The sequence below is a fragment of the Orbicella faveolata genome, unplaced genomic scaffold (assembly GCF_042242905.1).
Source record: "Orbicella faveolata isolate gen_17 unplaced genomic scaffold, um_ofav_v1 contig_13, whole genome shotgun sequence".
NCBI classification, from domain to species: Eukaryota; Metazoa; Cnidaria; class Anthozoa; order Scleractinia; family Merulinidae; genus Orbicella; species Orbicella faveolata.
In genome coordinates, this window is record NW_028301540.1 from 22,180,689 (window position 1) to 22,466,957 (window position 286,269).

General features: G+C 39.8%; 15 protein-coding genes, 3 long non-coding RNA genes, 1 other non-coding gene and 5 pseudogenes across 33 annotated transcripts; 13 read left to right on the forward strand and 11 right to left on the reverse strand.

The window, feature by feature from the left end:
• Window positions 1-2,228: 2,228 nt before the first annotated feature.
• Window positions 2,229-8,181, reverse strand: LOC110068932 (myeloid differentiation primary response protein MyD88-A-like). The gene is made up of 5 exons (XM_020776353.2): window positions 7,820-8,181; window positions 6,162-6,221; window positions 4,615-4,638; window positions 3,067-3,315; window positions 2,229-2,570 (listed from the first exon to the last, which is right to left on the reverse strand). Exons 1-5 carry the CDS (start codon window positions 8,091-8,093, stop codon window positions 2,401-2,403), a joined length of 777 nt encoding a protein of 258 aa, XP_020632012.2. The 5' UTR covers window positions 8,094-8,181; the 3' UTR covers window positions 2,229-2,400.
• Window positions 8,182-10,667: 2,486 nt separating this feature from the next.
• LOC110068929 (sperm-associated microtubule inner protein 4-like) lies at window positions 10,668-29,358 on the reverse strand. 2 transcript variants are annotated; one of them, XM_020776350.2, is made up of 7 exons: window positions 29,220-29,358; window positions 23,100-23,279; window positions 18,659-18,730; window positions 13,855-13,884; window positions 12,767-13,046; window positions 11,965-12,210; window positions 10,668-11,661 (listed from the first exon to the last, which is right to left on the reverse strand). In XM_020776350.2, the coding sequence occupies exons 2-7, from the start codon at window positions 23,111-23,113 to the stop codon at window positions 10,945-10,947; spliced, it is 1,359 nt and encodes a 452-aa protein (XP_020632009.2). In that variant the 5' UTR covers window positions 23,114-23,279; window positions 29,220-29,358; the 3' UTR covers window positions 10,668-10,944. The 2 variants fall into 2 exon arrangements, with proteins under 2 accessions (XP_020632009.2, XP_020632008.2); XM_020776349.2 differs by lacking the exon at window positions 29,220-29,358 and adding an exon at window positions 25,308-25,579.
• Window positions 15,922-20,159, forward strand: LOC110068930 (uncharacterized). The gene has a single exon (XM_020776351.2). It carries the CDS (start codon window positions 16,018-16,020, stop codon window positions 17,026-17,028), a length of 1,011 nt encoding a protein of 336 aa, XP_020632010.1. The 5' UTR covers window positions 15,922-16,017; the 3' UTR covers window positions 17,029-20,159.
• Window positions 26,699-41,183, forward strand: LOC110068931 (sperm-associated microtubule inner protein 4-like). 2 transcript variants are annotated; one of them, XM_020776352.2, is made up of 6 exons: window positions 26,699-27,038; window positions 29,239-29,418; window positions 37,272-37,343; window positions 38,670-38,699; window positions 39,925-40,168; window positions 40,635-41,183. In XM_020776352.2, the coding sequence occupies exons 1-6, from the start codon at window positions 26,893-26,895 to the stop codon at window positions 40,761-40,763; spliced, it is 801 nt and encodes a 266-aa protein (XP_020632011.1). In that variant the 5' UTR covers window positions 26,699-26,892; the 3' UTR covers window positions 40,764-41,183. The 2 variants fall into 2 exon arrangements, with proteins under 2 accessions (XP_020632011.1, XP_089141217.1); XM_089285091.1 differs by lacking the exon at window positions 38,670-38,699.
• Window positions 41,184-49,342: 8,159 nt separating this feature from the next.
• Window positions 49,343-52,968, forward strand: LOC110068937 (indian hedgehog protein-like). Its single transcript, XM_020776357.2, has 3 exons — window positions 49,343-50,003; window positions 50,203-50,464; window positions 50,936-52,968. Exons 1-3 carry the CDS (start codon window positions 49,704-49,706, stop codon window positions 51,571-51,573), a joined length of 1,200 nt encoding a protein of 399 aa, XP_020632016.1. The 5' UTR covers window positions 49,343-49,703; the 3' UTR covers window positions 51,574-52,968.
• A 7,475-nt stretch (window positions 52,969-60,443) lies between these two features.
• Window positions 60,444-86,881, reverse strand: LOC149115618 (uncharacterized). 3 transcript variants are annotated; one of them, XR_016206105.1, is made up of 4 exons: window positions 86,627-86,881; window positions 86,396-86,462; window positions 64,038-64,205; window positions 60,444-61,494 (listed from the first exon to the last, which is right to left on the reverse strand). It is a non-coding gene; the product is annotated as an uncharacterized LOC149115618 (long non-coding RNA). The 3 variants fall into 3 exon arrangements; XR_016206104.1 differs by having other exon boundaries at window positions 86,396-86,881; XR_016206103.1 differs by having other exon boundaries at window positions 60,444-64,205; window positions 86,396-86,881.
• LOC110068921 (non-homologous end-joining factor 1-like) lies at window positions 64,597-73,820 on the forward strand. Of its 2 annotated transcripts, XM_020776340.2 has the most exons (8): window positions 64,597-64,830; window positions 66,424-66,531; window positions 66,646-66,744; window positions 67,155-67,293; window positions 67,986-68,047; window positions 70,530-70,644; window positions 71,962-72,191; window positions 72,749-73,820. In XM_020776340.2, exons 1-8 carry the CDS (start codon window positions 64,615-64,617, stop codon window positions 72,839-72,841), a joined length of 1,062 nt encoding a protein of 353 aa, XP_020631999.2. In that variant the 5' UTR covers window positions 64,597-64,614; the 3' UTR covers window positions 72,842-73,820. The 2 variants fall into 2 exon arrangements, with proteins under 2 accessions (XP_020631999.2, XP_089141226.1); XM_089285100.1 differs by lacking the exon at window positions 66,424-66,531.
• LOC110068928 (reversion-inducing cysteine-rich protein with Kazal motifs-like) lies at window positions 74,727-112,779 on the forward strand. Of its 5 annotated transcripts, XM_089285093.1 has the most exons (35): window positions 74,727-74,854; window positions 87,656-87,762; window positions 88,188-88,246; window positions 88,518-88,592; window positions 88,761-88,797; window positions 95,090-95,229; window positions 96,315-96,348; window positions 97,018-97,082; window positions 97,555-97,678; window positions 98,106-98,132; window positions 98,667-98,728; window positions 98,818-98,904; window positions 99,033-99,081; window positions 99,632-99,667; window positions 99,915-99,991; window positions 100,277-100,351; window positions 102,416-102,443; window positions 102,599-102,659; window positions 103,202-103,349; window positions 103,802-103,866; window positions 103,968-104,104; window positions 104,246-104,278; window positions 104,551-104,661; window positions 105,419-105,474; window positions 105,744-105,873; window positions 106,191-106,304; window positions 106,532-106,673; window positions 107,334-107,423; window positions 108,067-108,128; window positions 108,222-108,349; window positions 108,687-108,819; window positions 109,561-109,656; window positions 109,903-110,024; window positions 110,246-110,335; window positions 111,021-112,779. In XM_089285093.1, exons 2-35 carry the CDS (start codon window positions 87,708-87,710, stop codon window positions 111,270-111,272), a joined length of 3,000 nt encoding a protein of 999 aa, XP_089141219.1. In that variant the 5' UTR covers window positions 74,727-74,854; window positions 87,656-87,707; the 3' UTR covers window positions 111,273-112,779. The 5 variants fall into 5 exon arrangements, with proteins under 5 accessions (XP_089141219.1, XP_089141220.1, XP_089141221.1 ...); XM_089285094.1 differs by lacking the exon at window positions 74,727-74,854 and having other exon boundaries at window positions 87,606-87,762; window positions 99,921-99,991; XM_089285095.1 differs by lacking the exon at window positions 74,727-74,854 and having other exon boundaries at window positions 87,606-87,762; window positions 99,033-99,069.
• On the forward strand, window positions 101,957-102,029 carry Trnat-ggu (transfer RNA threonine (anticodon GGU)). Its single transcript has one exon. It is a non-coding gene; the product is annotated as a tRNA-Thr (tRNA).
• LOC110068914 (uncharacterized) lies at window positions 112,574-127,982 on the reverse strand. Of its 2 annotated transcripts, XM_089285097.1 has the most exons (12): window positions 127,939-127,982; window positions 127,639-127,738; window positions 127,068-127,179; window positions 125,856-125,957; window positions 125,063-125,127; window positions 124,121-124,183; window positions 119,572-119,613; window positions 117,849-118,033; window positions 117,371-117,569; window positions 116,650-116,792; window positions 113,264-113,435; window positions 112,574-113,005 (listed from the first exon to the last, which is right to left on the reverse strand). In XM_089285097.1, the coding sequence occupies exons 1-12, from the start codon at window positions 127,965-127,967 to the stop codon at window positions 112,937-112,939; spliced, it is 1,281 nt and encodes a 426-aa protein (XP_089141223.1). In that variant the 5' UTR covers window positions 127,968-127,982; the 3' UTR covers window positions 112,574-112,936. The 2 variants fall into 2 exon arrangements, with proteins under 2 accessions (XP_089141223.1, XP_020631993.2); XM_020776334.2 differs by having other exon boundaries at window positions 112,574-113,435.
• On the forward strand, window positions 120,108-125,420 carry LOC110068933 (E3 ubiquitin-protein ligase TRIM32-like). Its single transcript, XM_020776354.2, has one exon. The coding sequence runs from the start codon at window positions 120,831-120,833 to the stop codon at window positions 122,526-122,528; it is 1,698 nt and encodes a 565-aa protein (XP_020632013.2). The 5' UTR covers window positions 120,108-120,830; the 3' UTR covers window positions 122,529-125,420.
• A 70-nt stretch (window positions 127,983-128,052) lies between the features above and the next one.
• On the forward strand, window positions 128,053-145,219 carry LOC110068934 (stAR-related lipid transfer protein 3-like). 2 transcript variants are annotated; one of them, XM_089285098.1, is made up of 16 exons: window positions 128,060-128,347; window positions 130,022-130,099; window positions 130,824-130,901; window positions 131,472-131,531; window positions 131,894-131,983; window positions 132,890-132,935; window positions 133,858-133,891; window positions 134,803-134,855; window positions 135,162-135,229; window positions 136,723-136,815; window positions 136,912-136,971; window positions 137,975-138,070; window positions 139,942-140,021; window positions 141,079-141,183; window positions 141,847-141,940; window positions 142,952-145,219. In XM_089285098.1, the coding sequence occupies exons 1-16, from the start codon at window positions 128,156-128,158 to the stop codon at window positions 143,048-143,050; spliced, it is 1,326 nt and encodes a 441-aa protein (XP_089141224.1). In that variant the 5' UTR covers window positions 128,060-128,155; the 3' UTR covers window positions 143,051-145,219. The 2 variants fall into 2 exon arrangements, with proteins under 2 accessions (XP_089141225.1, XP_089141224.1); XM_089285099.1 differs by lacking the exons at window positions 137,975-138,070; window positions 139,942-140,021; window positions 141,079-141,183; window positions 141,847-141,940; window positions 142,952-145,219 and adding an exon at window positions 137,083-137,415 and having other exon boundaries at window positions 128,053-128,347.
• A 2,010-nt stretch (window positions 145,220-147,229) lies between these two features.
• LOC149115620 (histamine H2 receptor-like) lies at window positions 147,230-148,420 on the reverse strand (annotated as a pseudogene).
• A 5,236-nt stretch (window positions 148,421-153,656) lies between these two features.
• LOC110067072 (sacsin-like) lies at window positions 153,657-201,954 on the forward strand. 2 transcript variants are annotated; one of them, XM_089285851.1, is made up of 9 exons: window positions 153,657-153,782; window positions 157,949-157,997; window positions 162,798-162,910; window positions 167,495-167,605; window positions 168,713-168,860; window positions 169,506-170,505; window positions 170,932-171,503; window positions 171,943-183,008; window positions 195,644-199,268. In XM_089285851.1, the coding sequence occupies exons 2-9, from the start codon at window positions 157,994-157,996 to the stop codon at window positions 195,815-195,817; spliced, it is 13,188 nt and encodes a 4,395-aa protein (XP_089141977.1). In that variant the 5' UTR covers window positions 153,657-153,782; window positions 157,949-157,993; the 3' UTR covers window positions 195,818-199,268. The 2 variants fall into 2 exon arrangements, with proteins under 2 accessions (XP_089141977.1, XP_089141976.1); XM_089285850.1 differs by lacking the exon at window positions 195,644-199,268 and adding an exon at window positions 200,607-201,954 and having other exon boundaries at window positions 153,658-153,782.
• LOC149115621 (uncharacterized) lies at window positions 183,015-192,795 on the forward strand. The gene has a single exon (XM_089285899.1). The coding sequence runs from the start codon at window positions 191,420-191,422 to the stop codon at window positions 192,563-192,565; it is 1,146 nt and encodes a 381-aa protein (XP_089142025.1). The 5' UTR covers window positions 183,015-191,419; the 3' UTR covers window positions 192,566-192,795.
• Window positions 192,886-193,857, reverse strand: LOC149115622 (uncharacterized). The gene has a single exon (XM_089283910.1). It carries the CDS (start codon window positions 193,855-193,857, stop codon window positions 192,907-192,909), a length of 951 nt encoding a protein of 316 aa, XP_089140036.1. The 3' UTR covers window positions 192,886-192,906.
• A 4,705-nt stretch (window positions 201,955-206,659) lies between the features above and the next one.
• On the reverse strand, window positions 206,660-232,145 carry LOC149115623 (uncharacterized). Its single transcript, XM_089285857.1, has 2 exons — window positions 229,287-232,145; window positions 206,660-215,600 (listed from the first exon to the last, which is right to left on the reverse strand). Exon 2 carries the CDS (start codon window positions 215,573-215,575, stop codon window positions 211,592-211,594), a length of 3,984 nt encoding a protein of 1,327 aa, XP_089141983.1. The 5' UTR covers window positions 215,576-215,600; window positions 229,287-232,145; the 3' UTR covers window positions 206,660-211,591.
• A 4,589-nt stretch (window positions 232,146-236,734) lies between these two features.
• LOC149115624 (uncharacterized) lies at window positions 236,735-238,735 on the forward strand. The gene is made up of 2 exons (XR_016206251.1): window positions 236,735-236,972; window positions 238,555-238,735. It is a non-coding gene; the product is annotated as an uncharacterized LOC149115624 (long non-coding RNA).
• A 1,665-nt stretch (window positions 238,736-240,400) lies between these two features.
• On the reverse strand, window positions 240,401-240,971 carry LOC149115625 (uncharacterized). The gene is made up of 2 exons (XR_016206255.1): window positions 240,612-240,971; window positions 240,401-240,528 (listed from the first exon to the last, which is right to left on the reverse strand). It is a non-coding gene; the product is annotated as an uncharacterized LOC149115625 (long non-coding RNA).
• Window positions 240,972-245,784: 4,813 nt separating this feature from the next.
• On the forward strand, window positions 245,785-279,668 carry LOC149115626 (stAR-related lipid transfer protein 3-like; annotated as a pseudogene). The gene is made up of 16 exons (XR_016206239.1): window positions 245,785-247,136; window positions 248,477-248,560; window positions 249,290-249,364; window positions 249,942-250,001; window positions 250,422-250,511; window positions 251,354-251,399; window positions 268,574-268,607; window positions 269,319-269,371; window positions 269,673-269,740; window positions 271,303-271,396; window positions 271,493-271,552; window positions 272,556-272,651; window positions 274,522-274,601; window positions 275,659-275,763; window positions 276,427-276,520; window positions 277,554-279,668. The product of XR_016206239.1 is annotated as an stAR-related lipid transfer protein 3-like (transcript).
• LOC149115627 (uncharacterized) lies at window positions 251,989-256,270 on the reverse strand. The gene is made up of 2 exons (XM_089285858.1): window positions 252,516-256,270; window positions 251,989-252,144 (listed from the first exon to the last, which is right to left on the reverse strand). Exon 1 carries the CDS (start codon window positions 256,174-256,176, stop codon window positions 253,045-253,047), a length of 3,132 nt encoding a protein of 1,043 aa, XP_089141984.1. The 5' UTR covers window positions 256,177-256,270; the 3' UTR covers window positions 251,989-252,144; window positions 252,516-253,044.
• On the reverse strand, window positions 257,601-259,633 carry LOC149115628 (uncharacterized; annotated as a pseudogene).
• LOC149115629 (uncharacterized) lies at window positions 261,501-264,201 on the forward strand (annotated as a pseudogene). The gene is made up of 2 exons (XR_016206237.1): window positions 261,501-261,847; window positions 262,219-264,201. The product of XR_016206237.1 is annotated as an uncharacterized LOC149115629 (transcript).
• A 3,517-nt stretch (window positions 279,669-283,185) lies between the features above and the next one.
• LOC149115630 (histamine H2 receptor-like) lies at window positions 283,186-284,967 on the reverse strand (annotated as a pseudogene).
• Between the last annotated feature and the right edge of the window lie 1,302 nt (window positions 284,968-286,269).

Here is a 286,269-nt window from a genome sequence, read left to right on the forward strand (position 1 = left end):
CTGGCCGAGGTAACAATTCTCGGCGTGGCGAGCGTCACGTAATGCCTAGATTTACGATTTTTAAATAAAATTACTCGGCAATACTCACTGTGATCGAATGACCGAGGGAAACTCGAAGAAAGAGGGCTATTTGTACATTTGAATATTCTTTAAGGATTATGAATAATCATACAGGGTCAACTTTGACTCGGCCCACAGGGACTACGTTTTCACTTGTAAACGCTCGGTAAAGTTGCCTCGGGGGGAGGGTTGTCTCGGATACCCAAGACCATATAACTGGGGCCTAAAATTCATACACCGATCTGTTTGCCGGTAAACAATCCCCTATTGTCCACCAAAACTGGCTGATTTCTGCGTTTATATTGATGCCTACCCCAAGGCCAAGGAGAAAAATAGTCACGCATACTACTAAAATTAGTGCAAGGCCTTGGTTCTACAATCGCATTCAGTTAGAGAGATCTTTAATTAATAATACTCTACAGGACCAGACTGCAAGTTTATTTAACACGTTGCCCAGCAACGTGAGGTGCTGCCAAGACTATATTAAATTTTGTAAAGACACCAAAAACATTATTTTTAAGAGAGCTTTAGAACACCTGGCATAATTTTAATTAATTATTTATTTATTTATTTATTTTAGCATATCTTAAAACACAATTTTATCTCGTTTACATATAGATATAAATTCTTAGATCTTTTAATCTTTTTACAATTGTAAATTTAGTTAGCATCGGGCAGGCGAAGAGCCACCCTGTGGATATACTGCCCGAAATGCCATTATTATTATTATTATTATTATTATTATTATTATTATTATTATTATTATTATTATTATTATTATTATTATTATTATTAATATTGGGACACCAAGCAAGTTGCACCCTTCACGCCACTTACAATGTTGACATTTTGCAACATTGATCGGGGCAGATGGGGGATATGTCATCCAGCTTAAAGTGGCTCAAAACAGTTTCCAGCACTTTCCAGCACTTTCCAAGACTTTGATTTTGATGAGCCATATTTATAACCACTCCTTATCAGTTGATGGTACAATCAAGGCATCAAAACTCTTCCCAATCATTGGTGAAAATGTTGTTATCATTTTCTTGACACAAAAGGTTACCATAGTAATAGACCTGATAAAAACGCCCCGGTCAACTACTGGCCGCATGTCGTGGAAATTTTAAACTCGTTTTTGTAATGCAGTGGGATGGGTGGAGGGTAATGTCCTATCCGAGCACTCAGTGCGCATACACTTGTAGAGCCACAGTTGCTAAGCAACACGAAGCGTCCTTTTTTTAAAAAAAGTTCAAGTGCATTGTGAACAATTAAAGTAAAACTTACTTTTTGCAAAACAACTATTTGATAAACATCTTTATTGCAATAAAACATCTGCTCTAAAACCTAACTTATGACTCTACATTATACACTGGCTTAAAGAACCTGTTACACTACTCTATGCATTTGCAGCGACTTGACTTTTTGACAATCTTGTCCCCCAGAGCCCATACGTTTTCGGTCAGCAGTGACTGAACACGTGACGTTGTGGACAAAATCAAAAAGCAAAAAATTGCACTTGCGCATATTGGTGGTGCAGCTACTTAAAGGCAAGTAACAGAGTGGCTAGTATTTTCTTACGGCTTTTAAACCAGTATTTCTCTCAAACTTCCACACTGACTAATACTCTGGCATGTACATGTTTTACAGATATTTAAAACATTAAGCTGTGATTAGGCGTTCTTTTGTTTTTGGGGTGGTGGAAGAGGAAAAAATAGGAACGCCTCACCACAAGTTAGTAAAATGCTTTAATAAGCAAATAAGGAGCTAAGTTAGTGAGCATCTTATCCTCTACAGTTTTTGCGACCCTTTTCAGGTGGTTATGTGAGTCACAATAGGTAATTTTTTGTTTTTGCACCTCTGGTGCTTGTTTATACATCATTTTTAGCCCCTCACACCGACAAAACCAGCAGTTACACAGGTTTGAGATTGCGCATATGGTGCTTGCAACTCCCCCTCCCCCCGCCCCCCGTTGAGCACAACACACTTTTTTTACTATGGTACCCTAGCTGAGAGTTAGATTCCCTTAACCAGGGTTGTCATTAAGTCTTGAGACACCTGTAGCCTTGTTTTCCACACCTGCAGCAAGCTTGTTACTTTGTGGGTGAATTCTACTGACAACAGGTAATTTCACTCATAGCATCAAGGGAAAATCAAGCATTCTCAGGCGTAACAGGTGTTATGGGTTTACAGCCCTGCTTATTATCAATTGACTTATTAGGTTAGGTTACAAAATAAAATGTTTTGTCTTTCCCCTTGGTTGTAATCAAAAGACATTATAACTGTGTACTCTAAAGACAGTAACAACAAAAAAAAGTAGAAGCTGATAACTACTGTAAATTATTATGTCTTTCCATTGCATTTATCATCATAACCAAGCGATGCAGCTAGTTTTTTCCAAAAGTACTGCCTTTCTCTGTCACTGGTGTAATCCAGACGAGTAAAAATTTGTAACTTTCTTGGTATTTCACAAGACTTGTACAAAATTGGAATAAGAATGGTTTTCCTGAGATCTGAAAAAAAAACATAATGGAACTTTATTAGCACAGGAAAAAGCATACACCCTGCTTCCTAAATTGCACTACTTTGAATTTTTATGTGGTTTACTGCATACTCAAAAGGCAATGACAACACAAGAATAAAAATACGTTTCTCCATTACATGTACTACTATAAGTATTACCAAGCGAGGTAGCCAGTTTGCCCTAGAATGTCCTCTTAAAAATGTTAGTGCACTGAATAAAACTCAATTAAAACTATAACAAAATTAACAAGTCTGATTGACCATCAGCAGGCCCAAATAGGACAGTATCTGAGCATCCCTGAAGTTTTCATATGGGAGTTTGCCCGAGGGCACTCCAAATGTCAGCTTCACAAACTCACTATGGCAATCTGCATTTACTGCATTGACCTTCAACAACTTCAAGTTGATAAATAGCTACAAGTAAGTATGATGCTACAAATAAAGTCAACCATAAAGGAAAGCTAAAATGTCTGTGTGAGAACAAACCTCGAGACAAATGAAGAGCAAAATTAACCATGTGGTCTGCATCTGGACATCTGTTAAAGCTCTCTGACAATACTACCAGGACTTTTGAACATTGTGTCTCAATGGCTTTAGCTGCAGTATCCGAAAGCTCACGGTAATCAGTGCACACTTTCATGCAATATGGTGGTCGCTCCAATGTTGTAACAATTTCATTGACAAATACTTGATCATCCTTAGCGTAAGCGATGTAAACATCATGGCATTCAGAAACTAAGAAGAACAAAATAAGCACATCAGAAGTAATAGTAAGAAATATTATACAAGTTTCAGGTTGTAAACTAAAAGTGTGAGATAAATATGCAGTTCAACCCTGCTAGTTAGAACTCAACACCGTTTCACTTGGATTTGCCCTTCAGTAAGTAAGATGATTTCCACAGAAGATTCAAGCAATAATGGCAAAAATTAAGTTACCATAAAAACCTCATGGCGTGGTAATATTTTGAATACAGCTTAGAAGAAGAACTTATCGAGACTTAAGCTCTCAACCTGACCCCACGAGAGAAATTTTTTTTTTCGCGAGAGAAAATTGAACTTGAAGTTATCCATATTCCAATTAAAACAGATGTTTTGTGTTAGTTAAAAACAATAACACATGCTTTAAGCATTCTTATGAGGTTTGACATTAACTTTCTTGAGAATGCTTGAGAATTCAATCGCGGGGTCACTTAGAGAAATGAACTAAAGTGAGTTGTTTTAAATAGAATTCCAAATGTTACCGTGCTATGAATGGATTTTTAGTAAATAAGTTTTGAACTTATTGCTTGAACTTTGAGTGAAATCTATCTTAAAAACTGGCTATTTCAAACTCCTGCTATTTTAAACTATTTTCTACTTCCCCTGAGAGTTCGAAATAGCAGGATTCAACTTTAGTTGGATATTGGCCAAGTTCTTTATCTGCGTGTTTATGGACTGACAAGCAGTCTAGGTCCATGATCAGGAAAAGAAGATCCATATCCAGCCATCTTGACCAAACAAGCTTGGCCAATAAGGGATTTATTGTATGGCATAATGGACACCATGTGAATGGAAGGGTAATCCAAGTGGATAAGCTGGCCCCATCTTGCCCACTCGAGTAGCCAATCACAGTGCAAGACCTGGTTCATCTTGCCTGCTTTTGGAGCTACCCATATGACAAGATGAAATATTATACTGAACTATGCTACAGATCTGTGCCTTAGCTATAGACTGAAAGATTCTAATCCAATCCTGGCCAGTGACTGTGTGCTAATTTGTCATGTGAGGCCCTGGTCCCAGGGAAAATATCTATACCAACCTCACTGAAAATTGCCAGTCAGTGAGAATCTCTAATGCCAAATTTTCAAAGGAAAGTTAAGTATGACGCTAAATTGGAATTTCCAGAGAAATGGAGTGTTCAAACCAAAAAGTCTTCCATGGGGAGCACAGATATTTTCTGGAACAGCAATAACCTATTCAGCCCCCGAACACAGATGTATGAAAAAATGTGAAATGAGTGAAAAAATGTGAAAAAATGTGAAGTGAGTTACTTACTTGCCTCAGCCTTGGTATCTTCAGCTGAAAGGAATGAGAAGAGCCATATGTAAATAAAATAAAAGTTAAAATATTTATGGAGGAAGCCACATCAGCCTTAGCTGGTTTTCACGCGGGTCTTCTATCCTGGTCATTTTAGAATGAACCTCCTGTAAGCAAACACTTAAAATGTGTTGCTCTATGGTAGTTTATACAGGGAGTCACACCACATTACAGGCAGTTAGTCTCCACTTTAAGTCTTAACCCACAATCATTTCAAATCAGAGGTGCAATCCATACAGAAATGCTTCAGTGAACCAAACAATGCTTATTCAAGAACACATCTAGTGATTTCAAGAGACTCAGTGTGTCTAGCGCAATTTCCAAGTTGCAATACTAGCTGTAGAAATAAAATGTCACAATGAACCAACAGTCAAGAACTGGCTATTTTATTTTTATTTTTATCTTGTACTTCACAATACATGTATTGCACTGAAATATTTTCTGTTGTAATTGCATACCGGGCAACTAAACCTCAGTTTTCAACTGCCCCAGTGGTAGCTGGTTTTAATTCGCCACTGGCAACCTGGCAATGGCAACTGCCAGGTTTTAACCCTGCTAGAATGAACCAGTGAACCAATGAACCAAAAGTCACTGGTCAACATAAAAAATGAGAAATAAGACAATCTTTGTCATTTTCCACTAATTCATTCACTGGGTTTTGCTCTTAATGATTCTTCCATATCAAAGAACATATTCTTCCAGTCCCTTGGCACTTCTTTAGGCTGGAGTTTCCCTGTATAAGACACTCTTTTACTGAAATATCATTGGTATGACTGAATTATATCTTGGGGGATACAACTGCTATTCACTTCTTCCAAAGCAGCAAGGCTTAATATCTGTTCTACAAAACTGAAACTTTCTCAACCTTGCAAAAGAAGTTGAGACTAAATCAGCCTCATAAAATGTTTAAGACAAGTGTCTTTGAAGAACCATTTGTTTAAAGTTAAAACCTCTTGATCTTGAGCATCCGTTACCTTTGTGGTGCTTAGGCAATATTTAAAAGCTATATGAGGAATTTAAGAAACAGACTTGACATTTTCCATGTTTCTGTCAAGTTATAGAAACACAAATGCAAGTTAACCAGACGTGCTTTGCAACATGAGATACATGCAAGTGTTTTGACAACTTTTTTAAGTTCTCCCTAACTTTTACAAGTGTCTCTACTACTCAATAGAAACAGATGTTTCCTATTTCTTTTACAAAACACTGTGAGAAAAGAAAGGAAAATCACTTTTTTTTATCAATAAAATATATATCATCTCTCCTTGTGCCATCATATTTATGTAAACAGCTCACTATGTGCTTTTCCACATTGGTTTTCTCAGTACGCCCCCTTCCTCAATAGATGCAGTACTACTGTACACATAAGAACACTCCAGGGCTTATTGGCTAAAAGTGGCTGTTAATGGATGCTCTTGTCAAACTCTTGTCCACAGCTGAGGAGACTAGAAACTGATTGTGGAAATAGTAACCTTGGTAATGTCATAGTTTTCATGGAGACTTACCAGCTTCAGTTTGACACTGCTCCCATTCTCGCTGTTTTTCTTCTAACGTAGGTGTTGCTTCTGAAGTCAGAATACAAATTCATTTCATCACTCATCTACTTAACTTCATTTGACCATAAAATGAAGAGAACAGACAAAATACATAGAGGATATTACATGGTAGCATGGAGATATAAATTTTATTTTCAAGTGGTAAAAACAATATGTTTTTCACACAAGAAAACAAAATTCATATCTTCAAGCCACCATGTAATTTTTAGTCATCATCAATATCCTCTCTAGTGAGGTTGTGGAAAATACGCCACTCAGGTCCCAGATGTAGTTTGGTGTGAATTTTGTGAGTGACTGATTCTTAAAGGGCTCAAAAAAAGTGCCATCCCATTGTCCCCGACAAGTAGATTTTCTTTCTGGGCAAGTAACTTTTCATTCTCACTTGCCCGATGTGCAAGAGATCAGGCAAGTCATCTACCAACTAAAGCATTAAAATTGCAAACTAAGACTTGTCCAGGGCAAGCAAAATTTGAGAGCTACTTGTCCCAAGGGCAAGCTAGAATTCATTTTTTTTTTTTCAAGCCCTGAGTCTTAGTTATGGTCAGTCCACTGTAGGAAAAAAGATGGCGGCTGCACATTTTACCACAATGCCCTGCGAGCCTAACACAGCCTATAAGGCACAAAGAAAGCCAATTTTTTTACAATATTCGTTCCTATTCCAAGGACATTAAGTAGCCTAGGTTTGAAGATTTTATAACGTTTCTGTACGTTTTTATGAACGTTGTTAAGGTTTTCGTGCACTTAGAACTATGGGTAAATGTACCAGTCGCCATCTTTTTCCCTACGGAGGATTGGAGGACAGTTGCATTGATGACAGTATTAGCAAATTTTTTGTTTCCTTATTATACAAAACAGATAGGTTCTATGTTGGCATGCGTCTGTTCGGTAACTGATCACAGAAGACGCTAAAATGTGGTAAGACCATCAGTGACACACTTGGCTATTGCCTTGCATGATTTGTGATCTATTACTGAACAAACACATGGCAACACGGTGTCTATTAGTTAAATAAATGACGCAGCATTTTGGATATTTTCAAACCAGTTAAATTTTGTCTGCATAATTTCAAATTGTGAGTGTTGATAAGGTGAACCTGAACACTATTTAGGATATCCAGTGAGCTTAAAGGTCTTTCTGGCTCTCAGTGATGGTAAAACTGCAGCATGATATATGTTCTTTACCTGTTACCCATTACCCATTATGTGACACCTATTGCCAGATAACCTGTAAAAATGTAATTATTTGCCAATTTTGCACCCAAAGCAACAGTTTTATATAATGGCTTACTCTGTGTAAATGTCTGCAATGGGTGCCTGCCAATCTATCAAGCTTACCGACTCGTGAAGTAAATTGAATATTCTAGATGAAGCTTACTACGAAAGCAAACTGCAAACATTTGTACAAAAAACAAGTTATTACTAAACTGCACAATAACAACGAGAGGTGTTTAAATAACATACCTTTCGTATTAAACAAAGCTTATCTATTTGATCAGCTAGACTTCACGTTTGTGAGCGGTTGTGTCAGACAAAGCTCATATCGTAATCAAAAGAACACAGAACTAACATTGTAAGATACAAAATTAAGCTCACAAACAAGAGGATTACCTACGAATTCTTTAAGGTCCTCAATCACATCGAATCTCTCCATCTCTTCTAAAAGGGATAATAACTCTGAGATGGTCTTTCCTTTGCTTTCATAACTGCTTATTAATTCAAGTACCGGTTCTCTTCTGCATTCGAAGTACAAAATCTCCTCACGAGGGAAGCCCATCTTGTCTGCCAATGTCTTCCAGTCACGGCCACGGTTGGAAGGAAGGAGAAGCACTTGCATTCTAAAATGAGCTTCATGGCTTAAGTCTCTCACTAACTTTTCGCTCATGATTCCTTATTAGAGATTCGAGTTAACAAAGGAAAAAATCACATCATTTGTTGTGCAGGTCCAACTTCGCGAATGGCAATATGGCCGCCTCGACAGGCGCACGTGACTGCTTGGGGAGAACCGGAAGTTCGAAATTCAACTTCCTGAACTACCAGAAATTCCTGGGGAGATAAGTAATTTTTAGGCTAAAAATAAGGGAAAAGGCTCCTGAAAATGCCTCATAAGAACCTCTCCCTCTCCCACATTCTTAGAAGTAGCTATAGAAGTGTATATACCTCCATAAATAATACAGTTATATTTGTAAACCCTTCTTGTGTATATTGGTCATTTCACTCTCGACTTCCTGTCTTTTAATATACACGGTTCGAGAGCCGAATTTTGCAATCTCTTATTGATGCCCCTCTATAACAACACTCCCCGGTAACCTCCATTCATTGCCAGCTTCTTGTGGAATAAATTGTTGTAAAGAGAGTTTTGAATTTCGTGACATATATGCTTGACCATAACAGGATCCCATTCATCACTTTATAGTAAATGTAAATCCAGGTGGAGAAATTTAATTGCAATGCCGTAAAATTTCGATTATCGTTCACCTCCAATCCTAACCCACTCTCTGCTACCCCCCACTCAGTCCACCCTGCCCGAAATTTCGGTTTCAGGAGAAAATGGTCAACGTTATTTGGTTCACCCAACTGGAAAATTCCCGCAAAACAGGGAACTTATATCTTCTATTTTTTGAAAGTTCCGTGTCTTTAGGAAATTTTCTAGTGGTACGTATCCAAGAACGTTTACTACTTTCCTCAGAACCGATTTTGTTGGAGCGTTTGACTAAATGGAAAGCGTCCTAAGAGTCAACCTTGTATCATGTCATTCGGCCTTTTTAGTGCAGAGTGCACTATTGGGATGGTTTAGGGGTTGACGTCCGCTTAAGTACTATGGCAATAAGGTGTAAACTTTAATTTTTGTACAATTAATTAATTGGCCTTGCAGGAAGGAAGTAGAGTGGGTGGGGGTAGGTACTTGTGAGCACTACGGGAGTAGGGTGGGGTGGGGGTAGGTACTTGTGAACACTACGTAATTATACTTGCGTCACTTCGTTGATAACTTAATAAAGCTATATATTTGTTTCAGAAAATCCCTTGCGCTCCTTGTGGTACTTTTCTCTTTAGAGCAAAACCAATATTCGCTCTAAACGTATGAGCAGATTAATATGCGTTAGTGTCAACTACATATTAGGTAGAAGATACATTTCATACAAGATCACACACTAACGTTGAGCACTTTACTTTGTGGCAGAACCCTAACATGTCATACACATGCGTTCTAGCGTCGTTAGCATAATACAAGAGAGTTAATGTGACATCTCTTTTGGAATTACGCCTAACTTGGTTCAAGAAATATCATCTGTTGTTTCCAAACTACGCTAGTGCGTTTATCTCAACCCTTGTCTCTATCAAAGAGACCAAAAAGTTCATAACCGAGCCGAAACTTTCCCGATGGCATTAAAAATTGTACAAAAAAATATATATATAACTGTTCAAATATTGCTGCAGACTTCGTGGCACCTAGACTGAAAGCGTAAATTAATTTAATTAGTCTTTGAGAGACTCGTTCAAAAATGAAGGATTTAATCTCGGTCAAGTAGCGCTACTTCTCGTTGAATCGCTGCTCAGTTGTATTAATCGATGTCAGTGTGTATTAAATTTATAAGTGGGTTTATTTCCCTTCGCTTTTCTCCTCTTTCCCACTTCCCTCCTCTTAAGGCCAGATGTTCAGGTTACCCCAGGGCGAATTTTTCCAACTCTTCGTATAAGAAATCTTATCGGTACCATATTGGTATCAGTCACATCGAAACTTCATCCAAGCTGCAACAAACGATAAGTATGATTTATGATGGACAAGACAGGCATCCTAGGGAGTCTCCTAGGGAGGTGGAAAGCAAGTGTGTTAATCAGGTTAATAGATAAAATGTACGAGCTTATGATCGATACACTGCAGGTCATAACGAGGTGTTCTTATGAAGTGATCAGGTGAGTGAGAGCTCTGATCCTCGTTATCCAGGAAATGAAACAAAACTGTATGGTCAAATCTCTCTTTCAAGCATGTTCCTTTGTCCTTTTCAAACTCATCAAGTTCAAACAAAGGAAAAAATGACCGTGATAGTGTTTGGATATCTGATCTCAAATGGCAGAGATTTTTACGATTTTATTTCTCTATTTTATCTAAATTTATAGCTTCCATTCAGAACATGTATAGAACACTCAAGACAGTGTTTGACCACATTTCCAAACACCTCGAAATTCGTCAAAAATGCTCCGCTACGTGTCGTATTTTCCACCCTCCTCTCGGTGTTTGGAAATGCGGTCAAACATCTCGGTCTAGAATCGTGGTCTTACTCAAATTTAGAACGAAGAACTCGCAAACAATGATATCCAAATCCAGCGGTAAAGGATTTTTTTTAAGGCAACGTTTTATCTCTTCTAAAGACAATATCCCTTGTACGTTCCCATCACTTAAATATGAGTAGACCCACCCACCCCCCACCCCCCCCGGATAAAGACGAACTCAAAGAACGGCTTGTAATATGTTACACTGTATTTCATCAATCTTCTTCTTGCGATACACACAAATTATCTAAATAATGCCACAAATAAATAATCGAGTACCGTCCTTTTGTAATTTTACCTATCTTTGTCACGAAGTACAAAAAAAAAACTGATTGAAAGCTTCTTACTGTGCTGGCACATAACTTAAGGCAAAAACGAAGCAGTACTGACAGAGAAAAACGTTCCTTGTTCATTTAAGGTTCATCGCCAGCATTTTAATTTTTTCAAAGATTTCAGCCTCCTTTTCATCGATGAAAATAATAAACGTGAATGCCAGTTTCTGGAATAACATGTCTCCTCTCATTGGTCGTTATCCGTATATCTGGTTTCCGACGAATGTCTGGCGCGCCTTCGGGAAACTGCTCGTGAAATCGTCGACGAGCTTCGGTTTTACTCCAGCTGTTCTGCAAATTGAGAAGCGCTGTACTCGGCCTGGTCTCTCCGAGCTTGGCTGATCGAAACCACTTCGGGTACAAGTCGCTATTGGTCGAGCCTGTCTTCGCCTGATCGGAAACTTGGCTTGGCATGTTATTCACTATGGGAGATGGAGGTCGCTTGGTAACCTCAGGTGCCGTAACAGGTCTGGATAGCTCACTGAAATGTTTTGAATTCATGTGATTAGTGATGGATGAATAGTACAAGTGTGGATGAGCGAGGGTGAAAGCGTGCACATCAGAATACTCGCCGCTCGGATGGATCAAGTTGTTCTGCAAGTATCCATTGCTATATTTAGGACCCGTGGTCAAATCTAAGAGTTCTCCACTCACAAAGCAATTGCCATGAGTTTTCTTGATAGACTTTTCCCTGGAATCTTCTTCTCCTTCGTCCTCGCTGTCTGTCAGCCACAGTTCCGTACCATGTCCCACAATCACCTTTTTCTTTTTTTTTGTTTTCTTTCTTACTTCAGTGTGCCGTCCCTCCAGTGGCCGCGGGGACTCGAACTCATTCTTGAAATGTTCTTTCTGTAAAAGAAAAAAAAAAACCCAAAAATGACTGCCAGAGAAGAAGGGCCCGGATGGCATTAAAAAGATATTTCGGCTGAACGCTGCTCCTTGGACAGAAATATTTCAGAAAGCAAGGAGAGTTTGGGTAGCATAAAGGTTGAGTCATCCTTGGAATAAGGATGGAGAGTTCTGGGATCAATCTCGTTTAAAAACAAGACACTCACACGACTGGTTGCACTCTTCTGCGCATTTGGAGCGATGTGACTTTTGGACCGACGGCACAAGGAACGTAAGCCCTTCTTTTTACCACCATACACTTACCAGTGTGTCGTCCTCCCCCCTGCAGATCTCGTCAAAGTTGTCCAGTTTAAGAATGTTTTGCGGTCCGTTGCCGGTGAACTGTTCTTGGTAATGCGTCTGCCAGTAGCTCCGCTGTACATTATACAAGGCGTTGGCCGTCCGGGGGGTCACTGCCAGCGACGAATCTCTGTTAGGGGTGTTGGGCACGACCGACGTGGGAGGAGTGGGGTAGTAGTTTTGTCTCTGTAAGTTCGGGCCCTTTACCAGCTTTGGAATGAGAAAGAAAAGAACAAGAAATAAATGATCATCACTGTCTTCCGTTTAAACAAACTGAACTGATCTCAAGGGAGCGGTATCGGGATTGCAACATGACCTCCTAAAGTCAAAACCTAAAAGAGATATGATCATTGTTGGAAACATAAATAGAATGGTTCAGTTTCGTTAAAAATTACTATCTCAGTGAAATGAATAACGAAGCGCGCGAAGTCTAAAAATAAAATGCAAATTATTGAAACCCGCGAGAGTCAGACAACATAAGCATGCTCTGAGAGAAAGAGGAGGTAAATGAACGCCAAATTTTTGCTTTAAAAATTGTTTTAGGAACACTTGCTTAAGCGCTTGAAAAAAGCTTCAAAGCTTCCACCATTCCATTTTGTTTGTCTGAGTTTGTCTGAGTTATGACGTCACTCGCCCTATGGTCACTTGTTCCCCACTGACCATGTGGCTCAACTGCACACAGTCAGGCACAAAAATCATCACCTGCTGCCAAAACGAAATTGTCCGGTTCTTGTTTTTTATTGCAGTTTCAGTGTGTTGATATTACCTGAAGAAGGTTATGTTCCGGCCAAACCAAAGGCTTCCTTTCTGACTCTCTCTGTACCGACACCATTTCCCTCCGGTCAAAATGGCCCTTGGTTTTCTCAAGTACGCTTGGATCTGGAGCCGAGGCTGGGGCTGTGGGGGGTAGGGTGGGTTGAAGCATGACAGGTTGTTTTCCTTTCCTGATGTCATCCGGGGACTCGAGTGAAGGAAACACTTGGAACTTAGGCATGTGTGAGGTATAAGGATGCTCTGATGGGAATCCCAAAGGGATTTGAATTTTCCTGGAGGTGGAAAAATATCAGACAATGATCACATAAAAGGCCATTTTCGAGTTGCTTTTTGCCTCTGTGTCAAAACGAGTATTTTCATGCAAATCAAACTCGTCGAATCAGAGCTATGATTGATGGCAATATAGACCATGAAAGTGACGTGACTGTGACGAAAAGGCAGCTGACGCAGAGCTTTAAAAACTGTCGTATTTTTTTTTCCAATGAAGCCAAATCATCGAATTGTGAAATAGGAATTATAACATTTGGGACGAAGTGTTGGATGAGCTCGTCGGTCTCACACGAAAAGAGTGATTTCACCAACTGTCGTGCCTGCAGGCAATCTCTAATTCGCAGGTGAATTTTCGCTGCTGAAGAAAAACAACAAATCGACCACTTTTTCCCTTGGTATACACATTAATAGGACATAGAAATGGCGTCATAAAATGATCGGAACGCTTTAAAAAAATACTAAATTTAGCCTTAGCTGGGTTTCATACGGGTCCTCTATCCTGATGGAATAGGAATTTGGAGTGTTGGTTTTTGCGGAGGAAGGAAAACCAGAAAACGGGGAAAATACCCTCGGAGCAAGGCGAGAACCAACGACAAACTCAACCCACATATGGCACCGGGCCGGAATCGAACCCGAGCCACACTGGTGGGAGGCGAGCGCTCTCACCACTGTGCCATCCCAACTCCCCAGTACCACTGGAACCACTGGCTCGCTGTTGGTGGTTCCACTTGAGTCTTGAAAATTTTATGAAGTCACTTCTATAAGAGTGTGGACCGTGGGAAAATTTGGTTATTTCTTTCATTGACTTACCCCATTTCCGACTTCTCTGGACTTGGAACCCTGCAAAGCACAAATGCGATATGCTGTTTCGTTAGATCCCAAGCAGATGCTTTTATGATATTGGGTGTAAAAAGTGGATTTCCATTGTAGCGTTTTTACGAGCGTCAACGGGCGTGAAATTTTATGGCATGGTCTGCGCAAAAAATTAAACGTGGTTCACCTTTTTTTTAGCAGACGCAAATTTTACATTCATTTATTCTATTTTATTTTACGAAAGTTAAGCCATGAAACTCCACGCCCGTTTACCCGCGTTAAATAACGCGGCGACAGTTGAAATCCCGCTAAAAAGAAAATAAAACGCCTATTTCATGAACACTTTTTGTCCAGTTTATAATCCTCCGCACAATTACTTATACGAATGGAGCTTCAGCGACTTGTCGTACCGTACTCCGGCTAAGTATAACCAATCAGAGAGACGGGTGGTGACGTCAATTCTTATCACGTGCCCACATTCTCGTCCCCAGAGCCACCCTGTATCTTTAAGCTGGCGGGGCCTTGGCACGAGGAAAAGATGGCTCTGGAGACATGTATTGATCAGTTAAATCATTCCATTCTCCAAAAAATCGACCGCCTTATCTCTTACTAAAACCATCCGATTGGAACAGCTACAGAATTTAAGCAGATCTTTGCGTATTACAGACCTTTATGTATAGTTCTGGTTCTGGCCAATTAAATTCAGATCACTTCACTGAAAATTCTCCTAGTATTCTTGAAGATCTGTTGGTGTTGTATACCAACGGTTTTAGGTAGAGATCAACCGGTAAATATTGTCAGAAAGGAACTACCGTCGAATCAGTGAAAATCCTAATCAAATCATGTGTCTCCAGAGCCAGCTTTTCCTCGTGCCAAGGCCACGCCGGCGAAAAGGGACAAAACGCTCTGAGGACGAGGATAATCACGTGGAATAATTGAATATTTCACTGCAAAACATTGAAATGAATTGGTTTCTCTCATTGAATCATTCACCAGTTGGCAGCTGGCCAGGTGGAAGAAATTTTAATATTGAATATATTTTTACTTTCTTATTTATAACTGCGGTTGTATTTACACACAGTTGCAAACATAAATTATCTGCAACTAATACCACTAATTCTAACGAAAACCAGTAGCATAACGTAACCACGTCACCTCAAATTTATTCTATACAGCTTGGTTTAAAATCTTTCCCTGGTATTCCCACGTTACTTCCTTAGATTGAGCAGTTTTCCAAAGTCCGAGGAATAGAAAGCAAGGAAAATAATGAATTTTATTTCTACGGACCACCAGTTTGTCAACACGACCAAAATGCAAATGTATTCTTCCAGACTTGTAGAAGGCACTAGAAACCGCGGTAAACCGATTCAGAAACACCTTGTAAACAAAATTGTCATAGTAAAGAAAGAAGGGATGACAAAATCCGTCTTTGAAACATTTCGTTGACAAGAACGTCAAAAGGGTATCAAACGCTGCCAAGTAATAATTAGCAAAATCAAACTATTTTTTTTATGAACACATGGCATAAAAACACAAAAGTAATGCTGGCGTAATTTGCATTTCTAAAGGTTCAGTACAAGGCATAAAGAACCTCAATGAGTTTTCATTACAGCCTATTGTCTCCTGTCTAACAAATTATTCTTGGACTTCACTGTTTATTGCGGCAGAATCTCAAGAAATATTACTATTCATCGAAGTATTCAATCTTCAAAACTTAACGTTGTTTAAGAGATTCATTTAGCAGGCCACTTGTTTGTGTGACATTTAGTAAATACGTGTTTAAGTTGTGTGACAAAAGTAACGGTCACGTTTGACTTTTCAGATCTTTTGTACGGGTGGTGATGGAAATACGAGCTTCATACATGATTGAAAATCCATGAAATTTGAGCACATGGAACCGGGCAAATGCAACGCGAGCTATCTACAGGATAACAACATCACAACGCTCACGAAAATAACACAACTCTCGTGACTTTTGCGTTATATGGCAAACTAGTCATATTCGTCTCTCGTGAACGTTACTATGGTAACCCTCTTCAAAAGACCAACCAGAAGACATGCAGCGGAGCGAATCTACGTGTCGCTAATATTCAGGGAGTGCCTCGCTGTCGAGATCTGACTGGAACGGTGATTTTAGCACGCAAGTGCACTCCTCCAAACATGGCGGCGAACTCGGAAGAATCAAGCCACGATCTTTACGCGGTACAGCTCTATGACAAAGAGTATTTGAGGCCGCGCACGACCGATGTTCATGGCTTACACTTACCAGACAAGCAAACGTTTTCGATCCACGTCGATCCGAACATGCTGGACGACAATAAAGAATATTCAGTCCCCAAGCGTCTGGAACACCTCGAGAAACGACTGCATGGAGGAAAGAGCAGGGAAAAGCGAGGCACCTTCCGCAAGGAAAACCTACTGCTGGTCGATCTGGAGAGAACGACGGCCCTCAAGGAGCTAATCACCGGAGAAATACCTGTATTCGCCCTGAAAACTTTCAAAGAAAAGGGCGAGAAACGATACATGGAGTTTTCACTCAGCAAAAGTGCTTCTGATGACCTGAGACAGAGGGATCAGCAGAGAAGGCTGGAAGCCGCTATGAAAATCGCTTTCGCTAACTACCTGCACTGGAGCCGCGTGTTTGAAGAGATCGAAAGCAAAAGCGAGAGGACCGCGTTTGAACAAGCGCGTCATGAAGACCTGGAGGACTACCTTCGCAATCCGCTCGAGTGCAAGGGCGTCGTGTATTGCTACCTTGTGATAGACGAATCGCAAACAGATGACAAGAAATACCAATTCTACATCGGCGGGGCAGAAGGCGAATTCACGAGGAAGATCAAGGAACATAACACATCCGGAAACAAGCCGCTATTGGAGCTGACCCTGCAAGACAAGGCGCTCTGGCCTGTGGAAGATCAACACCTCAAGAGAAAATTTAAAGAATCACTGCCGAAATCCTCCGGCAAGAAAGGAGATAAACAAGACGACGACCATGTGCCGAAGCTAGACTACGAACCGAAAGTTGTGGTGATCACTTTGGACTTTGGCTACACGGAGAGCTTTGCCGAAGATTTCAAGAGCCTCATCGACAGCGAAGACACAACGGAGAAGCTGGCACAAAGTTATGCACAGTACTTCGCCGCAAAGAGTCCGATTGGACTGAATGGCTGACTCTCACTAACCATGTGATTACCAGTTGTAGTAAGTTAAATTAAATAATGCACGAGGATTTTTTATCATTGCTTAAGAACAATGTGGAATTGTCATTAACCCTACGCAGAGGACAGCTTGTTGTTCTTGACAAATGTTGATAGCAGTTAGTGGCGTGAATTGAGTTCGAGTTAGATTATCTGTGCGGTTCTTGTATTCTTTACAGATCTGATGTTTGTAGCATTTAGTGATAACCCCACACACTTGGTATTCAAAGTGGTGTTATCAGGGATGCTTCTAGCTCATTCCAGTCATTTCATTGAATCGAAAACGTTCCGCAAAGGCCGAAAACAAAACCACTGACTTGGGTGTGTGTTTTAAATGAGCAGTGAGTTGTAAATGCAATGTGAACGAGTGAGATGTAGAAAGTATACTTGTCATTCAAATCGCAGTCTCGTAGAAGCTACACAAAAGAGCGAGATCTTTGTGCCGGCGTTAAATAAATCATAGATAAATAAAACGAAATTGGTCCGAGGTTGTTAAAAATCGGCGATATAAGGGCAATATATTTCGCGAGAAGTCGTTTTTAAGTCTGACTACCTGAAGCCATTTTCTTCGCAATTCAAACAAGTTACAAGATATTTTTGGCGTTTAGAGATTTGTTAAGGTCCCAGAGGGGCGAGCGTTTAGTTCAATGCGTGACAAAAGAAATTTCAACTGTCGTCACTTTTTTATCGCGGCGTGTTGGAATTGAGTGTTACTGGAAACGTTACCCCGCTTTGCTCGTTATTATGCATGTAAACAGTTGGAGCGAAAGCAATTGATATCATAAACGGTGTTTTAGTGTGTAAACTCTCTCGCTTATCGCCCAACAATGCCGTACAAACTAGACTATCGACGACAAAGGACTTTCGAAGCCTCAATTATAATACAGAGTCGAACTTCATAAACTGAAAAAAACCACACACGATAACCATAGCATTCTAAATGTTTTGCATTGATTTCGTCCATCGTAACTACATATTACCGCGACTAAATGCACCGTGGCAATATCTTAAACTGTTGTGGTAAGGCCCTGTGTGATTCCTAAATCGCATTAGTTAAATTAAAGACTTCCAAATGACTCGTGAATCCGTTTAGCACCCTATTCTTCAAGTTCCGTTTTCCTTTACTGCCCTGAGGAGGGTGTCTTGCAGAAGCCACTAAAATGCAAATTCGCAATATTTTGAAATCGCTACATGTAAACATAACATCCGCCTCCTTTGTTTTCTTGCCGTCGAATCCTGCCCTTTTACTAGTAATTAGACATCTGATTGTTTTGCGCAAGTCAGCCTTTAGCCTTTAGTGACTAATGTTAGAAAATATTCATGGTTCGCTCACTCTATTTGATCTCAATTGTACCGCATTTGCAGAAAATACTGCGCAAAAAGCAAAGAAAAAAGATAATTGTTAAAAAAAAAATACTAAACGATATTTTTACGAGCATGATTTTCCCTTCATTACCGTCGCATTGAACGGGAGAGGCGGAATCAATTTGAATACTTAATTTACTTGAGAGGAAAATTCGAGAAAATCGAACTCCAATTCGAGTGAAAAGTTTTGTGGGTTTAGCCACAGTTACCACTAATTTACCACAAGATGCTGTACTTACAATTCATCGTTTGTTCGCAGGTTACTCTTCTTTAATAAAGTAAGGTCGTAATACTGCTCAATAGGAATACCACTGAAAGACAATAATAGACTGCCATTAATACAAGGAAAGACAGACTCGAAAAACAGGAAGAATTGTAGAGTGGAAATCAGCCAATACTGCTGAACGCAGTGTTTGTTTTTCCAAGCTGAGGTTGTTTTTTAACCTGAAAAAAACACATTTCAACTATTTTATCTTATCTTGAAGGGTTTCATTTCTTTCTGTCTCTCGTGGAGAAAACAATGAGGATGACAAAAGAAGGTTTTTAATTTGTTTTTATATGCAAGAATAACCCCAGAGGAAAGGGGTGAAATTTTACATGAATGTGTGAGGAACGGCATTGAGAGAAAGTATTCACAGGCGCGCGAATGATACGTTGGTTTACATGACAAGGAAATCATGTTTTTTTTGCGAGTCCATCGTTTTGCACCAGGAAACTAGTTTTTCTCCTTACCTCTCGCTCTTAACGCCTACACGTTGCAGTTCCCTTAAAACAATTCATGGTGTCACAAGATTTTTGACAGCCTTAGGGTTGGGAAAAAATATTTTGTAAAAATGTTCATGCGGTTTGAGCAGGTTTCAGTTGTGTTGACAGTTCGAGGGTGACAACAATAAGCCGACATTATTGTTTTTGGCGTGTTAGATTTATCACATGTGCAAGTTACGGAAACTTGCCTGAACGAAATGTAAAACAATAACAATATTGGATGAAGACAAAATAATATAACCCACGTGGTACATTATTTTTTCTTGAAAATATTTCGGAAATTCAGAAAGTTTGCTACTTAATTTTCCAAGGTATTTAGACTAGCCACCTCGAAAACCTGGTAGAGTAGTCGTTCTTTTCGAGGCCGGCCCACACTAGGGGAAATGTTGCGAGGACATGAGAAGGGGAAATATTCCAACGACAATTGTCTTCATGTGAGATGCTCGTTTTTGCACAAAGGTTGTGTTGCGAGGACAAAATTGTGTACTCGCAACATTTTGCATGAATTTCAGCTGCAGGGACAAAATGACCTCAATTTTCAATATTGTATCATGTACACTGCCCTTCCAAACTGTCCCCGTTACAACATAGAAATGAACCAATATCCGCTTCGTGTACGCCATCTTGCGTGCTGTCTCTGCACCACGCATGGATCCCAGGCGTATACATGAAGGAGCTCGTCCCCTCTTCACCTCCCCGCAACATGTGTCCTAGTGTGTGGAGTTCCGTCGTAGCCAGAACGCGAAAAAGCTGTTCGTTTCGTACATTAAAAATCGTCACTGCAATAGATCTTTCACAGATCTTTTTTCGTAATTTTCTTCAAGTTTTCTCCGTCCTAGTTACTGTGTATTCAAGAAAACGTTTTAAACCTAAGTTAAATTCTTCTTTAAGTTAAAAACTGTAAGAAAATCGAGGTGTGACTGTCTTATTGACAGCTTATGAGAAAAGATTTGAATAAACTAAACTTGAACTGAACTAGGTGTGTTTCTGTTCCATTGACAGAAAACGCAAGCAAGAGGGTAAAAAAGCCGCGCGAAGATTGGATCAGAGACTAGGAGCGATTTGCTTGTCATTTTTCCGCTTGTTCTTTTCTAACTAGTTTAATTTGATTTCTTCTTGTCGTGACTTCATTACACGTCTGCCTGTTGCTACTGCACCGCAAACTCCCATAAACAACACAGTCTTGTCGGTGGTAAACTTCTCAGTAATCACGATTTTCAAAAAGCTAAATGCGCGCGTGGAAGCAAGCCAAGGGCCTGATTACATGGCGAATTTCAGCCCAGGCTGAAATTTCAGCCCGACTAAGGGCCTGATTACATGGCGAATTTCAGCCCGGGCTGAAATCTCAGCCTGGCTTGGGGGGCTGAAATTTTGTTGCGAATACATAATGAATTTCAGCCCGGGCTGAAATATTAGCCTCGGGGCCAAATATGAAATTGTGTGCGAAAAGTCTCCAGAGAATCAAAATGGCGCCGAGAACACGAATCGTGAAAATAGGCGCATTGCTTCTCTCGTAGTTTGACCTTTTGTTGGCGCTCAATTGCTAACTTTTTGGGATAGTAACACCCTACAATGATGATGGAACTGAAACGAAACCTGTCTCTTAGCCAGAAAGACGTACTTGCATATAAAGAAAATATGTCCTCAAGCTTGCCGAGTTCGTGGCCTCCCCGACAGCCTCGTGCTGTTTAACCTTGTCTCGATGTTCTTCTATTCCATCTGAGCTTTAAAATTAGAGAGATTCTCTATTTTATCGCCCTTATTCCACTGAGATAGCTTCTACTTCGCAGCGGCAGCCATCTTATTTCCTGCTTTTCAGCCCGGGCTGAAATTCCGTTTCGATTACATGGGATTTTTTCAGACTTTTTAGCCCGTTTGCCCGGGCTGAAAATCCTAGCCCGGTTTGAAAAACTGGGCTAGGATTTTCAGCCCGGGCTGAATTGCGGTCCGGGATGAATCCTTCTGCATGTAATCGCCAATTTGATTTCATGAGAATTTGTTTCAGAAGCCGGGCTGAAATTCGCCATGTAATCAGGCCCTAAGGGGGCTGAAATTTTGTTGCGATTACATAACGAATTTCAGTCCGGGCTGAAATATTAGCCTCGGCGGCAAATATGAAATAGTGTGCGAAAAGTCTCCAGAGAATCAAAATGGTGCCGAGAACACGAATCGTGAAAATAGGCGCATTGCTTTTCGCGTAGTTTGACCTTTTGTTGGCGCTCAATTTTTAACTTTTTAGGATAGTAACCCCCCACAATGATGATGGAACTGAAACGAAACCCGTCTCTTAGCCAGAAAGACGTACTTGCAAAGACAGAAAATATGTCCCCAAGCTTGCCGAGTTCATGGCCTCCCTGACAGCGTCGTGCTGTTTAACCTTGTCTCGATGTTCTTATATTCCATCTAAGGTTTAAAATTAGAGAGATTCTTTTTTTTATCGCCTTTATTCCACTGCGAACGCTTCTACTTCGTAGCGGCAGCCATCTCATTTCCTGCTTTTCAGCCCGGGCTGAAATTCCGTTTCGATTACATGGGATTTTTTCAAACTTTTTAACCCGTTTGCCCGGGCTGAAAATCCTAGCCCGGTTTGAAAAACCGGGCTAGGATTTTCAGCCCGGGCTGAATCCTTCCCCATGTAATCGCCAATTTGATTTCATGAGAATTTGTTTCAGAAGCCGGGCTGAAATTTCAGCCCGGCTAACCAGGCTGAAATTTCAGCCCGGGCTGAAATTCGCCATGTAATCAGGCCCGAAGAGACCATGATCTCGTCTCTTGATGAAGGATAATATATTTTTTTGGCGGTTCCATTTCCTGTTTTTCGTGCTAAGAATCTATTTATGCAAATGTTTTTGGAAGGGAAAGCCTACCCGTTTCCGCAAACCCGAATTTTTCTCTTTGAATACACACCGCCAAATGTTCTGCCCCTAACCCCCTAACTTAAAACAGTGGTTTAAAGGAATGGTTAGTACTTACCCGACAACGTTTGGCAACTCATTCCCGCAAACAGTGGACTGGTTTATCACGCTTTGAGATGCACTTCTCAGAACTGAATTTTAGCCTTGTGTTGATGGAATACCATTTTTGTAAGCTCCGCATGTCGTTGTCAGAATTTCGTCCAACGATTGACGTAAGTAGCTTAGATACACTGAGCAAGAATTTCTCAGGTGCTTTTTCTAAGTGTCAATTGAAGACCGATGAAAATTTCACAACAGATAAAAATTCTTCGTTCAATTAAGATTTCTCGACCGATCAAAAACGACACGAAGAACTGAAGCGCTCAAAGCAGAAGTTTCTCAGGTATTGGTTGTTAACAATTGGACGAACAAGGGGGAGGGTGCAAGGGTGATTAACCCCTCGGATTTTTTTTTCGCACTTCGTAGCGGACAGGGTCCCGGTAAATTACAGAAATGTCTCTTTCCTGATTTCCGTGTTATATTGCCATTTCCTACTAACTATACGAATAAATTGGATGAAAATCTTCTGTAGAACAAAATAGAACAAGTATTTTGAGGGAGAGGTACAAGATTACACGGATGGAAATGGATTACAGTTCATCAAATTTGACTGTCACAGGATGCCAAGGAATCTAAATTGCCATTCTGGTGAAATTTTGATTTTTTTCAGTAATTTTCTTTTTCTTTTTATTTGGTCTTTCATTCTTTTCAACAGATTTGGTAGGTTTTTTTTGTTTTGTTTTTGTTTTTTTGTTTTGTTTTGTTTTTTTTTTTCATTCCATTGCACGATTATAAAGCATGTTTACAGCAAGCTTCCCGCCATACTCATTAGAACACGACATATCAGCCGAACACTGTCCCTTCAATATTGTGAGGATTTGTCACCAAAACCCTACCTTGAAATGCTGGTAAATCAAGAAAGGCCTCGCTTCGTGTTCTAACATCACATAATTTTGCTTACCGTGGAAATGGCATCACACCCCCTCCATAGTGCCTGTGTCCCTTCTGTACCCGGGTGGGGGGCTCCTGCTTGGGCCGATACTCCTTGGGTAGCTGAATGGGACCGAAGCCACCATAGCTTAGACTGCGGCCCCATGGCACCTTCGGTGACCTGTTCGTCTGTGACAGATAACGGTCGAAGCTGTTGGCGGAGAAGAAAAGAGTTTGAAGAATGAACAAATAAAACGTGTTGGGTATACAGGGCAAGGCGTGGACCGAAGACTCTCTCTGAGAAAAAATCTCTTGTTAAAATGTCAAGTAGAAACTGAATGTCACGTTTTTCACGCCTTGTTAAAAGAGCTCCTGAGGTCTTGCTAGTATCACACCCTCTGGAAGTGACTGCTGTAGGTCCCCTTGTTTGGTAGTAGACCTGACTCGAGAGAGCGGCCCAAATCGAGCCTGGTAATAGTAATGGTAGTAATAGTAATAATTTATTTAAGGTCGAAAACGTGGGAGGTGTTTGCACAATCTTCCGAGCCAGAGGCTCATGTTGAAAACGCTCGACAACAAATAAATAGGATCTAAGAACTAATTACAAAAATGAGGTATTAAAATGCTCGTAAAAACTCTAAATACTAATCCTCTAAAGAGATAAAAAGCAGGAGTTACAAGTACACCCTTAAAATTCCGCTATATCGCTAAAGCATTTACGAAAACGAGCAACGGTCTCACATTGTTTAACACAGTTCGGCAAATTGTTCCAACAGTGTGAAACAATATAAGAAAATGAATTATGTAGATAACGACTATTATACGAAAATTGCTGTACTATTAGATCTTAAATTATAGTGTATGATGCGTGGCTTAAAAAATTAGAGATGTATGAAGGAGCGAGACCATTAGATGTAATTTATTTTTCATTTATTGTACCAAACAGCCTGGTTGTTTGGTGATTACTGAAAAACCAGAACAACAAATAAAAAAACGAACTATTTATTTACTGATCAACAGCTACATTAAGAACAAAGAGATGAATTCTTATGATTGACCTGTTTGATACACGTGTTCACAAAATATGCGAAACTTTATTTTTTCAAACTCAATGTGTGAACACATGAATTTGTCAATCTAGTTCAGTTTAGTCTAGTTTCAGTTTTCTCATCTCTTTTCCTTGACATCTTGGAGTATTTTGTTCAGGTAACATATCTCAACAGTTGGATAGAGCCTGGCAATCAATTTGGCTAACCAACTGTGCGAATGAACCTGGTAACGTGACAACTAATCATTCAAGAGTAGTGTGACTCATAATCACGTCGTCATTTACCTGCGTGACAGGCCCTGAAAACAATTTTCGCCTTGTGCTTGTACACAGGCCGAGAGATAATTCTGCTGAAAACCCTGCACATACTGATAGGACACTCATAAAAGCGTTCGTCACAACAACAAAACTTGTCAACTAAAGGAACTGTCGCGCACAAGAAACATCTGCGACAGCGAGGCGTGTATTTGCCAATTAGGTCCAATTGAATAGACCACCTGTTCACACAGCCGGCCAAGAAAACAGAAAACCATTTGAACGCATCAGCTTCTGAAGTAAATCTGCAGAGCTCTTAAAACTAACAGCTGACATCAAGTAAAGAAAAATATGTCCCGATTTATTTTGCTAGAGCAAGACATGATGACCAATAGAGAAAATTTTTCGTGGTTAGATTTACAACAAAAATTAATCTTGATGCAAGGTCTTCATCACTGAAGTATTATTAAATCGCTCACAATTTATAATCTGATATTTCCACTCTGGGTACAATCAGAAAAATAGGTTTCACGATTATCAGATGTAGTAGCTAAAAGCTCAATGTATAGTGAATACTAACTACTAAATTAAAGTTACATCTCACATTAAACCTCTTGTATATAAAAATGTTGAAAGATATGCCCTTAAAAACTAACTGAGATATGTAATATATAGTAATACAAAAGCTAAAAGTAAAAAAGAAAGTTTTTGGAGCGTTTTAAACTCTGTCAAACCACTTAGCAACGTGCTAGCAACGGTCCGTATGGATTGTTTCACAAAAGCGCTGAAAGCGACACCGGGTAAATCGCGAAAACCTCAAATTACCGCAGTTCACAGCGAACATAAAGCGAGAATAAACGATTTGGTTTGACTTCAACGCCACACCGCCTTGTTCCAAAGGGAAAGAAGCGAAATGTAACACTACTTTGTACTTACTGATCCTGAGATACAGTAATCCTGTCATGGTACTGTGGAGTATGAAGAAAATGCGATTCGAAATTCCTTGACAAGTAGTCGACACCTTGATGTTCCTTGTACAGTCCTTGTTGCAGCGCAGTGGTCATTCTTCTGCCGAAGTCTTCGCGCTCGATTGACGGAATTTGTTTCAAACTACATCGTAACTTTCTCGAATAGTTTCAGTGGAGTTGAAGTTTTGCAACTTCTCTCGCGTACATCCGGTCAGGCAGTCAGCTACACAGCGCAATTCATAATAAACATAAATTTTGCCAAGGAGACGCTTGCTTGTATGATTGGTTTATTAAACAATGGGATGCGTGGCTATTGTTTTGATCAGATTACTTGGTCTTTCAATGAAGAAGAACAATGTGAGAGTAATTTAAAATGCCGAGAATGATTATAACTGTAATACATGCTAGTGTCCTCTTTCATCATGTTTATAGCTATATTTGTTAGCAGCCAAGCTGCGCACTCGCGCGCGAAAGCCCGCCAGCTACGCGTTTGGTTCTCTACGCTACACTTTTTTTTGCTCTCGAGAATGACACTCGAGTCTCACAGTATTACATATTACAGTGCCTTTCTCCATAGAGGTGTATAAATGGGCACAAAGATTTGACAAAGACTGGTTGAATACTGAAACTTTCCTTCTGGACGCAAACATGAGCCCATGACCGCTCACGAGAACTTGCAGATCATGAAGACTTTTTTTTTACGCCCCGTCCACAATTCGCCGGAGAAATTTGAAAACGGTGATTTCACTCTGAAAACGCATCAAATGTTTTCTGTCCACTCCAACGCCGAAAAAACTTGAACATGATTCTCGTCACGTCATCGTTTCCAAAAAAACTCCGTTTTCAAAATGTTTTCCGAACTCACTAAACGCAAAGCCAACATTTTCAAATTCCTCCGATTTGAAGAGCGTTCTCGTGACGGATTAGTGTGGACGGCAGGGATAACCGTAGAAATAAAGCTGCGTTTTCAAATTTCTCCAGCGTAGTGTGGACAGGGCCTAGCCTCAATTTACAGCGTTTGCATTTAATAATTTATAATAAATGCAAAACTCCATTCATTTATCATTACTTTCTTCTGGCATTTTTTTCTCTTGCACAAAAATGTTTTGTTTCTCTTACAACTTAACTGCGCTTTGAAAATTCACTTACTTTGCTGAGTGCGACTACTGAAAACCACCGGAAATGTTTACTGCTTGAAAAAGGAATGCTCCTAAGGGTTTAAAAAGAGGCCGCACTTTTGTTTAGCATGTTCCCTATTGGCGTGTATAATGACAGAGTAAATAGTTGACTTTGTTCTTTTCTTTCAATCCCTTCAGAGGTCAACATGAACAGACAAGGCCAGCGCGATTAGTGACGTCACACGTCTCGTCTGACTGCACACGAGGCAAGGTAACCTTGGCGAATTTTGTTTAGCGTTCGAGGGATATCCGGCCATAGAAATAAGGAATTTCTACATGATTTAACCCGAATTATTCACATCCTTGGCTTCGGTGCACTATTTTTACCTCGCTGGCTGCCATGTGAGCAAGTTTTCTGTAACCAGGGGCTGAGAGATGGCCGTCGCTACGAGTTATCTGTCAAAGTTACAGCATGAACTCTACCATGAAAAACATGGCTTTGACAAGCTCTCCAGAAATTTTCAGTCCTCTCTGGTCCATGATCCGTCGCACATTCGCCGTATAACAACTTATCCTGATCGGTGAGTCCATACAGAGTTTGTTAACTTTCCTAATAGTCCTAATATATCTACCCGCGGAGATCAGCAAATTAAAACTTACACGAAACGCGGCAAAACTCAGTCACAAAGTGCGAATTGAGAAAACACATTCATAATAAATTTTTAGTAGATATGGTAATTTACTTATTCATGATCAAAAAGCAGCAACTGTTAGATGTTAGCTACACCAGGTGGTAATGTGCATCCCCCAATGAGAAACAAAGAATGCGAGTTCTTCGAAAAATATCACGCAACATGAAAACCGTCACGTCACGGCTATGTTTTGGTAACCCTCACAGTAAAACTTTTTAAAAATTTGTAAAGCAAGACATATGCGTGAAACCCTTTTCCTGGTAGTACGGTACTCCTTCGAGTTACAAGATAAAAACAGGAAACTGCTATGTTCTACCGCTTTTTGTCCGTCTTACCTGACTTAGTAAGGAGCATAGGCACGTAATTCGTGCAGAGGGCTAACTAGGCTATGAAGCTAATTCAACTGAAGAAGCATAGGCACACAATTCGTGCAGAGGGGTATGTAGCTAATTGTCTCCAAAGTTGAACAAAGAAAGTTAGCAAATGCTATGATTATTTAGATTGATAAAGGTAACTGAAAAAGACACAGAAAAAAAATAAGTGGAAACATCAAAGGAAGATTACAATGGAGACATAAATGAATAAAGTTTACGATGCTTTCTTGGGGAGAAATTTGAGTAACTATCTCCCTTCTCTGAGCACACTCCCTTATTTAAGCACAAACGGTCTGCACAAACCAAAGTGTGTGGTTTTGTGCTGTTTTACTCTGATAAAAGGTATGTTTTGTGCACTGTAATTGTGCATGGGTTTTTAAAAGAAACTTTTTTCATTGTTATGATTTAAGGGAATTCCCCTGAAATAAAACTGCACATAGATTTTTGTTCAAACTTTGTCCAATGAATATTTATCATATGAGAACTTTAATTATAAAATAACAAAGGTTGTGCCCATGCTTGTTAAGGAGCAGTGAGGCATTGAAAATGTCCCAATTTAGCCTTATTTAATGCTTATTGCAAGAACGCATTCCAAGTTATTGTAAACTCTTTGTGAGCCCAGACTCATGAAAACACCCCTCAAACTACAGTCAATACTTGTGTCGAACACAAATAAACTTTTTAAATTTGATTTTGACAGACAGCTGAATCCTTGTTAAGATGTTGGAACCAAATTGCTTGCCATGGCTACCAAACTGCGAAATAGAAAAGACTACAGTGCAGCTGCTATTTTCCTTATTTATTCAATTTTCAACAATAGAAATCAAATCAGTCTTTTCTCATGCAAAGCTAATGATTAGTTGATTTAAATGACTGGAAAAAAATTTGGGGTGCCTGAGCTCGTTCGTGAGCTATAGCCATTTTTCAACAGACAGAACTCATGTTTTCAATGTGCAGATGCATGAACGCACACCAATGATGCCATAAATTATGCGCGGTAAGGATGCACAATGCAATACTGGGGAATGCCCCTAAGGACTTGAACGCTTATCCCAAATAAGAATTCACAGAGAAACCACCCCTTGGTGGCTGAGATCGATATTAAAATGTGTCAGTACTAATTAAAAGATCTAAAATAAAGCAGCATCCCTGAAATTTAAACATTATGTAAAATGTAAAGCCAAAAAGGGTCAGGGACACCCAATGGATCATTTTGGGTAAATCATCTGTTTGATTGGTCTGTAATCCCCTCAAACTTTAGTCACCTCAAACTTTTGTGACGTGAGAAATATGATGCCTGTTGTTTTTAGATTGATAACACCTGATAAAAATGTCATTTTGGGCTTTGAAAAGAGCCAGCTATGATTTTTGCAAAGGCAAGAAGAGTTGCTATGGTTTTTGAGAAATGGACAAGAAAGCCCTGGTGAATTTGAGAAGACTCGAGTTCCCCTAAAAATTATGTCAGAACAGATAAAAAATTTATCATTAGCCTAAAATTCACCTACAGAGCTTTAAAGCACTCCAGATAACCAAAAACAGTATTTTAGAGCATTTGAGGGATAGCCTTTCATGAGTGCCCTTGAAATGTAAATATTTGAAAATATTTGAAGAAAGGCTCTATTTATCATAAAGTTGTGGTAAATATGCCACAAGTAAAAAGACAATTATTAGAGTTTGGAATAAAAATGCCACTGACCTTCATCAACATTTTCTAGGTACTCCCGCCATCTTGAACAAGCCAACACTCATGTCAAATGTCCCTGGGGTCGTGCTCGTAGCTATGCCGGGGAGGCCCCCGTGTGCCTTCCAGAAAGCCATCGGCCCAAATGTGAACCACCAGCCTTACTTCAGAAGGGACATAAACACTTTGGCAGTGGGGTTGCTCCTCATCCAAGGTGAGTTAAATATCCAGCTGATCAACACCTCAATTCACCTAACTATGCCAATGCATTGTTAAGCAGACTGGTGATGAGAATAAAGAAAATCATCAATTAGAGGTTTTCATTAACATTTTCAGCAGGGTGGTAACTGGTTTTCACAGGTGGACAAAACTACTTGAACTGAACTTTGTTACATGAAAACCTTTTCACTAAATGTTCAAACCAGGTGGGCAAAATCATCCTCACAGCCAGGCAATTTGCTCGGTGCTCAGTCTGTAATGAAACCCCTGCATTGGGTAATCTATGTTGCAGGTGTATTTTTGGGAAGGTAGGGATGAAGTGGAGAGATAAAAATAGAATTAGAGAGAGGGCATTTTTACTGTTCTGTTTCCTTTCTCCATCTCCCACCCCACCCTAAAAAATATTTTCTTACACAGGAGATAGGTTTCTGTTGCACCATTGGGTGATGTTAACAGGGTCATTCAGTGTTAACAGGGTGTATGGTGCATTATTATACTAGTAAACTACTCCTCTGGGGGAACTCCTATATGAAAAGGTTGTGGATGCTAGCCGTCTTGCTGAGGGTTATAAATCAAGGATTCTGGTCTCCCTTAGGGTGTTCGTGATGAAAAGCCACAATTTTTAGCTGCCAAAGTATCTTTTAGAGTGCAATCAAAGAGACAATTCTAAAAAATGCTCTCATTTCCATTTTTCTGCTTGATTTCTGATGGTCTCACCAGTACAGTGTACTAGTGCAGGCTCCCTTTCCTGAACAGCAGCTAGTATTTGGTTTTAAGCGGTATCTTTTAGCAGTCAAATAAAGCACAAGCCACACCCAGATTGGTCTCCTTTAGGGGTTTAATTCAAACTTTCTGACAAGTTTCCCTGAACTTTTCATATGAGGGTCCTCCCTGGGACTACTCCCTTTAAATTATGTCACAATTTATTTACTTCTTGCCATTTGCACAGTTAAGGCAACTTTTACTGTGCACCAGTTCATCTCTATGGCCTATTTAATGTAAAAGGAATCATTCAAAGTAGTTGGTTTGCGAGTGTCTGGGCATGCTAGCTCATGCAAGATGGTGAAACCCCTTTTTGAAAATTTGAAAAGTTTATGAGGTTGAACAAAAATAAATTTGTGCGAATTCTTTGGCTTTTTCTTCGCCCAATACTTTGGAAAGCTTCACTTAGCCAGACTGAATGAATTTCCAAGTTTCTAAAAGGTATTTAAAGCTTTAAAGTCGAAATATTCAAGTATTCTGAGGCAAACAAAAACCATTGTGTGCCAATTAAGCGGCCACCCCTTATAAAGCGCCAGGTTATTTAAGTCCCAAAGTTATTGTCAGTAAAATACTGTAAATAAAACCCCTATTAATCGGCCACAGCCGCCTTTTGGTCATCCTGATAAGGGTTTGTCTAGTACCTAAAAATTACCACTATTAAACGGCCACCCAAAATTTAAAAACTTTGTTTTGGAAAAGGCAATGGCAGATAAGAGTCTGAAATAGAAGGTGACAAGTGACAAAAACATTCAAACACACATTTATCATGATTGTCCGAAAGTGGCCGCTTAATAGGGGTTTGACTGTATGACAATTCTTTACTCACACTAGGTGGGAATTTATATTTTAATCAAAAGTAGTGTCATGTTTTTTTGTTTAGTTTTCCCAAAGAATGGTTAAATCACTTCACTTCACTTCAACTTCACTTTAACCAAAGAATGGTTAAATCATGATACAAAACTCAATGAGATTTAGAGACAGCTTTACCATATTATAATGGTGGCTAGTTGGCAGAAAATATATTCTTGTATTCTGGGTTCTGTTGCAAAGCAACTCTGCCCATTATTAGCATATATTTTCCATTTTGCTGCCAATACAATGTGGTAACACTGTCTCAAAATTACAGTTAGTTTATATGAAAGCTTAGTTCAAACACTTCAGTCTTTTCACTTTCAAGAGTCTAGCAAATGTTTTCAAAAGTTTTATCTGCCCAAAAGAAAACACTCGAAACCACAGGTTCTAGAAAAAAAAGTGGCTTACTGCTGATTTCAGTAATTTACTTCAGCGTGAACTGTCCAAGCAGAAGCTTCCAGCAATCCTTACGAAGACTTCTTTAACACTGAACTACTCTTTTTGATATATGAATGAATCAACCACCTTTTTCCATTTTGTATTTTCACTTAAACTTTCAGTTCTCTTGTTGATCACCTGATGTATCATCATGATGTGTTTTTTCTTCCAAAGATGCACATTTTGCACACACATGTACTTGCTTCTTATCCTACCTCAGTATCAGTTTCTATGTGTATTCATTATTCACTAAACTGGAGGTGAATAGTGGTGGATATTTACCAAGCCATGAAGTGACAAGGTAAATATCCACCACTTTCTCTAACACTGAGGCAAATAGTTGTAAGAGGGTCCTACAAGGGTGAAGGGGGGAGGGGGGAGGAAGGGTCTCTAATAGCAAATCACGGATCATAGATTTCAAAATTTCAGTTTCCCGAAACATGAAAATAAGCAAGTAAGGTACTTTTTTTAATAACCTGCTCCTACGCTAGAAAGAGTTTTGAAGACAGCAAAATCGTGAATACCCTTGAGTCTTTAAAGGCTGGTAATTCAGTTTAGCAGTTGCCAACACGGCCATGCCGCCAACCAATGAAACACAATTTAGAACTACCCAGCGAGTTTCATGACAAAGAAGGCTGCAGCAGGGGCGGATCCAGGATTTTTCTTAAGAGGGGATGTCCAACTAAGGAATGGTGTAACTAACTGGTGACGTTGACAAATTTTAAAAGCGAATACGAAGAAGACTTCATCTCGGGGGGGGGGGGGGGGGGGGTCAGTTTTGCATTTAAAGACTTGTGGGTGTCTACCAAGACAAAACTGGCAAAATATATTGTTATTTTCGGATTCTACAATTTATTAGCTTTACGATATGTATAGTTTACAGAGGGTTTCTTTAAGGCAGTGTGCAAAGAAAGCATTTTCCGGAAGGCACCCCTGAAGGTCTATAGTAATCTCAATAAATCTCCTGGAGAACTCACTTCTCAAAATCACATCGAACAGAGCAGTGAAATCAAAAATATCGGTTAATGATTCAAGTTCTTCATGGGTCACGCAAAACCCTCAGGTCACAGATCATGAAGAATAATTCGGTGAAGCGATCGTGAAATCAATGATCATTTCAAACAGAGCTTGATGATGAACCAGAGCAACAATTTGCACAAGATCATTTCAATCAATTAAAAAAAGCCGTCCAAGAGGGGTTGTCAAGGGAAGGAAAAATGTCGAAGCCAGTGTTGACCCAGCGGACCTGACTAGCATTGTTTGGCTTTGGTGATCAAAAAGGAAATTATTGTCCACTAGTTATTCAGCTTGTGTGGCATATACTAGTCAAGAGGGTTTTGCAGGGATATACTCATGATGTGTGATTAGCTGATTTTCTTTACCGTAAAATGTGAATTTAAGAATAGTTCTTAAAATCACATCGAACAGAGCGGTGAAATCAAAAATATCGGTTAATGATTCAAGTTCTTCATGGGTCACGCAAAACCCTCAGGTCACGGATCATGAAGAATAATTCAGTGAAGCGATCATAAAATCGATGATCATTTCAAACAGAGCTTGATGACGAACCAGAGCAACAATTTGCACAAGATCGTTTCAATCAATTAAAAAAAGCCGTCCAAGACGGGTTGTCAAGGGAAGGAAAAATGTTGAAGCCAGCGTTGAACCAGCGGATCTGACTACCACTGTTTGGTGGTTTAAATCGACAAATAGGTTTTTCTTGTTAACAAAACAATTATAAAAAGAACAGCAAAAAAAACAAAAAAAAAAGAAAAGAAAACCAGGGGAAAAATTCAGGATTTGAACCGACACTCGAAGAAGAATTTCACCGCGAGCACACACCTGCACGCGTTTTAATCACTTGCACCACATTAACACATACTAATATAAAGTGAAAATTGAAATAATGATTTCCTCTTGTTCCGCCTCGTTGCATTCATTGTGCATGCTTCGATATTTTGTCCTCATTTTTCCCAGAAACAAAGTGCAAACCAGCCAAAAAAAATACAGGAAAATGCTTTACTACTAAATTGAAAAGCACATGCAAAAATTCAAGCACTTTTGAAGGAAAAAAAATTTCACCCGAAAAAGTCACGTATGCCAGTCTTGCACCAACCCATTCAATTGTGTTATGTATAATTTTCAGAGCTGAAGAAAGAGAACTACAGAAAAACAGACTAAAACATAAAAACACAAAAACACGAAGAAAATTGTTTGTTTGCATACACGTATGCAGCCTTAGTTTTAGTAATAAGCTTACATGTACATCGATTGCGAATCAGTTTACTCATCGAGTTTGGCAGTAAAACAAACAAGCAGAACACTATGAAAAATAAGTTCATCTGGTACCTTTGTTTTATTGTTGTTGACTTCATTCACAGTTGTCATAATTGTCTGAAAATGGGTAGTTTTAGTGTGAAGAAAAATTAATTTCGGTCAGTCAATCTGACCTGCTGGCGATCAATGTAACCAATGCATTTACGATTCTTAAATTCCTTGAATACGAGTTCTTGAAAGGCTTTTTGGTCCAAGGGCGACAGCAGTCATTTTGGAAATTATCCATCCTTTCAAACATCCTGGACTTGGAGTGATGTCTTCTGAATAAATGCAAAATTCATTGAGCAACTGTCTGCGATGTTTACTTGCTGAGATGGCAATCAATGTACATGTAAACTTATTACTAAAGCCAAGGCTGCATATGTGTATGCAAAGAAACAATTTTCTTTGTGTTTTTATGTTTCAGTCTGTTATTCTGTAGGTCTCTTTCTTCAGCTCTGAAAATTATACTAAAACAATTATTTGCCTCAGTCTCAGTGAACATTGGTGAATATTCACCTCAACTTCGTCTCGGTGAATATTTACCGATGTTCACCTCGCCTTCGGTGAATAATATTGTTTAATAGTGAATATCTACCTTGTCACTCTGGGGCTTACCTCCATTGTAGGGAATAATATTGTTAGTTATTGTGAGGTAGGACAGGGGGGAAGAACCTAGGAGTCAAAGGGGTAACAGCTTTACAAGAGGCAGGAGAAGAAATGGAAAAAGTAGGATTTCAAAGATGGTGGGAAACAGGTGAAATAGGGGAGAATTGTGCAACATTACATGATATTTAACAATACAAAACACCAACAGATGGGAGCCACTAAGGAAGCCGTTTGTGCTCCCAGAGGGTTTTGTGGCTGACTACTCCCCACCCCTCCCCCCTCCCCAAATCCATTTGAAGATTCCAGTTCTGGTACATACTTTCTTTTAAAAAATTTTGACATTTAAGAGCCCCATCCCCCTTATAATTTTCTACTAACCCTCCTAGGGGTAGGTATGCATATTTTCTGGAGCTGCACATTTGCTCCAAGTATGCACTGTCCACAGTCTCTAGCGTGTGGAGGTAAACACGTTAAAAATGCAAGAGAAACATTTGATGCCTAACAATTTGAGGGTTTTTAACGTTCTGTGGTTTTTATGATTTACAAAGCATGCACAAGATTTAAGTCATCAAATTTGCTGGTAGGCGAAGGATTTCCACACAAATGTCACTAAAATTCCCCACTACTCCATTTCCTGGTTTGCATCCAAAATGAAAACCCTAACTGTGACTTTGCTAGTGATGCAATAACGTTCGAATTTAATCAGTGAATTATTTTACTTAGTATCTCTAGTTGTTAATTCATGCCTGTTTAGAAATTTGAATTTGTTGTGACTTGTTAGGCAATCGCAATACATTTACTGCAACTTCCACCAAGAAGATGCAGTTGTCGTAACTGTCAGAAACCGTGGAGGGGTCTGTTTACAATAGAATCCCTCAAGGGTTCGACGAAACTAGTCATTGAGAAGCAATATTATTGGTCTCAAGTGAAAGAAACAACGCTCGTTAGGGAGGACTGAAAACAGCTTGAAACTCAGTTACAGCAGGTGTTGCTTATACAGGAGCGACCAATTGAAATGCTTTCAAAAATGTCAAAAATGAAAACAAAAAGAAAAAGGTGACCTACCCTAAAGCAACTTTCCAAATTACTCACTTTTGTCTTGCAAATAAGTTAGAGCTGCTTCGAACTTTTCTCTCTTTCCTTTCAACGTGTACATCACGTGTGTACATTTTCACTTTCTGTCCACCATTTTCATTTTCGGAGAGACTGGGTTCGAATTCCAGAGATTAAAACTCGATGATTTATATCTAGCTTTGCCTTTTTCGTCCGAGTAAGCTCACATCGTTGAAGACAGCCGTCAATAATGTTTGATCTTTAAAATGTCTCTGTTGGGGTTTGGATGAAAGTTGGCTTCTCGAAAGCGGTAAAGAAAATATGGTTAATAATAATAAATAATAATAAATAAATATTTATATAGCGCCTATCCATGCCTGCTCTAGGCGCTGTACAATTCGCCAAAAAGAGCTGCACTAATCTTAATAATTAAAAATGTGCATTTAAGAAAGTAATAGAAAGTAAGAATCGCTAAGAATAATAAGTTTTCTTAAAAAGATGAGTTTTGAGTTTAGATGGTTATTTCACAGTGACGTCTCTCTCGGAAGCATCTTCAATCGATCGTTTCTCGAAAGGGTTGAATTTTGGCTAACGCGTCAACGGGGGCGGAGGGAATAAGATATACCATGGCATGGCCCAAGGTTACCATCTTCATAATATTAAATTTGGGAAAGCAAGAACGGGCGCAAACCTCAAAGAAAAAGCAAGCTCGGTTGATGAATAGAACTAGCCAGGATTGTCGACTATTAATGGAAGACGGGGACTTGGAAATTTGCGGGTCATAGACCTTTTTCATAGATGGCTGTTAATTTTAAGTTCTTTTGTATGTATTTGAATTAGCCTCACTAAACTCGTTTGAGAGTAAACATTCTTTTGAATTATCAACTTAAAAACAAGGTTACTCAGGCTAATTGTAATATTTACAAAAAAAATATATAATTGGCAGCCATTTATGAAAAGAGTCTATAGCCATGCAATGTTGTCTTTGTTTCTTTGACGCAGAAGGACATGTGACAACGCTTTTGCGTTTACCGTGTAGCACTTTTATTTTGCGAGGTTTAGTTTTTGAGAATTTTGCGGATGGTACTTGATCCGCAAAAATAAGTTCCAGCAGAAAAAAAAAGACACCAGCAAAATTAAAAACCACAAAAATTTACTCCCGTTAATATAATCAAAAATGGCTTTTAATCCACTTGTGTTGCTGTATATCATGTATTGGGGTAAAAAGAACGTTTATTTTGATATTTGCATTGAGAAAAAGCAATCGGAACTTGCTACAAACAAAACGAAACGATAAAAGGTTAGGTTAATACTTTTCCAGTCTCTGTGGCACAAGAAACGAACTCAAAGCAGTCAAAAGGTCACGTTAAACTTGCTCGAACGGGTCATCCGAAGGGACACCATTTTCTAAGGCCTCTAGGATGCCACATTTCTCATTCGGAAAACTGTAGACTGTTGTTTTACCTAAAAAAGTATTAAAAGTTGAAAATATTACATTTCCTTCCTTGTTGATGTCTCGCTGCTTGAAAAGGAAACCGCAAAAATTAGTTTCTAGTGGAAATTTCAGTAAATCCGAGCGCAAAAGTTTGTTCCCGCGAACCTCAAAAAGTCGCCAATCCGCAAAATAAAAGTCCCGCAAAAATCTCATGCTATACAGTATATATTTTACTACTACTGAACGAAAGTTTTCAAGCTTTTTGTCAGCGAATCCAAGACCTCTACCCCTCCACTCCTTTCAGAATGCCTCCCCCCAGTTGCTTGTCTTAGTAAGGTCTTGCGACTTTTTAACATTAGTTCCCCTTTCTGTTTTCATTTCAGAGGTGTGCCACTACAACAGTTCTACGACCTGACACAACTCAAGCGAAGTAAAGTGAGGTGGAACGACGAATTGTAAGTGTGTTTATTGCATCTTGTGAAGACTTACAAAAAATCCAAGCAAAAGTATCCAAAGTCTTTAAAACCAGTTTAAGGAAATCGGTTGCCTATCTCCAGCTACGCCTGGTTCTTTATAATTAAGCTAATCCAGGATTGTCTTGAATTGTTCTAAAACCGTTGTTTTAAAGGAGCTCAATCACGGTATTTTGAGTTATTTTGGCCACATACTAAATTACCTTTAAATGGTAGGAAACCTGAAAATCACAGTTTAATAAGATAGGAAAACACCAAAGAGATAATGATAAACCATAAAGGAACAAGGATGACTAAGGATGGAGAAGATTTACACGGATTACAAACGACGAATTTGAAAAATTGAGGCTAAACTTTTCAATATGCGCAAACCATGACTGAGCTCCTGAAATGATGGCTTTAAACGAAGCTAATATATTTGCGGCCCCGGTAGGGGGGTCTCCGTATCCCAAATCCCGTTAGGTTTTGTCTAAATATCCCTTATCCCTTTAACTCCAGTTGAAAAAACTAACGTTTTTCCAACTCTATATCGCGTTTTATCTGATCTAAATATCGCATTTCCATTAATTTTTGCCCCAAATGTCCTGTATCCCGTTAATTTTTTACCTGAAGGACGTTCGCGCTAATTGTTTCTGGACATCCTTACTGCGCACGCAAATTCACACGCCACGTCATGCATCGATGCGCGCGCTAAGTGATAAAATGAACAATGATAGGGCAGATGGCCATTGCTATAGCTTTGCCTGGATTTAACGATCTTGGACGTTCGGTGACCCCTATTTTTCTTTTCATGGATCATTTTCTCTACCGATTTTCTACGTTAAGCGAAAAAATGAAGAAAATCTATCGATTAGAAGCTTGAATTTTTTGTCAAATGCACCATCGAATCCATTATTTGTAGCTCCCCGTTTATCTGTGCAGCGGTTTCAAATGCCTCTTGAAGGGTTAAGTTTTGTGAAAACGTTGGTAACATTTGGAATTATTTACGCAACAGACCCTCTTCTACAAAATATGACTAAGATCGCTTGCCTCCGTCGACTCACCTTCGACATTTTTAACCGCTATAAACCCCTGTAGACCAAGCTGAATTACGTGCGCCAATTTCTCAAAATCAGGGTAGTTTTCCACACGCTTTATCTCTGAAACGAAGTCGGTGATCCCCATTTTTTGTTTTCATTTGTGACACGAGTAACTCGTTATCTGACTGCAGTAAAAAATTTTTAAAAAATCTATCGGCTGTAAAATTTTAGCGCGAACGTCCTTAATATCCCTAATAGGGCCTCATACTTCCTTCTTTTTCCCTTGGAGGTTGCCAAGGCCCACAACAGCAGCTGTGCAGTGAGTCATTAATTTTATAAATTGTGATTCCTAATTAACTAATACGGGCGACAATTTTCTAAGAAAAAAAAATCCGTCTCGTTCCAGAATAATTCCGGCGAGTTCTTAGCCACACAATCGATAATTTCCCCCAGCTCGCAAAGCATTACCCCTGCGTTTGCTGGCGGTTTTCTTAATCATTCTTCAAGTAATTATATTCGTGATATTAAACTCGTCATCAAAGATTAACGGAAATTTACTTAACGACAGCAACCTCAAAAAGTTTGACTAATCAGAACTGATTTAACTCGGCGAGTTACGTACCGTTTTTTTTTCGTGAATTGAGGACTAGAATGAATGGAACAGTAATCGACACAAAATTTTGTACTAACTATCTCTCCAAACTCACGTAAATGAAGTCACCTCCCTGTGTGGTGGAAGAACTTCAATGAAGGTTCGATTCCAGGTTTCAATCAATGGTTGCTTAACTGTTTTAACATGTGCAATGTTGTGTCTGGTCTTGTTGTTTGTGTTTTGTTCTCCACGTTTGTTACAGGTTTGACTGTTGAAAGCGTTTCAATTTATTGCGCTTGCGTATCTTGCATTGGTAAGGTAGTTTACATATTACTTAGCATGTTCCTCTGTGCTGCATTCTTATGGCAACAAGATCTTGGAACAATATCCTCGCCAAACACCACGGTATAACCAGTCACAACTATTTAAACAGGCGCAGGCGTTGTCAAGCGCGGGAAAAGCCAGTTTACGAGGGTCTTACGTTTGAACATCTTTGCTCTCTGATTGGGCAAAGAATGTTTCACCAGTTTTATGACATGACAATCAGACGATGACGTTCCAAAGTCGTCACAGAGCTGCAAACTAAAAGCGAGTACGTGAGATTACGCAAGTTCTGACGACAGTATTTCTACCCAAGAGACGATGATCTTTACTCTTCCAACAGCGACAGTATCGCCAATCCTATACCTGAAAGGGTTAATTGATGGTAAAAATAATAGCTGATTTCTTTATTTACAGTAAAACTTTGATAAAGAACTTGCTCTTTGAAAAACAGTTTCTGCAATTGCTTGCTTTGTAAAATTTACATTTTTAATCAGATTCTCATTTGTTACTCTCCTTCATACAACAATAAAGTGAAGTAGTTCTTCTTTGTCTCCAAGGTTGAGAATCTGTTTCGCATATTGAGAAGTCAGGTATAGGATTTGCTAACACTGTCTCTTTCTTCCTGCAGAGAAGGTCAAATTACTCTTCCTTTCCCTAAGGAGTCTCCCCTGAGTTCACACATGTCCCGTCAGGCTATGTTTCCCAGTCCAAACCCAGCAGAGCGACATTCCCAAACCAAGATTACTTCACCCACCCCTCCCCCACTGATTGTCAACAAGGCCATGGGGAGCTTTGCACGCCGGGAAGTGGTAACACCCATGATCAATTCCAGGACTTCTCCTCCAGCACAGCATCAAGCCCGACCTGTAGCGGTATGTGACACGTGATTTGTATACGAAAGAATAGGGATAGTAATATGCGACAGGTCCGAAAATCACGAGATAACAGCTTTTGAGTTTTCTGATTCGATAAGAAACATATTTGCTTAATGAATATCGCTTCCGGTCGGAATCTACCCCTCTTTTGTACCTCTGTTACAATATCTCTAGTTCTGTAGGTGCTCTAATAAACGGTTTTAGTTTACGGTCTACTTAAATTCTCTAGAGGTACCTTTTCCTCGCGCCTGGTACCCGCTGTATAAGAGTGACAGGCGTCTCTGGGAACAGGAATGGACTATCCCAGCCAGGGCTTAAACTAAGGCCTCTTAACCCTAGATCAAACGTGCTGACTATATACTGAGGACCTCCCAAAAAGTGAATTATTCAGTTCGTCTGTATCAGATATCAAAACACCAAAACAAAAAGTTTGAAATTTGCATAATTTTTCTTTATTTTCAAGGCATCAAACAATTGGTTTTCCAAACATGACGTCATCAACCAGTTCAATACACTCCACCCCAGCAGAACTCCCACAATTCGACTGAACATCCAGAGACGGAGGCGTGCAGACTGGCAACTAGTTTATTAACACATATTCGGAACCAATGAGAGCCAAGAATGACTGTTAACGTTCAAGGAGGACCTCAGAAACACGCTACAAGTTTTACTAGTGGAAAAAGAGAATATTGCTCCTTCAGTGTTTTCGAGACGTTTTAAAACAGAAAATATTTCGCTACAAGGTAGAAAGTGTCTGCTATGATATTTCCGTGTGTTACAGTGTGTTCATGATATAATTCCTTTCGCTAACTTGTATTAATTTTGCTGAAATTGTAAGATTTTAAACTATCATTAGTATTATTTAAAGAAAGGCAACATGCATTGTTAAGTTTGAAAATTGATTTTAGATTTTGCGCTAAGATCGCAGCCACCATTCGTGTGTGACTAGACTTGCATTACTACTAATAAATCAAAGCCAAATCCTCGCTTTTTAAAATTGCTGAGAAAATCATTGCTATCTCCGTGTCTTTTTCTTTAATTTAGGTAAAGTGAATGTGATCACAGACAGTTAAAGAGAGTCAAATAGGACAAATGCGAACTGACCCCAAACTGAAATGAAGTAACTGGTTAAAATGGCAGCTTTTTTTTAGCCCTTCTCGGTTGTTATATTGAAGGAAATACTTGCTTCGAAAACGGCAACATTTCTCGGTGGAAAAGCACAATCTGTGTATAATTATGAGGTCTTAAACTCGAGTCAACAAAAAACACTTTTAACTACTCCTGACTAACCTTCCGTTGGCATCTCCAAGTTGAATTTCAGTACTTGTAGATTCGACTTTTTTGCGTTTCACAGAAAGGGGAGTCGGTACCCAGGCCTTGATCCGCCTTCTTTCGCTTTCAAGAGAGCTAAAAATCTGTCTCTGGAGAAACTTCCAGCTTATATACGTAACCATAACTCTCGAGTTTTTACTTTGTCAAACACACAATTAGTCTACTTTCTACGAATTTGCTGCTTTCTCTACGTACTCTACTTTTAGAAACAATACTTGCAACATTTTGAGAACAATACTTATACTTATATGTGGCCATCTCGGCCTCTTGTTTCTTACGTTCGTGCGTGAAAACGATTTGTAGAGGGAATGCCAGACCGTTTCTTGAGTAGTTTTCAACTTGGTTTCTTTATATTGACTGATTTTACACTTTTCTGACGTGGCACTACATTTTCCAGAAGACACCAGCAACGCTGAAATACTCTGGAAGTGGCACTATGAAGAATTTGCTGAATACGTGTAAATGGTGATTTGGCGAGTTCCCCGGAGACTTGCGAAATCCGTACCCTTTTATACACCCGAAGCCTGCTGAAAAAGGTACCTCTTTCGGGCAGAGCCTCCCCGTATAGGGAGTATCCGCCTGGGGGCGAGTTAGACCAGATTGAGCACGGCCGGGTCGGGGACACTTGTTTCGTTTCGCCGTTCAAAATTTCTCACAGATAACCTAATTCACTCTCTCGAAAACAAAAACAAACAAACAACAAAAAAAAACATTTCATGTCAACTCTTTGTTTTGTGACAGAAAATTTGAAAAGAGGTTAAGGTCTGTGAAGGTTTTCAGTGAAATCTTTCGAATTGAGATTACAAAACAGTTAACCATGCGATGGCGTTTACATCCCTTTGGTTTAAAGACAATTTTTTCAAAATTAGATTTTTGTCGGGCGAGTTGGTCTCGGGAGTGTGCCCAGCCTTTTGCAGGGGAGGGGGGGGGGGGGGGAAGGGGTCAATCTCTTTCGAATTTTGTCACCTGAAGAAAGAAAGCCGTTCAAAACACGTGCGCATGTCACGTTTTAAAATTAATTAAAATTAACTAAATTTCTTTAGACTATGTAAACCAGCATCAACTTCCGGAGGTATCCTGTGGGTTCGTAGACCTGAAGTCGGTGACGTGCTCTCAATCACACAATTTGAAATTTAAAATTTGGAGAGGGGGATTCCGGAACCCCTGAAACTCTCCCTTGGGGTACCCCCTATGTCTAGTTTGAAATACTACTGAGGATGTCCAGGATTGTGAATCAATATTGAAAAATCTCAGACATAAAAGCACACGCGCTTTTCGCCCAGCAAAACAGACAACGAAGACAGTACTGCCATTAACACCTTTCTTCCCAGTTGTCAACACCTTTCCGTTGTAATGTTGCGTGAAAATATTTTTATTTCCGAAATATTTTGACATCCTCTCAAGTCGCGTGTGCCATGATGGTCCGCCAGACATGCTTCTGTTATCACCAGCGGATCTTGAAAGTGTATCAAAGGATTTATTCGTGTGCAAAACCTTTTAACACCTTTAAGTATGACGTCAAACCCTCGTTCTTATGGTACCACACCTCAGGCAGAAATCTCGAACAGGAAATCATTCATAGAGAAAAAAATGTTGCTTGATTTTCAGTATTCTGTCAAGTTAAGCTTCTGTTTATTTGATGGCGGGTCTCAAAGACGACTGCATAAAGTTTAATTACATTCTCTCAGTAGCTTAGAATCTCAAAAATGAGTTGGTTAAGTAAAGTCGAAAACAGTTTGTAAACAAATTATCTTGAATGTTATCTTGCTTATAAAAATTACCATTGCTAATTAATTAAGGGCTGTGCTTTTTGTTTTTATGTTAGCCCATTAGGCAGACCTGGTTCTTTTTAGAGGCTATCTGTTTTGAAATCATTTCAAGTTTTTGTATATATATCACAACCATGATTATTCTGCTCTAGAGCTAAAGAAGCAAGATTAACCAGAGAGGAGAAATTTCAACAAACGCGAGTGTAAAAGGCAATGAACGCCTTCCTATTTTGGAAGCGATCACTGAGTTTGCACAACTGATGAATGTCAGTGACGGACGACTTAAACTCGTGGAGTATTTCAGCGAGCAATTCAAATGAATGCTATCTAAAATTACGACCTGTGTTGTTCCATGTTCTTCAAGAAACTTTCAGTGGTCTTTCACGAGCACCACTTTATTATGGTACCAAGTTGGTAAGGACGTTGGTATTTAACAACTTGAGACTAAATTTTGCCCGCGAATTCTCCTATAAGTGTCGCAAATTTGTACCTGAAACATTTGCTGCAATGCATTGTCTTCTTCGAGCCCAGCGAGCATAAGTTCCTAATCTATGAGTATCGAAACTTTTGCCCACAATATTGACTTGAACCATTTACGGGGAAACGGACATTCTTTAGACCCAACCACAATGAAAGCTCCAAGTGTTGCATTCCGCTTGGGATAGAACCTTGCCCTAAAACTCAACAAAATGACTCAGTTTAGCTTGGCTGGAGTTAAAAGTTTGTTCATATAGGAATAATGCCACCCTCTAATAATATACCTTTTATTAAGGAGACCACTGAAGACCCCAGAACAGACCAAGCATGTTGTGCAAATATTACTGCTTTTATACCGGCTAATCTTGACTGAGAGGTTTTTTTGCGATTCTTGTCAATCGTTTTAGTTGAAGACGGAACATGTGTCTGCACTGGGATTGAAACCTGAGCGAAGCGATATGAAGAATGTTGAACTAGTTATACTAGCAGAAAGAAGAGAAAGAAGAGATTCTCTCATAGTATAAAGCACAACGAAACTTCCGCTCTTTATTAATTTGAGACAGAAGAAGTCCGTATTCATCATGACCTGATTCACAAAAACGTTATCTGACTGATCTCTCAGAAATGCGCCGGGATCTCGCAGCCAACAAGCAGCCATGAAAACGGAAAAATATCTCGCGATATTCAGTCAAGGAGCTGATCACCTGTCACTATACATAAATAAAATTAGAGCTGAGATTAAATTGATAAATGTCAATTGCGACATTTGACATAAATGTTTCAAATTCTTCTGGAAACGTTGAGACTGGCGTCTTAGAGTATGCAAATCTCAAGGGCTTTGCGTTCCAACTTCCTTACTTACTTCCCAATGTTCTGCTTTGTTTAGGTCTCTTGGACCAAAAGAAACGCCCCCTCAGTTGGAAAATCCTAGGGAATGATAAGATAGGTGATCGTTGCAAAACCTCGAGTTGATTCTGTCTTTAATCTCTGCATGGAAGCGATCAATTTTTATTGTAAAAAATAAATTCGGCAGGATCTGATTAAGACATGGCTCAGGGAAAACGTCTAATATTAATTAACAATTTTTTCCAAGGCAAACTGTATTGAATCAACGAAAAAAAAGAGTCGAGAGGAAAATATGATTTTAGCCTTGACACTTGCCTCTCGTGAGACACGGTTTTATGTTCAATATTTGATAACTGGTTATATATAGAAAGTCTTTTAAAGGTCGTATTCTTTAGTCGGCTTTTAAGTTAAATGCAACAAATATAGGGTCAAAACTCAATTTAAACCAGACCCATTTTTTTTATTCAAAATAGGAATTTGCGAGAAAATTTTTCGTGCAGAGTGTAAAAATGTTGTTAATTATTTATTTCATCGTGCGCGTTTTGTCAACTCCTTCTTAAATAAGGTAGGAACTATTTTTCATTTTAAAACCATGCAATTTCTATTGACGTGATAAATTTTACGCTTTTTTTTTCTTTGTTCATCGGTGCCCGAAAAAAACATTTTGACTTGTTGCAACTTTTTGAAGTTATTCTAGTCTGGAACTCAAACTGATTATCTGTAAAGGTTACCACACAAATATTTTTGAACTGAACAAAATATGATTTATAAATGAGATTTGTGGTACCGTGATAGTAAAATTTCACTGCCCCAACAACCGAGTAACGAAGGGTTTTTCCTTTAACACAAGCATTTCCTTGTACGAAATTTCAGAGAGCAAATTTAGCTCATCAAAAACATCTCACGTCTGTTTCGTGTTGTCTGAGTGAGTTCTTTTTCTGGCATGGGGAGGAGATTTCACAGAGGGTGATTGCAAAAACACGCTTTAGCTGCTAAATTTAGAGTAACAATTAGCTGGCTCCGTCATGTCTCCTGATCAAGAATAACTGCAATTAATAAATGATGAGTCTGACCGAGATTTCTCATGCAAATCCTAGATTTTCAAAACAAAGTTCTTATCTTGTATTCCCCGGGGTTCAATTTATCTTGTGGAGGGTTGGCTGATAATTCGTGGGCTGATAGTTTTAGTCAGCACTTAAGGCTCACTTAATTTTTCTCCGAGGAGTCTTTTTGATGATTCTCAAATTCGCGAAAAAGAAAACGTATGGTTTGTCACAAAAAAAGATAATCCCTGGCCGATGTTTGGTACAGATTTGAACTCCATTTGTTTATCATCTGTTCCAGCAATAAACTTGTGGACTGAAAAACAGTTGAATATCCTGTATTGTTCCCAAACGTTTCCAAAGCTCGCCAAGTCGAAGTGCTTTTTTTGCGTATCACTCATAACTGTCTAGATGATTTTTGCACTGAAAACATTTTTGTGCGTGGGAAGCAACGAATACCTAATACTTCTGAAGAGAGGGTAGAAAAGAAAATATTTGAATTACAATTAATTGAATTAGTTATCGCCTTGAAAAAATCGTCGACTAACATTCATTCGTCTTTGTTTCTGCACAGCTCGTACAAGCAGTTAGCATATTAGACTATGTTACACAGGGTTTTATCTTTAGTAAATAGGCCAAGTAACAATGGCTGATCTTCAGTGCCACGAACAAGTGCACTTTGGTGAGAATCTGGTAATAGGCAAAAGAGAAGATGGGTAGAGAAAGAGAGAGATTAGACTGCATTCAGATTCATTTGCAAAACCAACTGATGAAAAGTAGTGATGTCGTAGCTTATATCTGAGGCATGTCTGGGTAGTCAAGGAAAGGGGGGGGGGGAGAGAAAGCCGCCTCCCTCGCTCAAGGCAAAGCTTCTGCTCTCTTTCAAAAGACCCGGGGGGTATCACAGGGTGGGTTATACAACCGATCATCAAAGAAGTGAATACCGCAGCAGGCGAGTGTAACTAAATTTTGACGGAAATGAGTAAGGTTTCCAAAGAGTTTTATATCTCGAAGTCGGCTTTTTTCATCGATTTATCCTTATAGGATTAACTGAATGGGTTGACTCTCATAATCATTTGCTGTTCAATCGTCTCTTTGTTTCAATAAAACCAAACGCAAGCACTCGGCAGATTACGTTTGAGATAAACTGGAAGAACGTCAAGTTCGATTGAACTAGGGCGATGAGATTAAACTGTTCACTCCTAATGATATCCCGCACAAAATTAAGCACATGCCAGGAAGAGATTTGACATGAACAGCTTCGTTTAACTTTAATTATCCGTAAGTGTCATCTGTAGAAACACGAGCCAACAGAGTGGTTAGAAGGCATAAGTTGTCATAATCTGTTTTCCTAGGTTCCATCTCCAGAAGTTTGAAGATTGCAGTTGCTTTGGATCTCTGCAACTGCTGTTGGTCTACCAATAGAATGTTCGATTTCTGAAAGTTTTCACCAGCAGCAGCTATAACATCGAAGTAATTTTAGGATTAACGTTCTGCAGAGCGTGCGTTTTGACAATAATGGCCAACCTCTCCAAATAAGGCGCTTTTGGCATTTCCTGTAAATACTCTCTTCGCTCAGTTCGCCTCAAATTAATTATCGCCAAGTCAGTTTACATGTAAACTTGTCGCGCTAAAAGCTGGCCCGATTATCACTCTAATTAATCTTCATACTTGCTTTCGTTATAGCAATTAGCAGAGGACACGCCCATTTCTCGTGCCTCGACGAAAGTGAACAAACAACTTTGGCAGCCGGAATTGCCTATTTCAATAATGCGGCGCAATTAGACTGCCAGCTTTTTCTGTACGAAAAAAGATAGTAACAGCCTCAGGGAATGCTAAAAATGTGGGATTAAAGTATGAAACATTTCAAAAGGACTGTGGAGGTTTGATTTTAAGTCCGGAAGTGCGCACTGTACTCAATCAGGGGGTCTGACCAGCGCAGAATAATTAAGTTCTCTGGAAGAGACAAATAAGAGCCTTTTATTTGGTCAATTTGAGTAAACTATAGCACAAACTTCAAGTCGCTGAAAATGAGTTAGAATCACTAATGCAAACTCACTAGACAGTTTTTATCCGGAGTTTTAGCATTTGTTGAAAAAGAGAGATCCGCAGTGACAGCAAGCTTGCCGCGAACGAAAAGCGTGCGCTCACAATACTATCCGACAATTGATCGCCACACGATAGGAAAATATTTTAATGAAGCAATCTGCATTTGAATAGCTGAAGTACCATAAACAAAAAACGAAATATAAAAAGATCAGTATCTTTGAATTCTTCAGATCCCTGTGGAAGCAAGTCCATTGTTCCAACACTTTTCTTCTCTCCTCGTAGTTTGGAGAGCGCTTGTAGTAACACTGGATATTGTGCTAAAGTCATAGCAGTGACGATTCAATAAAACGACAACGGTTAGCTAGATTACGAGGAAGAACATCTAATAAAACAATAACGGAAAGAAACTGCTTTGCAAAGGTTAACAGTGACTACCAATTTGCAATGTCATAAAACATTAGAGGTGAAATGTATCTACAATAAGGAATGTTGTGGCTACTGCTTCACCCATATGATGAAACTAACTCGTAAACGATCTGTTTCATTCGGAGAATGATCCTTATGCAGGCTGGAACTTCAGAGTAAACGGTAATTTGAATCGTCTCGTTCAACTTTTGTTTGAGTCGTGTTTCAATCGCTACACATGGCACTCTTCACGACAAGAATTCTGAACAAACATTTCATTTCAGCTCAACTATGTTTTTGCATTTCTGGCGTCTCCCATTTTAAGTTTGTCCAATTGGAGGGGTCCTTGGTGAATTCTCCCCAAATTGGTCTGATGCCGTGATCGATAGCTTAAAATTGGAACATCGATAAAACAAAACAATTTTGCAAGGACTGTGATGGGAAATGAAGGAGTGGTAGAAGTAAAGTGAGGCCCTTTGTGCGGAGATAAAGCCGCCATTAAAGTGCGGTAAAATACCACGGAAATTCTGTGTTCTGGATTCGACGGAATGCGGGAACAAATCTAAAGAAACGCCGCCATAGAGAAGAGTGCACTATTTGCCATGTGTCTACTTTTAAAGTTAATAAAGTTTAATTAAATGCAGAGGGTTTGTCTTTGTTTGTGTTTCACTCTATGGATACCAAAATGATACAGACAGTGACATACGATAATGAAAGAAAGTCATTTGAATAAAATAAGGATTTCAACCCTTTCTTTTAGTAAACATTAAACTGACATGTTACTTTGCTTTACCATTAATTACACTTGCGATAATTTCTATTCATGAGGGATCGAATTCTGGTATTCGATGCACAACTTATTGATGTAATGTGAATTGCTTGCGAGACACGCCTACACAAGAGATTTCTGCGTGCAAAATTTTGCTGTATACGTGGGAACCCATTCGAAATTAGATGGCCTTGCTAATTTCAGATCGAAAAAACAAATACAGTCTAGCCACTGTTTGGACAAACCTTTCTGGCTAGTAGACAATAACGTAGATTTCTTACATTAAGAAATGGCTTGATTTACTTTCAGCAAGCAATGTTGACAAGAATCTGGAAGTCTACGAGGCAATAATTAAAATCTTTTTCTTGATTGGCCGAACAACAAGACTGAACATTGCCGCAAATTAACGACTCATTACTTTTAGCAGTTTTAGCGAAGTCTGAGCCAAAGTGGCAGTTAACCTCTCGCATTTTGAAAGTCTCCGACTCATTAGCAAAGGAAATGCACGGGTGATAAAATTTTTCGAATGCCTATTAATCGAAGCTAAAGCATTTTTTCGGGTAGGAAAAAAGCGAGCAATGTAGGCAGGTGTACGAGGTCAGGAAGTTGTTCAATAACACACCCTCGACACGCCAGTCATTCAGATGAGCCAATCAGAAGAGGGTGCGTCATAGTCACATTGAAATACTGAGGACAAAATTGCCAGTGTCAGTTAAACATGTTGTTGAAGAAACGAACACTTTAGCGGAAGAAACGTCGTCGCTTATAATTTTCCTTAAAGCTGAACCTTTAGCCCCAGGGCATACTTCGAACAACCACACGATTGGCGAACTTTGCATGCAATGGAAATTGCAAACTGTACCTTTTTCTGTCATTTCATTTTACTACTTGGCGTGATACAGTTCAAGCCGTCACTCTCGTGCGGCTCCAGGAACGGTTATGGAGGAAAAGGCCCGAGAAAACCTCTTATGCTAACGCAGAGCATTCCTGACACTAGTGAATTCAGTCAACAAGCCAGTGGACCAGCTAAGGGGAAGATATCTAGAAATTCGCCGGAGTTCGAAAAACTTGAGCCGTGTTATAATAACGGCATAATCTTTCGCGACGAAGAGGGAACTGGCGCAGATCGCTTGATGTCGAAGGTAGGAGTGCTTTCGTTTGTTTACTTTTTATATCTTACCTTTCATCACTTTAAATGCACAGCATGTAACTTCTTGTGAGGTTTATGTACACTAGATAGGTCAGCGTGCGGGGCGCGATGTCCATTCATTCATAGATTCACAACAACCATCGTAAAAAAATGCGCGAACTTCCCTCATGTTGTCGATTTTTTTTCATTAGCGATGCAAAGAGAAATTGACAACGTTGGCGGGTTTAGTGAAAGGAGAGTGGCCCTCCGTAAAGCTCGTGGTGACCGAGGCTTGGGACGAACAAGACCAGCACTCGCCAAATTCGCTGCATTATGAAGGGCGAGCTGTCGACCTACGTTTGTCCGACCGGGACAAAACGAAAATCGGTCTTTTGGGACGACTTGCTGTCGAGGCTGGCTTTGACTGGGTTTTGTACGAAAGCAGATCACATATTCACGCTTCTGTTCGCGAAGGTAAATACTCTTAATTTAATTCATGAGAGCTTAAGTTAACGATTTCGGAATGCCAGCTTTTTCATTTATTTTTGACTATGTAGCAATGAGAATGTAGCATTTTGTAATATAATTCTCCAGTGATCTGCCCGCGCACATTTCAAATTTCAGCTTACCTCGCGAAATCCTCTTTGAAGGGCGTGCGAGTGTTGTTTTGAATTGGTTTGCAGGAGTAATAACTTTTGTACCGCCCCTACGGTAACACGCAAATCCAATTTTAGAAATACAAAGGAAGCATGTTAAGTCATTCCGGTCTCAGCAACAAAGGTTATTTTTCTTTGCCAATCCTGCGAAATTCCGCCATTCACCAAAACAAACTTTCGTCCGCGTGTTACATTACAAAAGATGAAGCAGTAATTGATGGTCTGTTAATAATCTTTCAAGACAGAAACTATATTAATGTAAAATTGTATTTTTTCTGCCGTGTTTTAGATGGTTTTTCCGACAAACCGTGGGATGGCTGTTTCAGCTCCGATTCGACAGTCAAACTAGAAAACGGTGTTGATCTACAGGTCAGAAATCTCAAAGTCGGTGATTTTGTGCAAGTTATGACGCAGCAAGGGAAGACTGGCTTCAGCGAAGTGGTGATGTTTGCAGATTACAAGCCCAACATACCACAAGCTTTGCACGTTTTGATCGAGACTGAAAAGCCCGCGAAACATATCACTCTCACGCCTTCACATCTAATCTTCACAAGTAATTCCTCAGGGACACAGCTTCACTCAAAACATGCGGGCAGCGTGCTGCCGGGAGATTTCCTTTTGGTTTCAGCAGACGACGGACTTGTTCCATCGCAGGTAAAGAGGGTTTCTCTTGTTAAACGAACTGGCATGGTTGCCCCGGTTACCATGGAAGGAAATGTAATTGTGGATGGTGTTGTGTCTTCTTGTTACGCCATGATAAGCGATCATGAAATCGCTCACATGGTCTTCGGTCCTTTGAGACTTGTACATAGTTATGCTCCGAGCTTGTGGAACACTGGTGGTTTTCATGTTCAACAAGGGATGCATTGGTATCCCGAGTTACTTATGACAATCAACAAAGCTTTTGGCCTCGTTAAGCTCTCGTGAATTTAATGTGTTGATGATATAATTAATGGCACGACAAATTATATTCTTTCTACTGAAAGATGTTCTTCTTTGACGAGTTTTTTTTAAATAGCTGCTCTACTGAAAACATCAAGAAACTGCTCAATACCTTTGTCATTTCATTTCCATATGTTTAAAAAGCCGTACGAAAAAAAAGAGCATTATTATTTCATGCATTATTGTGTTGAGATGTAGAATTATCGACAAGGTATTCTGCAGTTGTTACAAGTCTAAAAGAAATCTCCACTTTGATAAAGTCGACTTGGCGGTGTGGAAGATAATTTAGAGTCGCTGTTTCATTTTGTTGTCTTCACCTCGTGACTTTTGTTCAAGAAATTTGCATTATATTTTTGTGTCATAATCCAAGCACTGAAACAGCAGTTTTGCTATCACAGATTTATTTCTTGCGACATTTAAGCGAGGTTTCGTTCATGATAGCAGCATTTCTCTGTTTCCAAAGATTTTTTTATGCCTAAAGATATTGAGTGTCAATGAAATAGCTTAGTGTGTTAAGGAAACTAGGGCACCTCGAACATAAATTAAGATAAATTAACAACTATTTATGCCTCTATTGTACAGTATTACGTAGTTTTGTATGGTATTGTATAAACGGCTGGTCACCGATGTACAGTCAAGAAACTTTTGGTTTAGAGTATGAACTGAAAAACGAAATATTATGAAACAAATATTTGTACAAAGTAATGCCTATAGTAGCAGGAATTATGATTTGTTTTACAATGAAACTAACTCTGAAATATGGAGTGAAGACTTTAACTTAATACACATTTTGTAGAGTTGTGGCAATGACAGTTGGAGACTGAGAAAGTCAACTATAAAATCTGATAAAAAAAGTAGAAAAACAGCCGAAAACAAAGAAAGGTTAGAAATATGTGAACGGAAAAAGATTTAACACTATAGACGAGGTGCAGTGTTGTTGTGTCTAGAGAGTTCTGGTAATTCTCGAAGTATTTAGATGTATTATTTTAAAGCCCTTTTCCAGGACAGTGGTGTATTCAGTAAAAAACTGTCCCCTATAATACAGGGCCTACTTTACAAGAGATTCGGTTGAGTCAAAGATTTTCTAGTTTGCACAGAAGGCTCAAATTTAATATATTGTGCAACAGTCTTGTGTACAGAGGGAAGCCTTTCTCATTTTGTAGGTCAAATTCTTTTGATGCTCGGTTCACGAAAGTTTGTTTTCTCGCTCGCAGAGAATTGCCTTTATAAGGTTTGCTTCGTGATACAAGGTATCTAGTGACTTTCAAACCAGGTAGTTATTCCTGGATTGTGAAAACAGGGTGTTACTCGAGAAAAAAAAAAAGTGCAAAAATTACACTCATGATTTAGTAGCAATATTAAAGCAAGTTGCAACGTAAACAGTCATTGTGTTTGTGAAATATCTGTTGTGGGTTGTTCCTGGCTTTCTTCAGCTGCTTCAAGTCATCTGTTTTGAATCTTCTTCACGTCAAATGGAGTAACTGGGTAGGAGAGAAAAATAATCTTAAAATTTGTTTCGGAGTGCTGCGAACCTTGATATGATCAATGGCCTTGCGACACTCGCGACCATGCCATTTTAAGTCATAAAATGGTATCGTCGAAAATCCACGATTTTATGATCAGGATTTTCAATGTATAATGAAGTTCTTCTTGCACTCAGGACGGACAGGGCTTGTAAAATTAAATTAACACATAAAAAAATTTAATCGCGTCACAAGAAAGTCCGTCAGCACTTCGATGCAATTAGACACGAGCCGTCAACATTGTGCAAGTGGGCGTGAATTGTTTGAATTATGTCCCCTCCACGCTCTGTCTTTTGAGTGTTATGATCTGACGACTTCAACACAAATTTTCTTCAGTAAAGTAGTACCACCAAAAACAGTGAGATACTAGGTATTTCTTATTTCACAAAGGAACAAGGAAGCAAATCTCGCACTAAACGCCATCAGTCCTTAATAATTAATTAGCAACTGTGTTTTCAAAACAATATTACACCCAGAGATAATTTGATTATAAACTGCTCTCATAAACAATAGTCGAGTTTATTTCAAGATATCTTCCCTAAATTGATAAAACTGGACTACAAACATCGCACAAAATGCTAGCCTGAATGCTGCAGTAATGGCAATCTTTGTTACAAATTTAAGTTCGCTGTCCAAAAGAAACGGCATACTTTGTCTCCGAGAATGATTTCCTGTGGAACATGTCTTCGAGAGGCGTTAAACGACACGGCATCTGAAGAATCTTTTGACGTTGTATTTAAGGTGTTAAGTGGTTTTTAACGAAACAGATCTTGCGGTTACCTTAAGATCCGCCAATGATAACAGTTGAGCAGTGTCTGAGAACCATCCGACGCGCGCATCCCGCGTAGTCGAAAAGGTGTCAAAATGTGCGGCGAGGTCAGAGCTTCACGCACGGAAATAGAATTAAAAACAACGCAGAAGGAAGGTGTTAACTGTGGTAAACTCACCATGATATTATTTTGAACTCATCTCTGAGGCATTTAGATACTGAAGTTGTCGCTTCGGGTGAGTTTTATTTGCAAAACTCGAGTGCGTGTAAGAAACCACTCGCTTAATGGCAATGATGGCCCGATGCAGAGCAGATTTCACTTCTTAAGGCAGACAGGCGACAAACGATTCCCACAATTAAATGATAAACTAGCAATTATCCGTAAGGGATACTTTACTGATGAAGGCATTGTTCGTGTTCATTAATATCCCGTGGACAGATCGGTTTCACGCAAAAAAAAAAGAAACAAAAAATACATGTTCACTGTGACAAAGTGACCTGTATTTAGGTGTGGGCGAGACTGAATGAGTCTGGCGTAGTATGAGACAAATCTTGATGACAAACAAAACCCCTTACTACACCCACTCGCTCAGTTTGCGACTGAACTGATCGGTCTGGGAAAATCACTCAGAGTCACGGAAGATATTACTCGAGATTGCGACATGTTCTTTAAAATTGAACTCAAACGCTTTTTCCACAAAGAAGAATGGAACCTCAGGGTTAGTGAAGTGAGAAGTGCTTAAAAACTATTAACTAAATAAAAAAAACAGAGAACCTTGAGCAAGTAAAGAGTTGTTTAAAGAAAACTTGAGATACGTTGAGACGACCTTATCTTGAGCCTTGAAATACTTTCCTTAGTTGTTTCGTCGTTTGCAACGAGCTGAATAGACCGCGCAGTCTGCCGATTGTACATGTTGCATTGTTGTCGAACTTGAGCCCTCGCGTGCATCCCACAGCTGATAAAATGTTCTAAAATAAAACTCTTTCATTTACTCCACTAAGTTTTTTGTTTACCTGAAAAAAGGAAGGATCCGAAGACTGAAACACTTCTGAGATGAGTAAAACTGACGGCATCCGAAAGGGAAACAAAAAATGATTAACAAAACTATGACTTGCATCTGTATAACAAGGAGACGTTGGACAAGAAAGCAACGCAAGTTATTAAGTTGATTTGAAGAACAACGTAAAAATGGCATTGAAAGAAGGAAGGAAGCAAAACGAAACGAACAAAGAATTTAGCCAAGGGAAGGGCAGGTTGAGTGTTTCTTTAGTTGTAGCTCGCGTGGAGTAAGAATGAAGACAGATTTGTTGTAAATGCGGAGTAAATCTTTGGTCAGTTATAGAATCGAGATAAGCGCTAAGTTTTATTATTTTTTATTCCAACAGCCGAGTCTGCAGCTAAGCCCTCGAACGGCTTTACTTTATTTATCATTTTATACATCCCTTTGTTTTGAACACGTGGGCCAATTTCCAAAGAAATGCTATATGTCTCGTTTCTTCAGTGCTATGGTCAGATAAAATCTTTTTCATTGCCACAAAAAGTGGTCCGATGTCTGTGGAACGCCTTCTCTTGATATAACACTTAAAGGCGAGATATCACTGCTTATCTTACAACTAGCCGATAACTACAGCTCGCCAGACTCGCTGCTGCCACTGTCGGTAGTAGTGTTATTCATCACACTAGCCAACATGGCGTCCTCAGCTACCCGGCAGCATTGAGTTTTAACACGAAAGTCTTTTGTCAGGTTTTCAAGGAGTTTCTAAATCAGATCAAATTGTACAAAGAAGATTAAATGGTAGCAATTAATTAGGTTAATGTTTCTTTCTAAACAGTCTCCATGCTAAGTGCCGAGTCCCTTTAACAAATGCGAAGAATGTTTTCTCCTGTACATTTGTGAATGTTTCTAAGAGATGCACCATGTCAAAGCACTTCAGTCCATCTCGGTGGTGTGTGAGTTTGTTTTTAACTGAAAAGAAGGATTGTTTTTCAGTCTACGAGCTAGGTTCCAGTTACTTTCTTTGAGCGTTCAAGAGGTGCACGTTCTACATGTCAAACACGCGCCGCGAATATTCGCGAATGTTAAGAAGATTAAAAACAGTTTGGCCTTGAAAATGTTATTACACAGCAAATCTCTTTTTGCATATTGTGGCTGTTGTCATCATTCTATTCCGCGGAAAACCACGTTTAATAACTTTTAGTATAAAGAACGGCTACTAAGATTTCCTCAAGGGGCGATGTAGTTTTTTTCAGTTTAGACTTCCCATTTCAACTGATAAGACTTGACTTCGGCCAAATGGTTAAATTGCTTCATAATGCAACATGCTTGACTAGAAAACACCAGGGTCAAAGTTTTTAAAACAATGGTTCACCTAAATCCGATTTTGTACTCAAACGATCTCAAAGGTGCCGCTTAAGAGTAATTTTGCGTGGGTGAAGAAGCCAAACGGTTTCACTCAAGCAAAGATTACAAGTGTAGGTCGATTATCACGTCCTTTGAGGTTTGAAAGCAGGAAATATTTTGCTACTTATTTAGAAAGCTTGCATGTCTAATCCAGTTATCAAGTGGGATTTGTTTAAAACAGTTAAAATACAACCGAACAACGTTGGAGAATTAAATAGGTTCTAAGCTTTCCTAACAGGGGCTTAGTAATATATGGTATGGAAAAGTAAACCTGCCTTCACTTGAATACATCCAGTTTTACTTAATGTAAATGGGCTTTGCTTCCTCATTTACTGGTCAGCAATTGTTGCCGTTTGTTATTGAGCGTTCTTTGGAAATTTTAATACCAATTGCTTCATGTTTCAACTGTTCTGGGTTCGACGGTTGATGGGTGTCCCTTCTATCACGGGTTCTGTTTAAACCGATTAAGTAATGAAACAAAGTAGAGATTATTACACTTGACTAAAAAAGTCTGAATAGAAATATATTTAAGACAGTTGAATGAAAGCCAAATTGCCATGTTCAGCTGGAAAGCATTTTTTAAACTGGCTTAAAATCCTCTTGCTACATGTAAAAGCGATAGCTGCCGACACAGTTTAGTTCCAGTTTGCTTAAACATTGATTAAAAATGCCCCGCAGTCTTCAAAAGCGTTTGTTCCCACGAAAAACGCGTTTTAACAAAGAAAAAAAAAAAAAAGGCTTGTATATGCCCTCAACGGGTCAATGACTGTCTTTAGTACGGGTGAAAAACTAAAGACAAGTATAATACTTTTATCATATTTTGTTATTTGATTTCTACAAAACTTTAAATTCCTGTCCAAACTGATATAATAATTCCATTAGGAGTCGACAAAAATCAATCTTAGACTGAGTTTGGTGCATCATACCAAAAAAGACAAAATCAATTATGTCATTTATTCCTTTCACGACTGGGGTTTTCATTGCGATATTCCATCCTCATAAGTTCAGTGTTCATTATTTTTTCTTGTCCTCGTGGACATGACGCACGCAGGCTAAATTGAATGTGTAAGAGGAAAGTTGTGTACAATGGCGGGAAGATTTTAGCTGGATGTGAGTGGGTAGAGAGCATGAACTAAGCAGGGCATAAATATTCCCTCAGCATGTCTGAGCCACGGTGTAGACACGCTCATATGCTAAATACCTTGTTTTCTGCCTGGATGGTATCGAAGTCTCTTCAGCTGGGCACGCACGTTGCGTTTTGCTAGTTTCAATTATGTAAACAAGTTAGTACAGGAGTAACTGAAAATCATTGAACTCTCGACTTTTATTTGAACTTCACCTACTGTCCACAATATGTGCCGATGGGCAGAATTTTGCAGTCGATTAAAGTTTACAAGACAGATAGCAGTTTTGTAGTACAGTTGTTAACAAGGAACTTTAAGGTCTAAACCTAAATCATCTGTTTCGTTTAGTTTTTCATCAAAATTCAGAAGTACAGACGTCACAGCACGTAAGATATAACTAAAGATAATTTGGAAGGGGAGGGGGGAATTCAAACAGATGTGATTGTGGATTTTAGAAATTGTACAAGCAGGAAGAGGCATGAGCGATGAGTTTTGATCCAAATTGCTCCAATGAGCAACAAATATAAAACATGATCCTTCGCCACTGGCAACTTAGAACGTTTTGTAACTTAAATTTCAACCGTTTAGCATGGCTTACACACAACTTAAAGAACTTCTGCAAATCTTCTATAACTGAAGTGGGTGAAAACTCTAAACAACACGAGCACAGAATGAGTCACATGACCTGTTTATAGCTTAGCTTCAAACCTCGTCAAACAACGAAATTTCGCTGGGCTATAGCGTGTGGTAAAGAAACTTTAACCGCTTAAAATATGACATAAGATTGATTTCAAGCAAAACACAACTGAAAAGGTCTTGTCAATGCTTATGATACCACTAAAATTCCTTCTAACAGCCTAGTGGATAATTTACGTATTTCATGGTACATTAGACCTGTATCATAACTATCTCTTTTGTACGTTTGCTCGACATGATAAGCGGTTAAACGAGAAATCCACCAGCTTTAGTCGCGTGACTAATTGCCACGTGGTAAATTTCCTGAACAAACCACGAGCTTTTACCGCCTGTCACAGTCGCGTGGCGGAATTCAATGAGCGTTTTGAAAATGTGTGGGAGGTTTCCTTCCTGCTGCCGTCATACGCTAACAGCTTTATTAGACTCCTGTCGAGTAAGCAGATATTTTTAATTGTACAACAAGCGACTTCCTTCTGGCGCGTGATTTATTTTGTCAGTGGGAGCGTTTTTCTCAGCGAGAAAAAGCTTGCACGCTGTATTTGGTGGAAGTCTTTCTTTCGAATAGTAAAGAATTTCGGCCATAGTTAATCACTGTCAGGTCGAAAACAAAGAATAGAAGGTCTGCATGCGACAGGTATTTTCTGTCTTAACATGCTCTGAAAACCGGAGAATTGACTCTTTTTCTAGTTCATCTTGTTTCAGATTTTTTCTCTGAGTGGGAAAAACTGCAACTGAGCAGTAAATAAAGGAGACTGCAAGTTTGGCGGGATCTTACCGCAGAAAAAGGTGGCAACCTCGTTCCCAGGGAAAAGCCCTGGAAATGAGGTTGCTCCAATTGCTTTTGGGAAGAATTTCACCTCTTACCTTTCTTGGCGAAGCTAACAGCATTAAGTCTAACTTAGGAAAATATCGACTATTTGGTAAATCGGAGAAATAGAAGAAAAGAGGAGTAATATGTGATAATCAATTTATTCTCGTTTTATTGATTTTAAACTCGTGTTTCCTTTTACTTCTCTTCAGTCCAGGGCATTAGACATTAGAAAGCCTTACTGTTAAAGAGTATTGATATGTTGCACCAACTCAGAATGACACAGAAGAAAACATTCCCCTAGTAATTGTCAATGGGCTTTCATTTATCTTTTTTCTTAGGCTTAGTTAATAAGTCTGTGGCTGAAACCTTAGTGTGTAACCATTCAAATGAAAGCCATTCTGAACAGTACTTTAAGGGGTTGTTTATCTGATGCTATATAGGGAAGTTGGTTCTGTGGACATCGATATGTTGAAGTGCAAGTGACAGCTTTTGCTTGGCAGTCCTCTCTTTTGATATTGTTCGTTTTATTCTTATTTTCTTAGTGGAATTTTTGGAGCTTTATTCAAGTCAACTTACGGATACCCTGAGACGGATAATTAGTTCACAAAAGTGCATCAGCATTCAAATGTTTGTATAGAAAACTATTGTGTGAATCCAAAGAAAGTTCTTACTTCGACAAGCGGCTCTAACAAACACTCTAGACATCAGCCACTTAGCAGCATCAAAAGCCAGTTCTCGAAGCATTACTTTTAAGTGTAATGTCAACATAGTGATTCTCTTTGTAATTGTCTTTGCCACCTTCAATGGAAAAGCCCTGGGGACGAGGTTGCTGGTGGGGAGAATTTGCACAAACTCTCTCTTCCCTCTAGCTAGACGTCACAATAAAATGTCAAACGGGTTTGCAGGATAAGGGCCGGGGGGCACCACCACTTTTAGTCTAGGGAATTGAAAGTCTGCCATTGGATGTCTTTTATGCCACAAATGGTCGCTAAGTATTTGTAAAAAGGGAGCATTAGAAAATTTATTTGCAGGGTGGGCCACATTGGCGGATCTAGGGGAGGGACCCGGGCCCCCTGCGCCCTCTTTATTTTGGGTGAAAAAAAAGAATCGAAGGAGGAAGAAAAGCCGGCAGGGCAAGCAAAAAAGCCGCCGCCCCCCTTAGTTCAAGGTCTGGATCCGCCACTGGGCTAACGCCCTTTCTCTTCTTGGCACCCCAGTCAGGTGTAGCAACCTCTTGTTTCTGGACCACGATCAGTCCTCAAAGATTTGCTCGAGTTCGCAACGAAGAAAAGCCACTTCATTTTCGATGGTCAATATTATGACCAGATCGATGGTGTCGCTATGGCCTATGGGGTCTCTATGAGGCCCTGTCTTAGCTAACATTTTTGTGTCACTTTGAGGAGAGCTGGTTGGCTAATAATGAGTCCCGACCGTCCATTTGGTTTAGATACGTTACGTTCTAATTCACTTCCTTCGAACGAACGTAAATTACTTACCACTTAAATATCCGCAAAAACTGGTACAACGAAGCATGGGTGGATCGCACGCGGACCCTAACACTTTTATTACCCTTTTTAAGATACATTTCAAGAGAATAATATAATCGGCTACACCGTGGTTCTAAGAAGTACAAGTCCTTTAGCCTCGTCACTTTTCCAGCGCCCATGAAGCTTTAACAATCTCTCAGAAACGTTATGCGAGAGGTCGTTACTATAGAGGTTACCCCACCAGAATGTAAACTATGGAGGCCTTAATCTTTGGGACCATAGCCCACATCCTTTAAAGCGTCCTTGAATATCTCCCTACAACGAGTGTTTGATAATTTGGCATTCCTAAGGGTATACCCTAACTTCTTCTTCGTTAATGGCCTGAACAAGGGCAACTGATTAGATAGGTCAATATCGGCTACTTGGATATGCCTACGCAATACCGCCACAGGACGATAATTACTCTCTAACTTAGAAATATACACATAGTTCCCCCTGTACACATCTGTTTTACTCTTTGGTACAAATACTTTAAAAACCTCATCGTGAAAGAATATGTGGTTGGGCTGAATGTTACCTAATTCCGTCAATAAAACGAAAAAATCCAGCAAAGCTTGAGGAGGTTACTGCCGCAATAGGTGAGTCCTTCAGCAATGCACCATCAGCACCAAATCTGTTGATAATTCTTTTAACGACGTCAGCATCAACGGGTTTTTTCTCGCTAACTGAAAGGCTACTTGTTCTCCTGGCATACGCAATCATGCTTCTGCAGCAGGCGTTGTCCAAAGGATTAGGGCCGTCTCAGGAGTGAAAGAATGTAGCCATTTAACCGCGGCATGGAGCAACACCATTGAGGCAGGGGATCTAAGCTGTTGATCTAAGTTAGATAAATAAAGGGCGACCACGGGGACACAAAAAGGTATCTGAACAGAAATCTGTCTACTCTTACACCACATGAAAAACTTTTTAATTTCTTTGATGTACTTTTTCGCAGTAGGATTAGCCCTGGAGTTAAGCAAGACACAAAATAAGGAATTGCGGTAAGGCCTAAGAGCAGAAGGGAGTTACGTCCAAACTTTACTTGCAATTACGACCTGCAAGAAAAATTATAAATATAAAGTTTTATAACAAAGGAAAAGGAAAGGAAAATAATACTTGAGTCAAACGACCTAACAAATAAAACACCTAAAATACATACCAAAAGAAAAACTATAAACTCTATAATATCGTAATGTAACGGCGCTGGGCATAAATTGACCACGCCTAAAACTCCTGACCCAAAAACAAATGCCCGACGGTCGCAGGGATAGACAAACCTGACAAAACATGGAGGCTATAGAAAAGGCGTGCAAAAGAAGCAACATTTATAACGCTTAACTAATAGCGTGGCGAGAAAGGCTAGCAAAATTTTACACATGTTCGGCCACATTGTCTAACACACAGCGGATTCAAAGTCAGCTCGTGAACATAAAACGGACGGACACGGCTGCCCTGCACTAAGCTTCGTGCAATATGCGAGGGATAAATCAGACCCTCTTGGCCCCTTTGGCACACTCAAGTGCTTCAGCTCACATTCCTGTGAGCAATTTCCGCTGCATATGACCATTGTCATTTCTCTAAACACATCCATCCTCCTCATGACCAGTGTCACATGACTCTTGAAAATCGAACCACAGTAACCCTTTAAGTCAGCTTTCAAATAAACGAAACGCGCGAGAATTTCTTTACAAATAATCCAGTGTAAGGGCGACAACGTTGCCTGTAAAATGTACGGAGCCCAGGAACGAATTCAAATTTCTTTCTAAAGTGAGACCCTCCGTTCCATTCTGTAGGAAACAACCTTTCATGAACCGCTTGTATTTACTTGTAAGTAGAGGCCAGAAACTGGACAAAGGCCATAGTGGTATCACGATGGTAGCCCTCCCCTTCAGGAGACTCAGATAATGGAGGGCATGAGCAACAAGGGGTACCGGAGAAACCACTAAAGAGCTCTCAGACTCTAGATTTTGAGCAAAAAAGTCCACCCCTGATGTCGCCGGGTTCCAAACACGGGAAATGAATCTTGGTAGTTTCGCTGTATAAAAGTTAGCAAAACAGTTACCTGTGTGCGGACCCCATAACTCTTCTAAACGGAGAAAAAATTCCGGAGTAATCTGCCAATCATCAAAGTCAATAAGACGACTGATATAATCTGCTTTCTCATTTTCCGTTCGCAGGATCTACTGGATCTCCAAACGAATATCATGCTCAGCGCAAAACTGGAAAAGTTTGACAGCTAGTCTATGCAGATCTAACTTAATACTTCCCTCTTCGACAATTTTCGCAGCCTACTGACTATCCGTAAACCACTTGACGAGGGAACCCTCCAGAACTGGGGCAAATGATTAGAGAGAAAAATCAGTGGCGGCAAGCTCTCTCCGAATAGAACGTTTGAAGCATTCGGATGGTTCCCAAAGTCTATGACGATATGCTCCTCGTTAAGGGTGAGGACTGAACCACACCCAGTAGCACTCGCATCGGAATAAACGAAAAGCTTAGGCTTATGATTGAGGAAACAATCCTGAACCTGGAGGGAATTAAAAATTTGTTCTTCAAAAGCCCAACTCTTCATTGCAATACTGATCTAATTCAATTTTCTCCTTCCAATGCTGGACACTTAATGTAGACAAAACGTAGTGCCTAGTCAAGATTCTGGAGATACTCCCGGAAACTGACTGGTGATGTAGAAATAATTTGCCCCGTGAATGACGTTAATTTTCTAGCAGAAATAACGAAGCCAGAGTCAACAATACTGTTAATAGTGCTGGGTATTTTGGCAACCTCCTATCGACGATTTCAATGGTTCCGCGAGCACTGTCCCATGTTAGACCCAACCAATCGATTCGTTGGTAAGGTTCCCATATTTATTTCTCGTCATTTGTCATATAACCTGCCTCACCAAGATCAGTTTTTACTGTTTTAACTATGCTACTACACGCTTGGCGATCTCTTTCTATGGCCCAGCCATCATCAAGAAAAATAGCAATGCATATGCCCCAATGTCTCCGATGTTTTTCCAAAGTCTTAAGCGTTTTGGTGAAAATGTGAGGCGCAGACGATAAACCAAAAGGCAAAACTGTAGACACGTAAAACTTTGTGAAATTAGAGCTACCATGCTTCCAAGAGAAACCGAGGTAGGTCCGCCCTTCAGAGAAAACATAAAATCTTCTATCATAAAGTGGGACAATACAATTTTCCCGTCTTCATATTTGACGCGCATCTTTCTCAGACGCTAATTAATGTATCTTAAATCAATAATGAGCCTCTTTTCGCCAGTGACTTGAACGGAAACTGACAAGGGATTGACCACCAACGGAGGTACGACAACTTCAAGAACACGACCCGACTCAACTAGTTCACGTATAGCATCCTCAACAAATTCAGCATCGGCAAGGGATGATCTGTCGTTTTTAACTCCTGCAGTTTCAGGAAGACTAAGCAAAGGTAGCATGTATCCTCTCTCTACAAAATTAAGAATAAATTTCGAAGTTCCAATGCGTTTCCAAAATTCTAGTTTTCTTCGAAGATTTCTTTTAACATTTACAGGTGGCGGATGGTCAGTCAACTCAAACTCAAACAATTCGCTTTCACAATGTACCTGTGCAATATCCGAAACTTCCTCTTCAAACACCTCACTGCTTAGGACCGAGGTGGGGTTGTATTCCATTTCTGGGGCTCGACCAAGCGCTGGTACAGTCTCTTGCCCAATAGTCGAGCTTAAAGCATCTGAAGCATCGTGCGCGATCCATGTAAGCCTCTCTGCCGCCTGGAAATAAATGAAAACAAAGGCAGTATCAGGCAATGGATAAACAACAACAGATTAAAGGAACATATCTGAAAGAGGGTGGGCGGGCGAGTTATACTCGTGCATAACAGAGAACGTGACCGGCTCGAAGGAGGGTAGGAGGGTAGGGTTGCAAGCGAAAGAGATTGAACGAAACTGCCGTAAAGTATAAATAGAAAGAAAAGACCAATCCTCCAACACCTAACACAGAAAATCCAGTGAGGAATGTGACGCTAAAATACCAGCGGAAAATGCATGCACCTGATCACATTTGCCTTGCTTTCACATTTGCCGTCCAGTAATGACTAGCCGGCCCTAGACTGGGAACGATTCACCGACCGTTACGACAATTCGCGGAGCCATACATGACGCAAATAATGGTCAAATCAAGATGGCGGCAACAGTTCGGAGAGAAACATCTTGGAGGCGTCGTTGGAAACCAGATCTTAACTCTCAACCATGGAAACCCTTTTTCATATCAGACAAAAGTTTTCTAGTCAAGTCGATGTTCGTGGAGATGGACAGCTCCTATGAATTTTGCTTGTGGGATTCCAGCACTTTCTGGCATGAGAAAGTTGAACAAGACATCTTCAAGCGACGAACAAAGGTCAGTAGAAAATTACTGGTTGTTTTTATTCCTGGATTTCCCATAAAATGATTTTTGATGAACGGGAAGGGAGATTAAGAGACTTTTGTTATTGCCCAATACTCTGCCACTACAATTCTTTTCTATATACATTTCGCCGATAAAAGCGGGCATGTAGCCACAGCGAAAAGTAAAATATAACGTTTTAACGTTTTAAAAATAACGTTTTCGATCTGTTTGATCATCACTCTGATGATGATCAAACAGATCGAAAACGCTTAGACTCATAATTTTAACAGCTTTTTACCTTAAAGTTTTATATTTTAATTCTTTTCTAGTTTACGGAAAGGGGATATTTCTATAGCTAGGATATTTTCTCGTACAGCTTGGTTATATGTCACGAGTTAAGTTTTAATTTAAGCTCAAATAGATTGTTCAGATATTTTCAGGAATGATCATTCTAATCTCGGGCAGATCCTTGGACATTTGTGGGTTTGGAAGATCTTTCAGAAAACTCGACGCCCCAATACTCTGTAGACTGGTTTCCGTTGTGCTCGTAACAATATTGTTTTTTCCCAGAATACACACGAGACCCAAATCGCATTTCTTAATTATCAGTTTGTGATTTTCAGGAGTTTGAGTTAGAATTTCATGTTAGAGTTAGAGTTTTATGAAAGACATATTTGATCTATTGTCTGAGAAGCTTATCATTTTCAGTATGTCCTCTATCAGGGAGAGAAATTTTATATCCACTTGCAACTTAAAAGATTAGAGCATAACTTACTATAGCGTGAAATTGTATTGAATACGTTTCATAGCTGTTTGATAACCTTTTTTCACAGTTAACTTTACTCATTTGCATTACAAGATAATCCAGCATATGTGTAAGGCAATATTTGTAGTTTCTGCCCGAAATTGCCTCGCCTCCATGTTAGATTACATTGTAATGCAAAGAGGAAAAATTAATCTTTAAACGGGCTATTGTTTTATTGCACTTATGATTGGACATAATATTTATCATTATTCTAAAGTCTAGCCCAGTTCCACATGTGCTTGCATCAGGTATCTGTGGGACAGTATGTTACCCTTACTTAACTATGCTTGAACTAACTGGAATACTAATCAGGCTAATAAGAATGCTAATTAACTGAGCTGGGATGCCACAGGGTAATCTTTGCTGACATCATTGTTGACATAAAGAAGACATAAAGAACACATCATGTCAGATATGAATTAACTTTTACATGGTGAAGTTTTAAGCTCTTTTGATCCATTATTGAAGGAGATAGTGGTTTTAAGAAACTGCAGAATTTCTGGGTGGCAAAAGTGTTAATGGGCCCATACATTCTTTGTGAAATTTTGAGTTTTTAAATCTACATTTCACCATAAAGCTGAAATCATACACAGGTCTATATTGCTTGAAATGGTTTGACAGCATTCCCTTTGCTTTCTGAGAAAATGGGAAAAATGGGAAAATGGGAGAAGTTGCCAGAATTGCTGAAAGTAATGACTTGTTAGTATCCCACTAGCACTTTTTGGGCAAGTTGTAAATGTTGTTGTCATATGACAAATTTTTTTTAAAAAAATGCACTGTTTTTTTTTTTTTCTCAGTAGGAGCTAAATCCAAATGTTGAGGCGAAACTGTCATACTTACTGAAATTTGTACAGAAAAGTGTAGAAGAATGCAATCAAAAGGAAGAATCAACATTTACAATAAATGAGGTTGGACTACAAAATGATTTTTCTGAACATCCTTGTAAGGTGATTTACAAAATATTATTTTATAAAAATTCATTACAATAAAGATTTTTAACTGGGTGCTGTTACATTTGGTAGGAGGCTGATGATCAATTGATTGTGAAAATGAAGACAAAGCTACAGGCAGGTGTGCCATTTGTTTGGGAGTTCCACTGTTCAGTCGGACAAAAGGACATGGTATGTAATAGGTAAATGAACAAACATGCAAGAACATGCAAGCTCCTTTTTATTACACTCAGGTATGTAGTGTCGAGGTTAAGTCTGTATATGAGCCAAGTGACCCATCAGACTGGAGCTTATCCCAGTTTCTGTAGCATGAAGTGATTAGGAGTATTTCTACTCCCCCCTGAATGGGATGCTTGTCCATTGCAGGGTTACGCCCCCAGCATCAAGTTTATACACGTGGGCGGAGAAAGGCACTGTCAGAGTAAAGTGTCTTGCCCAAGAACACAACACAATGTCCCCCAGCCAGGGCTTGAGGCCCACTTATAAAACCAAAGCAAATAAATCTCTTCTCATTGTGTTCATCTGTGCTGTATTCTAGTCCAATTACATTTTGATCAGCAATAGTTTTGTTTGTTGTCAAGGTTGGATCACAGCTGGTTCAGCCAATGTTAGCCATGATTAACGAGTTACAGAGACGTCAAACTGAGCTGTGCGTTCTGCTGAGGAAGAAAGATCTGGAGATTTTGGATTATAAGGGTTCAGGAGTTCACTTGTCAAGAAGTACAGTCTATGTCACATTGATTTTTTATTAATGAAACGGTTGGCACAATTGTAGAGCACACTTCTAGCTCAACTTTCGTTTTCCCAGAGTACCAAAATTGCCGATATGTACTGCACATTGCACCTAATAGTCACTCGTAATTTTGAACTGTAGAATTATCTCTCACTTCGCCTCCTTGCCCAGAGGCTAACAACTAACACTTCCATAGGTAAAGGTAAAGTCTGCATACGAGCCAAGTAGCCCATCAGGCTGGAGCTCATCCTGGTTTCCCTAGCACAAAGTGACTAGGAGTATTTTTACTCCTCCCTGGACAGGATGCTACTCCATCACTGGGTTACCCCCAACATTAAGTTCTCCAGTACCCATTTATACACCTGGGTGGAGAAAGACACTGCAAGAGTAAAGTGTCTTGCCCAAGAACACAGTGCAATGTCCCCAGGCAGGGCTTGAACCCCGATGAATGACTAGACACTGAAACTGGACAGTTCAATAACCATAGTATGAATTTGTCCTTGTCCAATTTGGAAAGAATTGAATTAAAACGAAATTCCTCTGACTGCCAAATTGGGCTTCGTCTGCAGACCGTAGTCTAATTTAGCGGTCATCAGAATTTTATTCATCCAGTTTTTTCCAAATTGTACAGCATTTGATCCTATAACATATACTAATATTTTAATACTCTTTGTTTCAGAAAGCCTTGGAACTACTGAGTTTGATGAAAACTCCTTCAAAAGCAAAATGATTCTTTCAGCGGTATGTCAGTTTAGTTGTTGAGTACTATTCATGCAAGAGCTCAATTTGCTTTTTTATTCACAAGATATGGTATTAAAAGTTAGCAAATAAAAATGACATTAAGCTCTTGTTTTAAAAGAAGAAAATAAACGATAAAATACGTTGAAAAATGCTAAATCATGTACTACAGAATTACAATTGAATTTCAGTTTTTCATGGCGTCTGATTGGATCATGGAATCCTTTGTGTAGACATCCGAAGATGTTTGCAAAATTTTCGGATAATACTTGGTTATCTTCGGATGTCTTCGGTCAAGCGTCAGCAATCTTTAGAACAGTATCACTTTACTTGAGACCAGTGTGAATTTTATTCGCGGATTAAACACATCTGTTAAAAAGCTTACTAAGTAATAAACGTGAAATGTTGGCTAATTATTTTGTGGGACACCTCGTAGATTTGTACATTGCGTTATGCATAGACCCTTTTCATAAATGTGCCTAAATTTGAATAACAATACTTATATATTCATGCGAAAAATCTTTTGTTTGCAAGCATAAGTACGAGGCGAAGGAGTAAGGATGTACAAAGTATTGTCATTCAAATTTAGGCACCATTTTTTCAAAGTTTCTATCGCTATTCAAAACGAGGTTTTTCATTATCAGTGAGTCGAAAGTACTTGTTTGCCGCGCTCTGTGATTTCTAGAAATAACGTCATAAAGAGCTCTAACCAATCAGGAGAAACTTGCTGTTTATAAGCCAATCAGGAGTCGAAAAATAATTGCGTCTGGAGATACACCCGTTTTCCCGCGTTCAGCGTCGTTTGCAAGTTTTTTTAGTTTGCCTCAAGGTCTTATTAGTTCGTAGATCTTAAACAGTTTAATGTGAAGTGTCATGAACAAACTGTTTTAACTCCAGCCTGGCTGGGTTCGCTGTGTTAAACTCTTGGGCAAGGCAATATTTCTCCTTTTTCCCCAGAGGGCTATGGGCCATATATTTAGGTATCCCATGTGAATCATAGGGCAAACTTGGCTCATATATTGTGAGTTAACTACGTTAAACTAGCATTCCACACAGGGGAAATAAACATTTATAAAATTGCAGTATTCAGAGAGGAAGCCACATCGGATTTAGCTGATTTTCATGCGGGGTCGAATTGGAATTTGGAAGTGTTGGTTTTTGTGGAGGAAGGAAAACCGGAGAACCCGGAGAACACCCCTCGGTGCGACGAGCGACGAGCGACGAGCGACGAGCGACGAGTGGGGTCTGGTAGAGAGAAAGGGTAGGTCACGCGCCCGTCCGCCCGCGCCTTCTCATTTTTCTCTTCCAGACCTCGCTCGTCGCGCGCTCGCTTTTTCGATCGTCCCCACTGACCGAGAGCCTGGAACAAATAAACTCAGTCCACATATGGCACCAGGACGAAATCGAATTGGGGTCATTGGTTAGGGTTGAACGCTCTCACCGCTACGACAAAATTCTTAACGAGCCATACCGTATTTGGGGTATCCTGAAGAGCGAGTCAAATTACAAATGGCTAGTGCAGAAAAAAAATGTCGAAGGCAAACTCGCTGATCTAATGATAAAACAGTTGAAGAATTCGATTGTAATTATGATTTGCGTAGTTGTGATTAGGTTGGTTTTGGTTTCACAACATTCAAACGTTAAAAAACTCCTTGAAATCAGCTATGTCAGCCCTTTCCAACGACAGGAAATTATCAAATGAATAACGTATAATTAAGATTACGTTTCTAATGCAAGAGAGTATGTGAAAGGCCTTAAATTTCACATCTTCTACATAGTCACTTGCATACTTCACTATCTACGGGTACATTACGAACAACGTGACCAGCTCTCAGTTAGCATCCGTATCGCATAGGTCATGGGTTCGAATCCCGTTCAAGCTTCAATTTTTGTGGAGGCATTATCTTCACCTCTGCTTAAGTTGTGTACATAAGTGCGATGATAATTCATTTACTTACATTACGTTTCTAAACCTAAAAACAACTTTCTTGTGATTTCTTTCTAATTATTTTGTTGCAAGTTGTTTTAAAATTATTCTCTGTCTAGTCCGGAAGGGCCGTGTAAATCACTTGGAAGTCTATTTTCTTCTCAAGTTTAATTCATTTAGACCTTCCTAAATCTTAAAAATCCTTATTGGTTTTGGCTTTTGGCTCGTCTGTTTGGTGTTTTTCTTCCTTATGAAGTATTTGAAAAGTTTCTTTTTATTTTTTAATCCTTTTGTATCTTATCAGTCAGTTCACTCCTTTTTTGTTTTCAGTTGTTGTTGTCTCTTTGTTGTTGTTCTATCTTAGTCAACTATTTGAAATTCTTCTTTCATTCCCAAATCTGCTTAAATCCACGTCAGTCCTAACCATCCTTATTTCTCTTTAGCTTGTTATTGTCTGTTTGGTGTTTTTCTTTCTTTCTAAACTATTTTTGAAGGCTTATTCGATGTGAAGTATTGTATATTTTTCCTTGTGTCTACCATCTTCCGTTGCACTCTCAGGGATTTGAAGACGCTGTGAAAGAAGCTGCTACAAAAGGATTTGACGATGCTTCGTGCGAGCTTTACAAACAGATCATGATTAAAACAGCATGGTTGGCAGAAAAAGATTTACCTGGTAAGACATAGAAAGATTTACCTGGAGAAATTTGAAAACGCAACAATCACCGGTTATTTTGGAGTTTGAAGAAATTCGGCGAGGGAAATCACTTGATTCTCGAGACGTCATCGTTTTCGAAAAGCTCCATTTTCAAAATGTTTTCCGTCCACACTGAAACGAAAGCTGGCGTTTACAAATTCCTCCGTTTTGAAGGGCGTTTTCGAAAAGCTCCGTTTTCAAAATGTTTTCTGTCCACACTGAAACGAAAGCTAGCGTTTACAAATTCCTCCGTTTTGAAGAGCGTTTTCGAAAAGCTCTATTTTCAAAATGTTTTCCGTCCACATTGAAACGAAAGCTAGCGTTTACAAATTCCTCCGTTTTGAAGAGCGTTTTCGAAAAGCTCCGTTTTCGTGGCGGATTACGGTGTGGCCGGTAGGCGAACCGTAGAAATAAAACTGAGTTTTCAAATTTCTCCGGCGTAGTTTTGCTTTTAAACGTTGTTTTGACAAAGCGATTTTGCACCGAAGAAATTCGCAACATTTAATTTATCCACAGCTACATATATTCAGACATGTCATGAGTGGTTCTGGCTGGAGTCTGGAGAAATCTTTGCAGCCGCTTCCATTGCTTCAATATGCGATATAGCACTATATGGTTTATTTTACATTTACTATTCCACATGATATTCTATTAAGCGATTAGATTATGAGCTCGAGGTTTCTATCACACATAGAAATCGAGAGCGAATAATCTAATTGTTTTAGTCGTATAAATCTACTAGTCTTTCAAAACTTTATCTAGATACTCCTCACAGACACTTGTTAACAAGCGCACATTGCTATGCTTCTCACTATCTACCACAGAATAGATAGTGAGTAGCGTAGCCAATCAGAGAACGGCATTCGTGATAGAACGCTAGTAGATTTATACTAATCGCAGATATCTGAGAATTGTGTGTGATGTGGAAGAGTAAATGTAAAATAAAACACAGACACCCCGAAAACGCAATGAAGCGGCCTTAATTTTGCTAACAACCGCACACTGCTGGGCTATTCACTGTCTACCACAGATAGTGAGTAGCGACGTATCCAATGACGGTATGGCATTCGTGACAGAACGCTAGTAGATTTCAATGAACTCACCGTACTCTTGGACGTCTTGTGCTTTTTTGCTTTGTGGCGCACACGCTAGCTGCCCCTAGACAGATGTTTTGTAACATGTCGATAAAAAGAACAACGCAACGAGGGGCACTAGTAACTCTAAAATCAATGTTCTGAACTAGTTAACAGCGAGTAAGGTGTGCTGAACTGCGCCTTGTTTATTGTATTTTACTAGAACCAGAGGAAGATGATGAAGACCCTGATGATATTTACGGGTCAATAGCAGTTGGAGGAGCTGTGGGGGGCCCCAGTGCGCCTTCGTGGACTGATTTGCCCCCACCATCCCTCCTAGGAAAGCACGGCGAAACCTTAACAACGTCCCCTAGGGGATCCCCCAGGAAAACGCCTGTCACATCACCTGCAAGGTCTTCCGGGATGTCATCGCCTGCTAATTCACCGTCAAAGGTAAACAAGAAGAGTGGAGATAAAGGATACAGGAGATTAAAGGGAGTGGGGTAGGAGGATGGAGGGAGCGAAGTAAGAGTATGCGATATGTCTTTGGGTTACTAGGAAAGGTATTCGAAGTTTAAAACTGAAAAACTAATTTTCGATGCCAAAAATTTGTTTCCTTCGTGTCTTAATAAGTTTCGTTCTTAAAACGGCTACCTGATGTTACTTCAGAACTAGAACTAAAGTAAGTCACATCTGCCAATCAGCTGTCAATTACAACAAACACAAACAGGTTGACGAGCCAATCAGAACCCGAAACCATAGCATGCTGAGCTCGGGAAAGCGCGTGTAAGCCACGTCCCGATTGGATTGGGTATTGCGCAATGTAATTCGCCTGATTGGTGGAAAAAATGTACGTCTGTTCTGATTGGTTAGAAAGCGGCGCAGTAGTTTTTCACCCCTTATAACAAACCGCTGGTCTAAAAAGTAAAAACGGCGCATAATTTTTGGATTGCGTAACCCCTTCCACGAATTACCGAATTTTTTAATAATTTTGGATATTGTTTTTACAGGACATGGAACTTCAAAGACGAGAAGAACTGCAGAAGAGACTAGCCGAGGAAGCTGAACGAAAGAAAAGGAAAAAACGCAAGATTAACCTTTAAAATTACAGGCGCAAAAGACGTGTTTCGATTAGGCTCCACGTATGCTGGCGCTAAAAGTTCTTTCATGATTACCTACTGCCGGAGACGTTGTCTGATGGCGAGTACGTTCGCTTCAAAAACAAGTTAAGTCCCTGACACAAAGGAAAACAGAACATGACAAAAGTAGAGAAATTTTTAATTCAGCACATGACATGTTCTCAAGCCACCGGTTAATGAGTTCTCGCCATCACCAAGAGAACCAACACAACATAACATTTTATTGACAAATGCTATTTATATTAAAGAGAAGAGGGCGACATGTGTTTAAAAGCAGCATTTAATAGATTATCTTTAGATTTTAAAAAAATTGTTAGGGCTACTACGTATACCTTGAAAAATTTTACAATTTGCGAAATAGAACGTCTTAGAAAAACGTATTGTACGAATGTACAGCTTCCAAACGTTTTATTAATAGATTACTTTTGTCAACATTTCGTCATCTTTCTGTCTTTCATAATTTCTTCATCCGATAGCGACGTTTTCCTTTTCTTTGACTTCAAGTAAATTTTGGATATTCAAATTTTCCCGAACTGTCATACAAGAGAACCCTATTTGATCACTGGTTCTTTGTCACGCAGAAAAAAGCTTCAGTGCCATTTACAATAAATTGATAAGCTTGATGAAAAATTTGTCTTCAATCCCCATGTAATTTGCGCTCGATATAAACAGCGCCATATGTTCAGCCTCGTACCCATTTAAATAAGAAATTTAAGGCAAAGCTGTCTTCATAGGCAACACTATTATTATATCACAAAGGTTTGCAGTTTAGTGTCCTAAAAGATGGCGCGAGGCAGTTGAAAAATGTTTGTAAGTGAATCGTGTTTCTACAACTGTGTGTTGTTTTCTGTATAATTTACAAAAACGACATTTGCTGCTGGATAAATAAATGTGGACTGTGTGTTTTTCAGTTACGAATCTATTAAAACAGAATTATATCACATTTTGTTCTTGATCCTATTTAATAGCTACAAAAGCAATTTTCATTTAGCCGGGAAGTTTATAACAAGGTTTAAACTTTAGCCAGTCGTTCTAACTTGGTCATCACACAGCAGTCTTTACCCTTTCTCACCACCCACAGCCCCCCCCCCCCCCCCCCCACACTCCTCTCCCCTCTTCCCTGTGTACCGAAGAAAATTACAATTAAAGGTCTTGGGTAAAGCAATCTTGGATTGGATTCCATAACTGCTTAGGGCTTTGGTTCTAGACGGATTCTTAAAGTTAAAGGAAGAAAGAATTGGTGGATGGATAGGATATCGCGCCAGTGAAAAAACACATTCAGTCGCCTGTAAAAAATATGTCACGACTGATATCACTAAGCAACATAATTTCTCCCAGGTATTTATTGCCCATTACCCAAAACAAAGTTAACGTGGGTGGAAAATTTGGAATTTGTTTTGTAAAATGCCGGAAGGATAGAAAAGTAGTTTATTACATTAATGTAGAGCGAAAGGGTCGCTGCGCGAAGAAGGCCATTATTTGATTTACTCAACTGCTTTTTGTTAATTATCATTGAAAATGTCCACGTTAAAGCATCAAATCGCCAAAATTTGCATTAAATTCACATTTTTCCACCAATAATGCGCCCATACTCCAATTTGTCTGCAGTGAATACAATTCATCTCCGCGGGAACAAGAAGCAGGTGCAGCGAGAAACGTCATTTCTTGTCGTCTTCATGTCTGCAGTTGTGAAAAATGTTGACAGTTTGATGTCTGCCAGCGGAAGAATAATTCATTTATTCAGCTTACTTCTGGTTATCCATTATTATGAGGACAAAAAAACGACACCGAATGCCATTCAAGCGTTCATTTATTGGCATGCTGTCACGCGCGCGTGCAATAGGCTGCTGTCAATCTTAGCTTTCCATTGGTTTCTTTGAAGTGTTATGCTGGCTGTCCGGTCGATCAATTTAGCGAAGAAGACGATTTGAAATCTCGCAACACGAGGCTCTTTGTTACGCTTTGCAACCGAAACTGGTATGTACAATGCTTTTTACGGACTTCTTGTTTGTAATCTATTTAAGCTCAATTTAACAAGGTCAGTTGGAAAAGCCATCTTTAAAGAATCGTTATATTTAGCTGCAAATTTAAAATACATGGAATGCGATTAAACGGTGTGGCTCTTGAAGTAAATTTATGGTATTAGATTTATCTTAAACCCGAAGAAAGGTTGTGATTTAAAAACTGACTTGTCTTGCATCTTGCGTCTTGCATCCGTACACTTTATATAAGGAAAAATATTTTTACCCTGAGTTCGATTGGTTTTCATCGTTCAAGTTTTTGTTAAATATGGTGTTTCGAATTTTTATCAAAGTATTTTCAATATTGTATTGGTGAGAACACGCTGCCGTATCCCTCGTAAAACATCAACAACCGAAGTATCGCCGAATTTTAACTTGTAATAAGTTTTAAAAACACGTGATTGGAACAACATTGATATTCATGACCCGTTCTTGATCGAAGTCGCTGGACGCAAGAGCAGATCTCGAATGTAGGTCATTGCATGAGAGGGCGCTAGATTTGCGCGCAAAAAAGAGCTTTTAATTTTACATACATATTGTTTATAGCGGGTAGACGGTTTGTATTTAAACAAACTTGTTCGAGCAGCCGGTCTTACCATTAAAACTTGACAGAGATCGAGTTGAGCGATTGTTCTCACCTATTTTTCATTAAAACAGTTAGTTTTGTTTTTATTTTTCATTCTATGAAGCTGAGGACTATTATGGTAATGTTTTTCGCTTGAATTTTTATTTTCATTGCATTATGTAATCGTGATATAAGGAACGTGCTCGGTTTTTCATCGCGGAGTTAAATTCTTTCTCTTGAAGCTCGAGCACGGCCAATTTTCCTCATCCAAGGTTATTTTGATTTCTTTTGTTTTACTTTTAACAAAAACAACATCGTCCGAAACTGGCTCGTCACCTAGACAGTCACTTTAACAAAGAAGTGAATCGAGATGTCCGGCCTCCTTCCCTCGTCTTCTTGCTTTTCATAGGTAGATCAAACAGAACTAACTAAAGATTTGGGTTCGAGTTGTGAAAAATTCTGGTGAAGAGGTAATCAACGGACTAACCTCATAGCTGGCATGCAGGATGCTTTTCAAGCAGACTCCATTTCTGCCCTATTTTAGTTAGGTGTTTCAGAAATTACCCTTTTCAAAGAGGTTTTGGGGTAAACTAGCATCTGGCAACTGGCAACTGGCAGTTTCGCAGCATTTCCCACCGAAAATGTAACATAATCAATGCATAGACAAATCGTATTGAAAATCTTTCCATTAAATGTGGGATAATGGAAAGTGTAACATAAAGCAGCAAACAAGAAACATAACATCAGCCAATTTAATGCGAAAAACGCCTCCAGGCAACGGTTTTCACCTGTAAGGTAAAACTAGTGGCTAAGTGCGTGTATGAAAGTTAAGCCAATGGGCACGAGAATAAACATGCCAGGAACACGGTAACAAATTAGAAGTACCGGATCCTGTCATTGTGGAGGATCTAATCAGTTATAATTGATAACGAACCAAGAAAAAACACAAGGCCATTAGACGGTATGGAAACTGTATCACTTAAAATTCCAAAATTTTGAAATGCACGAACTTTTTCTTCAGATTCTGACAAAGAATACCCTGAAAAAGAGGCCATACCTTTTATTTTGAATATAGACATTTTCATAATACAGTCGAACCTCTATTAAGCGACCAACCTTTATTCGGCAACCAGCGGCCAAAGTCCCGGAAAAATTGTCAGCTATACACTGTAATACAAACCTCTATTCAACGGCCACCTCTACTAAGCGGCCGCAGCCAGCTTCTTGCCGTCCCAAGGGTAATTTTGTTTAGTTTTATACCTCTGTTAAACAGCCAGGATGATTTGAAGTTGGACGTTTTTAGCCAGATAAAGGTAAAGGAATGACAATGTGGAAACGTGATTGCTTCTTTGGCTTTTGTTAACTTTATGGACCGCATTATAACTATCATTGTTCTACTGTTTCTCCACTTGCATTTGTTTGTATTTATATTTGACTGAAAACTGGACCACGCCTAACGTTGTTTTCGGGTGAACCTCCAATAAACGGCCACCTCTATTAAACGGCCAGTTTTCTCGTCCCCGAGAGTTGCCGCTTAATAGAGGTTCGACTGTTTATAGTCTCCATGAAGTTTAGTCTGTCTTGCTTGTGTTAGGGTTCGCTTTCCCAGGGCCACTAAATTGGCAATGGCCACTCCCTAAGAGACTGTTTCTCCCATTTTAGGTAGAAAACAATTTCATGCTGACCGTGTGTTCTATTGCGTCAGAAATCGGCTCCTGGTCGTTATTGGTTTGAGAAGAATAAAATACAGTGATCACCTGCAAATCCAAATCTGCAAAGCGCGAATGAATATATTTGAGATTCAGACTAGTTCCAGGTGTTTATGCTACTGTCTTTAGCGGAGCTGAGGGGAAGTTGAGACTCGGGTTCAGGCCCCGTCTACACCACGCCGAAGGAATTTAAAAAAACAGCAATCAACGATCATTTTGGATTTAAGTTTGAGGTAAACTCAGTAAAGGAAATCATATGATTTTCGCGACGCCATCGTTTTCGAAAAGCTTCGTTTTCCAATATGTTCTCCGTCCGCGCGAGAACGAAAAGCTGGCGTTTTCAAATTTCTCCGGCGCAGTGTGGACGGGGCTCAGTTAAGGTATCTTTACTGCGCATGTGCTTTGGGTAGGATGCGTGGCGTGCTGGGCCTAACGGATCGCCATACATCTCGCAATGATGGTATGCGAAAACAAAGAAAAAAATCAGCCGAATCAAACGACCCGTTTCGATTACTGCTGAATTTGGACTGTCACGAAGCAACAACTTTGAAATTACTCCTAGTATTTATTGTAGCATCTCGGAAACCTTTTAATGTTCGTCTTGCCAACTGATATGACAGCGAGGCCTGGAATGTGAAATATAACCTTCACTGCATTTATTTTGGGACAGAAGCGTTTTAATTAAATTCGGCCAGAGGGATTTGCCACCGAATTCTCCCACGCCCGAGTTTTTATAAGATTTATCGTTGCACTTTTGTTAAATAAACTAATTTTTCGTGACCGAAAATCCGAGAAAATAATTCAACAGAGATCAGAAGACTGAAATCTCCACTTGCTCCCACCCATCATTTTGATAATGCTATTTAATAATGTCGCGTCTTTGTTATTTAACGCTGAATTTTTCGACCACACTTATTTGACCCGAGGGATGAAAGAACCCCATGAAAAGCCTCTCTTGGTATGTGATCGCCGTTTGGACGGGAAGTCATTTGTTTTGGTCTGACATTTTTAGAAACCTTTAATTAATTATAGGGGACATAACCCTGTCAAACGCAGCAGGCTCGCTGTGGTACATGCGCAATGTAGTCTACAAAACGTCACTGCACTTAAAATTGTCAAAACCTTCTTTTTCTCAAGGAGATTTTGATCCACGACAACAGCCATTTTAGCGTTGAAGAACTCCACTTGTTTTAAGATTTCCACTTAAGCCCTTGAATTAAGATTCTCGAATCTTGGAGATCAGTTTTCGCGGTGTAGCAAAATCGACAAAAATGTCCCTGGATTGTGCGGTCTTCTCTGATGTTCTTACTTCACGCTGAAAATAACACCGAGATAATTTTTCACTTTTTTTTTTAAGTCGGCAAGGGTAGCTACCTTTCGTGGTTGGTGTATTAAGATTAAGTTTGCTGAAGACACCCTATACACACACTCAAGAATTCTAGTTATTACACAGCTATCAGGCATTTGGCCAAACTTATGATAAATGAAGAAAACGCTCTCGGAAGAACGTATTCAGTATAACTAAATATTGAGCGAAAATTTGTCAAGGAATTTCATGCTTAAACATAGTTTCTTTAACTGCTCTCAGGGAAATACCAACAAAATCTCGAAAACACTCGGGGAACACTTGAACAAGATTGAAAGAACTCGAGAAATCTCAGGAAATCTCGTGTTCCCGTCCAAAGCTCACTCGAAATTCTCAAGCACGTTATCTCGTGTTTCGTCAACATTAACGAACACAAACCAAACGTTTACTGTTTATAGAAACAATTAGATTACGAGCCCGAGTTATCTATGAGCGAATGGTCAATTAGAGGTCGAGTCGACTATCGCTCATAGAAAAAGAGGGCGAGTAGTTTAATTGAATTATTCTCACATTTTGATTGGCTCTCTACTGGAGACAGATGCATAGCTGACGTACTTAACAAGTTTTTGTTCTTTTCTATTAAGTAAAAGATGTAGATTTCAGCTCCACTACACAGTAAACAATGTGAGCAAAACCATAAGGTCTATTTTGGTGGTTTCGGCCGAGCACCGGGATCTATAACAAAACGTTATGCTATAACCTCTTATTACATCCAAGCATGCGATACATAAGATGATACAGAGCTGAACGACAGTTTACAAAGATAGTACTGTCAGACAGAGTTCAGAAAAAACCTGCCGGAAAAAACTCCTAGTGAGGAGAAAAGAACTCGGCAGGAAATCTGAGTAAGGACCATGGCTCAAGCTCTAAATAGCCCATCCTACGAAGCTACACAAGGGACGATATACTTTGAACTGAGTAAATGCCCTAAAAAATAAAGTAAAGTAAATAAAAATAAAATAAAAATTTCGTTATCTCAACCGAGGTGTCGGCCTACAATGATATCCCACGTGATATTCATCTCTTATATGGCCCTCCCTCATGCACATGCTCATTCGACTGGGTTAGCCCCAGTCCCCACTGCTCTCGTGCCGCAGAAATATTTCATTTCCGGCTAATTCGTGTTCACTCGAACGCCAGCAATTCCATATTCCAAGATTCCATGTTGCCGTGCGTCTGTTCAGTAATGGATCACAGATGACGTCAAAATGTGGTAAGAGCATCAGTGACAAACTCGGCTATCGTCTCGTGTTCCACTTCTTTGTTCTTACCACATTTTGACGTCATCCGTGACCTATTACTGAACAGTCGCACAGCAACATGGAATCTATTTGTTAAGTAGAAAACGATGAGAGAACTAATCAGATTCGCGGATTACCAATCAAAAACTGCTGAGTGGCTACTAAATCATTTTATAAAAGTATTCAAGGCAAGGAACTGGAGCTTAGCAATTAGACAGCGCTTTTGAATCGTACATCTAGTTTTGTGTTTTTCTGTTTGCCAGGAAGTCAGTTCTTATGGGGTGAGTCACCTCCCTTTATAATTCCTCGCCGTTCTGCTCTAACACCGAGTTTCAGATCGATAAATTAGAGAATGAAACAATCCTTTACCCACTCCCCTCTCCTCCTCTCCTGAAAAAGAAACAGCTTAGACTCAACTATGACAACTGAACTGTTCAATCGTCACGTGATGTCCCCGTGGCTTGGGAAAGTGTCACTCGTCGTTTGTTTGTCGATATCTTTTGTTTTTTTTCATTGCAAAATTACATTTCACTTTCAAACTCCAGGGTACTGGTGTGTTTCCAAGAACAATTCTCAATGACAAAAGGAAGCGTTAGATCAAAACCAAGTAACAGCGAAGATTTCCTTTCGTAGAACAGTACGCGAATGATTGGAAGAACACATCACGAAGAGAGAATGAGACATGATGTGTCCTGAGGAATGAGCTAAAATACAAACATTTCAGTTTCGTAAGTCAACCTCAGTGTTTTGATTTGAAAACTCAAGATTGTCAGTTTTGTGGTCTCCACTCTAAAACACAAAATTTACTCCTGTTTACTGGGCTGGTACAAACAAATTCTCAGATTCAACATTTAAGAAAATCTCTGCAAGCAGTAAGGAGATTTCCTATTTGTATCGCGAGCCTGAAGTGGGTAAATGAAAGAACCAAATGGATCAAAGCATTACAATTGAGTAGTTTATAAGAAACTGAAGATTTTGGTGGCGGCTGACGTTTTGAGAGTCAGTGGGAGAATTAGGGCAAAGTACCAGAGAATTGTGGGTAAACTGCAGGTGAAGATACGCCATTGGTCGAAGTATGACGACAGAAACACGTGACTTGACAAATAATTAAAAACAATTACAATGGCGTCTTTGATCACATGAGGTTTAGTGCCATTTAAAGAATTTTTGATCCACAATTTTTGCGGTCTCTGCGACGGTTTCAAGTGAATGCCTTCATTAGCGTTTTCAAGAGCATGGGAGACGGTCCAAAACAATCCTATCGGAAATATTAATTCTTAACTGAGGATTTTGAACATTGTTGTCGTTGATTGAAAAAGTTCAAGTCTAACACGCCAATTGAAATAACAAGCCTCCGGAAAGACCCCTGACTCGCCGTCTCCCTTGCCACAGCAGGACCAAACGCTCAAGCACGGCGCCATTTGTTTGTCACGTGAATATCTATTCGTGGACTCCTTTCTTTTATCCTCTTGTTCAGTAAAATGGAACCTTTTTTTTGGCAGACATATTTGCACGCTTATTCATATAGAGATAATAACCATTTATGTGGACTCACCAGTCAGTCTGTCGCCTTTCTCAAGAGCAGCACGTTTGGTCTAATACGATTTAATAGGCACGCCCTTTACCTAATTGCATTTAATGGGCCAAAAGTTAAACAAAGCAACGACACGGATGATAGAAATTTTCCCTGCACTATGATATCAGCCAAATACGGTGCCACTTTTTGGCTTTTTTCTTCAGACTGATCCGAAACAGAAAGGATTTTGGTAAAAACGTGGTCAATTCAGTAACACGATCCCAGTCACCTGGTGCACAATTTACGAGCGCGTGCGTTCAAATATAGTAAGTGCTTTTTGTCTGCTGTGAACAACACAAAAACATTAATTATCATTTCAATTATAGTAGCTATAAACCTAAAAATTGCCCCAAGAAAAATAAGTAGACGCTTGTGAGTCGTCCCACTAATCACTGTCTCAAATACATGTAGATGAGCTTAAACTGTAATGGATCGAAACTTCTGGAAATAGACTTTGAATGATAGCTCTTGAAATTAAATGGCCTTTATTCAGCTGAGGAGGGAGAAAACAAATTTGACTTTAGCAAGGCTTAAAGATTGCGTCGCGAGGAAAAAACCCAAAACAATATCAAGTCATAAGTTGTCATTTTATAATGGGAATTAACAGGCTTCAAATTATGATGAACTGTCTGAAAATAGATTGCTTAAAAATATCTGCTTAATTAGTAAGTTCATTTTGAAGACGGATAAAGTGAAATGAATAAGCATATTGGCTCTTCTACAGAGGAGAACAAAGCACGAAAAACTTTGACTTTGAAAAGTTGAAGACGTTTTCCAACCTTCCGTTAAAATTATGGACTATTAGCAACTATTTACGGAAATAACACGACCCTTTTATTTGTTAGAATCGTAATTTCGAGGTCCATTAACGCCGATTTGAACTTGCCTGCTCTTCAAGTAACTTTTTCTGGTGCACACTGACCTTTCTCAAATGTTGCAGGCTTATCGCTTTTATCGCGGCTTTGGCATTGAAATCAGAACTTTGATGTGATTGGTTCAATTAAGAGTTGATTTACGGTTCTCAAGCAAAGGAACAGAAAACCGACCACTTAGTTTTCATCACTAACTGAGGATTCAATTTCTTTGTTGGTCGCAGTTTTCTCGCCTTTCGAATTATTGATCATTATTTCAATTTCTTTGGCTGCCCAGCTTACACAAGCTGCCTTTTGACCGTTGTCAACCAAGTTGGAATTTTCCTTCTCTATTGGTTTTTTTCTATCAGAACCACCCCCAAGTCGATATTTATATCGCTACCAATACATCCAAAAGATGTATTTTGCGACCGAGTCTTCAACTCCTGGTTTTTGAGCAGGATACAGGATAAGCCCAGAATTCTGATTACAAAGTTTTGCAGAGCTCGACTTTTCGTTCCCAAGTCACGGCGTCGAATTCTTTTTTGTTTACTTTTTTTATACCACACTTTCGCCCCTTTTCATGTTCATGTTCATGTTTTAGAGTGTATAACTTCAGTGGAAATTATGTAATGAAATCTTTGTATTTTAGGAATACATGTACGCACTTTGAACGAGCTTGTACGGCTCTTAGACTTAACGTATCTAAATAAAGTATTGTATTTTATTGTATTGTATTGGTTACTTCGTTTCTATGCACCGACCAGAATTTCCAGTTATTGAATCCAGTTTTCTCAGTCACTAAGATTGCCCATGTTCTTTAATATACGCGGTTTATACTCAGTATTCGTGATAGATTATGCTTGAACGCTATGTGAACTGAAAACTTACGAACTTTTCTCTGTGATTTGTGAATACTACAACGCTTGCCTTGTTTCTGCAGTCGCGTTAGAAGTTGGATCCAAGAACTTGGCATTGTTACATGTTTACTTCTCTCGTGATTCTCACATTATAACTGCCATTAGTAGAAAACGCTACTTTGCTGGCGTGCTACCAACAACTTGATAGTTTAAGCCTTCAGTATGTACTTGTATACCGTCATCACATTAGCTTTGGAAAGGTCATAGGTAACCGTTAAATCCTCTTTCAACTGTAAGACATCAAATTTTCTTGGCCCTCTTTAGAATTTCGTATTATGTTTTCACACAAACGCCGCCAAAATAACTTTGATAAGTACATTTTGTTAAGCCGCTGGTGTGAAAATCTTTCTCGAAAGATAAACACAAGATTTTAAGAACTGTCTGCAATCACTTTTTTTTTGGTAGGGGTTCTTAATCCGTAGAAACTAAGTAATTAGGAAAATAAAGTCAGGCTTACGTTTGGAAGTAATATTACATTTTCAGTGGGTTAGTCGGGATAACAACATAGACCAAGTTGAACACAACTTATGAAGCACGTAACAATCTTTGAAAACGATTTTATTGTTTGAAGTATGAATTACTAAAAGCGACTAACCAGAAGAAATTTGTAATGTTAATTGTTCGTTAATCAAAACTTATCTAAACCAGCGGGCTCTTATGTCTGAGAGGCGGGGGAGGACATAAAAGCTTTCTTTCCTGAAGAAACAGGATCATATATACTGTTTTGTATACCTTGTTTTCTGGGGGCGTTTCAGATAAAAGCTGGGAAGAACGCAAAACGACAGGGTTTGAGTGAACAAAAATTTTACGCACCCTCGCGTCTCAGTTAATATATGACGCCGAAATTCCAAGCTATTTAGCGTGAAAAGTGAAAGATATGCCAGGCTTTCGACAAAATTGAACTGAATAACGTATAGTCCATCAGTTCCATTATTACTTTGATAAAGAAACCTGACTCCACTTTAAAACTCTTCACATAAACTCCTCCATGTCGGTTCGCTCTGCATGTCTGTCGGTGTTTTCGGAACGAAAAAGGACAGTTTCATATTCTTCTCGTTACACAAAGAGCCGCCGTTGTAACAATGCAATCATAAAAATACCACTAACATTCCAGTCTGGCGACAGGCTGAAATGGAACATATGAAGTATTACAGTACACAATTATATCTCCACATAAAATTATCAGCTTCACTTCTTCCTTGAAGTGTGTTAAATTTATGGTCCAATTGAAATTACAATCAAGAGAATGGAGACGTAAAGAATGGAAAAATTGAATAAAATAAATACTAGAGAAACAAATTGTAAGCTGCGAAAATGTTGGTTGTGTTTGCAAGTCGCTTGACTGAGGTCTCACCGAAGTCATGCTTTCGCCCTAATTTTATCACTATCATTTGCTGTTAACTTGACCCGGGGTTGAATTTCCGATATCTTGACCTTTTAATTTCTTCGTTTTCTATTTTTGCCTTGATATAAGACATGTGCACATATAAAATGCTTTGCTGTTACCGACAAATTTATTCAAACTGTCACAAAATTGATTTCATTCAGTCTACTCGACAAAGTCCTGTTCACGAGTTTAGCCTTGTACCTCTCTTGTGCGCTAGAAATTAATGAACGAGTTTTAGTTGCATAAATCGGAAAATAAACAATCCATCGTTTTTGGAGAAACCTAAATTGTATTAATTTTCATAGACTTTTTCTGCAGTGAACATATCAATTACACAAGATCCATTCCGAAAGATGGCTTTATCCAAGGTACTTTGTTTTCGTATGACTATCGCATAAGACATACACAAGGTACATTTACGAATTGTCCCGTTACTGAGATCAAACCTGCGGTCCCGGGAGAACTCGAAACAAATTGGACTGGAAACTACCAGTTTTCTCGTTTGAGACGAGCAAATTCTAAAACAGGTATTAACCAATGTTTTCAAAATTTTTGATCAGACTCGTGCTGTTATTATTTTTTAATCTGGTCGAATAGCTTGAAACATCCCGGAAAAACTAAATGGTGGACATTTTGACTAAATTTTGAGTGCCACAGTGCTAAAATTTACTCTCGATCTTTTTGCTCAACGCCAAGATGAAGCCATTTAGAGAACTGTTGAGGAAAAACAAATTATGATTAATTTCCAGGCACCAAGACAAAATTAGAAAAAGTCTGTCAACCTTTCCCAATTTACATGTCTTCTTGTGTACACATAACTCATTGAAACATCCCTTTTATAGCTTTATATGGCACTGAATTCTGAGCGAACCTTATCCCTCATTTTTAGGTTTTCATCAGAGAAACTATCGCATGTACAATGCTAAGTCAGCAAATTTTGGATGAAACATTTTATATCAGGGCCCAATAGTCCGAAGGGCCTCCTCTGTACCGGCCGTGGGAAGTTAGTCGATGAAAAAAAAGAGAAAAAAACGAGAAGTGAGATGAGATGAGAGATGATCAAAGAACAAGATAGTTCAATTGAGAAGTTAACAGTTGTTAACGATGCCCAAACTGCCAGAATTATACTCACACTAAATTAAAAATAATTCAAAACTGAAGGATAGACAGTATGTATTAGATAGAATTATCGAGAATTATAAAATGACATTAGCGAAAAACTGAGACCGCAATGCTAAGCCGAGACTGACTCGAAAAAGTGTGGTTTCTTTTGTGACCAGAAGTACAATGTAGAAAAAGAGAAATAATTACATTTAAAAGGCAGGATGTAGAGATTAAGAGATTTGTGGCTGAATGCAGCCTCCAGCTAAAATAGTAAGTGGCTGCCATGACGTTAAAAGGAAACCGCAAGACGACTTCTATTGTGTCAGTTTTCCTTTCTAAACGCAGGAATAAACCAAGTGTTGAAAAGGAAACTTATTTATGTTCTCTCTGTTTAGACTGCACGATTTCTTTTTGTGAACGCCACGTGAAGGTGTCTAACGAACGACTTCATGGCTTACTGGTCGACAGAAATTACGCCACCGCAGAACTTAACTATAAAAGGGAAAATTGATAAATTTATTCACAATCAGACGAGATGTATTCAACCGCGTCTATTTATGTATCTTTGATCTTGATTTGTATCCATTTTGAACAGTCTATATGGTAAAACACACACACACAATATATATCCAGGAGTTCTTATCTCAACGGATTTGCCCAAATGCGCTTTTTATCTGGGAACAAAACACTTCGCACCAATTATATATGCGTAAAAGGTCCACGAGTAGAATCAACATGTTAAATGTAAACCAACAATAGGCCTATCAAAAATCCAAACCTGCTCTTTTTATCGAATCGCCTCGGGCTAAAGATCTTTGAAAGGCTAAGGAGTGACATCGGAGGGCCTGTGAAAAGAATAAACATCTCAGAAAAACAAATAAACACAAATTTGAGCCTTGGAATTCATCATAAGAAACTATTAATCCAGAACATTTCGATTTTAGAGCATTGCGGTGGGGGAAATTTTAGATCTTAGTTTCAAAGCTGATATTTCTAAGCAAATGGTTACTTTTGAGGCGTTCTTTGTCAGGATCTGTTCATAAATGGCAGTTAAAAATGTGGAGGTTTGTTATCGGCTTGTCTGCATTCCTCGTTTATCGTATGGCTTCATTACATCTTCCATCATACGCCATCAACATCTTTGCGGCGAAGACGTTAATCCTATCCCAAATCGAAAACCAATTTTAGACGCATTTACGCTCACAATTCTGACAGGTTGTCACTTATTAATCGAAAAGGTAAAGATTCGTTTGTCGCGCGATCATGTCACCTTCTAAATCCAAGGCTGTGAAATGTCACGAAAGTTGCACTCGATGAATATTCACCGCCGCGAGATAATATTCTCATTCACATGTCATCTTCGCTCGATTTCTTACCGCGTTACTTGGATATCTTGACAAGGAGCCAACAGGTATGGCCAACTTGTCTTGAATTGACAGGAAAAACTCGAGACGCGTCCGCGTTCACGGCAAACACACTCTAATTCTGACTTGTCTGGGAATTTTTGAAGTGCCTCGAATGCAAAGGTTGCAAAAAGCAGGAATTGCGGTTTTATATTACTTTCTCGATTCCAAAGGTTTGGAGTGAAATTTCGAGGACGATAAACGTTCGCGTGCGATCGAAATTATTCGCCTGCAATCGACAACGCTCGCTTGTCGATTTCCTTTAAAGCTAACACGTTAAACTTCCTCTAATCCACATTAAAGAAAGTACAGTTTGAATTCTGAATAAAGCAGACAATGCAAAACAAACAAGAGTCTAGGTCATTTTTTCACCCTTCTGAGCTGTCACAACATCCTGATTTTATCCATTATCCCGATTACAGCTCACAAACCCAAAACAAACTGAGTGGGTTTCTTTACAACATTAAGCGTCACACGTCGTGTTGAATACGCGGCGCTGATTGGCTGATTTCGCTCGCAACAATTTCCCGCTAATTGGCCGTTTGATGTGATTGGTCGTTGAATGGCTCAGTTTGAGAGGCGCATCTTGCGATCATTTCTATAACACTAACCATGCACCGTTTGATATTCTTTAGACTGGAAAGTACTCGGCATAGTCCATGCAGTTCTTGATCTGCTCCCGACAAGATGCTCGTGCTCTTTAGCACACTGTGGCTCGCCTGTGCTGTTCTCAGAGGCCAAGGTACGCTAGCATAGTGCGATTTCGTGATTATTTTCAACAATATTTCTCGTCTCTCCGTGTGTTTGATCATTCATCCACAATCACGGGTGCGCGCTTCACAGGGTTTCTTGTCAGCTTGTTCGCCTTTCGCATCGCCTCATCTCGCTTCCAAGTCGGCGCTTTTGTGAACAGGTCGTTCTGTTGGTTTTAGGTCGTTAGAATTAATCAGCGTTTGTGGATTTAACAGAAGAAATAATTAAGACAACCACGCGAATTCGAATAAATCTTCTCGTATTGAATTGAATGTAAATTTCCGGTGGCTAGAATTTGGGCTGCGGGTTAGTCGGGATTTACGTCAAATATACGGCCTCGGCCGTCACAGTTCGTTAGTAGAAATCTTTGCAAGGCTTTTACGACTGTAATGCTTCCGTTGTTTTATCTTCCAGCCATCAGTTGCTGTGGAAATGTTGGTGAATTCAGTGCTTGCAAACATCGCTGTAATGAGGTAATGTTCATGCTACATACGATCTCTTTTATCTTGCCCGGCGGGACATTGAAGTCCAGTGAAACTGGAAAGGAACGTTGCATTGTCATTAACTTAATGCACGATTACTTCATCTGGATCGCTTTCAAAGCAGCGAGTGCGAAATTTCGCTGTACATTGTCAGTGCGAACCTATTCACACGTACGCAAGTTTATTTTAGACCGTAGGCGAATTGAATTCAAATGCCTCTTCGCTAACATCTGTGTATGTTGTTTTGATTCTTTCTTGTCAGTTGGAGTCCGAGACAGACGTAAGTTTACGGTATCAGAAGCTACGCGAACTTCCAAAACACTGCCCCGGCCATTTGGTGAGTAAAATTTCACATTTGTTCGGTATATTTGAACCAGAGCTTTTGTGGCTTTGTGCGAGTGTCTCGGCATAATTAAGCTGCAATGCCCTGAAGAAATGGCAAACATAACCGGCTATTTCGCCGCCCAGAACACTAATACCATTTATTGTAATCCTCTTCTTTCAGATTTCTTTTTGGCGCTGCCTTAATGCTTCGAATCCAGGTGAGTAGTTCGCAGGAATAAGTAGCGGTATCTCCTTGTATTGTCAATGTAATTTCCACTAATAACTTCTGCAAATAAAGGCCTTGCTTCGTATAATAGGCCAATTAGCTTCGGTCTGAGTTTCGTCGCCTCTGCCAAAAACGCTAAGAGACGCATAATTTTGTAAGCTTTGTGTACTTTACAAGTTCACAGACTTAACTGTCGTTTGCGCTTTAAGCTAAACGAGGTGAGAATTACTTTTCAAGGGAATTAAGTCTGCAAAGGTCGCGCCATTAGGCTCGATGCGCTGGTGAGTGGTTATCCATGCGTTCAGAATTTATCAAAGTTATGCTGGGTTTAACGGCTTCATGTTCTCCTCTCATCTATTGTCAGTGAAACAGGGTTTCATTCATTTGGATATGACGGATTATTTCGAAATGGTTCAAGCTAAATCCCACGTGTTAAAAGTGCGTTTTGCCTTATCATTGACTCGCTGTTAATCGCAACCTTTTAACATGGCATCATCTTCGATGCAAAGCGAGCTTAATGGAAAATTAATTGGGCTGTTTTATTGTTTTTTCCTTCGATGGTTATTTTTTTCGCTTCCTCTGGGACCATCGAGCGTTCAAAAGGGATTGCATGATTGTATGTGAGGCATGTTAGCGTTCACTGGCATCGCTCTTGAAAGGGCAAATTAATTTCTTTCTCAAAGACAGAAAAACGTCACTCAATTTTTTTGTGCCGATCGGGTTGAAGCAAATGGCTCTGGTTTTGGATTTTTTTGATAACACAAAGTGTGTTTTTAGTCTCCGCCAGAGGCGAAAATGAATTATTTATCTTAATCAACAAAAAAATGGACATTTGCACTCTTTCGAGAAAGCGTTCTCGTCGATTATGATTTTTTTTGTGTGTTTCGTGCGTCTGTTTAATGTCGCCCGATCGTGTGCATTCTTTTAAAAGTTGTACTCTATCTGTTTTCGCAAGATTCCCCCACTGAGCTGTTTGGCAGCGATCTTTTGTTCCAGAAAAGAAAAGAAATTATGCGTTTTAATAGGGTGCTAATATTCTTTTTCTAATGTCCTTACATGACAAACATGCTTAAAGCTAAGCATTTACTTCTGATCTCGGAAGTATCCGCGTATCATAGGCCGATCTTTTTGTTCTTGTTCGTAAGTAAGTGTATTTTTGGGAAGGTAGTGTTTTTCGTCGCCTCCTCTAAAGGAATTAGGCTTAGTTTAACCACTTTAAGTTGTCAGATTATAACATAGCAATGATGTGGGGTGTTGCATTTGTAAATAAGGTTGCCGCAAAGAAATGGCTCATTTGGCGTGAGGAATGAAGAGGAATGCGTTTTTACCATTTATCAGGTTTCACATCAACGCTTTGCCAGATAATATCGCCAGTATTATTTTTCAGAGCACAGATCAAAACAGAGATTTGCTGTAAACCGAAAAATGGAAAATCGAAAGTATTGCAAAAAATAACTATTAGTTTATGTATGAGTATGGCTGTAGCTAGATTTCTTTTCTGCGTCGTGTTGATTTAGGCTCTTCGCGTGAGAAGCCCTCTCCATTTATTTGGCGTTTGATGTTTCAAACGTTCTTTGTAATGCAGTTCCCATGTCTTGATGTTTGATTCTTGTTAAGGTCTTTTGGAAAAAACGAAACAAAATATTTATAACTCTCTTTTTCTTGTTCAATGTTTGTAATTAATGCACAACTTGCATATGTTAAGGTTTTCCTCTACATAAATTAATTTTGGCTAATGTATCTGCCATTTTATAGGAGCATTTTTGCTTGAAACACGAAACTATGACGTGCGAAGACAAATTTCAGTGTACATTAGTTGTGTGCAGATTAGAAATCTGATCATTTTTTTTTTTGCAGAGCTCTTTGTCTCTTAGGCTTTTAAAAAACCATTAGCGACATTAGGGTATTAGCCCACATGAGCTTTTAAGTGGTAAAAAAATTAACATCCAGTGATTCATAGTCTGCTGCAAAATCTACTTGAAATTAAAAAGAGAATCTTTGGTGATTAATTCAATTTTGAGTTGGAAGGATTGGGTTAGTTCTGCACAAAAGAAATTACATGTAGTATACAGTAGAGTTAATTCAAATCACATTATCTCTTTATTTCTCAACATAGACTTAAGTCAAAGGCTTTCGATTACAAGCTGTGGTGTGCCACTATTGTGATAAATCCTCATCCCTTCACTTAAAAAGCCTTCAAATCAGAAAAAAAAAAAAAAACAGATTTACTAGGTGTTTTGAACTAGCAGCCCAACACAGAAGTATTGCTTAATAGCTTTCATTTGAATGGCCACACACTAGGGTTTTATCCACATAATATTAGCTAGAAGATTCTGTTTAATGTTGCAAAAGATGAAGGTTTTCGTTTCAAAGATCAGAAGCAATTTATGGTCTCAGAATTCTAGTTTTTTGGGAATAATACATGTAACACCTTTGTCTCGTTTTCAATCTGTCCTTTGCAACAAAATGAAGGTACCCTTTTAGAGACCTCTCCTGCCATTCTATTCTTAAATGTCTCACATTATCTTATAACCATATATCTAAAATTATTGCTGTAATTCATTGCCATTATAAATTCACGAGCGAAAAAAGATAATTAGGTGATTCAAAATTCTTTATTTACCTTACAAGACCTGTGTGGGTTGTAATTTGATTTCGTACATGTATATACGTTTGAAGAATGTTCCAGAAACTTTAAAATTGCTCACTTTTGAACTTTATAAGCTAAGAGGTATTGTGTTGATTGACACTACAAAGTAACACCTCTGTTTTTGAAGAGAGAAAACACGACTGATTTTCTTCTTGTCCTAATGCAATTTTTGTTTGGCAGATTAATGTTTCTTGTATAATGCAAGCTTCAGTACAGTCTTTTTATGCCAAGTTGAACAGATGTAGTTTTTGGTCTTTAAGAGATCTCCATTACTGACAAGATAACAAGCATATAAAAGTAAATCAGAATGTCACAAAAGGGAAGCATTTTGTGAACTTTGCAGCCTTCATTATTTTGTATTTGGCTGATATTCAACAGCCACAAAGTCTTTTCTGAAAGGAATGATAGTACTTTATATGACTTATGCTTGTGATGTTTTTCTTCCTCTTGGTCATGTCTACTGGTTTTGACTCAAACAAATTCAGACTTGTCCTAATAGTTTACAGCTTTGAATGGTTGAGCTTGCTTGTTCTTTTGACAGCCTGGAAAGTTTTGTAATGTCTAACTGTAATTCTCTCATCCGTCTTTTCACAAGTGTTCAAGTGGTATTGTTAATTATTGCTTTTTCATGCAAGGAACTCGAAAAACCATTTTGGTCTAAGTCTTTGATTTTGTGTACATGTTGTTTAAGTCCTAAATTATTCTAATGAGAGTGTTGAGTTTCTAAATCATGTGGTATTCTTGAACATTTTGCATTTTCTGTTTGTCATTCAGAAGTGTTGGTCATTATCATTTCATGTATTTTTGGTTTACTAAAGGTGTGAAAGGTAGATTGAATAACTCCATTATCTTCCATTCCAGCTTTTCTTAAAACTTGGTTGAAACCAATTTATTTCTGTGGTACACACATTTCTAATTGTATTGTTATGATATACAAAATTGTATGCAAAAAAAATTATTTGGGCCTAATTCTTACAAACTATTTTTCTTATAATTTAAAAATATATAATACCCAGTGAATTTGATTGAATGCAATATTTGTGGTTAGTGAATGTTTACAAAGGGAAGTTTACTCTGTCGGAAGAGAAAATGAGGTTGTTAAATGCATTAAAACACTGTGTTTGTTAACACCGAACCTCTGTTGTTCATGATTGAAACAATTTTTGTATGTTAAATGTATGGTAAATTTAGTGTCATTTAGAATAGACAGTTAACATGTAGGCAACTGCATAGTGATGTTTGATTTTTCTTTGATATGTACAGCTGTATGCTTTAATGGCTATTTTTAAATCTTACTTGATTATTTCTTAGCAGTGAAGTGTGACAGTTGCTGTGCCTCGTTGTTTGTCTTAATAGATCTACAGCAGTAGCTGTGTTTGAAGAGTTTAAAATTTTTGAAATATTGGCTTGCTGTTTCAATTGTTCTAGAATGCAAAAAGCAATTTACAGAGTGGGGTGGTGAATGCTTTTGACAGCTTTGTGTTAGGTTGTCAAACCAATCTAGTTTACCATCAGTCATGCTAAAATCAACAATGTTGATTTTGCCGTCTACTTTTGTCTTAGTAATTAGTTGGTGGAATAATTTACATATGTGTGGCAGCGTGTTTTTAGTGATGCTTGTGGTGTATTTAGGTCTTGCATTCTTTTGTTCAGTTGAAAAAATTGGTTCAGTAATAAATGTGCCCATTATGTGAAAGGGTATTCCATTAAACAAAACATTTGTAATTATTTCATGCTCTTTTGTTGTACTTTGTATTAATGTTTCAAAGTCCAAATGACCTCTCGCTGTTGGTAAATGGGTGTTACAAAAACGTTTTCCTCTTTGTCTTATGATGGTCAAAAGAACAGCTAGCCTCTGAAGGCAGCTCTGTGGGAATAATGTGTTTAACAATTAACTTGCAGGAGGCCTTGTTATGTTATCAAAATAACTCCATTTATGTTGAGGAAATTGTTTTGCTTCCTGTGTCTGCATTCATTGCAGAAAGGAACAATGTAAATGAGTTGCGTTAAGGGTGTGAATGGCGGTCTTAAACCATTTAAAGCTCCTAGTGGTTTTCCATTACGTTAATTGGTTTTTTTTTTTGGTATTGGTTGAAAAAAAAGGGGAAGAAGGAAACAATAAGCTGTCTACAGAATGTTTATGCCTGGACTTTTTATTCGAAAAAATCAGTTTTGAAGAAAGTAATGCTTGAACTTTATGTGCAAGTCAATGTTCAATTCTTATTGAGTGTAACAAAGCTTCTGTTAAATATACTTGCTCTGTACTTTTCAATTATTATTGCTTCTAGAATCCAAGAGAAAGTATCCATTCCATAACAAGTTTAGTCCTTGGATATGTGACAATGTTTGTTCAGTTTGTTTTCCTTATCTTTCTATAATTGGCATGCTAGCATGTACCACTTAAGGCCACGTGATTTCCATGAGGGGATTAAGCTGTTCTCTTGTTGTATCCTTTCACTATTTTTCCTTCCAAGGGATTTTGGACGATCATACTTAGCTCTTTGTGTATAGAGAGGAACTATTGGAAGTTTTACATGAAAGATTGTGAAAAAAATTGTTTTCTGTATAATGCTTTGAAAACATGTAAGTGCATAATAGCTTTGCTTATGGTGTTCCTTGTAATAATCATTGTCGAGCAGAGCAGTCTGGTGATCTAAGAAGAAAGAATATGAACTGCGGTGTAAGAGGGTCTTTTTGATGCACCTCCAGTTTAACACTGAAAAAATGTGAGACAATCACAAAATGTTAATTTCTGGTGACATGATAAATTATTCAGCATTTTCTTGAGTGGTCTTCAATTGAATCTGTACCTCAGGCAGAATGTGTCAGAGTTTGATTTATGGCTGCATGAACTGGCTCGTTAAGACTTTACGCAGCCCCAGGTGGTCTTCTATAATTAATATACAGCAAGTATCTATTTGGAGTATTCTATAGTTTCATTTCTTTTAATGCTTTTATTCTAAATTAGTAGCCTTTTTTAAGAGTGAAGATATATTAAATGGGGATAGCACTGCTTCAAATTATGAAACTTGTATCGTGAACATTTCTTCAATGACATTTTGGAAACTAGACTTTAGGTCAGGATCAGATTGTTTGCTAAAGGATATTGTGCAGTTCCAAAAATATTCATACTCCTCCCACGGAAGGGATTGGAGCTTCCTGGGGGGGGGCTCTGTAAGGCCAAAAAATTTAAAGAAATGTGTGAAACTTGTTTGGAATTCCCAGAGGGGGGTATGGATATTTTGTGGAGCTACACATTCTTGTTGTGTGGTGGTATGTTAAGTTATCAGCAAGCTTTGAAAGAATATAGAATTGTCTTGATTACATACCTGTGCACTGAAAATATCAATCTTCACCCCAGCTCATCCTTATGGACCAATTTCTTATGTGATCCCTTTAAGTCTGGCTGAATTGTGTGGTCAAAAATGTTATACAATCGAACCCCTATTAAGCAGCCACCTATTTAACGGCCACCCCTATTAGGTGGCCAGTAATCAAACTCCCGATAAGGTTTTTTCTATTGTTTCTACCTCTATTAAGCAGCCAGCCCCTTCGGCCACTATTCGTTTCCCCGAGGGTGGCTGCTTAATAAGGGTTGAACTGTATTATACGTGTAATTCCTTTTATTTTGCAGTAATTAGCCCATATATCGGAACAAACCCATCCAACTTTGCAAGGACCTGTTGTCTTCTTCCTTCATCGCTGAAATGCCGCCAAGCATGTCGCAAAGGAAGACCAGAGGACTTGAGGAAAAACTGCTCAGAAGTAGAAGAGGTACAGTCATACTAAAGATAATTAATTTAATCAGTCTATAATGCATGCTAACTTTTCTTTGGTAAGTTTCTTTATTCAAAAACTGCAAATCACTCAATGTCAAGGAAAACTTGTGCATTAATTTGGCCAGGTCTTGGCTAACAAAAGGATTTCTCCCTTGTACTGTCCTGGAAAAATCATGGACAACTTATCAATATTAACTAGTAGTAATCAGAGATTATGAGAGTGCGTTCGACGCACTCACTTTAATATATAATTATATATCGTAAATAAATGATTTCAATAGCTGACTTTCAACCTTTGTCTATTGCTAAAATCAACATTTTTCAGCAGCAACCGAGGTTTTACAGTCAGATATGCATAGTGTCAAAGTCCATGCTAGTGAAGAGGTCACGATTTGTTGATACGTTGCGTGACGCTGCCAGTTTCTGTAGTCTCTCAAGCTTCATAGAATATTTAAATTACGTACATTATTCTAAGCTAGCATTTGCCGTCGCGTGCTCGTTTCACGACTAATTCGAGTATTTCCCTGATGAATAAAGTAGTCTTATGGATCTTGCCTTCAGAGAACTTTTTCACCGATTCCAAACAATAAAATTTCGACAGGATAAAGACTGAGCTATCTGTCGCGACTGGAACTAATCAACAAATGCAATCAAAATGTAGCTGTTCCCACGATTATCATCCCAAAGCCAAGTCGTGTTAATAAACAAGGACAATTCCCCCAGAGTGCGATAAATGCTGCCGTCGAAGCGTTTAAATTCGCCAAAATCTAACGCTGAGAGCACATAATAGGAAAGAGCTCACATGGCCTGCTCACATACTCACATGTTCGCCACATGTCTTATCACATGCCTTAGCATTAAACGGTACCAGTTTACTGGCCGTGACATGCCCCTGCAAAAATCAAGCGGGGTGGCCATTTTGGTGTCCTTACAGGAATGTGGTTTTTTTCGGCCTACAACCATGCACAGGGAGACCAACTCTGAAAAGCCACATGTCAAAATTAGGTTTGCGTTCCACTTTGTCGAATGTAATAATGTTAATTATTGATGTGCTTACCACTTTAATGTTGTTCTGTTTAGGGTGCCATGTTCCGATGTGTTGGCAGACATCAAGGTAATAAAACTTCCATTTGCAACACAAGAAAAACTTTCATCTAGAAGGCCAAACTAGGCAGTCAAAATTATCTTCACAGTCAGTCAGTTTGCTGGTTGCCTGGTCCCTAATAAATACTCCTGACTTCTGTGTTGCCCAAGAAATATCCACACCCCCATGAAAGGTTTTGGTTTATTGACCCCCCTGTATTTTCAGTGAAATTAGCCTTTTGAGCCCCCCCCCCCCTCCCGGCAGTTTCCAATGACACTACAGAGTGGGTTTGAATATTTCCTGAAAGCAAACATTTCTCATTCACAGTTACAGTGCAATGTAGTTTCAGTTTAAGTGAGCTGTCTTAACGTCTGTTTAATAATAAATACTGTTAAGGACAACTAGTTAACAACAAGAGTGCAAGCGAAGGGCTTTTTAATTGACTCACATGTAAATTTAGCCAGCGGTGCACATACCCTCTAAAGAAACCAAGAGCAAACATGAACCAGTGGCTGATCTCTAAAACATATCATGCCAACAAAACCGATTTACTTATGGTAAATCAGCCTCCAATAATTCATGCATCAGTACTCACAGATCTGTTGGTAAATACTTGAATTTATGTGGTGAATCCTATTTATTACAACTAGGTGCTTGTTCTGTTTGCTAAATAAATTGACTTCTACCTTATAATTATAGCATCCAGAAATTGTTGTAAAAATGATCTTTGGACAAACTCAAGATGTATCCGATCCTGCCAAGTGGTAAGTGTATTGGGAAATAATTTTGCTTATAAATAATCAACTTGAGCCTTCAAACCTGACCTTACACAAGGGAACCAGTGGACTTTATTACGAGTCCTACACAGTGAAACATTTCTTTGAGTTACTTGTCCCAGTACCTAATCAAAATCAGCTGTTATTTTCACCTTACCCCACCAAGAACACTAAAATATTTATTACCCACACCAAAACGTTAAAAAAGATCCTTTGTAACCCCAAGCGAGGTTATTGAAAATTTGTGGCAATGGAGGGGGTGCATTTCCACATAGAACAGTCAGAGAAGTGGGGCATGCAAACCACTACACCACCACTACACCACTACCCCTTTCCCTCCCTCCAACAACAAAAGGTAATGACTTTGATCAATAATAGAGATGCTGATACTATTCTGTATTATAATATTAATATTACAACCTTGTTTGAAGGTTATTAATCAGTATTTTCAATCTTCTAGGTTTTTTCTTCAGAGGAAGTTCCATCAATCCAGGCAAAGAACAATGTACGACGGTATTGTTCAAGAAGTCCCCATGTGGTTTCTTGTGTAGACAGGCTAACTGCTGATGTGCAATCTTGTGCAGGTAACTAGTATCTCACATCCAAGGCGCTGTTGTGACTAAAGTAAAATTATGTGACTGGAAATGGAAATTAACACCTGCAGGAATAATAATGTGTAATGCCAGAAAATATCCATTCTTCCCTATGGAAGGGTCTTCTATGGAAATTGGATATTTTCTGGAACTGCATAATGACAACTTAAGGATGACTGAAGGAAGATTGAGAAGACAGGCCGAGGGGTGGGATATAGCACTGCATATTATTTTTTTAATTTTTTCCCTTCTTTCATGTATTTTCTCTACAAGCAGATCGAAATTTAACAAATTGAAAATGTTCTTTATAATTTATACCAAATGTGGAGTTAACAACACTAAGTATGCAATTTTGTATAGAATACCAGTATAGGTTGTGGTACACTTTTCATTTCTGATGTTTCCTTCTTTTCTCTAGAACAAGCAGTTGATTCGAAACGTAAAGGTAAATCTATTGGTTTCATTTTTATAGGTTTTAGCTTCTTCTAGGCCATATGATGTTTTGTTCATGAGTTTTGGAAAGCAGGGGTTTGGTGAGAGCAATTGCCTTCCACTAATCGGTAATGTCGCCCAGGTTCAAATGCCAGACGCCTTATCATATATGGGTTGAGTTTGTTGTTGGTTCTTGTCCTTGGTTCGATGGTTTTTTGCCAGCTTCTCTGGTTGTCCTCCTGCCCCAAATTAACACTTCAAAACTTCCAGTTTGATCTGGAGACAGTGAACAAAGACCCTCCACTGTTGAATCCCATTTATTTATTTATTTATTTATTTATTTATTTATTTATTTATTTATTTATTTATGTATTTATTTATGTATTTATCTAATACTGGTACTGATCAACTGATTGATTTAATATTGACTGATTTGTTTCGTTAATATTTTTCAAAATGCCACAGTTGGCTTGAAATTTTTCTTTCACTATAGATGCTATCTTTTCACATGTTGTGTACATGATTTTTATTGTGTTGTTCTTTTTAGCATTGAGATGTTGTAGAAAACTCCGGGCTGATGATTCAAAATGCAAAAGAACTTGTCGACAGGTACAGTGTTTATTAGCTGAGATTTCCTAGATTTTTGGTTGTCCATACCATGGATTTCATTAATCTTGACTTTTCACTTTGCTTTTTAGGATCTTCAGTCACAAAAAAGTGAAACAACACTGATTTCAAATCTTGTCAAAGCTTGCGGAGAACCATTAGCCCATAACAACACAGAGGTACTTGCAGTACTACATGTAGATGACATACACTCATTGTTCCATGCCTTAATTGCAACTTTTATCTGCTTGAATTCCAGAATATTTTGGAAGTTCTAATTTTTATTGTGAATGATTTTATTCTTCAGCGTGATGAGTTTTGGACTTGCCTTCTGGCCAATGCAGGTGAAAACCCTTGTAAGTTATTTGATTTTTATGGTAAATTATTTCTTGTGAAGCATTAATTGTTTAGAACTTTATAGAAAATAACCATACCCACCACAGAAGGGATTTCTATATACCCCCTTTAACCTAATTTACCAAAATTGGGTTTACCCTTCCCCCTTCCATTTGGAACTTCTAAGGAAATTTTTCCATCAGTAAATGGGCATTTATGTTCAAGTGAGTTTTGATAATGTGTTTGAAGCATGCTTAAATGGAACATAATGATATACATATATATGACTGCCCCCTCAGAGAATATTTCCCTTGATGCACCCCTTCTGTTAGGAATTTACCGTGCTGTTGATTGTTCTTCTGCTCAGGGGTTCAAGTTTTGTTCAGTGTTTATTCATGTTTCTCTGTTTATTTTTTGTATGGCACCATGTATTATTACACCGTTTGAAATTGAAATTTTGCCATCTTCTGTTCAAGGACCTGCAGACCCATTCATCTATAGTGTTATCAAATTTAGAAAGACCCAAAATTTCTAATGAGAACCTTTTTGTTACCTGCCTTTTTTTCATAGCTCCAGCTTGTCCAACCAATCCGCCTCCATTACCAGGTACAGATAGATATTTATTACTTAGGAAAGTGCTGCTGCAGTGTCATGTTTAAAATGTATTTGCATGTTCATGTCAGAAGAGACTGATGACTCTTTTGAATAAAATGGTTTCAGGAAGTGAGCATTTTAAAAGTTTTGCTGCATGCATGCCTAAGGCTATTTTATCCTTTCCTTGAGTTGGTACATTAACATATTAAATGATTTATTTAGGAAAATATTCTCACATAGGATGTTTTGTTTTTTTGAGATTCAGGAGTTGATTTTGCAAGGGTACAGTGCTGCTCAAAAGCTACTGATTCTCGTTGTTGGCGCTTGTGTGTTCAGGTTTGTACAAAACTACCTTAGTGGATGTGTATGTATGCATGCTTATTTTGGATTTTCCTTGCAAGAGTCAATTAAGGTGAAAGCGTGAAATAAGAATGGATGTGTAGTCAGGAACATATTCATGAAATGTCTGTGATTGGTTCAGTTCATAAATTTCTTGAGTTTACATAGTATCAAGTGACTAGTAGTATTTCTACTTCTCACTGGTTGGGAGGCCATAAAAAAAGCCAATAACTTATTCATGTAATAAATTCACTAAATAAGAGTTTAATTTATTTTAAACAGATGTACACATCAAAGTGGGGAAGGAATCAGAACTGGGAGGCATTTGATGCAGAATGTTCATACAATCCTAAAGAGGTATGTTTTGCAATTGAACTTATTTATTTATGATGTGAAGTGTATATGAAATAATTCATATTTGAACTGCAGTTGTAGATGAAAGCGAAGAATGATCATTGCAGTAAATTTTCCAATTTAAGCAATTGGAAAGAAGAAGCCCGAAAAAATCAGGGTTTCAACGGGATTCGAACCCGTGACCTCCGCGATACCGGTGCAATGCTCTACCAACTGAGCTATGAAGCCACACATTGGGAGCGAGGTCAATTAACTGAGTTCATATCTTCCCGTGAGGAGTGAAATGATGTGAAGTATATATGAAATAATTCATATTTGAACTGCGGTTGTAGATGAAAGTGAGGAATGATCATCGCAGTAAATTTTCCAATTTAAGCAATGAATGAGTTTCCAGTAATCGGATACCCGTGTTTGCGCGAAGAACTCTGGGATCGTCAGGGGGCAAACATTGCTAGTCGCTAGAAGGAAATGTATGGCGAAGAGTTGTTTCGAAGTACAAGAAAACGAGTTTGGAGAGAGATCAACGCTTTTTCGCCTTCGTTTGTATCGCGAATGGATTTGGGCAATGTTGATATGTGGAATATGAAAGTTTTTGTCTGAATAACCGTGAATCTACTGATAAACTCTGTTGCTTGCGTGAGGTTGATTGTGAAATTTACATTGTGTAATGGTCTGAAAATATTACAAAATTAATTAGGTATAAATCGAGAGGAAATAACCCAGTAAAGCCTTTTAAGTTGTGTACAGGCTACTTTTGGCTCATTTGAAAGTTCAGTCATACAAATAATACTGGAAATAAGCCCGGTGGCGATCATTGTACTGTCTGGGGTTGATTTAATGACAAATGGGTCCGCGTGACTCATGCTGTGTGGCTACTGTGTTGCTCAAAGCCTTTGTTTTGCTTTTACAAGCACGTGTGTCAGTGATTTTCCTTTTCTATAACAGATTAAGGGTGGCTCCTTGAGTTTATCTCTGAGTATTTGTATCTAAAAGTGCCATTTGTGCGTGATTATGCTTTCCAAAGTTTGGTATTGATGGTTGAGTGAAATTGCCTGACACAAAGGGTAGTAGTTCCTTCTGCAATTTTCGATTTCTGTTTTAGAGCTTCTTTTCTGTCTTTATATTCTGTCTTTAACTTCTCGGAGGGTCTTTTCTACCATTTGCTCCGGGTAGCCTCTCGAGATCAGGCGTGTATTGAAATTTTCAATATTCTCTTCAATGTGTTTCACAATAAACCTCACACAAGCAATAGTGAGTTTATCGGTAAATTTTATCACTTATTTCACGGTTATTCAAACAAAAACTTACATTTTCCATGCATCAACATTGCCAAAAGCCATTCGCGATAAAACAACGGCGAAAAAGCGTTGATCTCTCCCCAAAACCATGTTTTTGGGCGTCGAAACAACTTTTTGCCATACATTTCCTTCTAGCGACTTGCAATGTTTGCCCCCTGACAATCCCAGCGTTCTTTGCCCAAACACGGGTATCCGATTACTAGCAACTCATTTATTGGAAAGAAGAAGCCTGAAAAAATCAGGGCTTCAACGGGATTCGAACCCGTGACCTCCGCAATACTGGTGCGATGCTCTACCAACTGAGCTATGTGGCTTCATAGCTCAGTTGGTAGAGCATCGCACTGGTATTGCGGAGGTCACGGGTTCGAATCCCGTTGAAGCCCTGATTTTTTCAGGCTTCTTCTTTCCAATTGCTTAAATTGGAAAATTTACTGCGATGATCATTCTTCACGTTCATCTACAACTGCAGTTCAAATATGAATTTTTTCAGGCTTCTTCTTTCCAATTGCTTAAATTGGAAAATTTACTGCGATGATCATTCTTCACTTTCTTTTATTTATTTTTTGGTGCATTTGTCACATAGTGACAGAGATCATGACTAATGAATGGTTCTACCAAAACCTCACAAGGGGAAAATCTGGCTAATTAAACATATTTGTGACTCATAATGCCTGTGAGTTTATCAACAAATTAGTCTCAAGCTGTGGGGAATTCAAAAATGCAAGGATAAAATTTTCTCATGTGAACTTTTAACATTGTTTTTCTACAGATCAGTATGATGAACTGTTTAGCTGATGGTAAGATTGCATTGAAATTTAATTGTAATCTGTATTGCACAACGTAAAATGCGTGAAAAAAAGTTCCTCATGTCCTTTTCACTGCTAGTGTGACACATTGGTACCTTCCTACTAATTTGATCCATAACTAATCTATTGTCTTATTGCATTTTCAGTGACTGAACCATGTCAGTTAGGATGCTCTGGTCTCAGTTTTTGTACAAACTTCAACAACAGGTGGGTTTTAGTAGCACAGTCATAACGTGGCGCCCTGGGGCCATCTCATGTGGTTTTCATTAGTTTTTTGCTGATATATCTCTTGTCCCTGTGGAAGTAACAACAGTGCAATTCCTTAAATCATGTCCTTTTTCAGTGTAGATCACAAAACAAAATATATCTGGACAGTAAAAAAGTTCTTACACAAAATACAAATGAAAGAGAAACTTGTATATTTTTTTTTTCTAATATTAATAACAGCTGTCTTTAATAACACAGGCACTCTATAACCAAGGGCTTCCCGTAAGGAGGCAATTGACCTTTTGTAAATGATATTTCTGAATTACAACTGTAACTTATTGTCGCAAATTGCTTGGCAAGTGTGGTGCTGTTTAATCTAGAAGTTCAAGCTTTTTAGTTCTGGTGGCTAATGTGAGACTGATCAGATTACAATGAAAGTTTTCTCCTGGTTCTCCTCAAGATGAAGCAGAAGGCCTCTTTGCATCGCATATGAAACTGATTGTTGATCATTAAATGGTATTAAATGGTATTTTGTTTGACAGGCATACAGAACTTTTTCGTAGCTGTAACAGCAATTCAGATTACGAAGCTAAGAATCACATTCAGGAGTGGAAAAAAGGCTTCATTCGGATGCCGAACATTTTAATCCCAATTCAGGACATCAAGAAGTGCCTCCCTGACACATGGAAGGTATGTCCCTAAAAAATACACTTGTCTACTGTGTATCTTTAAAGCCTGGTATTTGTGTGAATCTAGTGGGTTTGCTTACCTGGCTGGCAAAGATCTTGCTCCACTTGTATTCTGTTTGAACATGGAAAATTTGTGTTCCGGTCAGACTGGCACCTACCTCCAGTCTCTGTATTATCAAGGGAGTACAGCATATCTCCTTCCTGCGGGGTGAGATAGTAGTGGAGCGTTCACCCAGCATATAGTTTGCCAGCACCTCATTATACACCTGATTGGAGTGAGGCACGATGAGAGAAATAAGGTGTCTTGCCCAAAAACACAAAACAATGGCCCCAGGCAGGTCTCATATCCTTGTATCTGGACTCCAGCATGCTAACCACTTGACCACAGCATCCCACGTTTAAAATGGAGGTGCAAAAAGATCAACTGGACTGAGGATTTTGTTTCTTTCTCAGGCCATTGCTTGTGTACTTCAGATTAAGCCATGCAGTATCAAGTCTCACAGAAGCACCATCTGTAGGTGAGTAATAATGGCGACCGTGCATCTGCTTCTGATCTGTGACTGATATTCAACTTTGCTATTTTCTTCTCACACTGAAATACTTGATGTTTTCCTTTCAGGCCTGATTGCGTTCAAATTCTACAGAAGTGTCGCAATTCCAGTGCCCACCTGGCATCCAAATCGGCAGAAGAAGTTTGTGATGAACTCTCTCCTCCTGAGAAGCAAGCTCCATGTATTTCCCTCAAAGAATACCTTGGTGTGTACTTAATATGACACTTGCATGTGCACTGTAAAGGTAGCTGTAAAGTTACAACAGGAACACATGCAATATAGTGTCCTGTCTGTTATAGATGGATGTGTAAATCATACAACTTTTATTATGCTTCTTATTTTGCAGTTCCCAGCAAGTATACCGATGTGACGGATGAAGGTAAAGGGAAATTGATTTAGGAATTCACTTACGAAATTACTGTTTTTCTAATCGTGATAATTGTGCCCACTCCCTCCTTTCAATATTGATAGGAACAACATGTAAGCGCAGAGATTGTTTGACTTCTCATTTTGGAGGACAGGAGAATTGCGCATACAACTTAACGCATGTACTTAAGTTCTCGCTACTCACTGTGACACGAATTGTAGATAAATGCCTTTCATTGTATTGTAGTACTGATTTGATTCTCACTCATCTGTGTTTTGTTTTAGTAACTCACCCTTGTAACCCAAACCCATGCAAGGAGAATCAAGTGTGCGATATCAACAGAAGTTGCTATGGAGCCCTACTTGACAGGTGTCAATCATACACTTGTGTGCCAGGTAAGTATCTTTTTATAGCCTATAATGAAGGGGTATTTTAGCGAGCAAACGGAGTGCATTTTGATTCGAGCACGATCTTGGATTTCGAAAACAGGAGAGATTTGAGGAGAGGGCAATGCACGTTCTTGGGGGTAGGAGTGAGGTCATTCTAACCCTCCATGCAAGCTGGTGGTGGGATACAGAAAGCTAATTATTGAATGCCCACCTAGCTAAACGTCTAGTGCTCGCCCTGATAACTTAACACAAGTCTTACAGCCAATATTATCACGGCTAAACGGACCAATCACTTTCAACAGACCAGACTTATAACACCATTGACTGACAATCTCTATTCACTTGATTCTGAAGATGACTTCCGCTCAGGGTGTCAAAACGTCAGTCACCAACAACATTTCTTTTTAGAATAACCCTCACCCGGATGATCACACTAGAAGCACTACTGATACTCCTGGGTTCAAACCATTTACTAGGTCTAGGGTTCTCAGTGCAAGGCCTTGTGGAAAAGCCTCAAGGCCTTCGTCGACAATTTTTTTTTTGCAGGCTGCGCATGGTTCTCTGTGGGAATATTAGCTTTCAGTCACAATACTCTGCATATTTGTTCTTGAGATAGCTAAATGCCTCAATCTCGTCACTAGTCGCTTGAAATTACTTTACAAACAGAAAGTCCATGTAGTTCATTTGCGATAATACGTTGTTCGTGGCTAGTAGAAGTTCAATATGTGAAAAGTAACGTATACCGTGCTGATAATTAACGCAGGGTGTCCACTTGGTGACGCTTCAAGCTTTCTTGTGAGAGTTGGAGAGTATGCGAGGGTAAGAATTGTCTTGCACTTCACACTCTACTGTTAAGCTAGAATCTTTTGAGATTTTTAAGGGCTGAACTAACCTTACACATTCCTGTGTACGTGTTTGCATTTGCCCACGTGGTTTTCGCCATCTTTGCTCATCCTTATTCCCTTCTGGGTTCCTGTCAATCATTTGCCGAGTGTTATGTTACAAAATTGAACCAGTAATATTGGGTTTAGATGATCCAGGAATGTTTGCAGTGTTTTAGAGTCATGTGCTTTGGTTCTTCATGTCAGGTGCCGGTTGCAACTGGAAGGGAAGGCTGCTTTAGGATCTGCCATTGCGATGGTACGTCCAGACTCAGTAACTGTGTAAACCTGGAGTGCGTTCAACGAAAACCGTGTAGTCTAAGGGACAAAACCAAAAGTAAGTTGAAGTATTCCGATAGAACTGTTTTTTTTTTTTTTAAGTGACCATAACAATAACAAAGTTTTCGGGTCAGTCACTGAAGTCACAAATTATGCAAGAAACCATTAGCAACTTGCAGCAAAAACAAACAACCGATGCCAAATGTAGGCAAACGCGTGACCAGTGGAAACGCGGGAAAAGTCACGAGGACCCAAAAATCTTCTCTCTGATTGGTTAGAGCGCGTTCCACATAGCGGCTACAAAACTCGGTAAACCCAAGTTGTCTCCTGCAATTGTCAGTTCGTTATTGACTTCATGTTGCTTCTTCTCTGCAGATGATGGCGAACTGTTTATGGACGGCTGCAACATGTGCACGTGTTTCTCGGGAGAGCTTATTTGCACAAAGAAACATTGTCCCGAGCCCGTGTTTTCACCAGAATACAATGCAAGTAAGTACAGCTTACACAGTGATTCCTGTTTATCCCTTGGATTTCTCTGTTTATCTCATTGATTCCTATGCGATATTTGCCGCTAGTGTTCGAACATCACTGTTCTGTTTTGTAGAATGTTGACCGAGTCAGATTTTGTGCCATCAAAAGTCATTCGATTTCCCGTTCCATTTATAGTGAAACCAATTTCTGTTTGCAGTCTGAACTATTTTCCTTGTCTGTGTTAGGCCGACCCAAGCGTAATCAGACACCAGACAATGAGTCGATGGATACAGATGTGATCACAACCCTGCCCTGCGCCTGTGAAAATGTTTACCATCCAGTGTGTGGCAGTGATGCCAAGACCTACCCTAACCCTTGTGTGGCACGGTAAGGAACTTTAATTCAAGATTTGTTTCTCCGCAAGAATAATTGCACATGGAGGCAGTCACGATAGCTACAAAATGTCGTGACTAACTAATCTGAACTCAAAAGAATGTGGACGACCAGTGGCAAGCGCGGGAAAAGATTTAAACGGTGGAAAGTGCGGGAAAATACATGACCGGTACACGCGGAAAAAGTTGAACATCTAGATTTTGGTTCCTGATTGACGTCAGTCTTGGTTTTGATTGGTTAGAGAATATTGCGTGCCTTTAACGTAGATAAGGATTACGGGTTTGGAAGTGCCAGGGTTGAAGTCCACGAGTTGTAGGGGTGGCCAACTTGACTTTTGAGGGGCGAGGGTGGGTGATTTGGTGAAGGGATGATTTTTTAAACCCTTTCATGCACTAGGAATTTTTTTCTCGGAACTTAGGTATACTGTAAATTTTCTGCGTGTAACATGCTTTTTTCCGGCTCACTAAACGTGGGTGAATGTTGTTTACGGCAGTAGTCATGTTCGTGAATTTTTGTTAGGTGCAAGTTTTCCTGCGGAATATTTTGTTGTTGCAATCACCCATCCCCCCTCAACAGTCAAGTGGTTCAGCCCTTACCTGGAGTGAAATGCTTGACACAGACAAGGTTTCATATTAAACCTGTTTTCGTCAACAGATGTATTGGACTGACCTGGTCTAAGCTAAAGAAGGGAAATTGTGCTTCCATTGATCCTTGCCAACCAAGTCCCTGTGCACCTGATGAAAAGTGAGTGTATTCAACATAACATTAGATGCTAGCTTGTTGCATTAGATCTGTTGTTTGCTTTGAGATAACTGCTGAAGAAATACCGCCTTTGACATTTCAAAAGAAATAACTTAGCACAATAACGGGCTCGGAATTGCGAATACTTTTTATACATTCATCCTACAGTTAAAATTTTATGTTGCGAAGATTTTACGATGTTTTCCTTTTATGCCATGTTGAAAATTCATTTTAAATTGAAGTCAACGTAATAGAAAAACACCAGGGAGGCGATCCTTAGCAAAAAGCGATCGATCATGGCTAAGATTGGGAAAGACTGAGATGGATAACAAGAATTTAATCGAAGCTAAAATTCGCGTTGTGTCCATGAGCAGTTTTTTTTCTATTGTGCATTACTATAGAGATGATCGACAGGCTTTTATTTCCGAATGGACTTTAACTTCCAGTTCAGAATGACAGCATTTGGCAGACGGAAAAGTCAAATGAATGAATGAAAGAACAAATAAACGTCTTTTAACGTGGCTAAGAAGAGGGATCCCTCTGTAATGGGGGACACCCAACTAAGAATAAAGAGAACTATGATGCTAGTGTACATGGACGATAACAGGGTTAGGTCGACTCAGTTCTGTTACCATTTTTCTTCCAGGTGTATTGTTGAAAGGAAGACTTGTCTCTCTATTTATGATCCCTGCAACCAGTACTACTGTGGTAAGCAAACAGCAGATTAGCTTAAAACTATATCATCATTTTAGCTACTGCAAGGGAGATTTGTCAATTTAATATTTGTCTCTGTATTCACAGTCTCTGAAGGAAAATACTGTAGTGATCTTCAGTTGGACCCAGTCTGCGACTCGGACAACAATCAACACCCAAACCTCTGCTCGTTGCAGTTCAACCGCAAGAGCCTGGCGTACAGAGGTTTCTGTAAGGTTAGTTAAGTAGCGATTGCGCATGAACTGCGATCCCTCGGTGTAACAACGGACGCAAGTTTTGTCAAGACTGCTGTTGAGTGCCTTCCCAAGTTGGAAGCTAAGAGACTTTACCAATACATTGTTGAGTGATTAGTGTGTGAAGAGAGATGACCGTTTATCAAAGCTATTAAATAGAGAGCAGCTTTATGTTAAATCTTATTCAGTTGGTTGACGGAGATTTTGAAAGCGTTCAAATTGACACTCTGTTCACTTTATAGAAATTAACCTGACGTTTAAGCGGATGCGTTTCGTGTCGTTGCGAGGTACTGACTTTCATTTGATTTTTGTTTAACAGGATGAATGCAAACCACCCTCCCCACCCGTATGCGGCATAAATGGAGAGACATACTCCAGTACATGCGCAGCTCATTCAGCCAGAGTCATAGTTGATTATCAAGGGCCGTGCAAAGCTGTTGGAGGCGGATATGGTGAGTGTCAGCTGCCATTCAACGTTTTTTAACGTTACTTAAACTCCCAAGGTTTACTGATTGAGCTCCAAGTTACTGATTGAGCCCTCGATCATCGAAAATGGGGCTGATAAAGATCTTCTTTCCCCTTATTGTGCTCATATATTTTCAATCAGTCAGGTGTGAGGAGTAGGAAAAATAACCTTCAAGAAAAGTTACAGTAATATTCTTGAAAATTCCCAGAACTGGCACATGACGTGTTCGACCATACTGTAAATCAATTGGACAATTTGAAAATTTTTTCAGACAATGACAGACTGCCATTTCCAGCACTATGACGGAAAACAAAATTAACTGAAATCGGCAGTGAAGGCGAATAAAATATTTGATCTTCTGAATAACTGTTGTCTTTACCTTTGGAGTGCGAGAAACAGTAACAAGCTGGTAAAAAAAAATATAGATAACACTCCTTAGTAATCTTACACATGTAGCTATTGATATCGGAACAGCTTTGTGAAACCAAGCCGTCAACGTGGCTGTAGAAATGCTATAGTGTCTTGATATTGTTTCAAGGTGCCTTGTAGTTCATCGTTCAAATTCCTAAGGTCTCTTGCAATGCTCTTTTAACATTCATCGAACGAAGGAATCATTAACTTGAAATAGAGTCAATCATCGGAAATTCGTGGAGTAGGACAAACAGGTTATTAAGGATAATTTTATTACTGACTGGGCAGAAGTAAGTGGATTTATTTTTTTCCCCAGACGATGAGCAAGTGTGTGAGAATGTCACGTGTCCAGCGCTGAAACCGCCTCACTGCAAAGGAATTATTCCACCAGGGGCTTGCTGTGCACACTGCGGTAAGCAAAACTCTGCATGATCTTAACTGGTAACTGTTCTGTAACATAATGTACCTGTCTTCATGGTCTTAGCATTGTAAGAATGTCGCACTTACAGGGTTTGTTTTGAGTCGTCACGCAAGGTTGCGGTGTTGCGTGACGAGGCGAGTGCGTTAACAAATTTCATTCTATTCTCGACTCATCTCGTTCTTCTACCTTATATAAACAACAGCTTCACAATTAAACAGTGGCTTGTTTGTCTTACAGCCGCGGAAGTTCGAATTTTGTACATTCTGAAACAGCTGGCAAGAAACCGAGAAGGCTTCAGTAGACACGAGTCTGTCACGCTGGAGGAAGTATTCCGGGTTCTACGGCGGCACATCTCCACTGTAAGCATAAGTCTTGTTGCTTAGTAACGTTCATATCGATAACCGCAAACTTCGTTAGAATCGCTTGCGCGCGTGGGTTTAGATCTGTTGCGAGGGCAGAAGAAAAGTCTCCAGCACTCTCCAGATGTCTCTCGGGTCGTGTCTGAATATATGATTAAATAAAGGTAATTGATATCAGTCCGGTTTAGTTTAATTAATATTTTTTATTATTATTCCATTAGACCGAGTGTGATCTGTTCGGTTACCACAGCCTCGAGCGCGACATAGTGGTGTTTGTGATGGCCGTCACACACAAGCCGACAAAACTTCAGGTTTGATTAGCCGTGTTCTTTTTGCTTTAATTGTACCCAATTAGCTTTTTTCAGTCGCATGATTGCCAGCTTTCAATCCTTTGAAGTTATTAGCTTCTATCCGTCTTTCCTTTCTTCACTGTCAAGGTAGAAAGCACGTTTGGTTTATTTTACTCAGTGGTCGAATATGTCTTCCTTCTTTAGGTAGGTAAAGTCTGCATGCGAGCCAAGTGGCCCATCAGGCCGGAGCTTATCCCGGTTTCTGTAGCATGAAGCGACTAGGAGTATTTCTACTCCCCCCTGGATGGGATGCTAGTTCATCGCAGGGTTACCCCCAGCATTAAGTTCGCCGGTACCCATTTATACACCTGGGTGGAGAGAGGCACTGTGAGAGTAAAGTGTCTTGCCCAAGAACACAACACAATGTCCCCGGCCAGGGCTCGAACCCGGACCGCTCGATACGGAGACGAGCGCACTAACCATGAGGCCACCGCGCCTCCCTTCTTTAAGTCGATAAATAAAATGTTTCTGTTTTAACATTTGTTGAGCTGAAATTTAAAATTAGGTAGATGATAAAAACTACTGTTGAAATAGCTCGGGCTGGAAGGCTAATTCGCCATGTCAGTTTCAGGGTTTTTTAACGCCCACACATGTACACTGTGTACCTATTTTTTAACGCTGGGTATCCTTTGCTGTGTCTCCATAGGTGGAAGCTTGTAATCGTGAAGCTCAAAAGATTGAGGCGTTTATTAACACAGCAACTCCATCGTTTACATCAGACATTGTGCTGTCAGCACTCAAGGGAGCACGGTCACGTGTGCCCTCGTTATCAAGTAAACCGGACAAACCGGTTACCGGCCCTCGTCACAGTAAAGGGAGTCGGGTGAACAATGCACTTATCGCTACATTACTTCCTATCATAATGTTACCAGTTATGCTTCGAACAGGTAGAAGTTAACAGTTGATGTACCCGAGAGTAGTATTTTTATGTCCGTGCGATGAAATTATGAATGTATAGAGATAAATTATTGTATTTTTGGAGGTAAAATTTTCAGACACGAAAGGCGGTGGACGTGGTTGTTTTAGTGCATACCCTGCATTGAAGTGTACCGTACCGCTGATATACTCGATCATGTTTGTTTTACAATGGTTTTGCGGATGGTTTTGTCAGGCAATAAACTTGTCACGTTGCCTTATCGGCTGTGACGTTTGAAAAGCCAGTAGAAAGTTGCCAAAAAAAAGCAACAAAAAAACAAACAAAAAAAAACCGGTCAAACCGGTGCGGCTCGTTCACTTCATTGACTGGTATGGACTAGTCGGGGTTCTTCGCATTCGTCCTTTGAGTCGTCACACAACGCCTATCTTACAGTGCAAGGGAGCGTTGTGTGACAACAGGAGTAACGTTTGCGAAGTTTACTGCGCTTTGCAAAAAGTGTTAGTAGTCAATGGCAAGGAAATTTGAGATTGTCAGTTGGCCAATTGTTGTACTGTAACGTGAATTTCAGTCGCCTCATGTTGGGAGGTGGGTGAGATTCTTGTTGTCAACAGAAATTAACGTAACCGAAAGGAACCAAGTTTCACCACTGTATATTTTTTTAATCTCACTAAATATTCAAGACCTACGTTTTTTTTTTACTATCACATAATGAGAAACGAAAAGTTATCCCGCATGATTGACGGTTTTGAGAGAGAGCGTTCACGACCCTGCAAAACTTTCAATTATTTGGGCCAACAGTGGAGAAGTGTAAAATTAAAATAAGACATAAGAATGTTCTTATTTTTCTGATTTCTTACCTTCTGAAAGAAAACACCAGATTTTAAAAAGCGAGGTGACGAGAAAGAAACATATCTATACTCACCTCTCAAAACGTAAACTAACTTTAGAAGTTTCCTGTTTTGTTACCGTTTGTGTCTAATTTTTTTTTGTAAAGAGACACCACAGAGTACTATTAATAATAATATAAAACTCTTGTTAATTGGAGGCATTCCTTGAAAAAAAAATGTTGACATTGAACTCTAGAAGTTTTTGTTATCGAGTTAAGCATCATGAAATGAACTGTATTAACTCACTTATAACTTTGTTGTCGTGTTTCAAAGGCAGAAATCTCTTAAAACTAATGGTGAATTGTCATGGGATGTTCACCGAAGATTTGATTCTCGACTTGTCTCGCAATCTTCCTTTGTGTGACGTACACGTGATAGGTCAGAGAATCGAAACGTTTTTGTTACTGTATACTCCAAGCACGTTCACTCCAAATGTTCGATTAATATAAAATACGTTATATTTATTTTATACGTAAGAAAATACCGTTAAAATTACAGGTACCTCTGTTTACAAAAAAAATGCATCTTGTATATAATATTGTCAACTGAGATATAAATGACAAAGTCTGTAAATATATAAAAACAATTGGTTTATAAAAAAAAACCCCTTAGATACAAGCATTAAAAACGCGTTTTGTAGAGTCTTGGAGTTGTGTCTTTTCTAAGCTAAAAAGATTGTATGACTGTATAATTGTGGTTTTTGTTAATTCGATTTCTAGTGCGGCTAACTGCCACGTGTCAACTTTTTTCCTTCGTTTACGGTCGCTCGAAAGAGATGTGGGAGACTCTGTCATTTCGTCACTGGGTGCTGAAAAACTCTTGAAGATCTTTGATCCACGCTGTAAGGCTCCTACCGGGTCCGGTGCTCTGAAAATACACAAAATTACGAACTTGACTGACATTCACCGCGTGCCAGATTAACTTCAAGATTTTAAATCCGTACGCGTATGTCAGGGTTCCAGATAAATTTTCAGAGTATGGTGCCAATGAGGAATTCCAACGGGTCAATTTCCAATGCTCCCACCAAATCATCATAAATTTTCTATTAATTTGTCGGGTCACGTTGCTGACCTCGTCGGGTTTTTGACCTGAGACCCCTTGTTTATCTGGAACACTGGTATGTACCTGCAAGTTATGTATTCCCGTTTCGTCAGAGCTTCCCTCTACTCGTAGAAGCTGGACATTTCCCTGTTCAGTGGAGTACCTGGGATCCACTTTTAAAGTACAGACGATTTTACCACTCCTTCCCAGCATCACTCGGATACGGCCGTGACTTGGTTCCCAGTCCATCGCGTGACTGAACAAAAACAAGGGAATAGGCCAGTTGCGATATATTAAAACAAAAGAAATCACATCAGGTTGAAGGATGAATAGTTACTTTCTCTAGTTTAAATCGGATCCGAGCAATGATAGAATTTTATTATGTCGAAAATGGCCTGTATACTGTCACTGAATGCATTCAAGGGATACAGTGAGAGAACAGACTTCTTTCATTACGCTGTAATTTGCGAGAGATGCGACAACTCGATGTCGATGTAGCACTTCCAGGAAATCCTTCTTGTGTGTTTGATCAACTTTTAGCGCGCGCAACCAAAAATCAATCAAAGATGTTGCACGCATTGGTGTTGCGCCATCACGGAAGAAATTCTATAACTCGTATCACGGGCTTATCATTTGCGTCCCTGTTGGCATATCAGTGAAAAAGAACCCCATGAAGCAAACTAAGAAGCCATCCAAAGCGCATTCCTCGGCCCACAAAATCAACGTTTATTTTTCAATAATAAAGTCGGCTATGATCTCATTATTAAAGCTGGTTTTTACATAAGAATAACTCATACAAGCAGACGCAGTAAAATGTGGACAGTTAGAAAAAAATTTCTGACAAAAAGCGCTTCCTAAGAGCACCTTACTGAGGCTGCGTGGCCTGCTCACACGCATGCGCAGTCATTTTATTTATTCATTGGTTTCTATTTGTGAATTGTTCGTATAGTGCTCAGTATATTGCCGCATTACAGCTTCTCTGTTGTGCGGACTTGTCGCTACGTGCAAACCACACACTACTACCTTAAAGTTTTGGATTAAGAATCTCTTATTGTCGTCTCTGCGCTATTGGCAGGTTAAAAGCGTTCGAGGGGCCGGGTGGCTAACACGTGTAGCAATCTAGCATATAGATCAGAATTGTTTAAACTTCAGGAAAGGAACCAGTCTGTTTTATACGCACATGTCGAGATGAAAAGAACAAAAGTGATAAATTGCCTTAATTTTGGAGTTCTGAACAACAGAGCACTTTGTACAACTTGAATCTATTATTTCAGATTATTTCTATTGTTTCTTAAGGTAATTCCCCTGAAATAAAACTGCACATAGATTTTTGTTAAAACTTTGTCCAAGGAATATTTATCATATGAGAACTTTAATTATAAAATAAAAAAGGGGGTGCCCATGCTCGTTAAGGAGCAGTGAGGCATTGAAAATGTCCCATTTTAGCGTTATTTAATGCTTATTACAAGAACGCATTCCAAGTTATTGTAAACTCTTTGTGAGCCCAGACTCATGAAAACACGCCACAAACTAGTCAAGACTTGTGTCGGACACAAATAAACTTTTTAAGTTTGATTTTGACAGACAGCTGAATCCTTGTTAAAATATTTGAACCAAATTGCTTGCCACGGCTATCAAACTGTGAGCTATAGCTATTTTTCAACTGACAGAACTCAATATTAAGGCAAATCCGCCATGTTTTCAATGTGCGCGTGCACGAACGCGCGCTAATGACGCCACAAATTATGCGCAGTAAGGATGCGCAATGCAAATGAGGAATCACCTTAAGGTAATTCCTCTGAAATAAAAGTGACAATAGATTTTTGTTCAAACTTTGTCCACTGAATATTTGTCATATGATAACTTCAATTTTGAAATAAAAAAGGGGAGTGCCCATGCTCATTAAGGAGCAGTGAGGCATTGAAAATGCCCCATTTTGGCATTATTTAATGTTTATTATAAAAACGCATTCCCAGTAATTGTAAAATCTTTGTGAGCCCAGACTCATAAGAAAACGCATTAAACTACAGTCAATACATTGTGTCGGACACAACTAAACATTTTAAGTTTGATTCAGACAAAAAGCTAAATCCTTGATTAAAATTTGAACTAAATTTCTTGACGTGGTTACCGACTGCAAAATAGAAAAGACCACAGTGTATCTGCTATTTTTCGTATTTATTAAATTTTCAGCAATAGAATTTAGATCAGTCTTTTCTCACGCGAAGCTTATGATTAGTTGATTACAATGACTGGAAAAAAAATTGGGGTGCCCGTGCTTGTTGGTGAGCTAGAGCCATTTTTCAACTGAAAGAGCTCAATATCAAGGCAAATCCGTCATGTTTTCAATATGCGCGTGCACGAGCGCGCGCCAATGATGCCATAAATTATGCGCAGTAAGGATGCGCAATGCAAATGTGAGGAATGACCTTGCAAATAATATAGAATAAGAGGTTAAATATCGAAAAGTGGCATTTTCTAAAAGTGTCTCAAGTGTCACAAATATTTTGCAGTTTGATAGCCGTGGCAAGCAATTTGGTTCCAAGCAAATTGGTACTTTTGTCGCTCATTGTGGGTTCCCGGTCTCCTCTGCTTTGACTTACATTGCATTGTGCTCATATTAAAGCTTGCCCTCGTGCATGGCATTGTACCAGTCGGGTGTTTGCACGCGCACATTGAAAACATGGCGGGTTTGCCTTGATATTGAGTTCTGTCAGTTGAAAAATGGCTATAGCTCACTAACGAGCTCGGGCATTCCAATTTTTTTTCAGTCATTTTAATCAACTAATCATTAGCTTTGCGTGAGAAAAGACTGATCTGATTTCTGTTTTTGAAAATTGAATAAATAAGGAAAATAGCTAAATACTTCTTTCTAAATACATGTTATTTACATTAGATACTCCATAACTACGTTTCCTCATTTTGAATGATTGAGCGGCGAACGTTGAAGATGGAGAAAAGCGCGTCGCCTACCCAAAAGCCATGTAATAACGATGAGTTACTGACCCTGAAACACCCTGTACCTTACTGTGTGCAAGGAGGGGAGAAGGGAGAGGGAATGAAGGCCCAAGAGTATGGAGAGTAATTCCACCCCGTAAGACAAAATAGCACAATACCTGGATGCTTTGAGTGTTACGATATATTTAGTTATTTTGTTTTACTATAAAGGGGCACAAAATAACCTTCAGTGGAAAGCTAGGATTACAGCTTCCTTAAGTGAATGAACGTAACATTAAAGTGGCCAAACTAGTAGACTAAAACAGAACAAAACAGAACATGGGGGTAGTCAAGACGGATAACGGGAGGGGAACCTTAAATTCAAAAGAACCACTAATCGTTGCTCAGATCTTTCCAAGCGACTAATTTTGTTCCTAAAAGCCAGAATACCTGAGAAATGTCTTTTTTTAAATAACAGCAAATAAACATTCAATTTCTTTTATAATGAAATCCTTCTCAAAGTGCCCACTCACTTTGTCTGTAATTCTTCCACTTCTCTGATCAGGCCTCGCTGGTTTCTAAAGCGTCTTTTAACTTGAAGAACAAACGCCACAACGTCTTCGCTATCAACAGCTTCACTAACAAGATCGTCGATATTCAGCGAGTCCAAGTTGACCTGCGGGCGACAAGAGATATAATATGCTTGCTCCGTGAGCGGGCAAGAGGAACCAAATCCTGCGCTGTGATTGGCTACCCAGGCGGCCAAGATGGCGCTATCATTTCCCGCTGTGAAGAAAATGGTATCTTCTATGGCAAATACTAGATCTTTTATTGACCGAGCTTGTTCATTCAAGACAGCTGGAGAGTGGAGATTGGCCTCGATCTTTTTTTTTTTTTTTTGCGCGATTATGGACCTCATCCATATTGACCTCACGCTTGGTCAATAACTCGTATGTCTTTTCGTCTAGCTTTCCACTCAAAGAGCAGCCTAATTTTAGACACCATTACATTTCACGGTTCGCGCATTTTCGGCTAAACGAAATGCATGGAGTTTTTCAAATATAGAACTCTGAATCAGTTTCCAAGCACATGACACGCTTGATCTTCTGGCTCAAAATGATAGAGACTAGTTAGTCTGCTTAAACAAAAGATGTTTGGACGCTAAACCAATGGGTAACAGTCTCTCTAGTGTCCTTCAGATACGTTATCCTTTCAGAGTAAGGTCTGCTCCAGGAAAATTCCAAACTTCCTTACCTTCGCTTCTGCAAACACAGGACGTATCCCTCCTTCGAGTCTAAACTTTATGGTGAGAATCAGGGGGGCTTCCGCTTGATCAGTAGCCTGATCTCCTGGTCTAGCGTCATTTGGTATCTCTAAGACGACAGAGTCACCGTCAACACTTTGTACATTGACGCCTCCAAGATTAGCGTACAGTTGTACAGCGGCGGCCAGCCTTGAAACCGATAAAAAACACTCCTTCAGGGAAATAATGGTTAAACAGTGGGAAACTACAAAAGAAAAAAAGAAAAAAAGAAAGGGCGAAAGAAAGAAAGATAGAAAGAAAGAAAGAAAGGAGAAAGAAAGAAAGAAAGAAAGAAAGAAAGAAAGAAAGAAAGAAAGAAAGAAAGAAAGAAAGAAAGAAAGAAAGAAAGAAAGAAAGAAAGAAAGAAAGAAAGAAAGAAAGAAAGGAAAGGGGAGGAAGGAAGGAAAGAAAATGTTGTTATTTAATTACCATTCTCGTTTTTTCTGTTCGTGTTCGTCACAATCTTGATTGAGCACTGTTTGTATCTTCAGTTCCTCTTGCAGTTCATTAACACACTCCTCCAGACGGATCACCTCGGCCTGCAGTAGTCCCTTGCAGTGTTCAAGGCTAGAGATGGCCGCCTCACACTGCTGGATAGCCAAGTCGGCTTCTAACTGTCAAAACAAGCACGTCATCAACAGAGCTTGTGTTAAAAGTACAATTAGCCAATCAGAGCTCGGTTTACAAAGTATGTAGTGGAAAGCGTCGGAAATTCTGCGTAAATTACTCCATAAAAATATGTTTTGCTTTTCGAAACTGATTGCGAAAAAAAATCAGTCTGCAGCGTTCAAAAAAGTCGTGTCTCATAGCCCGGGGGTAGTGAACAACTTTCGGGCTAGTGTATCATAGTTACAGCTTTCCACTACAAATGCAAGGCAAAAACTTGGTTTTCTTTACACCCTAACTCGTGGCTCTGATTAGTTCTCATACATATATTGATGACTTCACTTGCCATAGCGATAGAACTTTTACTTATTTGGGAAACAGAAAAATTCCTTAAGATCTTACTGACAACCTCACAGAACACAACACTTCAAATAGAGCCAAGGAATACATCGCAAGCAGATTGCTACTTGGGGTAAAGTTAGACACTCACTTGAGTTTTACTGAACACATAGATGACATTTGTAAAAAAGTGTCACGACGTATTGCGGTGCTGAAGAAGATTAAGCGTAACTTGCCTCTCGCTGAGCGTAAGCTTTATTTCAACGCCTTGATCAAGCCGATAATGCTGGATGGCTCGTGTGCATGGTGCACTGCGTCAGAAGAGAACGTTAACCGCGTATCCAAGCTGCAAAAGCGAGCAGCTCGAGTAATCCTGGATGCGGATATCGGTGAAAGAAGCGAGATGCTTCTCAGACGACTTGATTGGCTGCCACTTAAGGAAGAATTAAACCTTCGAACGAACCTTCGGGCGAACTTTCCAAGCCAATGGAGCAAAACTATGGAACAGCATCCCTTTAGACATTCCCAAGAAAGACTCCATTGGCTCCTTTAAATCTTCTGTTAGAAAATATTTTCTGTCCAAAAACTCTTAGCTTAGTTTTTAGTTGTGCATATCTAGATTTAGATTTTTAAAATTTTTAACTTTTATCATATCTTTAAATTTTTAGCTGTATTCTATTTTGTAATTTTTATTATCTTTTTAGTGTAAATAGTTTTTAATTTTTAACTTAGGATAGAGGGCCACTGGTTCGTCAATTTTTTACTGTTATGTGTTACCCTCTGTAAATAAAGTTGTTACTTACTTACTTACTTACTTACTTACTTACTTACTTACTTACTTACTTATTTACTGCAGAACAGAAAAGTGCTATCAGAGTGGCGATCAGAAAATATATTCCTAATGGGATTCTTTGCAGTTCATAGGATGTTTCAAGTCAGCTTTTTTTAAACGGTTTTCTATACTGCATATAGCATAGCCAGCCCAGATATAAGCTTGCTAGTGATTGATAAGTCCAGCTAAATCCCCTCTAACCTGGATTTTACAGTACAAGGCACTGTGCTGTTTTGGTTAGGAGCTGCAGCGTTGGGGCGACGGTGGGGCGGGGGTTGGGGAGAGAAGTTAATATCATAGGTGGGTATTTTGCGTCTGGGGGATTTTCTTAGGAGTTTACATCGACGGTATGCAAAGTTGTTTTTATTTTAATACCTGTTTTGCTTTCACTTCGTCAATTGATTCTTCCTCATTTTCCTGGAAAAAAGGAAGAAACGAGTCATAAACGTAAAGCAGATTGAAGTCATTCGCACAAGACTTAAACGAGAAACACAATCATTGAGATTTCATTTCCTATCTTTTCATAGTTATAGCAACTTTGTTGATACTCATTGGATCATTTACCCCTAAAACGCGAAGAAAAATGTTCAAGATCTCGCTTCCATTCAAAATCCAAGACGAAGAATTTGGTTCTTAAGTTGTGGTTTGAACACTATTTATTTCAAGATCATCGTTCACACAGACCTAACTTTACACAGCATTTAACCAGTCTCCTTTCTTAGAGATCGAAAATCAAAGACGTTTCAGAGATATTTCAAACCTCTGCGGTGTGCTAATTACAACCGGAAGTTTGGTCAAATGTTTTTCCGGGAAAATTTCACTTCCGGTTTCAGCACATGTCGCACCAGAAACTGTCAGCAATCTTTGTTACGTAATATTCTGGCTAGGAAATCTGTAAAATTTAAATTACCAAAACGCCAAAAGGATGGAAGTTATCAAATGAAAATACCGTGAGGCCTGTGAGTAGAATTTCGAAAAGTGTTTGTTCTTGCCAAGACAAGTCTTTTCTTTGTCACCTCACCAGCATGTCGTCTTCTGCTCACACAACGTGAGGCAAGGAAATACGGTGCACACAACCTGTGTACCAATGACATTTGAGCGCGAACAATTAGAAGGATCAAGGAATGCAGAGGAGGTTATCAGATACTTTGAACCAGAACAAAAATCTAAAACAACACTCGTGATTGGAAGATCACGCAAAGCGAGGGTTATTATTGACACGACCTTCTAAAGCCCTCGAGCGTATTTCGCTGCGGTTTTAGACTTCGCTTACCAAGAAAGCCATTCTAAGCACAGATGCCATGTAAGGCAATCAAAAATCAAGGCAAGTATTAACGAATCCGTAGTTCTCCACTTGTCGGGACTTGAGTGGTGGTTTCAGTTGTAATTTGGACGTCGCCTAACAGCTTGCTTTAATTGATTTGCTCATCTTTTACAGACAGGAGTGTTTGTGCAAGTGAACAGTGTAATTTCTGCAATTTTCCGAGAAACTATCTACCAATAAGTTGCGACTGTAATTTCAAGTTCTCGATCACAGAAAGCATCAGAGACGCTGCTCTCTTCGTTTTACAAACTACACGACGTGTCGAAAATCGTGTGTGCTTGGAACGCTTTGCGTAAACGCAGCGAAGAATATGAGCTGGAGACGAGATCAGGATCACTTATCAAGAGTTTTGGAAGAAGAGCTCAAATGCCCGGTGTGTCTGGAGGAATTCGTGGAACCTAAAAGTCTGAGTTGTTCTCACACAGTCTGCAAAGATTGCTTAAGCAGCATTGCGCAGCATACCGACTGGAATGCTCGAAATCCGCATCAATCCTACGTGCGTTGCCCCACCTGCCGCGTTAACACTGAAATTGATTTTCCGGGGGGGATCGACAAGCTGCCAACAAATTACATCGTGACCACTCTGATTTCTGGAAAAGGTAGAATCAAAGAAGTCAAGGAGGTGGAAGATCGTCTTAATAAGTGCAAACAGGCTTTGCAAGTCAGACAGGATTTGTTGACTAAGATGATTGACTTATCAGAGAGTGTTGGACACCGAAGACAGCAAGTTGAAGGTGATATTCGGCAAACTGCGGAAAGGATAGTGCAGATGGTAAGAGCCAGTGAGGAAGAACTCATACAGGAAGTTAATTTGGCTGTGGCCAGGCAGCAGCGAGGACTAAAACAGCAACGGGAAGTGATGCAGAATTTGATTGCTTATGCGAATGACATGATCAAAAGTGTTGAGCAACAGATCAATTCACTTCCCACAAGGAAGGTTATTGAGGAAAAACCTTCCATTTTGTCTCAGCTAACAGACATTGATGCCATAGGGTTGGCACTTGAAATACCAGGAATGGATTCCATTGCATTTATCCCAAACATGAGTATTACTGAAAGTGAAGAGTTCACAAAGCTGGGAAAACTTGTCGTTGGCAGTAACCAAGACCCCGATGGTTCTACCACTAGCTTGACTGTAGCAGATTACTCACAGGATCAAATACAAACCCATGCTTTTGGAATGGCTGGCAGTGATGGAGGTGAGTTCAATCTGCCGTGGGGTGTGGCCATACGTGACGATGGCTGTATTGCTGTGGCTGATCACGCAAACAGTCGTATCCAGATTTTTGATCATCAAGGCACCTTTCTCCATGTTTTGACAAGTGATGAATTGGGGAGGATTCGCCTTCCGACCGGGATTGATTTTGATCTAGATCATAACCTCGTCACTTTCGATGGTGAAAGTCGCAAGGTAAAAATTCTTGATTCAGCAGGCCGCCTGATTAGGAACATGAGCAGTTCAATTGAACTTGGCAGCAGAGTGGAAGGTATATCAATTGACATACAGGGACGTATAATCATTACAGACTCATCAAATGGACGTGTGCTGGTTTTCCATCACAGTGGGCATTTATGCCTTGAATTTGGTGGGAGTGGAAAAAACAAGCTAGAACGACCATCGTCTGCAGTGTTTCATCAGGGCCGCTTTATTGTTTCTGACACCTTCAATCACTGCCTTAAGGTGTATAATCGTCATGGTGTCTTACTGCAACAGATTGGAAGGCCTGGAAGAGAACCTGGACAATTCCGACAGCCAAGAGGATTGACGGTGGATTTGGCAGGTAACATACTTGTGTGTGACTCTGGAAATCATCGAGTTCAGATCCTTGACTGCGATGGAAACTTTGTAAGAAGCTTTGATTGCTTTGGTAGTGGGGCTGACAACTTTTGTTTGCCATATGCCGTTGCAGTTGGAAAGCAGGGAGAAGTGGTTGTGTCTGACTGCAACAACCATTGTATTCAGATTTTCAGATTTCCACTCCTACATGTAGAAACCAATTCAGAGTAAAGTGACTGGCAGTGTGACTTCATTTGAAAAACTAACTTTAAAAGGGGTTAAAATATAACAACATCAAATAGGCCATTTTCGCATTTTTGGTATTGCACTGGAACTAGCTTGCAATGGAGGCTCGTGTGGAGGAATACCAGCAAAAAGAGATAAATGGTGTTTACATTAGACACGACTCCCCGCATTAGACTTGGTTGCAAGCTAGTTCAAGTCCATTACCAAGAATATGAATGTGGCCTATTGTGTCATTCAAAACAAATGATTCAGATGAATCAAGACTATCTGGGGGCTAGTTTTCTTTAGCTTTTAATTGAATTAAGTTGAAAAGGCAGTTATTTAGATTACTGTAATCGCATAATTACTTGTTAATATTTTATATTATCCAAATGAACTATTAATCTGGATAGTGTCAAAACTAATATTTTGAACTTGATCTCAGCAGAAATAATTAAGTAAATAAACCAAATAGGAATGACTGACCACGATATTCACATGAGGTTAAGAAGATCCCTCTGTGAGTTCCGCACACATCCAATATTATACTGATGTTTTAGAGATTATCAAGATCTTCAAATACATGTTTACATATCCTGCATTACAATCATCATTACCCCGTAAGCTAGGACTACTTTACTGACCATTTGGAAGGAATGGTTTTCCAAAACATCCTTTTTGACTTGCCAATTGCAATCAGCCTATGACTTTGACCATAACTGTCCAATTACTTCTGGATTGGCCTTAGCCAGATTGGTGTCCAAGCATCTGTTGTATGCCAAATTTTTAAAGAGAAGTGCTTTATTTTTCACCTGTTGGTTTACAAATTGTTCATTTGAGCCAACCCTATTGCACATTTTGGACACCAACTTTTCAAATCTTGACCAAAAGCCTGTTTCTGGATGAAGCAAGACATATTTGGGTTAAGGAAGCAACATACAGGGCTTGAAAAAAAGAACTTGAATTCCAGCTTGCCCTTGGGACAAGTAGCTCAAAAATTTTGCTTGGCCTAGGAAAGTCTTAGTTTGTTCTTTTAATGATTTAGTTGGCAGATAACTTGATTGATCCCTTGCCCATCAGGCAAGTGAGAATGTAAATTTACTTGCTCAGAAGGAAAATCTGCTTGTCTGGGACAATGGGGCGGCACTTTTTTCGAGCCCTGTAACATAGAAAAATATACTCTTTCTTTGGCATCTAGTTAACTATTATTTCAGGGCCTGTTTCAGCCTGTTAGACTTAATTTGAAAATCACCTAGTAAGAAAGGGTATGCTTTAACAGCTATAGGTCTATAACTTTATAGGAACACAGGACTGACATGAGCTCTTGACGTAATGATGCCCTAAGCGAAGAGAATTTGAAATAATGATGTGATTTTCCTCTCTTTTTCTTGCATTCTCATTTTCATCAAGTTATTCGAACATGTAAAGGTTTGGGACAACTTGATTAAAAGCTGTGAAAACACTTGCCTGCTGCTCACGTTTCCACAGCATTTAATGTTCTCCGATTCTTTTCCTCGTGTTTCTACATAACTCAATAGAAACACAGAAAATGTTTCCTATTTATTGTTAAATTTGTAATGACAGTGGTGCTACAGTACCTTTTCCTGTACTTTGCCAACAAACTGCTCTGACTTCTCCTTCAGCATCTCGTACTTGCTTTTCTGAAAACAGTCAAGTAGTGTCAGTGATGTAATGACAATGCTGTTTTCTGATGGTATGTATATTTATTAGCATAACCTCATGATGAAAACTTGTAGTCAGATTTGCTGCACAGTATCAATGAGACATTTCTATTGACATTTTATGTTCTATGTTCACCAGGCTGTCCACTTGGTTATTGTTATAACAAGAAGACTCTCATTTGTTGATTTCTATGAATTTTGATAAGTGGTTGACAGATTTCTAGTTTAACAGCTGTTAGTCTACAAAACAATTAAGTTAGTCATTGTTAATTATTACATGACTGAGTTAGTTTGGAGTATTTGAGAAGGCACTGTCCTGAATGATTCCACAACACCACTCTTGAAGGCTTTCTAGCAGTGTTTTTGTTTACTTATCTAAATGAAACACATTAGTTCCAACTTTCTTTACTGTTTTTTTGAAAATTATGTCAGACATGTGTAAATGCTGTGTCAGCACTCAAACAGAAAAATAAATTGAGTTATAACACTTTCATTTATTTAAATGTAGCATTTCTCTGCTAATTTTAAAATCTGAGCTAAAAAAGTATACACAGTCTGGTTGAAACTATTTATTCTAATCCTGAAAGGTTTAGGGGAAATTATTCTTGATGACACTAAATCAAGTGACTAGGTGATAATTTTATTAAAATGTGAATGTATAAATGCATGCGTTTATTATCTTTTCAGAGGTCTCAGTAGGAACCAGTTACTGGCAATTTCTTTTAGTTACTCTTTAAAAGCAAATTCATCTAAATTTGCTGTATATTTTCCCTGAAATTAATACCATGTACAGGAAAAATTGAACCCCTATTAGCTGTCTACTTTGCACTTTGTGCCATGTGCTTTGTGCTCATGTACCTTGTCTTTGGTGGCGGCAATTCTCTGTTCCAAAAACTCAAGCTTTTCCTTCAAAACTTTGTGTTCTAAAGAATTAATTTACAAATACCTTCATTGTAAATTAGTATTCATGTGGTGCAAAACTATGCATTGTCTAGGCAGTTATTTGTAATTAGAAGTGAACAGTTTTTGGAGAAAAGAGCTCTTGCTAAATTGCAGGCTTAAATGTACAGGTAAGATGTGTATTAATATTTACTGATAACTAGAGTATACTAGGTATCTCAGTTGAAGTTGGATTCATAAGGAAACAAACTCAGGGGCTAATTATATAACAACCAACTGTTCAATGTATTAAACAAATAAAAATTATTTTCTAAAATGTTTCTTCCCATTTGAATTAATCTTTCATGTTGCAAATGTCGATCTGTAGATAGATCAATGACTATGTAGTGATTATATTTTACTAAGCACTTGGTTTCTGTGTTCTGTCATATGACTGAAGGAATATGGGGATTTGTTAAAAATTAAAACTGTTTAATTGTTATGCAGAGTGTGTCAAACGAGAGACAAACCCAGGAACAAAATGTCCTGGATGCAAAACAAGTCTGGATTCTAATCTTGCGTAAAGGTTATTTAAGATGGGACATCTTATCAAAAATGTGTTTTGCAAATGTTAATTTAGTAAAGTTCAAAACAAATATTAGCCTTTTAATGGAGACCGCAATTTAAACCCAATCAAAACAACTGACAGCTGCGTGACTTGTTTGCAAAGAATGAGACAAAAAGTACTGCATGATATATATTATGAGCTTACTGGTGCAGAGAGTTTCAGCCAAGTCATCAATCTTTGTCTCCAGCTCCTCAATCATCTGTTTGTCTTTCTTACTTTCATTCCCAGTTGCATTTGCTTGATGTTCTGAAATAGAAAACATCAGGGGGGAAGCGCAACAGGTAATGTACAGTGTATTGACTGATTAGAAGGGCTTAAGCTGAAAAATTATTTCAAATATTGTATGTTGCAATCACAACATGATTAGGGTTTAATGCTGATCCAATAAGTTAGGCTTATGGCACCGTATTAGAGATATATCCCCTTCTTACAGCTGCTGTAACAAGTTTATAACTACACGAATTGTAATGGTATGGCATTGTATAAATTTTATACATGTACCATGCCGTAGAAAATACAACCAATCAACAGGCAGGAAAGCCATTGTATGCTTGATGGTACAGTATTATGCCCAACCTTCCCATGGTGCGGCTGCTAATGTATTAATTTTTCTTTGGCTTGGTAATGCTTTCTTGTGCTAGAACACACTGTAAATACATAAACAATAGCCTCCATTTGAAGTGAAAATATGCTCGGATATTTGTCCTTGGACATTATCTGTTCCGAGAAGTGCACAGTTTTCCTTGAGCTATGCTCTCGGAAAACTGTGAGCTTTAAGGAACAGATAATGCTCAAGGACAAATATCCGAGCATATTTTCCCACCAAAATGAAATGGAGGCTATTGTGTTTATTTTCCTATAAATATTTTGAAAATTGGGGAATATCACTTGGATATTCCCCATTTTTAGCTGGGGAATATTTAGTCACATGACATGTTTAGACCAACTGCGCATAAACGGAAATATTTGTTGAATTATAACATGGAATATCCTACTTGAACTCATATTTTCTTGAGAAAATACAAGCAAGTCACGGTATACTTCACTGGAAAGTGTTGTATAACTAGTATTTAACTATAGACACAAGTGTTTTGCTGGAGTATATACACAACACATAAAAAATCATACAAAACCACATGTAGAACCAGAGTAGCATACTTTCCAAGTTCTCACTAGTGAGGATATTGATGACATCATTTCCCACTCTAATATGGTTGATTGCTCAAAAATTTAGTTTGTCATAATAATAATAAAAAAAGAAAATTATGTGGCTTGAAGGTATAAATTTTTATTTTCTCGGTTAATTCAGATACAAATTCTGTAAAATTTTGTAAGTTTTAATATCAGATAGCCTACCTTTCTTTTGTATGTTGTCAGGTGAAGACCAGTTTTCTTTTGCTACATTTTCCAGGAAACGGGATTGGGTTTGTAACCTTATCAACATAGTCTTTAAACTTACAAGATGATTCTGCGTAGATAATGGCAAAACATAATCAGTTCATTGACAAATAACTGCAAAAAAGCAACTCAATTTTAAAAAAAGTAAGTTGCTTGGGGTAAATTGAGTAAACATTTTTGAAATATAATAATAATGCAGCTAAAAGGTAACAGGTGCCTGGTTATTCAATGTGAATCAGTTGCTCATAAGAGGGTTAAGTCCTAACCTCAGCTGAATTTATCTAAAACCAAGGTAAAAGTCATCTGTGCATTAGTTTTGTGTGCAACTTACAGAAAAATTGTCTTCAATCTCAATCAGAAACTTAGTCAAAGTGTTTTAATGACAAGAAGAAAAGTCTGATAATAATCGATAATCTACACTTAACCTTCAGATATCGATTGTTATCGATTACTGGCTTGTTGATTGCCTTGAAACAGTGGTCTGCAGTCAGCAGTCCATAGTAACTGAAACAGGGAAACGATCCTTTACCTTGTGCTTTTGGAACTGTAGTTCATGATTTCCATCCACAGCATTGCAGAACTCAAGAGATTTGATGTTTCTGCTGTGGTTTGAGATATCTTGAAAAATCCTGACGACAGCACAAAAGATGAAGAATACAAAAGCAAAAACCGACACAACGTAGAATGATTTTTTGAAGGTGTACTATATTTCGCCTGATGAACACCGTAAATCAAACCCAATATAATTGCATGAAATAGAAACTTATAACACAGTATTAAGCGCCAGAAAAGTAAGATAAGAAAGATGGTTTTCCTTTTGACGCATTACCTTTCAAGATCTTCAACTTGGGATGCCATGTTTTTCCGTTCAAAACAGACCGCCAAAATGAATGAGACCGCATTTGACTTAGTCAGCGGTTCGACGTTCGTCACCAGTCTTTTGGACCCGGGACCGACCCTGGGATCTCCTAAGGATCTCCTGGGCCTTGGAAGTTCCGGTTTCCTTCCTTGGTCCGTTGTGATGTTCTATTTCATGCAGAATTAAAATGATGAGCTCTTTGGTTAGTCAGGAGTCTGATGCAGAATTAGGAAGCCATCAACCTTCTTCTAACAGCCATACTCCGGTTTTAGTTTCCTCGGCGACATACCGTTCCTTCTCTCCATCACGCCGGCTGTTCTGTCTTCTTGCTGCCTTCGATTTTCTAGCAACTTTATTTATTTGGATTTTGTACGCTCATGTAAGTAAGCTTTTGTCTTTTTCTTTTAAAATGTTTGTAGTACAACAAACAAGGGCTCACTATGAGATGTTTATACTAACTTATTATCATAATTAATTCATGCAGGAAATACTCACTGAAATACTACAGTTCCTTGTAAGATAAAGTAGTTCATTTATGCTCCCTTGCGATACCGTCTTGTGGCTCATGAAAAGAAATCATCGTATTTAATATACGTTTAGAAATGTGATATCATTCAAGGTTAACGCCATAGTGTATCGAAACGTTTTTAGAGTTTTTATTCTTTTTAATTTAGCGTTTTTAATCCGGTGCAGCTGGTAGACGATCACATGATCACCTTGGCGGGAGCGATCACTTTTTTTACAGTTTTGCTGTTTTATTTTGCTGTTTTATAGATCTGTAGGGCTTGGGATATTGAATTCCTCATTGTCTTGAATCCCTTGGGTTTGCTAGCTTACATTGCGTGGTTCCTTTTCCACTCTCCTGGGGTTTATAACCCACCTTTAGCTGGCTAGTCTGCATTCACACATCACCTTTTTCCTTCATTTCATGCTGAAAAGAGAGGTCTGTGATTTGCTGTTGCTTTGAATTGCAATGCATGTCATATGATGTCTGCCTGCGGGCTATAGACTCGCTGGTGTGGAGGGTTTGTCTCCCAGGATGGGGAGGGGGGAGGGGGGGGGGGAGGGAGGGAGGATGCTCCCTTATATGAAGAATACAAAAGCAGAAACCGACACAATGTAGAATGATTTTTTGAAGGTGTGCTATATTTCCCTGGCCAAACCAGCCTTCTTCAGGTAAAATAAGAATTTTACTTTGGGACTTGTTTTATATGTAGCATATTTTCATAATTCTGGAAATACGTAAAATATGCTACATATAAAACACATCCTAATGTTTGGGACGTTGTATTATACAAATAAGGAAAGTGATGACGTCATAAATAGGTCCTCTTAAACAGTAAAATACTGAACCAAGAATATCTCCAGAAATATTGGAGCAGTGTTCTTCAAACTTGGCACCAGAAATGTACATTACATAAGAAACAGAATGACATCTACTATGTTGTTGCCATGCAACACTCTTGGCTCCAGTCTCTTTCTGTGAAAAACCAAATATCCCCATTTGCAACCTTTTAAAGTGGGACAGAGGGTCTTGCTCCGAACACGCATGGTTCCCAGATTGTCTTAACTCTCCCCATTAGATTGTTTTGAGTGGATTATCCTTGTTTAAGACAAAACCTGGGACTTATAGTCTTAATTAAAACAGGACCAGCGGCATTACTTTTGTCATGGCAACGGCATGACAGGTGTCATTTTGGTCCTTTTGTGACGTACAGTTCTGATGCCAAGTTTAAAGAACACTGCTTTAATATTTCTAGAGATAATCTTGATTGAGTGTTGTACTGTTTTAGTGGAACCACCTATGACGTCATCACTTTCCTTATTTGCATAATACAAAAACGTAAATATCTCTAAAATGAAAAAAGATATTCCAAAAAGGAAATGCCATTCTTCTTTACTTTGAAAAGCCTTTCAAAGTTTTAGCAATTTAAATAATCTGTTAATAAGTTTATTAAATAATGAAATATCAGAGCCAGTGTTCAAGGTTATCCCCTTTCATCAACTGGTTATGAAATGTTTTGTTTCTTGATATTGTTTTATCTACTTCCAGGCTTATAATGATTTCAAAAGTACACTTAGAAAGGACGTCGTTCAATACAGCTTTAAAAAATCATTGTTTGATATTGTGGTAAGTAAGTATGAAAGAGCTACTGAATATATGAAATGCAAAATAACCTACAGGCAGGGACGAGTGGTGAAGCCATGTGATAAAATAATTATACATCCCCTTAATACCTTTTGATCCAACCTCAAAATCTTGGAATCCTTTGTGATCAGTCACAAAGGTACAGGTAGGGGTGTAATGTGATACCTGTTTTTTGGGTATGCAACATTTTTTATCTTTAAAAATGTTTGTTTTGGGATGTAAAATCCACTCAATATATATCTATAAAGTGGAAACCAAACAGACAGAGACTAAAGATGCGTTAAAAAAAATGAGGTTTTGTATACACCACTTGATCATCAGTCGTTGATTAACTGGCCATTGACGAAAGGTTATTTTTGGCAGTTGGGACGTGCTTTAATTAGACTACGAGTAGTCTCTCTTTTGCTTAGTCCATCGAGCATGACTGTAAATTAACAGCAAGGAAAAACTGGTGGCCTGAAATCCTAAGGGTAAGAAGTGTGCGAAAGGGGGGACTACTGATAATGCCAGAGAGTTTGAATTACTATGTGTTGCTCTCACAATGCAAAAATATGACTGGCTTATGCTAGGAGTGTTAACAACGTGTTGTTGATATTCAAGATATGTGTGATGTTTTGCAGGAGTGAGGCCACCACACCTCCAGCTTGTATGCAAATTTTAAAACTGCCTTCTCAAAATTTGATGTGCTGTTTCATCTTTTCTGTAGCTGCTGGCATTTTTGCGGATGACAATTCTTCTTCTTGCATATGCTCTTTTTGTCAGTCGCAAATGGTATGCTGTAGCGGTAAGTGTGGTAATGAGGAGCATTATGCAGTGGGCAGGTATAAATTATTCCAGTTTTGTAAATTGGTTAAAAGTGTGGCTAAATGTAATTTAGGTCAAGTTACATGTAGACTTGAGCTAATTAAGGTCATACTTAGCGGTGTTTTTGGGAGGTTTTTGGGAGGGCTTAGGTGTTTTGTGTTCCAGCAGTGTAAGGACATGTAGTTGCTTTGAGCTTTGATTGTGCTTGCGGAATGCTTTTGCTGCCTGATCTCCTTTGCCTTCTGCAAGTGTTGGTAAGTACCTGTATGGTGCTTGTGTCTCTTGTGTCACCAAAGTCCCAAGGTCATCAGTTGGTGATGAGTTCAATTTGAAAATTTGATTTTGTAAGAAATATGTACCAATGATTCTTTGAAATACTTTTAATGCAGTGGGAAGCAGATAGGTCCATACTTTAAGATTAGAGGGAAACTATTCAACTCTCCAAACTTATATCAGTTGAGATGAAAATCATTTTGATATGCTGATAATAATAAATTTTGCTGCTTAACCATTTAAATATCAGTGACTGTTGAACTTGATATTTTTATAGGCCACAACTGCCATTACCACTGCCTTTCTTCTTATTAAAGCTGTATTAATGTCATTTCAAGTAAGTAAATATCTATTTTCTGTATGCACCACAAAGAGCAAGCTTCATGTACAGTTAAGTGGTTTTGAGTGTATCTCCTGAGATGATATAATTTGCTCTATATACAGCTTTAGGTTCAGTCCAAACATATCACACTACAATACATACTGAGCCTTTTTGAAAAAAAAAAGCGTAATGTTTTGACCTGCTGCGCACACACGGATGGGTTTCTAGTTCAGTGACACACTGTTAAAGTATAGCATCCACATCTGCCAGTTATCTTTGGTTACTTTGCTATTAATTTTTTTTTTTTTTCCGAGATATGAGATTGATGTTTTCTAATGTTTCATTCACGCTGACACTGGCAATGATTTCACCTGCAGTCTCCGGGCGGCAGTGCAACTCTGTATTACCTCCTGGTCTTATCATCATTAATTTTGTCATGGGTTGAATCCTGGGTACTTGATGTTAAGGTAAGATTGTTTAAGCCTTGTTCACATAAAGCACAAGTGTAAGCACAGGAACAGAAACATTTTCATCTTGAACTTGTGCTTATGCTTATGTCATTACTCATTAGTGTTATGCTTATTAGAAGTGAGAACTGGCATGAAATGAGCATAATATAAGTGGAAGAATTCAACCATTTGCCATCTTGTTTCCCTACCAATGTGACTCACACTGTTTATGTTAATGCTAGTGTGAACAACCTTGTACAGTGCTTGTGCTTACGTTTGTGCTTATCTGAAAAGTGTGATCCAGGCTTAATCCTGTTGAATCATAAGCATGACAAATAATAAAAATCCTCCCTTTAGGGTTCACAACCACATTGAAAGTTCTTGAATTTGAAAAATTATTAGAATTAATTCAAGGCATTATCGGAAGTCCTTGAAAAAGCGTGGAGTTTGATGTTTGACTGTTTGACTGAAAAGGAAAAAAGTGTACCCAAATGCAGTTCATACAAAAAGAAACAATCTTATCTCCTGCAGTCACTAATGTTTGTAGTGGAAGAAGATGAAAAGACTTGGACTTGAACAAATCTGGTGTAAATCCCTTAAACCTGAGTCTTTAGTGTCACACAGTGGCCAAAATCATATTTTTAGTGGATGGAGTCCTTGAAGAATTGGCATTGCGTCCTGAAATGGCCTTGGAAAGTCCTTGATTTTTAGTCCAAGAAAGAATATGAACCCTGTCCTTCACAGTGGCCATTACTTGGTTTTAAGTTCACAGTAGACTTTTGTAGATGTTCTCTGTGGCCTGGCCAGGCTTGGAAGTAATGACACAACAAGGCTGCACAATTTCTGCTGCAGAGAAACAAATTATATCAGCAACACAATTAAGAGCAGTAATTCTAAACTTCTCTTTTTCATCCAATCACACAGGTGATTCCTAATGAAATTGAAGTGGAGCAGCGTAGCCAGCTGCAAGGTACGAACTATATCACGTCTGTATATTAATTATCTGATATTGTTCAAGCTCAGTGGTTGTATAATTTGCTCACCATGGGTCTCTCATAGCTCATTGGTTAAAGGGAGACTCTCAATGATTTTGGTCAAAATGTTGCGAGAATTGTGATTGAATTACCTTTTACTTGTGCAGGAAATAACTTTAATTTATAGCACACCAAGATGGAATGCAAATTGTAATTGATTTGTAGATATACATGTATTTCCAAGACATACATAATTATTTTAAAAAGTCTGCCAAACTTTTTCAATTTTACACCACAAACATGTCTATGTGTAACCCATCATTACCCATTTTATGGTTTCAGTGTGCTTGTATAGGAATTTTTAACAGAACTAGACTACGTTTTTTAGGTCATGATTAATGAAAATTTTATGTCTTTTGCGCTTTGACTTTTCAAAGTTAAGTTTCAAGGTTTTGCCCCCTTATAGTGTCCAACTGGTGTCTAGAAGTTCATGTTTTTAATTTCTGTTAGAGGATCACAATTGAAAGTACTTTTGTTTTCTGAGTAATTTCATTTGAGTCCATTTCTTTATTAATTAATGTAACTTTCAGGCGTGCAAGCCAGCATTCCACTTGTGCTCTAGAGAGATCTGCCAAACCTTGCCCACCATTTGATACTGGTTGAATGCCTGTCGCAATTTTCGGCATAGAGAGCCTTTTTTGCATGCCATGCATGTGGAAAACCAAGCTATTTGGCCTATTTAGTGTCCATTTTAAAATAAAGTTTCGGTCAGATCAGTTCGGCTGCAATTTAGTGTATAAAGAGCAGGAAATAGGCCTGTCACCATCAAAGGTCATTTTGGGGGAAAACTTGGGAATTTAGTGGCTTAAGTGAAATTTAATTATTCACTGACTCCATTATTTTGTGTTATTTTTGCAGAAGAGAGACGGCCACTGCTAGATGATCACCGTGGGTAAGACTGGATGCTCTGACACTTAGAATTATCTCCTGTACAATAGAATGATATTTAACAACCCAACTATCTCAAAGCTCTCTCCGCCTCACTCTAGTTTCTGTAGCATGAAGCAGCTAGGGGTTTTGTTACTCCCCCCTAAATGAGATGCTAGTCCACCACATGTTACTTCCAAGCATTCTGTAAGGTTGCCTCAACAATTTGCTAGTACCTATTCGTACTCGGAAGTGGATAGAGGGGCACAGTGGACTTCTGTCAGGACTCAAACCCAGACTGCGTGATCAAGAGGTTATCCCACTATCCATTTATGCATTAGACCACCATGTCTCAAGGGAATAGCATCACCTGTTCTCCTTGTGATTAGATATATAAACTGCACTAAAATACAAGGAACATAAATATAGTTTACGGCAGAGAGATTTGCATTTACCTAAATTTAACACTGTTACGTATGGAAAACATTCAATTCGATATCTAGGCCCAGGACTATGGAGCAAACTAACAAATAAAGAAAGATCGGCGATAAATCTCAAGCCTAGATGGATGTAGGGACTGCCATCTTTGTAACTCATAATTTTAATTTCTCTTGTAGGACTTTTCTGTATATTATTTTTAGATAGTTCTAGTTAGGTGTCCCCTATTAGCAGTGGGGATTCTCCACTGCTCGATGTAATTGACATGATAATAAAGTCATTATTATTATTATAAGTTACCGCAATTGGGAAAGCAACTGTGAACGCCACTTTCACTTACCACTAACATAACATTACACATCCTGTTAGTTTCACAAATGACTCTTTATAGACCTTACCCAACAAATGTCTGGTCGAATTGGCCTAAAATCCACAACACAAAGGTTTAGAAAGCGCAAGCTCTTTGAAATAATTGAGGTTATTCTTTTCTCATTGCAGGCATATAACTCCCTATTCCCTAGTTTCGGATCATAGCTTTTACACACCAGAAGGTTAGTGCGGTGTCATCTTGCTGTACTGTTAGTGTAGTTACATACAAACACATCAAGGCAACAGAGATGTTTTCTAAAACATCACAGTTGCTTTGAGAGACAACGTTAGATTGGCAGACAGAGCTAGACCATTGTGGATCACTGGTGTTAAAAAGATTCCCCAGTGTGGCTTCTTGGAGTGCTCAAAACGGGCTGTTTGTCCTCGAGTTGAGGCCGTTGGCAGGATCATGCTAAACAGGGCAACAATGTGTCGAGCTCATATTATTTGGATGTACTACTGAAAAGTGTGGTTTAATTTTTTTTTAGCTTCTGAAAGTGAAAATGAAAGTGATAGAGAAGGTGAACACTCAGCAGCAAGACGTTTGTCTCAACAGGTAATAAACGTTTTTCCTGACACGTTTAATATGTAATTTGGGAGATGTTGAGAGGTTTCCTCATCAATGGTGCAGCTTTGAGCTCAAGTAGTAAAGATAAAGGGAAAACAACGCGCGCTTGTGTCACAAAAGAGCTCACATCGTAGAAAGAATTGCAGTTAAAGTGATTTTCACTTAGTTTTCACTTGAGTGCGAAAGTAATTGGTTTTGCATTATATTACTACACTACATGATTGGCTTAAAAAAAAAAAAAAAGCTCGCGCCACTTTTTCATTCAATCAGAAGTAAAACCAATCGTGCCTCGTTCGCACATGTTTTTCAGCGCTTCGCGTCAGCTGCATTTATTTACCTCGAGTTTGATTGGCTCACTGCATTGTTTGCGTCCTTTGTGATTGGCCAAAATAGCTAACGTGGTTTTGGTTTAGCAATACTCATGCCGTGTTTCTACGACAGAGGTTTATTGCGGTTACTACTAACTCCCTGATGTGGGCTATATAGGTATTTGCGGCCTCAAAGGGTGTGGTTTTTCATCCGTTTTGGTCATAAATAGGGTAAGGGTTTGGGAGGTGGGCCGCACACTCCAACCCACCTTTTCTGGGAGTAAGCCCCCCCCCTCCCCCGGCTGCTAACCGAGGTTTCGTAACTTAACTGCAATTATCATGGAAACTGTTTACACAGAACTGATTTACTAAAGTAGGCAGCATTCTACTGATGGTTTGAGCTTTTCTCAGAAAGTAAGTGTTGGAATGCCGTTCAAAAAATTTACTGTGAAATTTCCTGACTTTGTAAATGGATTGGTCCATTGCTGGACGAAGGTCGTAGTCGATTTGCACTGCGCAACGCCTGTGATGATGAGCCAAACCCTCCAAATTACACAGCTTTGTACATGTAGACGAATAGCGGAAAGAAAATGCTGATATCTCGAACAACACCCTTTTCTATCTGGAAGAAATGGCATCTGCCGCGAAGCCTGGACTGGGTAGATGTTAAGCAGTATTAAATCTTATTGACGAAGCGCGAGCGCCATACTGAGAGAATATTTGGATTTACTAAAGTCGTTAGTTTAGAAACCTTTCTAGTTGATATAGCCGTTGATGAACAAGTCTTGCCAGGTGTCAGCGTTAGTTATTGACATCTGTTGAGAGGCGTTTGTTCGGAGTTGATGTAACAGCTTTCCAGAGTCAGTCGTGGAAAATAGTTTTAACATGAACGTTATCTTGATGAGTTTAATTCCTTAAGAACCAAGCCCAGACCTTGTGCATATACAGGGCTATCAAAGAACACTGATTGTCGTAGGTTATTTTTGTGTACAAAAAAAGAAATCATATTATCACAATGTTGTGATGAGTTCTCTTTCATACTACTACAGCATATAGCATAGATCTTGTAGACAAGGACCAAAGGACATACTCATGATAAACTAGTGTACGAGGAAACATCTTCATCGACAAATTTTCTCTTTATTGTTTTTTTGTGTGTGTGTATGTGTGTAGGATAAAGAATACATTCAAAAAGGCAAAGAAACAATGGAAAAAACTTGGGAATTAATGGGCCTCAATGATGGTTGGAAATCTGAAAAAGTTAAGGTATGTAGCCAAAATCTAAAGAATTGACGTTAAAAGAAACTTAATATTGTTTTTTATGACTCACAGCATGACCAACTCTTCAATCCTCTTGTTTAGGATGGAGTTGTAGTAGAAAGCAGAGTGATCCCCAGTGGAAAGAAAATCTACAGATTAAAGGTAATTGGTGTGTAAGGACTTTTGTTGTGGATCATATTCGTCAGTTATTTAAAAAACACAGCCACTCTCGGGGGCTTTAAAAGCTGTCACATCAACTTTATGCCTCTACAGTATATTCTGTTGCTTGGCAACCACAGGATTGGTCATGGTGTCAGAAGTAAGGTATTGCTAAAAAGCCACCGCCCAATTTCTAGAGCTCAAGGAAACAAAACATTTAGGAAAGAATTAATTCTGCAGGTCCAGGGGACGAGGGGACGAAAAACACCTATCATGAAAACGTACACTTTTCCGATGGAAATTACGAAACAAAAAGCTCAAAGCTTGCGGATGAAAATGCGAAATGCTGAGCTGTATTTGAAAGAAGCTACAGTTATTTACGGCTTGCAGCAAGATTACCCGAACTAGCTTCAAAGCTGGAAAGACTAAACTGCTCCTTCTATTCAGAGTACAAGAGAGAATCTCAGAGCAAGCTTTCAACTGATCACGCTTCTGGTGATCGTTGTACATGTCGAGTTGTCGCTATTTAGCGAACGAGCGTTACTGCGCTCTGTGAAAGTGTTTTTAGAGCATTTTTACAAAAATAAAGCTTCTCATTATAAACAGAGACAGCTCAATTGGTGCTTTCCGTCGTTGTTTTACTTCGTAAGTTTAATTTCTGCCTTCGTAACAAATATTATGTCTGAAAACGAGGCATTCACTAGGTCAGGAATTTGTTTGTCGGAATCTAGCAAAACTCGCTCTTTTAGTACACTTTAAAAACTGCAATAGCCTCCATGCAGCTACGTTTATTGCAGACAAATTAAGTTCGTTTCCATTGCATTTGTCTGAGTCACAGGGATGTTTAATTTGGGTCAAGTTTGTCAAAATGCCGAAGCAAAAATTTGAAATTCAGCTTACCCTGCATATGTTCTCTGATAAAGCACGCTGTTTCAGCCAATCAGAATGCGCCTTATATAGAAACGCTATTATAATTAGTGATCAATGCCTTTGTTCATGATCAAAGGACTCTTTAGATGCCAAAGCGGAAGATGTGTTTAACCTGGTTGTTTTGCATCCTGAGGATGCTCCTAAATGGGGAGGAAACATTACCTATTCCTGTGTAAGTATTTCGCTTATAACTGTAGAAATGGAGTACGTATGCCATTGCTTGTGCCTTTGGTTGCTGAGAAATTATTTTTGTCAATTATTGCAGCCATCGGCGCGATGGCCTCATGATTTAAGCACGCGACTCTGGATCGAGCAGTCTGGGTTCAAGCCCTGGCCGGGGACATTGTGTTGTGTTCTGGGCAAGACACTTTACTCTCACAGTGCCTCTCTCCACACAGGTGTATGAATGGGTAATTCAATGCTGTGGGTAACCCTGCGATGGACTAGCATCCTATCTAGAGGGGGAGGGGGGTTGATGTAGGGGGTGGGGAGCAGAAATACTCTTAGTCGCTACAGAAACCGGGATAAACTCTAGCCTGTCGGGTCACTTGGCTCGTATGCAGACTTTACTTGTTGCAACCATTGCAACGATGATATGCAAAGGGCCTGAACAACTTTTCAATATCAGTTCAGCATTAATTTTGGATACGTTAAAACGGTAAAGTTCGATAAAGACTTTTAAGTTAAAAGGGCAATTATCCAAACATTTGGGGCTTCATTGTAGTTTTTCCAGTTTTTTAGAAACTAGGGAATACCATATGGGATCTACACTGCAGCCATTTTGTGCCTAGATGTCTATGCGCGTATTCAACAAATGTTTACTCGGGAAGTCGATTAGTTACCAGATAATTTTGTGTATTTTTTGACTGATCATAACCGGTCTGTAGCTTACAGTTCTTGTTGACGCTACGTCTAGAGATTTCGAACTCACGCTTTGTTGAGCATTGAGTGATCGAGCGAGGTTCGACTGGAGAAATAAATAAAAATGCATGTGAAGAAGAGCCGAGCGAAAATAAAAATACAGGACAGAATATTAAGACTTACAAATGTTTCCTGACTGTAGCGATGACGGTGAAGCTAGGTAGAGTATAGATTCCGCAACAGTATTAACTTGAAGCCAGAGAAACGTTGAAAAGATTGGCGCGCTAGGAAACCGTAGCATTTAAATAGTCCTAATTTGCATACATAAATGGCAAGCTAAAATAAAAATTCGCACGTGGAATCCTACACTGTGTAATTTCTTACGTCATCGAATGGATGAAAAGAACTGTGAGAGAACTAGGTGTGAGCGAATGACAGCCACTAACCCCTCCCCCCTCGTGCTCCGCGCACGCTTTGCTCGTGGCTCTTTTCGTATAATGTTAAATCTTTAGCCTTCAGAAAATTATAAGCTGTGAAAAAGTCCACATACCCTTTTTCTCATAATCAAGAAAAGGGATAGGGCGTATTTGAATTGTACTGCTCTGTCCCTGTAATTATTTAAAATCAGTTTTTGTAATAAGCTTTATTTTTTCAATGACAAATGTATACAAAACATATCCTACGTCACTAACAGACATCTACACAAATTATTTTGCTACTTATATTGTCACTTTGCGCTTTAGATCAAAGAAACGAGGACGATGGCTTTGCTTTCACTGTTTCTTTAGAATTATTATTTTTGAGAATACTCTGCTGAATTTTGATTATTGAGTTGTTGGATAATGTTTCGATGCACCATTTGATGTTTTCTAATTAACAGTTACTCCACGAGCGCGCGTTGGATATGAGATGGTAGGTAGCTAACGAGGCGCGTGTTGACTGTAAACATTTCATATCCAACAAGCGCGAGTGGAATGATTGTTTTATTTAAAATGATCCCAAAATATAGAAGACTAAACTAAAGTGAAAATAAAAGCACCCCAAAAATTCACGCGTACGCTTACCACATTTGTAGAGCATAGTATAATGGCTCATAACCCATGATGGCTAAGCCAATGAAAAGTCTGGAATTGCATTATTTAATGATCCAGTTTGTAATAAATATCTATATTTCGTTGGCAGGTTGTACGTCAAATTGATGACCATACAGATATTGTGTATAATTCCACTGGTGAGGCGGGCGGTGGTATGGTTGCTAGTCGGTATGTACGATAACAGAACATGGGGGATTTAAAAAAGACAGGTTTATAGTTTTTGTAAGAATGCTAACTTGAGCAAAAATGTTCCTTTTTTTGTGGTACTCAAATATCGGCTTGTCACTGTTGTCACTTCTAATGACTGTCGTAAATCCAAACAAAGTAAGCACAAAGAGCGTTTTCACTTGAGTGTCGAAATGAATTCGCGTTTGCTTTGGTTTTGCATTATTACGCTAAGCGATTGGCGTCCAAAAAATTCGCGCCGCTTTTTCATTGAATCATAAGTAAAACCAAAACTAATCGTGACTTGCTCGCGCAAGTTTTCCCGCGCTTCGCGTCGGCTACATGTTTTCGCTTGGAGTTTTGATTGGTTCACTGGAATGTCTGTGTTCTTCGTGATTGGCTAGAGTGATTACTTTTCTTCTGCTCAATTGAAAATCCGGGGGGGATTCTCCCTTATACGGGCTATATGGGTATGTGCAGCCCCAAAGGGTACGGTTTTTCAGCCGTTTTGGTCATAAATAGGGTATCGATTTTGGCCATTTTGGTCTCGAAAGGATATGTTTTTTGCACTCTACTCTTGAATTCGGTATGCTTTTTGAGACGACGCCACTTTTTCGTCATTATCGATAAGACCATCAACAAAAGCCCTTCATAATGCCTTTAATATCGGTGTGAATCAGGGAACTAATTATACGACAGGTCTGAAACAGGGTATTGATTGAAGGGTCAGGTCTTAAAAAGGGCATCAAATTTTTGGTTGGGTCATAAATATGGTCGGGAAAATCACAGATTTTGGCCTTAAATAGGGTAAGGGTATTAGGAAGCGGGCGGCACACCTTCATCGTATTTTTCTGGGAGTACACTCCTCGCGGATTGAAAACCGCTCTATGCCCAATCACGACAAATGCAAATAGTGGAGCGAGCCAATCATAACTCAAATACTAAGTACTAAGTATGCGTGTAATCTGCAGGTTTTGTTTTTTAGCGCTCTTGAATAGCTAAAGAGACTTATTTCAGAACCTTCCCTAACCTACTGACAAGAAACCTTGTGTGGTTTCAGGGATTTTGTGAATTTGCGTCGTTGGGAAAAGCGAGGAGATGTGTATGTTTCGTGTAACGTGGCAGTTGAGTGTGAAGAAATGCCACCTAAAAAAGAACACATACGGTAGGGCTGCACTTTTTTTCTCTGATGAACAGTTTGGTACATGGATGTGATCTTTGAAGAGAATCCAATATTGTACTTTTTTTATCTTAGATCATACAGATATTTCGTACCCATATAAACGAATTCCATATTTTTCACGATTTAAAGAAGAGTAAAATACTTCACGTTTGTTCTCCATGGATGCGAATGGTTTTCTGTTGCTCTTCTGGTGTTATAGATAAGAAGTCTATTTGATTGCAAGTGACGAAAAAATCTAGAAATGATAGGGGAAGAGAGCGCGCGCGCGAATAAGCACCATCTTGAATTCAGAAAACAGGGGAAGATTGGGAATGAGGCTGAGTAGGTTTATGCATCCAAGATGACCTCCATGGACTCAAACAAAATTAGTCAAAAATGCCTTCACTGCAGATATCATACTCACTTGGCCAAATGTGGGAAGGGTAAATACCTAATGGTACCTTTTGGTACGCTTTGGTCGCATATCAGGCTCGTCTGGTCTCGCCATGGTTATTTTGGCTCGACTGCGTCTCATCAAAATACGAACCATGGTTCGACCAAGCGTGCCTAATATGCCGCCGAGGCGTACCAAAAGGTGCGATTAGGTATAAATATAGTCATGACATTGCTAAGCTCAATTATGTGTATTTTTACTCCTTTGTTCAGAGGCACAAATGGTCCTGGTGGTTGGGCCATTCGAGAGGCTGAGGGTAATCCCTGCAGAACCGAGTATGTGTGGCTGGTTGATGTGGACCTGAAGGTAAATACACTCAGCAAGTCAAAGGACAAAGGAGTTTAATGCTGGACCTACAACGAATTCTTGTAACATGATTAGCCCAGCCGGGTTTACGTACACAAATTTAACCGTGTCTAGTGTGTATCTGGCATTGTAAAGTGTCAAGAGAAGATGACGAGTAAGAGAATTAATCGACCAAATGGAGTCATTTGTAGAGATGACACCCAGTGCTTTCTCGGATCATGGTACCATGCTCATTGTGTAGATGTTTTCTTGTCGGATAAAACTTCGCTTGGGTGCCCTGGGAGACACAGATTCCCTTCTCTTTCTGCTCGGTGAGAGGAAGAACTCTGTCTCGCAGGTTAGCGCCTGGGTTGTCCACGTGAGCAAAATCTGTGTCACAGGATTAGCTATTTCTAGGCCCTCCTGGGATTTCTGAACTAGGAGTGATATTTAAATTTATTACAGGGCTAGCTCTGTGAGCGGGCAAGATGAATCAAATCCTGCGCTGTGATGGAGCTATCTTGCCCGCTCGGGACTACCTGCCGTGTCCCGCAAGAAAAATTTCCCCGAAAGCCTTATAATAAATCCTTTAATGACCAAGCTTGCTCGGTCAAGATGGCTTGATATTGGCCTCGTTCTTTTTTTGCGCGTTTATGGACCTCGACTCCGTCTCGGTCCATAAACACGCAAAAAAAGAACATGGGCAATATCGAGCCATCTTGACCTCACACTTGGTCAATAACCCATACAACTTGAGAAAGATTACTTTGGGAATAAGTCCTATATGTCTCATCCTTCATCCGTTCTTGACCGTGTGTATATAAGGCAAATAATATGAAGATAGTTCGACATCGATAAACGTGAGAGACAAATGCGTATCACGAGTTTGCGTACGGCCTCGTAATGTTTTCGAGCTTTTCAAAACATTCAGACTCAGTTCATCCTCTAAATCACCACATTTTAAACGTGTTCATCTCTATGTTATTAATTATTATCTCGATTAACCATTAGCCTTCTTTTTCTGTTGAACAGGGCTGGTTACCTCAGTCAGTTATCGATGCAGCCATGTCATTCATGTTGTACTCCACAGGACAGGGTCTTAAGGCGTATGTCCGAGAAAATCTTGGCTGAACAGATTATGACGCAACTGCTGACGAAGCAATGGTTATGGCAAGAACCGGAAAAAAAATTCCGACCGTGTCTTCTGACACACCCCGCGTTGAAGAGGACGGTTAAGCTAAGGGGGACGTTTTGAAATACATACATCCCTAAGAGGTTCCGGTTGTTTACCATTGACGAACAATTTCTCGGACTTTCGGGTTGGAATTTCTGTTCGGAAAGACTTTGTTCAATTTGAAGATTTTGCGAAGCAACCGCCATTTTCTTCGAGGTGTGAGGCCGTGAAAGTCCAAAGGCTTGCAACTGGTAAAAAAGGTACCAAACTGTAAATTGAACACAAATTTCCATTCAGTTTAGCCCTACTGGAAAATGTGACTTCCTTTTCAAAAGTTCCGTTTCTCCCGGAAATCTTCCAGTAGGCTGAACTGAAAGTCATGTTCTGTTCTACGTTCCAACTGGAACTTCCGGAAATGTTTTCGTAAATGGAAAACAAATTTGATTTCTTGGAATATTGCTCAAGTAAATTTTTACCAATGCTTCTGCTAAGTGACACGTGGCTCTGATCACCCCGGGACGTTCTTGCAGACAAAAATTATTTTTTTGACAATGCAGATTTGAACTTCCCGATAACTCGAGCAAAAAGTCGTTTCCCTTCGCTCAGTCCAACACTCATTTTACCTCCGATTTGATTTCTTGAACTACCCGATTTTTCAGACCAATTTGCGTTTTCCTTTGGAGGTTCGAAAAACCGTAATTCCACAATAATTAGACTATGTTCTCTCTGAGAATGTACTCCAAGATGACAAACTTTGAGCATTTGAAATGAGATACCCTAAACGTTACCAAACACAATTATTTGTCAAGCGCTAAAAGGTGTTACAAGTATCCCCTTCAGTGACAAGGACCCCCGTCCCTGTCTCCCGGCGAAACAGACATACCTTTCACTAGGTGTTTTTGGTGAGAGCGTTGCTGTGTGAGTCTGAAAACCCTGAACACTAAGATGATATGTGGAATTTTACTGTGTCACGACAGAAAAACCAAGCAGATTCAAGAGGATTGAACCAAAATCGATACGGAAAATTAGAGCTGTGGTTTGATCTGCCATCTGATTGATTCGTCGTGGCAAAGTCAAATCTCAGTGTTGACGCTTTGCTCTTTTGCCAAGTCAAAAAGGAACTTTACAATGAACGTCTGTGATGTGATTTTGACTTCTGTTTGCAAAATTAGCCGTAAGGTAATAGACGTATAAAATAATAATAAGAAAGATATGGATAGTATGCAGTTGAACCCCGCTATTTCGAACTCTCACGGGAAACGAAAAATAATTCGAAATATCGGGAGTTCGAAATAGCCGAGAGTAAATGAGTGAAGGGCAATTCTAAGGGAATTGATTTTGAGTTCGAAATAACGAGGAATTTGAAATAACCGAGTTCGAATTAGCGGGATTCAACTGTATTTTTTATATCAGTTATCCTATATTCTTTTGGGCTGTGGGAAAAACTGATTGATTGTCCCAAATCAAAATGAAGCTCTGTTTATTTCTTAAAGAATATTCGACCTACATATATAATACATTAATATTAGATCATTTATTGCATGGTTATCCTGTATATTACCTGTCTTGTTTTTTTCTTACAGCTAGAGTTCTATGTTCTAAATTTTTCAGAGAACGTGATTTTATTATTGTTAAAATTGTTTTAATGAATTTTGTTAAAAATATAATACGATTTACAAAGAAAGAAATGTTGAAAACACTGTTGAAAAGTGAAAGCTAAAGAAACAAATGGAGGAAACAACTTTCCCTAACAAAGATACTTTGTGCGCCTTAGCTCAAGACAAAACCGACATTAAATAGATACAATAAAATATAAATTTAACGATACTGTACTTACTTAACTTTATGATTAGGTGAGGAAAGCTAAGCACGTTCGTTCAATTTGCAGTGTTTTTACACAACTTTTTAGGTAAAGTTGTAGAATGTAAATGAATTAAAAGTTACTATAAAGGTTAAGTCAAATGTTTTTAAACAACTTGCCAAATTGTCGTTTTTCACTGCAGCTGTTATTGAATTTTCTTTAGACTGAAACCTGTACTTCTATAAACTGAGCAGAGTCATTTTTGAAGTTAGGTTTGGTGACTTTGGTGAAAAGTACCAGTAAATGCTTAAAAACTCGTGTTGTATACTTCGACTGTCATTTTGCCATCAGTTGTCGATTTTGGCTGTAATTATTTTGAGGGTCTCCCAAAACAATGACACTACTTGTCCTTGCTTTCTGAGCAATAGTCAACATGGCGGCACCTTGTTCACTTCTTAGAAAACAGTCTCGATTTCATGCCCGTTTTAGGATATCATCATTTGTGCGATTAACTAACTCTTCTTTTCTCAAATCGCAAGGATCTTAATTATGCCTCTGCTTAAATCAAATGTTGAATTAATTTCCAGCAGTTAGATTTGATGGGTTGTTATAACCACTCTTTATCACTTGATGCTACAATTGTGGTACCAAAAAACTGCCCAATCATTGGTGAACACGCAAAACTTTAAGGTGGCTCTGGACTATGTACATATGTTTTTAAAACTTTGCTCAAAGTTTCGTCTTATCATGCTTATTAAATAACAAATTCATCTTGTCGTTTTTGAATTACAAGCCCCTAAACCTGTGATTAGCGGGTCGTACTGTTGCTATGGTAACCTATTGTTTCGCGAAAAGCATAACAACTTATTCACCAACGATTGGGCAGTTTTGTGATACCATGATTGTAGCATCAAGTGATAAAGAGTGGTTACAATGGCCCATCAAAATTTAACTACTGGAAACTGTTTTGAGCCACCTTAACTGTCAATGTTTTGAAATGGACATTTTCATTTTGGTGTTTGATAGGCAGTCTTCAACTCTGTCTCTGACTCTCATTACTCAAACCGAAGTCTCCTTGGCGGTTATCATTCGGGTTGTCACATGCCATTCCAGAGAAGTGACATAGCGTCAGTTTTTTTAAACAATACGTATTTAAGTACTATCTTTGTAAAGCAACAGCAGTTTGTAATTATATTTTCTGTGTAGTGTGTATCCTGTAAGTTTTACCAAAGTAATGTAATTTTTAGCGTTAGTTCTTAGTGTTGCTGTTTAATTTGTATTAGCGCGAGAAGGGTGCTTTTTTCAAGCTATGGTCTATTTACAAGTGTGCTTGTAAATAGACCATAGCTTGAAATGGAGGCTCATGCCGCGGAATATTATAAAGAACACGAGTATATAAACAACAGCCTCCATTTGGCGCGAAAATATGCTCGGATATTTGCCTGCGGAAATTATGAGCGAGGTTTGGCTGCGGAATTGTGAGCTTCGAGGACAGATAATGTCCAAGAACAAATACCCGAGTATATATTCAAAGTCAAATGGAGGCTATTGTGTTTATCATCCTTCAAATATTTTTCGCAACACGCTCAGTTTCGAAAATTGGTGAGTATTCTCGGATATTCCCAAGTTTTAGCTGGGGAATATTTGGTCACGTGACGCGTTTAGACCAACCGCGCGCGAGCGAAAATATTTGATGGATTATAAGGCCTATTATTTGTGTTAGAACAATAAAATAGGGTCCAAAAAAAGCAGAGTTTTGAGATACTTTTGTGACAATTGTGGTAAGGCCGGCAACTACCTGGGCGGGGCCTCAAGGCGACGCTGAGGGGACCACACCTTAAAGTAACAGCGCTAACGAGGTTCCTCGAAAATTATGAAACTGAAAGGCCCTAAAGGTACAATAGACGATATTTCTCTTAGAAAAATGACGATAATGAAGTCATTTTTCACATGCTAGCGTAGTTAAGATCAATATCCTGAGTGTTTAGATCTAAATTTCAATTAGAGTGGCATTAGTGCAGACATTAAATATATGATTTCCTTTATTTCCTTTTACCCGACTGAGAGAAGTTCAGACCATTAAACATTCAGGCCGTCCATCCCACAGTTCCAGTCATATCTCAATGAAGAGACACTGTCTTAAGTTTTCTCTTCACTTCTTTTTATGGGTTGCGGCGTATGTTAGTTGTGAGTTTATTCCTAGTTATGGTAAGCTTCCTGTACCTTTGGCTACTCAGGCATGCGAATGAAGTGACAGAAGAAGTCCACGGCGGAGAATGCCTCAAGGTATATGTTTCACAAAGGACTCAATGACATTGCCTGGTGAACAGGCTCCGGCTGGAAGGGCCAAAAAGGAACCGGCTTAGAGTGAAGTGGCCGAGGGGAGAACGGGGTGGGGATTGTGGCGTCTCTCCTCTCTCTCCCCTCCCCTCTTTCCTCCCGCTTTCTCTTCGCCCCATCCTCGACTAGAGAGCTTGTTCACAGGCTACTGCCTGGTCTTCTTGTTCGTTGAGGCTTTTTTGTTTCAGGAAATTAGTCTCTCGAAAAACGTCACAAGTTGAGTCCTACGACTGCTTTTGTGCTTGGCAATATCAGTGCCGACGTGGAACGATGCGTTGTAATGTGTTCATGAGAGCATGTCGAATGTGCCTCATCTTCCAGCAATAAATAACAGGGTTCAAAGATGAATTAAGAAAAAACAGGGTCCATGAAAGGATGGCAAACTTCTTCAGAGCGATGCTCAGCCCGAGGATAGAACGCGCAACCAAAACAATCCAGCTAGGCGTATAACAAGCTAAAAATACCAGGTAAACGTAGAACACGCCAACAGCAGAATTCCGAAGAGACGAAAAATTTACCATTTGCCATTCTATGCTTCTTGCTGTACTTGAAGGTCTATTATTTGGTTCCTGTGGCGTTTGAAAGCCAAATATATCCTAAAATAGGCTATTGCTGTAACAAGAAGACAAGTTACTCCGATAGTGGTGAAAATGGCGTAACTGATGCCAGTTGGAGACCAAAATGACATTGAAGAAAGAAATGCACTCAGCAGCCATATTGAGATCACCGCTACAACAACACGCTTGTGAGTTACGAACTCCTGATATCTGAGATGAAGATGAATTGCCAAGAATCGGTCGACACTAATGGCCGCGACACCGAAAAACGAAGCTTCAGAAAAGAAACCGATGACGATCGCTAAAACTTGAAAGACGATGCAATCAGGATAGTTGGTTTGCGATCGCGACCACTTGACCAAAAGTGAGACGTAAAATGGCTGTACCAGAGAACCGACACCAAGATCAGAAACAGCAAGACTCAGAAGCAGTGTTTTTAAAGGTTGCGGTATCGATGACGTTTTTCTTATCGCAAGGATTGTTGCAACGTTCAGCGCGATCGCTGTAAACGACAGAACACTGTTAAATACAATATTATAGGTGTAGGTCGAATAGAGATCTTGAGCATCGGAGGGTGAGGGAATGTACTGCAGTCCGTCACAAGAGGCCATCGCGATGACATCCAGTCGGGATTTCTAAGGACACTTTAATCTTGCTACAGAATAAGTTCACGAAAACAGCTTTCCTTTCTCCGAACCGGCGACTGCTGAATCAGATTTTTGACTGCTGGAAACTGTTACCACTCGGCGCGGCGTAGTCTTTTTCATGTCAGTACTGACGGGATTAGGCAGTAGCCATCGGCAAACAAGACTGCTAAGCTATGAGTTGCTCTGTCCGTGTTTCATAGCTTTTTAAAATGCATTGGAGGACTCTAGTGAAAAGCGCTCCTTCTTAACATTGACAGAACTATAATGAATACTCACTAATTTATGACAATTTGAAAACGATTATTACCTCACATTCTGACAAAATTAATAAAAAAAAACTGATGATCCTTTAATCGACATGGCTTCTCCTCGAGAGCAACGCTTTTTAAAACGAACCCATTAAATTAATCATTACACCCTGGACTGAATTAAGAAACTTAATCATGATATATAGATATAGATATAGATATAGATATAGGTATAGATATAGATATAGATATAGATATATATCATATTTTAAAATGAATAATTTGAATATCTGTTAAAATAGCGAAGTGCACGAAGATGTAACATCCATTGGTAATTTATAAAAGGCGAAACAGATTGTCGCAAGTTCATTTGAATGTGTCAGTTTTATGTGAGAAAATACATCATATAGTAAATGATTGTCAAATTAAGATCATAAAGCTTAGAACAGCGATCGAATAGACATTGACATGTATTTTTTTTTAAAAAAAAATGACACAATGAATGATTAATTTAAGGTGCAATAAAGATTTTTAAATTCGTGCAGTAATGTCAGAATTAGAAGCTGCGATCACGAACACTTAACCATGACATCAACTGATAAAGATTCGCTAAAGACACTGGGTCTTGATTTACAGACTTTTTTTGAGAAAATAAATTTATTTCCCAAAAGTGGGACAGTTCAAAAACGTTTTTGCCTAAAGCTCTTTTTGATCTGTGAACTCTCATTTATTTAACTGGGTACAGTGGTCATTGAGAAGCGAAGGGCGGCAATGAAATATATTGTGTTGCTCGCTGTTCAGTTCTGTGCCACCGCTGCGGGCTAAGAGATCAGTAATTGTTGTGTTAATGGCGGAAGTACTTAGGTCCTAAATTGGAACTGACCAATCTCTTGAACTGACATATTCTATGAATGTCGCAGTTTTCTCTGGCTATTTTTTTAAGGAGACACCGGCCGTCTTTGTCTTATTGCCTGCACAACCTGTTATTTTCGCAGACTGTTGAGCGTACCACTAAAAGGAGGAAATGAGCACGAGATGGCAGAGAGGAAAGGAGAGAAATTCCCTCGCTTTAGTACTCCCCCTCTTTACGTTTAGGAATAAGCGACAGGCTGTAAACATTCTCAAGAGAAGATAATAATGGCGAGAGAGTGAATCCACTATATAGGCCTTACACCCAAGATAAGCCCTCTAAAAATATGTCGCCAGGCGCTTTGTGTAGGTGTTTTCGTAGAGGATCAAAATTAGTTTAAACCATTGACAACAGGAGCTTTTTGGCAAAAACGCATTAATTGGACATTTTGAAGATTTTCAGCATGGATATGAGCCAAATTAGCTCCAATCTACTCAAAAAAAGCATTTGCAACATGACAGGATGCCCGTTCTTTCCACTAGCATGCGCATAAATGTTTGGACGAGAAAGTGACCTTTGTCTTTAGGCTTTTCGTGTAAGTTTCTTTTTCCTTTTTCTCCTTTTCTTATCTTTTTGCTGTAGTTGCTGACCTTCTTTTGGGCTTGCTTCCAATTCAAGAGGTTACCGAGAAAGCATCATCGGGACGGGAAGTTCTTACCACGGAGTAGCCAAGCGTAATTGAGGAAATTTTGCTCCGAGTTTTTCATCCACATTTCGGGGGATTTTCGCGCACAGTTCAGCTCACTCTGATCTGGGTATCATTGGAAAGATCTTTCCTCGAGCAGAACTTAAGTATAAGTGATGCCAATTTTGGTCAAAGGTGATGACGTTAGAAGTGGCAAAATGGCCCCACAGGCGTCAATAGGTTAAAGTCGATTGAGCTGTCCACATGAGTACAATTATCATCACAGGATTAGTAGTATATAGGCTCTCCTGGGATTTAGGGACCGGTCATTATTTATCGCCTGGCTTTGCTTCTTGTTCAGACACGATCTATTTAATATAATGAAATGATCAATAGTTGTGCTTAGCTATTAAACGTGATACTCTTAAACGTTTAAGTTTGATGTAGATGTTGACAAAGTTCCATGTTTCAAATTCTTTTAAAAAGAAATCGGACGCATCACCTTAAGCAAGTTCAAATATTGACTCAATCAAAACCGTGAGAGAATCCCACAGACAAGGCCAATATAGGAAGAAAACACTGCAATAGCCTGTGTTGCAGGCGTCAACGGGGAAAGGGTTGAGAGGTAAAAATTAAAACGCGAAGAATTATAGACGCTGGCCTTGGGGTTGGGGTTTCGAACTACGAAGTTAGGTTTCGAGATGCCGAGTTAGCACGGATTCACATTTCTTATTTCCGTGTGCGATGCCATCGTTCGAGGGGCGACAGCGGGCAAGGTGAAGCCGAGCGGACAAACTCTGCCATTTCTGATGCTCTTGTGGATGGCGCAACTCTAGACTGGGAAAAGTGTAGGAGATTTGAAGATCTTTGAGAAGAGGAAATTAAACAAATGTCACTCCAGTCATACGAAGGGTACGAAGAGAAGCGGATGGCGAAAAATGCTTGGTACGTATGCAGTCAGGTTGCCGAGAGGATTGATGACCACCCTGTTCTTAAAGACTATATCAAGAGTAAGGTGAGTGAGCTTCCTGAGGAATTGTTCTTTTTCAATTCTGCCCATCTTAATAGATATCAGGGCGAGTCAGCAAGAAACAAACTGTAATTCATTGGTGCCGCATACTTCAGAAAGATCGAATCATTTTTTGAAGACCACTATATATCCGCGGAGAGCTCTTCATGGAATTCTGTTGTGATTCCTGCAAAGAGGAGAACTCCAACCTCCGTTCTTGGTGTTCTAACAACAGATGGGTGGGGCCACAGAGAGAAAGAATTCAGCAACCTGTACCAGACCCAAACAATCCGGGACATTTCATGGATGCCTATCAGACGGAATCGACAGGGAGGACCCTGGATGACTATGCCCCAAGAAAATTTTCCAAGGACTTGTCTGAGGAACATTCCATCAGTGTAACCAACGATGGAGATACTATCAAGAGCTTCTGTCCAAAATACAATGTCGATGAGAAACGTGTTATTACATATGTTAATCATCTGAAAGATATTGATATCAGAAAAGACATTAGAACAAGAGAAGCTGAGGAATGGAGGGGGCAAGAGACGAAACCGACATACAAGGACTTGAAGCAGAATACTCTTATTGAGAGTGGCAAGGTGGAAAAATTAAGGTTAAAAGAACGTGAGTTGTACCTGAAAAAACACGGTTAGACCACTATTGGTCGGAAGCCTGACAAAATGGAGGCTATTCGATGTCATTATTACCGACACATCAAAGAGTCTGCGGACACAGACGAATCGTCAGAGGATGAAGAATACGAGTAAGAAATCGACAGCTGAGGAGGACGACAACGAAAGCGAAAACGATTATGTTTTAAAAGATTTGAGCAACCTTTCAGGAACGATAAAATTGATACCAGATGAACAAATATGGAAACTTGGCGTTCAAGGTTGATGAGACCTAAGTATGCATATAGTAACACTGGCTTTTTGTAATGACTGGGAGATAAGAAGGAGGGGGGATCATGGAATCTTCCACCGCCTATGTAGGGGGTATCAAAAAAGCACTGTATACTCCAAAGGGAGACCACTTAAGGCGGGGGTCTACACGAAGGCCGTATTTTGGCTGGGTATTATGGTTTTAATGCAAATATCTCGTTTACGTTTCAAGCAGTCAAGAATCTCTCTGCTCATCCCACATATCTATGTTTTGGGCTGTTTTGTAAATTTTTTGGTGATTTTTAGGTGTATTTGCAGATAAATAGTTTTTCTCAAAGGATTAGTAAAATTTATGAAAATAGGAAATTTTGAAGATTTGGTGTTGTTTTAAAATTAGAAATTGAAGTTAAAAATTGGTTGATGTACACCATGTTCCATAACCTTTTGTTTACTTTTAATCGCTCTTTAAACTTCCTAAAATTTCACTTAAATTCAGGTAAAACCCCGCCTTAAATTAAGTGCTCCGTTGTCGCAACAAAACTCCTCCGCATCCTCCCCTCCCTCCCCCCCAGGCGATAAATAATGACCGGTCCCTTATGAAGCTAGGAGTGCTTTAAAAATTTACTTGAGAAGGATTACCCTGAGAACAAAGCTAGGCTAAGGGTTTATTCTCTTACTCTTCTTCCGCTCATGACAGTCTACAAAAGTAATATAATGAAACTGTTAACATGTGTTTCAATAACTTAAACCAGGAAGAGATTCAAAAACCTGTGGTATAGATAGTAGTGTCCTCGTTTTAATGGTTACGCACTGCTCCTTTGTTGCGTCGAGTGTGAGTCCAGTTGGACCGCCATTATTTCGACCCACGCTATTCCGAACTGATTTTAAACTTAGAAAGAAATTAAATGATGTTTTTGGGGTTGTTGAGTGAGAGGAACGCCTTTCATTTGAAATTAATATTAACTCTTAGAGGGTGGACTTCGGCTATATTCCAACCAGTGGCCCTGATTGGAAATGGCAAGACTTCCCTATAACCCGATACATTTATTTTGTTTATACAGTAAAATCCCGATTTTTCCAATCATCTAGGGGAACGAAACGGGTTTGAAAAATTGTGAGGTTCGAAAAATCGAAGGTAAATTCCTCTCATGTTTTTGCAAAGGGAACAAAAAACGGGTTTTCTTCGAGGTTTCGAAAAACAGGGATTCTGCTATTACAGCGGGGGCTCTGAGTGGGCGGGCTTTAGCGTGAGCCAACTAGGAGGTCCAGGGGCACGTTTCTCGAAAGCCCCGGAAACTTTTATGGCCCGGAAAGCCATTTTTAACTGGTCTGTATCTAAAAACAGGGAGGTGTATAGATCTGTATACGCCTGAAACCTTTTGTATGAAGAGAACCTCTTTCATATTAGGAATATGTGAATAAAACAGTTCTGTAATCATAAGGTTTGAGATTTTGCTATGGCTTTCCGGGTGCGAAAACTCTTCGGGACCTTCGTGAAACGGACTCCGGAGCATATCCGATTCCGAGAAATCCTATCACGTGACTTTTAAGCCGATGTTATTTGTTCAGCTGTTATTTTCGCGTTTTTCCGGGAAAGCTATCGGCGGATTCGAATCTGCCGTGGCTCGCCTTGTGCTTCGATGGAACGAAGTGATGTATTTGAGAGAGGTAAGCTTAAAGGTCTTAAAGAGAAGTATGCCTTACTTTTGAAGTTGTTCATTTCTACAGGATAGACATAACTACATTGCAAACTTTGCATAGGTATTTTGACATCGGCTTGTTTAGAAACATAGCCTGTTCTTTATATCGGGCAGGTTTCCTTTGAATTCATTTTGGACGATGCAGACGTCCTTCTTTTGTTTGAATTTAGCGTGCGTTGAACATTTTAAAGTCCCTTAAATGACAAGATTTCCGTATAATTCTAGAGATTTACTTTGCATACAGTTTACAAGAATCTTTTCATTATGCATTAATTAAAGTCAGTAATGGTGAAGTACTCCTCGCTTGTAACAAGGTCGTAGCTAGTATAAGGCAAGCCCAGGTACTTGCATCGTTTAGATTTAATTTTATCCTGAAATACAGAAACGTCTGAATGAATAATCCAAAGAAAACCTTTTCCATTAGTTAATGAAATATTTATCAACCCGGAAGGTTGTCTGGAAAACCCGAATAGCGAATGGCGAATAGTCGCGAATAGCGAACAGCGAATAGTCCCGAATAGTGAATTAAGCGAGTAGCGAATACAGTAAACACCCGCATATAAGAACACACAATTTCAGAGGTCAGACTGATTGTGTTCTTATTTATCGGATGCTTAGTGAAAAATCAGCCTCAGGATGTTCTTAAATGTTCTTAAATTTTTTTAAATTCAGTGCTGTACAGCATAAAAAATGTTGCTAGAAATTTTAATCATGTTTTTGGACAATTACATAAATTGATGGAACAATAATTAAAAACCTAATGTTCAAATAGGTCTACTGTAATCAGTAATGTAACAAAACAGTAACAAGAAGGGTGTATGTATAGTTCTGTGGCAGATCCATATGCTGCCCCACCCTTGAAATGCCTAAAGTAGAGGTCCACTGTACATCTGCAAATCTGACACCCTTCCCATTTTATAAGAACATTATTTTTTTTTCCAGGCTGATATTGTTCTTATAAAAGTGGTGCTTTATTTGCCAAATTTCAGCCTGATGTTCTTAATCCATGTGTTCTTATATGCGGGTGTTTACTGTAGTACGAATCGAATAGTCTCGAATAGTGCGAATAGTGACGAACAGTCTCGAATAGGAGAATCTTTGTTCACAATATTTGCCTCATTACCATAAGCGATACAGTTTCTGATGGAGCTACAAAGAGATTAATACTGAATATTGAAAGGGCACAGCACGATTAACTGTCCCAAGGAATTTGAGCGCGATGTATTGAATACTTTTTGTGCGACGAGGGTTTAAAAGCTCAAAATTTTACAAAGAATGTAAGAGCTCATTAGTGCTTTTGCCACACAGAAATTTTGATATTTTTGAAAGCCAATTTCTCCTCGAATATTACACCCAAAGCGCCAAACATTTCACCACTTACTAAGTTTCACAAGCTCTTTAAGTTTTTCTGGTAAAATCGTGTCTAGCATGATGCCTTCTATGTGCAAAGTCGTATGTTAATAAAGAAAAATGTAAACAATGACGTCAGCAAAGATTCGCCTATAGTGGCGAATACTGGCAATTATAGTTCACCACTAAATTTTCTCCGATTCTTATTGCCTTAAATTGATCACGTGACGCGATAGTGTTCATCCGCGGAGAGACACTATCAGCCCATAGTGCCCGTCCGAGGAAAATACCTGGATGGATAGTACTTGTCCGTGAAAATATTTCTGTAAACAAGCAGGCTTAAAGAAAGTAAACAATTGACATTGTATTAAAAGGGTTTTTGTTTGTTTTCCTTTTCAAATTTTACATTTGGCTTTCACGGCTTTCGTCTAAAAAAGCTCACAAATTCAATACGATTTTTGAACTGGCGCGCGGAAGAAAATTTAGTGGTGAACAATAAAGACAATAGAGTGTTTATGTCTCGGAACTATCGGTCTGATAGTTACCCCTTGAAAATTTGATGTTCTTAAAACTAGCATATTTGCCCTCGAAGCTTCGCTTCTCGGGCAAATATTTGTTTTAAGAACATCAAATTTCCACGGGGCAACTATCAGCCGATAGTTCCTCGACAGAAACACTCTATTGTTTAAATAGTGGCAAATTGTGGCAAATAGGGTACCCAGTATCTCACAGTCAACCTCGCAGCAACGTAGGATGGGATTTTCCCACTAAAAAGCACGCACGCTTATCAATCAGGACAAAAGGAGTTTCTAAACGTAATTTCCTCTGTTTTAACCGCTGCAAAAGCGTAAATATGTCTTTATTAGGTTATCCTTGTGTTTTCTGTTTTCTTAATGTCGGTGATGGACAGCCCTAGCCTGAGTTCAGAGAAGAAAAGGTAATAAATTCACTGAAATTCTGTTGCTTATTTGGATAATTAATTAACGCAGGATATTAGATCTAAGGCAGTGACTGTTGATGACTATTCGTCACTATTCGCCACTTTTCGCGACTGTTCGCCACTATTTGCACTATTCGGGACTATTCACTATTCGCTATTCTCGACTATTCGCTATTTGCTGTTCGCGTTTTCCAGACACCCAACCTGGCATGTAAATAGACTCTACATAAGTTGGGGGGCGGGGGAACATGGGCAAAACTTCCTGCTTTGCGTACCCTGCTCTCCCACTTCCTGTACCCTTATCCCCCCGGGGGGTACTCCCTTATAAGGGCTATACAGGAATGTGTGGCCCTAAAAGGTAGGGTTTTTCAGTCATTTCAGTCATCAAAAATAGGGTATCAATTTTGGCAATTTTGGTCTTAAATAGGGTAGGGTTTTAGCCCTATAGTTTTTAATTGTTTATGTTTCTTAGAAGAAGCTACTTTTTCATCATATTCAATAAGAATGTCAACAGAAGCCCTTGATAACTTATGTTTAGGACAACTGCGCCAGCCACAATGGTTATAAATAGGGTATCGAATTTTTGGCCAGGTGATAAATAGGGTAAGGAAAATCACAGATTTTGGTCATAAATAGGGTAAGGGTTTTGGGAAGTGGGCTGCACACCCCCACCCAACGTTTTTGGGAGTACCCTCCCGGGCTTTATCCCTGGCATAGTCAATCAAACTTAGTTGTACTGACAAATGATCCATGGATCAAGTTTGACTGGGTTTAGCAATCAAATCCAATCAAACTGTATATTAAACTCAGTCGAACTCAATCCATGGATCAAGTTTGATTGAGTTTGGCAACTAAATGAAATTGACTCACAAATAAGAATTGGACAATTGAACTCAATTGAAGGGTTGATTTCTGGACTATTGATGTGAAATTAAGTTGAAAATTAATAACAAGTTTTCAAACTTGAGTTACCTCAGTAAAACATGTTTTTCGTGTAGATTTGTGTTATTTTCTGACCACAGAACATGACCTTTAATTGTTCAAGTGAATTGATTCAGAACTCAATGTCTCATTATCAAACATAATTTAATGAATTCAGAGCTTGAATGAGTTCAATTTGGTTGACTGACTTTCATTGGTTTGGAAATTGAAGTCACACAATTTAAGTTCTGTATTTGATTTTGTTTGATTGCCAATCCGACTAGATTGAATTCAATGAATTGGATTTTTGAAAGTTCGATTGACTATGCCATGCTTTATCTCTTGACACCTTCCCTTTTATGGCCTGCTCCAGTTGCTTGTAAATTAAGAGACTTGCTCCCTCTGTTTTTAAAATATTCAGCCTTCCTTGTCAAGCTCACCATGTTTGTCAGCTTACATGTATGTGGCTCATGAGCACTCGTGCTGCTTGACATATTTGGTCGATTGAGTTTGATTGGTTTGGAAATTGAAGTCACAAAAAGTTCAGTATTTGATTTTGTTTGATTGCCAATCTGTGGATTGAGTTCAATGAATTGGATTTTTGAAAGTTCAATTGACTATTTTTCTCCCGACACCTTTCCTTTTATGGTGTGCTCCAGTCCCCTGTAAACTAAGGAGACTTATTTCCTCTGTTTTTACATAATTTATATTCAGCCTTCCTTGTGAAGCTCACTTTTTTTGTCAGCTTTCATGTATGTGGCTCACAAGAACCCATGCTGCTTGACATTTCATGACCTAATTGACACTTAAGCCTGTTTATAACACAAGAGTAGTTAGTGGGTATAATTTTAGGCTAAAACTTGATTGACATCCTTGCAAAACACAAATAATAAAGTAATGATACCATCTTTATTTTTGTCCAGATAACCCTAATATAAGTGGACACTGATATTTCAGGAACCTCAGTTATGAGTAAGTAGCAGTTGTTTTCTGATTATACAAATAATGCTTGCTAGCAAAAGTAGAACATAACTACATCTGCATGATGATCAACTTATTTCAACAGAAGAACACACATGAAGTCATTTTGTGTTTTATAGACATTTTTTTCTGTTAACAGCAGTTCAAATAGTATTTACCATATAAAGATTGCTAGCTACCCAGCCCTCTCTACTGTCGCTTACATCTAAGAGTGATAATACTAGAAGTAAAACCACTTTCTGGAAAGGCCTATGCATAATGACACAGGTCAGGGTCAATTTCTCTGAAGAAGTCTTCAGCGTCCAATCTTTTTGTCATTTTGTGTGCTGAACTTTTAGTGTGAAAGTTCGGACAACCGTCTGCTAAACTGCAAATGTTTGATGACAAATCATGCCATGTTTGACACCCATTTAGAGCATATTTTGGCATCACATGTTCACCCTTAGATGCAAGCGGTGGTAGCTAATAATTCCCAACTATTTTTTAAGCAAGCATCAACCAGCACTAACTTAGGGCTGTATTATATCTCTTTCTTTTAAACAAGAGGTTAGTACTCATTGATTCAGTTCTTTGTTGAGCGAACCAGTAGCCACTGCATTACTGCAGAGTTGACTCTTGTAATGTAACATATTATGGTGGCCAGCATTTTTTCAGGACAAAATCCTCCAGTGACGGTTGTCCAATATGATCTATCAATCCATTAAACGCAATTGTTTATCCGTACAGACCATTATCATTCTGTTGGTAAAAATGTTATACAGTCAGCGTGCACCTAAATTAGAGACAGTATGACAGATTACCAAAAAATTCTGGTTATAGGCTCATCTATATGATTTTACAAAAAACCATTCTGATTACGAGCCACCCTGGATGTAAGTCCTCTCTTACTTTGCGTACCTCACTGGCCAGTTATGCCTTTATAAGTGAGCTTTATTTGATGGTCTCTGATCTGTACTTTGCGTACTAATGTTTCCTTACTAATTGTGCCTTGTGTTTCTTGTTTCCAAGAAAATAAAACATCTTGTTATACTGCTGGATGTTGTGTTTTGTTATGTTGTATTGTGTTAAGCTTATTTTATTAGAAACGGTTTCTTATGCCACTTACAGTGATAAGCTTCCCCGGATATAAGCCTCCCCCTGCTTTTAAGACCACCCAAAACCTCTCATGAACTATGCCCTGGGGTTATAACTAGAATTTTCAGGGACAACGTCTTTTGGTGGCATGTTATTGCAACTGTCATATATAGAGGTTAAATTTTCAAAGGGTTTTATTTCTTGAATTAAAACAATATATCAAAATATGTTGTGGTTAATATACAATATATATGCATGAAATTTCCAGCATTTGTCAGCAGCCATTTTCTAGTGCGGTTGGGATATAAAAACTAAGCTGACTAATACATTTCCGGTCAATTTTTAATCGACAGAAATGTTTTGATTCAGAAGAGCTTTACAATATTTTTGGCTGACAGCAGAATATTAATTTGACCATAGATGGTTTGGTTAAGATTTCTCAAACAAAGATGTCACAAGTGAGAATATTTTAAGGCATAGAGCAACAACATTACAATAATTTAACTGCAATGCACTGCAATGCTCTGCACTGCGCTGTGATGCAACGTGATGCAATCCACCGTAGGAAAAAAGATGGCGGCTGTACATTTTACCACAATGCCTTGTGAACCTAACACAGCCTAAAAGGCACAAGGAAAGCCAAATTTTTACAATATTTGTCACTAAGTAGCCTAGGTTGAAAGATTTTATAACGTTTCGGCACATTTTTATAAACGTTGTTAAGAATTTCATGTGCTAAGAACTATGGGTAAATTTACCAGTCGCCATCTTTTTACTTATGGAGGATTCGATGCGATGCAATGTGATGCAATGCACTGCACTGCACTGATGCTGCACTGCAATGTAATGCAATGCACTGTAATGCATGTTTTCATACTGTGTAGCACTTTCATGTTGTGGGGTTTCATTTTTAGTGCAGAGTGCACTATTGGGATGGTTATGGGGGTTGCCTGCCGCTAAGGAACTAAGGCGCTATGGCGCTATGGCGCTATGGCCCTATGGCGCTAAGGTGTAAGCTTTAATGTTTGTTTAATTAATTAATTTCAATTAATTAATTAGTCTAGAGGCAAGAAAGTAATGGGAGTAGGGTGGGAAAGGTACATGTGTACTCTACGTAAAACACATTCCATCGCCGTCGCTTAACTTTGAACATCGCAAAGCTATATATTTGTTTCAGGTAACCCCTTGCTCTCCTTGTGGTACCATTCTCCTTAGAACAAAACTAATTTGCCCTAAACGCATGCGTAGATTAGTTAGGGTTCGTGGCTTCTATATTAGGTGAAGGATACATTGCATACGGAATCACGCACAAATGTTGAGTGGTTTTCCTTATGGTAGAGCTCAACATGTAAGACGCATGCGTTCTAGCATTGTTAGTGTTATACACTATCTTTACACGCAGTATTTTATATATCGTGTCATGTGACCAAGGACGGCAGTTATTTTTCAGGTAGCGCCAGTTGTCCCTTTTTTTTTTGCAAAAGTGAAACGTTACTGTGGCTGCGTAGCTTTTAGAATTACAAACAGGTCGGTTCAACAAATATCATCTGCTGTTTTCAATCTACAATAGTGTGCTTGTCAGAGTTCAAATATATTGCTTCTCCTTAGCGACTTGTTTATTTCTTGCCTTAATTGTGTCTGTAAGAGAGACCAAAAAGTTCTCAAGTTAGTGGCGTTAATACTCCGCAAATTGTGAATTTGTAACAAAAGAAACCAGGAAAATGCTCAAATATTGCTGCAGACGCCGTGGCACCTAATGAAAGCGCAAATTAATTTAATCAGTCTTTGAGGAGACTCATTTATATCGGCCAAGTAGCGCTGTTTATCTTCAATACTTTTCGTTGAAAAGCTTCTCAGCCATCAATATCGTTGTGTGTTAATTTTGAATTGTTTTATTGTTAACAACAAAGGTGGCAACAGAAAAAGAAAGTGGTATTTCGTGACTATCTGATAATTAAATTAGTTCTTGTTCATTGGTAAAAATTTGCATTTTTAGTAAAGCATCGTCTCTGTTCCGTTTCTTCATCACTACATCAGATATTTAACTTTCTTTCATTTATCTGCAAAAAACAAGGACATCTTCCGTATGTTTTGGAGAAAACAGGGGTTTCATATTACATGGCTTTGCGAGGAAAACAAAAGTATCAAGTTACAAAGTTGGCGTGAAGAGCTAAATTGTCACGTTTGCTGCTTCAGCGTATTGTTGAATTTAAAATGAACGAAAATCAACTTAAAGCACCAATAGTAATTAATTTGTGCGTAATGTTTGGACCTTGAATGAAAATACAACCTTGAAACATACACACTGCAAAGGGGAAAAGCCGTAGCAGACTACCAAGGTAGACACAAACCGGAAGTGAACCGAGTAGGGGTGAGTACTTATGGGACTATTGTACCAGAGCTATCAATTGCGTTCTGCACTATCTGAGATTGTCTCACTAGTTGTGGGTTTTGCGGATGGTATTTGCTCTGCAAAAATAAGTTCCAGCGGACAAAACAAACAGCAAAATTAAAGTACGCAAAAATTTACTCTGTTAATATAATCAAATATGGCTTTTAATCCACTTGTGGTACTATAATTATATCATACCGGTGCATTGGGGTAGAAAAGATACTGATACTGGCATCAGAGCTTGCTACAAACAAAACAAAACAATAAAAGGTTAATCAGCTTTCACAGCTTGACTGCAGGAAATGTTTTATGGCAACCGGAAATACTTTGTTGTATGACCAGCTTGTCGTTGAGATTAGTATAGATTGTTGTTTTACCAAAAAAAGTAATAAAAGTTGAAAATATTACATTTTCTTCCTTGTTGATGTCTCGCTGCTTGAAGAGAAAACAGCAAAAGTTAGTTCCCAGTGGAAATCTCAGTCAATCCAAGCCGCAAAAATTTGTTCCTGCGAACCTCAAAAAATCGCCAATTTGCACAATAAAAGTCCCACAAAAATTTCATGCTACACGGTATGTTTATTGTAACTCCCAATCTGGGCTTTTAGGTCTCAAAATTTAACTACTGACAACATTATATAAAAATACACAAATACAGAAAAGTTAAAACTGCATTAGAACTACAATATATAATACTGGAGCTATATGAAAATTAAAATTAAAAATTTCTAATAATTATTTTCCCATGCAAAGTTTTCAACTCAGAAGCATTGCAGTTGCAGACAGTGCTTGAAAGTATTCACATTCTCAGCTAATTTCAAGTCATTGGAAAGATAATTCCACAATTTGCATCCGTAGTAGAAAAATCAACGTTGTCCAGAGGACAAACAACATCGGGATATTTGCACTGCACTCAGCAGTATGCAATGTGCAATGCAGTGCAATGTGCAATGCAATGCAAAGTACAATGCAATGCAATGTGCAATGCAATACAGTACAAATATTGTATTGTTCCGTTCTGAGAACTGGACAGCTTTCTGAGAAAAGTTGGTCAAAAATGGTGAGCATCCGTGACCAAGGAAAATTTAATATCCATGCATACTTGATCTTGGAAACCAGTTATGGTTTGATGTAGCTGTATGCTTCAAGTATTCTCACATGTGACCATTAGTGCTTTAGTGCAGGTACTGCTTATCGATCAGAATTCAAGAACTTGAACAAAATGCACCACATGCATTCTCAGTTCTTTAAAATAGCCCTCTCCCAGAAAGTTGATAGCATACATTTTAATAATCTAATCATTTAATTCCTTTCACTTTGTCCACCAGTGAATGTAGACATTGATGATGATGATGATGGTTTTAACTTGCTTCAGCCAACACTCTTCCAACAAATAAAGAACATCCTAGATCAGTATCCAGACGATGGGCAGATACTGAAGGTAAAAAGGATTCTGTATAAACAGGAGGTTAGGGATGTGTGATGGGCTAGTAAAGATCGTTTTCACTGTCATGCAACGAAAAAATAAATTGAAAAGTATTCAGTGGATAAAGTCAAGAAATTGTTATGTTAAAGGAGACAAGTAAAGATGACACTTTTCCAAGTTTTAGGTCTCTGAGATATTTGTCAAAATGTTTTGCGCAAATTTACAGAGGCGGTATGGAGCCACCGTGTTGGTGGACCTCTGTTGTCCACTGGTCAGTTCAAAATGTGGACCCCCTACTGGACCCCCTTTTGGACCCCATGTGGACCCTATCTGGATCCCATCTGGGCCCCTTCTGGACCCCCATCTGGACTCCTTCTGGACCCCTTAACTTCTGGACCCCCTTCTGGACCCTCCTCTGGACACCCTTCTGGACACCCTATTTTTTCTTCCAGAGGAGGTTGGAGGTCAATTAACATTTGTCCTTCTAAGGTGAATGAACTCTTCATGTTCAGGTCATGGTTCAGGTGTGAGGGTTCCTTGCAAACTCGCCTGATATGGTATAGCCGACACATATTAGCAAGAAAATAGAAATCCACTATAGTAATACAGCTGCTTCAAACTGTTGTTACCAATCGCCCTGTTCAGTAGAAGATTATGCTTTTGGTTGTGCCACTGTGAACAACATTTCATGCAGACCGCAATGACTGATACATTTGACGAAAGAGCTAAAGCATGGCACTGATAAGAAACCACTAACCTGTGTTAAACCCCTGGGGGGACTCCCATATGAAAAGGACGGGGTTGCTCGCCATACATTTTAGGGGTTAAAAAAGTGGTCTTAGTACCTCTTAGGGATTTCAGCCTCAAAAGGTCCACAGTGGGAACACTTGCGGTACCTTATGTGGTATTGAGGCAAAAAGATATGTCAGGAGATAGTGTGTTGTTTTAGAATTAGTCCCTCTTAGGAGTGAAAAACATTTCAAGCCATGCCAACAAAAGAGGATCTTGGTACCTCTTAGGGGTTCTTTTCAAAAATTCTGACGAGCAGCCCCGCCCTTTTTAAATGGAAGACCCCCTCCCGGGGTTAAACCATGCAGAAAGGTCATTTAAAATTAACTTAACTCGGTTAAAAAATCTATTGTTCTTCAATTATTTTCTATGGTAACCGTTAACCTGGTTTAAGTTCAATGAACTGCTGAAAATAGTGGCCACTGACGATTTTTTGGTAACCCGGTTAATTGTGATTGATCAATTAAAAATAACCCAGTTAACTTTCATAGTGCGGCCGCAGCCATTTTATTATTCTAGACACAGTGCTGCCTGAATTCATTAATTTCTTCTCATTCTGCTCTCTGAATGAATAGATTTCACTGTGTGACTTCCAAACTAAGCAGGCTGTTGAGCTGGAAGGTTCTAAACAGATTTAAATTTAGATCCCCTTATGCCTGATGAGGATAAAAACCTTTGGCAGCTCTTTAGTTTTGGATCTTGGAATTTGATGACGTCATGTGAAAACGATATACATGATATTAGTAGAATTCCACTAGTATACTATTGCAAATGCTGCAATCTGATTGGCTGAGCTACTTGTACATACTATCAGCCATTAGAATGCAGTAGCTGTCGGTCGTCCATGAAATGCGACGTTTTAATCGTTCTTCCAAAGTTTTGGAAGAAAGTTTAGATGTAAATGGATAATTATATTCCTGAGAAGACAAAAAGGACATAAACGGGTTCTGGACTTTAAAAACTTGGAACTGTTGAAAAACCGGTGCGTGCACGTAAACAACTGCAAATCTACCAAGGACAATTAACTCTTACAGTGCTTCTCCCCTGGTCTGTAAAATTTACAGACCTGGGTAACAGTGGACTGAAAGCAAAGCAAACTGTTTCTCAAGGGACCAGTAATTAAGTGTTTTGTGAGTTTAGAGTAAAGGTATAAGGCAATAAGAAGCCAAAGTAACCTCTGGTTAGTGGGACAGCGGGCATCAATTGCGTTATTTAGCCATTGCTACATGACTATAAATCAACCAATAAGAGCACGAGTCAGAGCATTATTTTAGGTGGCAGTAAAATAAACAAAAGAAATTTATAAGGTACCTTTGTGGCATATTTGTTAACATTGTTGACATTCGTTATCTAAAACTGAGAAACTCCAGCCTAAAGAAAAATAAATTTTGGTCATTTGATGTGATCCAGTTTGTCACCCGCTGACTAGTTACAAAACTAATAAGGCATTGATGACTCTTTTTGATGCCTTGAATACAAGTTCTCAATAACATTTTTGGTCCAATGGTGTGCGATGGAAGTAATTTTTTAGAATTCCCCACATATGCAGTGATATCATGCATTGAAATAACTGAAATTTCATCCAGCAATTATCCACCATGGTTACTTGCCAAGATGGCTAAGGTGCCATAGCTCAGGAACCAAGCTTAGAAATGTACTATTCACCACCTATTAACACAGTGAATATCTAACATTTCTAACTTTCTGACTGTTTCACTGAATCTCGGTTAAAATGAGCCATTATTATCCAGCTAATAATATACATGAAAAAATTACTCGATTCTGATTGGCTGAGAGCAGTGCAGTTCAAGTGTAACACCGGTACAAAAAATGTAACACCGGTACAAAAAGTGTAACAGCAGTGCAAATTACACATCGTAATTCCGGATTATGATTGGCTGAAAGACCATAGGAAATTTTCGAAGCCAATGATATTACGTAAAATGATGACGAAAATTTTGTGCGGAAACTTTGAAAAAAGTTTTCTTGAATGAGAAAAAATGGCTTCAAGAAAGGTCTTCCAGTACTTCCTCCACGCAAATTTCAGCTTTTTGTCAAACTCACTGGTGTAAATTAATTCCAAATTGAACTCGAAACCGTTTGATTACCTATACAAATATTTTGGCTCGTGAGCAATTGGTCATGTGACTGGGGAATGCTCCCCAATTTTCAAAACTGTGTATAGGATTTGTCTGTTGCGCAAAATATTTGTACGGGTAATCACATAATTTTGTGTTCAATTTGGAATAAATAAGCAGAATTTTTTTTTTCAAAAGCTGACAAAATTGCATGAGCCCGTAGGGCAAGTACAATTTGTAGTGCTTATTTATTCCAAATTGCACGAGAAAAATAATTTGATATTTACTTGTTCATAATACACTTGAAAACATACTATTTAAGGTCTTTGTGCACACAGTTTCTGAAGGCAGGTTGCAGTGTGCTTGGCATTCCAAAAATCTTCAAGAATTTCCGAAAATATTCGCAAAACTTGCAACAATATTCAAAAGTCTTCGGCCAGCTTGGGTGATCCTTGGCAATCTTCAGAAATCTTAGGAAGGTTTGTTTCGCAAGAGTTCAGGTAATCCTCCAAAGTGTTTGGAAAATGGCTAATTATCTTCGGCTGTTTTCAGAGGGCCTTAGGTGAACTTGAATCATCTTCGAAATAGCTCGGATGGCCGTCGTAATAGTCTTTCATTGCCTTCGTACTAAATTCGGATATCTTCGTTGTAATTTGCAGTGGTGTTACATGAAAACTGCACTCCTTTATAAGAATCGAGTAATTTTTTCAAGCGTATTGCTAGAAGGATAATAAACACAATAGCCTGCATTTGGTGCAAAAATACGCTAGGACGTTTGTTGTTGGACATTATCTGTTTCTCAAAGCTCACAGTTTTCCTCGCAATAAGCTCTCAGAAAACTTTGCTTCTCGGAACAGATAATGTTTTGCAGACAAGAGAATATCAAGGTAAGGTCCTTGATCTTCTCTCGTTGTGGACAAATATTCAAGCATACTTTCCCGCCAACTGGAGGTTATTGTTTATATATGCAAGAATTCACTTCTGGAAATTATGTGGAAATTACTCAGACTCAGGGCGTTTTCTGTCAGTGGGAACTGACCGCCCTTTGCTCTAACCCAAATCAAAGATCGGATTCAGAAAACACTGGTTCCTGTCTGATCATGCACGAACATCGTAGTTCAAAAATGTCAAAAATGCCTTCTGACAGTGTGTCGAGATGGCAACTGCTGTGATAAATTCTGGCTCGCCTTCCAATCTCGCTAGAGGCCCCTGGGGGGGGGGGGGGGGGTACTCCCAGAAAAGTTGGGTAAGAGTGTGTGGCCCGCTTCCCAAACCCCTTACCCTGTTTATGACCAAGATCTGTGATATTCCCTACCCTATTTATGACCTGACCATTCAATCAAAACCCTGTTTCAGACCTGCGTTATAATAAGTTCCCTAGTTCAGACCAATGTTAAATTACCGTTTTGTTAATTTTCTTTTTGATAGTGATGAAAAAGTGGCTTCCTCTTAAAAACATACCCAAATGGAGGCTAGCGTGCAAAAGCCATACCCCATTTATGACCAAAATGGCCAAAATAGGCTAAAATCGATACCCTATTTATGACCAAAACGGCTGAAAAACCATACCATACCCTTTGGGACCGTACATACCTATATAGCTGATATAAGGGAGTACCCCACGGGGGGGCTGGAGGTCCCATTTTTGGTACCGTAAAAAGGGATTGTGGCCTCTGGGAACAAGATTCGTGCAGCACACAAGTTGGTCAATAGGGATGCTAATGTTTTTCAGGAGCTTATTCAAAATGCTGAAGATGCACGTGCAAGCCAAGTTAAATTCCTTCATGACAAACACAGCTACAGAACAGAGAAACTACACAGCAGAGAACTTGCTCGGTTTCAGGTACTTTGTGTGATGTGTCAAACACGAAAGTATGTGTATGACCACATTTCCAAACACTGAGAAGAGAGTTGAAGATGCGACGCGCAGTGGGGTATTTTTGACGAACTGCGAGGTGTTTCGAAATGTGGTCAAACGCTGTCGTGAGTGTTTGGTATATCTTCTCAATCGAAACTAAAACTAAGGAGAAAACGGAGAAATATAATCGTAAAAATCTGTGCTAATTAAGATCAGATATCCAAACACCATCACGGTCATGATTTCCTTTGCTTAAACTTGATGAATTATCAATGAGTTTGAGAAATTCTGATCTTGTATTAGTGGCAGTTGTTCAAATTCATGTAGTAAATTTATTAGATCTAATTACACGGGAGGTGGATATATCTGAATAGAACCTTTCTAAAATTCATTAAGGCGTAATATTGTCTAGTGCCTGTGAGTTTTAAATCTCGCTGGGTAATGGTGAATTTGTTAGTTATCATTTTGAAAACAAGCTATACAACTTGCCATTGTACTTTTCAAACGTTTCTTGGTGCTGTGGATTCTGGATGAAGTTGCGCTGGTTTATAACAGTTTGTAAAATGTAAACATGATGATAGATTATTACCATTCATGGAGTTTGTAAAATGTTTCTCTGAAGGACCAGGAATCCACGGTATGTTTTACAGAATTACTACAGCTCTCATGGAGGTGCGGTGGCCTCATGGTTAGTGTGCTCGTCTCCGGATCGAGCGGTCTGGATTCGAACCCTGGCCAATGACATTGTGTTGTGTTCTTGGGCAAGACACTAAACTCTCACAGTGCTTCTCTCCACCCAGGTGTACAAATGGGTACCGCCAAATTTAATGCTGGGGGGGGGGGGGTAACCCTGCGATCGACTAGCATCCCATCCAGGGAGGGGGGGGGGAGTAGGAATGCTCCCAGTCACTTCATGCTACAGAAACCGGGATAAGCTCCAGCCTGATGGACCACTTGGCTCGTGTGCAGACTTCACGTTTACCACGTGTTCCACTGGAGCAGTAGTCTATATCTTTAACATTGTGCCCACCATTTTTAATGATTGATGAATTTTGTAAAACATATTTGTAAATGGCGCTTGATCTTCAACAGGGGCCAGCTATTTATGCATACAACAACGCACAGTTTACTACAGACGACTGGACAGGCATACGAATGCTGTGCAACAGTCTGAAAACTAAAGACCCAATGAAGGTGGGCCGGTTTGGCCTGGGTTTCAAGTCTGTTTTTCATGTGACAGGTAAACATGCCACTGTACTTTTTGCTCCTTCGAGAGAATAACAAGTTAAAATACTTGGGTGTTTTCATGGATGCCTAATGAGTTCCATGTAATATATCTTGTGTGAGAGGGTTGTTCGAGCTAAAATCAGAAATTTAATTTACTCTGGTAATTTCAAAGCATTATCTTTAGTAAGAGTGTGACTTAACTTACATTTACTTACTATAATTTACATGGCCTGCTTCATTGCTGGCATTATGGCACTCTTTATCATTAATTAATTTTCTTGTGCATACCTAGAATGGGACATGCGTAGTTGGTTTCAAATTACTTAGAACTTATTACCCTATTGTCAACGACAATTGCTATGCAACATTCGTCACAACAAAGGGAACCAGAGAACTATTCTCAGAAACAAGCAGAGCAAATCAAAGTGTACGCGAGTGCAAAAATTCTGCACACCTCGGGAAGGAGGTAGAGAACTACAGTTGAACCTAGCCTAGGTAATATGGCATTCCAATGTATTCCTTGGTTTTGCGAGCATAGCTGGTTTCCGAAAATTACCGAAGGTGACTCGGAGACTAACATTAATTCCATGACGAGTCGAAACCTGGGCATCAGGATTGGGTTTTCATCAGTTAGCAATGATTATCGTTTTTATTTTAGATTTACCAAGCATTCTGAGTGGCACAAAGATCGGTTTCATTGACCCACTCGAACAGTGCTTTAGTGAGGGACGACTTGACCGAAGAACAGGATACCGCTGGCGATTAAACAGAGATCGTGAAATTATGAACAACATACCTGATCAGTTTCTTCCTTACAAAGGGATATTTGACTCTACAGAGGAAGTCTTTTCTGAGGGAAGGTACAATGGAACGCTGTTCCGTTTTCCATTGCGTACCATCCCTTCCGAACTGTCCCAGACACTGTACTCTGATCACAAGGTGGAAATTTTGTTTGAGAGTATTATCACTGATGCTCACTTGTTGCTTTTGTTTCTGCGACATTTGGAATCCATTGAGCTTTACGTCCGAGAGGAATCAGAGCCTGAGCCAAGAAAAATATTTGAAGTCAAAATCAGTGATGACAGCCTTCAGTTTGTTCGTGAAAAAAGAAGAGAGTTCTACAACGCAGTCAAACCTGGCCAACATATGCCAGTGCCTGTCTCAGTTACTTATCCAATGACAATTGAGACAGCAAATTTTTCCGAGGACTTGATGGGGGGCAGCGCTGAACGACATTCGTTTCTTCTTACAAGTTACTGCTGTGGTGGCGAGGTCTCGTCCCAGTTCGAAAGGCTTTTGACAGACGAAGAACTCAGTTATTTACCATCAGTTGGTGTTGCTATGGCAATGCCTTCAGGCATCGGCCTACCAACACCTGACATTCAAGGCCACGTGTTTTGTGTTCTTCCTTTGCCAGTACAAAAGAAGAGCATAACTGGTCTGCCAGTGCATGTAAATGGATTTTTTTCATTGAGTCAGAACAGACGTCATATAAAAACACCTAACGCAGATCAAGAGGATCAAGGAAAGCTGAATGACAAATCCTTGATATGGAACATTTGTCTGTTGGAAGAAGCTGTACCAAAGGCGTATGCTTCGATGATAATGGCTGCCATCAATGACAGAACCTTTCATGTGCAACCAGAAACAGTGTACAGGTAAGAATTTTTAGTCTGCGTAATCATTTCGTCCCATCATTACTGAATGTGAAACATTTGTTGCAGTTATTATCGTCAGTGTGAAAGCGAATCTCAAATTGACTCGAGATTACCGAAGCAGCACTGTTAGGTTCAGATATTGTTTTAAGCCTAGCACTTTACTGTATTTAGGACTTGTGATCCCAAGTGGATAGTTTGAACTGATAGACTGGACAAGTAAGTCTTTCCACCCAGGGGTGTAAAGAATACTTACTAGTTGCTACGAATTTAAACTCGCAATGGACTAGCATGCTCACAACCGGGAGAAGCAATATTCCTGGCACCGCCATATTACAGCATGCGTTCTTTATTTTCTTGGACGTTGTTTAATACTGGTTGTTGCAGGAATACAAACCAATTGCTGCAATGGCTTTCTTTGTTACACAGGGCATGGCCAAAGATGAGTAGCACTGACCACACCTGGAGCAGACTCTTGAGTCCCTTGTTTCAACTGCTGTGTACTGAGAAAATAATGTACACTCCAGCCCATAAAGGCAAATGGCTGCACGTTCAGGATGCCATCTCTGTCCGAATTGATGAGAACGAGACTAACGAGCTGATTGCTCGAGTCTTGCGCGAGGCAAACAAACCTGTCGCCCCTTTGCCTGACCACGTGTTAAACGCCATAACCGAGATAACCGAGATCACAGAGATCACTCCCTCGTTGGTGCGACAAGTGCTCAAGGAAACTCCTTCCTGTTATAAAAGTCTAAGTCACATGGAGAAGTTGTCCTTGCTCCGATTTGTGCTTGAAGATGATGACTTTCCAGAGCTGCTCGGCTTAGTCCTTCTGCCTGTATCCGACGGGACCTTTACAACTTTTACAAAATCGGCGGAGGCGGTTTATATCACCTCCCCTGAGCATCCGCGAGAGCTAGTACCTGGTTTGCGAGAGAGATTCCTAAACCAAGATGTTGATGAAAGCATTTTGAAAAATCTTAAGACCATTGCAGAGAAAGGTATAAAATTCTCTTGTGCCTTACATACATTTTAGCGTGTTTCATTTTTAGAAAATTAAATTCGAGAAACTCAGAGCCTGAAAGTATTGAAGGTTTTAGCTATCAGATATAAAATCATGTCCTGAATAGGGGACAGTTTGTTTCAAATCCGCATTTTGTGTCACGGATTACTCAGTAGTATCAGCGAGTTTTCTGTAATAAAATGATACTTAAATTAACTTTTTTTGGCTTTTGTGGATGGTAACTTTTCTCTATACTATTTGCAATCGTCTATAGGAAAACCGAGGCATATCCAGGCTGCGGTACTATCCAATATTTTTTTTAGTGTTAATCGTGAGAAAAGTAACGCACAGAAATACGGCATTTTTATTTAGAGACGACAAAAAAGACCTTTTGTAGGGGTCTCAAATTCATGTCAAGATATTCTCTTTCTCAACAGGATGCACCCAGATAAAGTTTCTTTCGAAAAATGATGTCCCTGCTCTTCTAGGGAAGGCATTACCTCCGGAATGGCTAAAAGGCGATGTGGCTCATTGGTTCCCTGGGGATGGAAACTATAACCACCTGTCAAAAGATTGGATTAAGGGCGTGTGGCGTTACCTGAGAGAAACTTTTCCAACAGCAGATGATCTCTTTAGGTTTGAAAATCTTCCCCTGATTCCGCTTGATCTTTCTCAAGTCCCAGTCATTTTAACAAGGCTAAAGAAGCCATCGAAAGTTGTTGTTGCAAAACTGGATAGTCGTCTTGAGAAACCAGTGGTTAACGTTTTGAAGACGCTCGGTTTAATGATCATGCAAGAGTGTCCACTAAGCCTCCATCCTGCCCTGTTGCCTACATTTGTCCATCCACCATCTGTCCAAGGTGTCCTACGTTCTATGGCGGCTTGCACCTCGAGTCCCATAATGAGTGTCGGAATGCTCTCTGTCCTGCTAGAAAACGTGGATGTTGTTGGTAAACGAGCTTTGAGGAATTTTGTTTCTAAAGCACCATGCTTTCGTCGGGAAGAGAAGAAACTTCTTCTTTACCTTCCACTTTTCGAAACTCTGTCAGAGAAGTTTATCTCAAAGAAAGAGGGACTGTGTGCAGCACCGGAGGAGAGGCTTCCAGTGACTCCCCGACGAGAGTTCATTGACATCAAAGAGGCCAGCTCCAAACGATTGGTACGTATGCTGGACATAAGAATACTAACGACAACAGAATATTTGTGCGAAGAAGTATTTCCAGATGTCATTCATGGGCACTATTCCGAAGAAGAGATTGACAGACTCATGGCCTTTGTGTTGAAGCGTTATCATGTTTACGCCAGCCCTGACGTCAATGTCAGATTTGTAGAGATGATGAAAGAGGTACCGTTTGTGTCAACCGAAAGTGGACGGATGAGGGCACTAGACTTGTTTGATCCCAGAGAAGACCTGTTAAAGACACTCTTTGCTGGTGAAGATGTCTTTCCTGTTGGAACGCTGTATACTGACCCTGCAGTTCTCGCAGTTCTTGAGAGACTTGGCATGAAAAACGGGGACATGATCGCCACCCAAGACCTGTACCAGATTGCCAAAAGCATAACTGAAAATTCCAGTAATTCGACAACAAGGCAAAAGTCTGTGGCGCTCATGGAGTATTTAACCCGGAATCCGACGAAACTTGAAGATGCCATTTCAGGAAGATCTTTAAGATTGCTGCTTTGCGATATGGCTTGGGTACCCGTTTTGAAACAAAAGCCTCATGGTTTTCCTGAGAGCCTTCATTTTTTTGGTGAAACGGAAAAAGAAAGATACTTTTACAAGCCCACAGAAGTTAAGAGTAAACAGAGCGCTAGCCTAATTGGATCCGTACAGCCGCTCATTAACGTAAGTTCAAGTGAACTAGCCCAATATTTTAGCTGGGACAAGAAGCCTTGTGTGTTGCACGTTGTTGAACATTTGAGAACTGTGATTGTGGACTACAAAACAGATGAAAAGCCACATTACGTTTTGATGGTGAAAGACATCTACTCTTTTCTAAGTTCTGCGGATCACGTAGATGTCATGAATGCCTTGCAGAGAGTTGAGATTCCTAATTGGATTTGGAATGGTGATGGATTTTCCTCTCCTAAAGTTGTGCTGTCGGAGAAACCTTCCATAGACCTGTCGCCTTACATTTGTACCCTTCCCCCAGAGATGATTCAGTACTCCAAGTTGTTCTTTACGTTTGGCATGCAGAAACGATGCGACAACAGCCTTTTGCTTGATGTCCTCGCCATGATTAAGGAGAAATACGACCGTACCCAATTTGAAGATGCAGATGTCAAAAAGGACCTGAAGCTATCCATTGACATCCTGAATGAAGTGAAGCCAAACGTTGGTAAACTGCCTGAGCTTCAAAAGAAGATTCTTCTTCCAACCTTTGTCGAAGGGGACGCGTATGTTAAGCTTGCACCAGTTGAAAGTTGTATGTATTGTGAAGACGGGGGGCTTGGTACCGAAAATGATGACGAAGAGATGCAGTACTTGATGGTACATCCAAACGTTCCTAACAGCACAGCCGAACAGTTGAATGTTCGAAACCTCAGAAACTGCATGCTAGATCCTGATGAGTTAGCAGTAGGCGAAGAGTTTGGACAGGAGGAGAGGCTCACTCGAAGACTCAGTAGACTTTTGGAGGATTATACAGACGGATTTGCGGTACCAAAGGAGCTTATTCAAAACGCAGACGATGCTGGTGCGACGGAAGTTAACTTTTTGTACGATGAAAGAGCAAACGAAGATGCCATGACCTGTCTGATTGATGAAGGGATGAGACACTGCCAGGGTCCTGCCCTGTGGGTTCACAACGATGCCGAGTTCCGAGACGAGGATTTTGAGAACATAACAAAATTGAGCGGTGCGACTAAAGAGCATGACACCGAGAAAATTGGAAAATTTGGACTTGGTTTTAATGCAGTTTACAACCTGACAGATGTACCCATGTTCGTGAGCAGAAATCATTTTGTCATTTTTGATCCCAACACCTTTTATCTCGGAAAAGTAATCAGGAACAAGGCCAAACCAGGCATGAAGATCAACATGAACAAAAACGCAAATAAACTGCGCAAATTTCGAAATCAATTCAAACCGTTCAATGGGATTTTTGGTTGTGATCTTCATCTAGACAAAGAAGACAACTCATACAAAGGGACGCTATTTCGTTTCCCTTTACGAACTAAAGAGCAAGCGATGAAAAGTGAAATCAGGCAAAGCGACTACGACTCCAAGCAAATGAAAGAACTCTTGCAACGTTTTATTCGTGGAGCCGGATCCCTGCTTCTCTTTACACAAAATATCCGTCGTGTCAGCATCTTTCATTTGGCCAGTGATTCTACCGAACATCCAATAACTAAGAAGATTTATGAAGTTGCTAAATCGTTATCTGAAGCCGGTATTAGAAGGGAATTGTCTTGCCCGGTCATCCTCCCACCCGCTGCTAACAGGCTAAGTGATCGGGAAAAGTTCCTTTTGGAACAGTGCAACTTTCTTCGAGCATCATCTGACGTTGCGAAGCCTAAAGGAGGCGCCGTCAACTCGAATACTGTTCTGCTAAGGTCGGCACTTACAATCAACATTAGTAGCACCATTACGGAATATGGGCGTTGCTTCTTTGGAAACAAACTTGATGTACCTAGTGATGTTGGGACGTGGCTCGTCGTTTCTTCAATGGGCAAGGGTCAAGCAATGCAGTTTTCAGAGAAAGACAAGAGTCTTCTTCCGTCAGCAGGAGTGGCTGTTAAATTGTCGCTTGATGATTCTCTCTTGCCTGTACCTGTTTGCGATGAGTCTAGTGGATTGGATCGCACGGGAAATGTATTTTGCTACCTTCCACTTCCGATTCACAGTGGTCTACCCGTGCATGTCAATGGAGCCTTTGCTGTAGCGTCCAACAGACGAAATTTGAAGGAAACAACAGAGGATGACAAAGCTAGTATTGGTGTCGAGTGGAACAATGTCCTATTGCAAGATTCTGTTTGTGCAGCATACTTAGACCTTCTTGAAGACTTGAAGTCAGTTACGGAAACCTCTAGAAAATACCAGTTCTTTTCGTTGTGGCCGAAGTCTTGTGAAGTGCACTCAAACTGTGAGCCCCTTGCGCGTTCATTGTATGAATGCCTTGCTAATCGGGGTTATTCCCTTTTTTCAGATGGAAGCAGATGGACATCCATTGATGAAGTTGTTTTTCTTGATCCACAGTTTCATCAGGATACCCAGGTGGGAGGCATTTCGTTTGAAGTTCTTCAGTTGTTAGCCAAAGGCAATCAAACTGTAATTGATCTTCCTGGTGATGTGTATCAGTCGTTTGTAGACTATGGCCTTGGAAAAGATATTCAACCCAAAAGCTATAACAAGGAGAGGTTCTTCCGTGAACTGTTCTTTCCAAATATTGCTTCCGTACCCGCTCACTTGAGAGACAACTTGGTCTTGTATGCTCTCAAAGATAACAGTGGAGACTTTCAGGATATGATTATGAACAACGGCTGCATCCCAGCTTCACCCCATGGTCAGAAACTCAAACGCCCAAGTCAACTTGTCCATCCAAGCAGACGTGCTGCGTTGCTATTTTGCGATCACGATGGACGATTTCCATTTGGCACCGATGAAACATTTCGGGATCCTTTACAGCTCTTTAGACTGGAGCAACTTGGAATGGCGACAGATGATCTCTCATGGGGCGAGGTTGCAGAAAGGGTGGAAAGTATTCACGACTTGAACAGAAGTTGTAGCGATGCAGCATTAAAGAGGGCAAAGAATTTGATAGCTTTTCTAGAAGGAAAGCTGAAGGATGGCAATATACAGCTTCCCTCGGATGTTCAAAGACGTCTCTTGGAAGCTGAATTTCTCCCAGTTCTCAAGAAACCGCAGACGTTTCCTCTGGCATGGAAAGGTAATCAGTTTGAAGATGGGACCGACCTCACCTTTGTATCGCCAAACAAGGGATTTTTACGCGATAAAATGTATCTAGTGTGTTGCACTGAGCCAATTGTAGACTTGCTTATCCCACCAAAGGTTAAGATGTTGTTGAAGTTCCACGACCGCCAGGCTACAATAGTGCATGCGATGTCCCAACTAAATGAAGCCATATCTACAAGAGTTGACATCTCAGGAATGGAAGAAGTTAGAAAGGTGTGCAATGCATCTTACTGTTTCCTCCAGGACGCTCTTCAAGATGATGATGATGAAATCCAAATAGCCGATTTCCTTCGAGGGAAAAAATTCATTCTTGTGAGAAATGAGTTTGTGAGTGCAAATCAAGTGGCATTCGCACTACCCGTCGAATGTTCTCCCTATTTGTTCAAAGTTCCTGAAGAGTTGGCTAGGCTATTTTCGAGACTAATGAAAGTAGCCTCCGTAAGAGATATGTTCGAGGCACAAGATTTCATATCTGGTTTGCGACAAATACACGAAGAGCATGGATTTGGAGAACGACAGCTGGACAGGCCGACACGTCTTGTTGCTGTCAACCTGGCCAACGAATTAGCGAAAGCGTTGAAAGCCCCTGGAGTTGAGTTCACAACAGACGACAAGAGGACATTAATTCATCTTCCCAACTCTAAAGGCGTAATGCTACCCGTTAGTGAGCTTTGCATACAAGATTGTCCTTGGATTCCAGGTAGTCTTGATGTTCAGTTTGTCACTCCAGACATTCCTTGCATCACAAGTGTGGAATTGGGTGTCAAAACACAGAGAGAAGAGGCGTTACGTCATCACTCATGGGGACTTGCTTTTGGACAAAAAGAGAAACTAACGAATCGCTTGAAACGAATTCTAACTGGCTATCCATGTGGAAAGGAGCTCTTGAAAGAACTACTCCAGAATGCTGATGATGCACAGGCAACTGAGATTTTTTTCATAAAGGATCCCCGTAGCCATCCAACGGAGCGAGTCTTCGAAAACAGCTGGGTTCCATTGCAAGGTCCTGCGTTATGCGTATACAACAACAAGCCATTCACTAAGGCCGATATTGCAGGTATACAAAGCCTTGGGGAAGGCAGCAAAGGAAATGATCCAAACAAAACAGGCCAGTATGGCGTCGGTTTCAATGCTGTCTACCACTTGACTGACGTCCCTTCGTTTATGTCCAATGGCGAAGAAATAGGAGACGTTTTGTGTGTATTTGATCCACATTGCCAATACGTTCCTGATGCCAATCCTCTAGAACCAGGCAGAATGTATACAGAAGTCACAAAGTTGAAGAACCTGTTTCCGGATGTTTTTAATTGTTACCTGGAAGAAAGTTTTCCTTTAGAAAATTCGACCATGTTTCGATTTCCTCTTAGAACTCAAGAAATGGGATGTGATTCTAAGATATCCTCCAATCCAGTTACACTGGAAGAATTAAATGAAATGATGGATGCGCTGAAGAAAGAGCTATTTGAAGTTCTAATTTTTGTAAACAACGTGAAGAGGATCACTTTGTGTGACATCGACGAAAGTGGTCAAGTGGTGAATTCTTACTCAGTTGAAGCAGTGATGACCGAAGAAGATGCAAGCAAAAGGCAGCAATTTGCCACCCGCATTAAACAAATTGGGAAGTCAGATGAACAGAGAGATGACTTTTGTCCCAACAACATCAAAGTGGAAAAATGTAGCTATGTTCTTAACTTAAGGGATAGCCTTGGCAATGAGGAAAAGTGGCTTATTGTCCAGCAAATTGGCTTTGAGAACAAAGTGCAACCGAGCATACTCCATGCTTACCGAAGAAGCGACCTGGGGATGCTTCCTCGAGGTGGTGTTGCCTGCCTCTTGGAAAACAAGTCAGTGGACAAGGAACTAGAGAAAAGAAGAAGAAAAGCTTACTGCTTCCTTCCGCTTCCTTTAGAAACAGGTCTTCCAGTCCACATCAATGGTCACTTTGCATTAGACCATGAGGCCAGGAGAAGTCTATGGAAAGATGAAAGTGGTGGTTATCGGAGTGACTGGAACAGCACGTTGCTGGAAGATGTGATAGCGGCGTGCTATCTAACACTGCTGGACGAGGTAAGGACTTTTCTGCAACTGCCAAACTTGCTCAGAGCGAATCTGAGTTGCAGCAGAGCCTGTTTGATTACAAAGCTTGAGATATATGAGAAGCTTTTTCCGTGCTGCACTAACTTAAGTGATCCTTACTGGGAGATACTAGCAAGATCTGTGTATCGCGGAATGAATAGTAAGAAACTGAGATTTCTTCCAGTGGTGCGAGATGTATGTGCGTATGGTTCTATGGATGTTGAACTGACGTGGCTTCCTCCAACGGGCACCGGGAAGAACCAGGCATTCTTCAACAATCTTGAAACTAGTGGCTGTTTTGGTGTTGGAAGGAAAGACGACAGTGTGGAGAATCGGCGGTCTTTCGAGAGAATTTTGCTGCAAACAGGTTTCAACCTTGTGCAATTTTCCATGGCCGTTTTTAGAGCTTTCGACAATTCAGAAGTGAGATGCTGTTGCATAACACCTGGCGTTGTCATGGAGTTCTACAAGACTTTCAACAGCCAAGATCCCCTTTGCAAGATTGGATCTTTCCCCATTGAAGTTGGAAAAACGCCATTTAAAGACAGCAGTGGTGTTGTACTGCTACTGCGTTACTGCAGGGATCATCCATACTTCATAAATAATCTGTCAGGCCTCCCCTTGCTTGTAACACAAGACAAATGGCTCCGTGCGTTCAGTGAAAGTGATCGAAAGTTTCTTTCTCCCTATCACGACATCTTGCCAAAATCCAAGGAAATGTTCGTCCATGAGCAAGTTATGGCGAATATATTTAATGATGCAGGGTACCGTCAGGCGTCTGTGTTCATGCATTTTGACGTCAACGCTTTGGCTCTTCACTTAAGTGGTACACTACCCCCAGGTTATCTTGGAGAGTGGTGCCCAAGCAATACTGAATTGCCAAACGGCCTTTGGATATCCAGAGTTTGGAGCTTTTTGGCTACCATCTCGAAAAGTGTTGTGAATAATGCCAGTAGAAGACCTGAAAGCACCTTGACCCCCATTCATTCCATGCTCAAACCAATGTCCAACTGGAGCATTCTCCCTGCAACTCAGACCGTCCTGCTACCAAGATCTGATGAAGCAAATGCTTGCGAGGAAGTTACAAAAAATATTCTGGTGCCGGTGAAATTGGCGGAATCTGTCCTAGATTTCACAGATACTGTTCAGTTTCATGGGCCTCTGGTAAAGGCTTTAAGAAGGCTTGGTCTGCCTGAGCTGAATTCTGATGTTTTGCGTATCAAAGGCATGCCATTCTCAGCGTGGATGGATTCGTGCCTTTTAGCACGGCAAGTTGTGGCGTCCCTGAAAACCCCAGCATCATTGCTTACATCGCTCGAACACAAGATGAACTCAAGCCCACATTCGCTACTTGGAAGACTGAAGCCTCACGACTGTGTGATCATCCTTAAGTATTTCAACGACTATGTAGTCTGTTTACAAAACTCATCCGGTAGCAATTCAACGTTGAAAAAGCTTCCTTTTTATCCATCAACACACGGTGACCTCATTAGTCTTCATCAACATGAACGAGTGTGCGTTCTCCCAGATGGAGTACCAACGAATGAGATGGATGTTCTACAAAGGGAAGTACATGTGGTGTTTCTTAAAGCCGTTCCATCTCTTTCTGCCCTCTACCAATTTTTGGCTTTTGACAGTATCTCCCCAGTTGACGTGTATTGTAAGTTCATCTTGGTACTTTTCAAAGCCTTCAGCAAAGACGCAAGACTTGCTCACCTCAAATACGTGAGAGATACCTTACTTCCAAGTACGTCAGCAAACAAGGAAGATGAGCACAGAGTGTTGTGCAGGTTGAGAAACTCCGAGATCATCACCACAAAGGAGGGACACTTAAAGAGAGCATCATACTTCTATGATCCGTGCAATGATATTTTCAAGGTCATGCTCCCAGGAGAGATGTTTCCACCTGAACCTTTCAAGTCAAAAGAGTGGTGGTCGTTTTTGAGAAAAATTGGCATGGTCTATGAAATTTCTCCCGTTCATTTCAAGAAATTTGCTGAGGAGGTTGCTCTCGAAGCAGCAACGCAGCGAAGTGTGAAGACAGACGAAAAGTCAAAACTCCTAGTGTCGCAACTGTTAAGTCGATCTGAAGTATTGGGTCATGGGCTTCTGCAATCTGTTTGTGGTATTCGTTTTGTAGTGTCAGAGCCAGTCTCTAGTGACCTTCTAGCTCTACATGGGCAGTATGGTGAAAGACAAGGTGGGCAGTCTCCTTATATTGCATTCGAAGACTCTGTCGTTTCTGATCATGCTGAAATTGTGTGGACAACGGCACACCTACTTCCACGATGGGCGGATCCACGATTTGTACTTGAAGTGAAGGCTCCTTGGAACTTGACTAGAGACGCTTTTTGTAACAACATTCTTGACTGTCTCAAAGTCGTATCAGAACCTGATTTAGACTTGGTTACTTTACATTGTCAAAAAATCTCTAATCGCCTTGTGACAGAAAATGGAAGCGAAGTCTCAGAGGAGCAGTGTTTAAAGCGAAAGTCAGTCATGAAAAGCATCTACAAATTTTTGCAGGAAAAAGCCACTACAAACCATGATGTAAAAGAAGTCCTGCATAGCAGCTCCTGCATTTTGGTCGAACAGGGAACACGGTTTGCCGAACCTAAGCAAGTAGTCCTCGAATTGTACGAGAGCCTTGAAATAAAGCCATTCCTTTACAGAGTGCCTCATGACCTTGGAGAGTTTCACAAACTATTTCTGCTTTTAGGTTGCTCCAGTTCTGTTACAACGTCTCACTACGCCATGGTCTTGGAAATGTTACATGACCAATGTCAGGGAGAGAAACTCCATCCAAATGAGATCCAAAGTGCGTTAGGAGCTGTCAGAGGATTCTTCGAAAGGCTGCAAGAGAATCCAACTGAAGGGGAAAGTCTTTCAAAGTTGTTCTTACCAGCACTAAATACAGAAAGTAGCTGCCAAGGACCTCTTCCTGTTGTCTTGCACAAGTCGACCGAGTTAATGTTTGACGACGCGCCTTATTTACAGAGTCGTCTCCAAAACTTCAAACAACTATTTGTGGTGGACTTAAAGAAGACAGGACTCCAGTGCAATTCTTCCTTGAGCTACAAAGACTTCGTAATGAATCTTTCAACAGCTGTTCGACCGCAGATGCTGTCCGATGCAGTAGAGGAAACATTTGTTGACATCAGCGACGAAGTGGCTGTTCAGCTTAGCGTTGCTGACACCCTGAAGAAACAACTCTGCTCGGACCAATTCTTCCACGGAGTTTTGAGGCTCATTCGGCACGCACAGCATGAAAAAGGAAAGTTGGAGGAAAGTTTGATCGCTTCTATAAAAGGCAGACTTCGAAATATCGAGTTCATGGGAATGACCAAAATTTGGACCAAACTGATGTTCAAAGGAGCTGATGTTCCTGGTAGCAAAGCTGAGGTGCCATACTTTGTAGACAAAGTTTTTGAAGATGACAAAAATATCTGGAAGGTCTATGTTAATGCTGAGGCAGAGGATAGCCTTAGTAAGATATATTTGGCCTTAACTCGAGTTATTGCAGAAGCATGTGAAGGATTGCTCCAGGAGGCAGTGATGTTCATTCCTGAGATGTTACGCAGTGACCCCAAAAAGATTTGGTCCATCCTGGATGAGATGAAAGTTAGGCAAGACGACTCTTACAACGCATCGAGCAGTGATCTCTTACCACAGCCAGGAAGTTTCATCCCGATCGAAGACCATCATCTCTTGAACGAAGCCTTTGAAAATCTCGCGCCTGGTGAATATGTTGGGTACGAAATGGACGACCCAAGCATGCAGCAGAAGGGAGGAGATGCTACATTCATCTACGCCGTGGTAATTGAAGAAGTGAAAGCTGAGGAAACTTCAACTCTGTTTGGAAAGTCTTTCAAGATTAACGTTGGATATGACAAAGAACCGCGGGTTGTCGAATTTGCCGACCTGTACAAATTTCATCGTCTTCAATCTTCTTCCCTTGGCCTGTCAGACGAGCAAGAAACTGCCACTCAAGCACGGGACAAAGAGAAGATTTTTGCTGAGATCTCTGACGTGCTAGAACAAGCATGGCGGCTACCTGAGGAAAGAAGAAGAAGAAAAGTGGTCAAGCGACTTTTTCTACGGTGGCATCCGGATAAGAATCTTGGAGACGAAACTTTCTGCACGGAAGCTTTCCAGCACATACAGATCGAAATTGCAAGGTTGGAAAAAGATGAAAGACGAAAGGGAGAGCGCGAGAATCAGCAAAGCTCCTACGAAACCTTCTTCAATCACTGGAGAGAACGTGCTCGGCGGCATAATGCACAGCGCCGTGAATACAAAGAAAGGTTTCTCAGAAAATATGGGACCCGTGAATCTACATCGAGGAGCGGTGATTCATGGCCATGTATTCCTCCAAGTTTCTGCAAGAAGAATCCTCAACCAGGCGAGGCAAGGCGTTGGTTCAGACAGGCAGAAGCTGACCTGGCGGCTGCTGATAATGACTTGGCCACTGCAAAACCATCTCACGAGTGGGTGTGCTTTAAATGCCACCAGGTAAGAACAATTTTTTATGCATGTGTGTTTGCTTTGCGATGTACAAAAACACCTCCGAATTAAAGAAATTCCTTTACAGGAAGGTAAGAGTGAAATGACAAACATACATGTATGCTCTTTGCGACCGAGAGCTCCGTAAAAAGAAAAATTTTGCTTGAGGTCACTGAGACCACTATACGGACCGACCTAGGCTGGCAAATAACGTATTTACCTTCTTTTTAATTTGTTTGCTACATAAACCTTGAAAGATTGTTTCGCATTGATTCCTTCCTCGCAATATAAATTTTTGAAGCACTAAAACAAAGTCTTCAAAAAGTACAAAATAGTTCGAAAAATTATTTTCAATCTTGGTCTGCGAGGTTAAAATGAATAATCCCGGTAAAAGGTCTTTTAAGCCTTCGAAAGCCCCTAACAAACAAATGTTCTATCCTTGCAAAGCTTTATTCATACAGTTAATCTTTGTGTTGATTCCGAGAATAATTTATTTTCATGAAACCTTTTCGGAAGTGAAAGTTACTGAGTAAAATGTATAAGTTTGGCAGTATAGGTCGTCCCCATAGGGTACAATCTTCCAAGAATTAATTTGATTGTTTCTAGTAAAGCATTACTTTCTTGAATGAAGGTAATTGTTGCGTGGTTTTGGCAAAACATCGCTGAGATGTAAGGCATTTCAACTGATAAATGAAACTGAAGTTCCCGACTTGCCGTTATTACTGTAATGAGGTGAACAAATTACGAAAAGCAAATAACAAATCTAAATTAACTGCAAATTAATTTTGTCGACTGACAGGAACGGATGTTCGCCTTTTCGAGAATTCAAAACCGCCCTTAAAATCCACTTTTGTGTTATCCTTTCAAGTTTATAACGTTTGTTGAGTAACAATTTCTATTTCACTAAACGAAACTTCCATCACTCTGCTCGTCCTGCTACAAAATGGTTCCGGACCAGCAAATCCGGCCTAGACAGGAAAAACTGGACGGGCGGAGAGATTCGAGGATTTGGGATTCCGGACCATGCTTGAGGAAAATAACAAGTTTGCAGTAACCGAGCGGGAGTTCTGTGTGTCGAAATCATTAGTACAAACCGAAATCAGTCAATTGAATTCTGAACTTTAATTTTCCCGGATGCAGCTTCCTTTTTACTCGCTGCCATTTTTGTTGTAAAAATGACAAATTTGGACAAAAGAAGGTCGTGCTCGCTGGCACTGATAAATTTGGACAAAAGGTCTAGTTTACTGGCTGATATGTTTTCAACTTTCCTAGCCTCGCTTATTGCATACCAATTGTTTTGGTATACGGCTCTTAATCTTGCATCGAGTGATTTTAAATTCTGGACCTTCGTGTCGTCTTTAGCTATTGTTTTGGCTGTCTGAGCTGTCCGCACTGCGGACAACTGTCAACTGTTTATTTCTACGGCCAGTAATGGAAAGATCATTCCAAAGTTTGGTTGTACTCCTTCCTCCATGAAATGCGTCTAGCTTTTCAAATGTCAAGTCCGGTTTCTAGTAACTGAAAAACAAGTGTTCGAAGTCCCTAGTTTCCTAGCGTGAATAGTCCTTAAGGTATGCAGGCTCTTTGAGGGTTCTCTTGGGACGTTGTGAGACAGCAGTAGGTGTGGGCTGCTGTTCCTGGGGTTGCTGGATGGTCTCAAGTGTATCAGGTAGGTTGTTAGTCTCAGCTAGGGTCTTTGTCTGGTCCTTGTTCTGGGTCAATGCCGGTTCCTGGCTGGGAGTTTGTTCTAGAGGCCTCTGTGGGACAGGCTGTTCTCTCAGGTCCACCCTGTTTCGTCGGTAGGTTCCTTTCTCAGACTCGACTTCATAAGATCGTTCATCATATCCTTTGGTCACCGTTGCCTTTTCCCATGCTTTCTGTCCAAGTGTAAATGGCCTCATTCTCACCACAGCTCCTTCTTCTAAGGGGGAGAGGTCACGGGTCCCCTTGTTGTAGTACTTGGCTTGTCGCGCTCGTCTCGCCTGGACTTTCTTCTTTACTGCTTCAGTGTGTACAGACTGCGGCATTAGTAGCTCTTTGGTTGCCGGGAGTTGTGTTTTGCAACGTCGACCTAACAACCGCTGGGCAGGACTGGTCCCCATTGATTCCGTGGGTGTGTTACGCAGTGCCAGCACTGCAAGGTAGATGTCTCCTTTGGCTTCTTTGGCCTTACGCAGGAGGCGTTTCGCATCTTTGACAGCTGCTTCTGCTTTGCCATTCGTTTGTTGGTGCCCAGGACTCCCCGGTCGGTGCTCAAAACCCCATTCGTTTGCAAAGTTGGTAAATTTCTCGCAAGCGAACTGTGGACCATTGTCACTTATCACGATGTCTGGTATTCCTTGTCTCGCGAAATTGCACTTCAGCTTCTTGATGACAGTGCCCGCTTTTGTGTCGGGAAGATGGTCGATTTCCCAGAAGTTTGAGAAATAGTCCACAATAATTAGGTAGTCTTTGCCATCAATAATGTACAAATCTGCACCGATCTTCTCCCACGGGCGCTCTGCGATTTCGTGGCTCATCAAGGATTCCCTCGGTTGTTTTGCCTCATATTTGCTGCATGTCTTGCATTGTGATATGTACTCCTTCAGTTCTCCAGTCATGCCGGGCCAGTACATGCACTCCCTGGCTCTTCTCAGGCAGCCGTTCAGTCCTATGTGTGAACTGTGAATGCGTTCTTTCATCTTCATACGCATCAGTTTGGGGATAAGGGGTCGCTCGCCTTTGAAAACGAGACCGTCGTAGACGCTCATCTCATCCCTGAAGTAAAAGTAAGGAGCAAGTACGGCCGGGAGCTACTGCCTCTCTGGCCAGCCAGTCTGGATTACTTCTTTTAGCTCTTGCAAAACTTCATCATCACAGGTGCTGTTCCCCAGCTCCTCGAGTCTCTCGTCAGTCACTGGCAGCAGTTTCACAGCACTCGCACGCTCAAACTCTCCCTGATCACTCTGATTTGTGGGAAGAAATGCTCTGCTTAGGGTGTCAGACAGGTACATCTCAAGCCCTGGTTTGTAGACGATGGACACGTCATACTTCTACACTTTCAACAGCATCCCTTGGAGTCTCTTGGGTGCACTTCGGAGTGGTTTCTTGGAGATGGCTGCTAGCGGTTTATGGTCGCTCTGAACAGTTACGGGGCGACCATATACGCACTGATCGAATTTCTGAAACGCAAACACTACGGCTAGCATCTCCTTTTCTATCTGTGCATATCGAGTCTCTGGGTCTGTCAGGGCGCAGCTTGCAAACGCTATGGGGTGCCCATTCTGCATGAGGGTGGCGCCAAGTCCTTTTTCACTCGCGTCACATTGGACAGTGAGCTCTTCTTCCGGGTTGTAGTATTTCAGCAAGGGTGCCTGTGTCACAAGCTCTTTGACATTCTCGAATGCTGCGTCATGCTCATGTTGCCACTGCCATAGCCCCTCCTTGCGTGTCAATTGTTGGATGGGCCCTGACACCTCGGCCAGTTGAGGCAGGAGCTTTGCAAAGTAGTTCGCAAACCCGCAAAATCGCCTCACAGCTTTGACGTTATCAGGTTTGGGCATGTTGCGCACGGCCTCAATCTTCTCTGGATCAGGTTTGAGCCCATCTCCTCGTGCACTTCTATAAGTCCCATCTGCTGGATCACCTTTGAGCCCATCTGCTGTGACCAGGTGTCCCGTGTAGGGGATCTCTTTGCACAGGAGCTGAAGCTTCTTCTTGTTTAGCTTCACCCCTTTCTCTTTGCACCGCTGTAGGAACTGTTGTAGTTTCGTGTTGTGATCAGCGGTTGCCTCTTCTTCTGTGTTTCCTACTCCGTAGATCACCATGTCGTCATGCACGGTCAGCAGGCCATCAAGCCGATCAAGTGCCTGGTTCAGCCTCTTTTGGAATATCTCACTGGCTACACTGACTCCAAATGGAAGTCGTTTCCACCTGTACCTCCCGTAGGGTGTGTCAAAGGTTGTCAGCTTGCTTGACTCGTCATCTAGTTGCACATGCCAGTAGCCATTTCTGGCGTCAATTTTGGTGAAGACTTTTGCTTGTGAGAGAGCTGGAAGTACGTCATCTATCACGGGGAGTGGGTATCTCCCCCTCTTTAGTGCTTTACTTAGTTGTTGTGTGTCTAGGCAAAGTCTCAAATCCCCCGATTCCTTCGTAGCAATAACAAGGTTACTAACCCAGTCTGTGGGTTCATCAACAGGCATCAGTGCACCAATGTCTGTCAGTCTCTCAAGCTCAGCCTTGAGCCTTGGTTTAATGGTGAATGGCACACGTCGCGAAGGGGCAATGTTAGGCGGCACTGTAGGGTCAACGTGTAGGTGTTGTTGTCCTTCGAGCGTCCCCAGTTTCCCTTCAAACACTTCACTGTATTCCTCGATGATCTCTTGTGCTGTTGGCGCCTTCTTAATTGCTAATTTTGTTGCAGCTACTTTTTCAAAGTTCTCCTCGTGTACTTTTATAAGTCCCATCTGCTGGATCACCTTTGAGCCCAACAATGGAGTCAAATTCTCCTTCACAACAATGAACTCGACTGAGTATTTCTTGCGGTTTCTGGGATTGCGTAAGGTCACGCGACAGGTCCCTTCTGGTTTGAGTTCAGTCTTGTTCGACATCTGCAAGACACGTTTCGTCGGCTGGATATCTTGCTTGTTGACGTATTTGTTTGGTAATACGTTTACTGTTGCGCCACAATCAATATGGAACTTTACAGACTTCTCGTTGATAAGCATCTGTGCGTGGATTTCGCGTTCCGTGACGCTGTTGACAGTTCCTGTGAATTCTGGTTTTGTAGTCACACAATAAAGGAATTCTTCTTCGCTTGTTTCTTCTTCACTTGTTTCGTCTTCGACTTCGACATTGTGTGCCTTTTCTTTTGCTTTACACTGTGCCGCAAAGTGGTTTTTTCTGCTACACGCTCCACACACACGGCCCCAAGCGGAACAGTTGTCTCTGCCTTTGCGATGTTTTCTTCCACAGAACTCGCACGGCTTATCTCTTGCCGGCATCTGTTCCTTATCTAGCTTCCGATTGGCATGTTTCGGAAACCGGCCTGTTTGCTTAGGATATTTGTGCTCTGGTTTCTTTGGTTTTCTCGATTCAACTTCATGGACCTCATCTGGCTTCGTGGTCTGGTCCATGTTCCTCAGCTGGGTGCTTGAAACTTCATCACTCTTTACAATTTCGATGCATTTTTGTAACGTCAACTTGGTCTGGCGCAATAGGCGCTTGCTTGTATCAGCACCACGTATGCCAAGGACAATTCGATCTCGTATTAGCGAATCGTGTAAATAAGTACAGAAATTGCACGATTGTGCAAGTGTTCTCAGTTCTCCTACATACGTATCAATGGATTCACCTTTCTTCTGGTTGCGACTGTTGAACATGTAGCGTTCATAAGTCTCATTGGTTTCTCCAATCGCATACTTGTCAAATTCCTTGATTATCTCCGATAGCTTACGCCGGTTCTCTTCATTCAAATCAAAGCTATTGTATGTCTTGACCGCCTCGGATCCTATCGAGTATAGAAGTAGTGTCACTCTGTACTCTTCTGTTTGCTTTTCCAGCTGTGCTACAATGGTGTAGTTTTCCCATTGCTGCTTGTACACCTTCCAATTCACAGCCTTGTTTTGTCCCGACAGATCCAGGCCTGTGGGCGGCTGTATTCCTTGTAAGATAGGCGGTGACTGCGCGCCCAAGGCTTGCTGTTCACCCGTTGTCGATGGTGGAGGATCTCCAGGCATCCTATACACTTCCAAACGTTGTTACGGTTCGATATCAAACGGTTTTTTCCGATATTTGCACCGCTGCCACCATGTTTAGTTCTACAACCTTCATTCAAACGATAGATCTTCGACTCTTACACGGTAAATCCACGTGATCCAACATCATACATTAACATGACACGTGACTGGTAACTCGCATACATTAGTCACGTAACATTCAGCTCCTCAGCATTAATTTTTGTGCTGCGTGTAGGTGACTGTGTCTTGGTTGACAAAGTTTAGTTCACAATTGAATTGATTTATTCTTCTTGGTCCCAGAGGCGACACAGAGTGTCCACTGTAGTTCGTCAGCTAAATCGTTTCTTGGCCCTCTTCTTAACTTCGCCCCAACCCATGCTTTCCTGATCTAAATCTCTCTACCGGCCACAACACCAGCTGTTTTTGGGTCGCCCTTGTTTCCTTCCACCCAGTCCGTTCCAATCTAAAGACGTGTGATGCTGCACTCCTAGGTGTTGCTCAAGTTATGCCAACTTCAGCGCGTCCTTTTGATGATAAGATGGATCGTTTCCTGGCCGCTCTGTTGTCATGTATTTTTGTTGGAGATTTTTTCAGGCCACCTGATTCCGAGTATCTGTCGTAAGAATTTGTCGTAAGAATTTTTTGCAAGAATTTGTCTTTAGAATTTGTCTTAAGAATTTGTTGATGAATCTGCTTCACACACATACTCGCTCAACCTGTTTGCTCCCGTGAGTGGAGCATAAGGCTGTCCCTTAACATCTTCCATCCTTCACGGTCTTTCTCTCGCTGTTCCACGATCTTCCACGTCATTTTAGTCAGTCCAGGCCCAGCTTTTTACGCTCAACTTCAACTGTTCGCCTCCACGCAATCTTAAGTCAGCTGCGACTTCTCTTGCCTTCCGGGTTCCAGGTGAGAGTACAGTTAGCTACAATCCTCGTCTTGTTTAGGAATCATAACATCTCCATATGCGGTGTCGCTCATCATGTGTGTTCCCAGTAATTTCAGAGTGTGTACTCAAGGCAAGATAGTATCTTTATTCCTGTGCTCTACCGCTTAACCGTGAGAATGAGAGCATCCAACAATGCGATCAATATAAGCTAATATAAAAGAATGGCAAACTAAATAACCTGGCTTTTCAGTGTCAACTGTTTAAAACTTTCCGTGATTTTCAACATGCGATTGGTGGGCAGGAGCCAAGCAACTCGGGAAAGAGAACTTGTGCGAGCAGAAACAAATAGCGCTCCCGTTAATGTACACAACATTCAGGTTGGCATAAAAAGCGCTGACTTATGAAATAAATTCTTGGGACGTAGAGACTTGCACAAACATGACGGGACGCACAGGGCTTCCACTGTAAGTACCGCAGAGAAATGGAGTAAAGGAACGTTTGATTAATCAATCTAAAACAGATCTTAAGGAATAAAAACCCTGATGATCTGGAATACTTTTCTGTTATGTTGTTGGCAGTGGGAGCCACGTGCAGTATTATCATACTCGGCAATTCAAGTTATTGTGAGGAAAATATCGCACAATTACACAGCCGAGGGCAAAAAAAAAAAAAAAAAAGCGCGTGGAGAAACGTAGTACATTGAGCTAAGATAGATTGTCAGTGTTTTAAGTGACCATGTACGGCTACCAATAGCTTGGCCAATGGCCCGTGCACGTAGCGAATCGTAAAAGTCCGTAAGTAACGACCTCCGAAAGAAGTGAGCCCACCCCTATCCCCTGAAAATAGACGAACAAAGGTTCAAAAGTATAAATTTTTTTCCAATCAATAACCTGAATAACGTACGATAAACTGATGACGATTCACCAAGGGAAGGTACAGCTTATTCCAGGAGGCGCCATGAACCGCCCTGGTAAAACAAACCCCGCAAAATTTTCATCAAGTATTAAGAAGGTACTAACAGGACCTTTTCTTCAAATTGAAAGTACTAAAATTGACAACTTTGCATCATTTTTAACAGAAACGCATTTAAAGAACGTTTAATCATATTGAAATTAAAAACTCGACCAGAGCAGTTAAATGCTTATAAAGCAGACTAACGTAGCAGTGCATCATGAACGGTAAACATAGTTTAAGTTATCTTACATCACGGTCTACATATAAAGTGCCCACCCATGTGCCAGCAACATAAATTTGAACTGGAACGAAGAATTTCAAAACGATTTATAAGAACTCAGTATTTTTTACAAATTACACCCACAACCTTAGAGGAAAACAGCCCTGTCCTCACAGAATTTGAAAAAAAAAATACCAAGGTGGCATCGAGTTCCGTGTCACCAACACCAAGTAGATAAAGAATCGCCCCTGAACACAGCCTGAAAAGTTTAGTTATTAAGGGCCGATCCGCACTAGCGACAAAGTTGTTTGTTGTTGCAAGCATGGCGCGTCATGTAATATGATCGCGACAAAATCGTAGCAATTTTTGATCCGCATTTGCAGTACACACACGTACTGAAGTGAATGACAACTTGATGACAACCGGCTGCTTCATTCAATATCAAGTTGAAAAACGAACGTGATAGCGTGACAGTGACGCTTTGCTTTACGTCGGGCCCGCTAGAGTTTCAACCATGGACAACCACCAATTCACGCAACTAATATCGATTATTCTGGTGTTCTTGCTCTTTAATGTTTTTTCATAGCATCACACACTCCAGTTTCAGATAGCATTACTCTTAAGCTGTGTAGATCAGATGAATCGACTACAGAACAGGGCCCTGCTGCTTAAAGAAAACGAAGATCGCGATCGACGGAGGAGAAGACGAATACTTCGTCGACGACATCCATACCACTGGGCTCTTCCTAGGCCTCAAGAATCGTGGTTTGAAATCCACTACAGAGACCCGAATGTTCCTGGAACATTTTTCCGAAGGCAACTTCGACTTGATAAGAGGACATTCGAGTTTTTGCTGAACGAGCTGAGACCACAGCTAACAAGACAGGACACTAAAATGAGAAAATGCATATCCCCGGAGAAAATACTGGCAACAGGTCCTCACAGACTGGGGCATGGAAGCTCTTACGTTGCTATAGGTCTTAATTTCAATGTCGGGAGATCTACAGTACTGGAGGCAGTGGAAGATGTTGTTGACGCTCTCTTAGAACTGAAGAATTTATATATCAAGTTTCCCGAAACCGAGGAACACATTATAGATGGAAGAGAAAGTTTCCAAATGTGGTCTGCTTTGCCTAATGTTGTTGGTGCTATAGAGGGCACCCACGTTAAGATAAAAACCCCAGTAGAAAATGGGCCCGATTACTTCAGTCGATACCAGGATCATGACATTGTTGTACAGGGAATAGTGGATGGAACTATGACGTTTCTTGACGTAGGAGCTGGTTATCCGGGAAGAATGCACGATGCACGAGTGTTGCGAAATAGCAATATTTTTACTCGTGCAGAAAACCGTGAGATTCTTACAGGGCCTACAGTTACAATTGGTGGGAATGACATACGACCCTATTTAGTTGGAGACAGCGCCTACTCTCTATCAAACTGGCTGTTAAAACCCTTTCCTGAAAGGACGAATGATCCCCACGAGATAGAATTTAACAAAGAACTCTCATCTGCCCGTGTCAAAGTGGAGTGTGCGTTCGGTTCAATCAAAAGCAGATGGCGAATACTGCACAAGCATCTGGACAGCAAAGTTAGCTTTGTCAGCAAGATAGTCATAGCATGTGTGGTACTTCATAATTTCTGTATACGGGCCGGTGATTTCTGGGATGATCCTCCTAGTGATGATGATGATGATGGGAGTGATGATGATGATGATGTAGTTGGGGATGGAGAACATGTCAGACAAATTCTAATGGACTATGTAAACCGATTGCAAAAGTAAGAATTTACCTGGCCAGTGGTGCTGATATACAGACACTGAAACTAGTAACGTTTCGTTTTTTAAAGCGATTTTTAATTGTATTATGTTTTAAAATGTCACATAAGTCTTACAGTATTGTGTTAAAATATATCAAGAACCCCTTCCCAGTTCAAACATCTTCAGAAGGAAATCATACGATCTCATTTATGACTGTTGCAATTGCTCGGAAAAAATCAGAAAAAATCAAACAAGTTTCATCATAATTATCCCACAAGAGTCCGTTTTAAGGCTTTTTAATGTTTATCAGAACAAAACTTACATGTCAGGCTGAGTTCACTTGTTATCTACTCATGATCACACGATCAATCCTTGTTTTGAATTTGCTTTGTCATACCAGCAAAAAGCTTCATAAATTCCCCCATGAACTGCACTTGTTGGGTTTGAGCGGCCTCCATTGAGGTCACGATACTCTGCGTTGTATCCACCATTTTAGCTCCTTGATTTTCCAGGTTCTCCATGGTCTTCTCGAATTTCTTGGCGCTCTTGGTTTCCTCCTCTTCATTGAAACTGTCGTCGAGGGAAGGCTTAGGAGATCTTTTTAATTTTCTCTCTCTTCTTGTCTGCTTTGCAACCTTTCCTTTTGCTTTTATCGCTTCATCGTCGCCGTCACCTTTTTCCTTGTCACGCTTCTCACTTTGCTGCTCTTGATCCTCTTGGGGCGGCGTGGGGCTTGGGTTTCCCGCCGAAACAACATGCTTAAATGTTACAGAGTCCTTTTTGCCAATAATCTCATTGATTTTGTCAAAATAAGGGCAGCTCTTCCTATTACCTCCTGTCTGCTTTCTGTTCCAGTCTTTAACTTTTTTAAACTGTTCTTTGAAATAGCGGATTTTGCGCTGGATCTGGTTGAGAGACCACGAGGACCGAAATTTGTTGTTTAAGCGCTCTAATATTTTTATCCAGTATCGTCGACTTTGAGCACTCTCCAGCCCGTTGTTATATTCTCCCCACAAGTCTATGAGGAAACCCTCTTGTGGTTCGGTCCACTTGTCGTAGGACCTTCGGCTTCCTTCGCTTTCTTCTTCTTCGTTTACTGGTACCGGTGGTGAGTCAGATGAGCTCGAAGAATTACCCCAGAAATCTGCAGTATTCTGAGTATTGTAGCCATACTGGACCTGAGATGGAACACTAGACAGCTGACTAGATAAGGGATGGTACAATGGCTTAATAAAACGCCGATTTTCTTCTTCGAAACCCGCTCTGGTAGAGGAGAAATCTTCAGCATAAGGAAAGGGAAAGTTGCCGACTGCCATTTTGCGTGGAATAGGCGCGAAAGCGTAACCTTACCTTTTATTTAATGCTGCACTCCATTGCGTTTATTTGACATTTAGATCTTGTAATGTATACAAAAGTTGTTATTTTAACTTGTTTTGTCGCTAGTGGCGTGCCTCAGAGGCAAGCCGACGGAACCTTTGAAGTTTGCTCGCCACAGCACAATCTTGTCGCGTGACGAAATTACGTCCGCACTGGCGATGTGACTTGTTTGACAAATTCTGTCAATCACTGCGACTAGTAAAAACAGACTTGTCGCTAGTGCGGATCAGCCCTTAGAACGATCGGCTGAAGTGTCGTAATTGATATGCATTCTTTAGAAAAAATGCTTAAAGCTGCCTCTAAGATGGTGCGTTTTTATCCGAGAGTGAGAGCAGCTGAAGGACCGTCTTTCACACCTGTCCCTGCTGATCTAGCGCTGATAAATTCTAACAAGGCACCTCAAATAACGCGCATGGATCAAACTGAACTTGTTTTTATATTGTTTGTTTGCTTTTGCTGGACGTAAGTTTACTAACGGCCTTTACTGGACAGAAATTACCAACAGTGGATTGCTTAGGTCGTTAGGTTTCTAACGACTTCCGTTCGCGCGTGCGTGTCGATAACCGGCGTGCCGATAACCGCGTGCGTGTCGATAACCGGCGTGGATGAGAAAGTATATCTTCATTCTGAGGTCAAGGGGACAATTGTAACAATAGCACGATAGTAGTTTATTCACCACTTTATATTTACTCTAATATCGTGACAGCATAGTAGTCTTTTAAACGATATGTCACCGCGTTTTCTGCTTTGATCGTGATATTTTTCTGTTTTCATTCAGTTCAACAAATCAGAATTCGTCATTGTGCGATAAAACAGTCCATTTGTCTACCTTGTGTCAAATTCTTTGGCCCTGAGGACTTAACATTAGTTGCGATAAACTGATATAAGTATTTCTCGGTTAAAGTTCACTAAACTGCCATAAAGTGAAGCAAATTAATATTAAATCAGACGAATAATGCTTTTGCTGGCATGACATTAGACTCTCTTGGTTACGCTGCACCCCTGGGTGTGTCACCTTAAAGTGTAGCCGAAATATGTTATTGCAGGCATTGCATTAGACTCTCTTGGTTACACTACACTCGTGGGCGTGCCACCTTAAAGTGTAGCTGAATAACGTTATTGCAGGCATGACATTAGACTCTTGGTTAAACTACACTCCTGGGTGTGCCACCTTAAAGTGTAGCCGAAGAATGTTATTTTCGGGCATGACATAAGACTCTCTTGGTTACACTACACTCCTGGGTGTGCCACCTTAAAGTGTAGCCGAATAATGTTATAGCAGGCATGACATCAGATTCTTTTGGTTATACTACACTCCTGGGTGTGCCACCATAAAGTGTAGCTGTAATATGTTATTGCAGGTATGACATAAGACTCCCTTGGTTACACTACACTCGTTGGTGTGCCACCTTAAAGTGTTGCCGAATAATGTTATTACGGGCATGACATTAGACTCTTTTGGATATACTACACTCCTGGGTGTGCCACCTTAAAGTGTAGCCAAATAATGTTATTGCAGTCATGACATTAGACTCTTCTGGTTACACTACACTCCTCCCAGGGTATCCAATCGATGGCGAAGATTCGTGTGGTTATCGATTGGTATCGATTATCAATACCAATCGCTAGATAAATTGGTATCGATTTGTATCGATTGGTTATAGATTGACGGAACCTGAATTTGTACGCAGTAATTGTAAACACGTTTCATTTTAATGCTAACAGGAGAACAACACAGAAATACCTGCATGTACTGGCCAAAGAGAATCCGCAAGACCGGACCGTAGGTGGCCGAGCTGTCCACGATGGTTCACAACTTTAAACGCGTTTCCCCGTTCTCCCCTCTTCTTGTTTGCAGTTAACACTTCACCGAAGTTCACCTCAAAACGGCAAAGATGATAGCCTTTGACGATGCACTTATATTCAGTAAAGCTTCTACCCGGACGTCTTGCGTAGACATTATGACACGGAAAGGCAATGACGGGCAAGTGGGTAATTCGAGTACACGTGCAACGGGGTATATTCTTTGCGTTGAGAAGACTGGGTCGGAATTTGTTTTACCAATTTCGTCCCCAGGGCTTCCTAAAAATGGCAGATGATCGGACAGGTAGCGTGCGTGACGTCTGTACGAGGTTGCGACCCAATCGATAGCAATCGATGAACGGTTTTTGTGTGGTTATCGATTGGTCATCGCTTGGCCGATACCAGTCGATACCAATTAACTAATTTTATCGATTGATATCGATTGATCGATTGAATTTCGATCATCGGTTTCCATCGATTGGATACCCCGGAACTCCTGGGTGTGCCACCTGCAAGCGTAGCCGAATAATGTTACTGCAGACATGACATTAGACTCTCTTGGTTACACTACACTCTTGGGTGTGCCACCTTAACGTGTAGCCAAATAATGTTATTGCAGTCATGACATTAGACTCTTTTGATTACACTACACTCCTGGGTGTGCCACTTTCAAGCGTAGCTGAAATATGTTATTGTAGGCATTACATTAGACTTTCTTGGTTACACTACACTCTTGGGTGTGCCACCTTAAAGTGTAGCCGAATAATGATATTGCAGGCATGACATTAGACTCTCTTGGTTATACTACACTCCTGGGTGTGCCACCTTAAAGTGTAGCCCAATAATGTTATTGCAGGCATAACATTTGACTCTCTTGGTTACACTACACTCCTGGGTGTGCCACCTTAAAGTGTAGCCAAAGAATGTTATTTGCTGGCACGATATAAGATATTATTTGGGTTATATCTTGTAAATTAGGTTATTAATATTGGAGTGCACGCTTGCGTCAACAGAGGACTGATAGAATTACTCTGGTTAAAATCAGATTTTTTGCAGTGTTCAAATCATTTTATGAAAAGGTCTTCTTCAGATTTTCCAGGGGAAATGCGTGGACAAAAACGTCTTCAATGATGTTGACAATTTGAATCCTGTTAAGCTGGACCTATAAACATAATTAATCGTCTGCCAGTCAGTAACCACATAGCAAATAGAATACAATGATAGTACACATGAATAAACAACCATCAACTAGCAACAGACCTTATGGTTAGTGATAAGCCAACCATAATATGGGCTACTGAAAAAAATCAATTGTAACTTTTCAGTAAGTGCTTCGTTAATTACAAAACATTGTCTATTCTCATAAACCTGGAAAGAGTGGAGAGGTCAAATTTGAAGGATTCCCTAAAAATGGATCGAAATACTTCTGCAAAATTAATACACCTACATCATCATCATCTTCATCATTATTGATAAACTGTGGTTGAAACTTATTGACTATTACTTTTCCCGAAAATTCCCATAAAAAGTTAGGACACTCTAAATGAATTATATTTCAACAATCCAAACTAGACTGACCTGACATTGAACTGACAAGAAAATTATCCCTGAAATTTCTAGTTGTCAGCAAACTACTTTGTTTTGAGTCTTGAAAAAGCAATCAGCGCTCGGGTTATGTTGCAAAATTCACTTCGCAGCTAGCCTCGTACACAGACGCTTTTTGAGCTCATCACGCAATATCAGAGGGAGGAAGATTGCGTGACGAGCCCAAAGAGTATCTGCGTAGGAGGCTAGAAATCAGCCAGCTTTATTATTTTCCTCATGGGACTAGTCCAAAATATATCAATTTCCAAAATGACTGATATTGTGGTCCATAGTACCATCCTGACGCTTCAATCAAAAGAAAATACCGCTATGCTAGCTGACCCCTGACCCTACTCCAGCAAAATCCACCCAGATCCCTGATGGCAAAAATTAAATTCAAACGGGAAAATAAACTGAGATTGAGCTCTCAAAACACAAAGGCAGCGCTAGTCAGACTGGAACGGCCATTGCCATTCAAAGGACTCATTTAAAAATGGAAGTTCTCTTAATTCCCCTCGGGGTAAATCAGCTGAACTCAAGTAACATAATTTGTCCGTAGGCTTACCACCGTTCTTGACCACGTCCTTTTTGAATAGTGAGCAACTTTAATCCAGGCCGTTCAGGAAATTATTCAAGCGACTAAGTTCTTCATCCTTGTTAAGTGCAACATCCTGATATCAGAAACTTGTCAGTTAAAAATCCCAACTGGTGGGAGGCTGACCAGAGAGTGACCAGATGGCTATTTACAAAGGGTGGAGGAGTTGAATCTGGGGCCACCAAACACAAATCCATTTAGTGGCAGGGAGGAGGATTTGAACTGGGAACCTCCAGATTACAAATCCAGCGCCCTTACCACTAGGCCACGCCGCCTGCGAATAGCCCGTGTTACGGCCGCCCTTCCCGAAAGAAAAAATCGGGAAGGGGATGCCGCCTCTCTCTGATTTTTTTAAACACAGGCTGGAGTGCAAGTGAAGGAGCACACAAATTATTATGGGTAATCAAATGGTGACTAGTGAAATTAGGAAATAATTTCACCGGCGTTTCGTCAAAATTCTAATAATTTTGCGAGCCTTTAGACAAAGGAAATTACTTGTTTCTCGTCTTAGGGATTCTTTCTTTTATTGTTTATTGATTTGCCAAAAATGTTTCTTTTGTTTTTGCATCCCAAGTGATGAAACGTTTTCAATCCCAACAGCACGAAATAATTCTGCTGTCATCTGAAGACATAAAGAGCCTCGCCGAAAAAAAATCCTACTGTTACGAGACAAAACAAAGACAAGCTCTACAGTAGGGACGTAAGTTACAACTGGAAGTTAGAAAACACCCTGTAATTAAAGCCGTACTTTTATATGCGGCTCGTGTTCCCACGGCGTTTCTCGTTCGTCCAAACTTCCACTCGTGTCTCTTTAACTCAACAGAACCACAGAGAATGTTATTTATGTCTGACAAATATTGGACTAGGCTAAACAAAATCCTGCTCAATTATCTGCCAAACTGAGCCGAACGCTGAGGCAAATAATTGATCGGCGAGACACTGACAAATTAAGATATTTTGCGATAACCGAGTTCAATAGTTATTTTATGACTCGATCTTCAAGTTTGTTTTCATATTTAAACCACTCTAGCTCTTTCAGCTCAAGGAAGCAATGTGCCACTTTTCACACGAAAGCGTGCTTACAATAGGCCGATTCCGATATATTAAAATTCTAACTTGACTCCGAGGCTTAGGGAAATAAAACAAAAGAAATTAATTATTCATCCCTCATCCTCGATGCGATTTCTTTTGTTTTATTCCCCTAAGCCTCGGAGCCAAGTTAGAATTTTAATATATCTGAAATGACCTATTACGCATGAGCAGAATATGATTTGCAGCAAGACACATTTACACGGTACTACGCATGAGCAGGCCATTATTTGTAGGCGGTTAATTGCAGGTCACTTGATGGGCTCTCGGCAAGTGAAAGGGAAGGAAAAAAATGCATCGAATGATAATATGTTCGTAAAGACCTAAACCTACATGGGTGTGGCACTGCTCAGATTATGATATTGAGCACTCGTTTGATTACAAACCATTACAAACCGTATTGCACTTATCGAATGTCCTGCAAATAAGCCTTAGTTTTTATGGGCAAGTGAAAGGTAATTATCAACGTGAAATTAACCGTAATTATCTCGTATACCCTATTAATTTAATTTAAACTGCTCAGTGAAGCGATGATTGTCAAATCACCGCTTCACTTAGAGAGGAAACATTTGATAGGTTGTACAGCCAGCCAAACAGATTATGTTTTGCATAGCGGGCTACAATTTTGCGCGTTCCGAGGGCATATTTTCCAAACAAAATTCTGCACGCGTGAGACATAACTATTTCGTTATAATAGGAAAGCCTGGGAAATATTTAAAACAAAAAAGTATAGATTTGCTCTTCCGTCAGCTTAAGTTTATTTCCTTTTGTTTTATTTCCCTGTGCCTCGGCGAGAAGTGAAAACTTGTCTCATTGGCCGTTACTACTTTGCCCGGAGTTTTAACGACATGAGAGATCATTGCAGTTATGGACGCAGCCTTGGCAGTTACGAAAATGAAGCCTGAAAAGAATTCATACTTGATTTTTCATATTCACTTGCATGTCTGCACCAAGAACTGATTCTCTTTTTCAGACTTCACTTTCATAACTGGCCAAGCAACTTACTTAACTACGACGATCTATCAGGTCTCAAAATCTTTATCCTGCTGTTGAAATATATAATGTGTTTTATTATATCTCAAAGCTGTTTCTGTTGCTAAAATGTTTCGTGATTTATCGCCAAGTGTTCTTAACTTTTATAGCAAGGGTGGAAGTTTAAAACTTTCTTTTACATTAAGTTATGTATTAAAACGTGCTAACGACTTAACAGCGATTTCAAATTGACTCGTTTTGCTTTCGAATTTGAAGCCGTTCCGCGTGAACAGACATCGTTCCCGAACCCGTCAGACAAAGAGGAGGGATATAATAAACATCTTATTTACCTCGTCTTCTCGGTCCGTACTGTAAGTTACAGATCCTCATGTTTTCCTCGTCGATTTATGGCCTGCGCGCTTCGCGCTTGGGCCATGAATCGAAGGGGAAAAAACTCGGTCCGTAACTTACAGTACGGACCGAGGAGAAGAGATAATTGAGAGGTATATATATATTCAGTGGCTTTGCCGCGTTGTTTGCAATTCATAGCCCTTTACAGCTACTCATTTGTTTCGATATGAGTTATGGCCTACAGACCCTAAATAATTGTACATGTAAGTAGTCACGACTTTCGCTGTCTTTCAGAGTGCAGAGAAGGCGCTTAAGGCCGCCCAATACGCGGAAGATGCGTTCAAAACGAATGTTCACAATCTTATGCGCAACGCCTCGCGGCTTGGAGACTCCGAACTGACGAGACTCGCGAACCAGCTGGAGCATCAAGTGGTGGATTCAACACGCATGCGCTATCCGGACCAAGTTAGCTATCCCCAGATTCCCAATGATGTATACTCGGTGGAGATGGCTCACGAAGCCCTGGAACTAGCCAGGTCTATCCTGGAGAGAGTCCGCTGTGCAATAACAAAATAATAGTACTGTTCTCATGGAGAGCCGGGTGCTTGCCATTTGTCAGAATAATCCAGTTGGGATGACTGTTGAATTATGGTAAGGGTTTGTTCAAAATCAAAACTCCAACCAAACGAGATGGCGCATACCATTTGCAATTAGATTTGCCGTTATTGTTTACGGTTGGTGAGAGACTGGAAACTGGAAAATGAAGCAAACGTGAAGAAAATTTCCGCCGTTCCGTTCCGAACGGAAAAAGAGGACTACCTCCTGGAGGTAGACGACAATTTCCGAACAGATTTCTTACTGTTCCATTAGACTTTCAAGTGATATTTCCGGATGTTTGGTTAAATGGTAAGCACCCCCGATCTCAAGAATAGTTCTTAGCAAGTCTTTGTAAAAAAAAATTCAAGATTGTTGACTTTGATAGAGATTCTTTGTCTTGGATCAAAACGCGTCGCGTAAAATTGAAACGTAAGAACGTGCGGAAAGGAAGATTTTACTGCCGCATTGTGTACGGAACGGCAGGTGTTAGTTTTCTTGTTGACCTTGTTTTTCCAATCGATCGGAGGTTTCAATTAGCGCACAAGTTAATATTTATTTCTTTTTGACCTTATTTTTCCAATCGATCGCAGGTTTTAATTAGCGCGGTTTCGCAGTCTCAATCAGGAAAGCCAGAGACTCAATGGTGATCTGTTGAATGTGGGCAAATAGATGTGACATCTTTTTTCCTCAAGGGGAAACTTGTTAATGCTACAGAAATAATTACTTTGAGTTCATATTAATGATTCACTAGTTTTCAAATACGGAACGCCAGCTCTTGGTGATAGGAAGAAGTTCTAGGCAATAACATGTGTTTCTGAGATCTCTATCACAGCCTGTTTAGATACAAAAAACGTTGGGCTTTATTTGGTTGTTATCATCTTACCAGCAATAACGTACAATTACGAAACTATGTAACCCTTTTTAATGATGATTTGTCAAGTTTTATGCCTTTTAGATTCTAACGAGATTTTAATAGAGACGTAATTTTATGTAAACTGATTTCACTTCTAGTGCACTTTCAGAATAAAAAAAAGTGTTTTTAGAACTGATGAGTGTAATGACTGAAGAGCGAGGTAAATATTGATGCAGGCTAACTAGAACACACCCGAGAGGTTGCCACTGAGCTTTATTGCGAGGTTTAAATCTAATATCAGCCATTGCTGTCCAAATTGCTAGATCATTTGCATAATCTTTATGTCACACCATCGGCAGTATTCATACTCGTCTAGTGTCAGTAGGACGATCACTGCTAATCTTCTTTACATATCCAAGAACTTTCAAGGTGAGTAAGGTGGGTCTATCGTTTGAAGCTGTACAAAGTAAGTTGATATCTGTGCCTGGGAACTTGGCAATCATGAACGACCCGTTAACTGGTAGCAAAACTTGCGCATGCCAGAAATTACAATGAGAATTATTGCTTAAGATAATCTGCCTGTTATAGCCTAGTATGCAGCCTATTTTAGACCCATCTATCGTCACAATTTACAAATGTTAAAGATGCGATCCTAACTTGGTTACTTGGTTTTAATGAATCTTCCTTGTTTTTAACTAAGGTAGATCGCGGGATTCGGGAGGGTGTATCTTTTTATAATGGGAGGAGTTTATAGAGGCCGGAGTCATTAAGAAACGAAAGGAAAAGGAGATTAAAAGGTTACCCTAAAATGAACCTCTTTAGATTTTCAAGGGGACAGTCGTGCTGAAAATGTGCCGCGTCATTTTAGTAAGTGAATTTAAAATGGAACGCCGTAATCGCCAATCTAGTCGTGAAAATGTTACTGGCCCATCCAGCGGCACATTCTTACTGGTCATTACAAGGAAGTACCCTTCCCCCCCCCCCCGGACAGAGTGATATCCAGCCCAGTAGTCATTATTAACTGACACTACAAATGTGTCACAACCAGGCTCGTGCAACCTTGAAAGCATTAGATCTGTATAGCTGTAGAAGCTACCCAAGTACATGCTCTCCTGTCGTCGTCAGTAGTATCTGGTCATCACTCACCTACCAACCCGTCTTAAAAAGAAACCTGAGAAACTGATGAAGACAACAACAATGCATAGTCAAAGGCCTTTAGTCCCGGGGGGATACTCCCTTATATGACCCATATAGGTATGTGCGGCCCCAAAGGGTATGGTATTTTAGCAGGTTTGGTCGTAATAGGGTGTAGATTTTGGCCATTTTGGTCACAAATAGGGTATGGGTTTTGCACTCTAATCTTGAATTAGGTAGACAATTAGGCCTGAGCTAGGGAACTAATTATAAGCCAGGTCTAAAAAGGGGTATTGATTTAAGGTTTAGGTCTTAAATAGGGCATCGAATTTTTGTTAGGTCATAAATGGGGCAGAGAAAATCGGAGATTTTGGTCTTAAATTGGGTAAGGGTTGTGCGAAGCGGTGCGCACAGCCCCACCCAATTTTTCTGGGATTACTTCCCCCGGGTCTTTAGCCAATGTTCTCTTCTTTGTGGGAGACCTTACTCAAGTTAGCTTGTCTCTTGTGTGTCCTCAGAAGTGAATTAGTGCAGGAAATCGTATGAATTCGAGTGCAATTAGGGATTTACACTACAAGTGATATTTGAAAATTCTCTCAAACTGCAGGAGCCTTTATTCCAGTGTAATTTCAAAGAATTTTTAAATATCAAGAGTAGTGTAAAACCTTAATTGCTGGAGCTTTCGTATTATTACTCATATATCAAATGAGCCCCAATTAATGACAGAGTTCGTATGAACACGCGCGCCCACATTAATTTGCACCGAGTGCAGTGGTGAATGTGCATGCTCTCAGCTAATCACAATTAATGAAGTGATGTTCTCAGCCATGTACCACGTCATGTACTATGTACCGGTTGTGAATGATGTAATTGTAAGCTCGAATACCGTCAGGAGTAATTGGGTCAATAGGTTTCTTTTGATATGTTTAACTCAAGTTGACAAGCTGAAGGATATTAAAAACAGAGATTCGACAGAGGTGAATAAGAATGCTTTTCAATTTCCTTCGCTTGTGTCCTCCAGGCCTCGCTACCAAGCTGGATTTCAACTTATCAAAAGGTGCCCATTTTTTTTTGTACATGGCATGGGGTGCCTGATGGCGGGAATAATATTGTTGATGCGACGTCATTCATAGCTGTAAGTTTGAAGTTGAACCTCAGAATAACGAAAGATAGTTCAAGATGGCTGGGTACGAGCTATAGCTGATGGCAAATGACTGAAAAGACATATCTAAGCCAGTGTTTTGACTTAATTCGAGTGATTCCTCTGGTTGCTCGAGATTACCGAGTTCCAGATAAGAGAGGTTCAACTGTACTCTCATCAGTAACAGACCTGTTATTAATACCTGATGAATTGTTTTTTTTTCCCTACGCGTTTAATTAATCTTTCTTGGTCCTGGTGAATTCTAAAACACTCCTCGGTCAGTTTTACTTAAGGACTTTAACTAGCCTCCGCCACTTTCGAAGCCATCGAAATTATTGCCCTTGCGTGGTGAAGCGAAATCTTATTGCTTTACTGAAGTTTTGTTCCTGAAAGTTTGTTTAATTATCTTTAGAAGTTTTGCGGTGATTTCCATCGTTTCGACATGCTTCCACAGGATTCCACTCTGTCCCAAGTATTGCCTTCATATATCATTTTAGAAATAGAAAACATGTACCATGTTTCTATCGAGTTTTAGTATAAACTTACTAGCGTTTTATCACGAATGATTGGCTACGCTACCCACTATATCTATTCTGTGATAGATAGCGAGTAGCGTAGCAGTGTGCCCTTGTTAACAAAATGACGGCCGCTTCTTGGCATTTTCGAAGTGTCTGTGAAGAGATTTAGACAAAGTTTTGAACGACTAGTAGATTTATAGTAAAGCAATTAGATTATTCGCTCTCGATTTCTATCGCGCGTAGAAATCGAGAGCAAATAATCTAATTGTTTTCGTAGAATTGTTAATAAAATTTCCTTCAAATAACAGTTTCCAATTATTTCTTGACGTATTATTAAACTTTGCGCCTGAAAAAGATCGCTCGAATTGAATTGTCTTTTAAAATTGAAGTTGTGTGCGCGCGCATCAGTTTTTTCAATAACGTCAACTTTTTTAAAAGTCAAGAAACCGTAAATGTCCTTCGTTTAGACTTCTCAAGAATTTATGCATTTGCATCAAAAGTTTCTTCGAAAACTTTGGAAAAACGAAAAAGACGTCGCCATTTGTTAGACGACCCCCACCCACTGCACACTAATGGCTGATAGTGTTCAATGGCTCAGCCAATCAAAAAACAGCATTGCATTAGTATACTAGTAGAATTCTACTAATAAAATATAAAAGTGGCTAAACACTGCATACATGTTTCTGAAGGCCCTTCTAGCTTTTAACATCGCATAGAACAGTGTTGTCGTTTTATGTTCACCATTATTTCAAGGTAACTTAAATAAATTTCATTCCCTCCACCGCTTCCAAATGGTGTCAAACTCCCCACCCGTAATAACAAGCACTGACCGTGAAAACGCCCACTTTCCTGGGGACATCAATTAGTTAAATTCCCGGGGTATGCCCGGTCAGGGGGATGTTGATGTCTCTATTTCAGTGGTACATTATTATACGACCAGTATAAATTGTTGATTTGAAACCACTAGTCCGGATTTGATGTATTTTAAGCGGTAAGGACATAAAGTGACTCGTTTCCCATCGCATGAATGACCAATTTCTTTTTTCAAAAAGTTAAAAAAAAGGGGGGTTTTTGTTTCACTGTCCGCTCCCGCTTCGTGTGATGCAGGGTTAATACGCTTAAAATACATCTTCAAGTGACTCTGACATCTAAATCAGCCCTAGCCTCGTAACGACGCCGTGCAAAACCTGCCTCAAAGAAGGTAATTTACTGACCGACCGACTAAACTTCATAAGAGATCTAGAGAGGGTGATGGGAATCGAAACATTTTAGGATAGGGCTTAATAGGATAGGGCTTCCCGAGGGTTTGTTTTTATGAGGAGCTGTTCAGTTCTGCCGTCAATAACAAGCAAGTAATGAGTTGTGCCACAATATATTTTAGTGGCGATGGACAAAGCCGCTACTTCATGCCTTTAAAGATTTACTTCAGTGGACAATGCAGAGGCGTTGCCACTGTTCCCGTTGTTGAGACGTTTAACGAATAAAATGCGTAACCCTACAATTAAATTTGCATGGATACTGTTGACAATATGGACGCTTTAATATGGTCACCGCCTCGGCGTCCGCATTAACGAGGTTCTACTGCATTTTTCTTTTGCCGAGTCCTCCAAAATATTTTTAAATGGTTTTATCGCACAAAATTCACTCTTCAAGTTCTTAAGGCTGTCTTGGGTTTCCTGTGATCTAAGAAGCTTTGTGGCTTCCTGTAAGTTTCTGTACTACAACGAAATCCTTGTGAAAATATTTAGCTGATTCCTAACCTTCGGTTCGAGAGCAGGGTAGAATAAACTGGTATGAATGTCAAGATCTTGGTTCATTGTGTGAGCGTTAATCACCCACCCTACCCTCCCTCTTTCGTTCAACAAGGGTGTCCCATGCTAAAAGTTCATTTCCGAATTGCGTTTTGCCTCCGTGTCAAAACGAGTCTACGTGCGAAACCATTCATATGAAAATTAGTTTCGCCTGAGCAGGTTCATTTTCATGCAAATCAAATATTTTCATAACAAAGGTTTTGCACGAAGACTCGCTTTGAAACAAAGGCACAAGGAAACTCAGAAATGGCCTATTCCCTTCAAAAGGCCTAGTAACATAATAAAGACTTCACTCAACAAGCAATAATTTATAGTAATGATCTCAACACTACACTAAAAAAAGAGTGGAATATGAAACTTTCAAATAATACTGACAATACTGTGAAGTGTAAATTCTTACTTTAGGAGTAATCATACATGTTATTAGTTGTTTTTCACGAATCTTCAAGTTTACACTTTCAAACTCATTTTAAAGTATGACCAACAGTTCGAAAACAAACAAAAAAGTAGGTACCTATTTCTGATTTTGAATTAACGTGAAGTGTTTCAACAGTAGGTATGATCGCTACTTTCCTTGATAGCATTGACTTATGTTAAGGAGGCTGGTAACAGTTTCCAGCTCTTTTGTAACAGCTATACTTTGAAGGATGAATGCAACCACTGTTTAACAAGTGATACTACAATAATGGTATCACACAAATGCCCAATAATTGGTAAAAAAGTTGTGGTCATCCTTAAAATACCCAAAAGTCTGGTTTAAGCGCTTATAACCCAGCACATTTTTGAGTTATGTGCTTAAAGTTAAATTTACGGGTGCTTTTAGCAGGTCATACTGTTACTATGGTTGCCGATTAAGCCATGAAATTAACACCACCATGTTCAGCGATGATTGGGCAGTTTTTTGATAACATGATTGTAAGTCAATCGATACAGAGTGGTTATAATGACCTATCAAAATCTACGTTTTGGAAAGTGCTGGAAACTATTTTGAGCCACCTTAAGCATAACCTAAATCACAGATGGGCAGTTGTGCCTCTGCGACGTGGGACATGACAATAGACCATATTTGTATTCTCGGTATTGGACTGGAACTAGCTTGCAATGGAGGCTCATGGGGCGGAATATCATTAAAAAGAGAGAAATGTTATTTACATTTGAAAAGACTCCCCGCATTAGCCTCAGTTGCAAGCTAGTTCCAGTCCAATACCGAGAATACGAAAATGGTCTTTTCAGCTGCAAAATTCTCAACTTAGATCGAGATATTGCTCGTGTGCTAAGATAAGTTAAATGAACATTCAGGAAACTGCAAAAACGCTCGAGGAACCAGAGAGATATCTAGTGGATTTCTCGGCCAAACCACTCCTAATACCGTAAACTGCCGCTTATAAAAGCCCTGGGCTTATACAACTTCGTAAGGGGTTTTGGATGGGATTATAAACGGAGGGACTTATATCCGAGGGGCTTAAGGGGGAGGGGGGGGGGGGGGGCTTTTAGCGAGATAAATAAAAAAAACTTTTAGAAATGAGCTACAGTAGTGTTGATCGAAATACTTCTTTCATGTACTGGCCGTTAAATTGAACTTTAAAACATTATAATAAATCGAACTCATTTTATTTTAACTAGAAGGGGGCCTGTATTCGGGAAGAGCTTATAATCGGAAGTCAAGTTTTGTTTACATGCAGATGGGTCTACAACCGCGCGGATTTATGAGCGGAAGGGCTTATAAGTGGCAGTTTACGGTAGTTGGTTTATTTTCTTGAATCATTTTATTTGCTGTGTTTGGGAACAAGCCTTAACTATAGGTATTTTCCCGATACTGAAGAGATTAATCAAACAAAAGATACCATTCTCAATATAAATAGTACCATTTTAAAAAGCTGAACTATAACTCGTAATCAGTAACAGAACTGAACTGAAGTTGTATTGTTAGTAATTGTAATTGGACTGAGTGAAATACAGTTCGAGGAGTAATGGGGCAAGAACTTCTAATTCGACAAGCGCGTAGCACGATACGAATTTGAAATCACATTACGACTATGATGAGTAATAGTAATTGGACCGAGTGGAGTACAATTCATAATGGTAATTGAACTGAGTGGAGTGCAGTTTGGTCTGAAATCGTACGAGTGATTTTAAAATCGAACGAGCGCGCAGCGCGAGTTCGATTTGAAATCACAAGCATGATTTCAGACCAAAATTGCACTCCACTCAGTTCAATTGCCACTTTATTAGATCCATTTTGAAATCACATGATTTTATGGCCTTAAATTTTAGATTTTTGGTCACAGTAGCTGGTTTGTTAAAAAAAAGCGGAACCGGAAACGCCTTTACGGCTCATTTAGTATGCAAAACGATGTCATGTGACGAAAACTCATTCGAGCATGACAGAGAAACAAGCAGTTCTGAAATCAGAACGAAACTAGTCTACTTCAGGTACAAAAGTTCAGTTCTCATCGCCTGAATCAATGATGGGAGGCCTTCCTTTCTTTTGTGGTCGAGGCTGAGACTTTCATTGTCTTTGGAGAAGGAATTTGAAGATGCATCCTGTGTAATTCTGCGATCGATTTCTTTTGAGTTGTGAAACTCCCTCGAGTGCACGATGCCCAGTGGAGAGTACGTTTTTTTTCTTTTAACCACCGTTTAATGACATGATTTTAAGGGAGTCTAGCTCGTTATCATCTCCTTTTCTTTTTGTGACCTCGGCGTAGGACTCAACACTCAGGACCTTGTCAAGTTCTTGCGGCGCCATTTGTTTCAAGATATTTCAAAGATGGCGGGACTGGCACCGGCTTCGTAAGACGTTCGTTCATTCACTGTTTTGTACAGTGGGGCGTATTTTGACTGTGTTTATTAACAACGACAAAGTTGAGCTCTTTTGTTGCTTCGTTGGAAACTACCGCAAACCTGGAAACATCTACCTTCTTGAGATGGCTCTGAATTTGTTGTGTGGTTTTCGTTTGTTTATGTTTTACTGGACTCGGTATCATACGGATCTTGAACAGATGTTGAAGAAAAATCGCCAAAATATTCGTCAAAATGGGCGCTGAAAGTTGGAAACTTCCATTAAAGTAGGTCTTCTGCCTGAAGGAGCTCATAATCGTCATTCAGAAACTGTAATTAATTAAATTCGTCCATTTTTTTGGAAAAAACTACAATAACAACAAAGTTTTGGCACTAGTAGTTGCAAAATTCTCCACACAATAGCTTTTTGCCTTTCATTTTCCTAAAATTTTATTGATTACTTTAAACTTATCTTGAGATCTGATTGGTTGTTTTGTTTTACTGTCCCATTTTCATTGGGTGAGAAAAAGATGCGATTTAGTGCAAAAAATGGTGCGATTCGTGAATAAATCGCACAACTGAGAGCCAATCAGATTGCAAGGATAACCAGTGATTTCAAAATGGATTTAATAAAGGGAGTAATCGTGCGAGTAATTTCAAAATTGGACTAGCGCGAAGCGAGAGGCCGATTTGAAACTAAGAGCACGATTACTTCTGAATTGTACGTCACCAGGTCCAATTACTAATTAATTGTATCCATAACAAATTTCGAAATTAATAAAGTCTTTTGAGAACTTCTTTTGAGCAAAAACGTCTGTAGCGCTCTCCATGAGTCTAAAAAACTGTAGGAAGAAACATCATGGAAGCCTTTAACGCGCCCGATTACGTGACAAATAGGTGCGCAGAGAACCAACAATCACAATCGAGAATTTTGACAGATACGTTTACTCTCTGAATTGTACGACACGAGGCCCAATTACTAATTAATCGTATCAATAACAAATTTGGGCATGAAGAAGTCCCTAAGAGCTTTTTTTTTGAGCGAAAAACTCAGCAGTAATTTCCATCAATTTTACAAACACCTGGGAAACATTAAGAAGGAAGATATAGAGCGCGCGTAGTTGATGCGCGAATGGCGTAGGTATCCAATTTTTTGTATCCGATTACAATTTGGGTGTACACCAAGTTATCGTCCGCTAATAGAGTATTTTCACATGACGTCACGGCAGCCATAGCAGTGTTTGACAAAACAATCCACCGCAGCCGCCATGTTGATGTACCAAACCAATCCTGTGGGAGTTGAACTCTTTTCTCGTGTAAACACTTTCTTTGGTTCCAAACATTTGCATGGCTGCTGACCACGTAAATGGAAACGCTCCATTACGTGACAAAGAGACTCGCCGAGAACCAATCACATTCGTGCATTTTGCAAACGATAGATTAATAAATTTTGTTATAGCTTTGATTATACCGTAATTACCTAACGGTAAAGTCTGGCCCATGAATCTCGTAAAACGGACGGCTCTTCATTCCAAGTGTTTTGTTAGCAAATTCTCGGTCTCAATTTCTTTAAAATTGTTTGGAAGCACAAAATGCAAAATGCTTAAGGTATCAGTATATCCCAAATGACCAACACGCTTTAGCGGCGCATTACCATCAGTTGTTTAACAAAAAACGAAGATACATTCATTTTCATTATTACCATTTTACCGTCCAATGGAAAAGGCTTAGGGATGCCGCAGGCTGAATTGTAAACAACGAAAAAGCGTGGTAGCATGCAACCCGCTCGAGAAAATCAGAAAGGAAGTCATCGTGGCTTCCGCGTTTATGTCTGATTCTTGCCGTTCTTCTTGAAAGGTTTTTATTTTCTTCTTCCCTTTCGCTTTCCTTAATCTGTGCAAAAAAAATTCTGTTCAAATTACGATCCATTGACGCTTGCGGCTAGCGCCTCGGCCCAGTTCTTACTGAAAGATTCTGACGACTTCTTCCGTTGGAGTGCCTTCTTCGCATTTGAAAAAGAAGACGACCTTTCGTGTTTCTTCTTTGACGGCATGAAAAGCGTTAGCTAACAATTTGCCAAACCAAAAACCGTAGAACTACACGCGGAAGACCCAACACGAAACTCTCTCGCAACAGCGAACCCTTTGCGCACGTGCCACATGACTTTTACTCTATCCCGCAACTGAGTGACAACCTGATGACAGCTATGAATTAGAAGCAATAGACAGAGAGAATCGAGTTTCATTCATAACTTTGTTAACCATCAATTTTTTGCCGTCAAATTTTGTTTCAACTGAAAAATCTACCTAAAAATACCGAAAATTGAATATTTTGGAATATACCATTAACTTAAGAAAATTGGAGTAATGTAAGGATACCCATCGCACTTTGTAAATCGTTCAAAGTATTCTGCAACGTTTACTTCTAACACGGCGGTGCTGTTTTTACTCCATAACTCCTGAAGGTATGTTACTCTCAGAGAACAGTGGTAGCGCAACTGACGCCTGCTCAGCAGTAACCATGTTTTCAAGAGCATTTGAGACATCAACACGGGGTCGTTTCAGCTTTTTTCTTCGAATGTTTGAAGCACGATGATGAAACTCCTTGGCCTGTTCAAAGTCGCCTAACTGTTGGTAAACAGAACCCAAGTTACTGTAAGTAGTTGCAACATCGACATGCTCTGGTCCGAGCTTCTTCAGATAAATATTTAGAGCACGATGCTGAAACTCCTTGGCCTGTTCAAAGTCGCCTAACTCTTGGTGAACAGAACCCAAGTTACCGTAAGTAGTTGCAACATGGACATGTTCTGGTCCGAGCTTCTTCAGTGTGATATTTAGAGCACGATGCTGAAACTCCTTGGCCTGTTCAAAGTCGCCTAACTGTTGGTAAACAGAACCCAAGTTACCGTAAGTAGGTGCAACATCGACATGGTCTGGTCCGAGCTTCTTCAGTGTGATATTTAGAGCACGATGCTGAAATTCCTTGGCCTTTTCAAAGTCGCCTAACCGTTGGTAAACAGAACCCAACTTACTGTAAGTAGTTGCAACATGGACATGCTCTGGTCCGAGCTTCTTCAGTTTAATATTTAGAGCACGATGCTGAAACTCCTTGGCCTGTTCGAAGTCGCCTAACTGTTGGTAAACAGAACCCAGCTTACCGTAAGTAGTTGCAACATCGACATGCTCTGGTCCGAGCTTCTTCAGATCAATATTTAGAGCATGATGCTGAAACTCCTTGGCCTGTTCAAAGTCGCCTAACTGTTGGTAAACAGAACCCAAGTTACTGTAAGTAGTTGCAACATGGACATGGTCTGGTCCGAGCTTCTTCAGATCAATATTTAGAGCACGATACTGAAACTCCTTGGCCTGTTCAAAGTCGCCTAACTGTTGGTAAACAGAACCCAAGTTACTGTAAGTAGTTGCAACATTGACATGTTCTGGTCCGAGCTTCTTCAGTTCAATATTTAGAGCACGATGCTGAAACTCCTTGGCCTGTTCAAAGTCGCCTAACTCTTGGTAAACAGAACCCAAGTTACCGTAAGCAGTTGCAACATGGACATGTTCTGGTCCGAGCTTCTTCAGTAAGATATTTAGAGCACGGTGCTGAAACTCCTTGGCCTGTTCAAAGTCGCCTAACTCTTGGTAAACAGAACCCAAGTTACCGTAAGTAGGTGCAACATCGACATGGTCTGGCCCGAGCTTCTTCAGTTCAATATTTAGAGCACGATGCTGAAACTCCTTGGCCTGTTCAAAGTCGCCTAACTGTTGGTAAACAGAACCCAAGTTACTGTAAGTAGTTGCAACATGGACATGGTCTGGTCCGAGCTTCTTCAGTTCAATATTTAGAGCACGATGCTGAAACTCCTTGGCCTGTTCGAAGTCGCCTAACTGTTGGTAAACAGAACCCAAGGAACCGCAAATATTAGCAACATCGACATGCTCTGGTCCGAGGTTCTTCAGATCAATATTTAGAGCACGATGCTGAAACTCCTTGGCCTGTTCAAAGTCGCCTAACTGTTGGTAAACAGAACCCAAGGAACCGCAAATATTAGCAACATCGACATTGTCAGGCCCGTTCTTTTCTAGAAAAGTCTCTAAAGAATATTCATAGTATTTTCTTGCCGAATTAAAGTCGCAATGATGTTCACAAGTTTGGCCGAGCTTCAACATCTTAATTCCAGTTTTAATGATGCGAGGAATGTTTTCATTTTCAATTTTCACAATCAAGCATTTTAAATGCGGAGCAACACGTTTGGTTTTTACAACAGCATCAATGTATAGCCACTGATTCTCTGGTAATGAATCGTCTATGAACTGGCTGAAAGCTGTAATTGCCCCACTCACGGCTTCGTGCTGCGCACTCTTAGGATATTCTTTTATTGAGGACTGGATAACATCACGCACAACCTGATGCAGGCCAATGTAGATGTCACCATCCTCCTCTTCAAGTAAAATCAGGGAACATCTTTGGAGCCTCATGATGATCATCTCTTTATCTTGAATTTCTTCATCTACAGTGAGAATGTAATTAATCACGATGTCTTGACTAAGAAGTTCGGGTGCGCACAAGGAAAGGAAATTGAGCGTGTAATTGATGACTTTGTCCGATTGCACAATTTCGTTAACAGCTAATGTTGTTGCTTCTGTCATGGATTTTGGGTAGCTTGGATTGGTCTCAGGAAGAATGGTCTCAGTGGTTAAACGCTGGCCCTTTCCTACTTTCTCTAGGTATTCGTTCCAGCCAAAATGTGAGGTTTTGCTCTGTCGAAGTTGCTTAACATAGGTAGCGGCGCTTGCTAGTGCGAGAGGCTGGAAGTCTAATACTTCGGCAACCTTTCTTTCCATATCGCTGTCAGCGATGCCTGAGAGATTGGCTAATAAAGAACCGGCATCGTCAGGCTTCATACCCTTTTTCACAGAGATGTGACCAATGAACGAGCTTGGTAATGGGATCGACGCAGTGTCCTGTGTCGTTATGAGCAGTTGTCCTCTTGCCCACTGCTCGTTTCCGGGTCCTGGCAAATGAATAAGCACTTGAGAAATGCTTTTGACATTATCAGCTACTAGTAGCCACGACGAGTAAGAAGTAACTTTTGTGCTTATCAGCGTCTCCAGATGGATAATCTTCTCGTCTGCCTTCAAATCCTTGGATTGAAAGATGTTTGTGACTGCATATTCCGGACACTTCAAATGGCGAGCAAACGAGAAATACGATTCCAGTAGTGTGTCTAGACTTTCAGCATTTAAAGTCATCACAAAAGCATTAGCGTTGGGATCTTTTTGGGCATGGTCGAAAAATTGCTTTGCAACGAGCCCGGCCAGCTGAGATTTACCACTTCCAGGATTCCCGGAGATGTACAGGTGACTTAGGGTTTTTTCAGCAGCCTGCTTAAGCTTTTTGAGCTGTTGCGTAATTTCAACTACCTCACTGTTTCGGCCTGCGATGTCGTGTGAAGGTTTCGGGGGAAGAATGCAAAATGAGGGAGTTTCATTTTGTAATTGATCCTCAAGGACTTGTAGTTGCTCTTCTCTTTGCTGCAGCTGATCAACAAGGTCCTGTCGTTGTACGTCTTTGATCTGTAGCTGATCCACAAGAATCTTTCGCTGGTCTTCATTTTCCTCGAGTTGATCTTCTAAGCTCTTTCGTTGTTCTTCATTTTCCTTTAGCTGATCTTCAAGACCCTGCCGATGCTCTTCCTCAACATGTAGTTGATTTTCAAGGCTCTTTCGTTGTTGTTCCCTTTCTTGTAACTGATCTGCAAGGTTTTGCCGTTTTTCTTCCTTCTCTTGTAGCTGGTGTGCAAGGCTTTTTCGTTGCTCTTCGGTTTCCTTTAGCTGATCTTTAAGGCCCTGTTGTTGTTTTTCTTTTTCCTGTAGTTCTTTGTTCAGGTCCTGAACTTTGTTTAAGATATCTCTTAACTCCTCTGTGGGAAACGTTGTCTGGTTTGCGAGGTCTTGAATTTGCAGAGTCGAAAGACCGAGTCCTTGAAATGCAGCACGAACTTTGCGCATAGCATTTTGAAAGTCTCCATCTGAGAGCTGGCCTTGTGACATATGAGCAAATTCTTCATTCCGAAATCTTCTGAGATCATCCACACTTGATTCCACAACAGGATTCAGGGTGTGGCCAATACAATCAGAGAAAAGAATAGCGTAAAAGAGCATGGTACAATCCCATTCAGATCTATTTCCGTTGGTCATGGTTTTCAAGAGATGCGCATTTCGTCTTTGGTTTCTCGGGGACTCCGCGTTGTAAAAGTCCATTCCATTCCGCGGCTCGTCTTTCCATTCTCCCATTGTTGCTATGTAACGGTTGTCCCATTCTCGTTTGAAGATTGATCGGAGATTCTCAGGTAGAATATCAGTGGCAACATAACAAATCCTATAGTAGTTCAGTTGCTCTGAAGTGTATTCTGATGCAGTGGCCATTTTTTACTCATTTGGAGTTGGAACCCTTAGTAAAAAGTGAAACTCTTCATTAGCAAATTAAACAACGCATAACCAACCCATATCAGCTTAAAAAATTGCAAACAAATCTCTGAGAAACCTGTGTTTATTGCTGAGTGACCATCAATACAAATCATGATAATGTCCTGATCTATATCAAATATCCCTCCCTCGCCTAAAGTCGGAGGAAAAGTGACCAAGAAATCTGTCAGCAAAGTAGACCTCGACGTACGTTTGATTTGCAACTGTTTGATACAGACGGAAGATTCGAATCTGGAGTGAGTGTTGTACTCTAACTGATAAATTTGAACTCGCTAAGAAACACATCCTATCTACAAAACACAAATGTGACATGAAATCGAAACAAGCTTGAGCGATGGGTGAAGGTCATTGTTGCAGCTGTTGAGAAAGTACAAGATCCCCGAGCAGATCGGATGGAAACCATTAGCAGTTTCTTGACTTGATCAAAAAGCTGAGCTGTCTGAAGTCTCTATTTTGTTTTCCCTTTCACTTATGTCGTGGTATTATAGTTTCTTTTACCGTGGATAATATTCACTTTCAAAGCCAAAATAATAAGGAATTCCAGTGAGAGGGAAGTTGTGTTTTACGCTGTTGTTCTTCGGCTGTAAATGGTAGCGATATAAGAATATATTCCAAGTCTTCCAACATTGAGGTTTAAGCTAAAGAATAATTCAATCACAGTTTTAAAATAACTAACGGTATTTTTACACGACTCTTGACTCAGCCTAATTGGCAACTAGAAATATATCCTGTGCCCTTCTGTTGCTAAACGATACATGCAGGTCTTTTAATATTCTTTTCCTTCTTCTTTTCCATCCATAAAATATCCCTGGTAATTTGCTGGAAACGGAACAGCCATACTGTTTGAGTTTTAATAAATAATATGGAGTAAAGTATGCTATAACTTGAAAAATGTGTAGTCACATATTTTGAAGTGTTAGGTGTTCGAGTTAACTATGTATCACGTTCAGGAGTGGATACACTAGTCTTGTCTGTAATTTACTGATGATGAGAAACATGTGGTTGAGGTATATATACCAATAGGGTCATTATTTTGGTAATAATAATGTTGTAGTTATAAAATAATTCGTTGTAAATTATGATCATAATTATTATGATCTTAATTCATACCCTCTTTTATTCTGTTTGTAGGACACTGAAATGATTTAACGTATTGACCTTACTTCACATATTCAGCGTCAAACCTTGTCAGTGTAAACAAGTACAGTTTTGCTATATTCAAACAAGATATATTCACAAGGACCACAGTACTGAGAATCATAATTTCCAGATTTGTACCATCTGAGTCAGCAAAAGCTTACACCAAACATGTACTGACAGAACAAAACAATCTTCAATGCATGGTCATTGCAGTCATCCTGCCCTTTACACTGATCTTGTGCATAACATCAAAATGATAGCAATTGTTGTCTTATTAGTTATAATTTGCACGAGAAATCATATGATCAATGTAAATAAGTATCAGGTGCATTATCCAGATAAAGTATTACATAACTATAATTATATATATATTTTTAGAAATTATTGATATATTATCCAGATATAATCCAGATATATGTGTGATGTCACAAGACTGTACAGTTGAAACAGCCTCCCTTGGCTGTTTAGCACAGTGTACTGTAATGTTGCATTTAAGCTGTTCAAATCGAATACAAAAATTTTGATAACAGATAGCCAATTAATAATCTAAAACTGGAGAAGTACGTTTAGGAGAATGTAATTTAATGTATCAACATTGTTATCCAAGGAACCCAACTGAGATATTTACTTGTGAAATGACATTGACATAACCAAGCTAGAAAAGTTAAGTGTATGTTTTGTTCTGGTCACATGACTTCCACAAATGGCCTATAAAATGGCGAATGGGTCTGCAATGCAGCCAATAAGCATGTCTAAATGGCTGATAATTGGAGGTCAGGAAAAGGAAAAAATTCTTTTGGTGCCATACTGGAATTTTCGCTTCACTGCATGGTTCACAGGCGAAAGGAAAAACAGCACCGTGACAAAATATTTCACTCACTTCCACCGCTCCTGTGTTGTTACATCCATTTCTTCACCCCATTTTACTCCTCATATAGTGCCGATCTTTCTCATATAACACACATTCTGTATCAATTTTAGTTACTTTTATTTAGCTCATACATCTGTTAATTTGTTTTGCAACGTCCAGGAAAGCCAAGACATGTTTAATTAAATGTCATCGCTTCTGCATGCATTGCGTGCCATTTATTATTCTTAAGATGCATAGTCCACAGAGACGGCCTCAGTTCATTGTTCATTTTTGTGCAACCCAGATAGCTCATTCTGACGAATTACGTGTCCTCAGCCCGACTTCATACTGAAACACATTACCATCGGGCCGTATAATTCATCCGATGGCCGTCTTTATACACTCAACTGAAAGAATTATGCGTCGCAAGCAATTTCGTCTATCAGTTCGTCGTTCAAGACGCACTGGAACAGATGGTTCGTCTTCACGTATAATTGTAGTTAGCATAATAATAAAAAAATAAACAAAGTTCTGTCTGATGCCGTTATTGTAGCGTTACCCGGAAAAGAATGGTAGCATTGATTCATCAAAGGAGAAATCCTGAAAAAACCCTGGAAAATTCTCTCATGCTGGCTGCAAACCCAGCTCGTCCAATCAGGCCTAAAGTAATTTCCCAAGAATTGACTCAACTTACTCGCTAGAGTCCCTAAAATTTCTCTACCACACCTCACTGATAGGACGGGTAGAATGAGAGTTCAGGGACTGGATTATGTTAAACGATAGTGACGGGGTCAATTTGCATATCATATCTCTTGTCTTGAGTTATTACCATGTTGTGACCGAGAGTAAAGAAAACCTGTGGGACTGGGTAAGCTGCGATGTGTCTTTCCCCTAAAATAGTAAGTTTGTTTCTGTCTGCATGGTGGATACCCCATGCTTTTTGCTTCAAAAAGATTCTCTCTCTCTTTCGAAAAGGTTGTATATTATTCACTTTCAAGGGCGCTTCAAAAATAAAGGACCTACTGACTCTGTCTGCAAGCATTTCTGTTCAGCTGAACGCTGCGTAGCAATCGCCCTTAACGAATAAGACTTTTTCTCTGCTCTCGTTTCAGTTTTGTGCTCTCCTCAAAAGTGGGAGTGCTTGCTAGATGCAGGCTAAACAGCGCTATATATAGAAAAGTCATGGAAGGGTTTGCAGTTAAAATTTAATTTACTGGCATTTAGCAAACATTTTCGCTGGTCGACAGTTTTCCCGGAAAATAGCGCAACTCTAGAATCTCTATGGGCTGGATTTCCTTTTCAACACAAAACCCCGCCTAGAAACCAAAATGATCCGCAAATCTTCGAACTAGCGCCCGGGGCGCTTATTTCAAATTTAGGATAAAATGGGGGGCGCTTATTCGAGGGGGGCGCTTATTTAATTTTTCCCAAATGGTGGCCTGACATGATCATTTTTTTCAATACATCATCTGCGCGTAAACAACAACATAAGCTGTTTATAGTCATAAAAAGCTGATCTTTATGATCCTAAAGTCTAAATCACGGAACCGTTAGTACTTAAAGTGTTCAACGTGTTTACTTAACGTGTTCACAAACTGAAACAATATACAAATCTAATACTACACGAGGAAAACTATACATCCTTTGTTGTCTCGTTACTCGCCCACAAAATGGGGGTAGGGGAGGGGGCGCGTTTATCAGAGGAGGGGCGCTTATTTTAAATTTTGGCCGATAGGAGGGGCGCTTCTTCGAAGGGGGCGCTTATTCGATGGGGGGGGGGGGCGCTAATTGGAGGATTTGCGAAAGAAGTTATCCTTTCAACACTAACCAACTAACACTCAGCCTTTTTCGAAGGGTGCACTGCGCATCCTCTGGGCATCCTCTGCTCACCTGTCTCGTGGCATTGTACCATTTTCCTGTCATTGTGCCCTTTTCCTGTCGTTGCGCGATTGTCGTGTTATTGCGCACGCGCACGAGCATCTGCACGTGTACGCAAAATTAAAAGATTCCCTACGTATACAAGGTCGATGGCAAAATAAATGTTCGAATAGCACAAAATATATAGCAATGGGGCACTAGGCATTTACCGGTTGATCTAGGGCTTTTTGATGTCGAGGCCATATATTCAAGCTTGATGTTCTCAGCGAAATGTTCTGGATACAAAAATTCTGTTCCTCCATAGTATGTTTCTGCTCTAATGTATTCTTAAGAAGAATGTAGTGGTATTTTCCTCTGGTTGAAAACACTCATGGCAGAGCTTTTGGAAGGCAATTTGCTCCAAGATCATCCTCGTGCACTTTTTTCGCTTTTACGGAATTGAAAACGAAACTTTTCTTATGAATGCAGCTAAAACTATTTTCATATCTATCATTAGCTTTCATGCATGATCAACCACCGTTGACCACAATTTGGTGGGGATTTTGGATTTTGGATTTGTTGATGTTTTGCGAGATCATAGTTGGCCATCAGAATATTTCTTTAGGTTTAGCAGTGCTCTTGAAGTTCTCCTGTTCATAAGCAAAATTGATTTGACACTCGGCATAACGTTGGATAGATCACGGGATAAATCATTCTCTATAAATGTGCGCCCCTTAGAGCCCACTTTCGAACTTGTCAGGCCAAGGATTTGACTCCTCCTGCTAAAACCATAACAAATCCACTTAAAACAATAACTGCGGCCAAAAGTCAAGCTAAGCGCATACACCTCTCGTCTAAAGGTTATCTGTGGGCTCCGGCATCCTTTGATATAGTTGAGCCGTCATCCCTATCGATATGCTTCCAGCGGATTTCAGTACAAATGTTAATGCAACAAGCGCGAACTATGTTTCCAACTTGTGACATTCTGGAACAACTGTGTTTATAAAAACATCACGTGTCTGTGAATAGTGTCTGATTTAATATCAATTTCCCAAACGTTAGCTTCTACATACCTCCCTGTACTGTGAACAAAGAGTTTTTCGACTCTTGATAAATTCTGACTTATTCGCTGTAAACTACTCTATAAATATTTTACTATTTATAACAAACATGGTCGGAAATGTCTGGACGCAAAACATAAGTCGAGGCAGCTAGAGAGGATGAGACAAGGACGTCTGTTGTGGGCAAACACCAATACCGAGTGTAAGCAACATAAACTAAGATAGCAAACCTTAGTCGGCTTTAAAAGTTGCCTTTAGAAATAAGAGAAACTGGAAGATTCTTAGGAATCTCCATAAAAGACTCTTAAAAGTACAATCGGCCGACAGTAAAAAAAAAAAGAAAAAAAACAGCCAGGGTACATAGACGTAAAACATTTCATTTTAACTTCACTGCACAACCGAGCACACTCAAAGGTTGATGCATGGGCGCGTTGGTCAGCCAGGCTCAAGATATGTTTTAATTGAGACAATAAGCTTACAACAAAGTGGACAAGAGATACATCAAACAAAATCTCACATGCGCCAAAGCCGGACACGTAAACCCCAAAAACCTCTTACTAGGAAAAATAGGGAACGTGTACCCGCGACCAAATGAAGTGGTGCCACCTTTGGGGTTTTTAGGTTGATATATAGAAAATAGAATGAAAGATAAATCAGTTAACATTATTTATACAATAACAGTAACAAGAAAATGTCAAAGCGCTAGTGGCAGGGCTGACTGTAGAATGTCACAAGTTCATCAACCGTCGCTTTTCACAAACATACTAACCATGAGCCTTTGCGCACCACGCTAGCACACAGTTCTCTGTTCCGTGTCGGCAAAATATTAATTTATGTTAATACCGATTATCACAAATTACAATTTTTGCCTCGTGTCCATGTGACCAAAGTCGCGTGGAGACGAGGATACGAGGTGATTTCGGCGCATTCCTGTATGAGACATTCCTGTGTAACCATTCTTTACGATTCCTGTGAAGGGTAACTTGCGGGTGACTTGCTCAGGTAACTTTCGGGTTACTCAGTTTTGGCTACTAAAGACAGGTATAAAACCGACGACAAATGGACGGCGTGTGATGCTACTGAGTTTAGAAATACGAGTTTCAACCACGCTTTACAGATTCACGACTCTTATTTTATTCATTTATATTTCTACGGGGACTTGGATGTAGACCTTGGAGACTCTAGCATTTGTAGCTGTTTGTGACAGGCTGTTTTAAGCATTTTATTTTGTTAGTGTCTGAGCCCTCTGTTCACGCAACTCGCTTGCGTTTAAATCAGGTTTGACAATAAATCAGTATAGTCATGATCAGGATGATCATGACATTAGCATGAGAGCATAGTCTAAACTTTGAAGCAATACGCGAATAACTCGGAACTTATTCTTGTTTAAGCTAAACATTGGCTCAAATACAGAGCCGCGTAAACTTTCCTCAAATGACTGAAATGGAAGACATGGAATTCTAAACTGGGTGCCAATCTGTTTTTGAAACCCTTTTGTTAAACGGTTGTAAATTCTAAAGTCCGAAACAAATCATCCCTAACATAAGATAAACCTAAGGATCACAAACGAACATATAATACGAACTTTCCGAGATGACGCCAACAGGCATAAATTACAACAATTAATAATGGTAATAGGACTGAGTGGAGTCCAATTTGGTCTGTAATCACACGAGTGATTAACAAAATCGGACGACCGCGAAGCGGGAGTCCGATTCATTAATCACGAGTGTGATTACAGACTGAATTGGACGACACGATGTCCTGTTATATCATAACAATTACAATTTCCCACAAAAGCAAAAATTCATTTGAAAAAGAGCGTTTAATAGTCATTTTTAAATATCATAATTAAAAATATGGAGAATAGCTTGCAAGATGGCTGTTAAGTTTCTTTCAAAACAGTCACCAGAGATTAAACCTCCACAATTTTACAAAGTCAGTCTCTCTGTCATCAATGTTGCGATTGGTGGATTTAGTGGAGAGGACCTAAAATGATTGGCTCATGTAACTGTCCGATTACAGATGTCCGATTACAGCCAACTGTCCGATTACACTGTCCGATTACAGCTTTGCAGATTAATTAGAGCAAAATACAGCAGTTTATGCACCAATCACATTTGAGGAAATTGTAATTGTTATGATCAACTGTAATTAGGTGTGAATCGCGCTAGATCGACTGATATTATTCGTAAAATTGACGGAGGTGAAAATGTATCCTGTCTACTTTATCCAGCGTTACGTTGTATTACACTTGTTTGGTTTATTTGCCAGTAAATTTCTTGGCACTAAGCAAGTGACACGAGGCAGTCCTGGCATAAGGCCTTTGATTAAGAAAAGAGAGGAGTTTTTTCAGTTGGTTTTCTTAACGAAAGGCGAGTGAAATATTGAGTTATCTAAATCCATAGTGATAAGATTGGGATCGAGAAATCAGCTAAGAGAGTAAGGAAGGGTCAAAAATTTGGACTACTTGATCTATTGTATAATATTGAATTTATCTTCTAATCTGTTTAAAATAGCAGTCGTGTTTTTGATATCGTGCTTGGAGCTACACGAGTTCCTTCTCTGTTCGCGGGGAAGGAATGCGTGACGAGCTTTAATAGCGTCTGCGTAGGAGGCTAACAAAACTATGAATCAAAGATAAACAAAGAAATTGAAAACATCAGTACCACAACTTACCAATCCATAATATCCAACCAAAATATTCAGAAGACTCATCTAATGCTAACAGAAAGAATATCGGAAAATTACAGAACCAAAGAAGTACTCAAGAAGGTCAAAGTCTACTCGGCTCTTTTACAAAAAAAAAAAAAAGGCAGTCGAGGCCTGTATGTGGCTGCCTTGAATATATATAATTGGCCGAACTCCTCGTTTTGATAGCGAAAAGGAAAGTGTTCGGAAATTTGCACTCCGTAACTGCAACAGTTCTTTTTATGGCTTCATCTTCGTCACGCATTCGACAGTAATCTACAATCTCTCTTAAAGCGTTGTTTGTTCGCTCACATATACCAGCCTTGTTATGTACAAGTTCTCAAATGTTAGCGCTGAACTTACTTTTTTGGAGAACTGACTTTGCACAGCGTCTCTCAAGTTTAATGAATTCATATTAATTCATGAAAAATAACTGACAAAGAATCTCCGACAACATCCTAGATAAAATAAACAAAAGCACGCCCTTCGCAGGAATGTTACATTAGGAACGCAAAGAATGGTTACACTGGAATGTCTTACACAGGAATTTACCGATTCACACACAAAAATCGCTAAGTAAAATTATGCAAATACATTGTAGTGAAGGAGAACAGTTACTGCTGAAAATAGCCAAACTCCGGTTTCACGTACTTTTTTCAGCTCCATCTTTTATTTTTTTTAATCATTGTTACACACACAGTACATTTTAGACAGACAAGGGTAGAGTACTGTCTTCGGATAAGTAGAGCAGATCAGAAGTTGAAAAAAGGCATTCACTGGAGATTGCGGTTTGTAGTGCAGTTTGCTTCAGCGAACTTGGTATGGCAGCGATAATTTGAAAATATTGCAGGTAACTGACTTCCAATCCGAAATTTTCATGGAATTGGTCAAGAGATAAGAATTTTCCGTCTTTGCATAAGAGGTCTTGCAGAAAATAAATTCCACGCTCAAACCAAGTTTTCCAAAACAGTGTTTTTTGATCAATTGTTATGTCCTTGTTGTTCCATAATATAAGGTCCTGTTTACAAGGAGGGAGGGTTACCCTAACGAGCGGGTTAACCCTAGCTGGAGGGCAAAAGATAGCCCAGGTTTACAAACAAAATTTCACAGGCAGGGTAACCCTACAACCCGGGACAACTTAATGCGCGGTTACACTCAAAGGATCTGGGGGCAATCAAAAAGTTAACCCGCCTACCCAGGTAACCCTAGCTGTCTTGTAAACATGTACAGGTCGAAGAAAAAAAGAGGAAATGTGTTAGTGCTAGGGTAACCCGCCTTCTAGGGTAACCCGCCTTCTAGGGTAACCCGCCTTCTAGGGTAACCCGCCTTCTAGGGTAACCCGCCTTCTAGGGTAACCCGCCTTCTAGGGTAACCCCTAGAAGGGTGGCTGCTCTGGGTGCCAGAGTTTTGTTTGTAGACGGATTTTTCCAGTCTTCATGCCCTGAGACTGGAGGCCAACCAAACGGGCTCGTGTTGAGCACGTTCTACTCCGCTTTGCATACTTTTGTTGATTTCTTCGCAAGCAACACACACGCACATAAAGGGTATCTTTATTAGTTTAAAACCAGAAGTTCGTTAGGCTATGTATTTGAAACAAATAAAACACAAACATAGTATAGACAGTATAGTTATAACCCCAACTGGCGATATATATTTGGTTTCCACAACGACGCGGGCTGTCGATCCCGGGAAGTCTTGTTACTTTTTACGTTTCATTCGCCAAATGCTTGACGATTAGATCCATTTCTGTATTAAAAGGGTGTTGTTCATTTTGAAATCGGACGTATGGCAAACTTAGAATGTCACGCAATGCAGGTTGAATTTTCCGCTTTCGATTCCTCACAATCGCCGGGGCTACCATATCCATTGAAACCAACACTAACAGTTGCCTATTCAGTGATATTATCGAACAAGATTTAACTACAGTTGTTTGGGTTGTTAATCTGTCTTTTGATTTCGCATTAAGTCGTGATTTAATTTGAGTGTCCTGGAATTTGACCTTGATAAGTTTAGATACAATTACAGCTTAGCAAAGAAGTCAATTCTCAAGAACAAATTTTATGTATGCTTAATTTCTGGAGTCTCCAAGTTTTTCCGCCAACAGTTCAGCAAGCTAACGTTTTTAATAAACTTCAGTTAGTTCAAGGTCTGCAGACCCTTAAATAAACGCCTCGTACCTAATAAACGCGCCCCCCCCCCCGCCTCTTCCCAAGGTGTAAAGTATATATTAGACACTCCTCTCGAATAAAAGCCTCGCATCTAATAGAAGTAATAACTTCTTTATTCAAAATTCCACGAGAAAGTTTTTTTGATTTTAAAAATACTTTTATAATGCACTGGAACAATAAGCTATTTAATCCCTTTGGCTGTACACTGATTGGTTGCTTAGAAAACGTGCATTGCTCTTGGTCTTGTAAATATCTTCGGAGATTAACGAAAGAATTCGTAAACCTTCGATGTTAGAAAATCTTTGGATGATCTTCTGAACCATTCGGAAATCTTGAGAAGTATTGTGTTAAAAATCTTCGCGTTATCTTCGGCTATCTTCGGAACCCCGACCATTCCCGAAAAAACCTCGGGTGACCGACGGCAGTCTTCGAGTATCTTCGGGTAATTTCGGAATACTTCCTTAAAATTTGACTATTAAACTCGTGAAACCTCTCGGGTATCCAGTTCAAAACACTACCCTGGCCAGGCGATGCGTCAGTGTGATGTGTGTTTGTATTTTTTTTTTTAATCTCGCGACGATTTTGTTAACCTGCTGTAGGGTTTTCAAATTTAGGTGTATTGAGTTACGGTTGGTGTCATGTTCTTGAAAACTCTAAACTGAAACCAGGAGCCATAATCGGTTCTGCCGTCAATAACAAGCAAGTAATAAGTTGTGCCACATTATATTTTAGTGGCGATGGACAATTTTATCAGTGTTAGAAAAGCGCTACCTTATGCCCTTTAAAAGATTTACTTCGGTAAATAATGCAGAGGCGTTGACACTGTTCCCGTTGTTGAGACGTTTAACTAACAAAATGCGTAACCCTTAAGTTAAATTTGCACAGGAGCCATAATCGGGGACGGAGACCGTAAGTCTCGGGATTCGCGCGCACCTATGATATGGGACAATTTTTCTATTTTTAGAACAAATTGCGCCATCCTGACGTCATATATCCGCGCGGATTCACGCACATGTCAGGGGCTCTTGCGTGGATGTTGTCACGTTGCGTGATCAAATGGTGAGAGTTGAGAGATTCTCTTGCGTATTTTTCACAGCGATGGCAGGGAATAAGGCAGGGAATACGAACCAGGGCGCTTGTATGTAGTTTTATGCTCTGAACTAACGGAAAAGGTGGGTTTTTCAGGGTCAAAAACAAGACTTCAATTTCGCGCTGGGAATGAATAATAAGATCTGCTCACGCTAGTTGTAAGCTTACGCGTATGTTTTTCCGTTTGTTCTGACTTAAGAATATAGCAAGAAAACTCTCTACTCTGGTATCGAGTTAATTTGTGAGTTTCTCAGACAATGGTTCATCATAACCAAAACCTGTTTTGATGGTGTCTTATTGTTTCTGCTTGTTTGGTGAGTTTGCAAAAGTTTTTGAAAGGAAAGTCTGACGCGTACAATTAGCTCATTTGCATAGTGCAGCTCGTGCACTTTCAAGTCCGAGTCAGTGTTTTCAATTGTCAACAAATCTTGACAAAGATTTCTTTCGTTATCTTTTGTGCTGAGATGCTGCAACAAATTTCGCGAACGCAAAAAAGGCTACTAACATCATGTGTGTTTCTTCAACATAAGCATAGTGAAGTCAGTTTTACACTGCGAAAATGAAAATAGACAAGGAGTTTCGATAACTCGATCAACAAAATCGAAATCGTTATTCCAAGTTGATTAAAGAAAGCGTCATCGTAACTTTGCTGATTATTTCTGCTTTATTCACATATTTTCAGCTTAGCTTTTAATATGTTCTCAAACATTTATCAATCTTAAACATATTTAAAAACTATAGAGCTATTGTTTGAGTTCGATGTACGCTTTCACACGAAAGCGCGGCGGAACTTCGGTGCAATTTGTCATGTTTACTGACTGTACAAAACACGCATCGGCGGGCGCTCTCATTCATCGACAACAGAGAATTTACTGGATTTTTACACGAATAAAACTGAGCAGTATCTACGGACGTAAAGTTATTAAGCCTTGATGAAACATCAAGCGTTGCTTAAAATTAAAGCGAAACTCAAACTAGCAATTATTTTGTTTTACTTTTCGGTCGCGATAGACTGACAAATTCCTCGCAAGCGTGTGGCAAGAGAAGCTAGGAAACTATAAAGTCCTGAAGCTCTGCTATATCTAAATATATCCAGCTAGTTTTTTGCTGTGTAATGGAAAAGCTCTTAATCTTCAACATATGTGAAATTTAAAGTGGAGTAATGCACAGTTCATGTAAAAGAAGCATCCGTCGGAACAAAACTTGGTCAGCGATATATATAAGCTTACAGCGGAACATACCTAAATTCGACACTGTCTTACTTCACTCAAACTGGAGCAGCTTACGACGAAAATACTTAAGCAAAATTCCAACAGACGTAAACGCATTGAGTTGTGGGCCAAAAACATGAAAAATTTCGGGAATTTCGGACGCCATTTCCCCCGCGCGACATCCGCAAAAATCTTCGCAGCATATACGCGCGTGTGCCGCAGGTGATGGCGCAATTTGTTCTAAAAATAGAATTATTGTCCCATATCATGGGGACAACCCCAATACTTGAAATGGCGCGCGCTTACGGTCTCCGTCCCCGATTATGGCTCCTGATGAAACACTATAGCAGCCTGAAAGACACAATCAAAGACAGAGATCTGTACACTGAGGCTGGTATCAGTAGTTAAATTGGAATTACTTTTGGACCCTTATAATTACTGACATTTCACAGTCAACTAAAACTTTATTAATTACCAGGATAAATGTATTCCTTAGACAACACATCGACGAAGCTCGTTCCACTTCATGCAACGCTTGCTGCGACATTTATGAATGCTGATTTTGTTGTCCATCACAATCAACAGTATTTCCTTGAGCGAATTTTGAGCTTTTTCACTCTAAGCTATTGTTTCCACATCAGAAATCTCTGCCCATCGTTAGCACTTGCACAGTTGCTTGATTTCGCACCAAATAAAATTTCTGGTAGAATCAGTTCTCGTTTTTGTTAACAGAATAGTGGCAGAGTACTCCTTAAGGCGATCGGTCGATGGACAAGATTGCAACCGGGATTCGAAAAATATCGCCCGCTGGGAACGAGAACTAATTGCTCCAAAAAAGCACTTACAAAAGAAGAGTTAAGTTTTAAATCTAAAAGCTGCCTCGTCATGTCACATCCAATTTTACGCTCATTTTGAACACAAAACAAATTTTGTTTTCAATCAAGAAGTGTAAAACTATACGAGGTATATTTGCGTTGACCCACAAAACAATGACGGTGGTTTTTGTGTTCTGGTTGATTGAGTATCTTAGCCTCAGGGTGTGATTGTATTGTTCATTGTCGTTCTGTTTCAAAGATTCCAAATGTTGCATTGAAATTCTAATTGTTAACACGCTAGACAATGTTTCACCATACCTATATACTTTCCTATATGACTGGCTTCCATTTGATCACTGCCAATCACTAACCATTGCTAAAATCTTTCGATTTTTCCATGTTATCCTACATATGCGCATCACACTTGTAGCAAAGCTATTTCTACTGTTTTTAAAGCAAGTAGACCATAGCGGAAGAACAAATCATTTGAACTGATCTCTTGTATACTGAGCGATGATATGAAACCTTAACTGGTAAAACGTGAGTGGCACAGATAAGGAGTGAAAATGTGCTTTGTCGGGGTATTGTTCTGTTCTTTGATGACACACTTTGGTTTTTCATGAAGCGAAGAAAGTTCAGTGGTGTCTGGAAAGTTTCTTCACAAATTACCTCTACACTGTTTCTGATAATCTTTCATCAAAGTACAAATACATAACTGATCTGCAGATATATAACAGATCTACACTTCAAAGGTAAACTATTTACTTACGATTACAGAAGCTGCAGCAAAACTATCAATCAGTTTGAAGCGGTGAAGACTCTTCGACTAGAAATTGAAAGTGAAAGTGCTTGCAAAGCACATAGCACGATATTGACGTCTGTGTCTATTTTCAATGTAAATACGCGTTCACAAAACTCATTGCCCCGTGTTAGCCTGAAGAACAATGGAGATTACTGAACTGCTGAGAATAGATAGAAAGAGAAATAAAAATGAGGAATAGGAGAGACGAAATTAAAAAAAAAAATAGAGAATGAAGAATAGAGGATTGAAATGGATAAAATGGAAAATAAGAACAGCCGCCCTCTTATCTGTTGTTTGTAAGCCTTATCACTTACGATCTCACTCAAACTTGACACAAGTGTTTGGTTTGGTATGTAAATGATTATGGTAAGAGTATTAGGTCGAAATATTTTTTCCTCCAAGTTACAGGGACCTCATGCAAAAATGACAATTTGACAACTATTTAAGCATATTTAATTAGCTGTCTTTGGTTTGGTATTTCTACAATAAAAAAGGCCACGTGGAATAAAATAAAATAAAAAACAAAACACGAGTAAGGTTTTCAAATTGGACGAGAAAAATCATTTCATTTGATTACTTTTTATGATAGGCTTGAAAAATATGCATTTTAAAACCTTTGGCTATACACTGATTGGTTGCTTGGGCAGCGGACAGTGCTCTTAGTCTTCTAAATATCTCTACAGATGAATGAAAGCGTTTGGAAATCTTCAGAAGTGTTGTGTTAAAAATCTTCGTGTTATCTTCGACTATCTATGGAAGACTTTTTGAGAACTTCGACCATTCTCGAAAAACCTCGGGTGACCGACGGCAGTCTTCGAATATCTTCGGGCTAATTTCGGAAATCTTCGTCGAAATTTGAGTACTAGACTCGTGTACCCTTCGAGTATCTATTTCAAAACAAGACCCTAACCGGGCGATGCGTGCGGCTATTTTTATTTCTTTTCTAAAGCTTGCGGCGAGTTTGGTAACCTGCCGTGTAGGCTTCAAATTTAACTGTATTGAGTTATGTTTGGTGTCAAGTTCTTGAAAGCTCTATGAAACACTATAGACACTATCAAAGACAGAGATTTGTACACTGAGGCTGGTATGAGATGTAAATTGGAATTACTGTTGTACCGTTACTTGACTAGAAGGCGAGGACATTTTACTGACAACTAAGCCGGTTTTATTAATGACTACGATAAATGTATTCACGATGATTAAACGAGTAGGGAGCACATCGAGAAAGCGCATTCCACTTCATGCAACACTTGCTGCGACATTTGTGAATGCTGATTTCGTTGTGCGTCACAATCAACAATTAAGATTTAACTGAACGGACGTTAAGCTTGTTCACACTAAAAACTTCAATCTAAGAGCTGTCTCGTCATGTCATACCCAATTTTACGCTCAGTTTGAACGCAAAACATTTTTTGTTTTCAATAAAGAGAAGTAAAACTATTCAAGGTATATTTGCCTTGATCCACAGAACAATGACGGTGGTTTTTGTATTCTAGGTGATTCAATATCCTTGCCTCAGGGTGTCATTGTATCGTTCATTGTCGTTCTGTTTCAAAGATTTCAAATGTTGTTTTCGTTATCAAATTTGTGAATCAAGCTAAATCAAACCCTTAGCTGCCATGAAATACGTTTAGTAGTTTGCTTGTAATAGCAAACAGGAAAAAATCAGTAGAAAACTCCCTTGAGTAAAAGAGCTTCGAGATCTACAAATCTTAAACTGTTCCGAAAAGCCAAAGAAAAATGACAGTTTTACGAAAGAGTGAAATACGATTTCAACTCGAAGGAAACGAACCGGAACAACTCATTGACACGTATTCGAAAGAAATTCGAGCATTCCTTCTGAAAATTTAATCAAACACCACCGTAAATGTTACCCGAGTCAGTGAAATTATATGTACTAAAGACTGCGAACAGAGCTTCAATTTATCGGTCAAAGTGAGAAGTGGCAGTTGGTTTTATTTCAGGGAAAGCTTGTTATATTGATTTTGTTATTTCGCATATTGATTTCGTTGTTAGTGTATAACACGCTGGACAATGTTTTACCAGGTGGATATGATACCAACTCCTTGCTATGACTGGCTTTTATTTGATCACTACCAATCACTAACCATTGCTAAAATGTTTGGATTTTTTCCATGTTATCCTACATATGCGCATCAAATTTGTAGCAAAGCGATTCCTACTGTTTTTAAAGAAAGTAGACCATGGCGGAATAACAAATCATTTGATTTGATCCCTCGTATGTTGAGCGATCATATGAAACCTTAACTGGTAAAACGTGAGTGACAAAGATAAGGAGTGAAAATGTGCTTTGTCGGGGTCTTGTTCTGTTCTTTGATATCATGGTACACGTTCGTTTTCTACGAAGCAGAGACAATTGGTGTCTGGAAAGTTCTTTCACAAATTACCTCTTCACTGTTTCTGATAATCTTTTATGAAGGTACAAATACATAACTGATCTGCAGATATATAACAGACCTCTACTCTAAAGGTAAACTATATACTTACGATTACAGAGGCTGCAGCAAGCCAGCAAAACTAGCAATCAGTTTGAAGCGGTGAAGACTCTTCGATTAGAAAGAAAGCGAAAGTGCTAGCAAAGCACATAGCACGAGATTGACGTCTGTGTCTATTTTCAATGAGAATACGCGTTCACAACACTCATTGACCCGTGTTAGTCTAAAGAATAGTGAAGATTCATTAGCTGAGAATAAATAATGACGGAAATAAAAATAGGAACGGAAGTGATAAATTATAGAAATCAGTGAGAATGAAGAATAGAAGATCGGAATGGACAGAATGGAAAATAAGAACAACAACCCTCTTATAAAATAAATAAATAAATAAATAAATAAACAAATAAATAAATATATAAATATACATTTATATAGCGCCATTTTCCACTAATTGTCCACGGCGCTTTACAAGACTTTAAAATTAAAATCCTAATCCTTTAGAAACCTAAAATCCTAAATCCTAAAAGTTAAAATCCTAAGAATTAAATACGCTATATAATACAATTAGGCTACAAATAAAAAGTAAAAACTACAAACCAAACGCACGCTTAAAAAGATAAGTCTTAAGATTAGCCTTAAAATCTGCCTCTGATGTTGAAAGTCTGATCTGGAGAGGTAGTTTGTTCCAGAGCCTTGGTGCCGCCACGGAAAAAGCCCTTTCACCTTCCACCACTTATCAGTTATTTGTAAGAATACTGGTCAATATCAAGATTTTAAAGTAGTTATCACTGCATTGAATTTTATAGTAGTAATCACCAGGCCTTTCTTGTTTCGGTAAACTAGCTATTATTCTTAGTTAAGGACTTAACTGTCTCTAGTTTATTTCTTACGGGAAATAGAGATAAGAGGGAAACGTAGGTAAGGAATTCGTGCAAAAAGCAATTTGATGTAGTTGGACGATCGACGATCGACGATCAAGCAAGAACAAAACATAGGCACGCAAGGCGTGCAAGAGTTACTTTTTTTGTGACCTGAAAGGCTGTGGAGACAGCAGCATTCACGGGACTGTATACAGTAATGATTTGGTTAATTTGGTTACGACGTACAATAAGAAAAAAGTTGAGAATTTATGATGTAGATACAATGTTACATTGGTAATAGTAAGATTTAGCAAATAGTAAGCCATAAAATTTTGCTTAAACATGTATGGCTGACTGGTTTATATTGAGGGTAGAAAGAGGCGAATTGAATGCTAAGGTCTTATTCATTTAACATTTTCGTAAGAGGGTATATTTAAAACATAGGCACCCTAAGTGTGTAGGAGTGTTTTCTTGGAATAAATGGGTTGGCGAGGTAGGAGAATGTATGACTGTTTTTGTGTCGGTGTTTCAGTTGTTGTGCAAAAAAAGGGGCTGTGAAAATTTTCCCTTTGTAGAGGGGAAAGCCATATAAATATATTGTATGCTTGCATATTAAAAGATGGAGAACCGAGAGATGATGTTTCAATAGGTATATTGTTATTGTGGATGGAATAACAGAAAAATAGTAGGTCAAAAACGTTGTAAAGTATGGGTTAGAAACAAAAAAGGGTGTTTGCTATTATTTTAAATTTATCGTATTTAGTAACATGTGTTTTTCATGTTCTTTCGATACCAAGATAAGGTTCAGTGATTATTTTTTATTTGCAATACAAAGGAAGAGTTTAAAAGTATAAGTACATGGCAAATTAGAGAGGTGTCAAACTCTGTGAAGCGACATGCATTGAAGAGCGAAAGAATGCAGATCTATGATCTGTAAAACATTTGCTGTAACAGAGTTAAACGGTTCCATTTTATTTATAATTCCTTCTTAACACAACATGAAGTACCGTTTATAAACGCGTGTGAAGCAAAAGAAACTTGGTAAAATACCGAAAGTTAAAAGAGAACATCAAGTGTGCAAATGTCACGAACTGTTGGAGTGGTGTGGGGTTGTTAACCCTATTTTACACTGATTTATTAATGATATAATGAAAATTATATATTTTTGTGCAGCCTCCTTTCAGTCGAAGATAAATCTAACTTGTTTTCCAGCAGCGACGGCGAAATTCAGACCACGATGAGTTGTTCTATCTTGTTCGCACCATTTAGAGTTTGGGGCGTCGAAGGCGCGGTGACACTTCAAAAGATATTTTCACTTTAGGTTTCGCTTTGGCTTTCAGTGGTCATGGTGCTAAATGGTCTAAAATTATTTTAATCGCTTCTCAAAAGGTCTACATAGTAGATGTCGTCTTAATTCATTTTGAGGAGAAAGATTTTCCATAGGGCAGGTTTCGCCGCGGCGAGCAATTGTTCATTCGTGTTCTTGAGGAGATTTTTCAACAAGGTGTAACGCTTTCAGAACCGGACACACAATCTATAATAACTTGGATTTTTTCTATAATAAGTTTTGTTCGTCGTTTTCAGAATATTGCCGCTGGATATTGCTGCAGAACATCATATCGTCGCTGGTTTATTTTGGTTACCACACATCCCAACTCCTGTAGGATCGTGCCAGTATAGACAACATTCATACTAGGGCGGCTCAAATTTTCATAAGTTAATAATTATCTCCGAGATTCCGAGAGACAAGTGACTAGCCTTTTCCATAGTGTCTCTTCTCTTGCTCCGGAAGTGCGGAAAGATGAGAAATCCTGGGAACTAGGTTTACTAGGACGAAGATTGTTGTTTTGTAGTGGCGTTGAAAAGAGCCATTTTTAAGAGCAATTCTCCAGGAAAGTGAAGCAAAGTTGGAAATGAAAAATTTTAACCCCCCTTCAATTTTTGTGTGGAGGTAGGTTACCCTGGGGGATAAACAAAAACAACTATATTTGTATCGGCAGATGTATCGTTACCATGGTAACCGCACTAGATGGCGTCGGCCTCAGGACCATGGTTTGAGCAAAAGTCCCACTCTCAAAAAGTAAAAGTAAACGAGTCTGGTTCTCGGGTGCGTGTGAACCAATTCAAATGAAATTCATACAGATGCTAGAGCCACTCTCCCAGTTTATAAACTTCGCCGTTAAAGTATTTTGGGTTTTATAAACAAGAAGAAAATGTTCGTCTTACTATGTTCCCTGTGAGCCATTTAGACAAGCAGGAAAAACAACCACAACCATATTCGTAATTTCTCCGAAAGTACTCTTTCCGCATAAACCAAATTAGTAGCAGAGATTACAAAGATATTGAGGTTTCTAAATATCATTATATCAATTTGGGGAAAACTATATTCTGGGCATGGGTGCTGAAGACACCTGGGGCAAATTGCAAAAAATTGCAAAATTTGTAATTTTGAGGGCTCTAGTATTTGGCTCAAACAGGCTTTAGAGAGAGAAAATCAGCTTCAAAAGTATCTTTTATCATCTTGTCTGTTACCTACATTTAGTTAATAGGGTTTTGGCCAAGGGATTTGATGAAATATAAATTGATACAAAACCTACCTTGAAGGTTTGGGAATTTCTTCAGGATGCTTTCGTCGCGTGGTTCTCTCCAGTGTCTCTCCTTCGCTCGCTCCATTTTCTTGACCAAATCTAGCGCTGACTCTAATCTAACGGTTACTCCTATCGAATATCCAGTTTGCCGTGTTTTAGACTAGAGATGATTATACAAGAAGCCCGCATACACTTGAATAAGAATAGTTGAAAGGTCAAAACATGGTCGTAATACTTGCGATTTCTGCCGTCGAGCACCTAAATTCATCAATATTATCCAACCAGGAAGTAAAGTAAATGTGTCGAGATCAATGTGCAAAAAAATGCATGCCTTTGAACAATCCAAAATAACGTCTTTGGCTAAAATCGAGTCAGATATCGCGATAGTCGATAGCCTACGTGTAGCCGTACCCACGCCCCGAGGAAAAACGGGCACATTTAAGGGCACATTTAAGCAGGAAAGCGGAGGAGCAAATTCGGTAACAGCGATAAGTAAGTGTACGAATGAGATTTATTTTGTACTTGCTGGGACTGCAGTGACTTTTACATAGGCAAAACGAAACGACGGCTTCATGATAGGAAAACGGAACATTTCAGGGCTCTCACTAAGAATGACCCCACATCAGCCATTGCCGACCATATAAAAGCCACAGGTCACAACATCAAGTGGGATCATTTTGATATTCTAGCTTCTGGTAAAACAGATTATCATTGTAAAATTGAAGAAACTTTGCTCATCCAAGAACTTAAGCCGGCTCTTAATGTAAACGTCAGCAGTGAGAAGCTGATACTTTATTCAGTAATAAGCTTAGGCTTTTATTGTTTTACTGTTAAGAAACAGATGTTTCTTAATCTCGTTTCTAGACCCCTTATTTACATTTCATATATAGTTTTCAAAAATTGTAACGATCTTTATTCCACTTTTGAAAATGTATGTTGCGTAGCATACGAAACGTCAAGTTATTAAAATGCGTAAGTTTAATATGTTTATCACCGCTATTTGTGTTTTATTCCTCGTTAAACTACGATGGTCCAAGAACAAAAGCCTTTAGTCTTCTTAGTTGCTAGCCTTCACTCATTGCAGTCACTTTCATTTTTCTTTCTTTTTTCCTTTTTTTTTAATGTTTTTGTTGTTTCTATTTTTCGAGCTGATACCAGTTTATTTTTGTTTGATTTAATTTTTTAAAATTTTATTTTACATATTTTTCGCGTAATTATGATAATTATTCGATGTTCCGGGATGTTCCGGAATGTTCCATGTTCCTGGTTTTATCGACGGCCGGGTGACGGTCAATATTCGAACGAAAGGTCTGAAGCGAATATAAACAACGGCGCTTCAAACGCGAGGATCGCGCCTGCCGAAATCGTCCAAAAACGACTGTTTTGCAGTCTACGAATATCCACAGGCGGGAAGTTTTTGTTTGGAAAGAGGTGAAGTTTGAGGTCCTTTTTTCTTGGTCTCTTAATTTTTACAGGTTAAAGCCACGCAACGTAATTTTCGCGTATTTGAAGGACTTGTTTTGATTTGTAAATTCCAGAGTCCGGATTCCAAATTCCGAATACCGGATTCCAACTTTACAGTTTCGAATTCTTCAGGTTGTAGATGAGCGGGGACCGGGACTGAGAGATGTCGCGAGCCAAAGCAGACAACTGATCGAGGGCTATCCAAAACGATGTACGTGTGATATATGCGGTAGTTTGGTGACTTAACTTCAGCGTATTACAGGTTTCAAAGTACATGCCAAGTTGGTAAGCTGAAATGCTGGATTAATTTTTAAGTTTGAGTTTATCGTTTGTAGCGAACTTGAATTAAATAGGTATTGTTTAACTGGAAGTTGTGGGTGGCGAACTGCGACGAACGTAGCGCATTTTCAATCAAATTGTCCAAACATTTCGAACGCTTTTAAACGTAAAGTTTTTATATTCAGTGCGAGTTTAGAAAATAGTTTGTATCTTTTCAACGCTGGAAACAAGAGTTGTTAAGTCGTCCGGGAGAAGTAGAAAGTTAAGCTCAAGCTTAGTTTTGCGGTGATCTGGATCAGGATCAGTGATCCGAGATCACTCGGATCATATTGCATCAGAGGAATCGATGAATCCACTCTGGTCACGGATTCATCGGTTCCAGATTATCCCAAAGGAACGCATCTTAAGTTTCTCATTCTTAATACTTGCTCGGATTGGACAATTCAAGTCCAGGCAAGTTATCTGCGATTTAAATTGTAGTTAAAGGAAACTAAAATTTGCTCAAGGCAAGCAATATTTTAGAATTGATTGTGTGAAGGGCAAGCTGGAATTCAAGTTTTTTTCGTGTTTTCGTGTCGTAAATAATTTTTAGCTTACGGTTGAGCGGTTAACAAGAGATTTGTGGAGAGCACACATACGTGGAGAGTACTTTCTAGTAATATCATTTATTTTTGGCCTGCTATTGCTGATGAGATTTTATTAATAACTTACTGTGTTATCAGATGATGTGAGTTTTTTCTTAGTTTCTTAGAATTAATAAAACTATAGTCAGTGACTCAAGTAAGGTACAAACAGTTTATTTACTTATTGTTTTAATGCTGTAAATATAAATCTTGTATTACTTTTCAATGAATTACATGTACTAACCCAAAATTGGGGTCTGGAGAAAATTATAAGAAGAGATATTTACATATTACATTATTTACATACTGCAACTTGCTGGCCTTAATTTCAAGTCAGTTATAGTAAATCAGGATGTGTGTCCAAATTTTTTCATAATATTATAGTACGAGCACTGCACATAATATGTATTTTATGTGGTCAAATAAGGTATGAAATATTTTGAAAAACAAAATGGATGGCAACTAATCACTTGGACCACATTATGGATTAGTTATACCAATCTGCCCACCTCATAATTTTTGTGTGCAATAGTCTGTGTGGGCCAACAAATAGCAGTATATAAATTTACTTAGATTAAAATTTTTGCCTGAGTTAATAACATAATAATTATATTGACCCCAGTGTGCTTACAATAGATACCATTTGAGGGCATTAAAATTATGCAATCAAAGAATGCAAATTTTAAAACGGGTGTGACAGATATTTCTGTTATTTGCTTGATCAAATCTATGTGGGATCATGATATGGAAAAAAAATAGGCCCTTTGCATGATCCGGTCACATAGTACAAAATTGTACTAAGTCTATACATGTAGGTCTTTTGTAAATGTTTACAATTTTGAACCAAAATTGGAATTATTACTTTGATTGTCTGATTGCTAGTATAATTCTCTTAGGTTTTTGATTTCTATTTGTTTGGTTCAAAAAAATATATTGACCTATGTATCTTTTTTTTGACATCACAGCATGACTTGAAGCTCATGTCTCCATTTGGCATGCATTGTGACATACTGGAAGTGGAATTTCTTGTGTTCAGTTGGCTAAAATGTGTTGAAGAAACAGCAATATCCAATTTTATTTTTTGATTTCTGTATGATAATCTTGTATAAATTCCACTGAGCAAATAAAAGAGATTTCTTTCATAGACACTTAAAGATAGTAACAGAACACAGTGTATGATTAGATCTCTTTTCTTGAAACAACAACAGCAATGACTGTAACTTTTGTTAAGTCCTGGTGCAGGTTGTTCAAAAGTTGGACAACATTATCCAGCAGATAAAATACTATGTAGTGAATAGTGTCCATAGTTTGTTTACGCTTATCCACTGGATAGTGATTTATCCAGTGGATAGTATTATCCAGCCTTTGAACAATCAGAGCCTAAAATCTAAGAAAGTATTTTAAAACATGATTTGATCTCTTTTTTTAACAAAAACAAAACTCAGTAAAACTTTAATTTGTAGTCCTGAAATCTAAGAAACCATTTAACTTTAGTAAGTATGATTGTTTTTATGTAGACTAAATGTAAAATGTTTCTAACACAAGATGATATCATACATGTGTCCTTTTAGTTCTGGGTACATGTATAATAGAATGTTTGTCAATCGGCCTTTGATTTTCAAGTAACCTGTGATAGGTTACTTTGTGAAAATGGAAATAAATTTGTAAGGGGAACTCATTTTGATATAAATGGTTCTACACAAAGACATGTTTTGATGCAGAGGTAAAAGGTTATTTGAAAACAGTATATTTGAGTATTAAAGGTAAACTCAAACAATATTTGGTTTAATTTTTTCTTGCTGATCAGGCAGATGTAGTGCCGGAATTGTGTCTGGATTTCTTCTTGGGACAGCAATCTAGAGTGTAGAATTTGGATTTTTATTTAGACGTAGATTAAGTTAATGTGTAATTCCAGAAATATCCATACCTCCACCACAGAGGGAATTTCGTGTAAGCCCCCGCTCCTCCCTGGAATTTCCATTTTGTAAACACAGAAATAACCCCTACCCCCACCCTTCCGGAATTTCCACAAGTATTATATACACTCCTCATGCCCTCTGGAAAAAATAGTTTTGGTAAGAAAGTGTGTTAAAAGTTAAACTTAACACTGCAACATTGCACATCACTGCTGTTTATTCTTGATCGATTGTGGCATCTCAAGATACACCAGTGCTTTCAGTAAGATTTGAAGTAGGCCTCTCCCTTTTGTTAGCATCCTCCGGAGCTGACAAAAGGGGCTGAAGGCCCCTTGACCCATACCCCCTAGAAGATTTTTGAAATCGGGAAGCTTGGAAACACGATTTCCAGTGATTTGAGGCAAAATATTAACACCTAAGCATTCATTATTTTTATCAGCTTACTAGCCCAATTTTTAAGATCTAGTATTAATTTTGTAATGTATTGTTCAAGATGCAAACATCGATACCGATACTAAATAGCAAGGCTCGAACACAAAAATGAACTGTTCAGAAAATTAAGTTACATACTGTAGTCAAGACCTTTTAAAAACCAGTCATTCGTGATATATAAGACTTGGCTTGATGTTAACTTCTTGCACCATATTAAAGACTTACCTGATTGTGTCCGTGAGCTTTGCGAAGTTGAACTAGAAGCAGACAGAAACGACAGCATGGCAATTTGCTCTGGAGTGTGACCTTTAGTGACGATGATGTTTATGACAACGTCAGGTTTACACAAATGAAAAACGACTACTTGTGGCTTTTAAAGTGGTAAAATCACAGGGTAGTGTATAAATTAGCTATTTCGTTGGTTTTTTAATGTTTTTATTAGCTTTCCAATAATAACTAACCATTTAATAGAGTGAATTGCTAGTTCCTTTTTATTTGACTCCATAAGCACATTAATGCAGGAATACAGCCGGTGATTCCCAAGAGAGTACCTGCTGGAGTTCCGGCGGGAGACAAGTCTTACTGAAAGCACTGTACACACAAAGAAAACATACAGCAATTTATTCAAACATGCTCTAAAAGAAAATAGATAAAATAGTGACTTGTCAAATTACCTTCCTATATGACTAAGTCCCTTGGTAAATGTGGTTCAATTTCATTTGAAGGACTGATAAGATAAATGTAAATGAAATTGACACCATACTTTTATCGTGAAAACAGTCGCTAAGTATAAACACACTTGCGATGAACGCCAATTTTTCAACAAAATTATATACCAATGGACAGAGATAAACGAGAATGAGAAATTCTCAAGTTTGTAAAATCATAACATCATTTCTGCCTTTAAAAAGAAAGTAATTTTCATGAAAGAAATCGACTGCCACTCGACAGCTTTGAAGACTGATGCAAAACAAACAATCTAGGCTAGTCACCAGTGCTTTTCAGTCCACAAAGTTATTTCATGTGACTGGTAACAAGTAATGGCGGCCGTTTCCATGCAACAGCGTGTTCTTTGCATTTCTCAGCTTCTAAATTGTTTTTTGAAGAAAGAAAATTTATTTTAAATACGATGCGATTCAAATGCAAGTATTTAAGCTTCTATTTTTCCATGTGAAGGATCTATTTAGTAGGTAAGAAAGGACTTTTGAACAGTTAGATCGATATTTGAATCCGTATTGAAGTTAAGGACATCTGGAAACTAAATTGACCATCCAACCTCCCACCCCTCTGGAATTTCCTGGGTCTTTAACCCCCCCCCCCCCCGCCCCTTTTCTCCTTCCAGAATTTCCAATTCCCTCTGTGGTGGGGGTATGGATATTTTCTGGAACCATACAATACAGATTTTAAATCAAGTCAGATAACACAGTATTGATTGATCAGGTCATGCTATTTGTTCCTCATTTAGTTTGTGCTAGTGGTTGAAGCTTATGAATTCAGGTAGTAATAAGACTCTGCATACAACATAATTTTAGAGTACCAGGATTGTGTCCATGTTTCTCCTTGGGACAGCAGTCGAGTGTACAAGATTCTAACCAAGCTATATTATCATTTTGGTTGAAAATGTTTTCCTTTACTATAAATGATGCAATAAGAGAACAGTTGCAGACCTTATCTTTGAACTATTTATTAGATAGTATTATTATAGTTCACAAGTTAACAAGTGGAACTTGGATCCTTTAAAAGGAGACAAAGTGAAGTATGTTTACCTGTTCCCACAACAGCTTGTGTTCTCTCAAAGAAGAACTGATATTTGTGGTGACCTACATGTAGATGTATAATTGAGAGATACCTGTAAGAGTTTTTTGTTACATGTATTCACATCGTTTTCATGGTTAAATTAGGCTATTTTTTGGATGGCTTAGAATGGCTACAAGGAATTAACTAAAAGCGAGTTTAGTCTTCAAAATACGTCCAATAATTACAGTGGTGTAGACATGTTGAATAGAATTACTGTGAAATTTTAGCATTTCCTTAATGGTGATTTGAGAATTAATTTAATACCATCTATGAAAGCCTTTCTGTGCCAATCACTCCTTTGCTTCAAAAATTTAGTTTGGTTGGTTAGTAGGTTGACATTTCTGTACAAGAAACATTGAGCTGTGATTCTCCCCTCTCGTCCATTTTTTGTTTACCATTTAGGAAAAATATATTTCTTGGGATGATAATGAGTATTGAATAGTATTTTGTGTATATGCCTGTCCTATTTCCTGTAATTCTACTAATATTGCCTGAATTGTTTGGTTATTCATCATCTGATGGTAGTAAATGCTTTGATAAAGTACTGTTACAGTCATAGATTAGAAGTAATTAATAACTTACATTCTGGCACAAGTCTAGGGTTGTGGTCATACTACATGCAAGTGCTTTACGTTCTGCAGAAGTCTGAAAGAAGAAGACATTCTAGTTTGTTTTTTTTTTATAATAAGGGGAGGATAAATGTTACATTTCATGATTACAAGAAATTGAGTTCTCTTTTTTACCATAATGCATGTTGTAGCTGCAGCGTTTTTGAGTAATTTGACAGATGTATCCATGAGGATTAAATTCTTTTAAGTATCTGTATATAAATTTTCCATCCATTTTCCTGAAAGATAAGTTGAATAAGCAATAACCTTCATTTGGTCTGAAAATATGCTGAGATCTTTGTCTACAGACGTTGTATAGATCTGTTCTGAGAACCAAACAGTTTTTGAAAAGCATGGCTTAAGGAAAAATATGAGCCTTGAGGCACAGATAATGTCCAAGGGCAAGTATTCAAGCATATGGTACAGCACAAAAGTAATGCAAGTGAAATGCGCAAATTTCATTTTTTGTCTTTGTGAATTTTCATCGAAAAGTTGCACAAAAATTTGAGAGAAAATTCAATGCGGTTTGAGCAATATTTTGGTTGAACAATAGGGTAAATTTTGTGGGATTTTCAACACCTCAACAAAAATTTGCGATGAATAACGTTCTTTTGCCAGTAAGTATGCAAAATTTTGCTATGCACAGAGCAGAAGTTTGACAGGGTATCAAGGAAAGTTAATCACGTAATTGATTCAATCGATTGTTCATGTAATTTACATGAAATATATTTTGATAATGCTCTCTCATCAAAGGCCTGCAATGCGTGCAGAGAGCTTTATTATCTAGCTCTCTACATGCATTGCAGGCCTATGATGAGGGAGCATTATTGTTGTGAAAAGCTTGCTGTAGTTTAACTTACCGATACATGTAATTGATTTTATAACACACTACTGACACAAAAGTTTCTTTTGTCTTGTGTATCTTAAGTTCACTAATTTTGTCAACTTGAATTCAGCCTCAGAGCACGGTACCTAATGTACATGTACGGACTCTGAGTTTGTTTTGGGAACGAAGCCAACACACAATTTCAGCTTCTTGAAAAACTTACTCGTGCAAATTAATTCTAAATTGAACTCAAAACCATATGATTACCTATTACCTATATTTTTGTAACATGTGCAATTTCGAAAATTGGGGAAAATCACTTGGATATTCCTTAGAGGATGGAATTTCGATAGGTAACTTAACTTAGATGAGATTTTTATGTGCAAGGAGTGGAGAATAGTGAGAATTGTTGCAGTATTTTAATTAAATTGTGGTATTTACCATCTCTTTTAGCCTGCATATCAATTGTTGCACTTAATGGTCTTGTAGAAGTTTGATGCTCTGTTAGATATAAGTTGTATGTATATGATAAGTTGTAGAACGTCTTTATACATCTGTTACAACATTAAACTATAAGCTTTTTAAATATGTTTAAGATTTATATACACAATACCATGACAAAAACAACAAGACAACAAATTTTGGTAGACCAGCCATCATCTGAACACTATAGTTATATTAACTGTTATTTGAAAGTTACAAGATGATGTATCTGACCCGGGTAGGTTTGAAAAGTGGATAAAGTATCCTCTAGATAAATCACTATCTAGCGCAGAGTGTGGTTTGTTTTGCCAACACTTATCCACTGGATAGTGATTTATCTGGTAGATAAGTGTTATCCAGTCTTTGAACAGCTAGGCCATGGGGATTATAGTAGAACATTAATGTGAATACTTTGAGGTTTCTTACTTTATGTTAAACAAACATCTTTGAATCAAGGGACATTTAAATTGCATACTTCACTGTATTTACCTAGATAGAATGTTCTTGTAGTTGTGGATGACATGCTTGCAGGTCTGTTTTTGTATTTCTGTCAACATTTTGCAAACAGAAGTTCAGTATTGCTGTTATAAGGGGAAGGTGACTCCAAAAAAGCTTACTGTACTTTTTTTTGTTGCCACTTGTGACAATTAAACATTCATTTGGCTTTTCTTACACATTCAAGTACATGTATCAGCCTCTAAAGTGTCAGCTATTCTGAAGAAATTCATCGTGAAAGAAGCCCACAATTGGACTTAAGACACCACTATTTTGAAACTGCACTTAGCAGCCAGGTTGCGTGTATGTGACGTTATTCCGTCCAACTTGAAATTGGTGGGAAGCACAAAAATCTGTAGATGACTTGCCCTCTCTCATAAGGTCAGCAAAATGCAATTTTTTTCCAACTGATTATCTACTCCTCTATCTTCACTGCCGTCATTTATGAGGTTTTGAGCACATTTCGCTCGAAATGATATGGCTAAAGAGCAGCCATAACCAAGAGTGGTAGTTGTTGGAAATCGTGGACAATATCCATTAGATGGAATGTTAACACAAAAATGCGGCCTGGTTGCTGAGTGTCATTCAAATTGGTAGCAATGATGTTGAATTTTGGGCTCCTTTGAAGATGAATTTCATAAAGAAAAACTGTATTTTAGAGGCTGAAACTTTGGTGAATAGCTTAACTTAGTGTGAGGTTTTTTACCTACATTGACCAAAAAAATACTTGTTTGTTTTTTGGAGTGAACTTCTCATTCAAATTAAACTAATTCTGCACTTAATATTTGAATAATGAATCTTATAAAGGTAAAGGTTTAATGTAAGTCAAGTGACCATGTGGGGAATTCATAGAAAAGTGGTATTGTTGTATTTTAAATTGTGTTATCTCTTTTGAAAACAACATTCCTAGCTTGTAGATGTTCTTGCAGAGATGCTCTTGGTTTGATGATTGGTTAGATATAAGTTACATTTATATATATACAGTAGTAAGGTGTAGAACAACTTTATACATCTGTTACGATATTAAACAATAACTTGTTTAAATATAATGTTGAAGATTTATTTACATAATACCAACACAACAAAACAACAAGACAACAAATTTTGGTAGACTGGTCATCATATGAAGACTATATAACTGTTCTTTGATAGTTAGGGGCGAATCGCACCTGAGCCACAGATTTCAAATATCCTGCAGAAAACTCCACAGAATTTGGCCAAAGTTTGTCTTTTGACAATTTGACTGTTGTCCACACACCATTGCACTGACATTTTGTTTACGTTTGACAAATCGGAAATGTCTTCATTTCGTTTTCATCTTTCATTTGGTGGGAAATCTTATTTCATAACAACAAAATGATCGCAAGACGTTTTGTCTTACAATTTCAGATGTATGTTCAGCTGAGGATGATGCTGATAATGTTGTTTCTTGCTGAAATTCAACTACATGGACAACCCACCTTTAGCTGGCTAGTCTGCATGCACACATTACCTCTTTCCTTTGTTTCATACAGAAAAGAGTTCTGTGATTTTCTGTTGCTTTGAATTGCAGTGCATGTCATATGATGTCAGCTTGCGGGCTATAGACTGGCTGGTGTGGAGGGTTTGTCTCCGAGGAGTGGGAGGGAGGGGAGAGGGAGGATACTCCCTTATATGGGCTACATAGGTATGTGCGGCCCCAAATGGTATGTTTTTTAGCCATTTTGGTCAGAAATAGGGTATCGATCTTGGCCATTTTGGTCTCAAATAGGGTATGGTTTTTGCACTCCAGTCTCAAATTGAGTTTTTTTTAGAAGAAGCTACTTTTTCATCGTTATTGATAAGACCATGAACAAAAGCCCAATTATAAAGCAGGCCTGAAACAGGGTATTGGTTTAGGGTCAGGTCATAAATAGGGTATTTTTTTCTTGGAGTACCCCCATCCCAAGAGGGGATTGTCTCTTGGAAACTCCAGTGCCATTGCTTGATTCTGAGTTTAGCATTACCAGCAAATGTCAATGTGCTAACGAGTCTGATCCATGAGGTTTTTTGACCCATGCATGGGACTGAGGTTGCTGAGTGGCAGAGTTGCTTAAAAATGCAATATAGTGAAACCTGTATTAAGTGGACCCTATATTAAGCGGACACCCTCTATTAAGAGGACACCAGCTTAAGTCCCAAAATTTTCTTCCCACATTTACTGTAAAACAAACCTGCATTCAGCGGACACCTCTATTAAATGGATGTGGACACCAATATTAAGCCATTTTGTTGCACAAAACCTACAATAAGTGAACACTTCAAGGGCTCATTTTACTTCTAAAGGTTCAGCTGAGACTCCTTTACATTGTTGAGTGATATCCTTTCAAACCCAAGTAATTATTCCAGATTGATGCATTGATTGACTGAACATTTTACTATGAGCAATCTTAGCTAGTCTGATCTTACACTGTGTTACACTGTGTCACAAAAGGGTTAATAATTAACTATTATTGAACAATGTACTAGAACCTGTTTTGAATGGACACCCTGTGTTAAGCGGACACTAGCCTACTTTCCAGTTTCTTATGTCAGTGATATGGGGCTCAGCTTCGCTTTCACAGCTGTACTCTTGATATCTACCTTGCCACAAATTACCACGTTAATTATCCTCAGCCAGCTCCCATCTACCCTTGTAGCTCATTTGGTAGGACATGGATGATTTAATCCAGAGGTTGTGGTTTTAAATCCCACCAAGGGATTTTTCATTACCTTGTGTGGCCCCACATTTCCATTCCAGGACTAACTTGCTACTCAAAGCCTCTTATTTGAGTTAACTTCCTTCTTTCCAACTTCTAATGAGTGCTGTGTGGTGTAACACTGCATTCAAATTCTATCAACAATAGTGTTTGAATAGAGCATTTTCATTGTCACACAATAAAGAATAAAATCAAAAACCATTCAGTGGATAAAGGTCAAGAAATTGTGATATTACAGAAGATTAATAAAGAAGACAGTTCTCCAAGTTAAAGGTGTGTGTGTTGTCCCAAAGTTAAGACATTCGTCGAAATGTTCTGCGCAAATTTACAGCACCTAGTATGGAGCCGCCATGTTGGTGTTCCTCTATGGTACACCAATATGGCAGCTGGAAAATAGTGTTAACATCTGGAACTTACTTTGGTTATCTTGGACAATGATTATCTGCACTGAACAAATAAACATTTAAATAAGCACTTTTCCAAATACGACATTGCCTTAATGGCTAAAAATGACGAGGTAAATGACAAACCCGATTGTGGCTTTATGTCATGCACCGCCATAACTTTGAAATTCAAAGTGTGTTGGTTTCCAAATGAAGAGCACTATTGAGCTGGAAAGTTGAAAATGGATATAACTTTAGTACCTCCTATGCCTGATGAGGATATAAGAACTTTGGTGGCTCTTTAGTTTTGGATTTAAGAATTTGATGACGTCATGTGAAAATGCTCTTTGGTGCATTTGTATTTCATATTACAGCTTGTTGGTCCCAGTTTGTCTCCTTGTCATCTTTCATACCAAATTGAATGCAATAATCACTATAACAAAAGGGTGCTTTCGGTCATGCCAAAGATTCTGGAAATTTTGGTTGGAAGTCGAATGGAAAGGTCTCTTTCGGTTTCTTCTGACTGGAATATTTGGGACCACCTCTGGAGATGGTCCACTTTGACTGCTTGGATTGATTTAACTGAGAGTAGCTATTCCATTTTGATGAGCTGGTTCACTGCCCTACTTCGGAAAAGGAATTCTCACTGGCCTCTGACCAGTCAGTCTGGCATAATGGGAAGCACCCTTTAGACTCACATGGGCCTATCAAACAATTTCTGCTGAAATCTGATGGCAGTGAAATAAACTGGCAGACTGAGAAAAGTGAGAGAGAGACAGACGGAGAAAGAGACAGACAACTGACTGACTGACAGGCAGACAGACAGACAACTGACTGACTGGCAGCAGACGGATGACTGATTGACTGATAGACAGATACAGAGAAACAGGTAGATATATAGGCTGCATACAGACAATTAGGCAGTAAGCAGTGGACAGACAGCTATGCAGAAGGTGGACAGGCAGGCAGGAAGGTTGAGATGCAGAAAGGTTGTCGGACACAGACAGACAGATGGACAGACAGGCAAGCAGGTACGATAGGGAAGCAGCATTCTAGCAGGTAGGCAGGCAGGCAGACAGAAAGATAAACAGGTGGACAGTTTTGGCAATTTAAATAATCTGTGAATAAGTTATTAAATAATGAAATATCAGAGCCATTGTTCAAGGTTATCTCCCTTGTCAACTGGTTATGAAATGTTTTGTTTCTTGATATTGTTTTATCTACTTCCAGGCTTTTAATGATGAAGACTTCAAAAGTGCACTGAGAAAGGAAGTTGTTCAATGCAGCTTTAAAAAATTATTGTTTGATATTGTGGTAAGTAAGTATGAAAGAGCTACTGAATATGTGAAATGCAAAATAACCTACAGGCAGGGATGAATGGTGAAGCCATATGATGAAATAAGTATAGATCCCCTTAATACCTTTTGATCCAACCTCAAAATCTTGGAATCCTTTGTGATATCAGTCACAAAGGTAGAGGAAGGGGTGTAATGTGATACCTTTTTCGGGGGGTATGCAACATTTTTTATTAAAAATGTTTGTTTTGGGATGTAAATACATAACACTCAAAATATATCTATAAAATGGAAACCAAACAGAAACAGAGACTAAAGATGCGCTAAAAAATGAGGTTTTGTATACAGCACTTGATCGTCAGTCGTTGATTAACTGGCCATTGATGAAAGGTTATTTTTGGCGGTTGGGATGTGGTTTAAGTAGACTACGAGTAGTCTCTCTTTTGCTTAGTCCATCGAGCATGACCGTAAATTAACAGCAAGGAAAAAGTGGTGGCCTGAAATCCTAAGGGGGAGAAGTGTGCGAAAGGGGGGGACTTCTGACAATGCCAGTGAGTTTGAATTACTATTTGTTGCTCTCACAACGCAAAAATATGACTGGATTATGCTTGGAGCGTTGTCAACATGTTGTTGATATTCAAGATATGTGTGATGTCTTGCAGGAGTGAGGCCACCGCACCTCCAGCTTGTATGCAAATTTTAAAACTGCCTTTTCAAAATTTGATGCGCTGTTTGATGTTTTCTGTAGCTGCTGGCATTTTTGCGGATGACAATTCTTCTTGCGTATGCTCTTTTTGTCAGTTGCAAATGGTATGCTGTAGTGGTAAGTATGGTAATGAGGAGCATTATGTAGTGGGCAGGTATAAATTATTCCAGTTTTGTAAATTAGTGTAAGTGTGGCTAAATGTAATTGGATCAAGTTAGACTTAAGCTAATGCAGGTTATGCTCATTGGCATTTTTGGGAGGTTGTACTCTCTTGGGATTCTGCAGTGAGGACTTAGATGTTTTGTGTTCCAGCTGTGTAAGAACATATTGTTGCTGTGAGCTTTGATTGTGCTTGTGGAATGCTTTTGCTGCCTGATTTCCTTTCCCTTCTGGAAGTGTTGGTAGGTACCTGTATGGTGCTTGTGTCTCTTGTGTCACCAAAGTCCCAAGCTCATCAGTTGGTGATGAGTTCAATATGAAAATTTAATTTTGCAAGTAAGATATACCAATGATCCAGTGAACTACTTTTAATGCAGTGGCAAGCAGATAGCCATAATTTAAGATTAGGAGGAATCTATTTAACTCTCCAAACTTATATCAAATGAAAATCATTTTGATAAATGCTGATAATAATAAATTTTACTACTTTTAAACCATTAAATATCAGTGACTGTTAAACTTTATATTTTTATAGGCCACAACTGCCATCACCACTGCCTTTCTCCTTGTTAAAGTTGTGTTAATGTCATTCAAAGTAAGTAAATATGGATTTCCTGTATGCACTACAAACAGCAAACTACAATTGTAGTGAAGGGCTTTTGAGTGTAAATCCTGAGATCATTGGTTGCTTTGCTATGATCTAATTTACTCTATATACTGCTTTCGGTTCAGTCCAAACACATGGAGCTACAATACATTCTCAGCTTTTCTGAAAAAAGAAAAGCCTAATGTTTTGACCTGCCACCCATACATGGATGGGTTTCTAGTTCAGTGAGACACTGTTGAAGTAAAACTTCAGTTGATCAGGAGCTTAACATTAGACACTAACCATTAAGCTTCCACATCTGCCAGTTATCATTGTTTGCTTTGCTGTTTCTTTTTTTTTGTGAGATGTAAGATTCTTGTTTTCTGATTTTTCATTCACGCTAACACTGGCAATGATTTTCATCTGCAGTCTCCGGGCGGCAGTGGAACTCTGTATTACCTCCTGGTCTTGTCATCATTAATTCTGTCATGGGTCGAATCCTGGGTACGTGATGGTAAGGTAAGATTGTTTAAGCCTAATGTGTAAGTGTAAGCACAGGAACAGAAACATTTTGTTCTTGAACTTGTGCTTATGCTTATGTCATTACTCATTAGTGTTATGCTTATTAGAAGTGGAAACTGGCTTGAAATGAGCACAATATTAGTGGAAGAATTCAACCATTTGCCATCTTGTTTCTCTACCAATGTGACTCACACTGTGTATGTTAATGCTAGTGCGAACATCCTTGTACAGTGCTTGTGCTTGCGTTTGTGCTTATCTCAAAACTGGGGTGTGATCCAGGCTTAATCCTGTTGAATCATAAGCATGAAAATAATAAAAATCCTCCCTTTAGGGTTCACACCCACCTTGAAAGTTCTTGAATTTGAAAAATTATTAGAACAAATTCAAGGCATTATTAGAATTCCTTGAAAAAGCATGGAGTTTGATGTTTGACTGTTTGACTGAAAAGGAAAAAAGTGTACCCAAATGCAGTTCATACAAAAACAATCTTATCTCCTGCAGTCACTAATGTTTGTAGTGGGGGAAGATGAAAAGACTTGGACTTGAACAAATCTGGTGTAAATGCCTTAAACCTGAGTCTTTAGTGTCTCACAGTGGCCAAAATCATATTTTTTACTGGATGGAATCCTTGAAGAATTGGAATCGTGTCCTGGAATGGCCTTGGAAAGTCCTTGAATTTGTAGTCCAAGAATGAATACGATCCCTGCCCTTCACTTGGCCGGGCTTGGAAGTGATGACTCAAGAAGGCTGCACAATTTCTGCAGCAGAGAAACAAATTATATCAGCAACACAATTAATGGCAGTAATTCTAAATTTATCTTTTTCATCCAATCACACAGGTGATTACTAATGAAAATGAAGTGGAGCAGCATGGCCAGTTGCAGGGTATGAACTATCTCACATCTGTATATTAATTAATTAACTGATATAGTTCAAGCTCTGTGGTTGTGTAATTAGCTCACCATGAGTCTCTCATAGCTCAGTGGTTAAAGGGAGACTATCTCAATGATTCTGGTCAAAATGTTGCTAGAATTGTGATTAAATTACCTTTTACTTGTGCAGGAAATAGCTTTAAATTATATCACACCAAGATGGAATGGAAATTGTAATTGGTTTGTAGATATACATGTATTTCCAAGACATGCCTAAATTATTTTAAAAAGTCTGCCAAACCTTTCCAATTTTACATCACAAACTTGTCCATGTGTAGCCCATCATGTTGCCCGTTTTATAGATTCAGTGTGCTTGTATAGGAATTTTTAACAGTTCTAACTAGATTTGGTTTTTTACGTCATGATTAATGAAAATAATTATGTCTTTTGTGTTTTGACATTTTAAAGTGATGTTTCAAGGTTTTGCCCCCTTATAGTGTCCAACTGGATGTGAATTACAAGGACAGAATATAGCAGGCCAAAAATCCAAGTAATCACATGCGTAGAGCAGTGCGTAGTGTTAAAACGAACTCGACAAGAACTTCTGACTACAATGTAAACAGAGTTTAATTGACAGAGATCAATGTTCCATACAAACTCAAATGGAACGAATCACGTGCCAAGACGAAGGTAGAATTAAACCACGTGCTGTAAGCTTAGCCGTAAGTCGTATGATGTAAACCGTATGCCGGTTCGAACTGAAATACAATAACGAAAATAGAAGCTAACGTAACTAACATACCGAAGTATAAAGATAAAATAACATAAATGAAGAAACTATTGCTAGCATTCTCAATAACGTCCGTAACATGGAAGTGTAACATAATCGGCACTTATACTGATCGTACGGAAGGCTGGAAAACGATTAATAGGCTACACGGTGTGTAACTTGGACGGTACCTTTATGGCAAAATAACCCTATATTGGAGATATGGACCTAATCAAGCGCGATTCCGAGCATACAGAACTAACTAACCGATTTAGTAACGACAAAAGGAAACTCAACCGAAACAAATAACAATAGAAAACCTAAGAACTAACCCTAAAGAACAAGGAATAGATTACTCACTTTGGTTTGCACACGCACTGAACTTGACTTGATAGAATAGACGAGTAACAGTGTATAGAGAAACTATGGCCCAATGCCGAGTAGAAGTTGACGCAGTGAAATCTGCACTTGAACTGACCTAACCGAGGAAAACCTCCTGGATATATCTAACCGGAGGACACGTACGCAAAACCTAGCGGTTATGACTATTTCCCTAACGGACATAGCAGCTGAAGGCTGGTCAACCACAGTAGATTAAGTAAGTAAGTAAGGCCTTGTTTGAAAGTGACAATTACTTGATAACATCTACGGTAAAGTAAGTTCCTGCGACCAAAAAACGAATTAACATCACGTTTCAAAACCAACATTCCGGCCCCTTAAAGGCGGTACTGCAGATAGCCTTTACAAGGAGATAGAAAAAAGGGTTTGAAACATGAGGTTGACTAAATGATAATACTATTACTTATATTAATTGGTAGATTATATTGTATTGTTCAAGAGAGTTCTTCAATCCACTGAAACTAATGCATTGTCGGTGTTCATAAGTTCCTTAATTCCTTGAAACGGCGGCTGCTTCCAGTAGCACAATCTTGTCGATTGGTCGCACGAGTTCCGATGTACTGGTCTTTAACTTGACGGAACGAACCAGTCCATCTCTACGGTTGGTATACACCTCCAGGATCCGACCGAGTGGCCAGGAGTTACGAGGCTTGTTGTCGTCAAAGACCAGGACGATGTCGTCTACTGCAAAATTCCTCCGCTGCTTGTGCCATTTCTGCCGTTGCTGCAGTGACGGGAGGTATTCTCTGACCCATCGCCGCCAAAATATGTCTGCTAGATACTGCACTTGACGCCATCTCCGATTGTAGTAGTTGTCATGGCTGGTAAAGTTTCCGGGTGGAACAGTAGGTCCTGAGCGCAGCAGCAGCAGGTGGTTTGGTGTCAGAGGTTCTAGGTCACGTGGATCGTCTGACAGCTTTGTGATAGGTCGTCCGTTGATTATTGCCTCCACTTCACACAACAGGGTGTTGAGACCCTCATCGTCTAGCACTTGCTCTTTCATCAGTGCCTTCATGACCTTGCGTACCGTCCGTATACACCTCTCCCATACTCCGCCATGGTGAGAGCCGGCTGGTGGGTTGAAGTTCCACTTGATATTCCGTTGGAGGAGAAAGTCATGAATCTGCGATTGATTCCATTCGTTGATTGCTTCCCGTAGCTCGCGCTCTCCCCTCACGAAGTTCCCGCCGTTGTCGGATCGCATCTCCTCAGGCTGACCTCTCCTTGCGATGAATCTGCGCAACGCGCTGATAAAGGACTCTGTGTCCAATGAGGAAGCCGCCTCTATGTGGACTGCACGTAGGGTGAGACATGTGAATATCACGCCATACCGCTTGACCCTTGTCCTTCCGCGTCGCACTTCGAATGGCCCGAAGCAGTCTACACCTGTGTAGGTGAACGGCGGTTTCGAAGGCGTTATTCGGTCTTCGGGAAGACTCGCCATCTTTTGTTGAGCTGTTGGCGTCTGGCGTTTACGGCAGCTGAAGCACTCGTTGAGAATGTTTCGCACGGCAGATCTTCCGTTTATTATCCAGTATCTCTGCCTAGTGAGCGACAAAGTATACTCTAGGCCCGAATGACCAGCAACATGGTGGTAATACTGGATAAGAAGCTTGACCACGTGGTGTTTCTTTGGCAGGATAACTGGATGCCTTGCATCGGTACTGATTGGCGCTCGTTGTAAACGACCACCAACTCGTATGAGACCATGAGTTAGGATTGGGTCAAGCTTGAAAATGTTGCTAGATTTCTTCAACACGTTCTGTCTGCTAGAAGTTGTCTGTTGGTCCACTTCCTTAAGACAACCGAGTTCCTCCTTGAAGCATTTGCTCTGGACGTGCTTGAGGATTTCGAATTCAGCGTTGTTCAGTTCCGCTATGGTGATGGGCGTGGTTGTGTCGGTTGACTGAATTGGACTCGTCACTCCTCTCCTTCGTTCCTTGCTAAGACGGGTGAGGTTTGACTTGTAACGGAGTATCCACGCTACTATCTTCTTGAGATAGGTCCAGGATGAAAACCGTTCAATGATTTCTAAAACGGGATCTCGAGTAGAAGCTTCGCTCATATGTACCACCGCGTCTTTCTTGACTTCTGGGTCATCATCAGGAATGGTAACGTTCATGTCAACAGGTCGTTGCGGCCATGTCTCAGTTGACTGAGTTAGGAATTCTGGGCCATGTATCCAGCGTTGGAGAGAGTCTGCTGACGCGCCTCTTGATGCGTCGTCCGCTGGATTGAATTGTGTATTTACGTATCGCCACTGAGAGGGAGAAGATGCGTCGTGTATCGTTGCGACCCGATTGGCAACGAAAGTCTGAAAGCGCCTGTCTTGGTTTTCTAGGTAATGCAGGACACAGGTGCTGTCTGTCCAGAAGAATGATTGACTGATCGGTAGACTCAACTCCCCTCGAGATATTTTCTCTAGTCTTGTTGCTACAACGGCTGCTGATAACTCCAGTCGGGGAATGGTAACTGGTTTGATTGGTGCAAGTCTGGATTTTCCCATGACAAACGAACATTTCACGTTTCCATCATGACCTGTGATTCTGAGGTATGTGACGGCTCTGTAACCCTGTTGTGACGCATCGGAGAAGTGGTGAAGCTGGCACGACGTGATCTCGCCGAGGTCTGGCGACTTGAAGCAACGGTCGATTGTTAGTTGCTCTAGTTTGGGTAGCTCTTGCAGCCATACTTGCCAGCGGTGCAGGAACTCATCTGGAATCTTGTCATCCCAGCCATACTTGTTACGACAAAGGTCTTGCAGGATCAGTTTCGCATTGAGAATAAATGGAGCGGCGAACCCCAGGGGGTCGTATACTGAGCTGATTATGGATAGTATACCTCTTCTTGTAGCAGGCCTGTCCTTAATGACAATACTAAAACCAAACTGATCGGAGGCTACGTTCCATTGTACACCAAGAGCTCGCTCCACTGGTAACTTGTCGAAGTCGAGGGTTTTGACTTGAGCTGCTCGTTCTGACTCTGGTAAGGACTCGATGACCTTTCTTGAATTAGACAGCCATTTCGTGAGCTTGAATCCGCCTCGTGCTAGGAGCTCGCGCAGTTGTCTTGCGAGTCGAATGGCGTCATCGTCTGATCCAACTGACTTGAGGCAGTCATCGACGTAGAAATTGCGTTTCACGGTTGAAATGGTTTGGGGGTCAAAATCTGCTTTGTTGTCTTCCGCTGTTTTCTTCAGTGCGAAGTTTGCGCAGCTTGGGGAAGACGCGCCTCCAAACAGATGGACTCTCATCTGGTACTCTTCTGGCTGATTGTCGAGTTTTCCGTCTGGCCACCACAGGAAACTCAGAGCCTCGCAGTCACTTGGCCGGACGCGTACCTGGTGGAACATTGCTTCCACATCAGACATTAGGGCTATTTGATCCTCTCTGAATCTGGAGAGTACACCAACAAGAGAGTTAGTCAGGTCCGGCCCCTGTAAGAGCTGGTCGTTCAGTGAGGTTCCGTAATGCTTGGCTGAACAATCGAAGACTACTCTCACTTTACCGGGTTTCTGTGGGTTGAATACGGGATGATGGGGAAGATACCAGCGGGTTCCTAGAGGGCCAGGGTCTTGACTGTTCACTTTCCTGGCGTAATCCTTAGATAGCAGATCGTCCATAAACCCTTTGTATTTCTGATGGACAAGTGGTTCTCTCAGCAGTCGCCTTTTCAGCTGGAGGAGTCGGCGCTCTGCTAGAGTTCTGTTGTTCTGTAGGCGTGACGGGTAGGACTTCCAGGGTAAAGCCATTTCGTAATGACCGTTTTCTAGTTTAACTGTTTCTTCCATAATGTTCAGAGCCTTCCGGTAGTTGAGTGACATAGACGTTTTTGATTCATAGAAGGTGTCGCTAAATTCTAGGTTGCAAAACTCATGAAATTGTTCATCAAGGGTCTTGTTTCCTTGAACAAAGTTCGCACTGGACACTTCAGTCGTGGCTGCTCTGCCCAACGGGCCGTTAAGCACCCAACCTAAGACTGTTCGAGTTGCAAAGGGACCGCCATCCTCACTTGGTCTCATTTCTTTGGGTTGTAGAGCCTCCGGTACGTCGCTGCCGATTAGAAGGCCAATCTCAGCGTCTATGTGAGATATGTTGACCCCTTTCAAATATGGCCAGCGGTCGACATCCTCTTGCCGGGCGATAGCTTCAGGGGGAATAGGCAAGCTTGGCCTAGAGTAGACCTTTGGCAGCTGTACTGTCTTGTTCTCGCTTAGATCGAAAGCTTCCAAACTGACTAGGGAGCATTCAATAGGCTCGCTTTCACCTTGCAACGTTGTTAGTGACAGCTTCGTTTTAGTTCCCTTGAAGTTCAGCTTTTCCAAAAGGCTTTCGGTGCAAAACGACGTGTTTGAACCGGAGTCCAGGAATGCGTACGTTTCCACTATTTTACTATGACCCTTTGCCTTGACCCGGACTGGAAGAATCGCGAGCCCGGTTACTGAATTACTTGATGTGGAGTAACTGGACTTGATGTAACCATTGTTGGCAGAGTTAGAATTAACGGGTGGTGGCTCCACGCCTTTGCCTTGGCCCCCAGTTGGGCTTTCGGTTATGGTTGAAGCGGTTGACGCGTTTGTATTGCTTCTTGGATGTAGGAAGGTAGAATGTTTACCGACACACCCTTGTACCCTGCAGAAGCTTTCCTTTGGGCAGTCGCGCACGAAGTGACCGGCTGTCAGGCAGTTACTGCAGAGTTTATGGTCGTCCACGAACCTTTGCCTTTCCTGGAGAGACTGTTTGCGAAACTTGTCGCAGCGTGATAGCCAGTGGCTAGAAGAACATGATGGACACTTGGGTTTTTCCTTTGAAGTTTTATCGGGTGGAGGTTTGCCTTGAGTTGAGAAGCCCCCTCCTCTTGGCGGTTTTCTCGACGATTTGCCGTTAACTTGCTTTCCCTTGTTTTCGTTTACCACCTTGCCGAAAATGGGATGGGTTGCAGCTCTTGCCTTAGCTGCCACAAAGTCCATGATATCTTTGACCGTGACGTCTCGGTTTTCCTTTTCTATGATACGGTCAACAGTATCGCGCCACTTCAATGTAATTCCAAATGGAAGCCGGTCGATTATCTTCTTGAGGTTGTCGGGATTGTCCAGCTTATTGACGTAACCAATTTCCTTCAAAGTATTGACGCAGCTTGAAAGCTGGATGGAAAACTGCTCAAGCGCTGATCCGTCCTCAGGTTTAATCGATGGCCCCTCAATTAGTCGTTTAACATGCGCGGCAGCGATCTTGTAGCTCCGTCCGTATCTTTCCTTCAGCAGCCTTCTCGCTTCCACGTAGCCTTCTTCTTCTCGCATGGAAAGACAACTCCTCATTAGTTCCTGGGCGGGACCAGAAGTATACTGCACTAGGTAGTACAGGCGAGAACTTGAACTTGTGGTCTTCTGTTCCACGAGGTGTTCAAACGCGTGTATGAAGTCGCAATAATCGATGGGATCACCGCTGAAAACTTGCATACTCGGCTGCGGAAGAGTCAGTGCTGCTGTACTTTGCTGCTGATGACGTACAAGCTGCATAAGGGCTTGGTTATGTCGATCTTGCGTCTCCATTAGACGAACGAATGATGCATCGTGATGGCTACTGGGTTTGATGTCATATGGCAAACTTTCTTGGTTTGGTGTCATCCTATGGCGATATTCAGGTGCTTCGGGGTTCAGAGGATACTTAGATGGCTGTCGAGTTTCGTTTGGTTCATAGGGTTGCTTGCCTTGAGAACCAATTACTGTCTCGTCAATGATATTGCCTGGGGGCCTCCCTCCATGGGCGTAGACGCAGACTTTACGGGTTTGAGTGCTGCTCTGACCGGCGTGACTTCATCCCGATGAAACAGCTCACGCTCGCGGTTTTCCTCGGCTTCTGCCTCCTCGAACACTTGTCTCTCGGCCTCAGCCTCTGCGATGTCGGCTTGCAGTTGGATTTCCGCTTTCCTTTGCTCGATTCTCAATTCTTCGATTTCGAGGTCGTGCAGTTTTTGAAGGGTAGCTGCCTTGGCCTCTAACGCTGCCTTTTTTGCAGCGGACCTTGCCTTTGCACTAGGGGTACTGCTTGTGCGAGAACCAATAACAGATCGTGTGTGGAACGAATCACGCGATCCGGCGTTACTTACAGAATCCTCGGGGCCGACGAAAGCACTTTGAGCTGTCAACAATCTTTGAGCGTCTGGTTGCATGATCCATGAAGAGATTTCTCTCTCTAGTTCCGACGCTAGTTCTACGAGCGAGTCGTAATATTTTTCCGAATCTTGACGTTCTCTTTCGGTCTTAATTTGGCTATGATAAGCTTCATGAGCGATTTTGCATTCCTCTAGAACTTCGTTTAGCTCAATCTGGACTCTTTGAATGGCGTCGGCGGATTCGCGTGCGGACAATAACTCGTTAAGTCTATTGACCTTTCTTGTCACGTTTGTCTTCGCAAAACTGCGGGCGGCCTTTAGATCATCCGGTGATTGCGGTTTTGCGGAAGCCATTGTGGAACGTTAATCCTTGATAAATCCGATTAATTGCGGTAGATAAGAAAACGACAATCGTGCGTTACACTGAATGACAAATTGCGGATAACACCGGGTTGAAGTGCGTTGGAGTGATTGACGTGCAAATTAGTCAGCGAATTCTTCGAATTCCTTCGCGGTGCAGCAAATTCGAACTAAATGTGAATTACAAGGACAGAATATAGCAGGCCAAAAATCCAAGTAATCACATGCGTAGAGCAGTGCGTAGTGTTAAAACGAACTCGACAAGAACTTCTGACTACGATGTAAACAGAGTTTAATTGACAGAGATCAATGTTCCATACAAACTCAAATGAAACGAATCACGTGCCAAGACGAAGGTAGAATTAAACCACGTGCTGTAAGCTTAGCCGTAAGTCGTATGATGTAAACCGTATGCCGGTTCGAACTGAAATACAATAACGAAAATAGAAGCTAACGTAACTAACATACCGAAGTATAAAGATAAAATAACATAAATGAAGAAACTATTGCTACAATCTTGGACAGAATAAAATGGAACAATTATCCCCCATCCCCCCCAAAGCAATGATGAAGGCGCGAAGGAGCAAAAGCGCGCCATTTTGGCATCATTGAAATGAGGGGAGGGGTGGTCCAGATGTTCCATTTATTTTGTCCAAGATTGTATTTAAGGTTTTAACGTGACAAGACAAAGGGAGCCAGTAATTAGGAACTAATATGTCAACACATTTATCGGCAGTACAAGGAAGTGGTGTCTGTCGCAGTCACGCGCGTCAGAGCTCAATGGTAACGCTGATAGCTAAAGTTTAGGCACTACAAGTAGAGTGTATTTTGATAACAATGAATAAATAAAAGCGTCGTTCTAACCCCAACTTTCCAGAGTAGTACTGCGATTAATAACGAATCATATTAGTGCTCGAAAAGCTCACTACAAACATGCCATTGAAAAAAAAGAATACCGAACGAAACACTGAGTTTCAGTACAAATTCCTGAAGACAACTTCGAATTTCACATTAAGCGAGATGTTTAATACAGAACAATCTATCGTATTTCACAGGAGTTGATCAATAAAACTATCGAGTCTGTGAATAGTCGTATCACTGTCATAATACGAAGCAATGACGGAAGACTGAAGTCAATAAAACTACCGTTCTCTATAGGCACTTGCACCATGTTAAAACGATGCTTACACGTTTAAGTGACGGTTTACGACATATTTCCTACGATTTAAATTGGTTTTTGGACGGTTTAAAACGGTTTTTGACGATTTAAGCGATCAATAAAATAAAAACTAAGCTAAGAATATTATTTTACTGCCCTGCTACAAAACCGTGCTAAACCGTAAAAAATCGTCAATAAAAACTTGCAAATCGTTGAATTTGATTTCAACGTAGATAAAAATCGTGCAAGAGTCTTTTTTATGAAGAAAACTATTCTACAGAAAGAAAATACTTCAATAGGAAAATATTCAATAACTGCCTGAAAAGTTAAGGTTTTAAAAATAATGGAACGACAGCGTGAGGGCTTAAGTGGCGCACTGGAGTAGCGCGTAAATCGCGGGTCAAGGTGGAGTGTGATAACTCTCCCGGGTTCGAGACCGTTCTCCTCGTCTGCTGGTTTTCTTTCTTTCTTTCTTTTTTTCTTTCTGCGGGTAAGTTGAAATCGATTTTTTTTTGTAGTAAAATCTGCTGGCAAACAGTGCCAATGCACTGCTATCAGGTCACTCTGTCTCCCTCACATCAATGAACCCTCCCTCCACGTGCACCATTGCCATCCACATATTGCCACCACGTCAGAGGTGCAAAAAAAAACCAACTTGTGAAGGTATCGATGAGGTACTTTTAAAAGGACCGCAATTCAAAATTAAATTTTGAAAAACTAAGAAAGCGAGCTTAATCAGAGATGTGCAACGTTTAATATTTTTATTTCCCGCGCGCGCAGTACCAACAATTAAAAATATATTCGGCTTGGCTAAAGAAATAACTTTGCTTTTGGCCAACGCTTCCACACGCACTTATGCATATTCAATTTTCATATTAATAAAGTACATGACACCAAAAATAAACCATGTCGTGATTTTATTTCAATTCTGCTTCAATTGCTCACAGAGATCATCAGATTTTATTTCGGCTAACGTTCTTTTCCCTTGGTTATCGAACGTGCGACAACAGATCAGATGTGATCTGCATAGCAAAGATAGCTTCTTGTAACGCCAGTGTGGTCCTCAGACAATCTTGGACAGAATAAAATGGAACAATTATCCCCCATCCCCCCCAAAGCAATGATGAAGGCGCGAAGGAGCAAAAGCGCGCCATTTTGGCATCATTGAAATGAGGGGAGGGGTGGTCCAGATGTTCCATTTATTTTGTCCAAGATTGTAGCATTCTCAATAACGTCCGTAACATGGAAGTGTAACATAATCGGCACTTATACTGATCGTACGGAAGGCTGGAAAACGATTAATAGGCTACACGGTGTTGGTTTTGAAACGTGATGTTAATTCGTTTTTTGGTCGCAGGAACTTACTTTACCGTAGATGTTATCAAGTAATTGTCACTTTCAAACAAGGCCTTACTTACTTACTTAATCTACTGTGGTTGACCAGCCTTCAGCTGCTATGTCCGTTAGGGAAATAGTCATAACCGCTAGGTTTTGCGTACGTGTTCTCCGGTTAGATATATCCAGGAGGTTTTCCTCGGTTAGGTCAGTTCAAGTGCAGATTTCACTGCGTCAACTTCTACTCGGCATTGGGCCATAGTTTCTCTATACACTGTTACTCGTCTATTCTATCAAGTCAAGTTCAGTGCGTGTGCAAACCAAAGTGAGTAATCTATTCCTTGTTCTTTAGGGTTAGTTCTTAGGTTTTCTATTGTTATTTGTTTCGGTTGAGTTTCCTTTTATCGTTACTAAATCGGTTAGTTAGTTCTGTATGCTCGGAATCGCGCTTGATTAGGTCCATATCTCCAATATAGGGTTATTTTGCCATAAAGGTACCGTCCAAGTTACACACCGTGTAGCCTATTAATCGTTTTCCAGCCTTCCGTACGATCAGTATAAGTGCCGATTATGTTACACTTCCATGTTACGGACGTTATTGAGAATGTTAGCAATAGTTTCTTCATTTGTGTTATTTTATCTTTATGCTTCGGTATGTTAGTTACGTTAGCTCCTATTTTCGTTATTGTATTTCAGTTCGAACCGGCATACGGTTTACATCATACGACTTACGGCTAAGCTTACAGTACGTGGTTTAATTCTACCTTCGTCTTGGCACGTGATTCGTTTCATTTGAGTTTGTATGGAACATTGATCTCTGTCAATTGAACTCTGTTTACATCGTAGTCAGAAGTTCTTGTCGAGTTCGTTTTAACACTACGCACTGCTCTACGCATGTGATTACTTGGATTTTTGGCCTGCTATATTCTGTCCTTGTAACTCACATTTAGTTCGAATTTGCTGCACCGCGAAGGAATTCGAAGAATTCGCTGACTAATTTGCACGTCTATCACTCCAACGCACTTCAACCCCGTGTTATCTGCAATTCGTCATTCAGTGTAACGCACGATTGTCGTTTTCTTATCTACCGCAATTAATCGGATTTATCAAGGATTAACGTTCCACAATGGCTTCCGCAAAACCGCAATCACCGGATGATCTAAAGGCCGCCCGCAGTTTTGCGAAGACAAACGTGACAAGAAAGGTCAATAGACTTAACGAGTTATTGTCCGCACGCGAATCCGCCGACGCCATTCAAAGAGTCCAGATTGAGCTAAACGAAGTTCTAGAGGAATTCAAAATCGCTCATGAAGCTTATCATAGCCAAATTAAGACCGAAAGAGAACGTCAAGATTCGGAAAAATATTACGACTCGCTCGTAGAACTAGCGTCGGAACTAGAGAGAGAAATCTCTTCATGGATCATGCAACCAGACGCTCAAAGATTGTTGACAGCTCAAAGTGCTTTCGTCGGCCCCGAGGATTCTGTAAGTAACGCCGGATCGCGTGATTCGTTCCACACGCGATCTGTTATTGGTTCTCGCACAAGCAGTACCCCTAGTGCAAAGGCAAGGTCCGCTGCAAAAAAGGCAGCGTTAGAGGCCAAGGCAGCTACCCTTCAAAAACTGCACGACCTCGAAATCGAAGAATTAAGAATCAAGCAAAGGAAAGCGGAAATCCAACTGCAAGCCGACATCGCAGAGGCTGAGGCCGAGAGACAAGTGTTCGAGGAGGCAGAAGCCGAGGAAAACCGCGAGCGTGAGCTGTTTCATCGGGATGAAGTCACGCCGGTCAGAGCAGCACTCAAACCCGTAAAGTCTGCGTCTACGCCCATGGAGGGAGGCCCCCCAGGCAATATCATTGACGAGACAGTAATCGGTTCTCAAGGCAAGCAACCCTATGAACCAAACGAAACTTGACAGCCATCTAAGTATCCTCTGAACCCCGAAGCACCTGAATATCGCCATAGGATGACACCAAACCAAGAAAGTTTGCCATATGACATCAAACCCAGTAGCCATCACGATGCATCATTCGTTCGTCTAATGGAGATGCAAGATCGCCATAACCAAGCCCTTATGCAGCTTGTACGTCATCAGCAGCAAAGTACAGCAGCACTGACTCTTCCGCAGCCGAGTATGCAAGTTTTCAGCGGTGATCCCATCGATTATTGCGACTTCATACACGCGTTTGAACACCTCGTGGAACAGAAGACCACAAGTTCAAGCTCTCGCCTGTACTACCTAGTGTAGTATACTTCTGGTCCCACCCAGGAACTAATGAGGAGTTGTCTTTCCATGCGAGAAGAAGAAGGCTACGTGGAAGCGAGAAGGCTGCTGAAGGAAAGATACGGTCGGAGCTACAAGATCGCTGCCGCGCATGTTAAACGACTAATTGAGGGGCCATCGATTAAACCTGAGGACGGATCAGCGCTTGAGCAGTTTTCCATCCAGCTTTCAAGCTGCGTCAATACGTTGAAGGAAATTGGTTACGTCAATAAGCTGGACAATCCCGACAACCTCAAGAAGATAATCGACCGGCTTCCATTTGGAATTAGATTGAAGTGGCGCGATACTGTTGACCGTATCATAGAAAAGGAAAACCGAGACGTCACCGTCAAAGATATCATGGACTTTGTGGCAGCTAAGGCAAGAGCTGCAACCCATCCCATTTTCGGCAAGGTAGTAAACGAAAACAAGGGAAAGCAAGTTAACGGCAAATCGTCGAGAAAACCGCCAAGAGGAGGGGGCTTCTCAACTCAAGGCAAACCTCCACCCGATAAAACTTCAAAGGAAAAACCCAAGTGTCCATCATGTTCTTCTAGCCACTGGCTATCACGCTGCAACAAGTTTCGCAAACAGTCTCTCCAGGAAAGGCAAAGGTTCGTGGACGACCATAAACTCTGCAGTAACTGCCTGACAGCCGGTCACTTCGTGCACGACTGCCCAAAGGAAAGCTTCTGCAGGGTACAAGGGTGTTTCGGTAAACATTCTACCTTCCTACATCCAAGAAGCAATACAAACGCGTCAACCGCTTCGACCATAACCGAAAGCCCAACTGGGGGCCAAGGCAAAGGCGTGGAGCCACCACCCGTTAATTCTAACTCTGCCAACAATGGTTACATCAAGTCCAGTTACTCCACATCAAGTAATTCAGTAACCGGGCTCGCGATTCTTCCAGTCCAGGTGAAGGCAAAGGGTCATGGTAAAATAGTGGAAACGTACGCATTCCTGGACTCCGGTTCAAACACGTCGTTTTGCACCGAAATCCTTTTGGAAAAGCTGAACTTCAAGGGAACTAAAACGAAGCTGTCACTAACAACGCTGCAAGGTGAAAGCGAGCCTATTGAATGCTCCCTAGTCAGTTTGGAAGCTTTCGATCTAAGCAAGAACAAGACAGTACAGCTGCCAAAGGTCTACTCTAGGCCAAGCTTGCCTATTCCCCCTGAAGCTATCGCCCGGCAAGAGGATGTCGACCGCTGGCCATATTTGAAAGGGGTCAACATATCTCACATAGACGCTGAGATTGGCCTTCTAATCGGCAGCGACGTACCGGAGGCTCTACAACCCAAAGAAATGAGACCAAGTGAGGACGGCGGTCCCTTCGCAACTCGAACAGTGTTAGGTTGGGTGCTTAACGGCCCGTTGGGCAGAGCAGCCACGACTGAAGTGTCCAGTGCGAACTTTGTTCAAGGAAACAAGACCCTTGATGAACAATTTCATGAGTTTTGCAACCTAGAATTTAGCGACACCTTCTATGAATCAAAAACGTCTATGTCACTCAACGACCGGAAGGCTCTGAACATTATGGAAGAAACAGTTAAACTAGAAAACGGTCATTACGAAATGGCTTTACCCTGGAAGTCCTACCCGCCACGCCTACAGAACAACAGAACTCTAGCAGAGCGCCGACTCCTCCAGCTGAAAAGGCGACTGCTGAGAGAACCACTTGTCCATCAGAAATACAAAGGGTTTATGGACGATCTGCTATCTAAGGATTACGCCAGGAAAGTGAACAGTCAAGACCCTGGCCCTCTAGGAACCCGCTGGTATCTTCCCCATCATCCCGTATTCAACCCACAGAAACCCGGTAAAGTGAGAGTAGTCTTCGATTGTTCAGCCAAGCATTACGGAACCTCACTGAACGACCAGCTCTTACAGGGGCCGGACCTGACTAACTCTCTTGTTGGTGTACTCTCCAGATTCAGAGAGGATCAAATAGCCCTAATGTCTGATGTGGAAGCAATGTTCCACCAGGTACGCGTCCGGCCAAGTGACTGCGAGGCTCTGAGTTTCCTGTGGTGGCCAGACGGAAATCTCGACAATCAGCCAGAAGAGTACCAGATGAGAGTCCATCTGTTTGGAGGCGCGTCTTCCCCAAGCTGCGCAAACTTCGCACTGAAGAAAACCGCGGAAGACAACAAAGCAGATTTTGACCCCCAAACCATTTCAACCGTGAAACGCAATTTCTACGTCGATGACTGCCTCAAGTCAGTTGGATCAGACGATGACGCCATTCGACTCGCAAGACAACTGCGCGAGCTCCTAGCACGAGGCGGATTCAAGCTCACGAAATGGCTGTCTAATTCAAGAAAGGTCATCGAGTCCTTGCCAGAGTCAGAACGAGCAGCTCAAGTCAAAAACCTCGACTTCGACAAGTTACCAGTGGAGCGAACTCTTGGTGTACAATGGAACGTAGCCTCCGATCAGTTTGGTTTTAGTATTGTCATTAAGGACAGGCCTGCTACAAGAAGAGGTATACTATCCATAATCAGCTCAGTATACGACCCCCTGGGGTTCGCCGCTCCATTTATTCTCAATGCGAAACTGATCCTGCAAGACCTTTGTCGTAACAAGTATGGCTGGGATGACAAGATTCCAGATGAGTTCCTGCACCGCTGGCAAGTATGGCTGCAAGAGCTACCCAAACTAGAGCAACTAACAATCGACCGTTGCTTCAAGTCGCCAGACCTCGGCGAGATCACGTCGTGCCAGCTTCACCACTTCTCCGATGCGTCACAACAGGGTTACAGAGCCGTCACATACCTCAGAATCACAGGTCATGATGGAAACGTGAAATGTTCGTTTGTCATGGGAAAATCCAGACTTGCACCAATCAAACCAGTTACCATTCCCCGACTGGAGTTATCAGCAGCCGTTGTAGCAACAAGACTAGAGAAAATATCTCGAGGGGAGTTGAGTCTACCGATCAGTCAATCATTCTTCTGGACAGACAGCACCTGTGTCCTGCGTTACCTAGAAAACCAAGACAGGCGCTTTCAGACTTTCGTTGCCAATCGGGTCGCAACGATACATGACGCATCTTCTCCCTCTCAGTGGCGATACGTAAACACGCAATTCAATCCAGCGGACGACGCATCAAGAGGCGCGTCAGCAGACTCTCTCCAACGCTGGATACATGGCCCAGCATTCCTAACTCAGTCAACTGAGACATGGCCACAACGACCTGTTGACATGAACGTTACCATTCCTGATGATGACCCAGAAGTCAAGAAAGACGCGGCGGTACATATGATCGAAGCTTCTACTCGAGATCCCGTCCAAGTTACACACCGTGTAGCCTATTAATCGTTTTCCAGCCTTCCGTACAATCAGTATAAGTGCCGATTATGTTACACTTCCATGTTACGGACGTTATTGAGAATGTTAGCAATAGTTTCTTCATTTGTGTTATTTTATCTTTATGCTTCGGTATGTTAGTTACGTTAGCTTCTATTTTCGTTATTGTATTTCAGTTCGAACCGGCATACGGTTTACATCATACGACTTACGGCTAAGCTTACAGTACGTGGTTTAATTCTACCTTCGTCTTGGCACGTGATTCGTTTCATTTGAGTTTGTATGGAACATTGATCTCTGTCAATTGAACTCTGTTTACATCGTAGTCAGAAGTTCTTGTCGAGTTCGTTTTAACACTATGCACTGCTCTACGCATGTGATTACTTGGATTTTTGGCCTGCTATATTCTGTCCTTGTAACTCACACACGGTGTGTAACTTGGACGGTACCTTTATGGCAAAATAACCCTATATTGGAGATATGGACCTAATCAAGCGCGATTCCGAGCATACAGAACTAACTAACCGATTTAGTAACGATAAAAGGAAACTCAACCGAAACAAATAACAATAGAAAACCTAAGAACTAACCCTAAAGAACAAGGAATAGATTACTCACTTTGGTTTGCACACGCACTGAACTTGACTTGATAGAATAGACGAGTAACAGTGTATAGAGAAACTATGGCCCAATGCCGAGTAGAAGTTGACGCAGTGAAATCTGCACTTGAACTGACCTAACCGAGGAAAACCTCGTGGATATATCTAACCGGAGGACACGTACGCAAAACCTAGCGGTTATGACTATTTCCCTAACGGACATAGCAGCTGAAGGCTGGTCAACCACAGTAGATTAAGTAAGTAAGTAAGGCCTTGTTTGAAAGTGACAATTACTTGATAACATCTACGGTAAAGTAAGTTCCTGCGACCAAAAAACGAATTAACATCACGTTTCAAAACCAACACTGGAGTCAGGAAGGTCATGTTTTCTGTTTCTGTTGGAGGATCACAAATTACTTAAATTGTTTTTTGAGTCCACTTCTTCGTTAATGTAACTTTACATACATACATTTTATTTTTTTTTCAAATGAAAACTACAATTATAACATGCCCGCGGATAGCTGAGCTGAATCTAGGCGGGTCATGTTTACACGAAGGCAAGCCACCATTCTACTTGTGCTCTAGAGAGATCTGCCAAGCCTTGCTCACCTTTTGATACTGGTCAACTGAATGCCTGTCACATTTGTGGGATAGAGAGCCTTTTTTTGCATGCCATACATGTGGAAAACCAAGCTGTTGGCCTGTTTAGTGTTCATTTTTAAATCATGTTTTGATCAGTTTGGCTGCAATTAAGTGTGCAAAGAGCAGGAAATACGCCTGTCACCATCAAAGGTCATTTTGGGGAAATATTTGGGAATTTAGTGGCTTAAGTTTAATTATTCACTGGCTCCATTATTTTGTGTTATTTTTGCAGAAGAGAGACGGTCACTGCTAGATGATCACCGTAGGTAAGACTGGATGCCCTGACACTTAGAATTATCTCCTGCTCAATAGATATTTAATGAGGCATTTGATAAACGATGTGTAACAGAACAAAAAGAAATTCCCGGAATATATTGCGATCAAAGACATGAGGGAAGTAAGCCCTCTTAAGCCCAACTCTCTTATAGCTGTCACCGCCTCATTGTAGTTACGGTAGCATGAAGCGGCTAGGAGTTTTGTTGCAGGTGTACTCCCCCTGGATGAGATGCTAGTCTATGGCAGGTTTACGTTACTGTCAGATTGACTTAACAATTCACTGGCAGCCATTCATACACCTGAGGGAATAGAGGCACTGTGAGGATAAAATGCCCAAAAACACAACATAGTGGGCTAAGTCAGGACTCAACCCAGACTGCGTGATCTAGAGGTTATCACACTGCCCATATATGCATTAGACCACGGTGTCCCAAGGAAATAGCACTACCTGTTCTCCTTGTGATTATACACGTAAGCTGCACTGATATAGAAGGAGTGAAGTTACCGCAATTGTGAAAGCAACTGTGAACGCCACTTTCACTTACCAACACAACTTTACACATCCTGTTAGTTTCACAAATGACTCTTTCTAGACGTTACCCAACAAATGTCTGGTCGAATTGGCCGAAAATGCTACAACACAAAGGTTTAGAAAGCGCGAGCTTTTTGAAATAATTGACGTTTTTCTTATCTCATTGCAGGCATATAACTCCCTATTCCTTAGTTTCAGATCATACCTTTTACACATCAGAAGGTTAGTGCTGTTTCATCTTGCTGTACTGTTAGTGTATTAACATACAAAGACAGCAAGGCAACAGAAAAGGTTTTGAAAACATGACAGTTACTCTGAGAGACAACGTTAGATTGGCAGACAGAGACCATTATGGATCACTGGTGTTAAAGAGATTCCCTCGTGGCTTCTTGGATTGCTCAAAACGGGCTTATTTTTCTATCGAGTTGAGGTCGTTGGCAGGATCATGCTAAACAGGGCAACAATGTGTCGAGCTCATATTATTTGGAAGTACTACTGAAAAGTGTGGTTTAATCTTTTTCAGCTTCTGAAAGTGAAAATGAAAGTGATAGAGAAGGTGAACACTCAGCAGCAAGAGGTTTCTCTCAACAGGTAATAAACGTTTTTCCTGAGACGTTTAATATGTAATTTGGGAGATGTTGTGAGGTTACCTCATCAATTGTGCAGTTTTGAGCTCAAGTAGTAAAGATAAAGGGGAAAACAACGCGAGCTTGTGTCACAAAAGAGCTCACATCATAGAGAGAATTGCAGTTAGAGTGATTTTCACTTGGTTTTCACTTGATTGTCGAAAGTAATTGGTTTCGCATTGTATTACTACACTACATGATTGGCTTAAAAAAACTCGCGCCACTTTTTCATCCAATCAGAGGTAAAACCAATAATGCCTCGTTCGCACACGTTTTTCAACACTTCGCGTCAGCTGCATTTAGTGACTTCAAGTTTGATTGGCTCACTGCATTGTTTGCGTCCTTTGTGATTGGCCAAAGTAGGTAACGTGGTCTTGGTTGAGCAACACTCATGTCGTGTTTCAACGACAGAGGTTTTCTGCGATTACTGCTAACTCCATGATGTGGGTTATATAGGTATGTGCGGCTCCAAAGGGTATGGTTTTTCAGCCGTTTTGGTCATAAATAGAATAAGGGTTTAGGTGGGCCGCGCACTCCAACCCACCTTTTCTGGGAGTAAGTCCCCCTCCCCCCCGGGCTGCTAACCGAGGTTTCGTAACGTAACTGCAATCATCATTGTAACTATTTACACAGAACTGATTTACTAAAGTAGGCAGCATTCCACCGATGGTTTGAGCTTTTCTCGGAAAGTAAGTGTTGCAATGCCGTTCAAAAAATTTTCTGTAAAATTTCCTGACTTTGTAAACGGAGTGGTCCATTGCTGAACGAAGGTCGTAGTCGATTTGCATTGCGCAAAGCCTGTGATGATGAGCCAAACCCTCCAAATTATACAGCTTTGTAGATGAATAGCGGAAAGAAATGCTGATATCTCGAACAACACCCTTTTCTATCTGGAAGAAACGGCATCTGCCGCGAAGCCCGGATTGGGTAGATGTTAAGCAGTAGGTAAATCTCATTGACGAAGCGCGAGGGCCATACTGGGAGAATATCGGCCCGAAGGCATGACAGTACGGACCGAGTGTAGCGAAATCCGCACAGAAAAGACTGAGGAGCATAGCAGTAAGAAAAGGCTCCAAAATTTGGAGTTACTAAAGTCGTTAGTTTAGAAACTTTTTGATATAGCTGTTGATGTAGAAGTCTTGCCAGGTGTCGGCTGTAGTTATTGACATCTGTTGAGAGGCGTTTGTTCGGAGTTGATGTAACAGCTTTCCAGAGTCAGTCGTGGAAAATAGTTTTAACATGAACGTTATCTTGATGAGTTTAATTCCTTAAGAACCAAGCCCAGACCTTGTGCATATACAGGGCTATGAAAGAACACTGATTGTCGTAGGTTATTTTTGTGTACAAATTAAGAAATCATATTATCACAATGTTGTGATGAGTCCTCTTTCATACTACTACAACATATAGCATAGATCTTGTAGACAAGGACCAAAGGACATACTCATGATAAACTAGTGTACGAGGAAACATCTTCATCGACAAATTTTCTCTCTATTGTTTTGTTTTGTGTGTGTATGTGTGTAGGATAAAGAATACATTCAAAAAGGCAAAGAAACAATGGAGAAAACTTGGGAATTAATGGTCCTCAATGATGGTTCGGAAATCTGAAAAAGTTAAGGTATGTAGCCAAAATCTTAAGAACTGACGTTAAAAGAAACTTAATATTGTTTTTTATGACTCGCAACATGACCAACTCTTCAATCCTCTTGTTTAGGATGGAGTTGTAGTAGAAAGCAGAGTGATCCCCAGTGGAAAGAAAATCTACAGATTAAAGGTAATTGGTGTGTAAGGACTTTTGTTGTGGATCATATTCGTCAGTTATTTAAAAAACACAGCCACTCTCGGGGGCTTTAAAAGCTGTCACATCAACTTTATGCCTCTACAGTATTTTCTGTTGCTTGGCAACCACAGGATTGGTCATGGTGTCAGAAGTAAGGTATTGCTAAAAAGCCACCGCCCAATTTCTAGAGCTCAAGGAAACAAAACATTTAGGAAAGAATTAATTCTGCAGGTCCAGGGGACGAGGGGACGAAAAACACCTATCATGAAAATGTACACTTTTCCGATGGAAATTACGAAACAAAAAGCTCAAAGCTTGCGGATGAAAATGCGAAATGCTGAGCTGTATTTGAAAGAAGCTACAGTTATTTACGGCTTGCAGCAAGATTACCCGAACTAGCTTCAAAGCTGGAAAGACTAAACTGCTCCTTCTATTCAGAGTACAAGAGAGAATCTCAGAGCAAGCTTTCAACTGATCACGCTTCTGGTGATCGTTGTACATGTCGAGTTGTCGCTATTTAGCGAACGAGCGTTACTGCGCTCTGTGAAAGTGTTTTTAGAGCATTTTTACAAAAATAAAGCTTCTCATTATAAACAGAGACAGCTCAATTGGTGCTTTCCGTCGTTGTTTTACTTCGTAAGTTTAATTTCTGCCTTCGTAACAAATATTATGTCTGAAAACGAGGCATTCACTAGGTCAGGAATTTGTTTGTCGGAATCTAGCAAAACTCGCTCTTTTAGTACACTTTAAAAACTGCAGTAGCCTCCATGCAGCTACGTTTATTGCAGACAAATTAAGTTCGTTTCCATTGCATTTGTCTGAGTCACAGGGATGTTTAATTTGGGTCAAGTTTGTCAAAATGCCGAAGCAAAAATTTGAAATTCAGCTTACCCTGCATATGTTCTCTGATAAAGCACGCTGTTTCAGCCAATCAGAATGCGCCTTATATAGAAACGTTATTATAATTAGTGATCAATGCCTTTGTTCATGATCAAAGGACTCTTTAGATGCCAAAGCGGAAGATGTGTTTAACCTGGTTGTTTTGCATCCTGAGGATGCTCCTAAATGGGGAGGAAACATTACCTATTCCTGTGTAAGTATTTCGCTTATAACTGTAGAAATGGAGTACGTATGCCATTGCTTGTGCCTTTGGTTGCTGAGAAATTATTTTTGTCAATTATTGCAGCCATCGGCGCGATGGCCTCATGATTTAAGCAGGCGACTCTGGATCGAGCAGTCTGGGTTCAAGCCCTGGCCAGGGACATTGTGTTGTGTTCTGGGCAAGACACTTTACTCTCACAGTGCCTCTCTCCACACAGGTGTATGAATGGGTAATTCAATGCTGTGGGTAACCCTGCGATGGACTAGCATCCTATCTAGAGGGGGAGGGGGGTGGTGTAGGGGGTGGGGAGCAGAAATACTCTTAGTCGCTACAGAAACCGGGATAAACTCTAGCCTGTCGGGTCACTTGGCTCGTATGCAGACTTTACTTGTTGCAACCATTGCAACGATGATATGCAAAGGGCCTGAACAACTTTTCAATATCAGTTCAGCATTAATTTTGGATACGTTAAAACGGTAAAGTTCGATAAAGACTTTTAAGTTAAAAGGGCAATTATCCAAACATTTGGGGCTTCATTGTAGTTTTTCCAGTTTTTTAGAAACTAGGGAATACCATATGGGATCTACACTGCAGCCATTTTGTGCCTAGATGTCTATGCGCGTATTCAACAAATGTTTAATCGGGAAGTCGATTAGTTACCAGATAATTTTGTGTATTTTTTGACTGATCATAACCGGTCCGTAGCTTACAGTTCTTGTTGACGCTACGTCTAGAGATTTCGAACTCACGCTTTGTTGAGCATTGAGTGATCGAGCGAGGTTCGACTGGAGAAATAAATAAATATGCATGTGAAGAAGAGCCGAGCGATAATAAAAATATAGGACAGAATATTAAGACTTACAAATGTTTCCTGACTGTAGCGATGACGTTGAAGCTAGGTAGAGTATAGATTCCGCAACAGTATTAACTTGAAGCCAGAGAAACGTTGAAAAGATTGGCGCGCCAGGAAACCGTAGCATTTAAATAGTCCTAATTTGCATACATAAATGGCAAGCTAAAATAAAAATTCGCACGTGGAATCCTACACTGTGTAATTTCTTACGTCATCGAATGGATGAAAAGAACTGTGAGAGAACTAGGTGTGAGCGAATGACAGCCACTAACCCCTCCCCCCTCGTGCTCCGCGCACGCTTTGCTCGTGGCTCTTTTCGTATAATGTTAAATCTTTAGCCTTCAGAAAATTACAAGCTGTGAAAAAGTCCACATATCCTTTTTCTCATAATCAAGAAAAGGGATAGGGCGTATTTGAATTGTACTGCTCTGTCCCTGTAATTATTTAAAATCAGTTTTTGTAATAAGCTTTATTTTTTCAATGACAAATGTATACAAAACATATCCTACGTCACTAACAGACATCTACACAAATTATTTTGCTACTTATATTGTCACTTTGCGCTTTAGATCAAAGAAACGAGGACGATGGCTTTGCTTTCACTGTTTCTTTAGAATTATTATTTTTGAGAATACTCTGCTGAATTTTGATTATTGAGTTGTTGGATAATGTTTCGATGCACCATTTGATGTTTTCTAATTAACAGTTACTCCACGAGCGCGCGTTGGATATGAGATGGTAGATAGCTAACGAGGCGCGTGTTGACTGTAAACATTTCATATCCAACAAGCGCGAGTGGAATGAATGTTTTATTTAAAATGACCCCAAAATATAGAAGACTAAACTAAAGTGAAAATAAAAGCACCCCAAAAAATCACGCGTACGCTTACCACATTTATAGAGCATAGTATAATGGCTCATAACCCATGATGGCTAAGCCAATGAAAAGTCTGGAATTGCATTATTTAATGATCCAGTTTCTAATAAATATCTATATTTCGTTGGCAGGTTGTACGTCAAATTGATGACCATACAGATATTGTGTATAATTCCACTGGTGAGGCGGGCGGTGGTATGGTTGCTAGTCGGTATGTACGATAACAGAACATGGGGGATTTAAAAAAGACAGGTTTATAGTTTTTGTAAGAATTCTAACTTGAGCAAAAATGTTCCTTTTTTTGTGGTACTCAAATATCGCCTTGTCACTGTTGTCACTTCTAATGACTGTCGTAAATCCAAACAAAGTAAGCACAAAGAGCGTTTTCACTTGAGTGTCGAAATGAATTCGCGTTTGCTTTGGTTTTGCATTATTACGCTAAGCGATTGGCGTCCAAAAAATTCGCGCCGCTTTTTCATTGAATCATAAGTAAAATCAAAACTAATCGTGACTTGCTCGCGCAAGTTTTCCCGCGCTTCGCGTCGGCTACATGTTTTCGCTTAGAGTTTTGATTGGTTCACTGGAATGTCTGTGTTCTTCGTGATTGGCTAGAGTGATTACTTTTCTTCTGCTCAATTGAAAATCCGGGGGGGATTCTCCCTTATACGGGCTATATGGGTATGTGCAGCCCCAAAGGGTACGCTTTTTCAGCCGTTTTGGTCATAAATAGGGTATCGATTTTGACCATTTTGGTCTCGAAAGGATATGTTTTTTGCACTCTACTCTTGAATTCGGTATGCTTTTTGAGACGACGCCACTTTTTCGTCATTATCGATAAGACCATCAACAAAAGCCCTTCATAATGCCTTTAACATCGGTGTGAATCAGGGAACTAATTATACGACAGATCTGAAACAGGGTATTGATTGAAGGGTCAGGTCTTCAGAAGGGCATCAAATTTTTGGTTGGGTCATAAATATGGTCGGGAAAATCACAGATTCTGGCCTTAAATAGGGTAAGGGTATTAGGAAGCGGGCGGCACACCCTCATCGTATTTTTCTGGGAATACACTCCTCGCGGATTGAAAACCGCTCTATGCCCAATCACGACAAATGCAAATAGTGGAGCGAGCCAATCATAACTCAAATACTAAGTACTAAGTATGCGTGTAATCTGCAGGTTTTGTCTTTTAGCGCTCTTGAATAGCTAAAGAGACTTATTTCAGAACCTTCCCTAACCTACTGACGAGAAACCTTGTGTGGTTTCAGGGATTTTGTGAATTTGCGTCGTTGGGAAAAGCGAGGAGATGTGTATGTTTCGTGTAACGTGGCAGTTGAGTGTGAAGAAATGCCACCTAAAAAAGAACACATACGGTAGGGCTGCACTTTTTTTCTCTGATGAACAGTTTGGTACATGGATGTGATCTTTGAAGAGAATCCAATATTGTACCTTTTTTATCTTAGATCATACAGATATTTCGTACCCATATAAACGAATTCCATATTTTTCACGATTTAAAGAAGAGTAAAATACTTCACGTTTGTTCTCCATGGATACGAATGGTTTTCTGTTGCTCTTCTGGTGTTATAGATAAGAAGTCTATTTGATTGCAAGTGACGAAAAAATCTAGAAATGATAGGGGAAGAGAGCGAGCGCGCGAATAAGCACCATCTTGAATTCAGAAAACAGGGGAAGATTGGGAATGAGGCTGAGTAGGTTTATGCATCCAAGATGACCTCCATGGACTCAAACAAAATTAGTCAAAAATGCCTTCACTGCAGATATCATACTCACTTGGCCAAATGTGGGAAGGGTAAATACCTAATGGTACCTTTTGGTACGCTTTGGTCGCATATCAGGCTCGTCTGGTCTCGCCATGGTTATTTTGGCTCGACTGCGTCTCATCAAAATACGAACCATGGTTCGACCAAGCGCGCCTAATATGCCGCCGAGGCGTACCAGAAGGTGCGATTAGGTATAAATATAGTCATGACATTGCTAAGCTCAATTATGTGTATTTTTACTCCTTTGTTCAGAGGCACAAATGGTCCTGGTGGTTGGGCTATTCGAGAGGCTGAGGGTAATCCCTGCAGAACCGAGTATGTGTGGCTGTTTGATGTGGACCTGAAGGTAAATACACTCAGCAAGTCAAAGGACAAAGGAGTTTAATGCTGGACCTACAACGAATTCTCGTAACATGATTAGCCCAGCCGGGTTTACGTACACAAATTTAACTGTGTCTAGTGTGTATCTGGCATTGTAAAGTGTCAAGAGAAGATGACGAGTAAGAGAATTAATCGACCAAATGGAGTCATTTGTAGAGATGACACCCAGTGCTTTCTCGGATCATGGTACCATGCTCATTGTGTAGATGTTTTCTTGTCGGATAAAACTTCGCTTGGGTGCCCTGGGAAACACAGATTCCCTTCTCTTTCTGCTCGGTGAGAGGAAGAACTCTGTCTCGCAGGTTAGCGCCTGGGTTGTCCACGTGAGCAAAATCTGTGTCACAGGATTAGCTATTTCTAGGTCCTCCTGGGATTTCTGAACCAGGAGTGATATTTAAATTTATTACATGGCTAGCTCTGTGAGCGGGCAAGATGAATCAAATCCTGCGCTGTGATTGGCTACCCGAGCGGGCAAGATGGAGCTATCTTGCCCGCTCGGGACTACCCGCCGTGTCTTACAAGAAAAATTTCCCCGAAAGCCATATAATAAATCCTTTAATGGCCAAGCTTGTTCGGTCAAGATGGCTTGATATTGGCCTCGTTCTTTTTTTGCGCGTTTATGGACCTCGACTCCGTCTCGGTCCATAAACACGCAAAAAAAGAACATGGCCAATATCAGGCCATCTTGACCTCACACTTGGTCAATAACCCATACAACTTGAGAAAGATTACTTTGGGAATAAGTCCTATATGTCTCATCCTTCATCCGTTCTTGACCGTGTGTATATAAGGCAAATAATATGAAGATAGTTCGACATCGATAAACGTGAGAGACAAATGCGTATCACGAGTTTGCGTACGGCCTCGTAATGTTTTCGAGCTTTTCAAAACATTCAGACTCAGTTCATCCTCTAAATCACCACATTTTAAACGTGTTCATCTCTATGTTATTAATTATTATCTCGATTAACCATTAGCCTTCTTTTTCTGTTGAACAGGGCTGGTTACCTCAGTCAGTTATCGATGCAGCCATGTCATTCATGTTGTACTCCACTGGACAGGGTCTTAAGGCGTATGTCCGAGAAAATCTTGGCTGAACAGATTATGACGCAACTGCTGACGAAGCAATAGTGATGGCAAAAACCGGAAAAAAAAATTCCTACCGTGTCTACCGACACACCCCGCGTTGAAGAGGACGGTTAAGTTAGGGGGACATTTTGAAATACATACATCCCTAAGAGGTTCCGGTTGTTTACCATTGACGAACAATTTCTCGGAGTTTCGGATTGGAATTTCTGTTCGGAAAGACTTTGTTCCATTTGAAGATTTTGTGAAGCAACCGCCATTTTCTTCGAGGTGTGAGGCCGTGAAAGTCCAAAGGCTTGCAACTGGTACAAAAGGTACCAAACTGTAAATTGAACACAAATTTCCATTCAGATTAGCCCTACTGGAAAACGTGACTTCCTTTTCAAAAGTTCCGTTTCTCCCGCAAATCTTCCAGTAGACTGAACTGAAAATCATGTTCTGTTCTACTTTCCAACCGGAACTTCCAGAAATGTTTTTGTAAATGGCAAACAGACTTGATTTCTTGGAATATTGCTCAAGTAAATTTTTACCAATGCTTCTGCTAAGTGACACGTGGCTCTGATCACCCCGGGACGTACTTGCAGACAAAAATTATTTTTTTGACAATGCAGTTTTGAACTCCCCGATAAGTCGAGCAAAAAGTCGTTTCCCTTCGCTCAGTCCAACACTTATTTTACCCCCGATTTGATTTTTTGAACTACCCTATTTTTCAGACCAATTTGCGCTTCCCTTGGAGGTTCGAAAAATCGTAATTCCACAGTAATTAGACTATGTTCCTATCTATTGGCCCCTTTCTCTGAGAATGTACTCCAAGATGAAAAACTTTGAGCATTTGAAATGACATACCCTAAGCGTTACCAAACACAATTATTTGTCAAGCGCTAAAAGGTGTTACAAGTATCCCCTTCAGTGACAAGGACCCCCGTCCCTGTCTCCCGACAAAACAGACATACCTTTCACTAGGTGTTTTTGGTGAGAGCCTTGCTGTGTGAGTCTGAAAACCCTGAACACTAGGATTATTTTTGGAATTTTACTGTGTCACGACAGAAAAACCAAGCAGATAAAAGAGGATTGAACCAAAATCGATACGGAAAATTATAGCTGTGGTTTGATCTGCCATCTGATTGGTTCGTCGTGGCAAAGTCAAATCTCAGTGTTGACGCTTTGCTCTTTTGCCAAGTCAATAAGGAACTTTACAATGAACGTCTGTGATGTGATTTTGACTTCTGTTTGCAAAATTAGCCGTAAGGTAATAGACATATAAAATAATAATAATAAAGATATGGATAGTATGCAGTTGAACCCCGCTATTTCGAACTCTCAGGGGAAACGAAAAATAATTCGAAATATCAGGAGTTCGAAATAGCCGAGAGTAAATGAGTGAAGGGCAATTCTAAGGGAATTGGTTTTGAGTTCGAAATAACGAGGAATTTGAAATAACCGAGTTCGAATTAGCGGGATTCAACTGTATTTTTTATATCAGTTATCCTATATTCTTTCGGGCTGTGGGAAAAACTGATTGATTGTCCCAAATCAAAATGAAGCTCTGTTTATTTCTTGAAGAATATTCGACCTACATATCTAATACATTAATATTAGATTATTTATTGCATGGTTATCCTGTATATTACCTGTCTTGTTTTTTTTCTTACAGCTAGAGTTCTATGTTCTAAATTTTTCAGAGAACGTGATTTTATTATTGTTAAAATTGTTTTAGTGAATTTTGTTAAAAATATAATACGATTTACAAAGAAAGAAATGTTGAAAACACTGTTGAAAAGTGAAAGCTAAAGAAACAAATGGAGGAAACAACTTTCCCTAACAAAGATACTTTGTGCGCCTTAGCTCAAGACAAAACCGACATTAAATAGATACAATAAAATATAAATTTAACGATACTATACTTACTTAACTTTATGATTAGGTGAGGAAAGCTAAGCGCGTTCGTTCAATTTGCAGTGTTTTTACACAACTTTTTAGGTAAAGTTGTAGAATGTAAATGAATTAAAAGTTACTATAAAGGTTAAGTCAAATGTTTTTAAACAACTTGCCAAATTGTCGTTTTTCACTGCAGCTGTTATTGAATTTTCTTTAGACTGAAACCTGTACTTCTATAAATTGAGCAGAGTCATTTTTCAAGTTAGGTTTGGTGACTTTGGTGAAAAGTACCAGTAAATGCTTAAAAACTCGTGTTGGATACTTCGACTGTCATTTTGCCATTAGTGGTCGATTTTGGCTGCAATTATTTTGAGGGTCTCCCAAAACAATGACACTACTTGTCTTTGCTTTTTGAGCAATATCAAACATGGCGGCACCTTGTTCACTTCTTAGAAAACAGTCTCGATTTCATGCCCGTTTTAGGATATCATTTGTGCGATTAACTAACTCTTCTTTTCTCAAATCGCAAGGATCTTAATTATGCCTCTGCTTATATCAGATGTTGAATTAATTTCCAGCAGTTAGATTTGATGGGTTGTTATAACCACTCTTTATCAGTTGATGCTACAATCGTGGTACCAAAGAACTGCCCAATCATTGGTGAACACTCAAAACTTTAAGGTGGCTCTGGACCCTATGTACATATGTTTTTAAAACTTTGTTCAAAGTTTCGTCTTATCATGCAAATTCATCTTGTCGTTTTTGAATTACAAGCCCCTAAACCTGTGATTAGCAGGTCATACTGTTGCTATGGTAACCTATTGTTTCGCGAAAAGCATAACAACTTATTCACCAACGATTGGGCAGTTTTTTGATACCCTGATTCAACAAATAAAGAAGCCACCTGCAAAAATTTGGAAGCCAACTTACCGTCATCAACCCGTGTCCTGTTCTCTGATAAAGCACGCTGTTTCAGCCAATCAGAGCGCGCGTTATATGGAAACTTTATTATAACAAGTGATAAAGAGTGGTTACAATGACCCATCAAAATCTAACTGCTGGAAACTGTTTTGAGCCACCTTAACTGTCAATGTTTTGAAATGGACATTTTCATTTTGGTGTTTGATAAGCAGTCTTCAATTCTGTCTCTGACTGTCATTACTCAAACCGAAGTCTCCTTGGCGGTTATCATTCGGGTTGTCACATGCCATTCCAGAGGAGTGACATAGCGTCAGTTTTTTAAACAAAATTAACAAATAAAGAAGCCTCGACTGTGCTCTGTTCTGTTGTAAAGCACGCAGGAAGCGGTAGAGCACGAAAGAAGTGTAGGGGAAAACACGAGAGGTATTATAATAAAGTTTCCATATAACGCGCGCTCTGATTGGCTGAAACAGCGTGCTTTGTCAGAGAACAGGACACGGGTTGATGACGGTAAGTTGGCTTCCAAAATTTTGCTTCGGAATTTTGACAAATTTGACCCAAATTAAACATCCCCTGTGACTCAGACAAACGCACTGGAAGCGAGCTATTTTTCTGCAGTAAATATGGCTCACAGAGACCATTGTTAGCAACAGTAGTGTTAAAACTGTACTAAAATAACAAGTTTTGCTAGATTCCCGCCGACAAAACATGTACAGCTGCAGCGAAATAAACAAATTCTCAACCTAAACAGTGCTTCGATAAAGACATTATATTTGTTACGAAGGCAGAAATTATACTAAGAAGTAAAACAAGGACAGAAAACAACAATTGAACTGTCTCTGTTTATGATGAGAAGCTTTATTTTTGTAAATTTACAATTAAAAATGCTCATTTGCTCAAACAACACTTACATGCAGTGTAGTAACGCTCGTTCTCCGGTCATCTCAGCGAAGTAAACCGACGAGTGGTCAGTGCAAAACTTGCTCTGATATTCTCTTCTGTGCTCGAAGTAGAACCAGTGGGAGCCGTTAAGTCTTTCTAACTTTTACGCTAGTTCGGGCAATCTTGCTGCATGCGGCTACAAGCCGTAAATAACTGTAGCTCCTTTCAAATTCAACCCTGCATTTCGCATTTTCATCCACAAGCTTTGAGCTCCGCGTTTTGTAATTTCCACTGGAAAAGTGCTCGTTTTCATGGGCCACAATATGGCCGGATTCCTCTGGACTATAGACCTTTACCTGCCTTGAGATCCGTATTTAAAAATTAACTTAAAAGCGAACTTTGAAGGCATCGTTCTTCTCTCGAAAGCCGCTCAAACTCCTCGAAACTGAAAGCTTAGCTGAAGTCCAGTTTGTGATTGACAGCTGTCGCTTCGTTAGCCAATCAAATTATTTGAACAATTCTAACAAGGATTGTGATTGGCTTATTTTAGCGTGCTTTATCAGAGAACAGTGCACGGCTGACGCCACTTTTGCTCGTTTGGAAAATAAATTTTGGTTTGAAAATTCAGCCGAATGCGTGGGGAAATTATCTGATTCTTTATCATAAAACAAATAAAGAAGCCTCGACTGTGTTCTGTTCTGTTGTAAAGCACTTAGGAAGCGGTAGAGCACTCAAGAAGTAGGGAAAAACACTCGACTGCGTCTTGTGTTTTCCCCTACACTTCTTTCGTGCTCTACCGCTTCCTGCGTGCTTTACAACAGAACAGAGCACAGTCGGGGCTTCTTTATTTGTTAATTTAATTACTATCTTTGTAAAGCAACAGCAGTTTGTAATTATATTTTCTGTGTAGTGTGTATCCTGTAAGTTTTACCAAAGTAATGTAATTTTTAGCGTTAGTTCTTAGTGTTGCTGTTTAATTTGTATTAGCGCGAGAAGTGTGCTTTTTTTTCAAGCTATGGTCTATTTACAAGTGTGCTTGTAAATAGACCATAGCTTGAAATGGAGGCTCATGCCGCGGAATATTATAAAGAACACGAGTATATAAACAACAGCCTCCATTTGGCGCGAAAATATGTTCGGATATTTGCCTGCGGAAATTATGAGCGAGGTTTGGCTGCGGAATTGTGAGCTTCGAGGACAGATAATGTCCAAGAACAAATACCCGAGCATATTTTCAAAGTCAAATGGAGGCTATTGTGTTTATCATCCTTCAAATATTTTTCGCAACACGCGCAGTTTCGAAAATTGGTGAGTATTCTCGAATATTCCCAAGTTTTAGCTGGGGAATATTGGGTCACGTGACGCGTTTAGACCAATCGCGCGCGAGCGAAAATATTTGATGGATTATAAGGCCTATTATTTGTGTTAGAACAATAAAATAGGGTCCAAAAAAAGCAGAGTTTTGAGATGCTTTTGTGACAATTGTGGTAAGGCCGGCAACTACCTGGGCGGGGCCTCAAGGCGACGCTGAGGGGACTACACCTTAAAGTAACAGCGCTAACGAGGTTCCTCGAAAATTATGAAACTGAAAGGCCCTAAAGGTACAATAGACAATATTTCTCTTGCAAAAATGACGATAATGAAGTCATTTTTCACATGCTAGCGTAGTTAAGATCAATATCCTGAGTGTTTAGATCTAAATTTCAATTAGAGTGGCATTAGTACAGACATTAAATATATGATTTCCTTTATTTCCTTTTACCCGACTGAGAGAAGTTCAGTCCATTAAACATTCAGGCCCTCCATCCCACAGTTCCAGTCATATCTAAATGAAGAGACACTGTCTTAAGTTTTCTTTTCACTTCTTTTTATGGGTTGCGGCGTATGTTAGTTGTGAGTTTATTCCTAGTTATGGTAAGCTTCCTGTACCTTTGGCTACTCAGGCATGCGAATGAAGCGACAGAAGAAGTCCACGGCGGAGAATGCCTCAAAGTATATGTTTCACAAAGGATTCAGTGATATTGCCTGGTGAACAGGTTCCGGCTGGAAGGGCCAAAAAGGAACTGGCTTAGAGTGAAGTGGCCGAGGGGAGAACGGGATGGGGGTTGTGGCGTCTCTCCTCTCTCTCCCCTCCCCTCTTTCCTCCCGCTTTCTCTTCGCCCCATCGTCGACTAGAGAGCTTGTTCACAGGCTACTGCCTGGTTTTCTTGTTCGTTGAGGCTTTTTTGTTTCAGGAAATTAGTCTCTCGAAAAACGTTTTGAGCCCTACGATTACTTTTGTGCTTGGCAATATCAGTGCCGACGTGGAACGATGCGTTGTAGTGTGTTCATGAGAGCATGTCGAATGTGCCTCATCTTCCAGCAATAAATAACAGGGTTCAAAGATGAATTAAGAAAAAACAGGGTCCATGAAATGATAGCAAACTTCTTTAGAGCGATGCTCGGCCCGAGGATAGAACGCGCAACCAAAACAATCCAGCCAGGCGAATAACAAGCTAAAAATACCAGGTAAACGTAGAACACTCCAACAGCAGAATTCCGAAGAGACGAAAAATTTACCATGTTGCCATTCTGTGCTTCTTGCTATACTTGAAGGTCTATTATTTGGTTCCTGTGGCGTTTGAAAGCCAAATATATCCTAAAATAGGCTATTGCTGTAACAAGAAGACAAGTTACTCCGATAGTGGTGAAAATGGCGTAACTGATGCCAGTTGGAGACCAAAATGACATTGAAGAAAGAAATGCACTCAGCAGCCATATTGAGATCACCATTACAACAACACGCTTGTGAGTTACAAACTCCTGATATCTGAGATGAAGATGAATTGCCAAGAATCGGTCGACACTAATGGCCATGACACCGAAGAACGAAGCTTCAGAAAAGAAACCGATGACGATCGCTAAAACTTGAAAGACGATGCAATCAGGATAGCTGGTTTGCGATCGCGACCACTTGACCAAAAGTGAGACGTAAAATGGTTGTACCAGAGAACCGACACCAAGATCAGAAACAGCAAGACTCAGAAGCAGTGTTTTTAAAGGCTGCGGTATCGATGACGTTTTTCTTATCGCAAGGATTGTTGCAACGTTCAGCGCGATCGCTGTAAACGACAGAACACTGTTAAATACAATATTATAGGTGTAGGTAGAATAGAGATCTTGAGCATCGGAGGGTGAGGGAATGTACTGCAGTCCGTCACAAGAGGCCATCGCGATGACATCCAGTCGGGATTTCTAAGGACACTTTAATCTTGCTACAGAATAAGTTCACGAAAACAGCTTTCCTTTCTCCGCACCGGCGACTGCTGAATCAGATTTTTGACTGCTGGAAACTGTTACCACTCGGCGCGGCGTAGTCTTTTTCATGTCAGTACTGACGGGATCAGGCAGTAGCCATCGGCAAACAAGACTGCTAAGCTATGAGTTGCTCTGTCCGTGTTTCATAGCTTTTTAAAATGCATTGGAGGACTCTAGTGAAAAGCGCTCCTTCTTAACATTGACAGAACTATAATGAATACTCACTAATTTATGACAATTTGAAAACGATTATTACCTCACATTCTGACAAAATTAATAAAAAAAACTGATGATCCTTTAATCGACATGGCTTCTCCTCGAGAGCAACGCTTTTTAAAACGAACCCATTAAATTAATTATTACACCCTGGACTGAATTAAGAAACTTAATCATGATATAGATATATATATATATATAGATAGATAGATAGATCTATATATATATATATCATATTTTAAAATGAATAATTTGAATATCTGTTAAAATAGCGAAGTGCACGAAGATGTAACATCCATGTGTAATTTATAAAAGGCGAAACAGATTGTCGCAAGTTCATTTGAATGTGTCAGTTTTGTGTGAGAAAATACATCATATAGTAAATGATTGTCAAATTAAGATCATAAAGCTTAGAACAGCGATCGAATAGACATTGACATGTATTTTTTTTTTTTTAAAAATGACACAATGAATGATTAATTTAAGGTGCAATAAAGATTTTTAAATTCGTGCAGTAATGTCAGAATTAGAAGCTGCGATCACGAACACTTAACCATGACATCAACTGATAAAGATTCGCTAAAGACAATGGGTCTTGATTTGCAGACTTTTTTTGAGAAAATAAATTTATTTCCCAAAAGTGGGACAGTTCAAAAACGTTTTTGCCTAAAGCTCTTTTTGATCTGTGAACTCTCATTTATTTAACTGGGTACAGTGGTCATTGAGAAGCGAAGGGCGGGAATGAAATATATTGTGTTGCTCGCTGTTCAGTTCTGTGCCACTGCTGCGGGCTAAGAGATCATTAATTGTTGTGTTAATGGCGGAAGTACTTAGGTCCTAAATTGGAACTGACCAATCTCTTGAACTGACATATTCTATGAATGTCGCAGTTTTCTCTGGCTATTTTTTTAAGGAGACACCGGCCGTCTTTGTCTTATTGCCTGCACAACCTGTTATTTTCGCAGACTGTTGAGCGTACCACTAAAAGGAGGAAATGAGCACGAGATGGCAGAGAGGAAAGGAGAGAAATTCCCTCGCTTTAGTACTCCCCCTCTTTACGTTTAGGAATAAGCGACAGGCTGTAAACATTCTCAAGAGAAGATAATAATGGCGAGAGAGTGAATCCACTATATAGGCCTTACACCCAAGATAAGCCCTCTAAAAATATGTCGCCAGGCGCTTTGTGTAGGTGTTTTCGTAGAGGATCAAAATTAGTTTAAACCATTGACAACAGGAGCTTTTTGGCAAAAACGCATTAATTGGACATTTTGGAGATTTTCAGCATGGATATGAGCCAAATTAGCTCCAATCTACTCAAAAAAAGCATTTGCAACATGACAGGATGCCCGTTCTTTCCACTAGCATGCGCATAAATGTTTGGACGAGAAAGTGACCTTTGTCTTTAGGCTTTTCGTGTAAGTTTCTTTTTCCTTT

Excerpts from the sequence above, each read along its gene's own strand:
- LOC110068914 (XM_020776334.2), bottom strand. The coding sequence starts at position 127,967 with ATGGCATCCCAAGTTGAAGATCTTGAAAG. Across the intron at positions 117,570-117,848 it reads GAACAGAAAAAACGAGAATG|GCTGGCCGCCGCTGTACAAC; the intron begins GTAATTAAATAA and ends ATCGGTTTCAAG. Across the intron at positions 113,436-116,649 it reads GTGGAAGAATTACAGACAAA|TCACGCGATGGACTGGGAAC; the intron begins GTGAGTGGGCAC and ends GTTTTTGTTCAG.
- LOC110068921 (XM_020776340.2), top strand. The coding sequence starts at position 64,615 with ATGGCGGCAACAGTTCGGAGAGAAACATCTTGGAGGCGTCGTTGGAAA. Across the intron at positions 64,831-66,423 it reads TCTTCAAGCGACGAACAAAG|GAGCTAAATCCAAATGTTGA; the intron begins GTCAGTAGAAAA and ends TTTTCTCAGTAG. Across the intron at positions 68,048-70,529 it reads GCAAAATGATTCTTTCAGCG|GGATTTGAAGACGCTGTGAA; the intron begins GTATGTCAGTTT and ends TTGCACTCTCAG.
- LOC110068937 (XM_020776357.2), top strand. The coding sequence starts at position 49,704 with ATGGAAATTGCAAACTGTACCTTTTTCTGTCATTTCATTTTACTACTT. Across the intron at positions 50,004-50,202 it reads CAGATCGCTTGATGTCGAAG|CGATGCAAAGAGAAATTGAC; the intron begins GTAGGAGTGCTT and ends TTTTTTCATTAG. Across the intron at positions 50,465-50,935 it reads TCACGCTTCTGTTCGCGAAG|ATGGTTTTTCCGACAAACCG; the intron begins GTAAATACTCTT and ends GCCGTGTTTTAG.
- LOC110068934 (XM_089285098.1), top strand. The coding sequence starts at position 128,156 with ATGATGAGCTCTTTGGTTAGTCAGGAGTCTGATGCAGAATTAGGAAGC. Across the intron at positions 130,902-131,471 it reads GCAAATGGTATGCTGTAGCG|GCCACAACTGCCATTACCAC; the intron begins GTAAGTGTGGTA and ends ATATTTTTATAG. Across the intron at positions 134,856-135,161 it reads TAGCTTTTACACACCAGAAG|CTTCTGAAAGTGAAAATGAA; the intron begins GTTAGTGCGGTG and ends ATTTTTTTTTAG.
- LOC149115627 (XM_089285858.1), bottom strand. The coding sequence starts at position 256,176 with ATGGACGATCTGCTATCTAAGGATTACGCCAGGAAAGTGAACAGTCAA.
- LOC110068932 (XM_020776353.2), bottom strand. The coding sequence starts at position 8,093 with ATGAGCGAAAAGTTAGTGAGAGACTTAAGCCATGAAGCTCATTTTAGA. Across the intron at positions 3,316-4,614 it reads AGATACCAAGGCTGAGGCAA|TTTCTGAATGCCATGATGTT; the intron begins GTAAGTAACTCA and ends TGTTCTTCTTAG. Across the intron at positions 2,571-3,066 it reads TGCTCTTCATTTGTCTCGAG|ATCTCAGGAAAACCATTCTT; the intron begins GTTTGTTCTCAC and ends TTTTTTTTTCAG.
- LOC110068931 (XM_020776352.2), top strand. The coding sequence starts at position 26,893 with ATGGCCGTCGCTACGAGTTATCTGTCAAAGTTACAGCATGAACTCTAC. Across the intron at positions 38,700-39,924 it reads CCCACAACAGCAGCTGTGCA|AGAAGGTCAAATTACTCTTC; the intron begins GTGAGTCATTAA and ends TTCTTCCTGCAG. Across the intron at positions 40,169-40,634 it reads ATCAAGCCCGACCTGTAGCG|GCATCAAACAATTGGTTTTC; the intron begins GTATGTGACACG and ends TTTATTTTCAAG.
- LOC110068933 (XM_020776354.2), top strand. The coding sequence starts at position 120,831 with ATGAGCTGGAGACGAGATCAGGATCACTTATCAAGAGTTTTGGAAGAA.
- LOC110068930 (XM_020776351.2), top strand. The coding sequence starts at position 16,018 with ATGGCGGCGAACTCGGAAGAATCAAGCCACGATCTTTACGCGGTACAG.
- LOC149115622 (XM_089283910.1), bottom strand. The coding sequence starts at position 193,857 with ATGGCAGTCGGCAACTTTCCCTTTCCTTATGCTGAAGATTTCTCCTCT.
- LOC110067072 (XM_089285850.1), top strand. Across the intron at positions 162,911-167,494 it reads ACGATGGGCAGATACTGAAG|GAGCTTATTCAAAATGCTGA; the intron begins GTAAAAAGGATT and ends AATGTTTTTCAG. Across the intron at positions 167,606-168,712 it reads GAGAACTTGCTCGGTTTCAG|GGGCCAGCTATTTATGCATA; the intron begins GTACTTTGTGTG and ends GATCTTCAACAG.
- LOC149115623 (XM_089285857.1), bottom strand. The coding sequence starts at position 215,575 with ATGGCCACTGCATCAGAATACACTTCAGAGCAACTGAACTACTATAGG.
- LOC110068929 (XM_020776349.2), bottom strand. The coding sequence starts at position 25,435 with ATGACCACTGCGCTGCAACAAGGACTGTACAAGGAACATCAAGGTGTC. Across the intron at positions 18,731-23,099 it reads GGTGTGATGCCATTTCCACG|TGGTATTCCTATTGAGCAGT; the intron begins GTAAGCAAAATT and ends ATTGTCTTTCAG. Across the intron at positions 11,662-11,964 it reads GGGGGGAGGACGACACACTG|AAAGAACATTTCAAGAATGA; the intron begins GTAAGTGTATGG and ends TTTCTTTTACAG.
- LOC149115621 (XM_089285899.1), top strand. The coding sequence starts at position 191,420 with ATGAATCGACTACAGAACAGGGCCCTGCTGCTTAAAGAAAACGAAGAT.
- LOC110068928 (XM_089285093.1), top strand. The coding sequence starts at position 87,708 with ATGCTCGTGCTCTTTAGCACACTGTGGCTCGCCTGTGCTGTTCTCAGA. Across the intron at positions 98,729-98,817 it reads GCAAAAGAACTTGTCGACAG|GATCTTCAGTCACAAAAAAG; the intron begins GTACAGTGTTTA and ends TTTGCTTTTTAG. Across the intron at positions 106,674-107,333 it reads CCTAACCCTTGTGTGGCACG|ATGTATTGGACTGACCTGGT; the intron begins GTAAGGAACTTT and ends TTTCGTCAACAG.